Source organism: Schistocerca gregaria, chromosome 6, assembly GCF_023897955.1.
Source record: "Schistocerca gregaria isolate iqSchGreg1 chromosome 6, iqSchGreg1.2, whole genome shotgun sequence".
Lineage (NCBI taxonomy): Eukaryota > Metazoa > Arthropoda > Insecta > Orthoptera > Acrididae > Schistocerca > Schistocerca gregaria.
In genome coordinates this window covers 377,735,587-377,992,005 of record NC_064925.1, presented here as the reverse complement: position 1 = coordinate 377,992,005, position 256,419 = coordinate 377,735,587, and the positions used below count along the sequence as shown (strand labels likewise).

Sequence of the window (256,419 nt, the reverse complement as noted above, 5' to 3'; positions counted from 1 at the left end):
ACCCTGAAATGATTCAATGTGATTTGTATGCATTTTCTTTCACAAAATTTGACTGATCAGCTTTGTACTTGGCAAATGCAGGAATAACAGTAAGCTTCTTCTTCATGTCAGTTAGGAATTTCCTTATTGTAACGACTATTAAAGACATCTCCTCTACACATTGACCTGAAGTAAACCTTATAATTTTTCCTATTCTGTATGATGTCTTGAAGCTGTTTAATCAGGTTTAAGAAGCTTGGAAACGAAAAATTTTCATCTCACCTGCAATTTGGAAGTCACAGTCTTGTAGATCTCCCTCAGTAATGATGCAATGTCTTTCAGGAGAAATTCTAAATCTTCCCAGTAATTTTTCTCCTGCATTTTTGTGAGTTTCATTTTGGTGCATATTTCTTACTTTGTGTCAGCCTTTCTTCTGTTTATACAATTCATGTTCAGATTTTGCAAAACAAACTAGCTTTGCATGCTGCTTAATTGTAGGCATTTTCTCTCTCCTTAGTTTAACCAAAAATTCTTTGCCATTGAAAGCTATTACTGTACATGTTGTCTTTTCGTAGGAAGGTACTATTTTTCTGTATTCTTATTGGAGCAACAGAGTTTGTTTGAACCACAATTCACAGAATTTCTTCTAGATTTTCCACTGTTTCTAATGAAAGGTCGGCATCATTTGAATCAACGACCAAGAAAATCAGGTCGCTGTCATCTGGAGAAATAGGTGATTTTGACTGCATACCACATTCTTCATCTTTCACCTTTGCAAGAGTCAGAATGTTACTTGGATTTCGCATTACCGCGAAACTCTGGAACCTGTACAGACATGCTGTTAGCAGGCGTATGTGAAGAAAATACAATGAATATTTATTCAGTGTTACCTCCGTTGTTAACACTTATTGAAATTCACGTTACAGTTGTGATTGCATGTGTTTTGTTATCTGTTTATTGATGCAGCATCAATCAAATGTTTATGTCCACAGTATGCCACAGCTCTGGTAGGGGTGAACATTTTGTGAGTCACCTGGCAGGCTGAAAATTTTTCAGTTTTCAGTATTTTTTAAAAAATGCTTTCAGTGCATCTTAGCAGCTAAAATTTTGACAATATATTATTTAGTTATATTCCGGGCAGGTTTTGGCATGTCGGATTGGACCGTTCCCTTGTCAGGCTCAGTGACTGAAAATAATTTAGTAATGGAGACATTTAATCCTTTCATTTTTTCATATTGGAACAAGTCAGCCTGGTTTGAGAAAGAGTATCTTTGCATACTTTGGATAATCTGTGTCGCAAATTTGCAGAGCTTTCATTGCTCAAATAACATCTTTTAAAGCTTGCATCACACTAGAACCACTGAATTTGGCTCTTCCCTCTGAGTAGTCAAGATCATTTTCTGTGGCATGTGTGCCACTCCTATTATTGTTAACAAAAACCCAACAGGACCTTGTGACTGTGCAGTGACTTCAAGGCTATAATGCATGGACAATGATCAGCTCTTGTTCTAATTTGATAAATTGTTGTCTAGTGTAGTCAGAGGTGAATGCTTTTCGAAAATAGGCTGATCAGATGCTTGTTCTCAGTTCCCCATAGACGAGAAACTGAAAAAATCAAAGCTATCAATGTGCCTTTTGACCCATATCAGTATTCACTTAGCTGCCAGGATGTGGTTAATGCACCTAACATTTTTAAACATGTTTCATAAACAACTTGCACAACACAACTCACTTGTATAATGGTACAAGCCCAGACAGGAGCCTGGTTCCAAATTCAGGGCACAGGCTGCAGCCAGCTAATGCAGCATTCTGTCATACCGATAGCTTCTAAAATAGTGACCTAGTTCTCTGGGCAACGCCTAGCCTTCAGGAAGTTTCAGTAGCACTGAAGGTTGCACATGACTTGTCCTCTGCATTAGCAAGCCCCTGGGTTAGAGGAGCGGGTCATCAGAACAGCTGGGCAATACATCGACAGCTGCAATGTGTTGGTGTCTGCTATGGTGTTGCTGACACACTTCTGATGCAGCTGTCGTAGAAACAACTGGGCTGTGAACCAATGACTGTTGTGTGGTGGCCAGTCATCAGGTCGCTGTCACTCTATTTCCATCAACTGAGGTCCTGTCGCTCTGTGCCACTGGGGTCCACCCCACAACATCCAGCACCCCAGCCACTGGTCCAGGGCTCAACATCAATATGTCACTGCCATCTCCTGCTATGCTGGCTACCAGCCACCTGGGCTGGAACACTGTCAAGCCATGCTGCCTCAGCAGCTAGCCACTTGGAGCTTTCTGGTAGCCAAAAGTGGTTACAGTGGCATGTCCTCACCAATGCACCTGGTTGTGGGGTTCAATGCTTGTCACCTGTTGTGTGGTTATTGTAGGCACACTGCACTAAGTCTGTTTATGAGTAACAGTAAAGAACTTTGACATTTGGCTGACTTTATCGTAGACACCCACCACGAGTTGGGATTACATTATGGTTATGGGCTTCGAGAGAAAACACTTGAAATATTCATGCCTCTTTTTCACAACTGCAACTGAAATGCAATCTGTTGTCTGTTGAAATGTATACTTTTTTCCATACCTCAAAACTTGTGTTCTTTTTGAGCTCAGAAGGTGTGCATCTAGTGCAGCAGCATAGCTGTAATGGATAAGGAAATTGATAATGTACCCTTGAGTTACTGAAATAAAAGCTCAGTTCTGTGCTCTGCCTGGCCACCTAAATGCTGAGCGAATCTTCTGCTTTAGGTCACTTGCTTTTCAACATGATTGCAGAACTCTACTCTTGTGTTCTATAGTGTACATCTCCACTCAGATCAACCACACAGAAATAGTAGAAAGATGCCTGACTGTAATCTATGTGGCCCTTAAGTTTTATGTTTCACTGACACAAGAAGCCATTGTTCGCCCAATTCAAGTCTGAGCCCACATGTCTGAGGAGTTTATTCAGAGGTTGCAGCTTTAGGCATTGTTTTTAATCAGATACAATAATGAAATTCATTTTAAGCTGACCTCCCAATATACAAATGTAGCTTCTCTTCTTCACCTTCCCATGGGCACTGAGCCTGACTTTTATTCTCAAAATATGGCCTGTCTGCCAGTCAGTGCATGGATTCTGAGGAGGTTCCTGTCATGGCTGTCCACATTTTGCATGTAATAGCCAATGATTCTCTCTGACATAAGATTCTGAAACTGTTGGCTCAACTAATTTTCAGCCACAACTTATCTGGGCCTCACAATTATTTTCCTGAGTAATACGAGCGAGAAATAGTAAACAAGGTTCTTCTCATGAGAATCAAATGCACAGAACAGGTGGTAATTTTCTATCTCTGCGTGTAAAGGTTTTGGTGCTTGTTCACTGCATCAGGATGAAAGCTGTGGTCAAACACAATGTTTATTCATTTACTTTCTTCATTTTGGGCATACTGGAAGTACAAAACATTGCAAGCATATAGATGATATTTCTCATCATTACTCATCCCAATGAAGTATACAAGTACTTGCTTGTACACCACCACTGACTGTTTCTCAACATCATGTGACTTATTACTGGACAGCTTACTGAAGTTTCCTTCACCACTTTACGTCTTACACTACGCCAGTTACAGTCTTAATAGTGACAAAATTCTTTACAACTGAAGGTCTTTCCTGCATGGCTGTGACTGATGATGGGCTGTATTTTGCTTCATAACAGATGGCTAATTTTTTCACTGCTAATGGTGCAGACTGTGTATCAATGTTCCCATTTTGTGGTGAAGCTGATCTGCCTTTTAAAGCATATGTGCTAAAGTCAGAACAAGATTCCATGCTGCAGGCCCCCTTTGCACATTCATATGCACACACACACACACAACAGTGATACTGACAGCAATATCTTGTCAATCACAGTTCTTGTGAATTGATCATTGATAAACATTTTTTGTTTCAACAGGCACATGGCAGTTTCTGTTGTTGTTCCTACAAACTAATATCCAGAGTAACAACTCTGCAATGGTAATTGCTTTGTATATCACAGTTGCAGTGTGCTTGGTTAGCTAGCACCACTTTCATTCAACCACAATACATCATACATACCTCAAACAAAAATCTGTGCATAGTAGTTGAAAGACAGCACAGGTTACACCTGTCTACAAGAACAATAGCAAAATTGATCTAAAATACAACTCTTCAGTATCAAAGAAGTCCATACAATTTGCACACTACTCATCTGTGCTACATTACCCTCTGTAGTGTAACCAGTAAGAAGGATCCTTTTGTGTTCTGACTTGAGGGAGGGGGGGGAGGGAGACAAGCAGTTCATGAGCTGTGCTCCCTCCCTCCCCAAACAACTTTACACTAAAAGCATTTATTATTATTATTAGTAGTAGTAGTAGTATTGTTAGATGAGATTTGACTCTATGAGACCATGTAAAACTTCTATGTTCAGATTCTGAGAGTTTCCAAGCAGCTCCGACTTTTTCTTTGACAATTCTTTTTCTTTATTTAGTTCACTTTGTATCTGGTCTGGTGGTGATGTGATTCTTTGGCAGTACTTCCCACTTCTCAATTTTTTGTCTTCATAACTTTAAGTTGAAAATGTTCGATGGACTTATGCGGACCTCTTCTAAATCCTCTATGACCAGCTGAGTTGTTCTATGTATATCACAATTTTGCCCGAGATTTCTGGTTGGAAGTATGTGGATATGCCCATAAAATTTCATTCTTGCTTTTCCATTGTCTGCTGTGGGATTTGATAATTTCTCAATTGTTTTTTGGGATTTTGGTCTGTATGTGTCTTCTTTTGGGGCTGAGTTCCTCTCTTAGAATTGTATGTTCTTGTTCTAGGATATCTTCGACACCATCTTTTCTGTGGAGTGTGAGTATTTTGCTAGTGCACAAAACTACAGGTTTGATAACTGTGTTCTGGTTCCAGATTTTCACGTGTAGGGACCTACAAATTTTACTGTATGTTGTAGGTTTTACTGTAAGCTCTCCTATGTTATGCATCTGGATTCTCTGTGATATTTTCTCTCCCCCTGTAGGCTTAAGGATTTTATCTAAGTACTTGAAGTATGGAACTTCCTCGATTTGTCCATATTTTTTTTGGAAGGATGTTTGGAGGCCAACTCTTTCAGCAAATTCCTTAATAGAGTCTATCTGTTTAATTGCTGCCTTCTTGTCTGCTGGTCTTGCTGGATGACCTGCAAAAACTAGGCAAGAAATTTGGATGTAATTTTTAGGTCTTCAAACTCTAATGGGTGTACAGTAGTTTTGATTATTTACTGAGCATAAATTATCTCATATACAATGATATAGGAGTTACTAAGTTCTTTTTGCAAATGTTTTTAGCTAACTTTACAACCACTCACTATCTATACTCCAAGGACTGGAGAGTTGCACTGATGTGTAATCCACTAAATTACAGGCCCATATCATTAACATTAATATGCAGCAGGATTTTGGAACATATATTGTGTTTGAACATTATGCTTTACCTTGAAAAGAACAGTCTATTGACGCATAGACAACACAAATTTAGAAAACATCGTTCTTGGGAAACACAACTAGCTCTGTACCCACATGAAATATTGAGTGCTATCTCCAAGGGATTTCAAATTGATACCGTTTCTAGATTTCCAACAGGCTTTTGTCACCGTACTTCACAAGTGGTTAGTGATCATATTGCACACTTGTGGAATATCATCTCAGATATGCAACGAGAGTCATGATTTCCTGTCAGAGAGCTCACAGTTGGTAGCAATTGACAGAAAGTTATCGAGTGAAACAGAAGTGACTTCTGGTGTTCCCCAAGATAACGTTACAGGCCTGTGTTGTTCCTTTTCTATATAAACTATTTGGGAAGCAAGCTGAGCAACCATCTTATGGTTACTTCCATATCATTAAATAATGTCATTAGAAGATCAAAACCAATTGCAAAGTGGTTTAGATAAGATAAACGTATGGTGCGAAAATTGACCATTACCGTAAATAATGAAAACTGGGAAGCCATTCACATAAGCGCTAAAAGGAATCTGTTAAACTTAGGTTACACGATAAATCAGTCAAATCTAAAGGCTGTAAACTCAACTAAATACCTAGGAATTACAATTACAAACAACTTAAACTGGAAAGTAATCACAGAAAATGTTGTGGGGAAGGCGAACCACTGGCTGCATTTTACTGGCAGAAGGCTTAGAAGAAGCAACGAATCTACTAAAGAGACTTCCCATACTATACTTGTCTGCAAGGTTTTGCGGTACTGCTGTGTGGTCTGGGATCCTTACCAGATAGAATTATCGGAGTGCATTGAGAAAGTTCAAAGAAGGGCAGCACATTTTATAGTATCGAGAATTAGGGGAGAGAGTGTCACAGACACGATACAGGTTTTGGGTGGACATCACTTAAACAAAGTTGTTTCTCACTGTGGCACAATCTTCTTATGAAATTTCAGTCAGAGAAACTTTCTCCTCCGTAAGCGAAAGTATTTTGTTGATGCAGGCCTACATAGGGAAAAATGATCATCATAATACAATAAGGGAAATCGGAGCTCACACGGAAAGATACAGGTGTTTGTTTTTTCCACATGCTGTTTTAGAGTGGAATAACAAAGAATTGTTGTGAAAGCGGGTTGATGAACCCTCTACCAGGCACTTAAATGTAATTTGCAGAGTAACCATGTAGATGCAGATGAATATAGTATCGTTAGAACTAAGAGCCTCTAAAATACCAAGAGATTCTAAAAACTGCAAACTTCATATAACACAGGACTTTTTTCTTGAGGGTTAGCCCTGGTAGATAGGTTTGTGGTCTGACTGGCTGTATACATTCCAGGCAGGGGAAGGCGCCCATTCACAGGCTGATGGTAGCTGGTACCAACAACAAAACTGATATGTTTCGCGTGTCCACAGGTGGAAGTAGCAAATTACAGAAAGCTGAAGGAAGGGAGGACACTAAGAAAAGGTAACAGGATGACTATCTGCTCCAAACGCAGATGTGAACGAGAGAAAGAAACCGCATCTCTCTCACCATTTTTTCGCCCACACAGCCATAGCCTACACAGTTGTGTTCGTAGTCTTAGAGCCAAGTAAAATGCTGATAGTGGTGATTGCACACGTAAGAAGTCAAAGCTGTGATAGCTTGTTGCTATTATACAGTGAAGAGGCAAAGAAACTTGTACACCTGCCTAATATCGTGTAGGGCATCCGCGAGTGTGCAGAAGTGTGCAACACGGCGTGTCATGGACTTGACTAATGTCTGAAGTAGTGCTGGAGGGAACTGACACAATGAATCCTGCAGGGCTGTCCAGAAAACCATAAGAGTACGAGGCGGCGGAAATCTCCTCTGAACAGCACGTTGCATGGCATCCCAGATATGCTCAATAATGTTCATGTCTGGGGAGTTTGTTGGCCAGAGGAAGTGTTTAAACCCAGAAGAGTGTTCCTGGAGCCAGTCTGTACCATTTCTGGACGTGTAGGGTTGCACAGTGACCTGCTGGAATTGCTAAAGTATGTCGGAATGCACAGTGGACTGCTGGAATTGCTAAAGTACGTCGGAATGCACAATGGACATGAATGGATGTAAGTGATCAGACAGGGTGCTAATGTACATGTCACCTGTCAGAGGCATATCTAGACGTATCAGGGGTCCCACATCACTGCAACTGCACACGCCCCACATAATTACAGAGCCTCACCAGCTTGAATAGTCCTCTGCTCATGTGCAGGGTCCATGGGTTCATGAGGTTGTCTCCACACCCGTACACATCCATCTGCTTGATACAATTTGAAACGAAACTCGTCTGATCAGGCAACATGTTTCCAGTCACCAACAGTCCAAAGTCGGTATTGACGATCCCAGGCGAGGTGTAAAGCCTTGTGTTGTGCGTTCACCAAGGGTACATTAGTGGACCTTCAGCTCTGAGAGGCCATATTGATGATGTTTCGCTGAATGGTTTGCACGCTGGCACTTGTTGATGGCCCAGTGTTGAAATCTGCAGCAATTTGCAGAAGGTTGCATTTCTGTCACTTTGAACGATTCTCTTCAGTCGTCGTTGGTCACGTTCTTGCAGGATCTTTCGCCAGCTGCAGCGATGTCGGAGATGCTGTGTCCCATCACTCGTTCGCCGACTATAACACCACATTCAATTTCACTTGAATCATGACAACCTGACATTGTAGAGCAGTAATCGATCTAACAACTGCGACAGACACTTGTTGTATTCTGCCTGCTTGTGTATCTCTGTATTTGAATATGCATGCCTATACCAATTTCTTTGGTGCTTCATTGTAGTTCTTAAAACAACACAAGTGCGCTGGAGTGGTGTACTAAGCATTCATGTAAACAAAGTAAATTAAATTAAATATTTTAATACAACAACAATGATATATCATTATTATTTTTAAAATCTTTGCATGTGTGGCTTGTCAGAAGTGAGGTGGATGGCACATTGTATTTGAAGGATTGGAGAAGAGGCAGTAACAAATTTTGACCTCCCCTCCCCAGACCTAAATCCTAGAACTGCGTCCATCTAGAAGAGGACAGTGCGAGCTTGCTTAGTGTTTTTCCTTTTTTTTTTTTGTGCGCGTGCACACGCACGAACACACATGCGTAATTCTTTTACGCGTTCAGAAATTATTTTATGGAAACGGGGTTTTCAAGCATATATGATTTCAGAACAATCTGTGGTATTAGTTAGCCAACCAACGGCATTTCCATACTGACGCTACATATACAGTTATCTGAAGCAAGTGGTTCGTTCCAGTCGCGAAAAGTGCCTTCGAAGAATGATTGTTGCTAAACTTCCACGTGAACTGTAATCTCTCTGATGTCTGCTTCACCATCTTTGGGAGGTTTATGTAGCAGGAAGCAAAACATTGACAGACTTCTAGGAACGAACAGTCTTGAAATTTTAACAGTAAACCACACTGTGATGTACTGTGCCTCCATTGTAGCAACTGTCACTGGAACTGGATGAGTTTCTACATGATGCATTTGTCTTATTGAATTATGCCATGACAAAATGTGCTGCTCTTCTTTATGCCTTTTCTATTTTCTCTATTAATGCTAACTGGCAAAAGTGCCAGACTTGTTAGGAGCAATGCTCAAGTATTGGACGACTGAGAGTTTTGTAAGCTGTCTCCATCGTGGGTGGACTACACTTTCTGGGGGTTTCTCTGATGAATGTGTGTGGCACCTACCTTTCCTGCGATTAGGATTATCTTCTCATTCCCCTTTAAATAACTTTGTATGCATAATACTGCATATGTAATGGATGTGACTATTTCCAGTGATTATTCAATATTCGTATGATAATATAATGGGTCCTTCTGCCTACTTATGCGTGATACATTACTTTTGTTCATGTTTAGTGTCAACTATCAATCTCTGGATCAAGTGTCAATACTCTGTATATCTTCCCGCACTGAAATTTTCTAGCATTGTGACTTCTCTGTATGCAACAGCAACATGGACCTTCCGATGTTACCCAAAGGTCACACACACACACACAATTGTCCAGTAACACTCCACTGGGGTACATCCAAAGCAAATGATTCTTCTATTTGCAAGAAACGCTTTAATCAAATTTTGTGGAAAAGAGTCAGATGCCTTCCGAAATTAAGGAAAGTATTGGGACAACAGCAGTTACACCCCACATTCCATTGTTGCCAGATGTATGCAAGATGGCGGCGATGATGTCATACAAAATGGCAGCTTGTAGAATTGGCAACAGTGCTTGACGTCATCCAAGAATGGTGGATTTTGGCGGGAAGTTTGAATTTTAGCGGTAAGAAGGTCAATTGGACTATATCCACTAACCTAAAACCCTCCCCTCCCCCCCAAAAAATGGTCGGAATTTCAAATTCCAACAGGATAATGCATCACACCAGTTTTATCTCTATTAAGCTAAGAAAATCATGAGAAGATAGCTCACTTGGTGTACCTCCACTAATGTAAGTCACCCGACTGCCACCTCTTCCTAGGAACTGGTGCCAAGTTTGAATTTTGTCAGTAAAGAAAGGTCACTTGTTTTTTGCTGCCAATGAAAGAAAGCTGCTTGAAAGAAAGGTCACTTGGACTAACCTCAGTCACCTGACCGCCACCACTTCCTAGGAATTCATGGGAAATGGAATCAGCCTGCACTGGGCTGCTGGAGAGGTGAATGAGTGTACTTTATTTATTATGGAACAATTTATTTAGGGATGGAGTATATTTATCACCGTGATACAGAACACACGCTCTGACATGCCACAAAGCATACAGACCTGGAAACTACTACGAAATAACTCATCTATAATGTTCTATACAAGCGCCTGCTGACTGTAAACTCAAAATAACGCATTGCACAGCCTACAGACATGGAAACCACTCGTAAGTAATGCAGTACATTTGCATCCAAAGGGCCAAACAACTCCTAAATCGTCAAACTAATAATCCATCTTAAAGTCTTTGCAAACATGCTTGCTAATCATCAACTATCGAAATCATGCACTAGTCTTTATTTAAACAATTAGAGACAGCACCACCGTCCAGTGTGTTCGCCAGAAGGTCTGGTCTCCAACTGACTTAGTACACGCTACCACCAGAAGAGGGTGCTGTCGTCAGTGACGTCATCTGATGACGCGACTACCATTATTCAAGATGGTGGTATACATTGTGTTCACCACGAGGCCTAGACATATTGACACCACCAGAGAGCATTACCGTGGACTTGGAACAAATTTTTGCGATTGCTATGCCCACCTGGACTTGGTAGAAAATAGTTAAAGTCTCCACCATGATCCTCAACCGACCGCCATGTCCCCTTACCAACCCATGTTGCCGGGCTAATATACAAATTGCTCTGAGCACTATGCAACTTAAGGCTAATGTACGCAAACGTGTACTAAAGTGTACTACTGTGCACTAACATGTATGACTGATGACCACAGATGTTAAGTCCTATAGTGCTCAGAGCCATTTGAACTAACATGTACTAACGTGCACAGTGCATGACGTCATCCAAGATGGTTGGGGGAAATGGTGGGAAAAAGCCTCTGCCTACGTTGGACATAGCTTTTTATTTTGAGAGCAATGTCTCCACCACGAGATCTAGATTCCAACTGACCTAGTACACATTACTGCCACCAGAGGATGCTGTCATCCCTCCTGTAACCTAATCCCACATGGTGGTCTGGAGGGGGAAAATGACACGAAAATGACTCAGCCTGCACTTTGTTGCCAAGGAGAGTAAGGAAGGAGTGTACTCTATTTATTTTCGAACTTTTTATTTAGGGATAGAGAATACTTATCACACCAGTACAAAACACACACTCTGACATGTTTGGGGTCACGCCACACAGCGCACAGATCTGTATACTACTCCTAAATAACGCTCTCCAGATATGCAAACAACTCCTAATTTAGGCGAAATAATTTCAGAACAGACATGCAGACTCCTAAATAATGCAGCACAGTGATCTGTAGACACACTCAGTACTCGTAAGCTGTCCAAATAACGCACAGTGCAGCCTACAGACCTGCCCGCAAAATAACGCAACAGACACGCAATCAATCCGCGCAAACACCATCTGCCACCCTCTGTCCAGTAGAGTGTAAAGGAGGCTACCCACAAAGTGACACGACTGTCAGCTGTCAAACTACACACAGATGCCCTCAGCCATGAGGTGGCGACATCCCATTCGTACTTGACAGCAGAGAAATTCCTATTCAAATACGTGTTCAACTAGGCACTGATGCTGGTGTGGCCGGCCAGGGATGTGCGTGGTGTCACAGTTGCGAGCTGCCGCTGGATGCAGGTGAGAGGTGCATCTATTTTCAGGTATACAGCCACTGATATACTGACGTCAAGAACTCCAAGGTGCAGCCCCCATATACAAGACACCGCCAGAAAGCACTTGTCTTTATTGTTGATGACGGAGTGGCTACAAACCTTCACAAACACGTCAAACAATGTTCCCGATCTTATACTCATGTCATGTGACTATGTAAAAAAGTAAGAACTGAGTCGACCCCGCAGAAATTGTATACCATCCCATAAATACATAGTTAACGCTCGCTTTCTTGATGTCTCAGTTTATATCCACGAAAATTCTTTCCCTAACAGGACCTGTTTTCCAAAATAACGCAGAATAACGTTGAATGCAGTCTTCCCAGCGCTCTTAACGTGATAGCCTTACTGCTCTCAACATACGCAATGTTCGCACTGCTATCTAGAGGCTCCTATATCCCAGCACAAAAGATGTGAATGAATCGAGCATTATGATTGGCTCTTACCGAATTTACCCGCCGAATTACAGTTTTCGTCGGTATCAAAGCACCATTCACCTTTTCTTTCTTCCTGCAGATGCGACTTTCAGCGGTAAAATTGTTTTGCACTAAAGTATATTGACAGTTAAACCCGTAAAGCTGTCTATAGATAATGAAATACACACGAGCCTCACAAGGATATTGGAAGCCAGGAACATGTTTACCAGTGTAACTACCATTAAATATTATTGCTGCTCTCAGTATATATAGTGCATATAATTTTCCACGTAAAAAATCTCTTGCCGCTATCCATGTACTGAATCTATACATACCTCGCGATAAGACACACAGTCATCCTCTCTAGTTATGCCGCAACATAAACCACAGTAACTTTACAATGCAATATATACACAGTTTACACAACATAAGCCACATTTACTTTACAATGCAATTTTACACAAACAGTGCAGTTATTTTAAATATCTGTACAACACCCAAAAAATTATGTCACAATGCTCCTCAGTTCTAGGGAAGCACTGTCCACCTTTTCTTTCTTTCTACAGACGAGATTCATCGGCAATAAACTATTTTACACATTGTTTGATGTGTTTGCGAAGGTTTGTAGCTACTCCGTCATCAACAATAAAGACAAGTGCTTTCTAGCGGTGTCTTGCATATGGGGGCTGCACCTTGGAACTCTGCGACGTCAGTATAACAGTGGCTGTATACCTGAAAGTAGATGAACTTCTCACCTGCATCGAGCGGCGGCTCGCAACTGTGACACCATGTGCATCCCTGGCTGGTCACACCAGCATCAGTGCCTAGGTGAACACTTATTTGGATAGGAATTTCTCTGCTGTCAAGTATGAATGGAATGTCGCCACCTCATACCTGAGGGCATCTGTGTGTAGTTTGACACCTGACAGTCGTGTCACTTTGTGGGTAGCCTCCTGTACACTCTATTGGACAGGGGGTGGCAGATGGTGTCTGCGCGCATTGATTGCGTGTCTGTTGCATTATTTTGCAAGCAGGTCTGTAGGCTGCACTGTGCGTTATTTGGACAGTTTACGAGTACTGAGTGTGTCTACACATCACTGTGCTGCATTGTTTAGGAGGAGTCTGCATGTCTGTTCTGAAATTATTTCGCCCATAAATTAGGAGTTGTAAGCATGTCTGGAGAGCGTTCTTTAGGAGTAGTTTACTGATCTGTGGGATGTGTGGTGTGACCCCAGACATGTCAGAGCATGTGTTTTGTATCAGTGTGATAAATACACTCCATCCCTAAATAAAATGTTCGAAAATAAATAGAGAACGCTCCTTCCTCACTCTCCTCGGCAGCAAAGTGCAGGCTAAGTCATGTTTGTGTCATTTTCCTCCTTCAGACCACCATCTGGGATTAGGTCATAGGAGGGATGACAGCATCCTCTGGTGGCAGTAATGTGTACTAGGTCAGTTGGAATCTAGATCTCGTGGTGAAGACATTGCTCACAAAATAAAAACTTATGTCCACCATAGGCAGAGTCTTTTTCCCGCCATTTCCCCTCACCATCTTGGATGACGTCATGCACTGTGCACATTAGTACGTGTTAGTACACGTTAGTGCATGTTAGTGCACAGTAGTATACTTTAGTACACGTTAGTGTACATTAGCCTGGCAACATTGGTTGGTAAGGGGATGTAACAGTCGGTTGGAGATTGTGGTGGAGACTTTAACTATTGCCTTCCAAGTCTAGGTGGGCATGTTATACGCGAAAATTCATTAGAAGTCCACAGTAACCCTATCTGGTGGTGTCAATATGTACTAGGCCTCGTGATGAACACAATGTATGCCGCCATCTTGAATAACAGTAGTCGCGTCATCAGATGACGTCACGGGATGACTGCACCCTCTGCTGGTGGTAGCGTGTACTAAGTCAGTTGGAGACCAGACCTCCTGGCGAACACACTGGATGGTGGTGCTGTCTCTAATTGTTTAAATAAAGGCTAGTGCACGACTTCGATAGTTGATGATTAGCAAGCATGGTTGCAGAGACTTTTATATGGATTATTAGTCTGACAATTTAGGAGTTGTTTGGCTCTTTGGATGGAAATGTATTGCATTACTTACGAGTGGTTGGCATGTCTGTTGGCTGTGCAATGCGTTATTTTGACAGCTTACAATTAGCAGGCGCTTGTGTAGAGCATTATAGATGAGTTATTTGGTAACAGTTTCCAGGTCTGTATGCTTTGTGGCATGTCAGAGCGTGTGTTCTGTATCACCATGATAAATATACTCTCTCCCTAAATAAATTGTTGCAAAATAAATAAAGTGCACTCATTCCTCTCTCCAGTAGCCCAGTGCAGGCTGATTCCATTTGCCATGAATCCTTAGGAAGAGGTGGCGGTCAGGTGACAGAGGTTAGTCCAAGTGTCCTTTCTTTCCAGCAGTTGTCTTTCGTTGGCAGCAAAATACGAAGTGACCTTTCTTTACCGACAAAATTCAAACTTGGCGCCAGTTCCGAAGGCCAAGTGACCTTTCTTTCCACGATTTTCTTAGGTTAGTAGCAAAACCACAAGTGACCTTTGTTTACTGGCAAATTTCTTCTTGGCGCCAGTTTCGAGGAAGAGGTGGCGGTCGGGTGACTTAGGTTAGTGGAGGTAGGCCAAGTGGGCTATCTCCCCACGATTTTATTAGGTTAATAGGGAAACCCCAAGTGACCTTTGTTTACTGCCAAATTTCAAACTTGGCCCCAGTTCCTAGGGATAGGTGTTAGTCGGGTGACATTTGTTAGTGGAGGTAGCCAAATTGTCTGTCTTCCCGCAATTTTCTTATCTTAGTAGAGATAACAGTGGTGTGATGCATTATCCTGTTGGTTAAGGGAGGTAGCCCAATTGACCTTCTCCCCGCCAAAATTCTAACTTCCCGCCAAAATCCGTCGACTTGAATGACATCATGGCCGCCGTCTTGGACGACATCACGTGCTGTCGCCAAGTCTACACACCGCCTTCTTGGATGACATCATCGTGACATCTTGGATACATCTGGCAGCAATTGAATGTGGGATGGCACTACTGTTGTCGAAATACTAAGGAACACACCATCACCATGGGTGTCGATATCTGCTGCCTCCCGGGTTCTGTGTACGAACAGTGTGAGCTCCCACAAGATCGTTATTTACTGATCCAATTTGATACCTAAAGAGAAGATTTTCGGAGTCCATGACGTACACATCATGTGAGCAAATGGTGTGTACTATACTGCATAAGATTGTCATCAGCTATATAGCACTATCGATATGTTCACTTGCTCTACTACTAACAGGAATGACGTGCGAATTTTTCTAGTCAGTAGCAACATTTCATTCTTTCAGCGATTTGCAGTACACTGCTGCCGAGTAGGAACAAGTTCTTTCGTATACTCTTTGCACTCTGTTGAGTGTTCTGGACACTAGACGAATAAAACGATTTGTACTTGTACAACGTATTGTTAAATATTATAGAGAAGGGTGTGGACTATTCTGCAAGTTTCATTTACAGTTGCCTTCCAACAGAACTGGAAATTTGAGTGCTGTACCTCACATTTTAATACTAATGTTGAAAAGCGTCTTTGTGACAGTCCCCTTTGGTTTGGTACAGAAGTTCCTCACAGCAGTTTAGACTGCAATATATTGTACGAATCCATGCTTTCGCGGCAATAACTGTCCGGGAGCTGTTGGCAGAGGTTCCTCTGCCATTGTCAACTGATTGACTGTTGTGTGAATGCCGCTGCCCTGATTATACACCGTCAGTGACGTCACTGGTGCTCAGTCCCGTACCATGTTTGATAACATTTTGGTGGCGCCTGCTTCAACTGGCCAATCATAGGCCGTACTCAGTTGCAATCCACCGTCTTTATTGAGGTTGTTATCCGATATTTGGATCTCTCTGAAGCCTTTGGTCCATTTGATAGCGGAAGTCTTGTCGAATGCAATTCGGCGTCCATTTTCCAGTGCATGTTCTGCTATAGCAGATTTTTCGATATAGGGTAGGTGGGAACACCTTTCATATTCTATGCGGCCCTGTTCAATAGTGCGGACAGTCTGACTGACATAAAACTGCCCACTCCCACATGGTATTTTGTATATTCCAGAGGCCTATATCGTATTTTTCATCAGCTGCCGGATCTTCGCTGTAGGCCAGCAGACTGTGTCAGTTTTATGTCTCATTGGTGGCCGGCTATGCTTCCCTGTTATTGAGCTACAAAAGGCTAAAAATGCAATCTTCTTCGTGTCTTCTTTGGAGGCCTGCTTTCGTGTCTTAGATGAAACTGCTTGCGAAATTTGTCTGTTGCTGTAACCGTCGTCCTTGAAGTCTTTACGTAAGTGGCTCACAATTCCGTCGGCAGGTTTTCGGCGTCTGAGACGATTTCAGCTCGCTGTACCAAGGTCCTCAGAACAGACCGTTTCTGTGCTGGGTGGTGGTAGCTGGTGGCGTGTGGATACAGATCCGTGTGGGTGGACTTGCCGTAAATGCTGTGACTGAGACACTCATTGGGTTTACAGCAGTCAAGGACGTTCAGGAACAAGGAACCATCCTTCTCTACTTCCATCATGAACTTTTATGTTGTCATGGATGTTCTTGTGTTCCAGGAACTCATCCAGCTTTTCATGTGACTAAGGTTTCGACATGGCAACCAAAAAAAACTAGGCTTTGCAAGAACCAAGGCGATGTTCTCGAAATGCTCCATAAAGAGGTTGGCTGCAACTGGAACTAATGGGCTCTCCATCGCAACACCGTCCGTCAGGTTAAAGTATTCTTCACCATGTAAAAAATACACTCCTGGAAATGGAAAAAAGAACACATTGACACCGGTGTGTCAGACCCACCATACTTGCTCCGGACACTGCGAGAGGGCTGTCCAAGCAATGATCACACGCACGGCACAGCGGACATACCAGGAACCGCGGTGTTGGCCGTCCAATGGCGCTAGCTGCGCAGCATTTGTGCACCGCCGCCGTCAGTGTCAGCCAGTTTGCCGTGGCATACGGAGCTCCATCGCAGTCTTTAACACTGGTAGCATGCCGCGACAGCGTGGACGTGAGCCATATGTGCAGTTGACGGACTTTGAGCGAGGGCGTATAGTGGGCATGCGGGAGGCCGGGTGGACGTACCGCCGAACTGCTCAACACGTGGGGCGTGAGGTCTCCACAGTACATCGATGTTGTCGCCAGTGGTCGGCGGAAGGTGCACGTGCCCGTTGACCGCAGCGACGCACGGATGCACGCCAAGACCGTAGGATGCTACACAGTGCCGTAGGGGACCGCACCGCCACTTCCCAGCAAATTAGGGACACTGTTGCTCCTGGGGTATCGGCGAGGACCATTCGCAACCGTCTCCATGAAGCTGGGCTACGGTCCCGCACACCGTTAGGCCGTCTTCCGCTCACGCCCCAACATCGTGCAGCCCGCCTCCAGTGGTGTCGCGACAGGCGTGAATGGAGGGACGAATGGAGACGTGTCGTCTTCAGCGATGAGAGTCGCTTCTGCCATGGTGCCAATGATGGTCGTATGCGTGTTTGGCGCCGTGCAGGTGAGCGCCACAATCAGGACTGCATAAGACCGAGGCACACAGGGCCAACACCCGGCATCATGGTGTGGGGAGCGATCTCCTACACTGGCCGTACACCTCTGGTGATCGTCGAGGGGACACTGAATAGTGCACGGTACATCCAAACCGTCATCGAACCCATCGTTCTGCCATTCCTAGACCGGCAAGGGAACTTGCTGTTCCAACAGGACAATGCACGTCCGCATGTATCCTGTGCCACCCAACGTGCTCTAGAAGGTGTAAGTCAACTACCCTGGCCAGCAAGATCTCCGGATCTGTCCCCCATTGAGCATGTTTGGGACTGGATGAAGCGTCGTCTCACGCGGTCTGCACGTCCAGCACGAACGCTGGTCCAACTGAGGCGCCAGGTGGAAATGGCATGGCAAGCCGTTCCACAGGACTACATCCAGCATCTGTACGATCGTCTCCATGGGAGAATAGCAGCCTGCATTGCTGCGAAAGGTGGATATACACTGTACTAGTGCCGACATTGTGCATGCTCTGTTGCCTGTGTCTATGTGCCTGTGGTTCTGTCAGTGTGATCATGTGATGTATCTGACCCCAGGAATGTGTCAATAAAGTTTCCCCTTCCTGGGACAATGAATTCACGGTGTTCTTATTTCAATTTCCAGGAGTGTATGTTGACGTCAGGATATGTTTAAATACAGTCACGATGGTGTTGTCATAGAGAAAAGCAGCAAGTCTATAGAGTCTGATATGGCACACACGTGAACAGGGAAACCACATAAAAACTAACCATATCTCCTTCACCAAGGTGTAGACGTTTAATTCGATCGATGGAGTCCGCTGCATTCTTTATATTGTGCGCACAGTGTCCAATGCGCGTCAAGAGGAAGCTGGCCAAATGAATTGCAAGTCCATAGGTTGGCGATCCGATGGTGCTCACTGTAGACCTTAAAGGTGTCTCCTCCTTATGTAGCTTAGGCTGACTGTAGAATGTGTTTGGCCTCGGTGAATGTGGAGGAGATTCTTAGTAACAATGACCGTTCGACAAGCTGCAAAGTCTTCCCCATTACTCTGGATGTTGGCCTCCGAGGCAGGCTTTGGTATGTATTTTCTCCAGTATCGGACGGATTTTCGCATCATAGTCGGCTCGTTCCATTAGAACGGTAGCAATTCCCTTGTCAGCTGGGAGGACGACGGTGACAGGATCGCTTTGCAAATGTGTTGTTTATTTTAAATGCTATTGTAAATATTTTTCAGTTTTTGAGTTGCTTTTTTATTTCTTTTTTTAGTCATAAAATTTTATCATCTTTCTATGAAATACTTAGTACCTCGTTCCAGCTACTTTTCAATCAAGTAACTCCTCATGTTGATTGCTGTTTCATTCCTAAAATACTAGAATCAAATCTCGACGATAACAACAAATCAGTAACGAAGTTTGTCACATCATTCTTTTATTTATTTATTTATTTGCCCATATATCTCTTTTTCATTACATATATTGTACACAGGATATCGGACAGAAAACCTTTTTAGATATTGGTTTCTCAAACGTCAAACATACATATTTAAATTTTTATGACAGATTGGATATATATAGTTAATAATTACAAATTTTTAAAATACTGTATATTTATAACTTATTTCTACAATTAACGATACAAATTACATTTTTTCTTGCATAAGATATTGTGAGATTGAATAGTAGCAGTTTTTCAGAAGGTAGGCTGTCACAGATTTTTTAAAGCTTTGTAGTTCAGGAAGAGATTTCATATGTCTTGGTAATCTTTTGTAAAGTTTTGTTCCTGCATGATATACACCTTTTTGGCATAATGTGGTTTTACAATGATTAACATGTTTGTCACCGTCTGACCTGGTACTGTAATCATGGACACTTTTGTTTTGAGGAAAAAGATTTTCTTTTCTCAGTATGCTTTTTTTGACATGCATGTCTACTTCCAGGACTTGGAAGAGCAGTTGAACAGAATGGACAGTGTCTCGAAAGGAGGATATAAGATGAATATCAACAAAAGCAAAACGAGGATAATGGAATGTAGTCGAATTAAGTCAGGTGATGCTGAGGGAATTAGATTAGGGAATGAGACACTTAAAGTAGTAAAGGAGTTTTGCTATTTGGGGAGCAAAATAACTGATGATGGTCGAAGTAGAGAGGATATAAAATGTAGACTGGCAATGGCAAGGAAAGAATTTCTGAAGAAGAGAAATTTGTTAACATCGAGTATAGATTTAAGTGTCAGGAAGTAATTTCTGTAAGTATTTGTATGGAGTGTAGCCATGTGTGGAAGTGAAACATGGACGATAAATAGTTTGGACAAGAAGAGAATAGAAGCTTTCGAAATGTGGTGCTACAGAAGAATGCTGAAGATTAGATGGGTAGATCACATAACTAATGAGGAAGTATTGAATAGGATTGGGGAGAAGAGGAGTTTGTGGCACAACTTGACCAGAAGAAGGGATCGGTTGGTAGGACATGTTCTGAGGCATCAAGGGATCACAAATTTAGCATTGTAGGGCAACGTGGAGGGTAAAAATCGTAGAGGGAGACCAAGAGATGAATACACTAAGCAGATTCAGAAGGATGTAGGTTGCAGTAGGTACTGGGAGATGAAGAAACTTGCACAGGATAGATTAGCATGGAGAGCTGCATCAAACCAGTCTCAGGACTGAATACCACAACAACAACAACAACATATCTTTTGCAGGTGCAGTAAGATTTTCTTCTTTATTGCCTTCAGTCAATAGACTGGTGTCATCTGCAAACAGTACCGGTTCAGAATCCCTAACGTCTGATGGGAAATCATTAATGTAGACTAAAAAAAGAAAGGGACCTAAAATGGAGCCCTGTGGAACACCATGACTTAGTCCACATGGTTCTGAAAGGTGTACCTGGACTTCATTTCCTTCCATGTACTTTATTTTAGTTACCTGAGAGCAATATTCCAAATATGATTTAATCCACTGATGCTCATTAAAAACGGTCCTAAAACTGGTGAAGAAACAGCTTTTACATTTGCATTTTGATCAGTATTCAGCAAATGCCTGTGGTGTCAACTGTTTCTTACCCCTTTATTAATGACTTGAAGACAGTGCATTAATGTTCCACAATAATATTTATTAGTTTGTTATGAACTAACTTTCGGCTTCTTAGGTCATCGTCAGACAACTAAATGCTGAAGAGGTAGTCCACAAAACTTCAGCGAGAATTCATATCTGTACAAAGAATGCTGCACAGAGATATGTGACGTTTTATGATTATCTCGATGCAAAACACGAACATGATGTAATACCTAAAGAGACGCTGAACAAATAAATCTTGTATTACAGTATATTCAAATATTAAAACTATATGAGTGTGTAAAACAGAAACGTCCTACAAGTGAGTAATGACATAGGCCAATATGTCATATTGAAATACTAGTGAATGTGATAAACAGGTGGGGAAGAAAGACGTCTATGGAATGTGGATGTGAAACAGTTTATTAGCTAATGGTGAGAGGAATTGTAATTGGCTGCTGCTTTAATAAGAGTGAGTAATGGAACTGTGTTTGGTCATTAAGGACCAGTTCAGGATTCTTTGATTGGTGTTTATTAATGGACATAATTAAAGATAACGTTACTTTTCTCGCTTTAGTTCCTTTATGGAGGACATCGCATTTCACATTACATGAATGACATTACACACCCTTATTAAAGTAGCAGCCGTTGTAATTCCTCCCACCATTGGGTAATAAGCTTGTAACTGTTTCACACCACTCTCCATAGACGTCTTCTTCTCCTCCCTTTATTCGGTATGTTCGTCACATTAATCAGTTTGTCCATGTGACATAGTTGTCTGTGACCTTAGTCGCTTGTAGAACATTTGTGTTAGATAAACTCACGTAGTTTTAATATTTGAATGTACTGTAATGTAACATTTATTTGTTCAGTGCCTCTTTAGGGATTACACCTTGCTTGTTTTTTTGTATCGATATGGCCATAAAATGTCACTTATCTTCGTACAGCAATGTTTGTATAGCTATGAATTCTCGCTGAAGTTGTGTGGACTGTCTATTCAGTATTAAGCTATCTGATAATGGCCTAAGAAGCCGACAGCCGGTTCATAACGAACTAATAACTATTATTGTGGAACAATAGTACATTGTATTCAAGTTATTGATATGTCTATATTCCTCCAAGAACCGACGGAATATTCGATAAATCTTATTCCTTTAATCATCTGTCGGCCAGTAGAGTACCTCACTGTGCACTTTTTTGACGTTATCACTCGTAGTCCAGTTTGGGGGTGTTCCTCGGGTGGGTTATCATTCAGAGGAAATCTGCCCCACTTGAATTTGTTTGCCGGTCTGAGTGGCCGAGCGGTTCTAGGCGCTACAGTCTGGAACCGCGCTACCGCTACGGTCGCAGGTTCGAATCCTGCCTCGGGCATGGATGTGAGTGATATCCTTAGGTTAGTTAGGTTTAAGTAGTTCTAAGTTCTAGGAGACTGATGACCTCAGAAGTTAATTCCGATAGTGCTCAGAGCCATTTGAACCGTTTTTGAATTCGTTTACCATCACGTAACTGTTAAAAACTAAGCAGCAGCCTCAGAGTAAACACCCATCAGGTTCAGACGAACTTTTATTGTCAGTGTTTTTGCTTTCTTAATTCCGAAGACCGGTTTGAAGCAGTTCTCCACACTACTCTATTTGTTCAAGCCTCTCAATCTCTGTCTAACTACTGCAATAACAACAATAATAATACGAGAATCCAGAAATAGTTTACCTGTCATTGCAGCTATTGCCACGTATGTGAAAACCAATACGTAAAATATTTTTCTGTCACTCAGTTTTTGTGTTGCCTTTTGTGCACTTCAGAAAATGCGACAGGTCTGCTACTGTTATTCGTAAAAGTAGCTTGTTGTTTTGGCTGTGCAATCGTGGTTTGTGGGTTCCAAGTCCAAATATGAACGAACGTTAGATCAGTGTGCTGTAACTTGTACGGTATAACAAATCCCGACGTGCCGCCGTTATGTCAGTGTGAACAGGAACGCTGCTCCTAACCAATAGTATCAGGCACAGCTACTGAAATGACTACAAATTCTTCTTCCAAAGCACGCGTTTATTCAATAACAAGAACACACAACTTCAGGAGGAGGTTGGACAATAATGTTTTGTTCAGGGACTAAGTCCAGATCGAAGGGCATTGTAGTCTTCTTTCTGGCGTAGATCTTGCTCTATGGCAGTGTTATGCATTGATGATGATGCGGCTGTCCCATGTCGGACTCGATAGCGAGTGGAATGATGAACTGGCCCTCTCTGGAACACTGCTAGTTAGGTTGCAGTACCTGACAAATATCTTGGTGCACAGTGGTACTAAGCTCCGAAATATTTATTTCACGTGATGCTTGACGTGAAGCATAGTCACTTCTCTCCTGGCGACCTGTACAGTGGTCGGCTAGAATTTGCTGGCTGACTCACGCCGCCTGGTCCACAGACTGTCCGGTTCAACTTGTATGGCTGGTGGGAAGTATGGCATGCAGGAGTTGCGAATCTCTTTAAAAACACGACGACTTACTTTATAGGTATGGGCGGATAAGAGAAGTGATATCCGCACCGCATCCTCAAGTCTTTTACCGGCGTCAGCAAGAATTAAAATATTGTAAAGCTCTGTCGGTAAGCTTAAGCTTGGCCTATTTTTTTTTCTGCTTAAGTCGAGTCTCGTAAGCAAGCTTGACTGTCAGTCTGACTGCAAAGTCAGTATTACCACTGATACGTGCGCTTCCGTGCGCCTCCGCTACACAGGAGAAATATCTGGATTTACATTATTTTTCTTAATATCCTTTTTTTTCTTTTGCTTTCTCTCTCATCAAGAGAGAAATCGTACAAGTAGAGAGCGCTCTCCGCTGAATCCCCATTGTCACCAACGGCTTTTCCATCTTGAAACAATTTTGTGTCGTAAAATTGGAAGGAGGGAGGGGGGGCTTACTTTTAGTTCGCTCGAGTTGGTCCTTGCTGTGGCTCAGCAAACCTCGGCTGGAACAGCTTGGGCCTTACACAGAATGTTTCTCTCTTACATATCTGTAGAGCTGCCCTCTCCTTATCAGGAGAGTTTACAATAGGTGATTTGATGATAATTAAGGCATCTTAAATTAGATATCAACCGGCGACGGTTGGCATCTCGTATTTCAAAAAATGGTTCAAATGGCTCTGAGCACTATGGGACTTATCTTCTGAGGTCATCAGTTCCCTAGAACTTAGAACTACTTAAGCCTAACTAACCTAAGGACATCACACACACCCATGCCCGAGGCAGGATTCGACCGTAGCGGTCGCGCGGTTCCAGACTGTAGCACCTAGAACCGCTCGGCTACTCCGGCAGGCTCTTGTAGATCACGAAACTATTCCTTAAGTTAGCGGTTACGTATCAGTTCTTCTTTCCATGACTTAGCATATTCGTATACTACCGGACCAGCACTTTTTTTTAGTGAATGGTGCTGAAGTGCTTATTTTTGTCCTTCCTGCGACACTTATTTTCAAATATTTGCCCATCTATAACCTCTGTGTGAGTAGACCGGGTTGCGTACCGGGGTAGCCCGTGCATCTGCTATAAACGTTGTGCCCGGGTGGCGTAGTGGTTAATGCATCTGCCTAGTACGCAGGAACACATTTTCACTCATTCTCGCTGATCACACACAAAGTCTTGAAGCAACTGATATAAGTTCCTTCCCTTTCCTTCCCTTTCTACCCCTTCTGCCTTCAATTACATTATGACAGCTGCGGGTTACGCGTGGTATCTGTTCTTTCTAACATGTCCAAAAGAATAGACACAACGCTTTCATATAACTTTCCACTTAATAATCAAATCGGCAGCAGAGCAGCAAAACTCATCAGACTTGAAAACAATAATTTCACTTGAAAGTTTTGCTATGAGGTAATGATTAACACTAAAAATTGGAGTAACATTTTCTGTGTTATCTGGAATGATAACAGGTACTTACAGACTTGATAGACGAAAGAATCGCTTCCGATTAGTGGGGTTTGACCACAAAGCAAAATTCCTGAAACTACATAATAAAAGAATACTAACAGCGAAACAACTAAAAGCGCTTTGATTCTAAATCTAAAAAAGTGCCAAACTCTGGAAGAAACACTGAAATTCTAGAAACACTTAATTTACTTACCTTTTCTGAAATTTATATCTCAGTAGAAAGCTCAGACGACGGAGAATCCGGAAACACTTCTATTCTCCATTAGACTTGCTGGTTCGGGTATTATTCGAAATAGGTATTATACTGGGTCGTAAATAACATTCATCTAGATGTCAAGACCAAAACTCCACTTATGATTTTATACTTTCAAATTAATTAAATAGCACGAGAAACACCACAAGTTTGAGAAACCTCTAATAAAAATATAATATTGACGAGCTCGCACAAAATCCCACATTATAGCCAGATTACATATTACAATATTTGATTTATGTTAAGGAAACATTAATACCTGTCCTATTCTAACACCTATACTGTTTTTCTAAAAATCTATCTCTGAAAGTAATATTATCAGAGATCGTTTTACACTGAACAGTTTCCTAAGACCTCAAACCTTTCTGAACCAAAAGACACTTGAAGTGTGTACTTGCTAGCGGTCAGATGTATGTAAAAATTGCTCTGTAAAATTTACTATTGCACAGCACTTGTGGATGTGATTCTACACTACTGGCCATTAAAATTGCTACACCAAGAAGAAATGCAGATGATAAACGGGTATCCATTGGACAAATATATTATACTAGAACTGACATGTAATTACATTTTCACGTAATCTGAGTGCATAGATCCTAAGAAATCAGTACCGAGAACAACCACCTCCGGCCGTAATAACGGCCTTGATACGACTGGGAATTGAGTCAAACAGAGCTTGCATGGCGTGTACACGTACAGCTGCCCATGCAGCTTAAACACGATACCACAGTTGATCAAGAGTAGTGACTGACGTATTGTGACGAGCCAGTTGCTCGGCCATCATTGATCAGACGTTTTCAATTGGTGAGAGATATGGAGAAAGTGCTGGCCAGCGCAGCAGTCGAACATTTTCTGTATCCAGAAAGGCCGGTACAGGTCCTGCAACATGCGGTCGTGCATTATCCTGCTGAAATGTAGGGTTTCGCAGGGATCGAATGAAGGGTAGAGCCACGGGGCGTAACACATCTGAAATGTAACGTCCACTGTTCAAAGTGCCGTCAGTGCGAACAAGAGGTGACCGAGACGCGTAACCAATGGCACCCCATACCAACACGCCGAGTGATGTGCCAGTATGGCGTTGACGAATACACGCTTCCAATGTGCGTTCACCACGATGTCGCCAAACACGGATGCGACCATCACGATGCTGTAAACAGAACCTGGATTCATACGAAAAAATAACGTTTTGCCATTCGTGCACCCAGGTTCGTCGTTGAGTACACCATCGTAGACGCTCCTGTCTGTGATGCAGCGTCAAGGTAGTCCGTGCTGCTGCAAACGTCGTCGAACTGTTCGTGCAGATGGTTGTTGTCTTGCGAACGTCGCCATCCGTTGAGTGAGGAATCGAGACGAGGCTGCACGATCCGTTACAGCCACGCGGATAAGATGGCTGTCATCTCGACTGCTAGTGATACGAGGCGGTTGGAATCCAGCAAGGCGTTCCGTATTACTCTCCTGAACCCACCGATTCCATATTCTGCTAACAGTCATTGGATCGCGACCAACGCGAACAGCAATGTCGCGACACGATAAACCGCAATCGCGATAGGCTACAATCCGACCTTTATCAAAGTCGGAAACGTGTTGGTACGGATTTCTCCTCCTTACCCGAGGCATCACAACAACGTTTCACCAGGCAACGCCGGTCAACTGATGTTTGTGTATGAGAAATTGGTTGGAAATTTTCCTCATGTCAGCAGTTTGTAGGTGTCGCCACCGGCGCCTACCTTGTGTGAATGCTCTGAAAAGCTAATCATTAGCACATCACAGCATCTTCTTCCTGTCGGTTAAATTTCACGTGTGTAGCGCATCTTCGGGTTGTAGCAATTTTAATGGCCAGTAGTGTATGTATACGCTAGGTAGCGATCAACCTATCAACTAATAAATACAGATTTCTACCAGGATAAAGGCATTTTTAATCTGATGAAGAAACAACAGAGAAAATTAAGCACACAGAAGCTGCGCGAAGAACAGAAACTTGAAGAAAGCAATGCACCAGAAGATGTGCACCAAATTTTATTTCCATCTGTAGCCACCCACTATCTTGCAGAAAAGGATTTCGACATGCGCAACTCGTGACCGACAACACGTACAAATTGCAGACAAGAAAGCTGAGTGCAGCTTACACACTGAATGAGTAGATGAGTCGTAATTCAAGATCACAGTTAGTTCTTTGTCTCTGATAAGACCAATATCGACAAGACATCAGTCTGTAAACCTGTTCCTTTTTTCATTTGTTCTGCTGGTAGCTTTCCCTAACTAAGCGCCTGAGGAGGAGGCGTCGGGGTCACTGTTGCGGACCAGAGACCGAAGAAAGGAACGTACGGAGCTTAGAGAGCAATCTTCCATAAACGACGAGCTCATTAGAGCCAGATCGCAAACTTTGATGGGGAAAGAAATCAGCCGCATCTTTTCAAAGCAACCATCCCACCCCTTGCCTTTAGTGATTTGGGGAAACCACAGAAAACATAAATGTGGAATTTGAACTGCGAGTCCAGTTGTGAAGCAATGAGTCTCACGTTTTGTAAGACACAAGTATTGCAGGGGAAATTGCCTGTCTGCTTCTTTGAAAAAAACCGAAGAAGGGGTTTTTCTTTTTGCAAGGTTAAAAGTGACGTCTGTCAGTTTAAATAGAGAAACAATATGTATCTTTGATCAGAATTATAAATAAGGAGATTTGGCAGTGAAAAGCAAGTACATGATATGGCGTATACAGTGTAAACTTCCGGAAAAAGTAGATCTGAGAACAATGCCTGCTCTCGCCTGCTGTGCTATGTGTTCCGTAATTTGAAGTTCTCTGCCATCCACTACGCTGTTCTGACTTGGGTCTTTCGAACTTTCACTTACCTGTGCCACTGAATGAACACTTCCAACGTCAGAAGTTAGCGACGACAATGAGACGAGCAAGGCGGTGCGAAGTTGGCGAAATGCAAGACAAACTGTCTCTCTCTCTCTCTCTCTCTCTCTCTCTCTATCTCTTTCTCTCTCTCTCTCTCTCTCTCTCTCTCTCTCTCTCCCGCTCTCTCGCTCTCTCTCCTCCACCTCTCTCTCTCTCTCTCTATCAATGGCATATCCATCTTTCTGGAGAAGTCGACCATGTGCGCTGCGGAACAGAAAGAAGAAAAACAATAATCCAAACAGATTCTTTAAGTACTCCTTAAATAATAACGGGTGTAAGTAAAATGCAAACCATTTAAATCGTTTCGGGGGCATGTAAATGATGAAAATACACTGAAGAGCCACATAAACTGGTACACCTTCCTGATATCATGTAGGGCCCCTGCGAGCAGAAGGGCCGATATAAGACGTGGCATGGACTCGACTCTACTAAGTCGCAAGTAGTGTTGGAGGGAATTGACATCGTGAATCCTGCAGGACTGTCCATAAATCCGTAAGAGAGGGTGAGGGTGGAGATCTCTTCTGAACAGCACGTTGCAAGGCATCCCAGATATGCTTAATAATGTTTATGTGTGCGTGTGTGTGTGTGTGGGGGGGGGGGGGGGGGTTGGAGGCCAGCGAAAGTGCCTAAACTCAGAAGACTGTTTCTGAAGCCACTCTATAACAATTCTGGATGTGTGGGGTGTCGCATTGTCCTGCTGGAATTTCCCAAGTCCGTCGGACTGCACAATGGACATGAATGGATGCAGGTGATCAGAGCGGATGCTTACGTATGTGTCACCTGTTAGAGTCGTATATAGACGTGTCAGGGGTCCCATATCACTCCAACTACACACGCCCCACACCATTAAAGACCATCCACCAGCTTGAACAGCCCCTGCTGACATGCAGGGTGCATGGTTCAAATGGCTCTGAGAACTATGGGACTTAACATCTGAGGTCATCAGTGTCCTAGAACTTAGAACTACTTAAACTAACTAACCTAAGGACATCACACACATCCATGCCCGAGGCAGGATTCGAATCTGCGACCGTAACAGTTGTGCAGTTCCGGACTGAAGCGCCAAGAACCGCTCGTCCACCGCGGCCGGCGCGGGGTCCATGGATTTATGAGGTTGTCTTCACATCCAATAGTCCAGAGTCGATTTTGACGGGCCCAGACGAGGCACAAAGCTTTGTGTCGTGCAGTCGTGAAGGGTACACGAGTGGGCCTTCGGGTCCGATAGACCATATCGATGATGTTTCGCTGAATGGTTTGCACGCTTGATAGCTCAGCACTGAAATCTGCAGCAATTTGTGGAACGGTTGCACTTCTGTCACGTGAAGAGTAATCTTCAGTTGTCGTTGGTCCCGTTCTTGCAGGAGCTCTTTCCGGCCACAGTGATGTTGGAGATTTGATGTTTTACCGGATTCCTGATATCCACGGTACACTCGTGAAATGGTCGTATGCGAAAATCCCCGGAGATGCTGTGTCCCATCGCTCGTGCGCTGACTATGACACCACATTCAAACTCACTTTAATCTTGATAACCTGCCATTGTAGCAGCAGTAACCGATCTAACAACGCCTCAGACACTTGTTGTCTTATATAGGCGTTGCCGACCGCAGTGCCGTATTCTGCCTGTTTATATATCTCTGTATTTGAATACGCATGCCTATATCAGTTTCTTTGGCGCTTCAGTGTAGTAAATTCAGAGGTAAACACATTTACTCGGAACAAAACATAGTATATACGTAATTTAGTACCTTATTTCTAGGATACTAAATTTTATCGTTTCAGATGTAATTAAAGCAAAACATTCACTCACTCACACTCACTACGTGCGTTGCTTTGGGACTTGGCCATGCTTCACCAAACTCATTATCTACATCCCGTTCTCCCTTCCTCGTGCTGCGAAATTCCATTCAGTGACACCCATGTCCGCTGTCTGATGTCACTTCATCTTCCCATCTAGTTTATGGTCGTCCAGAGAGTCTTTAGCCCGCCATCGGGTCACATAGCTAACGGACTATTCTGTCAGGGTTCCTTCGGACAACATGGTCTGTCTTTGGCGATATTCACTATCGAAGGTTGGTCGGCCGGCTTGGCTAGTCCTTCACTGGTTCTCCAAACCCATCTCTGCGTTGCTTGGTCAAATATTGGCCCACAAATCTTTCTGTTCACTTTGTTTTCGAACATTGACAGTTGTTGCACTTCTGTTTTGGTCATACTCCGTATTTCCGCTAAATACAATACTAGTGGCCTGATGAATGCCTTATAGAGTTTCAACTTGGTTTTCCTGCTCAGGAATTTGGAGGATAGAAGTGATTGAAGAGAAAAGTAAACTCCGTTCCGCAGTCTAATCTGGTATTACGTGAAAGAGAAAGCAAAAAAACAATTGAAAAATTGTCATTCAAAAAAACATAAACCTTTCTTATCGTCATTTACGTACACTGACAAAGAAAGGTGCTAAATATGATGAAGTAAGTGAGTGACATTTGAGAGCAAAAAGAGAAAGGAGACTGCTGGCATCAGTAAAGAACTAAACTGCTCAAAAATAGTTTTGCACAACCTCTATGAACATGCGTGAGCCTACGTTCAAGGGCAGCAAGGAATGAATAACCTTTATGGAAAAAAAGATAAAATAAAGACCTTTGAAATAAAAACCAAACAACAGTCAGTATACAGATCGTCTTTTCGAAAGTGCACGTGTTTCAGCATATTTAACAAGTAAAATCGACAAACAGGCGTCAGGTCCCATGTATGGACATTCAAACATGTCTATCTTGACATGCTGGGTCCATCGGTATCTGACTGCCGCGAATTCGTATTTCAAGTGCTTCCTTCGAAGAGAGGACAAAGCCTGAAGATGGCATGGCATACTGGATTGCCGAAAACGGTTGTGAAAATAAAATAAAGTAACTTCCAAAACGCAGGGCTGTTTGGCGATTTTCCGTGTCAAATATTTGACTAGCCGCTGTCCCTCATCCACAACGGATCAGCAGAGATTCTTTGGGCATATGTGTAATCAAAGTCTACTGCCTGCGTAGCACTGAATGCCCTGTTACTCCTCAGCGAGCCTTGTAACATGCTTCGAGCCTCCTCGGCTCACTTCTTTACTAAGTGGTCAAGTCTACCAGGACCATGCGACCGCCGTGTCTTCCTCAGTGGAGGATGATGATAGGAAGGGGTGGGGTCAGCACACCGCTCTCCCGGTCGTTATGATGGTATTCTTGATCGAAGCGGCTACTAATCGGTCGAGTAGCTCCTCAATTGGCATCACGAGGCTGAGTGCACCCCGAAAAATGGCTACAGTTCATGGCGGCCTGGATGGTCACTCATCCAAGTGCCGACAACGCCCGACAGCGCTTAATTTCGGGCATCTCACGGGAACCGGTGTATCCACTGCGGCAAGGCCGTTGTCCAAGTGGTCAAGCCTGCCCCTCTAATGGATTGCGGCCCATCTACTGTCATACAGTGTGAGGATGACAATGTACAGCGAGATTCAGATGGTTCCAGGCAATTTCAGTGAGTCCACGTGAGAATCTGCAGCAGCACAGGTACTGATACTTACACCCTGGAGGTAGGCATTTACGAGGTGGCAGCCGTGGGTTCGAGCATTATCCATCTGTCAGAACTTTTTATAGGGAAATGAGGCGCACATGACCTTTTAGACATGGAGGAAGCACGAGCATGTGCCAGCTATTGGTTGCACAGGGTACTGTTCTTCGTTATAGGATTGGCTAGCAGTTCCCAGAAGAAGTGTCAGTATTTACTGATCTCCGCATCAGTCCTCTTCTCTCGAACGCTTCGAATGGCAGCAAGTCTATTGCGCATAATTTGACAAGGGCCCTCCTAACTACTTCTTTAGCCTCACGTGGTATTACGCAACTTCTTTAAAAAGATAACTTACGGCACAAAGTGCATGATGTTTACCTCAATATACAGTACTGGCCATTAAAATTGCTACACCAAGAAGAAATACAGATGATAAACGGGTACTCATTGCACAAATATATTATTCTAGAACTGACATGTGATTACATTTTCACACAATTTGGGTGCATAGATCCTGAGAAAACAGTACCCAGAACAACCACCTATTGCCGTAATAACGGCCTTGATACCCCTGGGCATTCAGTCAAACAGAGCTTGGATGGCGTGTACAGGTACAGCTGCCCATGCAGCTTCAACACGATGCCACAGTTCGTCAAGAGTGGTGACTGGGGTATTGTGACGAGATAGTTGCTCGGCCACCATTTACCACACGTTTTCAATTGGTGAGAGATCTGGAGAATGTGCTGCCCAGGGCAGCAGTCGAACATTTTCTGTATCCAGAAACGCCTATACAGGACCTGCAACATGCGATCGTGCATTATCCTGCTGAAATGTAGGGTTTCGCAGGGATATAATGAAGGGTAGAGCCACGGATCGTAACACATCGGAAATGTAACGTCCACTGTTCAAAGTGCCGTCAGTGCGAACGAGAGGTGACCGAGACGTGAAACCAATGGCATCCCAAACCATCACGCCGGGTGATGCGCCAGTATGGCGATGACGAATACACGCTTCCAATGTGCGTTCACCGCGATGTCGTCAAACACGGATGCGACCATCATGATGCTGTGAAACAGAACCTGGATTCATCCGAAAAAATGACGTTTTGCCATTCGTGCACCCAGGTTCGTCGTTGAGTACACCATCGTAGACGCTCCTGTCTGTGATGCAACGTCAAGAGTAACCGCAGCCATGGTCTCCGAGATGATTGTCGATCCCGCTGCAAACGTCGTCGAACTGTTCGTGCAGATGGTTGTTGTCTTGCAAACGTCCCCATCTGTTGACTCAGGGATCGCGACGTGGCTGCAAGATCCGTTACAGCCATGCGGATGAGATGCCTGTCATCTCGACTGCTAGTGATACGAGGCCGTTGGGATTCAGCACGGCGTTCCGTATTACCGTCTTGAACCCACAGATTCCATATTCTGCTAAGAGTCATTGGATCTCGACCAACGCGAGCAGCAATGTCTCGATACAATAAACCGCAATACCGATAGGCTACAATCTGACCTTTATCAAAGTCGGAAACGTGATGGTACACATTTCTCCTCCTTACACGAAGTAGCACAACAACGTTTCACCAGGCATTGCCGGTCAACTGCTGTTTGTGTATGAGAAATCGGTTGGAAACTTTCCTCATGTCAGCACGTTGTAGGTGTCGCCATCGGCGCCAACCTTGTGTGAATGCTCTGAAAAACTAATCATTTGCATATCACGACTCGTGGTCGTGCGGTAGCGTTCTCGCTTCCCGCGCCCGGGTTCCTGGGTTCGATTCCCGCCGGGGTCAGGGATTTTCTCTGCCTCGTGATGACTGGGTGTTGTGTGATGTCCTTAGGTTAGTTAGGTGTAAGTAGTTCTAAGTTCTAAGGGACTGATGACCATAGATGTTAAGTGCCATAGCGCTCAGAGCCAGCCATATCACAGCATCTTCTTCCTGTCGGTTAAATTTCGCGTCTGTAGCACGTCATCTTCGTGGTGCGTCAATTTTAATGGCCAGTAGTGTATGTATATTCATTGAAGAAACTGTGAAATATCATCTGACCATGCACTATTGCTGCCAGTTGCACAAACTTTCACATCTGCGCGTTAATGAATGTTTTGTGCCGTGTAGACCATTGTTTGGAAGCATTTGCAACGCGTTACCAGCCTCACACATACATCAGGTATAAGCGCACAATACCTAATGGAGATTGGGAGTAGTATGGTCCATTCATTGGGCATCTTGGAGCTGACAATGCGATTTTAGGTTCTGAGAATGCGTGCAGCTTTCCAAGGCAGTGTGAGTCGAGTGAGACAGTGGGTCGTGTCGGGAATGGAGGTAGGCAAAATCTTGACTGGAACAAACTTTTGTTGAATATTAATTAAGGTTAGGTACTGATCGAGAACGATGGAAATGGATTTTTTTTACATAATTTGCATCTGTTTAGTGTAAAGATTATGCCTCAAAAGGATTTTTTGAACGTGAAAATATTTTAGAAGTTACAGCGTGTCGAATGGAACGGTGTGTCGACCAAAATAAAGGCAGCTGTAGGGACTCGATGAGTTAGTTCAAGGAAATATTTGATCAGTGTACGAATTTCTATTCAATGGAGATTTGTTTAAAAGGTGTACCGGTTCTAATACGCAAAATATCAACGACAGCTTCAACGCGTCTATTTGGGAAGTGGTGCCGAAATATCTTCATTGCGAGGTAAAAACTATTGAAAGAGCAGCTGCCGGTATGTTCAGCGAAGATTAATCGCCTATTCTGAAGACCATGAACTTGTCAGGAATTGTCATAGAGACGGACAGCGAGAACTTGGTAGAGTTATCTGACAGGAAACGCACGGCCTTGGCGGAACAAGGAATGTCTCTGTTAAAAGAGACCAGACTGGAAAAATACTGCACCAAATTCAGAGCGACAGCTTGTTTGAAGAATAGGAAGATTGCCTCTATGGTCCTTGGATCGCAGATTAAATAGTTTTGAAACGAATTTTTTTTATATTTCTCCAAACTTAAAACGCTTTTTTTTCTTTTTTTTTTTTTAGGAAACAACACTTTGAAGCGGGCGAAGAAATCTAGAGCCTCAACACATTAACCGATTTATTTGATTTTGTTTTTAAATGAAAGATAATTAAATTTAGGCATTGGATTTTTAAATATTTTTTTAACATTTAAACTTACGGAAACACGTCAAGAAATTGGCCTGTTTTCCAAATAGCAGCACTTTTTTGTTTCAAGGTATTTTGTAAAACCCCATCGTGATGGTTCCCCAGATTCATTCTAATGTAAGAATTTTGTATTTTTATGAGTTTCAGAAACAGCTACGAGTCTATAAACACTTCGCCCAAGTCAGGACGCGCAGTTAGGCGCATACTTTGACAAGGGCTGTAGCTGTCGTTTAATTTGTTGTGGGATAAAAATATTTTGTTATACGTGAATGTATCTACAGGGTGTTACAAAAAGGTACAGCCAAACTTTCAGGAAACATTCCTCACACACAAAGAAAGAAAATATGTTGTGTGGACATGTGTCCGGCAACGCTTACATTCGTTGTTAGAGGTCATTTTATTACTTCTCTTCAAATCACATTAATCATGGAATGGAAACACACAGCAACAGAACGCACCAGCGTGACTTCAAACACGTTGTTACAGGAAATGTTCAAAATATCCTCCGTTAGCGAGGATACATGCATCCATGGAAATTAAAAGTTTCCGGACACATGTCCACAAAACATCTTTTCTTTATTTGTGTGTGAGGAATGTTTCCTGAAAGTTTGGCCGTACCTTTTTGTTACACCCTGTATAATCAAGCGGCAAAACTCCCATTTTGATAAAAACACTCCTTGTATAATAAAATTCTAAACTTCACCTTCACCTGAGGAAAGCGATATGATTTCATAAATGAAGAAAAACAACTGGATACGAAGTTCCTTCCGTTTTTCTAGTTTTAAGTTCGAATGCTACTTCCATAATAACACTTCGTTGCAATATATTCTTCTGTATTTCCGGTTGATATTCTCGCTCAATGATATTTATTCTGCTTACAGGTCGCCTACATTCACTTTACGTTTTTATTCACTAATAGTTAACTTAAATCTGTTCCTCAAAATTCTGCCTGCATCCACTAGAGTCAGCGGGCGACTGATTACTTGAAAAACTCGCAATGTCCGTTTCCCAGGGAAATTGTTCCCCAGTAAATATGGTAGGACTTACAAAATCAAGCGCGGCACTTCCTCTCATTATTATTTTCCATTTCTTCTTTCCACTCTCTGAAAAGTGTTGCAGTAATTTGTCAATATAAAGAGAGTCTCTTTGCTACGACCTCTAGATTACAAACGTTGACAACACAAGATTTTGCTTTCCTAAAACCGCTCTGCTCTTCCAGGGTTATAAATTTAATATAATAAACTGCCGGGAAAAAATCTAGAACACCGGTTTAGAGATTTCCAATTCACTCAAGATTTATTGTTGCAACTGTGCATATGGAGTACATGAAATAATTACATTTGCAGATCAATAGCACCAATGGTTCTCAGATACTAGGCACCGACCCAAGCTGAAACACCCATACAGGTACATACGAGGGGCGTTTGAAAAGTCTGTGCAAAAGTAAAAACTACTTCTGTGTTTGAGGTAAACCTTTTTTATTTTTCGACGTAGTCCCCTTTTAGACTTATACACTTTGTCCAACGCTGTTCTAATTTGTTGACCCCTTCCGAATAATATGAATTGTCCAAGTCTGCAAAATAGCTATTAGTTGCTGCAATCACTTCCTCGTTTGAATAAAATCTTTGTCCCCCCAGCCATTTCTACAAATTGGGGAACAATTAGCAGTCCGAGGGAGCCAAGTCTGGAGAATAGAGGGGATGTGAAACGAGTTGGTATCCTATTTCCAATACTTTTGCGACCGCAACGGCTGAGGTGTGTGCTGGTGCATTGTCGTGATGGAAAAGGACTTTTTTGCGGTCCAATCGCCGGCGTTTTTCTTGCAGCTCGGTTTTCAAACTGTCCAGTAACGATGAATAATATGCACCTGTAATAGTTTTACCATTTTCCAGATAGTCGATGAGTATTATCCCTTGTGAATGCCAAAAGACAGTCGCCGTAACCTTTCTGGTCGAAGGAATGGTCTTCGCCTTTTTTGGTGGGAATTGTTTACATTGTTCATGGGCTCAGGAGTATAATAATGTATCCCTGTTTCATCCACAGGAAACGACGCTTAAAGTCCTGCGGATTCTTCCTGAACAGCTGCAAACCGTCCTTGCAACACTTCACACGATTCCGTTTTTGGTCAAGCGTGAGCAATCGCGGAACCCATCTTGCGGATAGCTTTTTGATGTCCAAATGTTTATGCAAAATATTATGTACCCGTTCATTCGAGATGCCCATAGCACTAACAATCTTACGCACTTTAACTCTTCTGTCATCAATCATCATATCATGGATTTTATCAATGATTTCTGGAGTCATAACCTCCACAGGGCGTCCAGAACGTTAAGGATCACTTGTGCCCATATGGCCACTCCGAAAGTTTTGAAACCACTTATAAACTGTTGTAATCGAAGGTGCAGAGTCACCGTGATGATTATCAAGCTTCTCTTTAGTCTCCTGAGTCGTTTTGCCTTTCATAAAGTACTGTTTAATCACCACACGAAATTCTTTTTCATCCATTTTTTGACAATCACTCAACTTCCTTGATTCACACGATTTCCAGACACAGAAATGCGCCAATATGGCTGAAACTTGGTGTGCATTCTTTCCAAAGATGCTACTAACTTGACCTCGATACGCGTCAGTGGTGCCATCTCTCGGACTTTTTGCACAGACTTTTCAAACGCCCCTCGTAGTATAGCTTCCATGGGTGGCAATGCAGGCGCTGCCTCTGGCGTCAAGTCGATCGTACAGAAGGGGAACACCGTTCTGGAATAGCTTATCTCACCTCTGCTTTACCTTTTCACGTAGTTCTGTAGCAAATTTTGGTTGACGAGTTGCACGAGTCACATCTCGTCCCATCGTATCCCACAGGAGCTGGATTGGAGACAAGTCTGGAGATCGTGCTGCCCAGGGAAATTGGTGCACGTCTTGCAGAGCCCGTCGAGTTGAACGGCCAGTGTGTAGGCGAGCATTATCCTGTTGGAACAACATAGCCTCTTACTGTTGCAAGAAAGGAAAAAGAACGAGTCTAAAATTACTCAGCACGTGCCGATTGCTGGTTAGCGTCCCCTCCAGAAACACCAAAGCAGAGAGTTGTAGCTTATCGCACACAAGGCCATACAGCCTGTGGTAGGGCCAGTGTGTCTTAGACGAATGCACTCTACGAGACAGTGCTTAAGACGTCGGCACACGGACCGTGCAGTCGAGCGTCAACGTTGAGCGTGCTGAGTTCAACGTGCTGCTGAACGCTCGGGAACGATGCGACTTGTGAATACGGCACGTGGGCACCAACGTACTATATACGATCACAACGCACTCCAGCGGCAGTTGTGGGATGTTTCTAGCTCGTAAATCACACTGTTTACTAAACGGGTGCGCGTAAAATTCCCACATTAACTCTATCAAAACGCACATTTACTTCATTGCCCATAGGCTAGTCACCTTTTCTATATGTAATATACACAAATAAAAACTTCTATATCGATGTACGTGTTTTAAGACGAATAGGAAAGAGTCATGTCCAATAAGTAAGGGTCCGCAGCTCGTGGTCGTGCGGTAGCGTCCTCGCTTGCCGCGCCCGTGTTCGATTCCCGGCGGGGTCAGAGATTTTCTGTGCCTCGTGATGACTGGGTGTTGTGTGATGTCCTTAGGTTAGTTAGGTTTAAGTAGTTCTAAGTTCTAGGGGACTGATGACCATAGATGTTAAGTCCCATAGTGCCCAGAGCCATTTGAACTAATAAGTAAGGATACACATTATAAAAGTTCCATTACAAACAGTGCGATACAAATTTGCATTAGTTCTCCACATAAGATAAGCATTATTTCACCATTCCCACATTTTAGTAAAACCCTAAGGTCATCCTCACTTGATCACTGTTCCTGCCCAGTAGCAGAATTTTTGCAACATGTGAATTACGAACCGTAAAAGAAAAAGGAGTAAAATATCTTTATACAAGTAGTGCAAGCTGTCCTGTAGATTAAGCCAATCAAACAAACTCACTCTTCAAAAAAGGGTGAACTTATATTAACATGACATCAAATACTATTGTATACACTTATATTAAACTAATAATGCGTCAGAACCTATTACGCGAACGCTAGGAAAAAATATTTAGATGTGGCGAGACGCGAACCATTTGTTTTCATGTAGTTCGATGGAAGTCGGTAACATTACACACTACACTTTTTTTTTAATTCATTTTGTTCGATATAGTTCGTTGCGTTAGGTTTGGGTGGACGTCACAAGACATTCGTTCAAACTGATCGTTGGTTCCTTGACTCAGTGCTTTTGTTACAGAGAGGACGCAGCCCTCTGACCGAACACGCTTTTTTTTTTTTTTCGTTCTTGATCGTTGTGTATGGTCGTTGCGGACGTCACATGTCATCCGTTCAAGTTCGTTGTTGATCCTTTAACTCAGATTTTTTTTTTTTTTTTTTTTTTTTTTTTTTGTTACATAGGCCAACCAGCTCTCTGACCGAACACGCTGAGCTACCGTGTCAGCTATGCTGACCTATCGTGCCGGCTATTAAAACTGTGTGCTGGACCGAGACTATACTAAACTGACAACAAACCTCCCACAGCCAATCCTAATATATTGCCACATGCTAAAAGCTTTAATCGTAGCTACGTTACTAACTGAAATTTAATTATAACAAATTGTACCGATAAAAATGCGTTTTTGGTGGATCCTCAGTGTGTCGTTGCCTTCAAATGGCACACTCTCATAACACGCAAGTTCCAATAATACTTTTGTCACGAATAAGATGTTTCTCACTATTTTTTGCAACGAATCACACAGTTAACATCGGGTTTTTGAGTGATTCTCAATTTGCTGGTGCTCAGAAACGGCATGTAAACGTATAGGCTTGAAATGAATGCCAATATGGCGCCTCACAACTCTGTGCTGAAGGGAGATGGCGTGCATGTGACGTAGGTGGCGTTGTGCCATCTCATTGGTCAACGCTCAAACGCACGCTCAGAATAACCGACGTGCTAGATATCGCCCTGCACGTTCGGGAAGACTACCGAACGTGCTGTTTCACACTATGACGTCAGAAACTGGGCACGCTGTAGGTTCGGATGCACGGTCCGTGTGCCGACGGCTTTACCAGTCCCCGTTGTACGCCCAAACGGCCATCACCTGCTTGCGGGCAGGATCTGTTTTCATCGCTGAAGACCAAGTGATTCACTGACGGCACCAGTCGAGCACTGCACGCCGATGTTGTGGCGTGACTGGAAGACCGTCTGGAGGCGTGCGTGCCCGTACCCCACTGCCAATAATCGGCTCGCAACAAGTCGTGTCGACACGTTTGGGCTCACAAGCCCTCTTATCGGTGCTGTGGTATCTGTACAATCTGCCATTGCTGCCCTTACAATATGACGATCCCGGTGGGCGTCTGTGCAGAACCTCATCTACACCTGTGAGAACATTCACGTGGCCACTGATACCAGCATCGTTGCACAACGAATGCAGCACATCTAACCTGTGTGACAATTCTCCGAAAGACCATCCTGCCACTCGGAAGGCGACAGTTTGACCCCTTTCAGACTCGCTCATTTGGCCGAAGGAAGCACGTATGCGCCTCTGTGGCATGGTTGTCTGTGTGCAGAACTATAGACCTATATCTCTAACGTCGATCAGTTGTAGAATTTTGGAACACGTATTATGTTCGAGTATAATGTCTTTTCTGGAGACTAGAAATCTACTCTGTAGGAATCAGCATGGGTTTCGAAAAAGACGGTCGTGTGAAACCCAGCTCGCGCTATTCGTCCACGAGACTCAGAGGGTCTTAGACACGGGTTCACAGGTAGATGCCGTGTTTCTTGACTTCCGCAAGGCGTTTGACACAGTTCCCCACAGTCGTTTAATGAACAAAGTAAGAGCATACGGACTATCAGATCAATTGTGTGATTGGATTGAGGAGTTCCTAGATAACAGAACGCAGCATGTCATTCTCAATGGAGAGAAGTCTTCCGAAGTAAGAGTGATTTCAGGTGTGCCGCAGGGGAGTGTAATAGGACCGTTGCTATCCACAATATACATAAATGACCTGGTGGATGACATCGGAAGTTCACTGAGGCTTTTTGCAGATGATGCTGTGGTGTATCGAGAGGTTGCAACAATGGAAAATTGTACTGAAATGCAGGAGGATCTGCAGCGAATTGACGCATGGTGCACGGAATGGCAATTGAATCTCAATGTAGACAAGTGTAATGTGATGCGAATACATAGAAAGATAGGTCCCTTATCATTTAGCTACAAAATAGCAGGTCAGCAACTGGAAGCAGTTAATTCCATAAATTATCTGGGAGTACTCATTAGGAATGATTTAAAATGGAATGATCATATAAAGTTGATCGTCGGTAAAGCAGATGCCAGACTGAGATTCATTGGAAGAATCCTAAGGAAATGAAACCCGACAACAAAGGAAGTAGGTTACAGTACGCTTGTTCGCCCAATGCTTGAATACTGCTCAGCAGTGTGGGATCCGCACCAGGTAGGGTTGATAGAAGAGATAGAGAAGATCCAACGGAGAGCAGCGCGCTTCGTTACAGGATCATTTAGTAATTGCGAAAGCGTTACGGAGATGATAGATAAACTCCAGTGGAAGACTCTGCAGGAGAGACGCTCAGTAGCTCGGTACGGGCTTTTGTTAAAGTTTCGAGAACATACCTTCACCGAAGAGTCAAGCAGTATATTGCTCCCTCCTACGTATATCTCGCGAAGAGACCATGAGGATAAAATCAGAGAGATTAGAGCCCACACAGAAGCATACCGACAATGCTTCTTTCCACGTACAATACGAGACTGGAATAGAAGGGAGAACCGATAGAGGTACTCAGGGTACCCTCCGCCACACACCGTCAGGTGGCCTGCGGAGTATGGATGTATATGTAGATGTAGATGTAGATGTAGATGTAGATGTAGATGCTTGCTTCACACGTTTGCACCACACTGAGCCTTCTGGCTGTGAGCCTTGCATATCAAAGGGTAGACGCAGATGGCGCTCTGGTAGCTATGCCACTGCGCTATCTGTTGGCGGACGACGTTGAAACCATTGTCAGTACATCTACTGACCCGAAGATACCATATGACATCATAGGATCTTTCCAGGTGTACTAAATGTTTTCCGCAGTGTACGAGGGTGAATTAAATGAAAACCTTAAATATTTTTTTAAAAATATTATTTATTGTGCAGAAGTGGAACAAAACTGTATCACTTTTCAACATAATCTCCCCAACGCTCAATGCAAGTCCTCCAGCGCTTACAAATTGCATAAATTACTTTAGGAAAAAATTCTTTCGGTTGTCCGCGCAACCACTCATGCACCGCGTGGGTACCTCTTTATCAGAACGGAACTTCCTTCTTCCCATTGCGTCGTTGAGTGGTCCAAACATATCGAAATCACTTGGGGCAATGTGTGGTGAGTATGGTGGATGAGGAAGACACTCAAAATCCAGGTCTGTGATTGTTGCAATTGTTGTACGGGCAGTGTGGGGCCTGCCGGAGGTATGAGTCCTCCCTCGGGCATGAGTGTGTGTGTTTGTCTTTAGGATAATTTAGATTAAGTGGTGTGTAAGCTTAGGGCGTGATGACCTTAGCAGTTAAGTCCCTTAAGATTTCACACACATTTGAACATTTTGTTTTGCAGTGTGGGGCCTCGAATTGTCATGTTGCAAATGGACACCTGCTGACAGCAATCCACGTCGCTTTGATTTGATTGCAGGCCGCAGATGATTTTTTACGAGATCTGTGTATGATGCACTGGTGACAGTGGTCCCTGTAGGCATGTAATGCTCCAAAATGACGCCTTTTTCGTCCCAAAAGAGAGTCAGCATAACCTTTCCTGCTGATGGTTCTGTTCGAAACTTCTTTGGTTTTGGTGATGAGGAATGGCGCCAATCCGTGCTCGCTCTCTTCCAGTAAAGATTCTTGCAAAGAAGCCATCAGCTTCTCGTTCAAAGCGCCGAAGAAGTTCTTGACAAACATCAGCACGTCGTTCTCTCATTACAGGAGTCAGCTGCCGTGGCACCCATCTTGCAGACACTTTGTGAAACTGGAGCACATTATGCACATTGTGGAGTGCTGACCCATGACTAAACTGTAAACATGCTGCAGTGTCATTCAGTGCCACTCGGCGGCTTTCCTTCACTATGGCTTCAACTGCTGCAATGTTCTGTGGAGTCACAACTCGTTGTGCCTGACCTGGACGAGGAGCATCTTCCACTGAAGTCACACCATTTGCGAACTTCCTATTCCATTCGTAGACTTGCTGCTGTGACAAACATGCATCACCGTACTGAACCTTCATTCGTCGATGAATTTCAATAGGTTTCACATCTTCACTAACGGAATAGCTGTACGCTGTTCTTCCCTGGTGCAAGTCGCAAGTGGGGCGGCCATCTTCATACTGATACTGCGACGGTGTGTGTGTGTGCATCTTCACTAGGCTGCCACTTACAGGCCATTCTGCACGCTGTTTGTAGCACGCTTACCAACTTACAGGATAATGACGCAAAATTTCGATTTGTTATTACAAATTTAAGGTTTTCATTTGACTCACCCTCGTATTTTGCATTTGACTCACCCTCGTATTTTGCATTTGACTCACCCTCGTATTTTGCATTTGGTGCGTGTATTGGTGTAAAATTTATCTGCCGCGATTAGTCGATTTACTCCCCAATACTCCTCGCACAAAATTCTGCCCCTTCGTAAAGTCCAAGAAAATTCTAGGTAAATATGTAAGAAACAGTCTTTCCTATAGCGTTTCACTGTGGTAGCCGGTTGTAACTGTGACCTCTCCCACACAATGCTCGCTAACACGGCGCGTGGACAGCCTGCCTCTCTCTGCTGCCGAGGACCCGGGACGTCGCTTTCCTCGGATCGCCTTCGAACGCCTAAGTCAAGGAGGCTCTCTGCTGCGGCTGCTGCTGGCGCCTTCGACCCCGTAATCGCGGCCCGCCAAGCCGTTTGCGGGTTCCGGAGCCAAATGTCGACCTTCCGTAATTCACCTGTTGAAGCTCTGAATAATGGATGGCTGCCGATCCGATTTTGGCGAGCTTTGCCGATGGGATGTGGGCTACCTGAATAATTCACCCCTTCCAGGAGGACCAGACCGGCACCGTTAACAAAACGCGCGAGGTCGGAAAGACCAGGCGTCAGACACACTGCACAGCCATTTCGAGCACGGCGAGACACCGTCGCTCGTGATTACTTTGTACGTGTGACTTCAGCGCCTCCGAATGGACGGATGATCTCTTAGTGGGTGAAGTAATGCTTCGCTGAAACACCGGATTAGCTTTTGGGATGATTCGTTTATGAGCAGAGTTTGCCTGTCTCGATTTAGGTTATTAGTGATTTTACGAAACCTGCCCACTTGCATGCTTGAGTAAAATAATTACACTACTGGCCATTAAAATTGCTACACCACGAAGATGACTTACTACAGACGCGGAATTTAACCGACAGGAAGAAATGCTGTGATATGCAAATGATTAGCTTTTCAGAGCATTCACACAAGATTGGCGCCGGTGGCGACACCTACAACGTGCTGACATGAGGAAAGTTTCCAACCGATTTCTCATATACAAAGAGCAGTTGATAGGCGTTGCCTGGTGAAACGTTGTTGTGATGCCTCGTGTGAGGAGGAGAAATGAGTACCATCACGTTTCCTACTTTGATAAAGGTCGGATTGTAGTCTATTGCGATTGCTCTTTATCGTATCGCGACATTGCTGCTCGCGTTGGTCGTGATCCAATGACTGTTAGCAGAATATGGAATCGGTGGGTTCAGGAGGGTAATACGGAACGCCGTGCTGAATCCCAACGGCCTCGTATCACTAGCAGACGAGATGACAGGCATCTTATCCGCATGTCTGTAACGGATCGTGCAGCCACATCTTGATCCCTGAATCAACAGATGGGAACGTTTGCATGACAACAACCATCTGCACGAACAGTTCGACGACGTTTGCAGCAGCATGGACTATCAGCTCGGAGATCGTTGCTGCGGCTACTCTTGACGCTGCATCACAGACAGGAGCGTCTACGATGGTGTACTCATCGACGAACCTGGGTGCACGAATGGAAAAACATCATTTTTTCGGATGAATCCAGTTTCTGATTACAGCATCATGATGGACGCATCCGTGTTTGGCGACATCGCGGTGAACACACATTGGAAGCGTATATTCGTCACCGCTATACTGGCGTATCACCCGGCGTGATGGTATGGGGTGCCATTGGTTACACGTCTCGGTCACATCTTGTTCTCATCGACGGCACTTTGAACAGTGGACGTTACATTTCAGATGTGTTACGCCCCGTGGCTCTACCCTTCATTAGATCCCTGCGAAACCCTACATTTCAGCAGGATAATGCACGACCGCATGTTGCAGGCCCTGTACGGGCCTTTCTGGAGACAGAAAATGTTCGACTGCTGCTCTGGCCAGCACATTCTCCAGTCTTTCACCGATTGAAAACGTATGGTCAATGGTGGCCGAGCAACTGGCTCCTCACAATACGTCAGTCACTACTCTTGATGAACTGTGGTATCGTGTTTAAGCTGTATGGGCAGCTGTACCTGTACACGCCATTCAAGCTCTGTTTGACTGAATGCCCAGGTGTATCAAGGCCGTTATTACGGCCAGAGGTGGTTGTTCTGGGTACTGATTTCTCAGCATCTATGCACTCAAATTGCGTGAAAATGTAATCACATGTCAGTTCTAGTATAATATATTTGTCCAATGAATACTCATTTATTATCTGCATTTCTTCTTGATGTAGACATATAATGGCCAGTAGTGTATTCCAGTAGCGTCATACACTACCTCTAATGCTGCTATCGATAACCTTATCGAAGGTCGATATGAGAAGCTCATTTCCGATGGTTGCGATATTGCTGACGTGCTAGAAATTTTTGGAAGTAACAGTTTCACGCCAACTGTCGGGGAATTCTAAATAGGCTGCACACAGAAACCAAGGACTGAGCCAATCGGTGGTGGTCAAGAGTGATGATCGGGCTGCGGCTAGAAACGAGGACAAAGGATTAATTTTCAAGAATAAATACACACATCAAAAAAGTTTTGCATCACGTCGGTTTCGACAGAAAATTGGAATAGAGATGAACATAATTATCATTGCAATTTTGTCATATGATGACATAGTTGGAGACCGTAGTTCTTATTTGAAGACAAATGTTGGTAGTGTTGGGATTATCATTGTGTTGGGATTATCATTTCCTCCCTTTTTATTGCTCATGAAAACCACACATTGCATGTTGTACCACCATACAGTGAGACCTTCAGAGGTGGTGGTCCACATTGCTGTACACACCGGTACCTCTAATACCCAGTGGCACGTCCTCCTGCATTGATGCAGGTCTGTATTCGTCGTGGCATACTATCGACAAGTTCATCAAGGCACTTTTGGTACAGATTGTTCCACTCCTGAACGGCGATTCGGCGTGGATCCCTCAGAGTGGTTGTTGGGCCACGTCGGACATAAACTGCCCTTTTCAATCTATCCCAGGTATATTCGATAGGGTTCATGTCTGGAGAACATGCTGGGCACTCTAGTTGAGCGATGTCGTTATCCTGAAGGAAGTCATTCATAAGATGTGCACGATGGGGACGCGAATTGTCGTGCATGAAGACGAATGCCTCGCCAATATGCTGCGATATGGCTGCTTTATCGGTTGGAGGACGGCATCCACATATCGTACAGCCGTTACGGCGTTTTCCATGACCACCAGCGGTGTACGTCGGCCCCACATAATGCCACCCGCTACCTACGGATTATGCCTCATTTTGCTGCACTCGCTGCGGCTTGCCTCCAAACATGTCTCCGACGATTGTCTGGTTGAAAGCATATGCGACACTCATCGGTGAAGAGAAAGTGATGCCAACCCTGGGCGGTCCATTCGGCATGTTTTTGGGCCCATCTGTACCGCGCTGCATTGCTGTCGTGTTTGCAAAGATGGACCTCGCCATGGACGTCGGGAATGAAGTTGCGCATCATGCAGCCTATTGCTCACAGTTTAGACGTAACACGATGTCCTGTGGCTGCACGAAAAGCACTATTCAACATGGTGGCGTTGCTGTCAGGGTTCCTCCGAGCCATAATCCGTAGGTAGCGGTCATCCACTGCAGTAGTAGCCCTTGGGTGGCCTGACGAGACATGTAATCGTCAGTTCCTGTCTCTCTATATCTCCTCCATGTCCGAACATCGTTTTGGTTCGTTCCGAGACGCCTGGACACTTCCCTTGTTAAGAGCCCTTCTGGCACAAAGTAACAATGCGGACCGCGGTATTGACCGCCTAGGCATGATTGAACTATAGACAAGAGCTGTGTTCGTTCTTCCTGGTGGAATGACTGGAACTGATTGACTGTCGGACCCCCTCCGTCTAACAGGCGCTACTCAAGCACTGTTGTTTACATCTTAGGGCGGGTTTAGTGACATCTCTGAACAGTCAAAGGGTCTGTGTCTGTGATACATAATCCACAGTCAACGTGTATCTTCAGGAGTTCTGGGAACCGGGGTGATGAAAAACGTTTTTTTGATGTGTGTATTTTGAAAGTGATGAGAAGAAATAGTTGAGTCGTGATAGTAATTGAATGTTCATGGGAAATAATTTTGTGAAGCTAATTCCGAAGAAGTGTGAGTTATGAGCAGGTTGAAGATTCAAAAGTGATTGTGTACTGAAGCCATTAATACAACATGGCAAACTAATGTCTTTATTTTTGACCGTATATAAAACTTGGCTATTGTAAGGAGCCGTAAACGATTTCGGGCAAAGTAACTAAATAACTGAAACATTCCTAACACGAGCTAAATGAAAGAAACAAAATTGCGTGATTAAGCAGAATTAGTTATGTTGCACTAATTAAAACTAATCAAGGCCCACGGAATTGGTCTCTGTGAGAAATAAAACCATGTTTACGTGGATTGACTTTTACCATTTCAGACCAATCGTTAAATACAGGTTATCACTGTTAGCATTCAACCGCGATTCTTATACATATATTTTAACAACGCGTTTCAAGAGACAATGCTCTCATCATCAGGTTGTCTCTTGAAAAGTGTTGTTAAAATATATGTATTAGAATCGCGGTTGAATGCTAACAGTGATAACCAGTATGACAACTGCTACCTCGACTCCATAATGGATTATATTAAATCGTTAAATACAGTTCCCAATAAGCATACAATGCAGTGCAGAGGCACTCGGTTCACTTTTATACATATCTGATGTAATGAATCCCTTTCATTCGTCTGAGTGCCGCAAAATCGAGTGAATGTTGTTATTATTCGAAAATATAGAGGGAATTTACAATCTGAATCAGCAGCCAGTTTTCAATAGCTCGATTCTAATTCTGATGGTGGACTCACATTCTGGAGAAAGGGAGCTGAAATCGACATGAATTTCTTTCTGTCCTGATTTAGTTGCTCAGTTTCCCTAAGCCATTTCATGAAAATGGCGAGATACACTCTTGGAGAGTTTAAGCAAAGCAAAGGTGCTCTGTCTGATGACGATGGCACCGACCACAGAATCTAAAATAATGGTTCAAATGGCTCTGAGCATTATGGGCCTTAACATCTTAGGTCATCAGTCCCCTAGAACTTAGAACTAGTTAAACCTAACTAACCTAAGGATATCACACACATCCATGCCCGAGGCAAGATTCGAACCTGCGACCGTAGCAGTCGCGCGGTTCCGGACTGACGCGCCTAGAACCGCTCGGCTACCTCGGCCGGCATCTAAACTAATGTATCGTGCTTGATGACCACACGATATCTGACTTACGCTCCTACAAACTACAACAAAAACAAGCTTTCATTCTCGTATATACAGTTTCTTCACCCGCAAGGTAGCTAACGAGCGTCTGGCTTGAGGTGGATGAATTTTTCAGTCATCTTTTCGTCATCAGGGGAAGGAAGGGCGATGCCTTAAATTTCTTGATCCCCAGGTTTGGCGCCAACGCCAGTTATTAAATTACAACACCCCTCGGGAGTAGCTCATGGAGTCTGAGCATGCGACACGGTTGACGGTGACGAGCGTCACATGGGACTGTAAAGCCCAGCGGCCACCCTGGTGCTATTCGAGAGCAGAAGGCTACATACCGGCACCGGTTTTCACCCTCTGCCTTTTCCCATCATCATCAAGAACTCAAGCTGTGCTCTCCACTGTACGCACGCCCTTTACAGTCACCTAGAAAAGGTACAACTCTCACTCTTAGCGAAAATATTGTGCATGAAGGACGGAAAATATTGTTATTCTGTCTTTCGAAGCACACTGCTCAGTGCACAAGATTGAATATAGGCTCAGTAACAGGCAACCCCCACACCGCCCATCCAAAACATTCCAAGACTTATTTCATTCCTGGCGTTTAAGCGAAAGCAGCGCACTAACTCCAGCAGCAGCTAGAACCAACGACTGTAGACAATAGAGGAGCATCCGACCAGTCAGTTGCGTGCAGGAAGTGTTCAGTAGTGGACGTGCGGCCGACTGTGTCAACGTTGTGCTACAAATCGCAGCGGAGTAACATCTCTCAATCAAGTGTTCGACACGTTCTCCAGAATGTTTTGAAGAAGAGATAAGTGTGGGCAAAGCTTGCCCCACATACCTTGACTCCCGAACAAAATCAACAATTCATGGACGCTTGCCGCGACTTGATTCAAATGCAAATCACGGGCAATTCTTTTCTCCAAAAATTTGGTGTTACCGACACGAACCTACCACAGAACGAAAAAGTGCAGAAATTCACACGAAGGGTTAACGCTTTGACGTGTTAACTGACAGTCAAGCCAATGTGACGCTCGATATGAACAACATCGCAAAAGATTTTTCTGCAGTTTCGCTCGATTGCATGAAAGTTCTATGCGGATGTACTCTAGTGAGGAGAGGAAAGGGAGGGAGACATTATATAAACTGTAGCTCATCTGCAACATTAAAAATCAGCATATTAACTCTCTATTGCATTACTTTGTTTCTGAAACCATTTTCAGTGAAAAAAAATATCGGGGGTAGTGCCTGACACACAAAATACTATGAAATAGGTTGAACCTAGGAATTTAGATTTATTCAATATTTTAGATTTATTGCTATACGACAACAAACCAAAAATATTGATTTTTAACCGTTCAGTTACAGAGACATGGAAACATGATCTGTGCTATCATTTAGCATCTTTTACACACCTTACAGCCGGCCGCTGTGGCCGAGTGGTTCTAGGCGCTTCAGTCCGGAACCGCGCTACTGCTACCGTAGCAGGTTCGAATCCTGCCTTTGGCATGGATGTATGTGATGACCTTAGGTTAGTTAGGTTTAAGTAGTTCTAAGTTCTAGGGGACTGATGACCTCAGATGTGAAGTCCCATAGTGCTTAGAGCCATCTGAACCATCTGAACAGACCTTACTATCCTAAAACGATGTGACCTAAGTGGCAGAAATAATTCACTGTTTCAGCTGTTTTCTCGTGTGTTTACGCACACTCGACCTGCATCGACCTGCAGCAACGATAGTCGATTTTGAACTGTTTATGTCAACAAAATAGTGCTAAACACAGACTTGCTCGATGTAGCCAGACAGTGTGTGTTGCAACATCATGCACATGGAAGTGATTTCCTTAACATTATAGGTAAATTTACGATTTGTTGCCAAACGCCAACACTGCAACAAACGGTTAACTTTTCTCTATTTAATTAATCCTATAATATCCCATAATTGTTATCGATTAAATTAATTGAATCTTGAAACTTTTTGGACTGATGATAAAATTAAGGCCCTGCTATAAAATGAACACCAGGTGTATTTGAATTAAGAGAACGCAATTAAGAGTATGCATTTTTTCTTCTTGGCAACAACTCTTAAGTATCCACGAACAAAATAAATTCTGCTTCTTTGAACACAAAACAGTACAGCAAGCAGAAGACCTGGTATTGGAGAAAGCCGGCCGGAATGGTTCTAGGCGCTACAGTCTGGAACCGCGCGACAGCTACGGTCGTAGGTTCGAATCCTGCCTCGGGCATGGATGTGTGTGACGTTCTTAGGTTAGTTAGGTTTAAGTAGTTCTGAGTTCTAGGGGACTGATGACCTCAGAAGTTAAGTCTCATAGTGCTCAGAGCCATTTGAACCATTTTTTTATTGGAGAAAACAAAAGCTCTGAATTAAGTGATTGGTGCAGTTAGTGCAGAAACAAAGTCCGGAAGGAATTAGTTTGAGTCAAAGTTCACAGTGATAAAATATTCTGAGTCTATTGAGGGTGAATTAAAACAAACGCTGAAATTTTACTAGTCGGCTGGTCTGTCACTATGTCGGGGCCGCATCTTCTTCTGGGCGGCCAGTTTTCAGTATCCAGGACGAAAGGACTGGCTCGGACGGCAGTGACAGGGCAGCCATCGTTCAGCGGTGAACTCATAATTGAAGAAATGCATAAGCACTTTGCACCTGGTCCAGGATGCCCACGCGGAGTGAACTGCCTTCACAGGGCCAGTGTGCTAGCCTAAGTAGAGACCTCGGCTTCAGGATACAGTCGGTCTTGCTTCCTGTCACGTGGCAGGCGTAGGAAAGAGATTTGTGGGGCCAGCAACCTCTGCTGGTTCTTCGGTCGCTTATGATGGCCGTGTGTAGCATGGCGACCCTCGAGGATCAATTGTAAGAAAGCCGGATGCCTGCATAACTTGGAAGTAATGTGGGTTGCAGGCAGAGTAGGCGTAAATGCCTGATACTGCAAACAGAACAAGGGATTCCATATTGACTCATCAGTATTGTTAGTTACGGCTGCCGAGTGCATGGGGTCTTCGAGATTGGTTTGTGGCTCAATGGAAACGTGTCGCCTCTTCAATGAGTCATGTTTCTTTTTATACCAGGTCGATGATTGCTTCCAGATGCGCCATCATCCAGGCGGACGGCCGCTCAAAACATGCACTTCACCATAGATGAAGGCTGGTGGGGGCAGTTTTATCCTATGGAAACATTCACCTGATATCTTTCCCGAAGGCGATGGCATCTTGTAGCAGGATCACTATCCATATCACACGGAGTGAATCGTGCTAGAATGCTTTGTGGAGCATGATAGTAAACATGCGTTGGCGTCTTCCCCACCAAAGTTGTCTGTTCTAAATCCTAGGCAACACGTGTGGTACAGTGTCAGGTGCCAGCTCCGTCTGCACCCACAAACGACCGGTCCATAATTTATGGGAGCTGCATAACTTTGCTTATCCATGTCGTGCTGTGTACCCCTAAGAACTCCCCACGGTCTTGTATTGCATTCCAGTGGCGAACCAACACACTACTGAGCAGGTTGCAAGGTGTCAGGCAAATCCAACACCTTCCATGGAAATCCTGACATGATAAGCAAATCCAGTAGTATGTCACATAGCTCCGAATAAATCGTGACATTAAATTAACCAAAGTAATACGAGTAACGAGTGAGCAAATGGAATACCACAGACTAACACAAGAATGCCTAAATGCATGTCATACCTTCCCACTGTGAGACCGACGCAGTTCCGAGGGGAGAAACGAGAACAGAAGCCGAGAGCAGAACCGTGTTAAGCTAGAAGGCCCTACGATAAGGAACGGACTGGACACCCACGTCGGCAGCTAACCACTAGGACGACACCACCCGCACGTTTTAGTGTGAGACTTTTTCGCGTCTCTGTTACGTCAAGGATCACCCCTCGGCCCATGTTAAAAGCTAGAGCCCTCCAGAAAAAAGGTATAGATCTTACGATAACACAAAAAGGGCTACACAACCCGCACGTTTTAGCGTGAGACTTTTTCGCGTCTCTGTTACGTTGCAAACTTTAAAACCATTGCCCCACCACGAAAAGTATAACGTTTCTCATTGGATAGACATAATTTTTGTAGGCAGAGCTTAAGGTTAACATTGAGACCCTGATTGGTCAGATGAAAACACAGACAGATAGTTTTTTTTTAACCAACTTCGGTAAATGGTAGTAAGGAGAAGTTAGGAGAGAGAGTTGCTTCCGAGACGGCGAGATGAGCGGAGCTGCGCCGGCCGCCGCCCCTGACGAACACCAACAAGGTAATGAACGCATGCAATGCCGCATAACAGAGCATAAAGGTTCACTCAGAACTGCAGAAGTCTCATCTGTTACACCCCCTTTTTTGCGTAATACTAGTGTTGATCGTAAATTAAAGCTCATGGTGTTCACATTTGCCACTTGAAGTAAAAATCTGAAACTCGATGATTTCTCTGTTATATAATTATTGAGAAGCCACATCAGCCACTGTAATTTACGACAAGTTAGATAAGTAATTAAAAATAATTGAGGGTCACTGTAGACCATTTTGATAGTGTTCTCTTTTGTGAAACCTAATTTAAACCTAGATTATAGATGTGATATGGCATAGGTCATCCTTCGATCCGTTGTAGAACTTGGAAACCCATTCAGGGAATATTCGTTCACATTTTTGTTGAACGCAGTTGGTTTTTACCATCCTGTATTAAAACACTTCCTTTTATCAGTAGTGCAATTTATAAACAATGTTTTGTGAGTAGAATAAAATTGCCAATGGAAAACTTAACTACTTTTTCGACGTTATTTTACCAGCTAACTAAAAATAGGAAAGCCTCGAACCCCTTCCACTAAATTTAGTTAGTATTAAGATTCTTTTACAGGGAGTGCAGTGGAGCTGACGCTGAGATCATTAAGTATTTGGTTATATCATCCCTAGTCTCACTGAACTCTTCTGAATTCTACATGTCATGTGTGGTCTGGCGTCTCCTTACCAGCAACAGGTCCCAGGTTCAAACTAGTCAATTCCCGAAAAAAACACGCTCAGAGCGTCGTTGCGCGAAAGTGGTAGGGAGACACGATATAGAACAAACAGACACCACCATGAATGTTTAGAAGGTGCTCATGACGTTTTGTTTCATCAGTGTAATCCTTGTGCAGTTATGAGACAAGTCTGATTCATTATCCACGAGTGAAACTCCATTTGAGCACCTTGAAGCAACAACTTCACACCAAGTTTGATTAGTATGCTAGCAGAATACCCTGTGGTACTGTATTACTTATTTAGGCCAGTGTCCGAGTTTGGCTGACAATGCTCCAGGTGCTCAAGACCTATAGTTCACATGATACCCTTTCCAAAAGCCGCTAACACCCATAGGGGATGACGTCGGGGCTGTCTTCAACAACCCAGTGCACCTGAAAGCTATGGATTCGAAACTAATATGCTTGAAGTATGGGGCTTATGGCGCTTCTGTTATGAAAACAACAATTGTTTTCGTTGATTAATATTATTTGCTTGTTTAATAGACAGAGCTGAACTGCCATAATGTAGTCTGCAGGTACCACAGCTCTTTGAACATTAAAATTAATGTAGTTGAAACTTCCCTGGCAGATTAAAACTGTGTGCCGGACCGAGACTCGAACTCGGGACCTTTGCCTTTCGCTGGCAAGTGCTCTAATGTAGTTAGTTGCCGATTGATTTCACGTCTCCAGTCAATCACGTGTACCAAGTCTAATTTTTAATTCCTCCAGGCGTTCTCTAGCATACGCAGACATACATCCATTTATAAACCCCATCTTAGGAGAGAGCAGGGAAAAGTACATCTACATCTACTTTCATACTCCGCAAGCCACCCAACGGTGTGTGGCGGAGGGCACTTTACGTGCTACTGTCATTACCTCCCTTTTCTGTTCCAGTCGCGTATGGTTCGCGGGAAGAACGACTGTCTGAAAGCCCCCGTGCGCGCTCGAATCTCTCTAATTTTACATTCGTGATCTCCACGGGAGGTATAAGTAGGAGGAAGCAGTATATTCGATACCTCATCCAGAAACGCACCCTCTCGAAACCTGGCGAGCAAGCTACACCGCGATGCAGAGCGCCTCTCTTGCAGAGTCTGCCACTTGAGTTTGCTAAACATCTCCGTAACGCTATCACGGTTACCAAATAACCCTGTGACGAAACGCGCCGCTCTTCTTTGGATCTTCTCTATCTCCTCCGTCAACCCGATCTGGTACGGATCCCACACTGAGGAGCAATACTCAAGTATTGCCACGGTGGGCAAAGCGGCTATTGGGGTCCCGGGAGCTATGAGGAGCCGATATAGCGTGGGAAATACCTCAACTTATTCCCCCCCCCCCAGAGGTCTCAGTAACTTCGCGAAGCCTAAGCTGTCTGTTGTACCGCTCCTCGGAATTATAATAATTTTCGTGAACCTGAGCTATCCTGATGTAAGGTAAGTAGTCACTGTATATTTATTATTGACAGGGAATGTCACTTATGACTTTTTAATGAAATTGTATCGGAAGTGTCGTATCTTGACTTCATAATCATACTTTACTTATTGAAATTCCGGTCGTGCTATTAGAGGGTATACAGCTTTTGTGGAAAGGCCTCAATAACAGGAAAATGGCCATGTCGGCTGTAGCTTGTGGCCACTTTCTGTAGGGTGAAAACGTAACAGCAGCGGCCAAAAGAAGGGCTCCGCTGCAATAATTATATGAAGTCCTTATAAGAGTAATCTAGAAGTTGTAAAGTGAGAAAGAGAAGGAAAAGAAAGTAAAAAAGAATGAAAAACGGAAATCAGCCGTAGAGAGGAAACGTGTTATTGTGGTCTTCAGTCCAGAGACTGGTTTGGTGCAGCTCTCCATGCTACTCCATCCTGTGTAAGATTCTTCATCTCCAAGTACCTTCTGCAACCTAAATCCTTCTGAATCTGCTTAGTGTATTCATTTGGTCTCCCTCTCCGATTTTCACCCTCCAAGCTGCCCTGAAATACTAAATTGGTGATCCATTGATGCCTCAGAACGTATATTATCAACCGAGCCCTTCTTCTAGTCAAGTTCTGCCACAAATTTCTTTTCTTCTCAATTCTATTCAGTACCTCCTTATTAGTGATCTAACCATTTAATCTTCAGTATTCTTTTGTAGCACCACATTTCGAAAGCTTCTATTCTCTCTTGTTGTCTAAACTATTTATCGTCCTTGTTTCACTTCCATACATGACTATACTCCATACAAATACTTTCAGAATGACGTCCTGACATTTAAATCTATACTCGATATTAATAACCTACTCTTCTTCAGAAATGCTTTCCTTACTATTGCCTGTCTACATTTTATATCCTCGTTACTTCGACCATCATCAGTTATTTTGCTCCACAAATAGCAAAACTCATCAACTACTTTAAGTGTCTAATTTCCTAACCTCATTCCCTTGGCATCACGTGATTTAATTCGGCTATATTCCATTATCCTCGTTTAGCTTTTGTTGACGTTCATCTTATACCGTTATTTGCTGTTCATTTCGTTCAACTGCTCTTCCAGGTCATTTGCTGTCTCTGACAGAATTACAATGCCATCGTGAAACCTCAAAGTTTTTATTTCTTCTCCATAGGTTTTAATTCCTACTCCAAATTTTTCCTTTTTTTCCTTTACTGGTTGCTCAATATACAGACTGAATAACTTCGGAAGTAGGCTACAAGCCAGTCTCACTCCCTTCCCAACCACTGCTTCCCTTTCATGTCCCTCGACTCTTATAACCGCCATTTGGTTTCTGAACAAATTGTAAACAGCCTTTCGCTCCCTGTATTGGACCCCCTGCCGCCTTCAGAATTTGAAAGATAGTATTCCAGTCTACATTCTCAAAAGCTTTCTCTAAGTATACAAATGCTAGAAACGTAGCTTTGCCTTTCCTTAATCTATCAGTATTGTCTCTGATCTTCCCCGAGGTCGGCAGCTACCAGTTTTACATTCGTCTGTGAAGAATTCGTGTTAGTATTTTATAGCCCCGACTTAGGAAGCTGATAACTCTCTAATTTTCACACCTGTCAACACCTGTTTTCTTTGGGATTGGAATTACTATATTATTCTTGAAGTTTGAGGCTATTTTGCCTGCCTCATACGTCTTGCTCAGCAGATGGTAGAGTTTTGTCGTGGCTAGCTCTCCCAAGGCTATCAGTAGTTCTAATGGAATGTTGTCTACTCCCAGGGTCTTGTTTCGACTTAGGAAAGGTAGTAAAACTAAATTGCGAAGAGCAGGAAATCCAACCCTAGAAGAACTCTTTTGACGACACTGACGAAGCAAGAGAGCGCGCGTATTGCGAAGAAAAATTTCCAAATTCAAGGCTAGAAGAGCAGTGGATTATGTACCGATTGTGATTCCTCTGTGCTCAAGAATTCTGTACCGGAGTCGAGGCACGCAGTCTGACTTTTATTTGTGAAGAGTATAATCTGAATCCTGTTTCACAATAAAATATGTTTATTTACTTGTTAAAGAAGTTTTCTATCTCCTATATTTGAGTTAAAAGCTGAGTGGCTACTTTGCCCGCTCACGTCGAGCAAAGTAGCCGTTTTGCCAATTGAATTGTTTAAAGTACTTAATTTGATCCTTAAATGATTAAAGTATTCTAATTATGCTTCAATAGTTGTATATTATAATCTACGATTTTATGCATTTCCGTCTATTGCTGCTCAGCTTAAAAACAGGATTACCATAGCCTGGCCACTTTGTCCGGATCTCCCCTATTTCACCTGTGAAAAGATAGTCTTGATCAAGAACTTCAGTATCTTGTAGATTACTCCAGCTACAAGGTATTCACGGAGTCGTGTACAGGACAGCTCAGAGGGGTTTTGAATCTCGTATGTCCACGTGTTGTAACAGTCGGTCACGTGATGTTTCCGAGGCCTCGAACGAGCTTTCCACAGGCGCATCGTGTCCCACACCACGCTCTGAGGAGACCAGAAGCCCATGAATGGCTGCAGAAGTATCCAAGTACCCGAGTATAGCCACTTCCAGTCAATGATCGGTTTAGTTCGGCCAGAGGACTCAATTCATTCCATGTAGACACAGCTCACACGATTATGAAGCCAACACCAGCTTGCACAGTGCCCTGTTGACAACTTGGGTCGATGGTTTCGCTGGGTCTGCGCCTCACTCGAGCCCTAAGATCGACTTTCACCGACTGATATCGGGACTCAACTGACCAGACCAAGGTCTTCCAGTCGTCTAGGGTCCAACCATATGGTCACGAGCCCAGGAGAGGCGTTCTGCATCCACATCTACGTGATTACTCTGCTATTCACAAAAAGTTCCTGGTATAGTGTTCAATGAACCACCTTCAAACTGTCTCTCTACCATTCGACTCTAGAACGGCGCTCGGGAAAAACGAGCACTTAAATTTTTCTGTGCGAGCCCTGACTTCTCTATTTTATCGTGATGATCATTTCTGCCTATGTAGATAGGTGCCAACAGAATGTTTTCGCAATCGGAGGAGAAGACTGGTGAATGAACTTTTATGAGAAGATCCTGTCCCAACGTAAAACGACTTTTTAAAAATGATTGTCAATCCAATTCACGTATCATGTCTGTGGCACTATTTCCCCTACTTCGCGATAGTACAAAACGAGCTGCCCTTCTTTGTACTTTTTGATGTCATCCGTCAGACCCACCTGATGCGGATCCCACACCGCACAGCAATACTCCAGAATAGGGCGGACAAGCGTAGTTCTCTTTAGTAGACCTGTTGTACCTTGTAAGTGTCCTGCCAAAGAATCGCAGTCTTTGGCTTGCTCTACCCACAATATTATCTATGTGATCGCTCTATTTTAGGGTATTTGTAACTGTAATCCCTAAGTATTTAGTTGAATTTACAGCCTTCAGATTTGTGTGACTTACCGCGTAATCGAAATTTAGCTGATTTCATTTAATATTCATGCGAATAACTTCACACTTTTCCTTATTCAGGGTCAACTGCCACTTTTCGCACTATACAGATATCTTACGTAAATCATTTTGCAATTCGTTTTGGTCATCTGATGACTTTACAAGACTGTAAATGACAACGTCATTTGTAAACAATCTAAGACGGCTACTAAGATTGTCTCCTATGTCTTTAATATAGATCGGGAACAAAATAGGGTCTATAACACTTCCTTGAGGAACGCCGGATATTACTTCTGTTTTACTCGATGGCTTTCTGTCAATTACTACGAACTGTGACCTTTCTGACAGGAAATCACGAATCTAGTCGCACAACTGAGGCGATATTCCATAGGCACGCAGTTTGGTTAGAAGACGCTTGTGAGGAACGGTGTTGAAAGCCTTCTGGGAATCTAAAAATACGGAATCAATTTGACATCCCCTGTCGATATCACTCATTACTTCATGAGTATAAAGCGCTAGTTGTGTTTCGCAAGAACGATATTTTCTGAATCCGTGCTGACTACGTGTCAATAAATCGTTTTCTCCGAGATACTTCATAATGTTCGAATACAGTATATGTTCCAAAACCCTACTGCGATGATGTAGGCGATGTCGTGCTATTAGCAAAGGCACTTGCGTCGGCCGGCTACTGGCATAGCCCACGACGCCAAATTACGCCATACTTTCCTCGTCGTACCGTCCCACATTGATTTCTGCGGTTATTTCACGCAGTGTTGCTTGTCTGCGAGCACTGACAACTCGACGCAGACGCCGTTGTTCTCGGTCGTGCAGCGAAAGCCTTCGGCCACTGCGTTATCCGTGGTGGCAGGCAATACCTGAAATTTGGTATTCTCGGCAAGCTCTTGACCCTGTGAATCTCGTAATATTGAGTTCCCTAACGATATTCGAAATGGAATGTCCCATGCGTCTAGCTCCAACTACCATTTCACATTCGAAGTCACTTAATTCCCAACGAGCTGTCATAATCACGTGGGAAACCAAATGAATCACCTGAGTAGAAATGACAGCTCCGGCAAAGCACTGCCCTTTTATTCCTCGTTTAAGCGATACTACCTCCATTTGTATACGTGCATTTCACTGCCTCATGACTTTTGTCGCCTCAATGTAAATTCCAAACATCTCTGCAGTGGAGTGAGGAAACGCGACACTGATGATGGCTTATATGGATATAGTGTCTGTTCTTTCGGGCATGTCCATATAAGTATATACAGTAGTTCTGGCAATACCGGCCATGACCTTCTTTTCAGTGCGGATGCACACATATTCCCCGGACTCTTACGGGACTTGGTAAGAATGTCTTCCAAGAGTAATAAGTGTGTTGGGGTGGGACACTACGAATGTAGTGTGTGTACATACAAGGTGAGGATGTGAGTCACGCGGGAGGCGTGCGCGAGATAGTCCCTGGAGGCACGCTATCCTCAGTGCACTCGGTGGCTCAGATGGCAAGTCGTCTGCCATGTAAGCAGGAGATCCCGGATTCGAGTCCCGGTCGGGGCACACATTTTCACCTGTCCCCGTTGATATATAGCAACGCTCGTTAGCAGCTGAATGTATTAATATAACTCTAATTTCGTTAAAGCTGTTCATAGCAGTCCGCCCATCGGTTGGGAACCTTATGTCTGGCGCTCCCCTTCGTGCTCTTCGGGAGGCTTTCCCTGCTCTCGTCGTCATTTAACACAAACATGACAGCTGACTCTACACACACATTCATTACGCTCACTCTCTACAGATGCACGTAATACACAACCCTCGTATACTGCGTGGAAAGGTGCCAGTGCGTTCTGAGGAAGATAGCCATTTCCCGTTAGGCGACTTAACAAACCCACAGCATCGTCGCATCTCCCACCCATAAAACGGCACGATTCTTTCTTTCTCTTTCACATAATATAGGAAAATGATATGTTACAAATTTTCTGATTCATATACTACACGATACAATCACATACTGATGATATGTATCAGACAGGCTAGTGAATTACTACTTGAAAAAAAGGCAAAGACTTCTGAAGGGCTAATGCAAATTGCGGCAATAGCTGTGAGAGAAATTGAGTCGCTAGCACGGACCACGTGGCTGGTCAATGCCACGAAACAAGTACGTACACTCGGCACAATTTTGCAACAGAAATCACGAACTCATTTAATTTTACAACAGAAATTTTACTATGTTTGAGATTTCAATACCAGTGACCATAACAATAATAGACAAATTCTCTTTCTCCTACCGATCATGGTGTTGCTCAGTCATTCTTAACAAAGGAACAAAGAGAAGTCCCAAGACAAAGTGGGAACCCACATTCGAGAAATGTTATGTACCAGGTGTCTTTCCTAACAGTCGTCAGGCGCATTTCCTCTGGTCTTTCTGCAGTTACAATTTCGCTTTTGCGTGGTGTAGCTGTAGTCAGCCAAAACAAATAGAGCCAAAACAAATAGTAGTCATCACGTCATCCATGCTACACCGAGTGGACGGAAAGCGTCGGTTTGTTTCCCGTTACAAGCAAAATGAGGTTTAAAGCGGAATTTTGCATTCCCATTGGATAGAGCTCTCTCAGATTCGTCTAGTCCGATATGCGGTTTGTCGATATGTGTTAAGAAAGACAGTAAAACACAAAAAATGAACAACATTTTAGCAACGGCTCTCCAGAACTGCGTGTTTGGCGGCAGCGGTCAGTGCGGACCAGCGCAGTGTTGTCGCTGCTGGACTGCTGATTATTCTTTGCATTTTACCCGTCCTGTTAATACATATCGATAAAACAAATATCACATTAAACAAACGTCGCTTTGCAGTAGGGTTTTGGAGTATATACTGTATTCAAATATTATGAATCATCTCTAAGGGAACGATCTATTGATACGTAATCAGCATGGTTTCAGAAAACATCGTTCTTGTGCAACGCAGCTAGCTCTTTATTCGCATGAAGTAATGGCCGCTATCGACAGGGGATCTAAAGTTGATTCCGTATTTCTAGACTTCAGGAAAGCTTTTGACACCGTTCTTCACAAGCGACTTCTAACCAAGCTGCGGACCTATGGGGTATCGTCTCAGTTGTGCGACTGGATTCGTGATTTCCTGTCAGGAAGGTCGCAGTTCGTAGTAATAGACGGCAAATCATCGAGTAAACCTGAAGTGATATCAGGTGTTCCCCAGGGAAGCGTCCTGGGACCTCTGCTGTTCCTGATCTATATAAATGACCTGGGTGACAATCTGAGCAGTTCTCTTAGGTTGTTCGCAGATGATGCTGTAATTTACCGTCTAGTAAGGTCATCCGAAGACCAGTATCAGTTGCAAAGTGATTTAGAAAAGATTGCTGTATGGTGTGGCAGGTGGCAGTTGAAGGTAAATAACGAGAAATGGGAGGTGATCCACATGAGTTTCAAAAGAAATCTGTTGGAATTCGATTACTCGATAAATAGTACAATTCTCAAGGCTGTCAATTCAAGTAAGTACCTGGGTGTTAAAATTACCAACAACTTCAGTTGGAAAGACCACATAAATAATATTGTGGGGAAGGCGAGCCAAAGGTTGCGTTTCATTGGCACGATACTTAGAAGATACAACAAGTCTACTAAAGGGACAGCTTACACTACACTCGTTCGTCCTCTGTTAGAATATTGCTGCGCGGTGTGGGATCCTTACCAGGTGGGATTGACGGAGGACATCGAAAGGGTGCAAAAAAGTTCAGCTCGTTTTGTATTATCACGTAATAGGGGAGAGAGTGTGGCAGATATGATACGCGAGTTGGGATGGAAGTCATTAAAGCAAAGACGTTTTTCGTCGCGGCGAGATCTATTTACAAGTTTCAGTCACCAACTTTCTCTTCCGAATGCGAAAATATTTTGTTGAGCCCAACCTACATAGGTAGGAATGATCATCAAAATAAAATAAGAGAAATCAGAGCTCGAACAGAAAGGTTTAGGTGTTCCCGTGCGCTGTTCGGGAGTGGAATGGTAGAGAGATAGTATGATTGTGGTTCGATGAACCCTCTGCCAAGCACTTAAATGTGAATTGCAGAGTAGACATGTAGATGCAGATGTAGATGTAACAAGGGACCTCTCCATCGAAAGGGCAAATAAAATTCCGCTTTAAAAATAATTTTGTTTGTGATGGGGAAACAAACCGGCGCTTCTCGTTGAGAACGGGACATCGTATGATAGACGTGATCAGCACTATTTGTTTGGGTTGACTCCAGACACACAGCGCAAAAGCAGCAGTCAAAATATCTGCTGACACACCAGAGAAAATGCACCTGTCGGCTCTTAGGAGCTACAGTGTGCATAAACTAGACAAATGTTTATGGGAAGATCAAGTGAATACAGTTGGTTTGATCCAAAAGGTATACTCAAGCATGCCAGGCGTATTTCTAAGCCACATCACAAACAAAATATTTTAAAATAGAGTAAATAGTGGAACCAACTATCCGACGTAAATGTGGGATGAATAATATGACTAAGGGTGAAAAAAGAAGGAGAAGTATGGGAGACAGAGCGGACAGACAACATTGGTACTACTTGCAAACGACAAGCGCCACCACTTCTCGCCCAGCTGCGCTCAACCACCGGTTCCGGAAAGATAATTCAGGTCCTGAGCGCCTCCTTGACTTCAGTGAAAACTCTGCAGAGCATATTCTAGTTTGTCAAACGTATCAGGAGGCCACAATCGATAGCGATGTTATACGGCACGACTCAGTGACAGAGATAAATAGACAGGCAAATAGATAGATAGATAGGCAGGGAGAGAAACAGAGAGAGAGAGACAGAGAGAGAGAGAGAGAGAGAGAGAGAGAGATAAGTAGAAACATACTAACTTAAATAAAATAGATGAAAGAATGAAGCCGACTCCATTTGTGGTACTGACTGTTACACTTTAGTAGTTGGCTTTGTCCTCTTCATCCTGCATTTGAAAACTACTATCAGTTCCACGAAGGAAGGTCATAACTAAACACAGCTTTGCGCCATTCATTCTTCCAGTTCGCCTTTCTCTGGCCAATGGAGGCGAGCAGCACGGCTGGTCTGTGGGAGGAAAGCTGGTGGTCAGCTGGGCAGCGGTGTAACTGGTGGCCAAACTTCCAGCAAACGCTCTGGTAGGTTAACTCTGGGAGGAACACTGGTACCAAATCTTGTAGGTAGCCGGCGACATGTTCCAATTCAGACACCTGACACAGTACTCGGCGATACGACTCCTCTTTTGGGATCTTTTTACAGGAAGCTTCTGGTGTATAATTAACTTAACTCCCCAACCAATCGGGCGAACCATAAGAATCCTGGGGAATATCTCAGCAGTGGAGTCGAAACAACGCGTACAAAAGCAAAAGACTGAAGAGATACCCGCCCGGTCTAATCGCCCAGAAGATTGTACTCATGGCAACGAAATTGTGCAAACTTGTAATGATGTGCCGAAACATTATAACCGCCTGCGTCATGGGATTCGACCAAGTCCTTGGTAGGTTTCCGACGGTATGTGGCCCCAGATTTCTGTCAATAGGTCATAGAATTCCTGTACATTACGGGCCGGTGGTTTTAGACTGCATATGCTGGTGCTCTGTACCATCCCAGATATTTTCCGTCGGATTTTGATCGGGGGAATTTGGTGACCAAGACATCGACGTGAGTTCACTGTCAAGTTCCTCAAACCACTGTAGCAAGATTCTGGTTTTGTGAGACGGACAGTTTATAAAGTACCAAATGTAAAGAACGTAATTAAACTATAAAAATTTTACTATTTTTGATGAAACCATGCATAGAAAAAATCGATAATGTCATGATGGAAGACGCTACTGTCGTTGGAACCACTTAAACGAATGTTAACTAATAGATTTTGAATAGAAATTAGAATATAATACGAACTGTTATTATAAAAATGTTAATGACTGTTATACTCCCTGGGAACTGAAGTCCGTCCCCACACGGGTCGGTTCGCACTCGCTGTGGACGTGGCTCGTTCTTGACGCGATTCCATGCCATTCGACTACCCTTGTAAGTCCCCTTGCAATCGTCTCGTAATCGTCTCGAAGCCGTTGGGGGCGACGCTCGTCTCTTGCGTCCTGGAATGCAAGGGAAAGTTCGACCATGACAAGCGGATCGCACGTCATGGATGTCATTTACCTTATATTTGCCCATAGTTTTCTTTGTATTTCGAATGCGTAGAACACTTAATAGGTCATGAGATCTACGTGCAATGACTGAAATGAACGTTTAATAAATAACTAAATAAGTATTGTATATAATAATGTCATGATGCAAAAGCACAAATTTCCTCAGAATCAACAAGCAATAGTTTCACAGAGTATGTGCCAACAAAGTCAGATCCCACGGTGATTCAACAATTACCATCAAGTTTCTCCACACAGTGTTTCAGAACTGCGGAATTATTAGGTCAATAGCAATAGAAATGAACTTCTTCTAACTGTTCAACACTAGCTTTGTGGGGGAAGTGGAGAAACCTCCTAAGCTGTAGCATTACACCCTCCAAGAATATTCAGGCAGAGATTTTACAGATAAAACGTGGTATGAGGTTCTCGAAAAAGTAAACTTGTCAGGTATTTATATTCGGCTTTAGTTTCACTGTATAGTTTTTCTATAGCTCAGTACATTATTAAATACAAACAAAGCATATACAAATAAAGACGATTCAAATAAAAAAACACCATCGAGCACGGTGAACAAGCACTTAAACCCATACGTATCCTTCAAATGCAACAGTTCCACTGTCGAGATAGTGATACCATTGAAGTCAGAAAATAATTTGCTAAATAACCTCTAATAGAATTAGTGATAGAATGGTTGTTTATTGTGACTGGAAGTGGTAACGTAAAGCCAGAGGGATTTGCAGAACCAATGATGCTGACATTTTGGTACACTTGTTGCGCTGTATACTGACACCCTTCTCTCTTTCTAACGTGTGTTTCTTATTTCTCAACAACACAGTGATACCAGTGAAATCAGAAAATAATTTTCTAAATAACCTCTAATAGAATTAGTGATAGAAGGGTTGTTAATTGTGACTCGAAGTGGTAACGTAAAGCCAGAGGGATTTGCAGAACCAGTGATGTTGACATTTTGGTGCATTTGTAGCACTGTATACTGACACCCTTTTCTCTTTCTAACGTATGTTTCTTGTTTCTCAACAACACAGATCACAAAAAATTTCAGTATTATTTATTTTAGGTGCACTATGTTACGGCGTAAAGTGAAACGCCGGCATGCCAGTCGGGAACGATAGAGAAGAGATGGCCGTGAGAAGACATCAGCCAATTGCACGCTGACCGATCCCTCTCCAGGACGACAACGCGACATCAGCGACCCCTATGTGAAGAGGACGTAAGTGCCACCACCGAATACAGACGGCCCAGTTCCACAGCAGCTTCAAGATTAGCAGCGTCAACTCTATCACTTCGCTTGTACACTCTACGTAGCACAGACTAGGAATTTCTACACTCAAAAAGATTGCTTATTTCGTATGTCATTCCGACACATCTGCGTAGTTGCAAAAGTTAAGTATTGGACTTTACTTTTTGTAATAAAACTCATTAATACGACTATTTGCCGAGCGGTTCTAGGTGCTTCAGTCCGGAACCGCGCTGCTGCTACGGTCCCAGGTTCGAATCCTGCCTCGGGCATGGATGTGCGTGATGTCCTTAGGTTAGTTAGATTTAAGTAGTTCTAAGTCAAGGGACTGATGACCTCAGAAGTTAAGTCCCATAGTGCTTGGAGCCAATACGACTATTTCATTGTTTGTCTAGCGAACGGAGTTTGTAGGCTTCCTAGATACCAAACACTGAAGTCACAGTATAATATTTATTTGGCACAAACTACTGGAATACAGACAGACACAGACAATTTCAGAGATTCCCACCCAAATACCCACGTAATTGTGTCTTAGTTAGTTTCATAACCGAAAAAAGGCCCCTCACACGAATAATCGAAATATTGTAGCACTTTTGCAACTTCATTATTGAGAATTGGAAAATCTACCTGAGGAAAGCAACGTCGACGTTCTGGGTAATTTTAAAGTAAAAAGATTTATCATTAAAACTGGAATTACTCTGCAGGTCAATCACTTCCAACAGCACATGCACTGCATGCTTTCAACCGAAACGGCGAATGGTCTGGGAAACAGCCCGAAAACAGATGTAAGATTCCAGAATGAGATTTCCACCCTGCAGCGGAGTGTGCGCTGATATGAAACTTCCTGGCAGATTAAAACTAGGAGACGAGGTACTGGGGGAAGTAAAGCTGTGAGGACGGGCCTTGAGTCGTGCTTGGGTAGCTCAGTTGGTAGAGCACTTGCCCGCGAAAGGCAAAGGTCCTGAGTTCGAGTCTCGGTCAGGCACATAGTTTTAATCTGCCAGGAAGTTTCGGATGTAAGATTGACAGTGTCCTCAAATACTTCATAAAACTATCCTTGTTATTCTTTAAGGCCACAATGAATTCTTCAAACATCGCGTTTTCTTTAACGCCATTGAACTTAGGTGCCCTATGACTGCAAATTTAACACAAAGTGCTTTTTGACGCACAGAACAATGAATCCCATCTGTCGATCTTTCATTGACAGCTAAATTTTTAAATGCATGATATTGTATTGTCGTTTGGCAGCAAATATGCATTGGCCACCTCTTATGCATATTGAGAATTCTCATCCCTCTGTTCCGTCATTCCCAAGTATTGTAAATTATTGTGACGATAGATCGCTGAACTGCTGTTTTTGTAGAAAGCGCCACTGGAGCTGTGAACGTCCTTCATACCACGAACAAATAGTGTACGGTAAACAGCGCTGACACCAGAATTCTGTCGAGTTTAAACAGTTGTGCCGAGCGAAAAATGGCGCACCGGATTGCTAAATGAAATGTACCGGGTGATCAAAAAGTCAGTATAAATTTTAAAGCTTAATAAACCACGGAATAATGTAGATGGAGAGGTAAAAATTGACACACATGCTTGGAATGACATGGGGTTTTATTAAACAAAAAAAAAAAAAAAACCACCCCATATTGCTAGACGCGTGAAAGATCTCTTGCGCGCGTCATTTGGTGATGATCGTGTGCTCAGCCGCCACTTCCGTCATGCTTGGCCTCCCAGGTCCTCAGACCGTAGTCCGTGTGATTATTGGCTTTGGGGTTACCTGAAGTAGCAAGTGTATCGTGATCGACCGACATCTCTATGGATGCTGAAAGACAACATCCGACGCCAATGCCTCACTATAACTCCGGACATGCTTTACAGTGCTGTTCACAACATTATTCCTCGACTACAGCTACTGTTGAGGAATGATGGTGGACATATTGAGCATTTCCTGTAAAGAGTATCATCTTTGCTTTGTCTTACTTTGTTATGCTAATTATTGCTATTCTGATCAGATGAAGCGCCATCTGTTGGACACTTTTTGAACGTTTGTATTTTTTTTTGTTCTAATAAAACCCCGTGTCATTCCAAGCATGTCTGTCAATTTGTATCTCTCTATCTACATTATTCCGTGATTTATTCAGTTTTCAAATTTATACCGACTTTTTGATCACCCGGTACTTCGGAGACGACCGAGCAAAGTCGAGTGACAGTCCGGGCTTGGGTCCGCACGCGGCCAGCGCGCGCTGCACGCTCGGCTGGCCTTGGTATAGGGTGTAATGCCCGCTCGCGAAAAGGGCAGTGTGTGGGTTTCGGGCAAGTATCGGGGGTGACTTGACGCGTCATAAGGGTGACGCAGACGGGGAGAGCGGGGGCGGAGCTACGCCACTAAATGGGACTAGCAGGGGCGCGTGGGCGTCCGCGGACGATTAACGGCGACAGAGATTGTGGGTTTTGGTGGCGCTGGCGATGAGAGAAAGGGGCGGCGAGGGGGTAGGGGGCTCGGAGGGGAGAGGAAGTAAGAGAAAGGGGTGGCGTAGGAGGCGCCGGGGTAGTGTGGAGGCGGCGGAAAGAGGGCGAAAGCGGGGGGGGGGGGGGGGGGGGGCGCAAGTTGCCGGTCCAGCGGCCAGGCGGCGCTGGCGGCGCGGCGGCGGCGCCATTGATCGGCCGACCCGGCTCCACAGGAGAGGCGAGAGGCTGCGAGGCGCGAGAGCAGCTGCAGCCGCAGTGCCGTCCCGACGTCCACGAGCTCCGCCGCCGGCCGCCCCCGCCATTCGCGCCGCCCGTCACCTCGAGCCGTCACCTCGGCCTGCCGGTGGTCGGGGAATCGTCCAGGCGTCGCCCCTGCCGCAGGCGAACGCAGACAGTGAGTAGCGACGCAATAGAGCCGGCGCCGCCGTCGGCCCCCGGTGCGCCCTAACGGCTGCCTCCGCCGCTTAAACGCCCCCCGAGCGTCGCCGCAGCAGCTTAGAAATGGGTCCCGGTGTGGCGGACGAAATGAGACCTAGCCGCGCGCTGTCCTCGGCCGTCGAGCAGCAGTGAAGAGCGTACGAGAACGAGGAGCGGCAGCGGCCTATCGATCTGAAAAAGGAAGCCGGTACCGCCACCGTTTGTCGAGGCCACGGCTTCCCGTTCGTGTTTCCTCCCGCTAACCCTCGACAAATCGATGTATCGGCAGCGGAGGAGGAGCAGCGGCGCGTTTAAGATCTCGTCAGCCGCGCCACAAGAAGCAGGCACTGACAGGGAGGCGGCCCCACAGCAGTGACAGCCGGCACGAGCAGTAGCGAGGAGAGGGTCGTATGCCGCACGTCGTCTGAACCTCGCGGAAAGCGGCCGACACGACTGTAAGAGGAGGAGCTGGGAGCGAAGAGGACGGCCGAGAAGACAAGTGGAGAGAGGCAGCGGCGCGGGCAGATGCTGACGTAGACTGCCCGAGAGAGACCGGTGAGCGTTACGCGGCAGGATGGCGCAGTTCGGCAGATTCCGCATCCCGACGCTGGGGGCGGCCGTCAACGTGGCGTGGGAGACGCTCAAGGCGACGGTGCCCGAGTCGAGCCCGTGCCTCGACCTGATCCGCGGCGGGGGCGGCGCCGGGGGCGGCGGGGGCGCCGACCGGAGGGGCGGCGGCGGCGGGGGCGGCGAGCGCGTGCGGTTCGCGCAGTTCGGAGGCCCGGGGGCGGCGGCCGGCGCCGAGACGACGGAGCTGGCCACCATGTCCGGCGGGCCGCAGGCCGACGGCGCCGCCCCCGCCGTCGCAGAGGACGGCTTCGGCTACCAGCGGGCCGACAGCTTCGCCAGCGTCGACTTCGCCGAGGGCGGCGGCGGGGGCGGCGAGAGCGGCTACGAGGGCGGCGGCGGGAAGCACAGGATCAACGAATGGCAGGCCGCCTGGAACGTCACCAACGCCATACAGGTAGGCAAGCCGCTGCCGCTGCCGGCGTACCTCCCCTAGAAGTCACAATGCAGCTTGTCTCTGCCTCTGATGGCCTGGTCCTGGCGGCAGCACAATTCTTCAACACAGTTATCTAGACATTCCCTTCACCACTACAGCAATTTATATCACCAACACAATACACTTTTAATTCAGATCCCTACATCCACATCTACGAGCGACGTCCAATAAGTAATACAACACATTTTTTTCGTGGCCTGTTTCGGTTGAAAAAGTGCTGAATTCGATGTGGGACATCGTGGAATATCCCCGCTTCCGCCCCCATAGTTTCATGAAGTTCGGATAGGTCGCGCCGCTGTACGCAGCCTTCAAAATGGCGTCTGTGATGGAGGTGCATTTCGAGCATTGACTTTCTTTTGGCGGAAAACCAGAGCATCGCACATATTCACAGGCACTTGCAGTACATCTACGGAGACCTGGCAGTGAACAAAAGCACAGTGAGTCATTCTACATCTACATCTACATCCATACTCCACAAGCCCCCCCCCCCCCCCAACGGTGTGTGGCGGAGGGTACCTTGAGTACCTCTATCGGTTCTCCCTCTTATTCCAGTCTCGTATTGTTCGTGGAAAGAAGGATTGTCGGTATGCCTGTGTGTGGGCTTTAATCTCTCTGATTTTATCCCCATGGTCTCTTCGCGAGATATACGTAGGAAAGAGCAATATATTGCTTGACTCCTCGGTGACGGTATGTTCTCGAAACCCCGTACCGAGCTACTGAGCGTCTCTCCTGCAGAGTCTTCCACTGGAGTTTATCTATCATCTCCGTAACGCTTTCGCGATTACTAAATGATCCTGTAACGAAGCGCCGCGCTCTCCGTTGGATCTTTCCTATCTCTTCTATCAATCCTATCTGGTACGGATCCCACACTGCTGAGCAGTATTCAAGCAGTGGGCGAACAAGCGTACTGTAACCTACTTCCTTTGTTTTCGGATTGCATTTCCTTAGGATTCTTCCAATGAATCTGCTTTACCGACGATCAACTTTATATGATCATTCCATTTTAAATCACTCCTAATGCGTACTCCCAGATACTTTATGGAATTAACTGCTTCCAGTTGCTGACCTGCTATATTGTAGGTAAATGATAAAGGATTGGGCGAGTGTCTGTTATCATTGCAACGAGGTCGCACAAACGTGTATGATTTTTCGCGTGCCCGTGCGATCTCCCGCTTTCCGGCCGGCCGCGCACAGCTGTGACTCCTGCAATTTTGGAACGTGCTGACACTCTCATTCGAGGTGATCGACGGGTCACAATCAGACACCGCGCTGCGCAACTGGGGAGGTTAATGATGCAGAAAGACGTTGCCCCGGCGTCGACCAGCAGAGTGGTACAGGCCTTCCCTGTAAGGTGGCTTAAGGCTGTCGCATTGAACAAAGATTATGTTGAAAAATTAGGTTTTGTAGCGAAAAGAATGGAGAATAATATGGTTTATTGGAATCCTATTTAAAACGAGCGTGCTTGCAGAAATAGATATGTTCCATTACTTATTGAAACGCCCTCGTATGATTCTTTCCTTCATTTCATTACTAACACAATGTTCTACACGTGTCATCCTCTCTGCGTGATGCAATACCACAACTGCTTATTCATACTCCACTGTTAACCAGAAACATTGTCGTTAATTTTTTAACCTGACTGAATACTCCTCATTCTGTCTGTCGTGCTACTTTCTTGTGACACAACACTTCGTTGCGATAAATTTCTCCTTGTATAAATTACTTCTGAAATTTTTATTTTAGGTTTTTGATGTCGAAATTCTGCAATCTCCTCTCTTGTTCCCATGAACCACGGACCTTGCTTAGGTGGGTCGTGTGTCTCACTATACAGACAGCCGTACAGCAAATGCAGCAGCACTGGAGGAGTATCTGTGGAGACAAACACGTGCTCCTTGAACGAGAGACAGCAGACTTTTCAGAAGTTGCAGAGACAACAGTTTGGATGATTGGGCTGATCTGGGCTTGTAACACCAACCAACATGGCCTTGCTGTGCTGCTATTGTCCACCGCTGAGAGCGAGGGAAACTACAGCTTTTACGTTTCCCGAGAACATGCAGATCTTCTGTGTGGACCAAACATGAATGAATCGTCTTGAGTAAAGTATTCCAGAGGTAAAATAGTATCCTCCATTCGAGTCTCTGGGTCGGTACTACCCAGCAGGAGTCTTCATCAGGAGAAACAAAAATAACATTCTATGTGTAGGAGCATGGAATATTAGTTTCGCTAATTGGGTTGGTAGATTTCAGAATTTAATAAGAAAAAAGACAGATGTAGTGGAAATTAGTGAAGTGACGCATCAAAATCTACAACACTTCTGGTCAAACGAGGGTTTTCCAGAAGCAACTCTAAAAATGAATAAGAAAATTGTAATGCAGATAACCCGCTACGAATAGCAGAGTAAGCACTTTATCGTAACCAAGAAAGATACGAAGCCAACACCCGCAATAATTTTGAAAGTCTGTGTGCTAAGTAGATCCGCAGTTCATGACGAGATTGAAAAAAATGTATGCTTCGATAACAGAAATCGCCCAGATAGGAATTAGAAGGGAGAAGAAAATTTAATTGTGATAGAAGACTGGAATTCGGTACTAGGAAAAGGAAGAGAAGGAAAAGTTGCAGGTGAATACGGACTGGGGGAACGGAATGAAATACAAAATCGCCTGGTAAAATCCAGCGCTGTGTACAATTCAATTAACGCTGTCACACACTTTAAGAATCATGAGAGGAGGGTGTGTAAGTGAAAGAGACTTTGGGGCACTGGAACGTGTATTCTGACCGTAATTTACAGATCATGAGCTGCAGAATAAAATTGATCAAATTGCAGAAAGGGGGGAAATTACTGAGTTACACGTTGCATAGATTGAAAGAAGCAAAGGTTTTTGAGAGTTTCAAAGGAAACATTTGGCAACTATTGACGGAAACAGGGAAAAGGAATTCAATAAAAAACAAATGGGTAACTTTTGAGAAATGAAACAGTGAAGGGAGAACAGGATCAAATATGCAATAAGACATGACCCAGTAGACATCTTTCGATAAGACACTAGGTATAAAACCTAATGGCGAAAGGTGAAATTATAAAAATGCAGCAAATTGAGCATGCAAACACAAATACAGATGTTTACAAAAATGAGACAAAATGAAAAAGGAGAATTGCCTGGAAGAGCAACGAAAGACTGTAGAAGCATAAATGACTAGCGGAAAAATAGGTGCTGCCAGTAGGAAAATTAAGGAGTAAAAAGTCCTTTAAAATATTGTGCACATTAAGGGGACATTGTACGGGAAATTCGTTGAAATTTGACATTCTCTGTTTTCTAACCCATAATGTACTTTGGACTTCCTGAACATTTTGGTATATAATACATTAAAATCAGACAATTGTGAGACCTTCAAATAATATCTTGAAAATTTCGCGGCTACGCATGTACTACCACAGTTGAGCAATCATATCTTCGGAACTACACAGTCTAGAAGGCTGTGAATTGCTTTGTTTTGTGCTTACTGCTACGTACCAGAAACTGGCATTGCGAATAAACAAATCAGTCCTTTGTTTCTGATACTAGTTTTCGTTGAAAGTAGTGTGATTATCGGCTATTTTTGTAGTAAGCAAACTCCTATTGCTTTTTATATGTAAATAAAATGACTAAGCGTAAAAGTAACTTCAAGAAAAGCAAATTTGTGGGTAACAAATATGTGAGACCTGAATTTTCTTCTGAAGTACTTGAGAACATGGGTGCTAGCAGTAACGGAAACCATGATAATGTTTCTGAAGTGACCGCGCCCCCTAGTGCATCGAAAAGGAAAGTAATTTTAGAAACAGATGACAGTGGTAAAAGTAATGATATTATGGACAACGTCATTATTGATCTGCAAATCCTTGCACGTTCTTTCTGAAACTGTCTCTTGTTATCTTTGTGGTGGTGAAGTTAAACTTTATGAGGATATTGGAGCTAGAACAGGTGTTGTGTCTAAATTAATTATTAAATGTCAGAAGTGCAAAAACGAAAAAGCATTTCATACTTCATCAAAGTGTTCAGGTAATGAATTGCATGAAACTAATGTGAAACTGTTCTATGGCCTTAGATAATTGGTAAAGGTGCAAGGGCTGGTAATGTTCTCTGCACTGTGCTGAATTTGCCAAAACCACCTTCTAGGTATACGAAATATGTAACAGCAGTTTGGGGCTCTGTGAATGCTGTGGCTGAAGATTCAGTGGTTGCTGGTACATCAGAAGCTGCTGAACAATATGAGGGTGACACAGACATCAGCACTGCTGTGGATGAATCCTGACAAAAGCGTGGGTTTAGTTCTAAAAATTGTCTTACATCTGCAGTAAGTATTGACACTGGAAAAGTTTTGGATTTTGAAGTTCTCAGTAAGCATTTCCAAGGTTGTACAGTGAACCAGAAGAACAGATTACTTCATAACCAGCAGTGTATAAAAAATATGATGGCACAAATGGAGGAATGGAGGTAAAATGAGCAGTTAACATTTTCCAGTGTTCGCAGAAGGAGAGAGGTGTCAGATATGTGAATTACAGGTAATGGAGACAGCAAGGCTTTCATTGCAGTACAAAACAGTAAGCCGTATGATGTTCCTATATAAAAACTTGAGTGTGCGGAGCATGTCAAGAGAAGGACGGGAGCACGTCTGCGTAACCTAAAAACCAAGCTGAGTAACACAAAACAGTCTGATGCCAAGACAATAAAATGTGCTGGAAGACTAACGGACAAAGTAATTGATGAATTACGGGAAAATTTGGGAAGACCATTAGATATAATTGTGACAATTTAGAGAAAATGAAAAGAGCTCTGTGGAGCACTTCTTTCATCGGATATCAACCGATGAAAAGCCATTTCATGCTTTGTGTCCACCTCCACCAAACACTTGGTGTAAATATAGGCAACCTGAACTTTCTGGCACCTTGCATGAATTTACACATAAACATTCTCTTCCTTTGGTAGTAATGAAGGCAATCAAATCTATTTACAGAGATTTGGCAAATCCTGAGCTACTAAAGAAGTGTTTGCAGGGGAAGACCCAGAATGTGAATAAGTCCCTCAGTAATTTTGTGTGGTGCCGTGTACCTAAAAATGTATTTGTTGGCCTTATGACTCTAAAGTTAGCAGTGTCTATAATAACTTTTAGGGTGGGAACTATGAAAGACTTAAAGTTCTGGAGAAGTTAGGGGTAAGATTTGGAAAGACTACAGCTAAAGGACTGCGGGAACTGGATGGGCTTCGTATACGTGAAGCAGAGTTAGCTGCTCAGCAAATGACAAAAAAAAGCAAGAAAGAAAAGGAGGAGGCAAGCACTGGGCCGTCGTGACACTGAAGAAGACACAGACAATGGGCCAGGGAAATTCTAGTGCATAAAAGACGCAGAAATGTAAGTTTGTATAAAAATTTATAATTAAAAAAAATATTACACCTCAATATCTCTGAACTACATTTTTTGTCTATATATGAAGGTAGTATCTGTTCCCGAAAGAACTGTTACTGTCAATGACCATGCAGCTTTCGCTAGAATGAAATGATAATTAAATGGACACCATAGCTGCAAAGAGGCGTTGATATACTTCAAGTGGAAATGTTGAAAATTTCGGGAACATATTCTACCTTCATATATAGTTGGTTATGACCTGTAGATTAAAACTGAAGAAACTGCAAAAAGGTGGGAATTTAAGGAGATGGGACCTGGATAAACTGAAAGAACCAGAGGTTGTACACAGCTTCAGGGAGAGCTTAAGGGAACAATTGACAGGAATGGGGGAAAGAAATACAGTAGAAGAAGACTGGGTAGCTCTGAGGGATGAAGTACTGAAGGCAGCAGAGGATCAAGTAGGTAAAAAGACGAGGACTAGTAGAAATCCTTGGGTAACAGAAGAAATATTGAATTTAATTGATGAAAGGAGAAAATATAAAAATGCAGTAAATGAAGCAGGCAAAAAGGAATACAAACGTCTCAAAAATGAGATCGACAGGAAGTGCAAAATGGCTAAGCAGGGATGGCTAGAGGACAAATGTAAGGATGTAGAGGCTTATCTCACGAGGGGTAAGATAGATATTGCCTATAGGAAAATTAAAGAGACCTTTGGAGATAAGAGAACCACTTGTATGAACATCAACAGCTGAGATGGAAACCCAGTTCTAAGCAAAGAAGGGACAGCAGAAAGGTGGAAGGAGTATATAGAGGGTCTATACAAGGGCTATGTACTTGAGGACAATATTATGGAAATGGAAGAGGATGTAGATGAAGATGAAATGGGAGATATGATACTGCGTGAAGAGTTTGACAGAGCACTGAAAGACCTGAGTCTAAACAAGGCCCCCGGAGTAGACAACATTCCATTGGAACTACTGACGGCCTTTGGAGAGCCAGTCCTGACAAAACTCTATCATCTGGTGAGGAAGATGTATGAAACAGGCGAAATACCCTCAGACTACAAGAAGAATATAATAATTCCAATCCCAAAGAAAGCAGGTGTTGACAGATGTGAAAATTACCGAACTATCAGTTTAATAAGCCACAGCTGCAAAATCCTAACACGAATTCTTTACAGACGAAAGGAAAAACTAGTAGAAGCCGACCTCGGGGAAGAACAGTTTGGTTTCCGTAGAAACACTGGAACGCGTGAGGCAATACTGACCTTACGACTTGTCTTAGAAGAAAGAATAAGAAAAGGCAACCCTACGTTTATAGCATTTGTAGACTTAGAAAAAGCTTTTGACAATGTTGACTGGAATACTCTCTTCCAAATTCTAAAGGTGGCAGGGGTAAAATACAGGGAGCGCAAGGCTATTTACAATTTGTACAGAAACCAGATGGCAGTTATAAGAGTCGAGGGACATGAAAGGGAAGCAGTGGTTGGGAAGTGAGTAAGACAGGGTTGTAGTCTCTCCACGATGTTATTCAATCCGTATATTGAGCAAGCAGTAAAGGAAACAAAAGAAAAATTTGGAGTAGGTATTAAAATTCATGGAGAAGAAATAAAAACTTTTAGGTTCGCCGATGACATTGTAATTCTGTCAGAGACAGCAAAGGACTTGGAAGAGCAGTTGAATGGAATGGACAGTGTCTTGAAAGGAGGATATAAGATAAACATCAACAAAAGCAAAGCGAGGATAATGGAATGTAGTCGAATTAAGTCGGGTGATGCGGAGGGAATTAGATTAGGAAATGAGACACTTAAAGTATTAAAGGAGTTTTGCTATTTGGGAGCAAAATAACTGATGATGGTCGAAGTAGAGAGGATATAAAATTTAGACTGGCAATGGCAAGGAAAGAGTTTCTGAAGAAGAGAAATTTGTTAACATCGAGTATAGATTTAAGTGTCAGGAAGTCATTTCTGTAAGTATTTGTATGGAGTGTAGCCATGTGTGGAAGTGAAACATGGACGATAAATAGTTTGGACAAGAAGAGAATAGAAGCTTTCTAAATGTGGTGCTACAGAAGAATGCTGAAGATTAGATGGGTAGATCACATAACTAATGAGGAAGTATTGAATAGGATTGGGGAGAAGAGGAATTTGTGGCACAACTTGACCAGAAGAAGGGATCGGTTGGTAGGACATGTTCTGAGGCATCAAGGGATCATCAATTTAGTATTGGAGGGCAGCTTGGAGGGTAAAAATCGTAGAGGGCGACCAAGAGATGAGTACACTAAGCAGATTCAGATGGATGTAGGTTGCAGTAGGTACTGGGAGATGAAGAAGCTTGCACAGGATAGAGTAGCATGGAGAGCTGCACCAAACCAGTCTCAGGACTGAAGACCACAACAACAACATTAGTTAAAACACGGCTTCCCGGCCATTGGCCTTCTTGTGCGAATGCACATGCTATGCCCAAACTCTTACGGGACTTGGTAGATTAATCTGCCACGAGTAATGAGTATGATGGGTAAACATCTATCAGGCGCACTACGAATGTAGTCGTGTGGATGTGTTGGGGATTTCTCTCTCACGGGGAGCGTGCAAGGGATAAGTTCCTGCAGGGGCACTACCCTCTTTTCCCTCGGTGGCTCAGATGGATCAGCCGGCACGGTAGCTCAGCGTGTTCGGTCAGAGAGCCCGTTGGCCTCTGTAATAAAAAAACTGAGTGGAAGGATCAACCACCGTACTTGAACAGGATGTCTTGCGACGTCCGCAACGACCAAACACAACGATCAATAACGAACAAAATGCAAAAAAAAAAAAAGGTGGATAGAGTGTCTGCCATCTAAGCAGGAGATCCCGGGTTCGAGTCCCGGCCTAGCCACATATTTTCATCATGTCCCCTAGGAAGTATATCAAGGCCTCTTTGCAGCTAGGGTGTCCATTAATTATCATTTCATACATTTTTAAATAAATTACGCGTTTTCTAAAAAAATTACTGATGGTAGAGACACGAAATTTTCACAGCATGCCAAGTGTGAGATTCAAAACATATGGAAGTAGAATAATTAAAATATCCTGAGTTGTTTTGTTCTTATGTTCAATTACTTACAAAATTCTGTCAAAAAATTGAGTGCTTGAAAAAAAAAGATAACATGCCCCACAATACAATTTTAGTAATAATTCTGTTTCAGTGTATCTAGAGAGGTGGCTTCAATAATTATGGAAAATTATAAGTTGGTGCCTTGAAACGTTTCCAAGTTAATGGGTCACAAAATTCGATAATTTAACATTGGCGGCGTAGGACATACAATGTCCCATTAAAAGATCAGACTGAAAATAAGTACGAAGCAAAGAAGAGAAGGCTGAAAGATGGAAGAAGTATATCAGGGGTCTATATAAGGGAAATGAATTTGAAGACAATATTGTAGAAAGAAAAGAGAAAGTAGACGAAGATGAGAAGAATTTTACAGGGTACTGAAAGAGCCATTTCGAGACAAGTCACTGGAGTAAACGACATTCCACTAGAATTATCGACTTCCTTGGGAGAGCCAGCCATGACAAAACAGTTTCACCTAATGAGCAAGACACATGAGACAGGCAGAATACCCTTAGACTTCAAGAGGAATGTACGCGGTCACGTCAATATGACCAACGGCTTTGTTCGGCGACAACGTGCAATAACCACTCACAGGCGGCAGGTGGCAGCACCAGCAGTGGATGATATACAGGGTGGTCCACTGATCGTGACCAGGCCAAATATCTCACGAAATAAGCGTCAAACGAAAAAACTACAAAGAACGAGACTTGTCTACCTTGAAGGGGGAAACCAGATGGCGCTATGGTTGGCCCGCTAGATGGCGCTACCATAGGTCAAACGGATATCAACTGCGTTTTTTAAGAATAGGAACCTCCATTTTTTTATTAAATATTCGTGTAACACGTAAAGAAATATGAATGTTTTAGTTGGACCACTTTTTTCGCTTTGTGATAGATGGCGCTGTAATAGTCACAGTCATATGACTCACAATTTTAGACGAACTGTTGGTAACAGGTAGGTTTTTTAAATTAAAATACAGAAAGTAGGTACGTTTGAACATTTTATTTCGGTTGTTCCAATGTGATACATGTACCTTTGTGAAGTTATCATTATTGAGAACGCATGCTCTTTTAGAGTGATAACCTGTAAATACTACGCTAATGCAATAAATGCTCAAAATGATGTCCGTCAACCTCAGTGCATTTTGCAATACGTGTAACGACATTCCTCTCTTCAGCGAGTTGTTCGCCTTTCGTAATGTTCGCACATGCATTGGCAATGCGCTGAAGCATGTTGTCAGGCGTTGTCGGTGGATTACGATAGCAAGTATCCTTCAACTTTCCCCACATAAATCAATCCGGGGACGTCAGATCCGGTGAACGTGCTGGCCATGGTATGGTGCTTCGACGACCAATCCACCTGTCATGAAATATGCTATTCAATACCGCTTCACCCGCACGCGAGCTATGTGCCAGACATACATCATCTTGGAAGTACATCGCCATTCTTTTATGCACTGAAACATCTTGTAGTAACATCGGTAGAACATTACGTAGGAAATCAGCACACACTGCACCATAATCGATAAAATGGGGGCCAGTTATCCTTCGTCTCATAATGCCGCACCATACACTAACCCGCCAAGGTTGCTGATGTTCCACTTGTCGCAGTCATCGCGGATTTTCCGTTGCCCAGTAGTGCATATTATGCCGGTTTACGATACCGCTGTTGGTGAATGACGTTTCATCGCTAAACAGAACGCGTGCAGAAAATCTGTCATCGTCCCGTAATTTCTCTTGTGCCCAGTGGCAGAACTGTACACGCCGTTCAGAGTCGTCGCAATGTAATTCCTGGTGCATAGAAATATGGTACGGGTGCAACCGACGTTGATGTAGCATTCTCAACACCTACGTTTTTGAGGTTCCCGACTCTCGCGCAGTTTGTCTGCGACTGATGTGTGGATTAGCCGTGACAATAGCTAAAACACCTACTTGGGCATCATCATTTGTTGCAGGTCGTGGTTGACGTTTCACATGTAGCTGAATACATCCTGTTTCCTTAAATAACGTAACTATCCGGCGAACAGTCCGGACACTTGGATGATGTCGTCCAGGATATCGAGCAGCATACATAGCTCATGCTCGTAGGGCATTTTCATCACTATAGCCATACATTAACACGATATCGACCTTTTCCGCATTTGGTAAACGGTCCATTTTAACACGGGTAATGTATCACGAAGCAAATACATTCCGCACTGGCGCAATGTTACGTGATACCACGTGCTTATACGTTTGTGACTATTACAGCGCCATCTACCACAAAGCGAAAAAAGTGGTCCAACTAAAACATTCATATTTCTTTACGTACTATACGAATATGTAATAAAAATTGGGGGTTACTATTTAAAAAAAAACGCAGTTGATATCCGTTTGACCTATGGCAGCGCCATCTAGCGTGCCAACCATAGCGCCATCTGGTTACCCCTTCAAGCTAGAAAAGTTTCGTTCTTTGTAGTTTTTTCGTTTGATGCTTATTCCGTGAGATATTTGGCCCGGTCACTATCAGTGGACCACCCTGTATAAAGTGTGTCGGGGGAACACGGAAAACAGCGCAATCGTTATTGTAATGAGGAAATGGAGCGTTTTATCTGACGTCCAAAAGGGCATGATGATGGCTTTCGCGCGTTGGGTGGAAGTACTTCGGAAACGGGCAATTTTGTAAACTGTTCTCGTGTCGACATGGTTAAAGTACTGTGCATGGTAAAATGCCGCTAAGCAAACCGGAGCCGAGGCAACTGTGGTACATTATAAGCCATAGATGACAGGGGGGAATGACCGCAACGGGGATGGATACGCACGAGTAGACTTGCAACTGTTGAGTAACTGACTGCTCAGGTAAACCAAGGGGCTAACAGCAGCGTATCCTCAACTGTTGTTCAGCGCCCATGTTGACTGATGTTCACTGGCGATGAAGGCTGGTATTTGCACGCCAGTACCGCAACTGGACGTCCATTAAGTGGCGACTGGTTGCCTTTTAGGGTGACAAATGGCCATTGGCGTGTACGGTGCGAAACGTCTGAATGCAATCATCTTCAACAATCGTCTAAATGATTCCAGATAGAGGAGGGAGCGTTATAGTTCAAATGGCTTTGAACACTATGGGACTTCACATCTGAGGTCATCAGTCCCCTAGACTTGGAACAACTTAAATCTATCCAACCTAAGGACATCACACACATCCATGTCCGACGCAGGATTCGATGCTGCGACCGTTGCATCAGCGCGCTTCCAGACTGAAGCGCCTAGAACTGTTCGGCCACAGCGACCGGAGGAGCTTTATAGTCTGGAAAATGTTTTCGTGGCATTCCCTGGGTGATTTCGACATATTACGAGGCACAGTGGATCAATACATGTATACTCCATCATTGGGGACCATATCCATCCCTATATGCAGATTTTTTTCCCTCGGCACGATGGCATCTACCAGCAGGACAGTGTGACGTCTCACACAGATCACGGGGTGTGTGCCTGCTTCGAAGAGCAGCAGGATGAGTTTACCGTTTTCTCCTGATCACTAAACTCCCCATATTTAAACCCAATCGAGAATCTGTTGGGATCACCTCGCACCGAGAGTCTTCGACCGAGAAAACAAGCGCAGCTGGCCACCGCATTGGAGTCGCGAAGGCCCCAAATCCTTGACGATACTTTTTGACATTCGCCCAGCCGCGGTGGCCGAGCGGTTCTAGGCGCGTCAGTCCGGAACCGCGCGATTGCTACGGTCGCAGGTTCGAATCCTGCCTCGGGCATTGATGTGTGTGATGTCCTTAGGTTAGTTAGGTTTAAGTAGTTCTAAGTTATAGGGGACTGATGACCTCAGATGTTAAGTCCCATAGTGCTCAGAGCCATTAGAACCATTTTCTTGACATTCTTCCCGCATGTTTCGCAGCGGTTCGCACTGCTAAAGATGGTTAGTCAGGTTTTGGACAGGTGGTCACATTACTATGAGTGGACAGTGTACTATACTGCAGGGGAGCAAGTCTTGGCCTGTTCAAGTGTAGGCTTTAGTCTAAACAAAATTAGAACAATTTTTTACAGTTACTGAAGTAATATCAGACAAAATAAAGAGACTTTCATTAGAAATAAACAAAAGATGTTCCATGGAAATCATTCAAATCCATGTACTAATGTGCTGTACTCTGAAAAAAAGGTAGAAATTGTCTACGAAGAGTTATAGAAACTTACAAATAGCAGAAAATCCCTCAACAAAATCTCAACGGAAGATTGTAATCAGAAAGTAAGATTCTTCAGGCGAATAATTCGAATATGTTATGAGAAGTGACGCTGGCCTTACGTTTGTAAAAGTTGCCAAGTGGAGCAACATATTAGGCTCGTCAGGGAACAAACGGAAGTTAAAATGAAATTAATTTGTTTGTATTAGATAAAATAAGAAATGGTGAAGGATGCGCTGATCTTAACTCGTTTTCAAATATAATGTGATCATAGAGTCGTAAACAACAGGACAACAGCAGGTAACAGTAATACATTCATCAGGCAGGAGGAAAGAGATGGTGATTATGATAATTTATTTTGGAGTAGGGAGGTATACAAGATTCAGTTAAGCAAAAACCTCAGCTTTGTAGGAAATGAAGGTTATACACAGACAAAAGCAGCAGTTATTTAGCGAAATTACTTATGAAGGCAATGAAAGATGTTGCATGACTAAGGTAAAGAAAATCTTGGATGGAAGAAGGCACCGACTGAAGAGAAGGTGAGAGTTTGGAGCAGTATATAAGAGGAACACGAAAGAATGTGCTAATTTAAGAAGAACTCTAGAAGGTGTAATGAGGGGAATTTGGTATGAGGAGTAACCGAATACAATGAGAGGTTTTATTCCAGCCTCTTCATCTCCGAGTAACATTTGGATAGGAAGCCCTCAATTATTTGTTGTATAGATTCCAATTTCTGCTTCCCCTCCCCCCAATCATCGTGCCTCTTCTCGTAATGAGTATTTCCTACACATTTGTTTCCTCGTCTATTCTGCAAAGAACCTACTCATTTTTCATTTAATAAGTTCATTTGATTTTCAGTATATTTCTGTAACTTCATCTTTGGATATGTATCCACTACTGGGTGGTTGGGACCATGTGACATACTTCACCCCGTCCATCGCTGTGATATTAGGTGTTCAACGTCTTTCTGTTACACAAAGTCTCAAACCTTCGAGCCCCTTACTTCCCAGTTTTCCCACAGTCCATGAATCACTTCGACACAGCGGTGAGCTCTATATTTTCAGAAATTTCTTCCTCGGATGAAGGCCTATGTTTGACACCACCAAATGCCTTTTCGCGAAGAATGCTCTCCTTGCCTGTGCTAGTTTTGTATACCCTCTGCTTTAGAGGTGGCAGAGTTCCTTCAGTTCGTTCTAAGTAGTCCCCAATCTTGATGTTCAGTTTGTCTGTAATCTCTTTTTTACTAATCTTGATTACGTTCGTATTTCTTCAGTTTGCTCTCAGCTCACGCTATGTACTCATAGGACTGTTTGTTGTGTTCAATCCGCTGCAGAATTATGGAACATGTTTTATGCTCACGTACTGTGACGTTTTTGGAGAACGAAAATTTCCCCTGTAAAAATCATCATGGATTCCGAAAACGAAGGCTATACACAGACAAAAACAGCAGTTATTTATCGAAATTACTTATGAAGGCCTGAAAGATGTTGCATGAGTAAATAAAAGAAAATCTCGAGTGGAAGAAGGCAGCGACTGAAGAAAATGTGAGAGTTTAGAGCAGTCCATAAGAGGAACACGAAATAACATGCTAACTTAAGAAGAACTATTTGGTAGTGCCTTCGAAAGTATGCAAGAAGGTGGAATGAGGAGAATTTGGTAAGAGAAGTAACCGAATACAATGAGAGGTTTTTCTGCAGTCTCTTCATCTCGCCGGCCGAAGTGGCCGAGCGGTTCTAGGCGCTAAAGTCTGGAAACGCGCGCGGGCATCGATGTGTGTGCTGTCCTTAGGTTAGTTAGGTTTAAGTAGTTCTAAGTTCTACGGGACTGATGACCTCAGATGTTAAGTCGCATAGTGCTCAGAGCCATTTGAACTCTTCATCTCAGAGTAACACTTGGTTAAGAAGCCCCCAATTGCGAAACTCAGCTTACTGTGCTCCTCAATGAGATCAAGTGCCACGTAGGCAAGGGCGCTGGTGTAGATGCCGTGTTCCTTGACTTCATGAAAGCATTTGAGACCGTCCCCCACAACCATTTAGTGAAAGAAATACGAGCTTACCGAGTATCGGAACAATTGTGAGACTGGATTTAAGACCTCTTTGCAGATACAACCCAACATTGCACAGTAAGTAACATTGAAAACAAAACTGTGCAAACATTCCAAATATTTTGTAGATTTTTGTGTAGTTCAATAGATGAAACGGAAAGAAACATAATTAATAATGAAAATAACAACATTTCAGAAGTAATGCCAGATGAGATTATAAAGGCATTTCAGGTGTAAATAAAGGTAAGGCGTTTGTAGATGAAGGTGTTTGAATAAAAATGGCTAAATCTGGAAGCAAAAGAAACGCAAAAGGAACTTGTTAATTTGTTTACAGAATTTCATAGGAGAAAGGTAATTCGCTAAGGCAAGAACAGTGCTGTAATTATCCTACTTCACAAGAAAGGAAAAATGCGAGGCGCAGAATAACTGGACACCCGATAGCCTCTGCAGCGTAAACGAAATTATCACCGGCCCCGCAGGAAACACGCTGGATTTTATTCAGCCAAAACAACAGGTCGGCTTTACACGTAAATGTAGCGCAACATTTCATGTGAATGTTGCGAATGAAATTATAGAATGGAAGAAATGATCGTCAGTCACCACTTTGGCAGGGATTCATAGGTTTTGAGAAATCATTTGGACTCAGTGTCAACTAAGTCTGTACCAGCATCCGTGACTGGAAATGGAGTAAAAAATGTCCTACGAACATGTGTCCGAAAATGCATCGTTGCCACGGTAGGTGGCGTTGACGAGTGAAAGTTCCTCTGACCGCGTGCCGTGTTTTGCTTGTGTGCTGCAGGCTGTGTGGATTGACGCAGTGTACTGTAAGCAGCAGCCTGGTCTGGTATTTATGTCGGGAAGAAGCGAAGACGATGTTTGTGGAAGGCCAAGCAGATGGAAATAGTCGAGAGGTAGCATGGGTATACCAAAAAAAAGTATCCTCACAGACACCAACCACATCAAACATTTCAAGCGTTTGTGTGATCATGGGTCCTCTCAGACAGGCACACAATCGTAATTTGACTTACACCAGCGAGCCACTTTCCTGGAGCTTATACTAGAGTTCATCTCAGTATGCTGTACAATCCGGTCCTCCAAATCTGGTGTACGCACAGTGCCCGCTTCCATACACGTTCGTCTGTCTGAAACGTCCCATGATCACACAAACTCTCAAAAACGACTTGAAATGTTGTGTGATGTGGTTGGTGTCTATGAAGGTACTTGTTTTGGTGCAGCCTTGCTGCCTCTCGATCGATTCCAACTGCTTGGCCATACACAGTCATCGTCTCGGCTTGTTCCCGACGCGAATACCAGATCATTTTGCTGCTTACAGTTTGCTGCATCAATCACAGAGCCTGAAACATACAAGGAACACAGGGCATCCGTCAGGGGCGCTATCTACCGTGGCAGCGATACATTTCCGGACATAATGTTCATAGGACCTTTTTTCTACCATTTCCAGTCAGGAATCCCTCTCTGCAATGTGTCGGTTTTATTAATGTTCATTCTGCTCATGCACGGAGGTACTATATCATCATGACTATTCTGAGAAGATGTACATGCTAATGGAAAAAAACGGCAGCAGTTTCATTTTGCTGAGGAGAGAATTGCAGCTAATAAAATGTAACGCGGCCTCTAGCTTTGATAAGCATCCGTAGGACGAGAAAGAGAACAGACTAGTTTCCTCAGGTATGCCACATCCAGCTGAATCTGCTCACTGACGATTATACAGCCACCGAATTGTGGGGATGTTGACTACCATGTTTCACCCACTGTTCAGAATAGTCCCAGCTATATTCCATAGGACGGATCAGTCAGCGGACCACTCGAAGGCCGTTAGGGTGCCTGGGCGTTCGTCACACCGAGAACATCCTGGTCCATGTTCACGGTAACATGAATGAATTAGCCCAACCACAAATCAGCAGACAACTATACTCATGCTCACAAATTAAGGATAATGCTGATACATGGTAAAACTACGCTCTGGTGGGCGGTTTGCGGGTTTAAGTCACCTCGGGGTATTACCATGCGGATCATTTGACCAGCGGTCGTCGCACAGTGGCGCTGGCAGCAGTCGACACACGCAGTGGTATGTTGGTGCATGTCAGAGTACGGTGCAACGAGTAAGTATGCAGATGTTTACAGACGTGCTAATGGTGACTGTGTGTTGAAATTGGCTCAAAGAACACATAACGTTATGAGGGCGACTGGAGGCTGGTCCAACAAAGCAGGTCGTAGCATGGGTCCTGCGTGTGCCACAAAGTGTGATGTCAAGATTATGGCAAACATTCCAGCAGACAGGAAACGTGTCCAGGCGCTCCTGTAAGTGACGTCCAGAGTGTACAACATCACAGAAACACCGATATCTGACCACCAGTGCCCACATACGCCCACGGAGTACTGGAGGAAGCCTTGTTCGGGACCTTACCGCAGCCACTGGAACAGTTGTCTCCAGACACACAGTATGCAGACGACTGAACAGACATGGTTTATTCGCCCAGAGGCCTGCAAGGTGCATTCCACTGATCCCTAGTCACAGGAAAGCCTGTAAAGCCTCGTGCCAAGAACACAGTACATGGTCATTGGAACAGTGGCCCAAGGTTATTTTCACGGACGAGTCCAGGTATAGTCTGAACAGTGATTTTCGCCGGGTTTTCATCTGGCATGAACCAGTAACCAGATACCAACCCCTTAATGTCCTTGAAAGGGACCTGTATGGAGGTCGTGGGTTGATAGTGTGGGATGGGATTATGATTGATGCGCACACACCCCTGCATGTCTTTGACAGAGGAACTGTAACAGGTCAGGTGTGTCGGGACGCCATTTTGCACCAGTATGTCCGCCTTTTCAGGGGTACAGTGGGTCCCAACTTCCTCCTGATGGATGATAACGCACGGCCCCACCGAGCTGCCATCGTGGAGGAGTGCCTTGAAACAGATCAGGCGAATGGATTGGCCTGCCTGCTCTCCAGACCTAAATCCCATCGAGCACATCTGGGATGCTCTCGGTCGACGTATCGCTACAGGTCTTAAAACCCCTAGGACACTTCAGGAGCTCCGACAGGCACTGCTGCAAGAATGGGAGGCTATACCCCAACAGCTGCTCGACCACCTGATCCATAGCATGACAACCCGCTGTGCGGCCTGTGTACGTGTGCATGGTGGCGTGGCGATCATATCCCATATTGATGTCAGGGTACATGCGCAGGAAAATAGTGGCGTTTTGTAGTACATGTGTTTCGGGACGGTTTTCTCAACGTATCACCAATACCGTGGACTTGCAGATCTGTGACGGGTGTGTTCCTTATGTGCCTACGCTGTTGGCTCCATCTTTGTGTAGAGCCACGTTGTGTGGCCCCACATTCTGCAAGTATGCTTAATTTATGAGCATGAGTGTAGATGCAGACGCTACGTACACATTCTCCGTACGAGCATACTCCCAGTTCCTGGCAATGTGAATGCGTTTCTGGCAGGAGGAATGGGGAATGTGGGGTGATATTCAACACACGTACTCCTCCATCACAGGGTTTCATCGGTCGACGTGATTTTTCCCGCTACTCATCCTTTAGAAGGCCGAGGGGGAGTGGCGCAAGCATTCGACTAAGAAGAAAGATTGGGCTTTAGCCTCCCGCCGAGGTCATTACACATGGGGCTTTGGATTGCGGTCAAATGGCTCTGAGCACTATGGGACCTAACATCTGTGGTCATCAGTCACCTAGAACTTAGAACTACTTAAACCTAACTAACCCTGGCAGCGCAGGGAATCGAACCCGCGTCCTGTGCGTAGCAGCCAGATATGCTGACAACAGAGCTGCGAACGCGGACCAGTAAATATTTGAAAGAAGTCATTTCACAAGAGATGCTGATAAAATTATTCTATACTTACTACCTGTTTCGAACTAGTGTTTACCTTCAGACATCACAAAACAGCCTACATAGCAGCGATCTTATTGTGACGTCAAACAGAATAAATTTTCATACTGCATCAGCTTAGTCAGTCTCCATAGCCTGTCAACCAGACGTAAAATGTAAATGTCGTGTGACGAGGGCCTCCCGTCGGGTAGACCGTTCGCCGGGTGGAAGTCTTTCGATTTGACGCCACTTCGGCGACTTGCGCGTTGATGAGGATGAAATGATAATGATTAGGACAACACAACACCCAGTCCGTGAGCGGAGAAAATCTCCGACCCAGCCGGTAATCGAACCCGGGCCCTTAGGATTGAGTCTGTCGCGCTGACCACTTTTTTTTAAAATTTCATTTTGTTCTATAGTGTTCGTTGCATTTGTTCAAGGCGGACGACCGACAACACCCGTTCAGGTTATTCGTTGATCCGTTTGCCCATTTTTTTTTAATTATCAAGGGTAGCTAACCCTCTGACCGAAGACGCTGAGCTACCGTGCCAGCAAACCACTCAGATACCGGGGACGGACAACCAGACGTCACTTAGAACTAGTTAAACCTAACTAACCTAAGGACATCACACACATCCATGCCCGAGGCAGGATTCGAACCTGCGACCGTAGCAGTCACGCGGTTCCGGACTGAGCGCCTTAACCGCGAGACCACCGCGGCCGGCCTGGATTGGGAAAGTAAGGAAAAGGTACTACCCCAGAAATCGGGATTTCCAAATCCCATGGCATGATGGGAATCTAAATGCCTCCCCGAATAAGGGTCCAGTGGTTCCAGGAGCCATCTGTAAATCCTTTAACGTGTAGCTAGCAGCTGAAATCGAATACTGTACACCTCTCCTATATTCCGGAGGGAGGAGGTGTCAACCGGGCCACTACTTACCTGTTATCGCTGTTCTGCACTGAAATGACGATTCACCTTTCTGCACAGTGCCATATCGATCCGCTGTGGAATCTGAACCACCCAGTACCGAGCTCTTCGATGCAGAGTTCCCCGAATACTGTAGTCATTCTTGGTCTTGTTGCCCGATCCAAAAACAGGCGGTCGAGCTGTCTTGTAACCTCAGGATATGGACACGTCTGGAAGCACGTAGTATATACCTCAAGTGCCGGGTCGTTGCGACCTGGCCGGACCTGGTCACAGCAGGATGTCTGATGAAGTTACACCAAGACCACCGACTACTGCACAACCACATCCTGTTCAAAGCGCCGGCCGCGGTGGTCTCGCGGTTCTAGGCGCGCAGTCCGGAACCGTGCGACTCCTATGGTCGCAGGTTCGAATCCTGCCTCGGGCATGGATGTGTATGATGTCCTTAGGTTTAAGTAGTTCTAAGTTCTAGGGGACTAATGACCACAGCAGTTGAGTCCCATAGTGCTCAGAGCCATTTGAACCTGTTCAAAGCAACGGTTGTCTGCCATTCAGCGGCTTACCAGTGTATCGCAGACCCTACGAGTGAGGGGAGCAGGGACGGGGAAGGGGGGGGGGGGCAATCCCCAGGGCCCAAGCCTCCTGCAGAAGTATCTCAATGGTTCGGATCCCTCACGGTGCAGGGTGCTAAGTTGATAAATATCAGCATGGTATTGTAAAACCATTTTTTGCATCATGTTATAAATAAAAGAACATTATCCCAGCACCAGCATAACCATTCCAGCTTTTCCTTTCCACTTCAGTTTTATGACTCACATAGGCCAACCACATACAACTGTATTTCATGTTCAATCTTGAATGTACAATATTGTCTTTTGACTGGTGTACTAAGACTACTGACTGATGGATTCGAAAATGCGCTATCTTTAAATGTCGCTGGGAACACTATCAAAATGTTTCCCCAAAAAATGTACACGGAAACAGCTGTGGAACGTTGTTATATTTTGGTAGGTTTGCCAACAACATTCAAACATAACGTATTTCCGATTCCAACACATGATGATTTTATAGCAGTACACAGCAAATATTCTGCCTTCAAGAGTAAACATTTCTGGTTGTAAATAGTTCTCCTGAATGAACCGTGTCCTGGACTGTGCGGCTGGTCCCGGCAGAGGTTCGAGTCCTCCCTCGGGCATGGGTGTGAGTGTTTGTCCTTAGGATAATTTAGGTTAAGTAGAGTGTAAGCTTAGGCACTGATGACCTTAACAGTTATGTCCCACAAGATTTCACATACATTTTTGTACCATGAACCTTGAAGCTGAAGAAATGAAGAAACGAATTGGCCATGTTAATGCTCGGTAGAAAAGGGGCACCGGTAATCTTCTTCTTTTGTTACTAAGTTGAATAGCCAACTGACATGGGCGCTCTCATGCTGCTTGGTGTCCCATTATCTCTTGGTCGAAGAGCCTTGGTCTTCAGATGTTCAGCTCAGAAAATTGTGTGCTTGTTGTAGCGTTAGGTGGAGTACGTGCAGCCCAGAGTTGTCGTGAAGTAGATACCTTTCTCGGAATAATTCAACTTCTTTACAACCTGTTTGGTAGCAGTCCATCTGTTCCGAAACAGTGTTGAAGTTTTTTATATTCCATGTCTGATACCCGTTGGAGTGCTTGGGTTGACGCAGCTCATTTGGATAAGATTGCCACCGCCGCTGAAACTCACATTATGTGGTATGGAGTGTTTTGGATCATTTGATCTCATTCAAGTGTTTAACCATGGCATCAGTTTAGCTGAAGTTGTTGGTATCAATTGACTACAGGTCGAAATACTACCGTTCTTGTTGAGGTAAGACTTTTGAGAGCTTATTAAATGACTTAAATGTCTCTGATTTAAAGTTGTTGCCAATGCAATTAACATCGATCTCGAATTTCCGCAGGTGCGCACTAAGAACAGAAAGTCATTTCCTATTGAAGCCAGGAATGAAGTGGCAGATGTGAACCCAGAGAATATATTCAAGATAAATGTATTTTATGTCATTATTGACAATATAGTCTCTATCTTGAAACCCCGATATGAAAAAGTAAAGATTTTAGGTGAAGATTTTAGATGAAAGATTTGGGCTTTATGAAAATAATTAAAGACGATTGACGATCAGGTCGCTGAGGCATGCAAGTTATTTATCAGTGAATAGCATTATGTCACAAGAGACTCAGAAGAGGAAATTAAATATTTGAAAACAACTCATGCTTCAAACTCTGAATACATTAATTTGGAACCATTAGGGCTCATGAATAAGATGTACAAGCTTAAAATTTTAAACTTGTTTCCGAATGTATGTGTATGTATGCGCGTCTTTTACACTCTTCCAGTGTGAAGAGAGGTCTTTCAGCACTCCGGCTTGTGGTAAAAGTTTTCTCACATCAATTATGCATCAGCAACATCTCACATATTCGGGAACCTTGGAAACTGAATATAATTTGGCAAGGCAACTAGACTTTAATGCTATGACTCAAACACTTCCTAAACGCGAGGCTCGTAAAGCGGCATTGACAGTGTTTCAGGTAGGTAGGTTATAATGTGCTCCCCCTTGCACGAATCATGGCGGTTTATATGCGAGTACGCTGGTATCGCTCTAGTGAAATGCGTGGTCGCTCCATGAAACGAAAAATTCCATATCACAGCGTTACTGGCACCAGACCCCTCATCAATGTATAATTCACTATAGTACTTAGCCTTTCGTTTTAAGGTGAAGCGAAAGTAAATTAAACCAATTTTAAAAATTAAGTTAAATTCAGAATACATAAATTTTATAGTAATTCATTGGTAAGCAGCACCTGAAACCGAACTTCTATGGTTGTAAGTCATATCAGTTTTCTGCATTGCTACTGCCACTGTCTCCTCTCCTACATAGACGGTTTCTTTTTGTCTTTCTTTGCTACTGCTACTGTCTCCGGCCTACCTTGGTAGCACAAAAATTCTACGTAGGGGGCAGGAGGGGAGGGTACAAGTTATCTTTTTCCCTATAACCAGGTGCTTAAAATTTTTGTCCAAAATGCACCCTCCTCTATACATACGTGTTAAACTTCGCCGGTCTGGCAGGGTCCAGAGCCCCCCCCCCCCCCCCCCTCCAGGACTAGAAACGTGTCAACCCATCTCTCTTTTCCATTTCCACTATTTCGTCTCTCTTTTCCTCCCACTCCTTTTATCTCCATACATCTCTCTTTATCTTTTACTGCCACTGTCTCTCACTGACCATCAGTGTCTCCTCTCCCTATGACTGTCACTGCTATTTCTTCATCTACCTCTCTTCCATTTTCACTGAACCTTTCTGTCTGTACTATCATCCCTGTCTCCTCTCTCTTTCTCTACTACTCGTACTATCTCCTCTACGAATGCCGAAATTTTTGGCGAGAAAGGCATAATGAGCATTGAGACAGCTGGTTCCCCAAACATCTGTTAGATTCTCTTCAACAGGAATATATTCGCCCTTTTGTGGTCCAGTACGAGCATTTTTCCGCTGCTTCCTCGCTTTCCCCTGCCACGGCAGCGAATGCAGCTTACATAAAACTAATTCTATAGATAAGTAAAGTTTTGACAGTTTATTTATATACTTCGACCCATGTATGTATATTGAGGCATATTAGAACAACGAATAAGTGCGCGTAATATAAGACTGATACAAATTCGTTTGCTTTGCCTTTTTCCCATAACTTTGTTTATCGATCGCATTTCATCGACATTTTACTGAATTTGCAGTCTTTCCAGTTTTACGTAATTTTTGACAGTCGTTTTAAGTTCTTTTTAGGCATGTGAAGGCCCTTTTTAGACTATTTGTTTTCTTACTGCAGTACCACTTTGGTCATATTTGTGCAGGCGTAAAGTGACTGTTATACAGAGACAGTGCTTCATAAAGTCTTATTGGTGAGAAGTGCTGAAGAAAAACATAGTTTGGTGATCGCATAATTCTTGCAACAACTTTTGAACCCTTGCCATGTGTCCATAATATCTGTTAAAATTACATTTCCGCCTCAGACCAGATATTAGGTTCATATTTTACTGCATAAGTAAGATGAATTTGAAACTCTGGATCTTGGTAACTTATAATGATATCGAAAAAAATTGCGAAGTTTCGGGAGAATATCATCTTAAGAACATATAGCAAAATTTTCGACAGTGTGCCATGAGGGGAAATTATAGAATTGACCACCCCACAACTGACACTTTTCGTACCCAAAAATCGTGGTTTTTCGGAGTTTTCTGAGGAACTGCCCATTAACAAATGGTGATTTTGTAAACCACCTTAAATCCACACATCTAAAGTAAAGGAGCCTACCGATTTGCTCAATTGCCCTAGGCTGGAGGAAGTGTGCAAAGTTTAAATTTTTGCCCTGTACTGTAGGACACCTACAGTATATCAATTCTTCCGATAGGTATACAAATGATTGCCACGCCGCGGGCTATCCAAAAGAGTTGACCCATTATCTCTGTCATCAATAGAATACGAGATATGACCCCCTGAAAAATAAAATTTTTGCGCGCGGCATTTTGGAATATATTGGTACCATGCAGTGCCATGCGCGGGCCGATTGCATTTGTGAAGATATTCTTAATGTCTAGTAAGAAATTATATTACTCAAATTTCATGCCAGTGAACATATTTTGTTTATCTGCACTAGTCACCTCATTGCATTATGTTTAAATAATGTCAAACCTTCTTCAAAGTAACAATAAAATTTGGCTTCTCTATTTGGAGATGGGGCCCAGTCACACATCTTGCCCCAGGCCCAGTCTGTCTCAGTGGCACTGAGAGAATGTGTGCAGCAGTTTCGGCGATAATGCTTAGGTCTTTAACTTCGATATCTATTGTAGATTTCCCTGCTCCGCAGGACTGACCTCTTTTGCAAATATGTTCACTGAACAAAATATTAGTGACCGTCTTAAAAGAGCACGCCACTCACTCTGGAGCTAGAATAGAATTAGTATCAGGAGACCGTACGAACTTCTACAGCTGACGTAAGCAGTGAAGTGGTAACACGGCGATAGGGCAGCAGTCGCAAAAAGATCCTAACCAACATGGATCAAAGACAAGTCTCACTCCTCGTCAATGAAAGTCGGTTTCATTTACGACAGAATTTCTGCTGTCAGTTGATGCGGATCCGTCTAAACCAGTTTCTGAACGAGTATTGCGAAGGTAACTGCATGGAGTGGACACTTGGAGTCGGGTATATGGCACAGGTGTTCGCCCTCCGAGGACCAGACAACACAGTCACTGGGCGTTGGACGACTGAAGACCTGGCCTGTCCTCCAACGAATCCCGATTTTCCCTCTTTTTCAAATGAGGGAAGGCACCCAGAGCAGTGATGGCCCAAAGAGACTTTTAACCAGCAGTCTGAACAGGTTGTAGTTCACGCCGGAAGTACACCCATGCTCATAAATTAAAGATAATTGCAGAATGTGGTGCCACACAATGTGGCAATACACAAAACTGGCGCTAATAGCATAGGCATATAGGGAACACACACGACACAAATCTAAGTCCAATCTGTCCATAGTATTGGTGATAAGTTGAGAAAACCGTCCTGAAACACATGTGCTATGAAACGCCACTGTTTCCTGCGCATGTACCCCGACATCAATATGGGATATGATCACCATGCACACGTACACACACCGCACAACGGATTGGCATACTCTAGACCAGGTGGTCGAGCAGCTACTGGGGTATAGCCTCCCATTCTCACACCAGCGCCCGTCGTAGCTCCTGAAGTGTCCATGGGGTTTGAAGACGTGCAGCATACCGAGAGCATACCAGATGTGCACGATAGGGTTTAGGTCTGGAGAACACGCAAGCCACTCGATTCGCCTGATATCTTATGTTTCAAGGTACACCTCCAAGATGGCAGCTCGGTGGGACGGTGCGTTATCGTCCATCAGGAGGAAGATGGGACACACCGCACCCCTGAAAAGGCGGACATACTGGTGTAAAATTACGTGCCGACACACCTGACCTGTTACAGTTCCTCTGTCAATGGCATGCAGGGGTGTATGTGCACCAATCATAATCCGACCCCACACCATCAAACCACGACCTCCGTTCATGTCCCTTTCAAGGACGTTAAGGGTTTGGTATCTGGTTCCTGGTTCACACCAGATGAAACCCCGGCGAGAATGACCAGATTATACCTGGACTCGTATGTGAATATAACCTGGGACCACTGTTCCAATGACCATGTACTGTGTTCTTGATACCAGGCTTTACGGGCTGTCGTATGGCAGGAGTCAGTGGAATGCACCTTGCAAGTATCCGGGCGAATAAACCATGTCTGTTCAGTCGTCTGTAGACTGTGTGTCTGGAGACGACTCTTCAAGTGGCTGTGGTAAGGTCCCAAGCAAAGCTACCTGCAGTACTCCGTGGCCGTCTGCGGGCACTGATCGTGAGATATCGGTCTTGTATACACTGTGGACGTCCCGTACTGTAGCGGTTGGACACCTCTGCTGTAATCGTTGCCATAATCTTAAGATCACACTTTGTGGCACACGGAGGGCCCGTGCTACAACCTGCTGTGTTTGACCAGCCTCCACTAGCCCTAGTATTCTACCCCTCATAACGTCATCAATATGTGTTATTTGAGCCATTTTCAACACATAGTCACCATTAGCACGTCTGAAAACGTCTGCACACTTACTCGCTGCACCGTACTCTCACATGCACCAACATACCTCTGTGTATGTGGACTGCTGCTAGAGCCACTGTGCGACGACCGCAGCTGAGATGCACTGCATGGTCATACCCGAGGTGATTTAAACCCGGAAACCGCTCATCCGAGCATTGTTTCACCATGTATCACCCTTATCCTTCATTTATGAGCATGAGTGTACATCCGCACTCTGAAAACCCCAATGAAGTGCATATTTCACATTCGCCGGCATGTGAGGGTTTCTTCCCGTTTGCTTGGCCGTGGACCAGTGCGAGGAACGACTGCTTAAATGCCCCATTGCACGCTGTAGGTAGTCTGTTCTTCTCCTAACGGTCGTGCTGTGTTAACATTCCAGGTTCCTCGTTTAATACTGTTAATACTCGCACTTATGACTTTGTAAGAAGGATTTCACAGGGTATTTGACACCACTCTTAAAACGTCTGCCAGTTTTTTAGCTTAGAGAACTTTCCTGATCCAATGCTTTGAGTTAAACAAACAGGCGACCATTCCATGTATCCTTGTTTGTGCCCCTTCTACGTCCCTTCTTAGTCCTATTTGGTACAGGAATAAGCCGCATGAGAGTTTCCTGGGCGACCTCATTTGTAGACTGACTGCACTTTCCCAGTATTCTACCACGGAACCGATTTCTGCCACTTGCTTTACCTACGTGTGAGTCTATTGGAGAGGGACTGCCGGTAAATGTGCACAGCTGTCACTGGTAGGCGAGCGACAGATCGGCAGGCCTGCGGGCAGGTGGAGCGGCTCCTCTTTCTTCAGCTGCTGCACGCCGGCCGCGGTGGTCTCGCGGTTCTAGGCGCGAAGTCCGGAACCGTGCGACTGCTACGGTCGCAGGTTCGAATACTGCCTCGGGCATGGATGTGTGGGATGTCCTTAGGTTTGTTAGGTTTAAGTAGTTCCAAGTTATAGGGGACTAATGACCACAGCAGTTGAGTCCCATAGTGCTCAGAGCCATTTGAACCATTTTTCAGCTGCTGCACGCCAGTAGGGTGCTGTACTCTAGACAAAAGAGTGCGATGCGAAATGTTTGGGAGCGCTTTATTTGCGTTTGCTCTTCTTGAACTTGCCTGCCCAGTTGTTCTCCCCCGAGGAGAATATCTGTGTCGTCGGCGAGAGGTACCCGCCCTGTGCGAGCCTTGAACGGCTTAGCGGAATCAGCCAGGGATTACGAGGGCAGCCGCCAGCGCGTTTCGTCCGGTCTGATGGGGCCTCAGCACAGGGGACAACAGGTGGCCGCCCGCCGCAAGGGACCTGCTGCTGCTACTGTTGGCTCTGTTATGTCTGCCAGGGCTGGGTCAGAGTGGCAGAGAACGAAAATCCCTACAGGACAGTGACGGTGTTGTAGCGGTCATCAGTCCAGAGGCTGGTTTGATGGAGCTAATCTATCCTGTATGGCCTGATCAACTCTACATAACAGCTACAACGTGATTTCATTTGAATGTATTTCGAGCCATCTTCCCCCTCCCCCCTCCACTTCCTGCCATACGCATACACACACACACACACACACACACACACACACACACACACACACACACACAGCCGGCCGAAGTGGCCGAGCCGTTCTAGGCGCTACAGTCTGGAACCTGCAACCGCTACGGTCGCAGATTCGAATCCTGCCTCGGGCATGGATGTGTGTGATGTCCTTAGGTTAGTTAGGTTTAACTAGTTCTAAGTGACGTCTGGTTGTCCGTCCCCGGTATCTGAGTGGTTTGCTGGCACGGTAGCTCAGCGTCTTCGGTCAGAGGGTTAGCTACCCTTGATAATAAAAAAAAATGGGCAAACGGATCAACGAATAACCTGAACGGGTGTCGTCGGTCGTCCGCCTTGAACAAATGCAACGAACACTATAGAACAAAATGAAATTTTAAAAAAAAAGTGGTCAGCGCGACAGACTCAATCCTAAGGGCCCGGGTTCGATTACCGGTTGGGTCGGAGATTTTCTCCGCTCACGGACTGCGTGTTGTGTTGTCCTAATCATTATCATTTCATCCTCATCAACGCGCAAGTCGCCGAAGTGGCGTCAAATCGAAAGACTTCCACCCGGCGAACGGTCTACCCGACGGGAGGCCCTCGTCACACGACATTTACATTTTACGTCTGGTTGACAGGCTATGGAGACTGACTAAGCTGATGCAGTATGAAAATTTATTCTGTTTGACGCCACAATATGATCGCTGCTATGTAGGCTGTTTTGTGATGTCTGAAGGTAAACACTAGTTCGAAACAGGTAGTAAGTATAGAATAATTTTATCAGCATCTCTTGTGAAATGACTTCCTTCAAATATTTACTGGTCCGCGTTCGCAGCTCTGTTGTCAGCATATCTGGCTGCTACGCACAGGACGCGGGTTCGATTCCCTGCGCTGCCAGGGATTTTTTCCTCGGTGGGAGGGACGGAAGGGAGTTTGCCTCGTGATGCAAAGTGAGGAACAGCCTGAGTGAGAAGTAGCGGGTTGACGGTCAAGAAAGCCGACAATGGCTGGGCGAGCAGTGTGCTGACACCACGCCGCTCCATGCTGCATCCAGTGATGCCATTGGTAGAGGATGACACGGCGTTCGGTCGGTCCCAAATGGTGCGTCAGAACCAAAACGCGGAGCTTTGCTTTGCAAATATTTTCTGGCTGTGGTGACCACTTGTCCAACACTAGCTGAAATATTGGTATAGCATCGAAAGACAATATAAGATTAATAAAATCTCTCCAGATTACACGCTACGATTATAAATTAATTTGCTATTTTTAAAAATATTTCATCTCGAAATACACGTTTTAGTGTATTAGAAATATGAGGATGAGTTAACCTCAATGACGTTCCTTGACGCATTGATAAGCGTAACTCCCTTTCCTCTCCTAAATAAATACCATAAACAGCCAATATATTTCTCCGTCTGCCTTTCAGATGGCGGAAAGATGTTTGGTAAGATGCTTCATGATAAGGTCGTAGGAGACATGCGGACTGGAAGTAGAAAACAACGCTAGAGCAATAATTGCATCCTTCATCCAGAAAGGACAACCAAAATCGTTCGAGAGTGGATGACAACATTTAGCGCCAAGTTACAGACAGGTAGTTTTTCAAGTCTACATCTCGGTATCCCTGTTACACAAGCTTTGCAGCAATGAATTCCGGAGTCTTCAACAACTCGAGTATGGAATTTGAAGAAGCTAGGTCACACATGCAAGACGCGGAGAACTTCCTCATGGTGCACTAGAACGGGAATTGACACTGAAAATTAAGAAACAAAATCAGCTATCTTAAACTGCAAGGTGGCACGCTATTACTGCCAGCAACTCAGATGTATTGCATGCGCTTGAAACTCCGGTCGAAACGCAAAACTAACACTTAACGGTGATGCGTATGATCGAGTCAAAAATTTAGCTTAATTTTTCAATGTGCAGTTTCAAGGCAAGCAACTGAATTTATTGGACTAGAAGATAACAATCTAAAGTAACAAAATGGCATTTCCGATATCGTCCGAATGGGTAAATGAAACTATAATTTTCTTTTCATTCATCATTTTTGCAGTATGCAATTACGAGCATCAAGTAGGCGAAGAACTTTTAGGAGACAAGAAAACCTAGCAAAGCGATCTTTTTAAATTTTTGGCAATGAAAGGCAGCATCAAACTAAAATGCAAGATTCCGCTTCAAAAAGCCAAAAATATTTTTCAGCAATGTATCCCAAATCTCAAGCTAATATGTAGAATGATTTAAGCATTACCTTACGTTAGTCGAACCTTTTCTCGTTCTTTTATTTAGCGAACGACAATCATTCTTTTACTTTTGTATTGACCACCTTCTTCTGTGACCCGTAAAGCGGAGGCTAAAACTTCGACAGAAGCAGTCACAAAATTCTCCAACACGCTATGTTGTATTCCCTGGCTCCAATGGAAAGGGGAAGAAGTCATGATAGAACATTTTGCTGGTGCACTACAGTAAAATTACTTAACATTATGAAATATTAATGTATTGCACTTATGAAATAAGTGAAAACATTAAATTTAACAAATTCTGCGAAGAGATTGTTCAGTGAAGTAGAAGCAGTTATTCAACAGAAAAATTGTTAATTCCGTCTTAAAGCTCCACCACATTTCTCACGAGATATTTATTACTACCAGGCAAATTGTTGAATACATGTGCGCCAAAGTTACTCTTTTCTATACGCATGACAATCCACTGAAGTCATTGTAGAGATTGTTTCTGACCCTAGAGCTATATTCACGCTTTGCAGTACTGTTTTAGAAAATCCAATGTTGGCAACGACGCAGAACGAGAGCGATTAAATGTGTTGTGAAGCAGCTACCAATACATGAAGTTATTTGAAAATGTATCTGAAGGATGTTCTAAAATAACGCTAGACATAGTTTTTGTAGTACTCCTTGGTGTTCTGAAAGTATTATCAGTGTGAGCTGTGTTTCCCCAAAAACTTATTCTGTAACTCATTTCTGAATGGAAGTATGAAGGATAAATTAGATTTTTTCATTTTTAAATCGCATGTAACAGTAATAATGTGTACTGTAAATGTGTCCTTCATTAATTCCAGGATGTGTGTTTTCTAATTGGGTTCGAAATGCTTAACTCTTCTGCTTCTTGTCTTCCATTCTTTGAGTGGACAATTTTTGTAGATTGTGCAGCGTTTTGTCAAACTCCAATGACAATCCACTTGCCTTGAACAATCGTTTGACGTATTTATCTACTTCGTTTGCAGTAAAACACTTTAACTACTTTATTGTTCCTACTCTTGTATAATTAGCGAGAAGAATGAAAGTTAAACTTTCTGTCAGTGCAAAATGAAGAACATTAATGTATGTCAGAACAACAGAGGACCCGAAGTGGAACTCTGTGGTACAGAATGTGAGTTTGCTTCAAATAATAAGCGCCCATTGCTATGTGATGACATGGAACTAATACATTATGCTTTCCCTGACTGCAAAGCTGCATGCCAAGGCAGTCCGGTAGATGTAGTATTATCTGAATTGTGAAGAGGATCTGGCTCAGTACCATGACAACCGTTACTAACGAAACAACGATTATATTGGGCTTTCAAACGAAATTCGTGACTAAATAGTGGATTTCGTAGTATGGACGATGCAGCATGTTATTTTCGATTTTCCACAGACGTGGAAGTAACTTCAGGTGTTCGCCAAGAAAGTTTATTGGAACTCTCGATGTTCATATTGCTATGACCTGCCGCACAATATTAATAATAACTTCAAACACTTTGCAGATGATGCAGTTGCCTGGAATGAAGTCCTGTATGAAAAAAAAGCTGCCAAATATCTAGTCAGATCTTGTTAATACTTTAAATTAGGGCATAGACTGATAACTTGCGTTAAATGTTCAAAAATATAGGACAGTGCTCTTCGTAAAACGAAAACATATTGTATCCTTTAACTACAATGCCAGTGAGTTATAATTTGAATCAGTCAACTCGTACAAATCCCTGGGTTTAATCATGCTCTGCCCCTGAGTGCATACCTGCCCCTGATGTAGGCAACTCGCACTAACAAAAATGCCAGAAATCGCCTTGCCCCATTACTCTTAGGCTCAGTCGTGGGTAAAGCAGGTGGCTGACTTTCGTTCATCGTTAGAACACATAGAGGGGAAAATGCAGAGAATCTTCATAGGAGATTCTTTACAAGACACTTGTACGAAAAGTCGTTAATAATGCTCAAGTTTTCAGGACTAACAAATGATATTGAACGTATACACAGAAGGGCACCACGAATGGTCACTGGTTTGTTTGACTCACGAGAGAGCGACACGGAAATGTTGAAAGAGCTGAATTGGTTGGATACTGAAGAAAGATACCAATTGTCCCATCAAAACGTAATTAGAAAGTTACAAGATGCAATTTTAAGTGAGGTGTTTAGAAATGTATTGCATCTCGTACGCATCGCTCCACAGGGAGTGAAAACACAAGATAACATTAATTAGAGTGTGCTTATAATCGATCATACTTCCAAATTTCCATAAGCGAATGGAATGGAAACAAACCTTATCATGTGGTAGCATTCTAAATACCCTCTATCATGTACTTCACAGTGGATTGTGGATTGTAGACGTAGATGTAGATAAGACAAAGACGAGAAACCTGCTGTCTAATAGTTCATCAATATTTTGCCTTTTGCACGAAGATATCAAAGTTCACACTAATAGAAGCATCAACTTAGTCACAAAATTTTCAACATAATATTAACTTGATTCATAGAATCTAAAATATCGAATGCGTAGGTAAATGCAGCCTATTCAGTTGACTGTAGATTTTGAAAGCCGAATTCTTTGCCAGTGACTCTTTTCCTGTACTAAGTGTATTAAGTGTGAGGCAGCTAAGACAAGCGCCCAAAAGGTGTTAGTTTCCGTGCCAAAAGGAATACAATCGAGAGCGTTCTTGCCTGTGGGTGTCACACCTCATATTGATCTTGGTGACAGACGACAGTCGCGATTGGAATGAAAGTTTAGCCATTTACGAGGCCTATTCGGAAAGTAAGGTCCGATCGATCGCGGAAACCATAGTGAAAATCCGATGAAGCTTTGCATGGATGTGTTGGACAGTGTCTCTGGTATGCCTGTCGATCGCGGCATATTGCCCTTTTCAATTCTGAGCGCGCAGTGAGCACGTAAAGATTTCTAGAAAGCAGTGTCTCCCGCCAAGTATGAGAGTCTGTAAGAGATTTCGCCTGATTTCATGCAGCCCACACAACTTAACTGTCATGCATTTCCTCCTTCATCGCAGTTATAGGCTACACACTGCAGGGGCAATATCGACGCTCCTGCAGCGTTTTAGATGTGAAGTTTTTGATCGCCTACCATACAGCCAGGATTTGGGTCCATCTGATTTTCATCTCTACTCACATGAACTGCTGGCTATGAAGACAACATTTTGGCATAGACAACAAGCTGGTGATCAGTGTAGAGAATTGGCAAGAAGCACAGGCGGCTGCCTCCTATGACAAGAGTTGGATGGACCAATCCGACCTTACTTTCCGAAAAGCCCTGGTAATACTCGCTTACGTGATGCGCATGTAGAAAAAGTTTGATAATGCTTTTTTAAGTAACATTTTCGATTCCTTCAGTTTATTTCTCTGTCAGTACATCTGAAAATTTTCATTTCTTTGACGCATGTTGCTTAAGAGGAAGATCATTTTACAGGGAAGTCGTGGCACGGGTCGATAACAGAACACATCCTAAGAGTAACACAATGTACCACGAGCTTAAAACATACACAGAATACTGTGAGGCAGGGATGTCTCGTCCACAATAATCGGCAAAGTTTGGGAGGCCGAGACTGCGTATGAAGGAAGTGCAGGGCTGTCTACATACTGTGGTACTGTGTATAGCTGTGCTTCTTTCCCTTCTGGCCGTGCTAGCGGCCTGTAACAAGTGTGGGCCGACACCTGAGCGCGCAGTTCCGCCCCCAAGGCTGCGTCGCTATGGCGACGCCTGCTGGTCTGCAAACGGGAGGCGCTCCGTGCCGCGCCGTGTAGAGCGCAGCTACAGCTACAACTGCGCCGCTGTCTCCGGTCGCATCCCTCCGTATTGATCCACCCGCGGCCACTGTCTCTCATGCGCTCACCCTTCATCCCTCAAATCATACTACGCTTAATACAAGCGTCCAGCCTGTGTCCGCAGGTACACTACTGGCCATTAAAATTGCTACACCACGAAGATGACGCGTTACAGACGCGAAATTTAACCTACAGGAAGAAGATGCAAATAATTAATTTTTCAGAGCATTCACACAAGGTCGGCGCCGGTGGCGACACCTAAAACGTGTCGACATGAGGAAAGTTTCGAACCGATTTCTCATACACAAACAGCAGTTGACCGGCGTTGCCTGGTGAAACGTTGTTGTGATGCCTCGTGTAAGGAGGAGAAATGCGTACCATCGCCTTTCCGACTTTGATAAAAGGTCGGATTGTAGCCCATCGGGATCACGGTATATCGTATCGCGACATTGCTGCTCGCGTTGGTCGAGATCCAATGACTGTTAGCAGAACATGGAACCGGTTGGTTCAGGAGGGTAATACGGAACGTTGACGGCACTTTGAACAGTGGACGTTACATTTCAGATGCGGTTCGACCCGAGGCTCTACCCTTCATTCGATCCCTGCGAAGCCCTTCATTTCAGCAGGATAATACACAACCGCATGTTGCAGGTCCTGTACGGGCCTTTCTGGATATAGAAAATGTTCGACTGCTGTTCTGCCCAGCACATTCTCTAGTCTTTCACCAACTGAAAACGTTTGGTCAATGGTGGCTGAGCAACTGGCTCGTCACAATACGCCAGTCACTACTCTTGATGAACTGTGGTATCGTGTTGAAGTTGTATGGGCAGCTGTAACTGTACACGCCATCCAAGCTCTGTTTGACTCAATGTCCAGGCGTATCAGTTCGGGAGGTCAGTTCTGAATTAGCAACGGCCAGAGGTGGTTGTTCTGGGTACTGATTTCTCAGGGTGTAAGCACCCAAATTGCGTGAAAATGTAATCACATGTCAGTTCTAGTATAATATATTTGTCCAATGAATATCCGTTTATCATCTGCATTTCTTCTTGGTGTAGCAATTTTAATGGCCAGTAGTGTAACATAATTTCAAGCTGTACGGGACACAGTAGTGGGCGATTATGACTTTTCCAAGATCACTAGCTTTCTCACATGCATGGGATTTCTGTTCGTTTACCAACAAAAATAATTCGTCCTTGTGCAATTGACGTGATTCACAATGCGACGTCACGTAGCATAGATTATAATAATATTTAATGTTACATGCCGCAACTCCCTACCACCACCGCCTCCACCATCATCCCTTCATAATGCTGCAGTCGTAGGCCTATAGTCCCATTCCTTCTTCAAGGGAAGCTGTCCTCCCATGTACTGAGTGCTCTTTCTTTGTTCCGTTCTCCTCTTGGCATTAACTCCATTAAGCTCCTTGAAATTCTGTTGTAAATTCGTCCAGTGTGTTCTTGCCGTATATAAATGGTGTTCCAAAATGAATAACGGATTTTAAAGCTTTGTAACATTTATTACAAACAACCTACAATTATGAGCAATACAGCACTTGAAAGATCAACTCATACAGTTTTGTTTGAATACCTGGCGCAAATGGAAGAGTATGGAATGACCAAGAGTCTTTCATGCGTAGCCCAAGAAATCAGTTCGGGAGGTCAGTTCTGAGTTAGCAACTCCAATGACGTCTGCGTGAGACTTTTAGGAAGTCGCTTACAATTACGTCCTTATTTGCAGCTGTTACTAGCTCTAATGTCTAGAGACTACGGTTTACGTGCCAACTTTGCAAATGAAATGTTGCTGCATGAGAATGAAGATCGTGTCGTCTTCAGGAATGAATCGACATTTCACCTTAATGGGAATGTGGACACACATAATGTGCCAGTCTGGGTGTCAGAAAATTCCCCCGAGATGGTGCAATGTCCCTGCGGAAAGTTCATGAGCCTTTCTTTCTCGGTGAAGCATTTGTAACTGTTATTTCTTATCTCGATGCGCTAGAAATATGGTTCTTTCTTTAATTGGAAGAAGCTAAACCGCAGAACGTATTTGGCAACCAGATACAGCGCTGCCTCACTGGCATTAATTAGTATGCGACTGGTTAAACGACGTTTTACCCGACCGCAGGGTTGGTCGCAAGGGGCCGGACGGCAGAGTTTGTTTTGCATGACTTCCACGTTCACACACGATCTGACGCCATGCGATTTTTCACCTTTAGGGCTTCATAAAGGATCATGTGAATATGCCTCCGGTATCAGCTGATCTGCGCGGCTTTAGGAAACAGCAATTGTTGCAAAAGTTACTCCAGACACACTGGTCAAGGTTTGAGAAGAACTCGCCTACCGACTCAATGTGTGACGAATGATGCTCACATTGAACACTTGTTAATTGTATGTAATAAATGCTACAAAGCCTTAAAACCTGTATCTTCATTTAAAATCATACTGTATTTTACGGCTAAAGATTAATATTTTGGTTTTTCAGGTTTTTACTTCCGATGCCTATTTCAGCGGAAAAGTTTTTTCGTCAGGGTTCCAAACATCACTCGAGGCTTCTAATGTTCTTCTGTCTGATCTGCCGTGCCTTAAGAAAATCGTTGCCACAACTGAGTTTTCCCCATTAATGTCCATTCTTTGAAATTTGTTTATTTTATTTGTAAGGAAAACCTGGTCTAAGCCGACATCGGGGAAGATGTGTTTGGTTTCGGATAAATGTACGAACACGTGAGGCAGTACTGATCCTACAACTCTTCTTAGAAGGTAGATTAAACAAAGTCAAACCTACGTTTATTGCTTTTGTAGATTTGGAGATTGCTTTTGACAGTGTCGACTGGAACACACTCTTTGAAATTCTGATGATAGCAGGTGTAAAATATTTGGAGCCACAGATTACCTACAAATTGAGGGGCATGGAAGGAAAGCGGTGTCTGAGAAGGGAGTGATACAGGTTTGTAGCCTACCCCTGATGTTATTCGATACGCACACCGAGCAAGCACTAAAAGAAAGCGAAGAAAAATGAAGCAAAAATTTTGAGATTTGCCAATGGCATTGGAATTCTGTCAGAAGCAGCAAATGACTCTGCAGAACAACTGAACGGAATGGGCAGTGTCTTGAAAGGAACCTCAAGAAAAACAAAACAAGAATAATGGAGAATAGTCGCATTAAATCAGGCGATGGTGGGGAGTTGGATTAGGAAACGAGACACATAAAGTAATAGATGAGTTTTGCTATTTGGGAAACATAAAACTGATGATGGCTTAAGTAGGGAGGATATAAATGTAGACTGGTAATGGCAAGAAAAGCACTTATGATGAAGAGAAATTTGTTAACTCTGGATATGTATTTAATTGTTAAAAATTCTTTTCTGAAGGTATTTAGCAGGAATGTAGCTTTGTATGGAAGCGAAACATGGACGTAGTCAGTTCAGACAAGAAGAGAATAGAAGCGCTTGAAATATAGTGCTGCAGAAGAATGCTGAAGATTACACAGGTTATCATGTAAGGAGGTACTGAACAGAATTGGGGGGAAAAGAAATTTATGGCTTAGATTGACTAAAAGAAGGAATCGGTTGATAGGACACATTCGGAGACATTGATGATTCACCAATTTATTACTGGAGGTAAGTATGAGGGATAAAAATTGTAGAGGAAGTCCAAGACATGAGTACACTAAAAATGGTTCAAATGGCTCTGAGCACTATGGGACTTAACTTTTGAGGTCATCAGTTTTTAGAATTTAGAACTACTTAAACCTAAAGAAGGACATCACATGCGACCATGCCCGAGGCAGGATTCGAACCTGGGACCGTTGTACAGAATAAAAGTGGCGTGGAGAGCTGCATCAAACAGTCTTCGGACTGAAGACTACAACAAAATACACACAGATAATCCCTGTTCTCTCGCAGTAGGAAACATTGTGTTCTAAGTAACTGAATTTGCGTACATAGACTATAATTTTGTCAGTATCAGTTTAAGGTTTCATTGATATAATGAGTATAACAGAATGCTCTCTTACATTCTAGTCAGCAAGGATTACGGAAACATCAGTCATGCGAAAATCGTCGAGCACTTGTCTCGCGCGGCGTGCTGAAGGCTATAAATCTAGGCAATGATGTGTATGCAGTATTTCTTGTAAGCCAAATGCACCGATATTTTCCTGTCCACCGTTGAGTCCTGTTTTATGAGAGTACCAGTGGACACTAGTGACATGTATCGTAAGGGAGGCAAGTTATCGAGCGAGCGCTATCCTAAATCCCAAATGAGACTCCTACAAACTGCCAATGCGGCAACCCGTAACACGGAGCAGCACCGCTGGGCAGTATCATTATCAGCAGGCGTTGGAAATATCATGATGCTTTCCTGCAGCTCGGTGATTTCATATTACACACATTCGTTACTCGCATTCGAGAGGACGACTGTTCAAATCCCCATCCAGTATCCCAGATTTAGGTTTCCTGTTATTTCCTTAAATGCCTTAATGCCTGCAAAGTTCCTTCAATAAGGACGCCGTCCATCTGCTTCCCTGTCCTTCGGCTATCCGAGCTTGTTTCGTTTCGTTTTTAATGCCATTAACTTCTACTCACAAGGATCTTCAGTTCTTGTGGTGTACCAAAAGTGCGTTAAGCGTTATTTTGAATTCTGGAAAGTGTTTTATTTTGACCAACCTAAAATATTTGTTCCCTCAAAATATCAAAGTATCTTTTCGACGACCCTTATCTTTTTTGCAGTAAGTGTTGCACTTCCACACAAGACTATTTAGAAAAAACATCAAAGTATATGCAGTTTAATTTTTAATATGCAACATGAAGAGTTAATTATGATTTAATTTATCCCAAACAATTCTTTCCACCTTACAATTGCTTTTGATCATCCCACACCGTCAAAACAAATCAGCTTAACGTCTCATTGATATAATGAGTATAACAGAATGGTCTCCTCCATTCTAGTCATCAAGGATTACGAAAACAGTCATGCGAAAATAATATAGCACTTATCTCGCGCGGCGTGCTGACGTCCACGCATCCAGACAATGACGTATATGCAGTATTTCTTGACTTGCAGCAAGCATTTGACCCGATACCACGACAACAACAAAAGTGCGATCATTGCGGTGTCAAACGAAATTTGTGACTTGGCAGGAAGGGGACAGCAAGTAACCTTGGATGGAGAATTGGTGACAGAATAGAAGTAGCTTCATCCGTACCCCACAGAAGTGTGTAGGCAATATGAATGAGAACCTCAGGCTTTTAGCAGATGATGCGACTTTCTGTAATGAAGTATTGCCTGAAGAAACCTGCACAAATATCCAGTCAGCTCTTGAAAACATGTCGAAGTGATGCAAAGACTGGAAACTTGTTTCGTATTGAGAAATATAACGCTGTACAGTTCACTGAACTTGGTAACGTTGTATGGACATCTGCATACATAGCCCGCAAGCCACCGTACGGCAGAAAGCTACCTTGTACCACTAATAGTCATTTCCTTTCCTCTACCACTCTCAGAGTTTGGGAAAAACGACTGTTTTTAAGCCTCTGTACATACCCTAATTTCTCTCATCTTATCTTCGTGGCCCTTAAGTGAAGTATACGTTGGAGGCAATAGAATCGCTCTGCAGTCAGCCTCAAATGCCAGTTCCCTAAATTTCGTCAATAGTGCCTCTCAAAAAGAAGGGTTTCTTCCCTCCAGGGATTATTTCACGAAGCATTTCCGTAATACTTGGGTGCTGATCGAACGTACCGGTAACGAATCTAGCAGCACGCCTGTGAATTTCTTCGATGTGATATTTTAATCGGACGTGGTGGGGGTCCCAAATACTCGAACAGTACTCACGAATGGCTCGCATTAGCGATCCATGCGCCGTCTCCTTTATGGATGAGCTGCACTTTCCCATAATTCTCACAATAAAACGAATTCGAGCATATACCTTCCTAGTACCAATCTGTCCTGCTCATTCAATTTCATATCGCTTTGCAACGTTACACCTAGATGTTTAATCGACGTGACTGTGTCAAGCAGCACACCAAACACCGTCAGGTGGCTTGCGGAGTATGGATGTAGATGTAGATGTAGAATGCTGTATTCAAGCATTACGCGATTGTTTTTTCTACTCACCGGCGTTAACCTACATTTTTCTACGTTTAGGGCTAGCTGCCATTCATCACACCAACTAGAAATTTTGCACAAGTCATCTTGTATCCTCCTACAGTAGCTCAGTTTCGACGCCTCACTGTACAGCACAGCATCATTAGCAACTAACTGCAGATTGCTGCCCTTCTTGTCCACCAAATCATTTATGTATACAGAGAATAATAGCGGTTCTATCGCATTTCCCCGCGGCACTCTTGTCAATATCCTTGTCTCTGATGAACACTAGCCGTCGCCAACAAGTACTATGTGCTATTACTTAACAAGTCTTCCAGTCACTCACAATCTAAGATTCCAGTCCTTATGCTCGGATCTTCGTCAGAAATCTGCTGTGGGGCACCGTGTCAAACGGTTTCCGGAAATCTAGCAATACGGGATGTGCCTGTTGTACTTCACCCATGGTTCGCAGGATATTACGTGAGAAAAGGGCGTGCTGAATGTGGCACGAACGATCCTTTATAACGGCGTGCATATTTTTGGACATAAGCTTTTATGTGGCAATGAAATTCATAACATTCGAACTCAAAATGTGTTCAAGAATTTTGTAGCAAATCGATGTTAGTGTCATCGGCCTGTAATTATGCGGGTCCGTTCTTTTACCTCTGTTATAGAGAAAAGTTACCTGTTCTTTTTCCCGTCGTTTGGGAATTATATTATATATGTTATTATATATATTATATATTATTATATTTAGGCTGGCGAGTCACAGTTCAGACAGAGAACCTCAATTACCACGGCAGAGAACACTACCTGGAAGTAGTAGGTCACTAATGAATCCTCAGCAAAACTACTATAGTTATACGGCATGTCACCTCGAGCTGGACTCGTTGATAATTATGTGTTTTAGACACATACAATAAATTAAGAATGTTGCATTCCCGCAAGATAACGCAACACCTCGCTCAGACATAGAACCGCTGTGGCTCCCGTGCTTTGGCCGGCGTTTCCAGATACATCGCTAACAGGTAAAACAACAGATCCCTACATCGTCGTGTTGCAGAACACTGCTGAAACTAAAGTATTCACTGAAAACACTACTATATGAAAGGACAGGTCATGACCGAGCAAATATTTGTGGTGTGTTCAAGGAATAATGGGAATTTTTGTTTTTTGGTCAATATTAATGTTATCCCCTTCCAAATAGTGCCCATTACGTAGGCCTATTATACACTTACGCCAGAAATTTCCTGTCCATGAAACACTTCTGGAACTCGATCTTTGGGACAGCTTTAGCTCTCTCTGCTATGCGTTTCTAATCCCTCCTCTATTTGTAAAACGATTTTCTTTCTTTTTGAAGTCAGAAAGAGCTCATGAGCCAACGCTGGCGAATATGGAGGCTGGGGCAACATTACGGTATTGCCCAAATAATGACAAACAAGCAACGACGTGTGAGAGGTCCAGTATCGTGGCACTGTAAATTCGTTTTCGTAGGTAATTTAAAAGAAGTGCTGAGATCTTCCTGAACCATCGATTACTTACCTTGAACAGTTGGCTGAAATTAATATCATGCAGCGAAATACGGCACTTAAAAACGTATCTCAGTAGTCGCCTGCACTAATGCAACTGTCGCTGATGAAGTTTGTGATGGATCTTTTATCACTGAAGTCAACAGTCTTCCGGTTTTTCACGCTCGTGCTGCTATGTCTTGTTTGTTTTAGCCTCAAACAAATAGCAACATAAATGCCTCAACTGCATGTACGCTTGCATCTGTTCTCTGCAGATACCTGCGAAGGACGCAACAGTGGATACTTCTCATATACCCAACAGTGTTAAGTACTACTGTGGTTGCACCTGCAAGCAGAGCGTGTTTACCCGCAACTGTGTTTAATCTAACATACTTTCCGAGATTCTTGCAATACAGTTGTATATACGTGACAGGAAAAGTGTTTTACAAATTTTGCACTCGTTGTTGTTGTGGACTCCAGTCCTAAGACTGGTTTGATGAGCTGTGCACGCTAGTCTATCCTGTCTAGACCACTTCATCGCTGCATATCTACTGCGACCTAGCTAAGCGACTGAACCTGCGTTCGATTCCCGGCCGGGTCGGAGATTTTCTCCGCTCGGTGACTGGTTGTTGTGTTCTCCTTACTATTATGTCGTCATAATTGACATTACAATTGAGATGACTCAAAGGGCATTGCCTGGAAGCCAATTTAAAAAAATCAAGGAGATACTGCGACCTAAATCAATTTCAATCTGCTTTCTGTAGTCAATCTGTGGTCTCTCTCTACAATTTTTAACTATCCTCCTCAGACACACGCCACTACACTCCTTTGCATCCATTATTGACTTATCGACCCCGTGACGAAAGGCACTGCTCTTCGTTGGTTCTTCTCTCTCTCTCTCTCTCTCTCTCTCTCTCTCTCTCTCTCTCTCTCTCTCTGTCTTTCTCTTTCTTTCTTCTATTAATTCTACTAAGTAAAGACCCCAGGGTGATGAGTAATACTCAAGAATCGGTCGAACAAGTATTTTGTAAGCCACTTCTTTCGTGCATGAATTACATTATCTTAAGACTTGTCTTATGAATCTCTGTCTGGGATCTGCTTTTTCTAGTATTTGTCTTATGTGGTCATTCCGCTTCAGATCACTCTAGACGATTACTCCTAGGTATTTCACGGTAGCTACTGTTTCCAGCAATTTGTCACCAATAGCGTAACTGTACAACAGTGGATTTCTTCTCGTATGTATGCGCAATACTTTGCATCTATTTAAGTTCAAGGTCAACTGCCAGCCCCTGCACCATTCATCGATCTTCTGCAGGTCTTCGTGCGGTTCGCTACAAACTTCGGGCGCTGCCATCTTCTTGCATACAACCACATCATCTGCGAACAGTTTTAAAGAGCTTTGACATTATATAGTAGATAATTTATGTATATTGTTGTGGTGTGCGTACTGTAAGACCTTCGGTACACACACCATCAGATTATTTGCCTTGTCGCTCTAGCGAAGTAGGCGAGTGTCAGCAATATATCTCGTGGTCTTATCGTCGCGTGTTTATCTTCTGCAGTTAGGTCAGACGATAATAATGCCACTTGCACGCTTAGAGTAGCAGACTGACAGTGACCAACTTTAAACAGAACTTGACTAATTTTCACACACATTTATTAAAATAATAAAAAGTCATAGATATTACGTAACTTGATTCTGGATGCTGTTTACAATTAACAATCTGAAGTTCCTTTGGTCTTGGTACGTTAATCTTATTCTCACATATCTCTGATACTTGACAAAGTGTCTATTCATTTATCTTCATGGCTATGTACAGGAATATGATAATCTTATTAGGCACAGACCGAAACTTGACTATAGACTGGTACAGACTAATGCAGACTGACTAATCGGAGGTCTGTACACTCGTTATAATACCTCACGCGTTCAGGTATCTCTGTGCGAGTGTGATCCATGAGGAGAAAAGGTTCTGCGTTAGCAGCTATCTCATTGGCTGCGTTACATATTAATACGCTGATCGGCGGAAGCAGAATTTGGTCCGTCTCTAAGACAGCGGCATCTCGTAGACGGACGAGCGCTGCGCCTGCGCTGTTGTACTTAGCGGGGCGCGCTCTAGTGGGAAAGTTGTGTACGCGCTGACTACGCGGAACTATGTACACACAATTGTATACAGTAACTGCCCTATTACACTTCATTCGGAAAATCCGGAAATTACCCTTATATCTATAGATTTAGTTCCGTTAAGGACGACATACTGAGTTCTGCACACGAAGAAGTCTTGAATGTAGCCGAAAATCTAGCCCAGTACTCTATAAGCTCGTTTTTTTCACTAAATGGTAGTGCGAAAATGTAGCGAATGCCTCTCTGAAGTCAAGGAACACGACATCAATCTCAGCGCCGTTGTCTACTGCGCTGTGGATCTCATGAAGGGACAGAGCGAGCTGAGATTCGCAAGTTGCGGAACCCATGTTGATTTTTATGGAGGAGATTCTCTTTCTCCAGAAACATCTTAATTCTTGAGCATAAAACATGTCCCAAAATTCTACCACAGATTGATGTCAGCGGAATAGATCTTTAATTACGCGCGTCTGTCCTACGACCCGTCTTGAAAACGCGAATGATCTTCGCTTTTTGGTCGCTAGTCACCCTTCGCTGTTCCAGCAACGTACGATAAAATGCTACTAGAAGGGAAGCAAGTGCTTAGGCACAATATCTGCAGAATATTACAGGTATCTGATCTGCTCCGGATGCCTGTCCACTACAAAGCGATTGTAGTTGCTTTTCTGTTTAGCGATAAATTAATATATGCCAAATTGGTGTTCGTGCTTTGATTGAAAGAAGGGGCCGTATTAAAATCTTCCCCGCTGAAACAGTTTCGAATTCAGTGTTTCGACCTTCCCTCTGGTACTGTTCTGGTACCAGTATGGTTACCGAGTGACTGAATAGATGATGTACTTAATGATTTTACATGAGGGCAGTATTTCTTAGGGTCCTATTTTTGGCAAAATGTTACTCTCATATCCACTGATAGCCTCTCATATTGTTCCTCTAACTCTAATTTTCACTTAGCACAAAAAAATGGCTCTGAGCACTATGGGACTTACCTGTTGAGCTCATCAGTCCCCTAGAACTTAGAACTACTTAAACCTAACTAACCTAAGGACATCACACACATCCATGCCCGAGACAGGATTCGAACCTGCGACTGTAGCGGTCGCGCAGTTTCAGACTGTAGCGCCTAGAACCGCTCATTCACACCGGCCGGCTCACTTAGCACAAATTTTGTTTGTCAACTAGACACTGAGTTCCCTGAAATCTGTGATGGAGCTATCTTTGCTTCTGCAGCAGTATTCTAAGGCCAGAGATGTCACATTCGCCTGAGAAGGCTTCACACTTCACAGATATTGGTCGTTCGTCTTTGGGGCATACGTTCTTACTCTGTGACAGCATCAGTCCAGCCACACCTCGAATACTGCTACAATGTATTCAGTTCGGCTATACAGCTGTTTAAATAGCACTTCAACAAAACTTGAGACATAAGAACCGAAGTGGTAATTCGAAGACTCGAGTCCTGCCGAATTACGTAGAATCACTTGACAGTAGTTTAGTGTAGCAATAAACGTAGATGTAGAGAACTGCACGACCCCAAGCTTGAGGAATCCCAGGACTGCTGTTACAGAATAAGGCAGAGGCTGCTCTGGTGGTAGTTTTTCTTTCAGTTCTACTTTACTCTTCTTCCTCTTCTTTTATTTCCACATTTTTCTGTCAGTAAAGCTGTGCAGTTTACCTGTAGACGTTCTATACTATACAGTGTTGTATTGGAAGAAAATATGAAATGTTTAGATTGTAACTACTCACTTTAGAATTATAAAACGACAGAGGTGGTTGTAGCAGCAAGAAATAAATAAAAATACGAAGTGCGTGAGAAAGCAATGAGACTAATTACTTATCTACAAAACTTTTTATTTTTTTTATTTTTTCAAAGCAGTCCCCTTCGGCAACAACGTGGGAGTCGTTGTTCCCAGTCTTGGTAGCAGCAGTGAGAGGCTTCGCCTGGTGGGGTCTTTAAAATGTCAGTCACATTCTTCTGAATGTTCTCCGGAGTTCCAAAATTATTTCCTTTTAAGACGGAAAGTCATCGAATAAAACAGAAGTAATATCCGTCGTTCCCCGAGGAAGTGTTATGGGCCCTTTATTGTTCCTGATCTATATTAAAGACATAGGAGACAATCTGCGTAGCCCTCTTAGATTATTTGCAGATGATGCTGTCATTTACCGTCGTGTAAAGTCATCAGATGACCAAAACAAATTGCAGAATGATTTAGATAAGATATCTGTATGGTGCGAAAAGTGGCAATTGACCCTGAACAGCCGGCCGCTGTGGCCGAGCGGTTCTAGGCGCTTCAGTCCGGAACCACGTGGCTGCTACGGTCGCAGGTTCGAATCCTGCCTCGGGCATGGATGTGTGTGATGTCCTTAGGTTTAAGTAGTTCGAATCTAGGGGACTGATGACCTCAGATGTTCAGTCCCATAGTGCTTAGAGCCATTTTATCCTGAATAAAGAAAAGTGTGAAGTTATTCACATGCATACTAAAAGAAATCAGCTAAATTTCGATTACGCGGTAAGTCACGCAAATCTGAAGGCTGTAAATTCAACTAAATACTTCAGGATTATAATTACAAATACCATAAATTGGAACAATCACATATATAATGTTGTGGGTAGAGCAAACCAAAGACTGCGATTCATTGAGAGAACACTTAGAAGGTGCAACAGATCTACTAAAGAGCTTGCTTACATTATATTTGTCCGCTCTATTCTGGAGTATTTCTGTGTGCGGTGTGGGATCCACATCAGGTGGGATTGATGGATGACATCGAAAAAGTTCAAAGAAGGGCGGCTCGTTTGGTATTATCGCGAAATAGGAGAGATAGTGCAACAGACATGATACGTGAATTGCAGTGGCAATCATTAAAACAAAGGCGGTTTTCGTTGCGACGGGATCTTCTCATGAAATTTCAATCACCAGATTTCTCCTCCGATTGCGAAAACATTCTGTTGGCACCCACCTACATAGGGAGAAATGATCATAACGATAAAATAAGAGAAAACAGGGCTCGCACGGAAAAATTTAAGTGCTCGTTTTTCCGCACGCCGTTCGAGAGTGGAACACGGTAGAGAGGCAGTTTGAAAGTGCCTCTGCCAGGCACTTAATTGTGAATAGCAGAGTAATCACGTAGACGTAGACATTTTTCAGTTTCAGGAAAAGAAAAAGTCACAAGGACTCAGATCAGGTGAATGTGGGGGGGGGGGGGGGGGGGGCGCCCTGGAACAACAGCAGTGCTTTTTAAGGTCAAAATTTGACACGATGCAGCGTCTGCTTGTCTGTAATGTCTGGTCTCACGCGATTCGCCCTTTCACTGAGCCTTTCAAGGACATCTTTGTAAAACACTGGTTTGACAGTTTGTCCTGGAGGAACAAATTCTTTATGCACGATATCCCTATCGTCAGAAAAGGAATCATCATTGTTTTGATCTTTGATTTGCTCATTCGAACTTTTTTCGTTCGAGAAAATGTCTCGGTGTGCCACTCCTCACTTTGCCGCTTTTTATCAGGACCGTACTCAAAAATCTATGATTCATCATCTGTGATCACACGTCTGAACCATTCGTGCTCATTGGCAGTCCTCGCGAGAAAATCAACGCAGACGTTTATTTTATTACCCTTCTTCTACATCCACATCTACACTCTGCAAACCACCGTGAGGTGCATGGCAGAAGGTATGTACCATTGTACCAGACATTAGGGTTTCTTCCCTTTCCATTCACGTATGGAGTGTAGGAAGAATGATCGTTTGCACGCCTCTGTACGTGCAGTAATTATTCTACTCTTATCCTCACGATGCCTATGTGAGCGATTCATAGGGTGTTGTAGTATACTCCCAGAGCTTTAAAGCCGGTTCTTGAAGCGTTGTTAATAGACTTTCCCGGGATAGTTTACGCCTATCTTCAAGAGTCTTCCAGTTCGGTCCCTTCAGTATCTCTGTGGCACTCTTCCACAGATCAAACGTATCTGTTACCTTTCGTGCTGCCCTTCTCTGTATACTCTCAGTATCCCCAGCTGGTCCTGTTGGTACAGGTCCCACACACCTGAGCAATATTCTAGGAGTTTTTGAAACTTTTCAGCACCATTGCGGCAGAAAGCTCTCACATGTGCAAATCTTCGGTCTAAATTTGATGTGTATGAAAGTGTCACACATCATCCTTATCTCACAATAGCGCGTACACGTTCGACGTTTTCGTCGGTTTTTGAAGTTGAAGGTCTCTCTGAGCGAGATTCATCTTCAACGTGTTCTCGGCCTTCCAAAAATGATTGTGCCAGCGGAAAACTTGTGCTCTTGATAAGGAATGTTCCCCTTAGGCCTGTTTCAGCTTTTCAAAGGCAAACTCCCGGATTCTCCAAATTTAGCTCAAAACTTGATGGCATAACGTTTCTTTAAATTCCGCTGTTCCATTTTCGTAACACACAATGAAAACACAGATTCACTGTGGTGCTTTCAGAAATCACTTGATGGACTGAGCATCTAGAAGGGATTAATGTACCGGTCTATACAAGCAAAACAATACAGCATTGCCAGAACACTCACGGTGTTACTTTTCTCGCACACCTCGTACACCCTGTATAATAAAAGTGGTAACAGTACACTTCCCTGAGGCATACCGGAAATTATTCCCTTGCCTATCGATGCAACTTAGTAAGTCGGTATTGTAATTGCGGTAGGAATGTGTGTGAAATTTGTGATAAATCTATTCCCGTAATTCCGGAGACGAGGCCGCGTTATCGGCGGCTGTGCGGCAGTATGCAGTATGGCAGCGAGCGCGCCACGCTGTCAGATGCTCCAGCTCGAGGCTCGGGGGCGCGCCTGCGGCTATCGATTAGCGAGCCGCCGGCAAAATGCCAGCCAGCTAGCAGCGCCCAACACACGACACGGCACAGCCGCAAGTTACTACTCCTCCGCCAGTGCAGTAAATCCCCTGCCACCTGACCGGGTACTCGATAAATTTATTCGCGTTGCGAACGATTTTTAGCTACGTCCTCAGAACATTCGCAGCATCTCTGTCTTTAACAGACGGCCATATTGTGCAACTGGTGGTTCTTTTAAGCGTATCCATCCCAAATCCGGGCTATAACTGAAAGCTCAATAGCCCGCACGCAGCCAGGTGACGTCGCCCTCAACATTAACAACCATTGTCTACATTTACGAGGGGATACCCAAAAAGACCGGAATAACATGGCCGTGGGCGGAGATGGTGTAGTACGCATTTCTGCCGCTAGGCGTGTGTAACGCACATCATTGCCAGTTGTGTCGCCTATGTTGACGACCTGGCTTGTGCCGCTAATCTGCAGTGAGCGTGTTTGCTAGCGCTCTTTTGTTCTTGTTTCGTTTTTTACGATGACAAGTTTAAGCGAACAGCGTGCAGTTGTGAAATTTTGTTTTCTACTCGGTAAAAATGCTGCTGAGCCTGTTTTAATGTTGAAAACAGCTTACCAAGACGACACTATAGGAAAAACTCAAGCGTATCACTGGTTTTCTCGATTTAAAAATGGCCGCTTGTCGGTTGATGGCAAACGTCGTTCTGGAGGTCTGTCACCTGCCTGAATCGATGAACATATTGAAAAAATTCCAGAGCTTGTGCTCACAAACCGTCGACAGACAATTTATCAATTCTCAGAGATTAGTGGGTTATCTTGGAGCTCTGTTCAGCTGATTTTAACGGAAGATTTGGGAATGAAAAGGGCTGCTGCCAAGTTTCTTCCTCGGGTTGTGAATGACAATCACAAGCAACGTCGAGTTGAAACAAGTCGTGCTTTGAAATAACAGCTTGTAACTAATCCATATTTTCTGCCAAAGGTTGTTACTAGTGATGAGACATTGTGCTATGGTTACGACCCAAAAACAAATCAACAGTCAAGCCAATGGAAGACATCATCGACACCTCATCCAGAAAAACGCCGTCAAGCCAAATCAAATATCAAAACAATGCTGATTTGCTTTTTTGAGGCCATGGGCGTAGTTCATTCACAGCTTGTTCCCCTAAGTCAGATCGCCAATCAAACCTTTTATTTTGAATTTTAAAAAGATTGCACAACATTTATCGTCAAAAAAGACTTGGTTTGTGGCAGACATGAGACTGGTTCTCCCACCATGACAATACATCTGCACACACAGCCATTTCTGTTAGACAGCTTTTGGCTAAAAATGGCATGGTTCCGGTGCCCCACGCACTTTGACTCTGTGCGGTTTTTTTTATTTCAACACATGAAAGGGGGCATGAAAGGACACCGATTTGACAACATTGAAGAAATCAAGAAAAAAGCGAGGTAGAAGCCGTCGGCCATTTCTAAAGATGACTATAAAATTGCTTCAAGCAGTGTAAGCACCGGTGGAACATTTGTATTAGTTTCAATGGAGAGTATTTTGAAAGGGATAAGATTGTTTTGTAGACAATTTGAAAATATATAATTTTTAAAAAGTAATTCCAGCCTTTGCGTACCCCCTCGTACATCTACACTTTGCAAATAAATGTGCTGTGCGTGGTAGATGTACTTCTTACTGTTCTATGTGCTAGGTTTTTTTTTCCCGTACCTTGTGTGCGGATTGTGGGAAAAATGGCGGCATAAACGCCTCTGCGCTATGGATGGCGTTTATCGGCGGAACGACCGGGTTTCAGTTACACCGGTAACTTTTCATCTCCAGTGTAACCTGACTGTTAAAACCGCTCACTATAATCTGTTTCTGAAATAACAGATTTTCGATTTTAATTGGTATCACTTTCAGCAAGAAACGTAAACTTCTACATCTACATCCATACTCCGCAAGCCACCTGACGGTGTGTGGCGGAGGGTACCCTGAGTACCTCTATCGGTTATCCCTTCTATTCCAGTCTCGTATTGTTCGTGGAAAGAAGGATTGTCGGTATGCTTTGTGTGGGCTCTAATCTCTCTGATTTTATCCTCATGGTCTCTTCGCGAGATATACGTAGGAGGAAGCAATATACTGCTTGACTCTTCGGTGAAGGTATGTTCTCGAAACCTTAACAAAATCCCGTACCGAGTTACTGAGCGTCTCTCCTGCAGAGTATTCCGCTGGAGTTTATCTGTCATCTCCGTAACGCTTTCACGATTACTAAATGATCCTGTCACGAAGCACGCTGCTCTCCGTTGGATCTTCTCTATCTCTTCTATCAACCCTATCTGGTACGGATCCCACACTGCTGAGCAGTATTCAAGCAGTGGGCGAACAAGTGTACTGTAACCTACTTCCTTTGTTTTCGGATTGCATTTTCTTAGGATTCTTCCAATGAATTTCAGTCTGGCATCTGCTTTACCGACCATCAACTTTATATGATCATTCCATTTTAAATCACTCCTAATGCGTACTCCCAGATAATTTATGGAATTAACTGCTTCCAGTTGCTGACCTGCTATTTTGTAGCTAAATGATAAGGGATCTATCTTTCTATGTATTCGCATCACATTACACTTGTCTACATTGAGATTCAATTGCCATTCCCTGCACCACCCGTCAATTCGCTGCAGATCCTCCTGCATTTCAGTACAATTTTCCATTGTTACTACCTATCGATACACCACAGCATCATCTGCTAAAAGCCTCAATGAACTTCCGATGTCATCCACCAGGTCATTTATGTATATTGTGAATAGCAACGGTCCTATGACACTCCCCTGCGGCACACCTGAAATCACTCTTACTTCGGAAGACTTCTCTCCATTGAGAATTACATGCTGCGTTCTGTTATCTAGGAACTCCTCAATCCAATCACACAATTGGTCTGATAGTCCATATGCTCTTACTTTGTTCATTAAACGACTGTGGGGAACTGTGTCGAACGCCTTGCGGAAGTCAAGAAACACGGCATCTACCTGTGAACCCGTGTCTATGGCCCTCTGAGCCTCGTAGACGAATAGCGCGAGTTGGGTTTCACACGACCGTCTTTTTCGAAACCCATGCTGATTCCTACAGAGTAGATTTCTAGTCTCCAAAAAAGTCATTATACTCGAACATAATACGTGTTCCAAAATTCTACAACTGATCGACGTTAGAGATATAGGGCTATAGTTCTGCACATCTGTTCGACGTCCCTTCTTGAAAACGGGGATGACCTGTGCCCTTTTACAATCCTTTGGAACGCTACGCTCTTCTAGAGACCTACGGTACACCGCTGCAAGAAGGGCAAGTTCCTTCGCGTACTCTGTGTAAAATCGAACTGGTATCCCATCACGTCTAGCGGCCTTTCGTCTTTTGAGCGATTTTAATTGTTTCTCTATCCCTCTGTCTTCTATTTCGATATCTACCATTTTGTCATCTGTGCGACAATCTAGAGAAGGAACTGCAGTGCAGTCTTCCTCTGTGAAACAGATTTGGAAAAAGACATTTATTATTTCGGCCTTTAGTCTGTCATTCTCTGTTTCAGTACCATTTTGGTCACAGAGTGTCTGGACATTTTGTTTTGATCTACCTACCACTTTGACATAAGACCAAAATTTCTTAGGATTTTTTGCGAAGTCAGTACGTAGAACTTTACTTTCGAATTCATTGAACGCATCTCACATAGCCCTCCTCACACTACATTTCGCTTCGCGTAATTTTTGTTTGTCTGCAAGGCTTTGGCTATGTTTATGTTTGCTGTGAAGTTCCCTTTGCTTCCGCAGCAATTTTCTAACTCGGTTGTTGTACCACGGTGGCTCTTTTCCATCTCTTACGATCTTGCTTAGCCCATACTCATCTAACGCATATTGTACAATGGTTTTGAACTTTGTCCACTGATCCTCAACACTATCTGTACTTGAGACAAAACTTTTGTGTTGAGCCGTCAGGTACTCTGTAATCTGCTTTTTGTCACTTTTGCTAAACAGAAAAATCTTCCTATCTTTTTTAATATTTATATTTACGGCTGAAATCATCGATGCCGTAACCGCATTATGATCGCTGATTCCCTGTTCTGCGTTAACTGTTTCAAATAGATCGGGCCTGTTTGTCACCAGAAGGCCTCATATGTTATCGCCACGAGTCGGTTCTCTGTTTAACTGCTCAACCCATGAACCATGGACCTTGCCGTTGGTGGGGAGGCTTGCGTGCCTCAGCGATACAGATGGCCGTACCGTAGGTGCAACCACAACGGAGGGGTATCTGTTGAGAGGCCAGACAAACATGTGGTTCCTGAAGAGGGGCAGCAGCCTTTTCAGTAGTTGCAGGGGCAACAGTCTGGATGATTGACTGATCTGGCCTTGCAACATTAACCAAAACGGCCTAGCTGTGCTGGTACTGCGAACGGCTGAAAGCAAGGGGAAGCTACAGCCGTAATTTATCCCGAGGACATGCAGCCTTACTGTATGATTAAATGATGATGACGTCCTCTTGGGTAAAATATTCCGGAGGTAAAATAGTCCCCCATTCGGATCTCCGGGCGGGGACTACTCAGGAGGACGTCGTTATCAGGAGAAAGAAAACTGGCATTCTACGGATCGGAGCGTGGAATGTCAGATCCCTTAATCGGGCAGGTAGGTTAGAAAATTTAAAAAGGGAAATGGATAGGTTAAAGTTAGATATAGTGGGAATTAGTGAAGTTCGGTGGCAGGAGGAACAAGACTTTTGGTCAGGTAAATACAGGGTTATAAATACAAAATCAAATAGGGGTAATGCAGGAGTAGGTTTAATAATGAATAGGAAAATAGGAATGCGGGTAAGCTACTACAAACAGCATAGTGAACGCATTATTGTGGCCAAGATAGACACAAAGCCCATGCCTACGACAGTAGTACAAGTTTATATGCCAACTAGCTCTGCAGATGATGAAGAAATTGATGAAATGTATGATGAGATAAAAGAAATTATTCAGGGTGTGAAGGGAGACGAAAATTTAATAGTCATGGGTGACTGGAATTCGTCAGTAGGACAAGGGAGAGAAGGAAACATAGTAGGTGATTATGGATTGGGGCTAAGAAATGAAAGAGGAAGCCGTCTGGTAGAATTTTGCACAGAGCATAACTTAATCATAGCTAACACTTGGTTCAAGAATCATAAAAGAAGGTTGTACACATGGAAGAATCCTGGAGATACTAAAAGGTATCAGATAGATTATATAATGGTAAGACAGAGATTTAGGAATCAGGTTTTAAATTGTAGGACATTTCCAGGGGCAGATGTGGACTCTGACCACAATCTATTGGTTATGACCTGTAGGTTAAAACTGAAGAAACTGCAAAAAGGTGGGAATTTAAGGACATGGGATCTGGATAAGCTGAAAGAACCAGAGGTTGTACAGAGTTTCAAGGAGAGCATAAGGGAATAATTGGCAGCAATGGGTGAAAGAAAAACAGTTGAAGAAGAATGGATAGCTCTGAGGGATGAAGTAGTGAAGGCAGCAGAGGATAAAGTAGGTAAAAAGACGAGGGTTGCTATAAATCCTTGGGTAACAGAAGAAATATTGAATTTAATTGATGAAAGGAGAAAATATAAAAATGCAGTAAATGAAGCAGGCAAAAAGGAATACAAACATCTCAAAAATGAGATCGACAGGAAGTGCAAAATGGCTAAGCAGGGATGGCTAGAGGACAAATGTAAGGATGTAGAAGCTTATCTCACTAGGGGTAAGATAGTTACTGCCTACAGGAAAATTAAAGAGACCTTTGGAGAGAAGAGAACCACGTGTATGAATATCAAGAGCTCAGATTGCAATCCAGTTCTAAGCAAAGAAGGGAAGGCAGAAAGGTGGAAGGAGTATATAGAAGGTTTATACAAGGGCGATGTACTTGAGGACAATATTATGGAAATGGAAGAGGATGTAGATGAAGACGAAATGGGAGGTAAGATACTGCGTGAAGAGTTTGACAGAGCACTGAAAGACCTGAGTCTAAACAAGGCCCCCGGAGTAGACAACATTCCATTAGACCTACTGACGGCCTTGGGAGAGCCAGTCATGACAAAACTCTACCAGCTGGTGAGCAAGATGTATGAGACAGGTGAAATACCCTCAGACTTAAAGAAGAATATAATAATTCCAATCCCAAGGAAAGCAGGTGCTGACAGATGTGAAAATTACCGAACTATCAGTTTAATAAGTCACAGCTGCAAAATACTAACGCGAATTCTTTACAGACGAATGGAAAAACTGGTAGATGCGGACATCGGCGAGGATCAGTTTGGATTCCGTCGAAATGTTGGAACACGTGAGGCAATACTGACCTTACGACTTATCTTAGAAGAAAGATTAAGAAAAGGCAAACCTACGTTTCTAGCATTTGTAGACTTAGAGAAAGCTTTTGACAATGTTGACTGGAATACTCTCTTTCAAATTCTGAAGGTGGCAGGGGTAAAATACAGGGAGCGAAAGGCTATTTACAATTTGTACAGAAACCAGATGGCAGTCATAAGAATCGAGGGGCATGAAAGGGAAGCAGTGGTTGGGAAAGGAGTGAGACAGGGTTGTAGCCTCTCCCCGATGTTATTCAATCTGTATATTGAGCAAGCAGTAAAGGAAACAAAAGAAATATTTGGAGTAGGTATTAAAATTAATGGAGAAGAAATAAAAACTTTGAGGTTCGCCGATGACATTGTAATTCTGTCAGAGACGGCAAAGGACTTGGAAGAGCAGTTGAACGGAATGGACAGTGTCTTGAAAGGAGGATATAAGATGAACATCAACAAAAGCAAAACGAGGATAATGGAATGTAGTCAAATAAAAACCGGGTGATGCTGAGGGAATTAGATTAGGAAATGAGACACTTAAAGTAGTAAAGGAGTTTTGCTATTTAGGAAGTAAAATAACTGATGATGGTCGAAGTAGAGAGGATATAAAATGAAGACTGGCAATGGCAAGGAAAGCGTTTCTCAAGAAGAGAAATTTGTTAACATCGAATATAGATTTATGTATCAGGAAGTCGTTTATGAAAGTATTTGTTTGGAGTGTAGCCATGTATGGAAGTGAAACATGGACGATAACTAGTTTGGACAAGAAGAGAATAGAAGCTTTCGAAATGTGGTGCTACAGAAGAATGCTGAAGATTAGATGGGTAGATCACGTAACTAATGAGGAGGTATTGAATAGGATTGGGGAGAAGAGAAGTTTGTGGCACAACTTGACTAGAAGAAGGGATCGGTTGGTAGGACATGTTTTGAGGCATCAAGGGATCACAAATTTAGCATTGGAGGGCAGCGTGGAGGGTAAAAATCGTAGAGGGAGACCAAGAGATGAATACACTAAGCAGATTCAGAAGGATGTAGGTTGCAGTAGGTACTGGGAGATGAAGCAGATTGCACAGGATAGAGTAGCATGGAGAGCTGCATCAAACCAGTCTCAGGACTGAAGACAACAACAACAACAACAACAACAACAACAACAACAACAGGTAGTTTTCAGATAAAGCACTTAAAAAAATTTCACTGGATTCTTTGTCCCTGCCACCCGTTATGAACGTTTGAGTCTCCCAGTCTATATCCGGTAAATTAAAATCTCCACCCAGAGCTATAACGTGGTGGGGAAATCTACTCGAAATATTTTCCAAATTATCCTTCAGGTGCTCAGCCACAACAGCTGCTGAGCCAGGGGGCCTATAGAGACATCCAATTACCATGTCTGAGCCTGCTTTAACCGTGACCTTCACCCAAATCATTTCACATTTCGGATCTCCGTCAATTTCCTTCGATACTATTGCACTTCTTATCGCTATAAACACGTCTCCCCCTTCACTGTCCAGCCTGTCTCTGCGGTATACATGCAACAAACTTCGAACAAATATTGAAAATTTCTAATGAAGCTGATGAAGTACGAGATCTCGATCGATATGGGGCTGAGGCCGCAACATAAATCTGTCTTCAGCAAAGATTACGAAAGTGAATGACCCGGGTGCGGCAAGAGCTTCCCTGGATCGTCACTTTTGGATGGTATCAATTTTTCAACCTAAAGCAACCAAGGGTTCAGTTATTATATCAAGTTTATAGCACGTCAATTAAATTTTAGGTACATCAACATTGTCTTCCAAGGAAATCTCTCTCTCTCTCTCTCTCTCTCTCTCTCTCTTGTCTTACATACACTCCTGGAAATGGAAAAAAGAACACATTGACACCGGTGTGTCAGACCCACCATAATTGCTCCGGACACTGCGAGAGTGCTGTACAAGCAATGATCACACGCACGGCACAGCGGACACACCAGGAACCGCGGTGTTGGCCGTCGAATGGCGCTAGCTGCGCAGCATTTGTGCACCGCCGCCGTCAGTGTGAGCCAGTTTGCGTGGCATACGGTGCTCAATCGCAGTCTTTAACACTGGTAGCATGCCGCGACAGCGTGGACGTGACCCGTATGTGCAGTTGACGGACTTTGAGCGAGGGCGTATAGTGGGCATGCGGGAGGCTGGGTGGACGTACCGCCGAATTGCTCAACACGTGGGGCGTGAGGTCTCCACAGTACATCGATGTTGACGCCAGTGGTCGGCGGAAGGTGCACGTGCCCGTCGACCTGGGACCGGACCGCAGCGACGCACGGATGCACGCCAAGACCGTAGGATCCTACGCAGTGCCGTAGGGGACCGCACCGCCACTTCCCAGCAAATTAGGGACACTGTTGCTCCTGGGGTATCGGCGAGGACCATTCGCAACCGTCTCCATGAAGCTGGGCTACGGTCCCGCACACCGTTAGGCCGTCTTCCGCTCACGCCCCAACATCGTGCAGCCCGCCTCCAGTGGTGTCGCGACAGGCGTGAATGGAGGGACGAATGGAGACGTGTCGTCTTCAGCGATGAGAGTCGCTTCTGCCTTGGTGCCAATGATGGTCGTATGCGTGTTTGGCGCCGTGCAGGTGAGCGCCACAATCAGGACTGCATACGACCGAGGCACACAGGGCCAACACCCGGCATCATGGTGTGGGGAGCGATCTCCTACACTGGCCGTACACCTCTGGTGATCGTCGAGGGGACACTGAATAGTGCACGGTACATCCAAACCGTCATCGAACCCATCGTTCTACCATTCCTAGACCAGCAAGGGAACTTGCTGTTCAAATAGGACAATGCACGTCCGCATGTATCCCGTGCCACCCATCGTACTCTAGAAGGTGTAAGTGAACAATCCTGGCCAGCAAGATCTCCGGATCTGTCCCCCATTGAGCATGTTTGGGACTGGATGAAGCGTCGTCTCACGCGGTCTGCACGTCCACCACGAACGCTGGTCCAACTGAGCCGCCAGGTGGAAATGGCATGGCAAGCCGTTCCACAGGACTACATCCAGCATCTCTACGATCGTCTCCATGGGAGAATAGCAGCCTGCTTGGCTGCGAAAGGTGGATATACACTGTACTAGTGCCGACATTGTGCATGCTCTGTTGCCTGTGTCTATGTGCTTGTGGTTCTGTCAGTGTGATCATGTGATGTATCTGACCCCAGGAATGTGTCAATAAAGTTTCCCCTTCCTGGGACAGTGAATTCACGGTGTTCTTATTTCAATTTCCAGGAGTGTATGTCGCAAGTTTTTGAGGCTCGTGTTATCCCTTTAATCTTTTAAAGCAAATTGAGCACTGTAGTTCTCCGCTACCGCACTCTGTATGACACATCCAAACTAGGGATGGTACCATTGCGCAATGCATCAGATGGCCGAGGACGTAGCCGAGCCGACCGCTGGTGGCCGAGCGGTTCTGGCGCTACAGTCTGGAACCGCGCGACCGCTACGGTCGCACGTTCGAATCCTGCCTCGGACATGGATGTGCGTGATGTCCTTAGCTTAGTTATGTTTAAGTAGTTCTGAGTTCTAGGGGACTTATGACCTCAGCAGTTGAGTCCCGTAGTGCTCAGAGCCATTTGGACCATTTTTGAACGTAGACGAGGTCTTGCGCACTGCATGCACACGTGTGCCGTCTAATACGCCACGCCGTTACAATGCTGCGCTATTGTTTCAGCAATATTGTACGAATTCTTATGTAATGTGTTTGTTGCTAATTTATAACTGTAGGCGTTGCTAGTAAAACAGTACTGATCGATTTTATAAATTTCTATAGTAAATAAATGTGTGACGAGGGCCTCCCGTCGGGTAGACCGTTCGCCTGGTGCAAGTCTTTCGATTTGACGCCACTTCGGCGTCTTGCGCGATGATGGGAATGAAATGACGATGTGTAGGACAACACAACACCCAGTCCCTGAGCGGAGAAAATCTCTGACCCAGCCGCGAATCGAACCCAGACCCTTAGTATTGACATTCTGTCGCGCTGACCATTCAGCTACAGGGGCGGAAAATTTATATAATAATTCAATATTGCAAAGCAATACAAATTTCACGAATAAAGATTACTCGGTTCTTTAAAAAAAATTATTTAGAAACAAAAAATTTTAGCACAGCTGCTATGAAAAATTGAGATGCCTTTTTTAACCCAGTTATTAGTAAAAACTGAAGAAAACCTGTTATAACCGAGAACAAACCTACACCGAAAAATACCTGTTATTCAGAACTAAAACAGTTGTGTCGGCTTTAACCAGTCGGTTTTCCCATTCCTACTCTGTGCATGCTGGACGTTCGTAGTCCCAACGGGACCGTTAGTAAGACACTGTTGTACCTTCCTAGATTCCTCATTTAATACTTCTCGAAAATGTGTTAGCAGTCTTGCGATGTATTGTTTTGGGTTTTCCTTCAAGCATTGACAGTTCGGGCCTGACACACTTGAGCAGTAGTCTGAGGCACGCAAGTTAACTTTAAGCAATTTCCATTGTTAACAGAGAGCATTTTCACAATATCCTACAAATGAACCGAAATATACCACCTACCTTAACTACCATTGAGCGTATGTGTTAATTTTGTACCACCCCACAAATTGTTATACCCAGGTGTTTCTGTGAGTTATCTGATTTCAATTGTGACTTGCTGATACGGAGTCGTCGATTGTACGTATTATGAAGAGCAATATTTTACATGTATGAATACTGAAAACAAGTTTTCATGCCTTGCACCACTTTGGAATTTTATCAATATCTGAGTGAACATTTGTACAACTTATTTCAGACAGTACTTCATTACAGATAACTGCATTATCCGAGAAAAATCTGAGGCTACTATTAATACTGTCTAACAGATAGCTGATATACAACATGATAAGATATTATCCTACGTAACATACTTCCATTGGATACACTTGAATTTGTTTGCCCATCATGAAACTTCATCTAAATTAAAGTTTCGTCGTTCCTACATTCAATCCAACCACAAATGCCCTTTCATACCAATACCATCGAAGCTTAATACTATAAACCAACACATTGAAATATCTCCAAATACCTGTCAGCAGGAACTAATCTATAGCTCCTGCCTATTAACCATCCAACATAAACCGTGCAGTAGATTATACAATCAACACAAAAAGGAGCTCTGTCCTGGAAAAGCTGATGATCACTTTTCTGTTCTAACAATTTATTTACTGTCAGGTTCGCATATTCAAGTTTTTAGCGACTTCCGTTTCTGATTTTTTAGTAAACGGTCTTTAGAAGATATTTTTCCTTCCATTACAGTATGACTGTGTCTGTTCCTCGAACACGTGGTATCAAATAGCATGACACGCGGTCTGTTCAGTTTATGAACGCACTACATCATCATGGAAAGAATAACGCGAACTGAAGGTAGTTACCAAAAAACCGAATCAGATATCACCAAAAAGCTTGAGTTGTGATCCTGATAGTGAATAAATGCTTTGTTGTAACTGCTTAACTGCCAAAAGAAGAAACTGCATCCTTCCACGATCCTTTGCGCTTCTAGCGTTTTGTTCCGACCCATCATCTGCTACGGAAACGCGATCTGGGTTTCTGTTCTTTCCAAATCCATGACCACTGTGCTTTTCACCTTGCTATCCACATCCACTTACACCATCCAATGAGAACCATTTACCAGCACCTATACAACCAACGTCTTAGACTCTTCACCTGCCCGCAGTCCGGATCCTCACCAGTGCCACTGCCATGCTGTCTGGTCCAGTAATCACTGATCAGCACATGCGACTCGTATTCGGCAACACTGCGGTCCGAATCACCATCCTACCATCCTTATTTACGTTTTCCCCGGGTTTTTCTAAATCGTAGATGCAAGTGATGGTATAGTTCCTATGATAATGCCATTGTCATCGACATGTAGTAAAGACTAATATTCCTCCCTTTCTCGTTTTGTAAACCAATATCAACGTTTTCCACTTCCAAATCACAGAATCCTCTCCAAAAATTATCCTCCCCATCAGATCTAGTCACCGCCCCTCTGCCCGCTACTGATCCCCATACAAAATCTCCCATCACTTCCTTTTCCTTTCTCTCAACAGCCTTGGCCCAACCTCCGTGCTATTAAACTGTGTCCCGTGTACTTTCCGACTACACACCGCCCTACGTTACACCCTATTTCACCTGCTGACGTGCTGGCCTACATCGCCTGCAGCCTCAGAACCACTCAAGCTAACGACCGTCTCCCTGTCTGTCCCGCCCCATTGTGGCACTGCGTGCATTGTCTATTTACTTAGTTTCAAAAGACAACACTGCCACCATGAGTTTTCGACGCACGGTCTCTATAATCACTTCGTTTACATATAATCATTTATCGCTTTCTTAAAGTATTTAAAACTTGTATTTGTTTTGGAACTCTTTTGTACGGAGAGTGATACTGTGTACCATGAGGGATGTCGGAACAAAATCAGGATTGAGTAAAAAATCCTTGCATGTCCAACGAAATACTACGCATAACATTCTCGAGTCCATTCAAAACCACCCCTACTGTTCTACAAACATGACCCTCAACGCTTTGTAACCTCCCTCACTCTTTGCTTCTAAGGTTCCCACACATGTGCTGTAAGTTCTTTGTGGCAAATGAAGAAATATTAGACCACCATCATTTTCATCTTTCGCAATAACAGGCAAGTCACACCATTGCTCCTAGTAAAATATCACTAAAATTGCATCACTATCATTTACAGGCTAAGCGCTTATTTATCCTCATTTTTTTATTTAAAAGCGTATATTCACATTTTGTGAAAGACACTCACTTCTTAATGCAAGTATTTGTTGTTGTGGTCTTCAGTGCTAAGATTGGTTTGACGCAGCTCTCCATGCTAGTATATCCAGTGCAAGCCTCTTCATATCTGAATAACTACTGCAACCAATACCCATTTCAGCCAGCTTACCCAATTCATCGCTTGGTTTCTCCACACCCCCGCCCCAAACTCACACACTTCCCTCCGTTAGCAAGTTGACTATTCCTTGATGCCTCATTACGTGTCCTATCAATCGATCCCTTGTTTCTTCCCTCTTTGTTCACTAACATTTCACTAATTAATCATCTACCCATCTAATCTTCAGCATTTTTTTGTTGCTCGGCATATCGAAAGCTTCTATACTCTTCTGTCCGCAGTTAGTGGTCTCGCGGTAGCACGGGGTCCCGGATTTGATTCCCGACGGGGTCAGGGATTTTCACCTCCCTCGAGATGACTGGGTGTTGTGTCGTCTTCATCATCATCATCGTTCATCCCCATTACGGTCGGAGGAAGGCAACGGCAAACCACCTCAATTAGGACCTTGCCTAGTACGGCGATGCGGGTCTCCCGCATCGTTCCCCTACCCTCTGTCAAGGAGTATGGGACTTCATCATCACCATTCTCTTCTTGTCTCAACTGTTCGTTGTCGACGTTTCACGTCCGTACAAGGCTACATCTCATATAAATACCTTCGGAAAAGACTTTTTCACACTCTAATTTATATTCGATGTTAACAAATTTCTCTGGATTTTACTTTCTCTTTACTTCAAACATCTTCTGTTATTTTTCTGCCCAAGTAGCAAGTGTCTTATTTCCTAATCTAATTCTCTCAGCATCGCTTAAATTAATTCGACAACATTTCATTGTATTTGATTTAGTTGTGTTAATGTTCGTCTTTCAATGTCTTTCGATACGCAACTCATTCGCTCTTCCAAGCAAGGAGGCCCATACAACAGTTTGAAGGGGGGGCCTAGCCCTGGGGGTTTGGAGTATTTTTAATATTCTGGAAGACGAATGGCGACTTGTAAGCAGCCACAAAAAGTTCCAGTTCTGTCCCTGTTGCAACCTGCATAATACCGATTTTTCTTGAAAGAAAAACGATCGATTACTCTTAAGTTTTGCGATTCCTTGAGAGCTAGCAGGGCCGCTCCCTCCCTACACCTGGGTATGGGCGCCCTTGTTTCCAAGACCTCTGGCGTCTCTGACAGAATTACAACATCATCTCCAATCCTACTGTTTTTTGTCCGTAAACTTTAATTCCCCCCTCCAAAATTCACCTTAGTTTCCTTTACTTTTTGCTCAGCGTACAGATTAAATACGTTTGTGGATAGATTACGGGAATGATTGAAATATAAACTGTCATCTGTTGTGCAATGAATTACAATTAAGTCTCTCAGAACAGAGGTCGTAAAACCGTCTGAAATTTTGAAAAAAAAAAAAAAAACGTGTGGCACAGTTCGGGGGCGACACCCCGAGAAAGACTGAAGAGTACCGGGAGTACCGGTATGTCTGGCACACACAGTTTTTACGAAGACGGGCATCAGCTGATAATGCAGCTCAGCGATGTCGCTTGAGAGCCATCATGACTGGAAAATATTCGCTACAGTCCTTCTTTGTTTTAAAGCAGTTCCTCTCATACATTTTCTGCAAGAACATCGTACTGTGAACGCTGCAAACTATTGCCAACTTTCGTACCAAACAAAACTCACATATCGTCAGAAAAGATCCTGCAATATGACGCTCGACACCACACATCTGCCCGGACTCAACGAGCATTCAAAAATTGTTCTGGGCCACACTAGAAAATCCTTCTTAGATCCGGTTCTTACCACCCAGCGATTTTCATTTATTTGGACCCCTAAAGGAAGCAGTCGAAGAAGACAGATTTGACGCCGATGGAGCGATCGAAGCGTTCGTGTGTAACTGGCTGCTTTCAAATTCATATTCATTTTACGAAAACGGCATCAAGAAACTGCCTACTCTATGGGAAAAATGTGTTTCCCATACAGGAAACGATGTAGAAAAATAAGGTCACGTAGCTATTTTCAGTTATGAGCTCACAGTGTCCGCCCCCGGTAGCTGAGTGGCCAGCGCGACAGAATGTCACTCCTAAGGGCCCGGGTTCGATTCCCGGCTAGGTCGGAGATTTTCTCCACTAAGTGACTGGACGTTGTGTTGTCCTAATCATCATCATTTCATCCCCATCGACGAACAAGTCACCGAGGTGGCGTCAAATCGAAAAACTTGTAGCCGGCGAACGGTCCACCTGACGGGAGGCCCTAGTCACACGACATCGAGTTCACAGTGACCTTCTAAACTTTCCTAGAAAATAGTGTCTCCCGCCAAGTGTGAGGGCCTGGTGAGAGATTTCGCCTGGCGTCATGCAGCCCACATAACATGACTGTCATGCGCTTCCTTTTTCGTGACAATTCTCGGCCGCACTCTGCAGAAATAATGAAGATGCTCCTGCACAGTTTTCAATGGAAAGTGTTCGATACCTACAGAGTTTCCATGAAGCCTGGGTACATAGGGAATTCTAATAAATAATAATGAAGCACATTTTACTCACTTTAATGTTAATAAATAATATTTTCAACATGATCTCCATGCTTTTGAATGCATAATTTGATGCGCTTTGCAAGGTTAAGGTGAACTCGATGGAATATGTCTGAACTGATTTCGATTTCAGTACAATGACTGGTAATGCGTTCTGTCGGGTGGTTTAAATTTGTAAACTTCATTTAGTAAACTTTCTCTTTTAGCATACCCCAGAAAAAGAAATCAATTGGAGAATCCGGCACACGAGGGGATCACTCCACGTGACCTCTTCTCCTAATCCAGTGAGGAACTTTGTCATCCAACCAATCTATAACAGCTGCACTAAAATGAGCAAGTGCTTCATTCTGATGAAACCAGTCTGGAAGTCCCTCACCCAAACGCTCAATTTGAAGCATAAATTTGTCTCTTAGCATGTTCAGATAAGTCTCACACTTGACATGTTCAACAAAGAAGAAAGCATGTGAGCTCTTGACAAACCACACCACACCATCACCTTTTGGGAGCCCTGCTGTTCGGACGCACTCATCCAATGTGGATTGCCTTGAGGCCAGTATCGAACATTTTATTTGTTCAGTTCACCATTGACATAAAACGCATCTTCCTCACTGAACAACACACAGTCTTTAGTGAAATTGATATTTTCATCCAATTTATCTGCAAACCAATTACACATCTGTATGCATCTATCGGTGTCATCTTCATTTAAGTGATGCAATACATGTAACTTTTACGAATGAAATCTCTTCTCTGCCAGGATTTTGTGGATGATTGATCCTGGAACACCCAAGTCCGTGGATGCCCAACGAAGCGATTTATTTGGGCTATCATAAACCTTGGCCAAGACAGCCTCTTCGGTTTTATCTGAAGTCTCTGGTCCTCAGGAACGGGATTTGTAAAACACGCTGCCTATTTCTTTAAACACAATGATTAATTTCCCGGCGGAAATAAAAAAAATCGGTTGGCGATGAGGGTGTCGAAGGTTAAATACTTTCGCAGTTTTGCGACACGACCACCCTCGTCCACAGAGTACCAGCTGCACTCGATTTCCTTTAGACATTCAATCTGGGAAAAACAAAATTTATTGGAATCATTAGAACTTATTTTATTATTGTTATTCATTTATTTATATTTATTAGAATTTCCAGAATGAGAATTTCACTCTGCAGCGGAGTGTGCGCTGATATGAAACTTCCTGGCAGATTAAAACTGTGTGCCCGACCGAGACTCGAACTCGGGACCTTTGCCTTTCGCGGGCAAGTGCTCTACCAACTGAGCTACCGAAGCACGACTCACGTCCGGTACTCACAGCTTTACTTCTGCCAGTATCCGTCTCCTACCTTCCAAACTTTACAGAAGCTCTTCTGCGAAACTTGCAGAACTAGCACTCCTGAAAGAAAGGATACTGCAGAGACATGGCTTAGCCACAGCCTGGGGGATGTTTCCAGAATGAGAATTTCACTCTGCAGCGGAGTGTGCGCTGATATGAAACTTCCTGGCAGATTAAAACTGTGTGCCCGACCGAGACTCGAACTCGGGACCTTTGCCTTTCGCGGGCAAGTGCTCTAAAACTTTTTTTTTTTTTTTTTTTTTTTTTTTCCATGGCCTAGGGAGGACTCGAACCTCCGCCGCAACCAGCCGCACAGTGCATGACTGCAGCGCCTTAGACCGCTTTTTTTTTTTTTTTTTTTTTGACAAATAAGACGCTACCCCCCTTTTTTTTATCAGAGAGGCTACCCCCTTTTTTTTATTTTTTATTTTTTTATTATTTTTTTTATTTTTTTTTCCACCGCCATGAATTGCTTTGTTCGACAAAAAGAAAATAATTTTTATTCAATAATCTAACTAATTTGTCAATGATAATGTAGGTTTGGGAAACTTTCTGAATAACTGGTGGAATAACAAAAGAAAATGAAACAGAAGAAAAGAAAGTGCCGGAAGTCCGAGCCCTAACCATTTTTTTTTTTTTTTTTTTTTTAAGAATGCATAAAAAAAACAAGGCAGCCATGTGCAAAAAGTTGCCAATAAAGTGAACTAAAAAGGGCCATCTTGCTCGCCGCGGTCACATTGCTAGGCGGGCGGCCAGGAACGGGCGGTCGTCATTACATTGGACATCACCAGCCACCAATCGTTGGAGCGCCCGGGGCCGCTGCACACAGTCAGAGACTGTTTCTGTTACCATAGGGGAATCGTGGAAAGATCATATCTACAAGTTAACGTCTTCTCACACCCGGCACACCCCAGCTGGGTGGTGGGTCCATGAATGACGAACCCAAATAGTTCGCAAAAAGGTTCCGGTAATCCTGTCTGTTCGTTAAGACCAGAAACTCGTCGATCATATAGTACCATAAATCGAGGACGTCTTTGTCTCCATCGCGGTATATGTAGTGTATCGCCATTCCTCGTACCCAATTAACCGCATTCATCCGGGTCATAGGGAAATAGACAGCGTCGGGATGAAAGAGTTCTTGGGGTAAAATCGAAACGTAGGGGCGGCGGAGCAGGAAAGCCAGGATCTGGCGGATCAGTTTCCAGCACTCACGCGCGGGGCCACAGTTCAGTCTATGTTCGTCCGTGTCTAACGTCGTGCAACGGGGGCACACAGGGTCGTCAATTAGGTGAATGGCATGCAGCCGTTGTCGGGTTGGAAGTTTCTCGTTAACGACCACATACCACGTCGACCGCACGAAAGTAGACAGGAACGGCGCGTGGATGGTTCGCCATACCCGTGGCCAGTCGACCGTAGGGTGGCGCCGTACAATGTCGTTATCCGGAGTCCATTGCTGGAGAGCACTATAATACGTCTTCGCTGTCGGATTCCGTGTCTCCGATATAACCCGCAACACATAGCTATGCTCTACGAAAAACGTTCTAATATGTGACAGCGAGGGCGATAAATGTCCAACTGGTACCGGTGGGTACAGCGTACGTGGGGCCACTTCTTCAATCAGTAGGCCGGGGAGACTGGCTTTTGGTGAAAGCCAGAGTCGCCTCATGGAACGGAGATACAGTGCCAGCGCTCTGTGCTTGACGTGAGTGAGTCCAACACCGCCTTTGTCGAAGGGTAAAGTAAGCGTAACAAAACGGATCTTGAAAACAGCACCATCGTTCACCACGTGTCCAAACACTGCCTGTATCCTGGAAGCCATCGTGTCCGTTATCGGCAGTACATGGGCGTAATAGTTAAGGTGAGAAGCCATGTACACATTGACGTATTGGGCGCGTTGCAAAATGTTCAATGATCTGAATTTATTGAGACGAGCCTCTAAACGGAGTCGTCGTAAGACCATACGATACGTAAAGGCCGCCGTACGTTGTATTTGTCGATGGAGTGATATCCCTAAACACTTGAGCATCGGGACCTTTGTCAGAGGTACGGCCAGACCTGCAGGCATTCCTCGTCCTACCTCCATGTAGCGTGATTTCCGAAGGTTGAGCACACTGCCTGCCACCGCCCCATACTGGTGGAGCCAGGAAAACGCCGTGTGTATTTCGTCACTAGACCGTGCTAAGAACATCACATCGTCGGCGTATGCACCACATCGAAAGGTTACGGAACGGAGGGTAAGTCCTTCTAAGCGTCGCCGTAGTCCGTGAAGAGCTGGTTCGAGGGCAACGGCGAAGAGCATGGCAGAAAGAGGACAACCCTGCCGGACGGACCTGTTGACACGGACGGGGGCGGACCGACAGCCGTTGATCATAATCCTCGTGACAGCTCCATGGATCAATCGAAGCACAACAGACGTCGTCAGACGCGGGACACCGATGTGTTCCATAACAGCACGCAGAAAACCATGGTTAACGCGGTCGAAAGCATGGTCGAAGTCCAGCGCAACAAGAGCGCCTTGGAGGCGGCAAGTTTGCATGAGCGCCACCACGTCTCTATAGGTGCTTAAAGTCGTAAACACATTAGTGTCGCCCCCGAGGCAGGTTTGATCAGTGTGAATGGCCGCCATTACCGTAGGTTTGAGCCTCTCACGGAGCATGCGTGTCAACAGCTTATAGTCGGTGTTTAGCATTGTCAACGGGCGAAAATCAAGAGGGCGACGGCCTCCGCCGGGTTTGGACACAGGGATCAAGAGCCCCTCAGTAAAGTCAGATGGTACCTGAAAATCGGCGTCCAGGAGTTCACTGTACATCCTGACCCACATTGGGCCCATGAGATCAAAGAACCGCTTGTAAAATTCAAGAGGGAGGCCGTCAGGGCCAGGCGTTTTGTTGGGAGAGCCACGCAACAGAGCCTCTCGCAGTTCTTCCAAAGTCACCGCCGACAAGAGCGTAGCATCATCTTGTAGGTTCCGAGAGACTGGTAGGTCAGATAGGACTTCCCTGACCCCTACATTCATGTGGGACTCCCTCTCGTAAAGAAGTTTATATGACTCTGTGAACGCTCGGACGATATCCATTTGTGCGTCAACGCGTCGCCCATCCTCCGTCTCAACCTCGGTAATGAGCTGCCTCTTGCGTCTTCGGCGTTCTTGAATGATATGGTGGAGGGAAGGTCGTTCACCACGAACATCATCAGTCGTTCTCGCTCGCACCCGCACACCCGCAAGACGTACGGCGTTGATACGAAGCAATTGTGCCTTGACGCGTTGTACTGCTGATTGTCGCTCTGGCGACGGCGGTTGTACAGCCAGTTCGCGGAGCGCAGTATAGTAAAAATCAGTAGTCGCAGTATACCAGCGCGCTCTGTCGCGTCCATAGCTGACTAATGTTCGGCACAGTGCGGGTTTTGCACACCGTAACCACCATTGAAGTACAGAACGGTAGGCGGGTAAACGCCTGTGGCAATTGCTCCACGTGGACTCGACTGCGCGTCTGCAATTTATCTCATCAAGAAGGGCCACATTGAGGCGCCACGGACCCCTACTTCGGCGGACGCGCTGGCGGGGAAGGGTGAGAGTACACACATATGCGAGGTGATCCGTGAACGCTGCCGGCCACATCTCAGCGTCGACAACGGCCGATCGTAGGCCGCGGGTGACGTAGACTCGATCCAAACGGCTCGCGGAGTGACTAGTAAAGTAGGTGTGTTCTCGACGGTCGCCGTGTTGGATGATCCAGGTGTCCAACAAGGCCAAGTCCTGTACAAGTGCCTGGAGTGCCGGGCAGGTGGTATAGTGTGGCTCCTGGTCGGATGGGCGGAGCACACAATTAAAATCGCCGCCTACTACCAAGTGGTCGGTATTGCCCTGGAAGAGCGGGGCTATATCTTCGGCAAAAAAGGTGCGCCGTTCTCTCCTTTTGCCGGTGCCTGAAGGAGCATATAAGTTCACCAGACGTACTGTACCAATCGTGAGTGCGACCCCCCGGGCCGACGGTAAATAGGAGACATCAGTGGCCATTATCCCTTCCCGCAGTAGAATCGCCGTACCTCCGCCGCCCACATCTGCAGGCATAGTGTAGGCGTCATATCCGTAGGCATCGAGACAGAGTCCTGATCGGACTTCTTGAAGGAAAACAACGTCCAGATCCGCAGCGCGCAACGTATCCTTCAGCATACGGGTCTTGACATCAGATGTAATGCCATTGACGTTGATCGTGGCGAGGCGGTATGCCTGGTCCATCAAGTCTCGGGAGGTGACCATGGTATGACAGGAGGGCAGTAATCGTGACGTGGAGCGCCGTTCTTGCGAAGTGCTAGGCAGCGACGAGAGGTGCTCATGCCGCCCTAGGCGTCTGTCGCCGGCCGCGTAGACGCTGCCATCGGCATCGGTGCATCGTCTTGGTCCTGAAACGCATCCTGCAACTCCATCTCCTGCGCCCAGTCGCCCAGGGACGTTGACACCACTGGATCTCGAGAGGCAGACGGAGGCAAGGGTGCATCCCCGGTGTCGGAGCTGCGGTGATCTCCCGCATCCCCATGTGGTCCAGACGCAGCGGTAGTGGGAGAAGACGTCGAACCGTGTGAGACGGTAGGGTCGCCTGTGTCGGCGCGGTGGAGCGGTTGAGGCACCTCGTCATCCAGCGGTATCGCCTCGGGCTGTTCTACGTCGTCGGTTGTCTTGCGCCGCTTCTTATGACGCTTGGGTGATTTCTGCTTACGCTGCCGCGCCTCTGTTTCCGACGTAGGGCAAGGGGAGGACGCTGCATCCTGTGCTTCAACTTCCATCGCACCGTCGGCGAGCCGTTGTGACGGTGCGCCAGGGTCCGACGAAAGGACATCAGTAGCATCAGCACTGAAAGACGCTTGGGGCTCCGTGGAAGCTACTGCAGGGTCCTCCAAAGCTCGCACCAATACAGTGGGGTCGTCATATACAGCCGGCGTCTCCCGTCTCGCCGCCGCAACATACGTAATCGGCAGAGAGGTCGGTGTCGGCGGACGAATCTGGTCGGTCGAGGGTGTCTGCACGAGACGGCGTTGCAGGCATTCGGTACGCATGTGTCCCGTCTGGCCACAACCGGAGCAGGTTCTCGGCTGACCGTCGTAAATAATTATTGCCCTGCAACCAGCGATCGTGAGATACGAAGGAATATGGCGATGCAGGTCAATACGGACTTGTCGCACCCCGTTAAGGACAGGGTAGGTGTCGAAGGTCTTCCATTTTTCGGCCGTGTGGCCGAGAACTGTTCCATAGGGTCGAAGAGCAAGGCTGACCAAATCCGCTGGAACTTCAAAAGGGAGCTCAAACACGCGCACATTTTGGATTCCCAATCCAGCACGTTCAAGCGTCACCACACCCACGTTTCCGTCTGAGTGGCAGAACCGATAACCTGCCGTCGAGCGTCTGAGAAGTTTGTCACATGCTTCGTCGTCAGTGAACTTAAGATATACTACGCTGGAGACAATAGATAAGTGGATACCGATCAGCTCGTTAGGATCAACATGTACCACATCGCGTAAAAAACGCTCTACTTCGTGGGCCTTGGGTCTAGAGTACGTAGTGTCGAACTGCAGCTTGATCGTGGCTTTCCGATACGAAAGAGCCATCGTGTGTCAGGAACGTGACGGCAATACGTAACACTAGCGCGCCGGCGCGGTAAACAACAACACACCCGGAAACACGACACGGAGCGGCCGGGACGTACCGCACCGCTCCACAGCCAAAGGCCGACTGTACCAACTGAGCTACCGAAGCACGACTCACGTCCGGTACTCACAGCTTTACTTCTGCCAGTATCCGTCTCCTACCTTCCAAACTTTACAGAAGCTCTTCTGCGAAACTTGCAGAACTAGCACTCCTGAAAGAAAGGATACTGCAGAGACATGGCTTAGCCACAGCCTGGGGGATGTTTCCAGTATGAGAATTTCACTCTGCAGCGGAGTGTGCGCTGACATGAAACTTCCTGGCAGATTAAAACTGTGTGCCCGACCGAGACTCGAACTCGGGACCTTTGCCTTTCGCGGGCAAGTGCTCTACCAACTGAGCTACCGAAGCACGACTCACGTCCGGTACTCACAGCTTTACTTCTGCCAGTATCCGTCTCCTACCTTCCAAACTTTACAGAAGCTTTTCTGCGAAACTTGCAGAACTAGCACTCTTGGTAGAGCACTTGCCCGCGAAAGGCAAAGGTCCCGAGTTCGAGTCTCGGTCGGGCACACAGTTTTAATCTGCCAGGAAGTTTCATATCAGCGCACACTCCGCTGCAGAGTGAAATTCTCATTCTGGAAACATCCCCCAGGCCTTGGCTAAGCCATGTCTCTGCAGTATCCTTTCTTTCAGGAGTGCTAGTTCTGCAAGTTTCGCAGAAGAGCTTCTGTAAAGTTTGGAAGGTAGGAGACGGATACTGGCAGAAGTAAAGCTGTGAGTACCGGACGTGAGTCGTGCTTCGGTAGCTCAGTTGGTAGAGCACTTGCCCGCGAAAGGCAAAGGTCCCGAGTTCGAGTCTCGGTCGGGCACACAGTTTTAATCTGCCAGGAAGTTTCATTTATTAGAATTCTCTATCTACCCAGACTTTGTGGCTCCCCTGAGTTTATCTCTGCTCACATGAAGCGCTGTCTAGGACAACATTTTGGCACAGGCAACACACTGTAGAACAGCTTAGAGAATTGAAGGAAAACACATGCGACTGTCTTCTATGACGATGTGTGGCTGATCCCGGCGGAGGTTCGAGTCCTCCCTCGGGCATGGGTGTGTGTGTTTGTCCTTAGGATGAAAAAGAATGAAATGATGGTCTTGTTGGCCTAGAGGCCCCATGCGGTTCCAAAGTGTAAGCTTAGGGACTGATGACCTTAGCAGTTAAGTCCCACAAGATTTCACACACATTTGAACATTTTTCCTTCTATGACGAGATTATTAGAAAGCGGATGCCTACATAGACAAGTAGCTGGAATCTGTAGCTAACTGTTGCAAATAAAACATGTTTGATTTTGATTGCGGTTTTCATTTCGCGACCGATCGGAACTTTCTTTCCGAATAGCCCTCGTCTATATTTAAACAGTCATTCTTCGTTTCTTTCTCTTATTAAATCATTTTACATGCATTTTCAAAGTGTTTTTATCATACAAGATACATTTAAGTCGTTCAGATAGCACGCAACATGCCCAGGCATTGCCGACGTCCAGTTTTTCTTCTGAACCCGGCCGGTGTGGCCGTGCGGTTCTAGGCGCTTCAGTCTGGAACCGCGTGACCACTACGGTCGCGGGTTCGAATCCTGCCTTTGGCCTGGATGCGTGTGATGTCCTTTTATTAGTTAGATTTAAGTATTTCTAAGTTCTAGGGGACTGATGACCACAGATGTTAAGTCCCATAGTGCTCAGAGCCATTTTTTTCTTCTGAATATCCGTGAGTAAGCTTCAAGGCGCCCCTTCGGCAGGGAAGGGCAATGCGAAAGTCGGTAGTAAGACGCATTTGCGCTGGTGGAAAGACCAGCTCAAATGCGAGTAGGACTCTGACAGAAACGCACGAATTGACCAGAATTGGAAGGCTGCAGCTATTTGAAGCAGTTAGCACGGTTGTCTTCATCGTAATGGAGTGGTTTTCTTCCAGCCGCGTAACAGCGTGTTCAGTTATTTATTGTGCTTTAGTGTTCGTGTCCATATTCATCTGTTCTTGGAGTTTGTTTTCAAAGAAGAATGAACAACGTTCAGTATCTTTTCGAAACAAATTCCTCAGCCTTAGAGAAGTATGAAACAAAGAATCTTGGTGTGGCGACGCCTAAGTTCGAATTAAAACATACTCAAACATGCTAAGGAAAGACATTTTGCAGGTCTTTTATGTATAAAAGAAATAGCTGGATTTGAGGTTACATTTCTACAGATAAACTATTCTGTGCTCCATGTTTGCTGTTTGCTAACAGTAAAGATACAAGCTGGACATGCATCGGTGTGTCATATCTAAGGCATAAACACAGAAGGTGAAGAAGCATGAGGAATCTCGTGCATTTAGGTTTATTTAGACTTATCAGTCTTCGGAAAAACAGAAATTAGGCAACAGCTTAGCTCAGCTTTCAGACAGAATATAGAAACGCACAATGACAACGTCAGGAAAAACCGTTACGATCTTTTCAAAATAATTGACTCTATTAAGTTCTGGGGCCAGTATGAAGTTGCCTTGCGTGGACATGACGAATGTAACAATACAGGAAGAATCAGAGGACTAATAAATTTCACTTCAGCTTTAGATGCAGTTGTAAAAGAGCACGTGAACAAAGATACAATCTTTAAGAATACATCCAAGGATATGTAAAATCATTTACTAGAGCTTGTCATGAGGAATTTAATGCAGAAATAACTAAGGCAGATTTTGTGTCTATGACATCAGATGAAGCTTCTCATGTATCTTATAAACTTCATTTGGTTGTGGTATTTCGTTAGCTATCATCTACCAGAGAGCCTGATTAAAGATTCTGAACATTTTTAAATGCATCTAGTAATGATTCTTCCTCCTTAGCAGCATATTGTCTTGTCCGCTTCCGTAGAGCAGCGGTAGCGTTACTGCCAACCACGCAAGGGGGCCCGTCTTCGATTCCCAGCAGGAGACTGGGTGTTGTATGTCCTTCATCATCATTTTCATCGTCATTGACACGCAAGTCGCCGAAGTGGCGTCAACTAAAAGGACTTGCAATACGGCGACCGAACCCCGAAGGGGATATCCCGGCCAATAAATGCCATATGATCATTTCATTTCATGAGAATAAAGAGGCCATTCTAGAATGTCTTCAACACAGTGAACATACCAGCAACCAGACGACAACTGTGAATCAGGCAAACGGTGTAAGGTTGAAAAGGCAACACCCAAAATTTTCCTTTCGGTTAAAGGTATTTTATAAAATAATTCCCCACCTGGAAACCTTGTACAGTCAATTACAAAAGTTCACCACTGATCACAATAAACCGAAAACAAAATTTTGAAAATTAGAGAGAATGTTGATTATATCATAATAGAGGAAGAACCAGATGTAGCAAAAAGAAGATGTGAGAGCATATACACAAGGAATGTAGCAGCGAAGACAGTATGTGACATAATAATTCAGCAGAGCGAACAGAGGTTTGAATTCTCCAGCCACTTATTGGCCTCTAGTTTACTTGACCTGCACTCCATCCCTTGACTGAAAAACAGATTTCTTGAAAAAATTATTTCTGCCGTTGTGCAGTCCTATCCATATTTAAATAAAGCCAAGCTAGAAACAGAACCACAGATCATTTATCCTCAAAATGATTTTCAAGGCATGAAAAATGGAACAGTCCTTCTGAAGTTTTTAATTGAAAATAACCTGCAGGAACCTTTGGCTGACGTTATCAAAATTTTTGAAATTGGTAGCAACTATCCCAGTGGTACCGTGTGAAGCGGAGAGGTGTTTCTTCATACTGTCACGGTTCAAAGCGCTTCTTGGTTATGAGCGAAGATACGCTGTCTGCTCTTGTCAAGCTACCTATCGAAACAGAAATGATCCACAGGCTTCCAGATTTCGATGAGACAGTCCTGAACACATTCTCCACGATAAAAGAAAGGAGGACGGACTTTCTCCAATAATATAACCCATGAGGGCCGTCAGGCACGTTTTAAGGTAATTTTAGAAATACTGAAATATTTTAAGTAGTGTAGACAATTTAATTATCTGGAATGGTACAGAATATGATTTCATTTTAAGCACCTTCTGCCATTGCAATAACTGTTCAAAAATGGCTCCAAGCACTATGGGACTTTAAAAAAAATGGTTCAAATGGCTCTGAGCACTATGGGACTTAATTTCTGAGGTCCTCAGTCCCCTAGAACTTAGAACTACTTAAACCTAACTAACAAAAGGATATCACACACATCCATGCCCATGGCAGGATTCGAACCTGCGACCGTAGCAGCAGCGCAGTTCCGGAATGAAGCACCTAGAACTGCTCGCTTACAGCGGCCGGCGCAATCACTGTTCTTCCTGTACGCCATATTGCGAGGGGTGTTCTATGAGTAACGCAAAACATTTTTTTCTCAGAAAGCAGGTTGGTTTTTTTTTTCAAGATTCCAATATACCATATTACTTACCACTTTTTTCTTTACGAAACCCTAGTTTTCAACATTATCTCCGTTCAGTGTGACGGCCTTACTCTACCTTACTAGTAGGGCCTCTATGCCCGCATGGTACTACTCTACAGGTCGACATCTGAGCCAACGTCTTGCTACATCAATAACTTCCCCATCATCAATGTACTGCTTCCCACGGAATGCATCTTTCACTGGGCCAAACAAATGGAAGTCGGGAGGTCCGGGGTCAGGACTGCAGGGTTGATGAGGAAGAACAGTCCAATGAAGTTTTGTGGGCTTCTTTCAGGTCCACAGAGTTGTGTAAGGTCTTGCATTGTCATGGGTCAGGAGATTTGTGGCGACGAACACGCTGAAGTCCGTTCTTCAGTTTCTTAAGGGTAGCACAATACATTGCAGAGTTGATTGTTGCACCATGCGGACGCAATAGTTCCAGAAGACTGTCGCCATGATTTTGCCAACTGAGGATGCGGCTCTGAACTTTTTCTTCGGGGCAGAAGTGGTGTGGGGCCACTCTCTGTTCGAATGGATGAGTCCATGTTTCATCGCCTGTGAGATGTTCGATGAAACGTTTTCACGATCAGTCTCGTAATGCGCAAACAATTCTGCACAGATGATCCTTCGTTACTCTTTAAGGTCCTCTGTTAGGCGGCGAGGGACCCAGTGGGCTGACGTCTTTCAGTACCCCACTTGGTGGACGAGTGAGTCAGAACTACCAAAAGAGACGTTCAGTTGTGCAGCGAGGTCTTTGACCGTGATCCATCCATCACCTAGAATGAGAGTTTCCGCACGTTCCAACATTTGCAGGAATCGCAGCTGTATGCGCCCGGACAGCACGCGGGAGTTCGAACAGGTTGCACGACCTTGTTGCGATGATAACCGACGCCTCACCCAACGACTCACAGTGCTTTTCTTCACTGCCAGCTCTCTGTAGACATTATGCAAGCGCCTCTGAATATCTGTGATGCCTCGGTTTTCCGCCTGAAGAAACTCAATAACAGTACAGTAAGCCTGCAAAACCAGCAGAGTCCTCTAACTTGAGAGGTATCAAGAATGGTGTCCCACAGGGTTCAGTCTTGGGTCCCTTATTGTTCCTAATATATATATAAACGACTTGCAACTCTATATTCATGAAGATGCAAAGTTAGTTCTTCTTACTGATGATACAAGTATAGTAATCACAGACAAGAAGCAGGAATCAGCTGAGGAAATTGCAAATATTGTCTTTCAGATTATTATTAAGTGGTTCTCTGCAAATGGACTCCCACTAAATTTTGAAAAAACACAGTTTATACAATTCGGTACAGTAAATGGCATAACACCACTGATAAATATAGACTATGAACGGAAGTCTGTTGCTAAGGCAGAATATTCAAAATTTCTGGGTGTGTGCATTGATGAGAAATTGAATTGGAAGAAACACATCGAAGATCTGCCGAAACGGTTAGGCTCAGCTACTTATGCTTTAGGGTTATTGCAAATTTTGGTGATATACACATCAGTAAATTAGCCTACTATGCTTATTTTCATTCACTGGTTTCATATGGCATCATATTTTGGGGCAATTCGTCATTAAAGGGGAAAGTATTCATTATACAAAAGCATGTAATCAGAATAATAGCTGGAGCCCACCCAAGATCACCTTGCAGACATTTATTTAAGGAACTCGGTATATTCACAGTACCTTCGCAATACATATATTCACTTATGAAATTTGTCATTAATAACCCATCCCAACTCAAAAATAACAGCGAAGTGCATAGCTACAACACAAGAAAAAGGATGATCTTCACTATTCTGGATTAAATCTCACTTTGGCACAGAAAGGGGTGAATTATGCTGCCACAAAAGTCTTTGATCATTTGCCAAATAGTATTAAAAGTCTGACAGATAGCCAACCAACATTTAAAAGCAAATTAAAAGGCTTTCTGAATGACAACTCCTTCTACTCAACAGATGAATTCTTAGATATGAAGTAGTAACTGTAATAAAAATTAATTAATTAATTATTTTGTGTAAAGAAAACTTATGTTAAAGTGACACGTTCCACATCATTACGAAATGTCGTATGATCTATGGAACAAGGATTAATGAATGAATGAATGAATGAATGAATGAATGCTCTCTGTCTGGAACACACCACCGTTACAGACGCCATTTTGTAGGCTACGTATATCCTGTCGGGACTTTATGAAAATATAGGGGCTGAAGCGGAAATATTACACGACGTTCCATAAGAAATTCTGGATTTTTGCAACTGAAATTGTCGAATGTCCTTCGTACCCCTACAGGATGTTCAACCCCATGAATGTCTTCAGGTTCATTTTAAGGTAATTTTAGAGCTACAGGAATATTTTAAGTAATTTAGAAAATTAAATTCTTTGGAAAGGTAAAGTGTATAATTCAGTAAAAGTAGTGAATTCCGATTCAGTGTAGGTACCAGGCGCCGCTGAAATCACTGTTCTTAGTCCGTATTACATGGCTGCATGTGGTACATCGTGCCCTGTACACACGTTGGACAGTCTGCGTTGATACATCAACGAATCTGGTAACTTGATTCACGGTATGGGCATGGCCATGTACAAACGCAGTATCTCCTTTCTGTCATTCTATCACGTCTCCAAATCGACCCATCTTATTGCCTTGATTCCATACAACCGGCTGGCACGTACTCACCATTTGACTGCCAAGGCTTACGTCAGCCGTGGAGGCTGACATGAGTTCCCGGCGCCAGTCTTGCACCATCTATGGCGCCGCAAACCGGCCCGTGGAGTTTCCAAGGCGGTAAATAATTTCTTGTCCGGTGAGGTTATAGCTTATTTGATTGATGGAAGTACTCTCCTCTAATGATATCTGTAACTGTAATTGTATTGTTGAACCTTTTGATTAACGTACCACAGCCGGCAGCTTTGTCTCTCCAATACATTTACGGATAATTTAATGGTCATCATGGATTTATCGCATATTCCCGTATCCGTTAGGCAATGTACAGACGGCCATATTTGTTGTGGAGTCAACAGCTAGATTAAGCTACGAGGGAATGGTGGAACGTGCTCGTAATGTTTGCCGAATGATGCTCCACGCCAGTTCGTCTACAGCAGAAAGGTCAGTTAATGAAATATTAGGACCATTTTGGAAGGAAAACAGTTTGTTATTTCTAGTATGACCGGCGTGGCGAACCAACAGACAATATGGCAGGTGTACACTCAGTGACGTTTATATTGTGTGTTGCATGACTGGTGTCGCTTTAGCTCTCGTTTTACGGAAGACTGACTCGCAGCGAGTGGTGTTCGCATCGCTGTTATGATTTTAAAGTGCCGTTATACGAGGTGTGTTCAAAAAGTAACGAGATTTTTTTTATTTTCGCGAGCTTTATACATCCGATTTTCAATTTTTTTCACCCTGTTCATTCAAACGTTCCTGATGTGTTTGCATTTTCAGCTGTTTTTAATATGTAGCTTATTGTTGACAGTCGGAAAGGTTATTAGTGATTTCGAGTTATCTTCGAACTTTTATTTTCCAAAAATATGGATCAAAGAATTAATTCATTACTTGGATTTGCAGCTCCTTGTGTTAACCGTGTTTGCAGTTAAAATTGTAGGATGTGAGGTCCGCCAGTTACGCAAAACACCGTTTTTTCTCAGTACCCAAACATGTTTTTGCACCACTGTGCCATCATCAGTGGGTTTCCGTTTTATTTATTCTGTAATGTGGACATTTTTATTAACTGATTACAAAATTACGTGGATGTTTGGTTCAAACAGTAGTTTGTTTCTTTTTGTTAACACCTTTACACTTGGTGTTCATGATTTTTCCGGATCACATGCTGAATTTCGACCAAAAACGACGTTGCGTACTCATAGCTCACGAATTGTTGAATGAAGTTGACACGATATTGAACTTCTAATGAAGTTTATAACTGGCGACTAAACATGGATATACAGGTATAACATCGAAAGCAAATCCCAATTGCCCTAATTGAAAGTGCCTAGAGATCCAAGATCGAAAAAAATTCGACAAGTTCCACACATGAAGGTTCTCCCAAATGTTTTATTCGATTTCACTGAGATAGTGCACCATGAGCTCCTGCCTTATGGTCGTCAAAACAATAAGAGCTACTGCCAAGAAGTTATCCGCCGTTTTTGTGCAGCAGTCCGATGCAAACGACAAGAATTGCGACAAAACCGCTCGTGGAAATTCCATTACGATAATGGTTCCACTCACACTCCAATTCTTGTTCGTGGTTTTTTGCCAAAAAACAAAGTCGTTATGTTCCCTCAGCAACGGCGGACTTGACCCCGTGTGATTTCATTCTATTCCCGAGGGTGAAGAGAATCGTGATAACCCGTTGCCAGCGATGTGGAAGTCGTAGGATACTCTTAGTAGTGCCAGTTGTGTTGACAGTTCGAGCGGCACGGTCTATTGCCCGACGAATTAGTAGCAGTTCTGAAGCGAATGCCGTGAAGTGTTTCCTTCAGTTTAGAAATCGAGTTGAACTCATGAGGGCTTAAGTCAGGGGAGTGCAAGCAGCCCCATCACTCAAACAAATCAGTAACAGCTTGCACTGTACGTGTTTGAGCATGGTCCTGAAAAATAATAGTCAGGTCCTGCAGAAAGCGTCATCACTTCTGTCTCTAAGCTGGTCGTAGGCTGTGTTCTAAAAATGAACAACATAGAGACAGAAGTGATGACACTTTCTGCAGGACCTGACCATCATTTTGCAGGACAATGCTCAAGCACGTACAGTGCAAGCTGTTACTGATTTGTTTGACTGATGGGGCTGCTAAGTGCTATATCACCTGTTGCACTCACGTGACTTAAGACCTCGTGAGTTCAACTCGATTTCTAAACTGAAGGAAACACTTCACGGCATTCGCTTCAGAACTGCTACAAATTCGTCGGGCAATAGACCGCGCCGCTCGGACTGTCAACACAACTGGCACTGCTAAGAGTATCCTACGACTTCCACATCGCTGGCAACGGGTTATACGCATTGCTGGTGACTACTTTGAAGGTCGGTAAAACTTTGAAACACGTACCGGTATCTATTTTGTTCGAGCTGTAAATATATAGTTGCCACTATTAAAGTTTCAACCCTCGTATTTACCTTATTTCCTACCATTTTTGTATGTTTTGGGGTGATTACTGTTATACGTAACTTCTACATGACCTAAAGCAAATCAGAGTAATTGCCAATATCTTGACCAGTGGCGGCTCGTTAGTATACATTTTGGATGTTCACAAATTTTTACATAAAAAGTAAGTGTGAAATATCACACGCTGTATAACCGTTATGACTTGAACAAGTTGATAACAACTGCAGCCGCTGTCAATAATAATAATAATAATAATAATAATAATATGCACAACCTGTCTCACGAAAGAAACAATTGGTTTTGTCGAATTTTGACGGTTTGTACATAATTCAGTACAGTTTAGGGCAAGAATGACACACTGTGAAGTTTTCACTACTCTCAGTTTCGCCAGCCAAATATTAACAACGTATTACTAAAGTATTACCTCTCATCAAGTCTCACTTTCTAAAGTAGGAAAATAGCATAATTTCCTCTTATGAAATTTCCTGCTATTCCATGTAGTGCACACAAAAGTTAATGTTAATACACATTACACTGTATGTTAAATTAAAAAAAAAAAAAAAACATATTGCAGCATGATTAACACTGCATATTTGTAAAGAAAAGCCAAGCGTCCATTTTTAAATCGTGCAGATGTCTCAATCACGCCATGATTGAAGTATTTAGTATCACTCACAACCTTTTTCTCAATTGCAAACATTGACAATGTCGAAAGACTATTCTCTTTTTTTTTTTTTGGAAAATGGCTGTGCATGCCAAGAACTATGCACATTGTTCATCAAATTCGTATGTACTTGACCTGTAAGGCAATTACATCATACCAGTTGTGCAAGCGCAAAAGCTCCTTAAAACGTGCACAACTGAAGGTGTGCTTGCGACCCTGATGCCAAGTTTCACAGAGCAAAACAGTGTATTACCGCATCTGTGTTACGTTTAACAGCATTCAAAGAAAAATAACCAATAAATCCGCAAATGTCAGAATTTAGGGTGTTCACATGCTCTTACACAGCAGCCACCACTGGTCTTAACAGTGGAAGTTCATTATAAAGTTAAAACTTTAGACCAGATCCTGTAAAGTTAACGTTCAAGTACAACTGGACAGCGGTTTCACTACAGCGCACCGTTACCTAACATGACACAATGAATTTCATTATAGCTCCTTCCAAACAGATTCCCTAAATAACCTTATTTGGAATAATACGTTTCTGGTTTGCTACCCATGTCCAGATTACCATTTTCACGACTTTTAAGGCAGTCAAAAGTACGAAGAATCTAACGTAAAATTGCGTGGCCGTTTCCCAAACATTCCATTTTCACTGAAGACGACTAAAACAACCAGAACAGAAAGTTTTAAGTGAAGCGAAATTGTTGAACGAGTGAGATTGTTTGATTCATTAAGTGAATCAGGAATGCCTTTCATGTGCGTCACGTGCATACAAGACGGCTCACGGCTTGTACGTTCGTTAAGTGGATGGCAGCTAATGAGGTAGCTGCCGAGCATGAAGAAGTCAGCGCACTTTGTGACGTCGTTTCAGCGTTACAACAAAAAAGCGAGTCCATTGTGTACCCACGGTGTAAAGTTCGAGGTCATTATCGCAGAGTGCGAATTCGTGTCCTAATTCCAGACAGCGCGTGAGCTATGCTATCTATACAACAAGAGGAAAACGTAACTACGCGATCGTCACAATATTCATGCCGAAAGTCTATAAGAAAAGGCATGTGTACCCAGGGGAGGATGGGTGAGTAACAGGCATGCTATTGAATAAATAAGTCATAAATAAAAATATTACTGCTTGTGACTTATTATAATCAGATCTAAGAAAGATAATACGTTTCATGTGCACTAGATGCAATAGAAACTCGGACATCATTTTGATGAACTACGCGTTTTTTGTGGTATAGAGGAGCATTCGACATTCCCAGATATGACGACAAATTGCACAAGTTGGCATTCTCTTCGAGAAAACAAAACTGCGCTGGAAATCTCGAAATTTGTGCTACAGAATTCATCCTAACCTAAAAAAAAAACAAGAGCAATACACGACAAAACGTAATACAGCAGCGTATTGTATCTACCACATAATACGTTTATGGCATGTATAAAAAGAAAGGAAGCGAAACGCGTATGGCAATAAACAAACTGCCTTCAATTAGTTGCATAGACGGAACATGCTTCCACGAATATAAAGCAACTAAGGAGAGACGGAAAACAGAAAAAAATGACGAAAAAACTGCAAGTTTCGTGTTTCAGTTGGAAGCGCGACAAAAAATATTAGTGGCCAGCAGTTGTGCTGCCGACGTAGATTAAGAAACATGATAGAATCTGGGGAACAATGTCCATTAATTACAGTAGGTTTAGGTATTTCGTCAAAGATTCGCGGAAATATGGAAAAAAATGCACACTCTTTTGGAAATAAACTGACGACTTACGTTTTTATTTTTTTTATTTTTTATGACACAATCAAATGAACATTTTTCAATACAGTTACAGCCATGTTTCCACCAGCCAGTGACCATCTTCAGACTGTCAGAATATATACAGAACACAAAGAATCTGTATAATCTGTCTATCGATAAAGATGAATAAAATCATACCTCATGTAGCATACTGCAAGAATTTCGGTTACGTTGTCAACAATACTAAATGTAACAACAGTAGGCAGAGGTTGAGGTTTTGTTGGCTACACAGAGTGATTCAGGAGGAATCTCACATAATTTGCGAGGTGATTCTACGTGCGAAAATAAACCGAAAAAGTCCTTTGAGTATGTGTCCGATTTTCGATTGTTACGGAACTGGAGCATGTAGAAGACGACACATATTCATGAATGATTATAAAGATAGGTGTGAATTTTACTTACCATAATGCTGTGTAGCCGCTGTGGTGAACAGAATAATGGTGGAATATACACTCCTGGAAATGGAAAAAAGAACACATTGACTCCGGTGTGTCAGACCCACCATACTTGCTCCGGACACTGCGAGAGGGCTGTACAAGAAATGATCACACGCACGGCACAGCGGACACACCAGGAACAGCGGTGTTGGCCGTCGAATGGCGCTAGCTGTGCAGCATTTGTGCACCGCCGCCGTCAGTGTCAGCCAGTTTGCCATGGCATATGGAGCTCCATCGCAGTCTTTAACACTGGTAGCATGCCGCGACAGCGTGGACGTGAACCGTATGTGCAGTTGACAGACTTTGAGCGAGGGCGTATAGTGGGCATGCGGGAGGCCGGGTGGACGCACCGCCGAATTGCTCAATACGTGGGGCGTGAGGTCTCCACAGTACATCGATGTTGTCGCCAGTGGTCGGCGGAAGGTGCACATGCCCGTCGACCTGGGACCGGACCGCAGCGACGCACGGATGCACGCCAAGACCGTAGGATCCTACACAGTGCCGTAGGGGACCGCAACGCCACTTCCCAGCAAATTAGGGACACTGTTGCTCCTGGGGTATCGGCGAGGACCATTCGCAACCGTCTCCATGAAGCTGGGCTACAGTCCCGCACACCGTTAGGCCGTCTTCCGCTCACGCCCCAACATCGTGCAGCCCGCCTCCAGTGGTGTCGCGACAGGCGTGAATGTGGGGACGAATGGAGACGTGTCGTCTTCAGCGATGAGAGTCGCTTCTGCCTTGGCGCCAATAATGGTCGTATGCGTGTTTGGCGCCGTGCAGGTGAGCACCACAATCAGGACTGCATACGACCGAGGCGCACAGGGCCAACACCCGGCATCATGGTGTGGGGAGTGATCTCCTACACTGGCCGTACACCTCTGTGATCGTCGAGGGGACACTGAATAGTGCACGGTACATCCAAACCGTCATCGAACCCATCGTTCTACCATTCCTAGACCGGCAAGGGAACTTGCTGTTCCAACAGGACAATGCACGTCCGCATGTATCCCGTGCCACCCAACGTGCTCTAAAAGGTGTAAGTCAACTACCCTGGCCAGCAAGATCTCCGGATCTGTCCCCCATTGAGCGTGTTTGGGACTGGATGAAGCGTCGTCTCACGCGGTCTGCACGTTCTGCACGAACGCTGGTCCAACTGAGGCGCGAGGTGGAAATGGCATGGCAAGCCGTTCCACAGGACTACATCCAGCATCTCTACGATCGTCTCCATGGGAGAATAGCAGCCTGCATTGCTGCGAAAGGTGGATATACACTGTACTAGTGCCGACATTGTGCATGCTCTGTTGCCTGTGTCTATGTGCCTGTGGTTCTGTCAGTGTGATCATGTGATGTATCTGACCCCAGGAATGTGTCAATAAAGTTTCCCCTTCCTGGGACAATGAATTCACGGTGTTCTTATTTCAATTTCCAGGAGTGTATGTCTGATCCATCCTACAAGAGGTGTTCAAACAGTCCCCCACCCATCTCAATGCACATGTCAATGAGGGACGGTGTGCTGTGTTGATATCGAACATCAACTCAGCGGGCTTTAATGCGGACAGTAGCGTCGGTGATGCGAGCGACACGTTCTTTGTTTGTATCCACCTTCGTAGTGTACCCATCCCCCTTTAACCAGCCCCATAAACAGAAGTCTAATGGGGCTACTTCGGGTGGTCCGGCAGGCCAGTTAATGGGTCTTCCACGGCCAGTCCACCGTTGAGGAAATGTGTTCGGATACTGGGATACTTGCTCTATCGTGTTGCAGGTACATTTGCTGTCATTGCTGTAATGTAACGTCTTCCAAAAATGGAGACAGGTTTCTATCAGGAAATGTATGTATGCTGTGGCTGTTACGCGATTTGGAAGGAACACAGGCCCTATCATCAGGTCATCAGTCGGATCAGATGTTCACTGAGAACCTAACTTAGAATCTTGATTCTCTAATATCACGTGGATTCTCCATCGCCCATGTATGAGAACTGCAGATGTTCATAATACCGTTGCACGTAAATGTAGCCGCCTCATCTGTAAATAACGTGCATTGCACAACAGTTCTGTGTACAAGCAACTATTCACAAAATTATTATCTGTTTACTGAGTCATCTGGATGCAGATGTTGTATGGGCTGCACATGGAGTGGGTACAAGCCCTTGGAAGGTAATGCACGCCACACTTGCTTTTGTGGAATATCGAGGTGATGGCTAATGCACCATGTACTGGTGGTGGGATTCTGTTTTACAATTGCAATGATATCTTTCCTTTCCTCATCTGACTGGACGGCCTCACGTTCCAATGTTATGTATATACTGAGTAGTGTTGCAGATCATGTGATATTTTAAAAACCCTGGCACAGGCGGTTCGTTGATCAAGTAAACGTCTCTGGACTTTGTCGCAGCCACACAGGCACTGCCATTACAGCACCCTACGCAAACAACATCTCTGCGTATTCTACAAGGGTGAAGTATGCAGACACAATGGACTTGCTCAATTAAACAACAGTCAAGCACGACACGCACATGGCCTGACGACTGCTCAGCTCACTGATCCAACGCACGATTGCACACTACGTATGCCTGCAGCGGTTGCACCAGTGCGATGTCGCAGTGCTGCCATCTGTTGGAGAGCACCCGCATCTGCATCTCTTGTAGGATGGATCAGTCATCTGTCCCGCCAGTGTTCTGTCCACCAAAGCGCCTACACAGCATTTTGGTCATTAATAGTCACACATGTCTTCATATTCATCCATGTGTGTAGTCTTTGACCCATTCCAGTTCCGCAACGATCGAAAATCGGACACATGTTCATACGACTTTTTCGATTTATTTTCACTTGTAGAATCGCTCCACAAGTTGTGTAGCATTCCTCATGAATCGTCCTTCATCTTCGTGGATCACGGTGGGGTGAACGACTTTTGTTACAGACAAAACGTCTGCTAATGTTTCCCAGGGACATAAGATGTCGTTTAATACTGGTTATGACCCTGAGAAGTAGGGGTAGCAAACTAGAGATGTATCAATTAAAGAGAAGATTCGTGAAAAATGGTAGACTTTGGAAAATTGAAGTTCCTGATTCACTTCTGAAATATCTCTCTCCACAAACTGGCACTCATTCTTATGGCTTTCTTATTGAAAATCGCAATATCAATTTATTGGTGTAGGTAGAATGCTGCACACCTGGCTAGCAGACCCTATTGATTTGGTAACAATTAGTCATCCCCAGGCTAACGTATACTAAACACTAAGGGACGCGTAGCATCGCTGGGAAGCACCAGCTAACATTTTGCCTGAAAAAAAAGTTGTTCCCATGACATGATCTGTATACTGATGTGCTAATCTTAAGGATGAAAGTAACTTTCATATGATGTGTCACTGCCAAACACCATAGCTTTATGGAACTTGGGCCTTACATAGAAAGAACTGCTACAGTATAGTACAGAAGGTAACTGAAACAAATTTGCAAGAGGACGAATAGAAGTGACACTTTCATTCATAGACAATTATTACACATTCGTTTCTGTGATCCATGATGGTTCCCTGGACATTACAAAAGATAGTACATGGTTCTTAGTAGGGTGTGTGACCACCACAGAGGGTGCAAGATGTTTCCATGCTGGCTGCTAGGTTGGTAAGGAGTTCTTGTGGTTGTGCATGCCATTCCTCCATCACTGCATTTGATAACTGCTGGATTATCATTGGTGCATGTGGACATATTGCAATATGCCTCTCCGACAAATTCCAGATGTGCTCGATGAGATTCAAGTCGGGGGAATGGGAGGCCTGTCTAATTGCTGAACATCCTCCAACAGCTCCTCCACCTGCTCTGTTCGATGTGGTCGCACATTGTCATCCATTAAAAATTAAGTCGGGGCAAAATGCACCCCTGAAAAGATACAAATGGGGAAGGAGTCCAGTGTCACAACAGTGCTCACTGGCGAGTGTAGTGTGCTCAAAGATTTGGAGGTCAGTACACCCATGCAACATTATGTCTCTCTACTCCATAACTCCTGGACCATCAAAACAATCATGTTCTACAGTTCTGGATGTACGTTCATATGGCGAGAGGTGGAATCATGTAACGCACCCAAGGCCATAGTCAAACATGATTGCATGATAGTCTTAGTGGTCCAGGTGCTGTGGGGAGGTATAATTTTGCATGGGTACACTGACCTCTGAATCTTTGAATACTGTACACTCACTCATCAAATTCGAGTGCCTGTTAGGTGCACCATCAATCAACTTATTTTCACAGAACGTGAACTGGTGTGGGATGAGTGTCAGGAGCCATCTGTGATTCTGTAATCGGTTACATCGATGGACCTTAGCCGAGGTGTTGGTCAAGCAAACTGATATGTATGGCTTCAGAATGGCCAGGTCTTTGTCTACTGATTTCTTGGTGATTACTGTACTTAATAACTACCAGACTGCAAGTACTCTTCATTTATTGTCTCAGTTAAAAACTGGATAACCTTTGGTGCTACACTATGTGATGAAAAGTATCTGGACATATCTGTTTTACATATTAGGTGCATTGTGCTGCCACCTACTGTCAGGTGCTCCATATCAGTGACCTCAGGAGTAATTAGACACCGTGAGAGAGCAGAATGGGGCGCTCCACAGAACTCACATATTTCCAACATGATCAGGTGAGTGAGTGTCACTTGTGATACACGTCTGAACGCGAGATTTCCACGCTCCTAAACATCCCTAGTACTACTGTTTCTGATGTGATAATGAAGTGGAAAAGTGAAGGGACACATACAGCACAAAAGCGTGCAGGCCGACCTCGTCTGTTGACTGACAGGGACCGTCAACAATTAAGGAGGGTCTGTAATGTGTAATAGGCAGACATCTATCCAGGCCATCACACAAGAATTCCAAACTGCATCAGGATCCACTGCAAGAATTATGACAGTTAGGTGGGAGGTGAGAAAACTTGAATTTCATGGTCGAACAGCTGCTCATAAGCCACACATCACACTGGTAAATGCCCAATGACACCTTGCTTGGTATAAGCAGCGTAAACATTGGACGACTGAACAGTGGAAAAACGTTACCTGAAGTGATGAATCATGGTACACAATGTGGCGATCCAATGGCAGGGTGTGGGTATGGTGAATGCCCGGTGAATGTCATCTGCTAGCGTGTGTATTGCCAACAGTAAAATTCGGAGGCGGTGGTGTTATGATATGGTCGTCTTTTTCATGCATGGGGCTTGCACCCCTTATTGTTTTGCGTTGCACTATCGCAGCACAGACCTACATTGATGTTTTAAGCACCTTCTTGCTTCCTACTCTTGAAGAGCAATCCGGGGATGGCACCTGTTCATAACTCACAACCTGTGGTGGAGTGGTTACACGACAATAACATGCCTGTAATGGACTGGCCTACACAGAGTCCTGACCTGATCCCATAGAACATCTTTGGCATGGTTTGGTACGCAAACTTCGTGTCAGGTCTCACCAACCAACTTCGATACCTCTCCTCAATGCAGCACTCCGTGAAGAATGGGCTGCCATTCCCCAAGAAACCTTCCAGCACCTGATTGAACGTATGCCTGCAAGAGTGGAAGCTGTCATCATGACTAAGGGTGGGCCATAACCATGCTGAATTCCAGAATTGCAGATGGAGGGCGCCACGAACTTGTAAGTCATTTTCAACCAGGTGTCTGGATACTTTTGATCAGATAGTGTATTTGTTTAAGTGTCTGAGAGTGAATTCTGTCTGGACCTGGTGCTTTTGTAACTTTTAGTTTTGCTGTGGCTATTGCGACCTCTTCCCATGCAAAGGGGTGGGTGATGGTCTCCATTGTGTTCTGTCTGTATTAGAGCTCTTAAACTGGTGTGGTGTGAATCGTCTGTATTGCGTTTGTCATTGGGAAGGAGTTTGTAAAGCAAAAGTACATTGTACTTATCCATTCCCGTGTGAAATTTCCGTCTTCCCTCCTAAATGTAGCTAGAAGAAAAGGTGTTTTTACTCTCTTGGTCATCAGTTTTTATGGTATTGTGCATAAATAGTCACTTACCTGTGTTTCAAAGTATTAGTCCCAATTGCATCTCTTTGTTCGCAATAGCAGGTACTTGTATTGTCTCTTCACCTCCCTAAACTGTCCCAGGCGTATTTTCTCTCTACAGCAGTTAATGCCATATGGTCATATGCGCATTTGCTTCTCGAGTCACTTTTGATTCTACTAAGTTGTTTGACCAAGGACAGTAATACTGAAATGTGATGGTACACCATCCTGTTCAAACTACATCTCCTCTTGGACAATATAAGGTACAATCGCCAGCAACTGTGCCAGTATGTCTCGATGAACATTCCATTGTGTGTATCATTTACATTAGCTGCAGCAGTATGTTTGGTTGTATCAGCCGATCTTGTACAATTCCAGACCAGGCATTGATAGAAAATCGTTGCTGGCGACCTGGGATGAGCATGACATGAGGGTATGCAATGGACGTGTGTCGGTCGGGCACACAGTTTTAATTTGCCAGGACGTTTCATATCAGCGCACACTCCGCTGCAGAGTGAAAATCTCATTCTGGAAACATCCCCCAGGCTGTGGCTAAGCCATGTCTCCGCTATATCCTTTCTTTCAGGAGTGCTAGTTCTGCAAGTTTCGCAGAAGAGCTTCTGTAAAGTTTGGAAGGTAGGAGACGAGATACTGGCAGAAGTAAAGCTGTGAGTACCGGGCGTGAGTCGTGCTTCGGTAGCTCAGATGGTAGAGCACTTGCCCGCGAAAGGCAAAGGTCCCGAGTTCGAGTCTCGGTCGGGCACACAGTTTTAATCTGCCAGGACGTTTCATATCAGCGCACACTCCGCTGCAGAGTGAAAATCTCATTCTGGAAACATCCCCCAGGCTGTGGCTAAGCCATGTCTCCGCTATATCCTTTCTTTCAGGAGTGCTAGTTCTGCAAGTTTCGCAGAAGAGCTTCTGTAAAGTTTGGAAGGTAGGAGACGAGATACTGGCAGAAGTAAAGCTGTGAGTACCGGGCGTGAGTCGTGCTTCGGTAGCTCAGATGGTAGAGCACTTGCCCGCGAAAGGCAAAGGTCCCGAGTTCGAGTCTCGGTCGGGCACACAGTTTTAATCTGCCAGGACGTTTCATATCAGCGCACACTCCGCTGCAGAGTGAAAATCTCATTCTGGTCCTTAGGTTAGTTAGGTTTAAGTAGTTCTAAATTCTAGGGGACTGATGACCACATATATTAAGTCCCATAGTGCTCAGAGCCATTTGAACCACTTGAGGGTATACAGCACTCCAGCACTGGCAGAAGAAAAGTTGGAAACATCATCATCCATGAACAGTGCAGACTGTTAACAAGTTCTGCATAGCAGTATCGTGGAGAATGAATTGAGCTCTGGGTTCAAAATCACATGGCCTCGTCACTTCTTCCCACTGTGCACTTCACTGTAATATGGCGGGCACTTATAGATGAATCTTCTCCCACATGAGCCATTGCCATCTCTTCAAATTCTGCTGTGCGAACTACTGTTGCTAGAGTATGTTAGCCACTGGTGTATGGCTTGAAGGATTCCATTTCCCATAAGATTCTGTCAACGGCGATAGATTTCTTCAAGGCAGGTGATATGTGTTGAGATTTTCTTTTTTTGGTACTTTTGTTTGATTTCCTGCTACACAACACATTCGTCTGTAATTTCGTGTGACAAGTAATGCTCCATATTCGACAATCCGTCATGTACTACAGACATTGGCAAATTCCACCCTGGACACATGACACACAGTTGTGTATTGCCTGTCTAAGGTTGCTCCACTAACGTCGATGTGACAGGCTGTTGGAACACTAAGTGATTTACCAGTCACCACTTGTTCGTTCAAGACGCCATGTCTCTTGACATATTCATTTCCAACTGTGGCTGCCTGTTTCAAAGAACCTCCTATTGTGTGCATGTAATTGCGACCCTAAAGAATCAGCACACCCAGTGTAAACATAATACTATCTCTGACTTTCGAATTGACTTGTGATGTGTAATGACTGCCTCTGTAATGGCTATAGTTTCCACTGTCAGGTTGTCCTTGACACTCTGGTTTAGTTTCAGAACCCTTCCATACTGAATCACAACTCACAAGGTGAGGCCATATGATGGTGACTCCCCAGCAGAATACTGCGCCGAGCTCCGCAATGACCGTTTGTCGTATCCCGGGTGCTAGCACTGGTTACACCCCATTCATCCCCTACCTCCAGGACCAGAGTAATGTCCTGCCCCCAGATACCATAAACTGAAAGTGGAATTTACAGTGGCGAACAAGAAAATCACACAGGTGAGGCCAGAAAATAGTATATTAAAAATTAGTTGCTGTGAACCAGATATTGGCCTGTGCAGCACGTCTCTATGCTGTGCCAGGTATGGCTGCACTTGAACCCTTGATTAGTATGCTTGTGCCACCAGCAAACACAGCTATTAAAATTTCCTTAACTGCACTCTATTATTAAATCTGATGTCAACGAGGCTATGAAATCCAATCTCTCTTTCTTCAAAATAACTGGATTTGCACAGGGATGGAATTTAATGCGAGATAATCACACACAGAGCATAATTTGCATTGGAAAACATTTTGACCGCAATGATTTTTTACGAACTATACAGTCTAACAATACCACTACATGCAAAGTTGGTTAGAAATCAGATTAATAATGTTGCTCACACAGCATATGTTCGCTTTATGGGCAACAAAAAAATTATTGACTATGGATGGTATCATCAGAATGGAAATAATGAAGTCACTGTAGAAAAGTAATTAATTTTGACACTTATCTTGAATGGATTCCCACCTAGATTTCGTCGAAGTTGTTATGGCTCATCTTGTTGTTTCTAGGGTGATTCCACTTTGAATGCTAGAAGGTCCAGATCTGTATTTTAGCAATATTTGAAGACCTAACAAATGCGTTTTTCAGGAAATTCTTAATGACCAAACAATCCCAGATCAGAACAATGGTATGGTAGAAATAATTTTTGGCTTGGTGTTCACGATCCACTTTTTTATTAAACCTCTTGTAAATTCACATATACTTCTTAATTGTCACATCATCAAGAAAACAGTTTTGTATCAGTATTCATATATTTAATTTCCACCTTAACCAAACACTAGAGTGTTCTTTTACAAAGCGAAATAACAACTCAACTTCTGCGAAATGAACAAAGACTGCTCTGTGCGCATTCGCGCCAAACGGTTGCAAGTAAGGCAAAGTCTATGACAGTCTCACAGAAATGAATACACACAAGAACCATATCACTGTAATATATCGATATATCGGCGTACCTATACATTAATAAAACCAAATGTGAATATTGTCACAAAAATATGTCTGTTACTTCGCAGAAAAGTAGTACGATATTATTACTGGTATCGAGAACTGGGGTTGGAGTACCATAATGGGCACGTAAATAAAGAACCATTACAACAGGCATACATCTCGATCACTACAAACAAGTCATGAAGAACATAAATGGCTGGACGGAGTTTAGAGTCCCCTTCTTCACCAACAGGTATCTCCTATCTCAATAGCTGCACTAACTTGTTCGGTGAAAACGCAGCCATTACACAAGTATGTATGCAGCTAGCTCTGTACTGCATTTCTCCTCCCTTGCCTTCAGCCAAGTCCACGTCTTTTGCTGGAAAGCCAAGTCCGAGGGGTCGATTCGCATTATTCCCTAGACAATGCTTGCTGGCGTGCCGTTTCAATAAATGTACACATTTGCGAAGTTCTTTTTTTTCTGTCGCCTGTCTCCAGAGCCTTTCCATTGTTTTTCTCGTTCTTTGTAATGACGAGACTTGCATCCGTTTTCGGCTGCACCCTTTGTCTTCTTAATATTACCGCAATGGCTCTACTTCCAGGCGGCTGAAAAGTATAATAATGTAGTCTTTCAGCTTACTAAAAGCAAAACATTTCAAAATATTTTTTCGCACAAATGTAGCCAAGCGATCAGATCTGTAACTGAAATTTTAGAAGCATTTTCTTTGGTGCTGATAGTGATATTGTGTCTTCTGAGCTAAACAAAGAAATCAGCGTGGGAGAACGAATTCTGAAGTTTGCCAGCATGACACACAACAAATAAATGAGACACTTCAGTCTCACATTCATAAGAAACATTCATCGTGTGGGCCCATGGTGAGGATAAATCCATCTTAGTTCCATTCATGAGAGTACTACGATTAGCATGAAGCAGGAAAAATGTCAGTCAGTTTTGGGCGCTCTCATCATCAGTGTTATTTGACACCCATTGGTGGAGAAAGTCGTCCAGTGGTCTCTTTACGGACTTGAGCTGTACCCATCCCTGTTCCTGGTGGAAGCTCATCATCTGCTTATCTTCCATTAGGTCGTCATCTTGATCTTTCCTTAACTTCTAGAATTCGGGAACGACCTTCCTATCTAGACTTAACTGTCCTGAGCGACATTTTTGGATTTACTACACAAAACTAACTGTAGGAAAAGCAGGTGGTAGGCTGAGAAACATTGGAAAAATCTTTTGTAAAAGTAATTCTTCCACAAAAGAAGTGAGTTCAAAACATTTCTAAGTGAAAGAGAAAAAGTAAAATTACTCATTCGCTTCTACAATATCTTCCTCCACTTAGAAATATTAAATCTTAAGGTTCCCTGATAAAAATCATTTCATCAGTTTACTGGGGCAAGTGGTATGCAGATGCACGACATTTAGTTAGTAGGACCTGTTAGTTTGGTGAAATATTGTCGCCCCAGGACCAGCGAATTCAATAAAAAGACCCCTCTATCTTCAGCAATCATTTTGCTTCTAATAAATATTGTTCCCCATGACGTGATCTATCACTCCTAGATGTTTGATGCAAAAGACCCTCTACATGTAGATGCATATGTAGGTCCAGTCATGATCCATTTATCCAGTTACATATGCCACTACTCTTCACTTCATTTTCACTGTGATCATAATTTCATTTACCACTCTAGTCTGTTCTCCTAATAGATTTGTTTGTCTTCGTGTCTCTCCTAGAAGTTCCCGTGTCATTCCAATTCTCTCCGAACAACCCATGCTAAGCACTTCAGAACCACTTGAGAATTGTTGCAGGCCGAAATCCACTGTGGAATATACTGACTGTCACACTGCAGACTGTCACCTAACGAGAGTGTTGCCATTCCTCGAATACTCATGATTGTTTGTGTTTATTGTTTCATAGGATATCTCTTTCACAACAGCCTACTGACCACAGGGAATCTTTGCATGCAGCCACCTGTCTAATGCAGTTCAATACAGCACTCAGTATCTAAGGTTTTAAAATCCATGGAGAAGAAATAAAAACTTTGACGTTTGCCGATGACATTGTAATTCTGTCAGAGACTGCAAACGACTTGGAAGAGCAGTTGAATGGAATGGACAGTGTCTTGAAAGGAGAATATAAGATGAATATCAACAAAAGCAAAATGAGGATAATGGAATGTAGTTGAGTTAACTCGAGTGATGCCGAGGGAAATAGATTAGGGAATGAAACACTTAAAGTACTGAAGGAGTTTTGCTATTTGGGGAGCAAAATAACTGACGATGGTCGAAGTAGAGAGGATATAAAATGTAGACTGGCAATGGCAAGGAAAGCATTTCTGAAGAAGAGAACTTTGTAACATCGAGTATAGATTTAAGTGTCAGGAAGTCGTTTATGAAAGTGTTTGTATGGAGTGTAGCCATGTATGGAAGTGAAACAGGTATGGTAAATAGTTCGGACAAGAAGAGAATAGAAGCTTTCAAAATGTGGTGCGGCAGAAGAATGATGAAGATTAGATGAGTAGATCACATAACGAATGAGGAGGTATTGGAGAGAAGAGGAGTTTGTGGCACAACTTGACTAGAAGAAGGGATCGGTTGATAGGACATGTTCTGAGGCATCAAGGGATCACCAATTTAGTATTAGAGGGCAGCGTGGAGGGTAAAAATGGTAGAGGGAGACCAAGAGATGAATACACTAAGCAGAAACAGAAGGATGTAGGCTGCAGTATGTACTGCGAGATGAAGCAGCTTGCACAGGATAGAGTAGCATGGAGAGCTGCATCAAAGCAGTCTCAGGACTGAAGACCACAACAACAACAACAATGAGGCTTGTGCAGACTGCCGCTCAGTTTGCAAATATTCCTCAAATGGTCTGTTTGAGCTTAAACCATGTGCACAATGTCACTTTATGGCAAGAAGAGTTGCTGGTACGGGAAGTTGCCTGCAAATTCAATGTACACCACAGTGACGTCATTCAAAGATTCAACTACTATTGCAAGACACAAAATATTTAAGATATGTTCATTAATGATCTCCTACGGTCAACAACAGCAGCTGTTGACTGATGCCTATAAATTATGCCTTGTAGGTGCCCTAAGGAGACTGTTACAGGACTGTACTATGATTTTTGGGGGCAACTCCGGCAGCCGTTGCAGCCCAGACAGTATGCGACCACCTCCAATGCAATCAATTTAACCTCTAGGTGTCCACCACGAGTAACGGTACAATCACAGCAGCACTTTTTTGTGCGAGAAAGGTGGGCAAGGGAAGACCTGGAATGAGATATGCAGCATGGCATTATCTTCTCTTCACCGATGAGTGTAGGGTTTGCCAGATGACTGATGAGCATTATACAAGGCTGTAGTGGTGGGTACATGCCAATCTTCATGTCAGGTGTGCTGTCCCACATGTTTAGCAGACAATCATGTTTTGGGCCAACATCACATGTTGGTGCCGAATGCCTCCCATCTCTCTTTAGGACAACTTGAGGGCTGTACACTATTGGAATAAAACCCTCCAACCTGCAGTTCAGACATTCAGCCAGCATTTTGATGATATTTTCATCTCTCACGATGATAATGAATGATCATACAGCACCCATTTGATTAGTATCTTCCTCTGGTGGACAGGAACCAACAAAATGCAATGGGTTGCAGTATCTGATGATGTGAACCCGATTCCGTGCTCCTGGGACCAGTTTAGACTTGCAGTGTGTCATCACGGAGACCCTCCTCTCATGCTGCATGACCTTAGGAGGGCAGTTGTCTAAAAGTGTAGGAGGGCGGAGCAGTAGCAGCTCAACTAATACTATTCTAGCAGCATGTCTCTGAATTATTTGGACCTACACTATATTGTTGTGCCTAATTGATAAGCACTCCAACACTGCAACAACACTCTACAATTGCTCTTGTGCGTGGTTCATTTTGGAACCATTCTACTTCCATAAGTATTGATCAAAATATTATTTTTATCTGCTTAGTACTGCTTGATAATTCTGTAACTGTGGTTGTTGAATGATACAGAGGTGTAAGATTTTTACTTATCTTATTTGTCCATTCCCTCATAAACGTTGCATATGAATATCTGCTTGGTGTATCTTCCAATAGCCTGGGTTTTTATGAATGGGCAAAATGTTAGCATTCTAATAAAGGAAAGATATACTCAAAACTTCTTATTTTCTCTTTGGTGTGATGAACTACAAATACTTTTCAGCAAGCTTTTATGAAACTGCACTTACTGATAGTCAAAGACTATTTTGGACTAAGAAATAAGCTGACTTAGTGTAAAGATGTAATAATAAAAATTTGCAAGGTATTGTTACACAAATAACCTTATAACTACTGTTACAAGTTCACAAAAGTTTTGGTATAATGTTAAGCTTTAAAAATCAGCAGAAAATGTGTGTGATATGAAAAGAATTTTGTTGAAATTTAGTTTTCAATACATATTTTGGGAAACTTAATTTGCAAACACTTGGCTGCAATTAACATTACATTATTTTATATAATTATTTTAAATGCTAACATTTATGAGATAATTTAACACTGGATAGATTTATGTAGTGTTTTTACTTTTGTTTGAAATTATGTAAGTATTGAAAACGTGACTGTGTTTACATTACCAAACAAATAGGTCTTTGGCAAAGTCAAATAATAATTACATTGCATGTACTTGTAAATAACATAATCATCAGTAATTAACATTAGTGAGTAAAAGGAGTTAGGAATATGAGTAAGTATTACAAAAAATTAAATTAAAAAAAATAATGGATAGACAAGCATACTAGATGTTGGTATCACAAACTTCAGTTTGCATTACTCGATCTGTTACATCATAGTTCATGCGTCCATTGCATTTCCATAGACCTTTTCCAACAATTCTAATGCTCCCATATTGATTTTACAAGATTGTCCCACTTTGTATTGCTGCTTAGTATTATCTCTAAATACTTACATGCCCAGGATGTTCACGTCGCCAATAATCTTGTAATCGGATACTATCAGGTTCTTCCTCCTTGTTATAGCACTGTCTTATATCTGTCCACATTTAAAGACACCTAACATTTGCTACACCAAGCGGAAATTTTGTCCATATGTTTATGCATTTCCTTACGAACATCCAATGATGATACTTTCTTATGAACAACATCATCAACAAACAACCTCCTAGCTCTGCTGATCTTATGTGATAAATCTTTTATGTACAGTGAAAAAAAAGTCTTATTATGCTCTCCATGGGGCACATGCTATGATACTTTAAAAATTTGGTCAGTTGCGGCATTGCATTAGCTACATACGGGCCGTTTCAGTGTCTTTTAGCTCCATGTACATTTTAATGTGATGACTTTTACATCTAATTAGGTTCCAATGGGAATGTTTTTAATGGATTTTATTTGGTTTTACTGATGGCCACACATACCACTTTACTTACCATAAGCTGCTTTGCTCTGAAACTTGTTGTCACCAGTAAGTGGTTTTTTGTGGTCATGTACTTCTGAAAAAGACGATTTTACAGTCATTGAAACCAAGGTCAAAGGTTGTTAATAAAACTTTATACCAGCAGCTAGTTGGATGATTTTCTCAAATCGTTCATGTACATTACTTTTTATTCTGAAATGGATGGAGTGGAGACATGACAATCATCTCCATCTCTGTTGATTAGCATCTGTTTACAACCACTGTTCTTACACTTTATTACATGGCTGGAAGTAATATAGGATTCCTTGTGGACATGGTGCAAAGGCCTCATTGATACACTAAAAAAATCATCAACTGTGTGGTCATGGGCAGTTCCAAATATGACAGATCCTTGTAACCAGTCTGTCATATCTCTGCACCAACCTATCTTAAAGCACTGATCCCATACAACTGACCAGCACACATAACACCATTTCACCACCATGAGTTACATCAGCAGTGGTAGGTCACATGATTGCCTGCAGTTCAACACCACCTACAGTGCTCTGAAGTGACTTATGTGCTGTTTCAAGGGTGTGACTTATATTTTGTCATCTGAGATTATGTTTTAGCTCAACAGTTCAGAGCTTAAGCAAAATATCATCGCAATGAAATTTCATTTTCTAGTGGATGTGAGAAGGGTTTGGAGATCAGACCTTAAAAGAGACAAATAAAATGTAATAGTCGAATGTTCTACTGCTGGGTATGAGCATAGCAAGTGGGTATCCTAACAGTTGGAGTTATTTTGCAGATTGAAATGGTACATTTGTTCCATGCCTTTCAACACATTGTCAAAGAGAATTTTGTGCCTGTATTTGAAATTTTTGGTTTTAATTACTCATTATTTGATGCATTCATTTATTCACACACCATATTCTGTAAATCCCATCACAAATGGCAGCCTTCATACGTGTGGAATGTGTCAAATCATACATAATTGGCAGGATCAGCCAAGACAAACCACTTCTATAAAAACAGCCAATTACAGTTTGTCCTACTCTATTTGTTTGATAGTTATGGGATTCACTGCTAGATTATTGATATGTATATTAGGAGAAAAACAGTTACTTTGAAAAAGAGCTACTGGTTTTTCTCTTATACCACTAAGCTTCTGTTTTCAGCTGATAAATCAAACAAGGCACAAGTGTAACATTACTTAGAACACTATCAGTTATCTGTATACTGGTTAAATCAAAGCATGTTCAAAGTAAACATTGATGTTAACTGGAATTTACATTCACAAGACCAAATATTCTGATAAATTTCTTGAAAGAGTGCCTAATGAGTCATGCTCGTACATTTCTTTTCAGATATTTGGGTATTTCCAATGTCCTACCTAGCATCTACCGTCAACCTGTTAAAAACCCCTAATTAGAGACTCATAGTTTATATCGAAATTATTCTTGCTTCTAATATAGTTGTTGTTAATTTTACAGCTCATTCTAAGTTCCTTGTCATTCTTAACACAAATGCTGTTAGGGGTACATGTATTGGCATGTAAGTGCTTCCTAGGTCTCTGTAGTTTTTGTTGTTGTGGTCTTCAGTCCTGAGACTGGTTTGATGGAGCTCTCTATGCTACTCTATCCTGTGCAAGTTTCTTCATTTCCCAGTACCTACTGCAGCCTACATCCTTCTGAATCTGCTTAGTGTATTCATTTCTTGGCCTCCCTCTACGATTTTTACCCTCCACGCTGCCCTCCAGTACCAAATTGGTGATCCCTTGATGCCTCAGAACATGTCCTACCAACCGATCCCTTCTTCTTGTCAAGTTGTGCCACAAACTCCTCTTCTCCCCAAACCTATTCAATACTTCCTCATTAGTTACGTGATCTACCCATTAATCTTCAGCATTCTTCTGTAGCACCACATTTCAAAGGCTTCTATTCTCTTCTTGTCCAAAGTGTTCTCTGTAGAGCATTCTGCAAAAGGTTTGCTTAGTGACTTAATACAACATTATTGTTGTTTGCTTCTGTAGAATAATACTTTTTTATCTTAGGTGCATTTTCCCAAAGACTGTGCTATAAGACAGCACTGAGTGCAAGAATTTCAAGTATACAAAAAATCAAGTCGTCCACTGTCAGAGGGATGTGTAGTGCAAATCGGGCAGAACTGAGCTTTTTGGTTGATGTATCCATGTGCTGCTACCCTCTCAGTTTGTCATCCATCTGGAGGCCTAAAAAACTCTCAATGCCTTGTTTAATGTGTGCCCATTGATATCTGGTACTTTAAAATGAGTCTTTTTTTTTTAAGAAAAAAGGAAAGATCATATTGCTGCAAACTGTAGGATAGTCTTTATATTATGTAACTAGCAGATGCAGAACAAAGATGGGTGAAGACCAAGCTTTGTCACTGTGACTCATTGATATTGTAGTCATAGGATCATCTTGAAAATGTTGCAGTTCTTCTTATTTCCATGGCTGCTAAGAAAATTGCAGAAGAATACCGCCTTATGCAATACACTGTTTTGTAGTTTTGTTTTTTCTCAGACACATTTCAGCACTTTTTGTGCCATCTTCATTGGGTTTAGTTGCTTATTTTCTTTCTCACTTGAGGGTACTGCTTGTTTGTGCTAGTAACATGAGATGCACTACACAGTCCACAGCCTATCACAGGTTTTGGTGCAGTAGTGTTTTTTCTTCGTTTGTGTCAAGGTAACACACTTATTTCTTTCACTGTGGTTATTACACATGCATTACCTAAGGTTTGTTTGCCAAGCATAGAGTTTCCACCTCCATTAAATGTTGTTATAACAGATGCAAAAACTCTGTGCTTGAAAAACAAATCTTAAAAGATTCATGTGTAACAATCACTGTGAAAGAAATAAGCATTTTACGTCAAGAAAAAACTATGTAAGCTGTAAATTGTATAGCAGATCTAAAGCTCCCAGCATAATCAACAGTAGCCCCATACAAGAAAGAAAACAAAATAGTTACAGCACAAAAGAAACTGAAATGTGTCTGGGTGAAAACAAAATTACAAAACTATATCTTGAATAAGGTGTAATTCGTCTCCAATAGGATGTTATGTTTAATTCATTTTTTGAAGTGTACAATTTGACATTTATGTACATTTTAAGGATATATGCCCCCTTTACACCACTTTGAACTCTTATTCAGATCAGCCAGATTTTTTTTTTTAAACGGAGTTCATTATAGGTTCTCATTGGGCATTCATCAACTCCACAGATTACTTACTGCTGTTGCACTGTCTGTAGCAGAGTTCTTCCACAACAGTAGGTTACCATTCAGTTATGGTTTTGAAACAGTAACAACAACTGGAACACCAATTTAGTTCTCTACAGTGAACACTTCCATGAATTCATACATTTTTTTGAATTTTTTGTGTTGAAAATCTGCCAGTAAAGAAAACAATGAATTTTTTTACAAAAGTAAGTCAACAACAGACTCAATGTGATGATCAATGCATCAATCTCAGTGCAGTTTCCACCCCTCTATTCTATGGTCTTCAATCAAAGTAGTGAAACCACCATCTCCTGGGTAGTAATAAACTTCACATTAAACACATTCCACATGATTTCTCCCTACCTAGTTCGTTATGAATCATGGCAAGAATCATATAATGACATTTCTTTTAAGGACTCCTGAATGTGATTGTAAAAATTACATCTTCTTGTTTGAATGACACCTTCTAAAAGAAAATTGACAGCATTTGTTGACTTACTCATTTCATTTCTGAAAGGTCTTCAGCTGTACCATTCCATGTCAGTGTATTGTCACTGATTTCACCTGTACTGGATCCATTAATTTCATTTCAGTGAATTTAATTCAACTTATATATCTCCCTATGGAAGGAAAAGCCAGAGTCATTCACCACACCTGTGCTCCTACTGTGTATATACACTTTGGGAGAGCCCCTGGTTCTTGCATTTGGAAGTAATTATAGGGCACATTAGTGAAACTGAAGGTTTGGGATGGATCTGGATGGATGCTGAGGTAATCTAACGTTTAAGCTGACTGTCAGTAATAAACATCAGATTTACATTCAACTTCCTGTTGAAATGTTTAGTTTTCTGTGCACACTTTATTAAAAATATTGTAAGATACACACAGAATAAACTCCATAACTTATTTTAGGGCCAGCTTTGTTCAACACAGACTACATATATGTGTTATTTACTCTCACCAATAACTCATGTTTTGGTCCTTATTCTGGTTGCCAACCTTTAACAAAACATACAGCAAAGATTGTCTTTTACCAACACTTCAACATTTTTAACAGTCTCCTTAAAATACAGTATCTGTTTTCAATAAATAAAGTCAAAGGTTTTACATTTTTAGTTAATCACATAGTAAACAGTTATTATTTAATATTGTTTCAAATAAGAAGCTATGGTAATTGTTTCATAACAGCATTTCTAAGTTTCTCAAACTTTGACCTTGGTAGTGCTTTGGTACATACATCTGCCAATTGTTCTTCTGTACAACAATACTTTAACCCAAACAAACCTTCTCTGTATTGCTCCCTGATATAGTGGAATTTCACATCTATATATTTGCTTCATCTAATTACTGTCCTGATTTGATTATCTCAATAGCACTTTGACTGTCTACATGATGAATGAATGGTCTTCACTTCTCTTCTGGATAGCTCTTGTAATAGGGTCTTGATGTGTGTTTCTTTTTTTTTTATCTTTGGTACATTCTGCTGCTGAAATGAGTTCTGTTTCAGTCAATGAAGTAACTATAACGCTTTGTATCTTGGAACACTGACTAATGGGAGCATTATAAAGAATAATGTGTGCACTTGAACTCTTCCTGTCTCTCAAGTCCTGTTTCTTATAGAAAAGATATAATTCTTGAAGTCATGTAGATACCTCAGAATTATTTCTGGCAACTCACCACAGCCAAGTGAATGACCTGTGAGGTGCAGGAAACCTATCCTTCACAAGGATTTTTGGTACTTTACCAGTACACAGAGTAGAATATGACATCGCAAAATGTGAATACAGCTGCATCCAGCTCACTTCCTAGTCATCTGCAGACTTTAAGCCCTAACATTCAATGTCTTAGAAATAAATCATTAGAAATTGAAGTAACAGTGAATGGTGTAAATATTGACTGCATGTGCATTTTGAAGTATAAGTGCAGAAATTTTGAACTACGTAGCATTAACATTCATCCAAATGAGTTGGCAAGTCAGTTTTGTAGGAAAAAATGCCAAAAATGTAGATATATATATCCTTACCAAATCAAGTATTGGGTGTAAAAGAAGGTGTGAAGATGAATCATTGAGTATGGAAAATCATTTTGAAGCAGCAACTATATTGTTGTATAAAATACAGGGAAAAGTCATAGTCATAGTGATATACAGACCACCTACTGAGAATACAGATACATTGACTAATCAACTAGAAACACTATTTAACATTCTACTTACTGAAAGACCCATTGTAGATGAGTTTGGGGACTTCACTGTAAATCTAATGAATGAAGTAAGACTAAAAGATCAATTCTAAATCTGTTGTGTAGTTTTAAACTATTTCCTCACTTACATGAACCCACAATTATAATATATGACACAAACAATCCCATGGACACTGTATTTTCAAATTAAAAATCTGTATAAGTAGAGGTAACTAATACTGATTTAGAATAATATGTATAATAGGAAAAGAGGCAACCACAGTTAATACAAGCTTTCAGGCTTAAGCTCTCTAGTAGGAGTACACACAAACACAATTACAGATACCCAAATATACATGCTCACACTAACAGTAAACTGATTATCAAAGAATTGATTATCAAAAGTAGTTGCCTGGTGGCAAGGGGATAGGGAAGGATGCATAAGGTAGGGTGTGGGTAGCAGGGCAGAGTGAAGCAGGTCTTTTGTGAGATGAGTTAGTGGCTGCAGAACATGAAAAAGAAAAACGTTCAGAGGGTTGAGCATATAAGGGATAGAGGTGAGAGGGGGGGAGGGGAGGAAAAGAGAGGAAGGTTGTGGTGAAGAGGGAGGCAGGGAGGAGAGAGAGTAAGGGAGAGGGATGGAAGAAATGAGGGAGCAGTGGAGTTTGAGAAATAAAGAAAGAACATGCCTGCATGGGGGAGGGAGAGGGAAGGGGAAGATGAAGAGTTGTGGGAGAAGTCAGTAAACTATATGGGTGGGGGAGGAATGATGTGGACAGAAATGGGAAGAGGAGAGATAAGAGAGGCAGTGGGAAACAAGTTAGCAGAAATTTAGGCCAGGGTGATTGCAAGAGTGCAGGATATGCTGGAGAGACAACCCCATCCATGTAGTTCAGAGAAACTTATGATGGAAGGAAGTAACCAAATGGTCCATGTAGTGAAACAGCTGTTGAAGTCATTAGAGTTGTTGTGTGCAGCATGTTCTGCTACTTGGTGGTCATATTCATTGTTTAGCACACTTTGGAGATGGCTGTTTATGTGAGTGGACAGTTGATTACTTGTCATGCCCACACAGAATGCTGTACAATAATTGCAGAATAACTGATACATAGCAAGGCTGCCTTCACATGTGGTCCTGACTTTTATTGAGTAGTAGCTGCCTGTGACTGGACTGTGGTAGGAGATCTTGGGCGGATGTATGGGACAGGTCTTGCACATGGGACAGGTGTCGCACCTGGGTCGACCGCAAGGGTGCAGTATTGGGAGCAGGACTGGAGAAGGGATGGACAAGAATATTTTCTAGACGGGTGGGTGGCAGAACACTATCATATCACCCAGAGTAGTGCCTTGTGAAAAACAGACTGAGGTTTTATAACACCAAAGCATACAAGTATATAAAATTCTGTTAAAATGTATTGTGTGACCGTGCATTATTTTGCTTTTACTTTTTTATGTATACATTTGTATGTTCCATTTCTTTGCAATGGTTTCACATTCATTTACATGGGCATTTGAACAACATCCATACAATGCCATACAATACTTGTCTTCCACTCTTACACTCATGTTGAATGTTCCCAGGACTTACTTCACATACTGTTCTTGATGCTGAAATATTCCATCCTCAAGCTTCAATATTTGTATCTTTATGTGCATATGTGGATACTGTGTAATAGACATTTCAAAATCCTTCTTAAATTTTTTAGCATGTGTTTCAATTTTCTCTGTCTTTTCCTATTATGATTTCACAATTGGCATGTGTAGCCATGTATGTTTCTTGAGTTACAATTTTAAATATGCACTGATCTGACTTCCACTTAATTAGTCCTTCCATTTTTAGGAAATCTGTCAGAGATTTATTCCATCTGTATGGAACTTGTTTAAGTCCATATAGTCTTTTCTAAACACTCTCATCTAGAAACTTTTCTCTGCTGCCAGGGCAAAGTCTTAGTGAACAGATATCAAGTACTGGGCTAAATAATCCTTGAAATCTATATCCTTTTCTTGTTGACACACACTGACAAGTAACCTGGTCTTATACTGACCACCATCTTTGACTCTACAGATCCGTTTGATTATTAAGAACTCAAAATTAAACATGAAGGAAATCTATTACATGATTCTGAAAACATAGTTAATACTTCCAACAACCACTTCTTGTAGGCTGCAAGGGCTCTGTTAATGAAGTTCTGAGTCACATGCAAAAGACTATACCCAAACATACAAATAAACTTCATATCAGACCTGTCACAGGATCTAAAATTAAAACAACAGTCATCTCTCTAAAGAATACTATTCCACTGGGGTAGATAATATCCCTAATAATTTACTAAAACAGAGCTGTGATTCTATAGTGATGTACATAGCCACATTTTCAATGCATCATTACAACAAGAAACTGTTGCTTTCATAAAACCCCATTTCAAGAAAGGTGACTAAACTCAATTCACAAATTACAGGTCAGTTTCCCTTCTACCTGCTTCTTGAAAGTTTCTGGAAAATGTATAAAAGAATTTTGTAACATCTAGATAAATGTAACATCCTCAGCAAAAGTCAGTTTGGTTTCTGAAAGGGTCTGTCAACTAAACAACAATCTACACTTTCACAAATAAAGTTCTAGATTCAATTAATGACAAAATGATAACAATATGATTCTTTAGCTACTTGTCAAAGACTTTGACACTGTGAACCACCAAACCCTGTTACAGAAAGCAGACCTAATAGGAATAAGTGCTGTGGCAAATAAGTGGTGAGAATTATACCTCAATGATACAAAGCAGAAAGTAGTAGCAGATAGTGCTGGTGAGATTCATGCTGGCCTGGTTTCATGTAATTGGAGAACCATTAAATGTGGTGTGCCCCAAGAATCCATTCTTGATACTTTACTGTTCCTCGTATTTATAAATGGCCTACCTAAAGCTACAAAGCTACAGTGCTTTTTTACCTTTTTTGCAGATGACGCCAACATTTTGATTGATGGTCATACATGTGTAGATCTTCAAGGATCTGTTAAGAATATTATTATCAATTTAATGAATTGGTTTAGCATCAATGGACTCTCATTGAACTTTAATAAGACTAACTATATTAATTTCACTGCAACTGCTAAAACTGAGGATGCGTTAACTGTGAAATGTGGCACAGAGTCAATAGATGGAGTTGAAACAATGAAGGTTTTAGGTGTTTTAATTGACTCCAGAGTAAACTCGTCTCATCATATAATAAATCTTCAGAAGAGATTCAGCTCATCAATTCCCGCCCTACGCATACTCTCCAAGAATGGAAATATAGACATGATGAAAGTAGTATACTATGGACATTTCTATTCTCTTATTACATATGACATTATATTATGGCATTATATTTTGGGGAAACCAAATACCAGAAAAGAAAACAATCTTGGCCCAAAAATGTGTTGTAAGAGTAATAAGCAGTGTAGACTCTAGGTATAGTTGTACACTGAAGATCCAAAGAAATGGGCACGCGACAAGCACTTAGAAGTGCCATAACACAATGTGGCATGGACTTGACTAATGTCTGAAGTGGTGCTAAAGGGAAATGACGCCACGAATCCTGTAAGGCTGTCCATAAATCTGCAAGAGTGTGAGGGGGTCAAGATCTCTTCTGAACAGCATGTTGCAAGGCATCTCAGACATGCTCAATAATGTTCATATCTGGGAAGCTTGGTGGCCAGTGGAAGTGTTTAATCTCAGAAGAGTGTTCCTGGAGCCACTCTGTAGCAGTTCTGTCCTAGTGGGGTGTTGCAATATCCTGCTGGAATTGCCAAAGTCTGTCAGAATGCACAATGGACATGAATGAATGCAGGCGATTAAACAGGATGTATATGTCACCTGTCAGAGTTGTATCTAAACATATCAGGGGTCCCATATCACTCCACCTTCACATGCCCCACACCATTACAGAGTCTGCACCAGATTGAACAGTCACTTGCTGACATACAGGGTCCATGGATTTATGAGGTTGTCTCCATACTCATACACATCAATCCATTCAATACAATTTGAAATGAGACTCCTCTGACCAGGCTACATGTTTCCAGCCACCAACAGCCCAGTGTCAGTGTTGATGGGCCCAGGCGAGGCATGAAGCTTTGTGTCATGCTCCAAAAGCCCGTATTGATGATGTTTCATTGAATGGTTCACATGCTGACACTTGCTGATGTCCCAGCATTGAAATCTGCAGCAATTTGCAGAAGGATTGCACTTCTGTCACATTGAAAGATTCTCTTCAGTTGTCATTGGTTTTTGCAGAATTGTTTTCCAGCCACAGTGATGTCAGAGATTTGATGTTTTACTGGATTCCTGATATTCACTGTACACTCATGAAATTATTGTATGGGAAAATCCCCACTTCATCACTACCTTGGAGATGTTGTGTCCCATCACTCATGGGCCGACTATAACATCACTCAAACTCACTTAAATCTTGATAACCTGCCATTGTAGCAGCAATAACTGATCTAAGAACAGTGCCAGACACTTTTTGTCTTATATAGTTGTTGCTGACTGCAGCACCATGTTCTCCCTGTTTACATACCTCTGTATTTGAATATGAGTTGAGTGCTTATACCAGTTTCTTTGGCACTTCAGTGTAGAAATATTTTCCAGAAAGTAAACATACTTACTGTTACTTCCTGGTACATATTTTCTCTTATGTGTTTCATCAGCAAAAATAAATAGTTTTACAAAAGATATGATACTAGGAGAAAACACAATTTCCACAGTTATAATTAAAACCTGACTATGGTGCAAAAGTATGTGCAGTTCTCTAGTACTAAAGTTTTTAATGCTCTTCCTGCAGATATTAAAAGCAAATTTGATAACCAGTCCTCTTTTAGGAAGCATCTGAAGCAATTTCTACTTGAAAGATCATTTTGCACTTTGCAAGAGTTATGTGGACCAGAAAGCTTGAGCATTATATACCATAGTGTAAGTCTTAGCAATGATATAGGTGCTGTACTCATGTAATACATGTAATATTCATAGTTATTTTCACTGTTGTATTTGTTTTTCACTTTCTGTGTCTAATGTTTGCTGGAATATTACTTTTGTGTGATTGACTGCTTTAATACTACCTATGTATATGTTGTTTACTGATACACTCCATATCCTAGTGAGTTTATCACAATTGGATTGATGGAGTAAGAAATAAATAAATAAATAAATAAATAAAATAAAGTACCTTATTGCCTCTTCTTCTTCTTCTACTGCATTTACCCATTTTTATTTATCTGGACCATTAATACACTCTTATGCAAATTGTAATCTCCCCCTTTACCCTGTCCATTTTACTATTGTTTCCAGTTCTTATTTTAGTCAACTGATCATTAAGTGCACTAAATTTGCTATTGTTATCTGTCTTCATTTCCGCTAGTTTGCCAAAATTAACTACAAAATATTAGTTTTTACTGTTTCTTTGCTGACTATGAATTCACTCAGCTCAGACATGCACTGACTGGATACTGTAGCTTTCACTTCTACCTTGCTCCTACCCTTGTTTCTATTCATTTTGTTAACAAGCACACAAGCCCACAAACAAATTAGTTTCACAAATAGCTTGTAGTTATCTTTCTTTTTTTGTGTCCTTGGCTATAGTTATAAAGCCCTCTTTCATTTGATTCAGTCCCTCATTGTTGGTTGTAAATTGTCACTGTTGATACTATTTACCACGTTGGGCAGCCCCCGGTTTTCTTTCTTCTTGTGATCGGAAATATATCATACATAAACTGAAAATCACACAAATCACTCTCCCTTTTTCTGCAACAGACAGAACTTCATTATTAGACAATTGATCCCAGTCAATGCCACCACTTGTAGTATCCCCTTCTCTCACACCATTTGTTGATTGTCACTGTCTTTATGGTTAACTCTTTTTAAGTTTCACGAGGCATAAGATTTACAATAAATTTTTTACTTATCTTCTTTCCTCGTAGTTGGCTCCAGTTCTTTGTCTCTATGGGCTGGTTCATGAAGCTGAAATTTTCATATTTTAAGATCTCATGGTTCCAGTTGATGTTAATAATTCTGATGAATTGCCTGTGCTGCATTTTTTTTCATGAATATTTTATTCTCTCACATTTTTTTAATATCAGGCTGTCTTTTGAATTTTCATATTTACAAAGCCAAAATCACATTGTTATTCAAAATTAAAAAGCACTTCTGATCAAATCAGAGGCATGCCCACTACTGCTTCACTCTGTGGTACTAACAGTATTCCAAAGGATTTACAAATACTCTTGACAAATGACTTCTATTAATTTATATTATAATTTTATAAATGAATCCAGAAATAAACTTAATAAATAGTATTAAATTGTATATTAATAACAGAAATTTTAAGTGTGCCAAATATTTCATAATTTTAAATATTTCTAAAAAATAAAAAAAAAATAAAATAAAATAATAATTTCAAATGTACATTCAGAGCCAGTACATATCAACTGTAGCAAAGGAAATAAAGTAATATCTTTTTACAGATTTTCGCCTTAAATATAACACACTGTCTACAAAATCATATGAAATTCTTTTAGAAAAACAGCTGAGATAATATTAATCTGTTCAAAATTCGAAGATATTCCTGGTATCAACTACTTCTGTCAAGGAAAAGTAATGCTAGAGGATGGTGTCCCTTTGCAATATCCCCCTCACAAAATTTGGAAACAATGTGTTTACAATATTTTGTGACTTACTATAGAGTTTGCCAAACAGTGTACAAAATGGTGCCAAAAGATGGAATACAGAAGTATAGAAGTACCTTATACACAGTGTATTACAGAAAACATTCGAAAAATATCTACTATAAAAGTCATAATTTATAAATATATCAGAAAATGGCATTCAGATTTTCAGAAGTGTGCAATATTATGTCACCAGACAAATAATACAAAGTCAAAACTACGACATTACAACACTAAACTATAGAAATAAGTGCAGAGACAATGTAAATTACTAGAATTACAGATTTCAAGTTTACATCTATAAAGTTCTCTTCAAAAAAGAACAGAACAAAATTCCAAGCCTAAATGTCTGAGGAGTGAGCTGACCTGATAAACTCACAATGACGTGTACAGACCAGAAGAATATACTCAATCATGAGTAGGAATATAGTACAAAATCAGTCAGCCACATAAACCAGAGTATTCAAGGATACGTTGGCTCATGAAAGAACAAAATAATGAAAAAATATTAGGGCCTAAGCTTACGATGTGGGGACTGACCCATGAATTCAAACCACACTGGGTACAGATCAGGTAAAATGTTTTGACACAACAAAATGAATAAAGTTCATAATCATATCAATAAGTTCAGTCATATGTAAAGAGTAATTATAGGAAGCATCTAACCTCAGTCAATAGTTACACAATCGCGATGACCGGGGGTACCCAAAACAAAGTGAAGCATGAGTTTGCCCGCAACTCTAGTTCCAATGAGATACGATATTGTCATACTCAGGATAAATACAGGCAATCAGAGTCATAAAAAGCTTTGAATGATGACATAATTGAGAAGCTCGAGGACCAAAATAAGTGTATGAAATCAGAACTGTGTACATTTTGTTATACTGTCTATACTAGTAAATGTTTTCCACACTATTTGCTAATCGTTCATACAAACATAGTACATAGTGGCCTAGAAGATTCATTTACAATTGATAAAAAATTACACAATGTATTGGGAAGAATCCCCCTACTTGAAAAAACATGCATTTATGTTGATTAACACTGTCCATGCCAGTAACTGTTTTTCTAAACAAACAGTTTCATGAATTCTTAATATAGGATGATTTCTTGCCTAATAATTTACAAACCTCAGTCACAACACTCATGATTCGATTTGATTAGATTTACTTACATTCCAATTGATCCATAGTGAGGATGTCCTTCAGGATGTAGAACATGTTAGTAAAACAATAATACATGACAAATATTTACAACTGAAACAAATAAGCTAATGTACCTTCCATGGGTCCTAAGTGGAATGATCGTTATTTTTGTTTAATGAACACTATACAAGGAATCATTTTACAAACATTCATTTACTAATATCACATTAATGCACTGAATTTATAATTAAAAAAATGTTTTTATTTATTTATAAGGTAATAAACATATAGTAGAACTACTACAATACATATTTGCAATGAACATATAACTGCACTGAAATGGTGCAGAAGTTAAATTGTACTGATTTGTATATATCCGAAAACAAGGATGATGCGACCCACCAAATGAAAGTGCCGGCAGGCTGACAGACACGCAGACAAACACAAATATACACACAAAATAGAAGCCCTCGCAACCAATGGCTGCTTCATCAGGAAAGATCTTTCCTGATCTTTCCTGATGAAGCGGCCATTGGTTGCGAGGGCTTGAATTTTGTGTGTATGTTTGTGTTTGTCTGTGTGTCTGTCAGCCTGCCGCCCCCCCCCCCCCCCCAACATTCCACGTGGGAAAAATATATCTAAAAACATAGATGATGTGACTTACCAAACGAAAGCGCTGGCAGATCAATAGACACACAAACAAACACAAACATACACACAAAATCCAAGCTTTTGCAACCCACAGTTGCTTCGTCAGGAAAGAGGGAAGGAGAGGGAAAGACGAAAGGATGTGGGTTTTAAGGGAGAGGGTAAGGAGTCATTCCAATCCCGGGAGCGGAAAGACTTACCTTAGGGGGAATAAAGAATGGGTATACACTCACACACACACACATATCCATCCACACATATACAGACACAAGCAGACATATTTAAATACGTCTGCTTGTGTCTGTATATGTTATCCAAGTAAAGCCAATTGTACATTACCTTTTCTAAAATTTTTGAGAATGCTGGCAAAAATGAAACTGGATGGAAATTTGATGCTATTTCTTTATCTCCCTTCTTAAACAGTGTCCTTAACTTCAGCATATTTCAACCATTCAGGAAATATTCCATTGATAAATGACTGGTTACACAGATAGCTTAATATGTTACTTAACCCAGAGTCACATCCTTAATCAACTTTGTTGATATTCCATCATACCCACTAGATGTTTTTGATTTTAAAGATTTTATGATAGACATTATTTCTGCTGAGGTAGTGAGGGTCAATTTCATATTATGGAAGTTACTTGAAATGTCTGGTCTGAAGTATTATGTAGCAGGATCTACAGAACCTGACAACCCCATCTGTTCAGTAACAATTATAAAATGTTTGTTAAAAAGTTCTGCAACACTATACACATCAGTCACCAATGAATCATTTACTTTTAATGCTATTTGTCCCTCTTCATGTCTGGTTCTACTGGTCTCCTCCTTCACTATATCCTATATTGTTTTTATTTTGTTACCTGGTATGACAATCTTTTCCTTGTAATATATTTGCTTTGATGTCTGTATTACCATCTTTAATATTTTGCAGCAGTTCTTGTAATGTGGTATAGCATCAACATCAGAACTGTTTCGGATTGACAGATACAGTTTTCTTTTTGTTTTACAAGATACCCCTATTCCTTGAGTAATCAATGGCTGTTTTGTAGACTTTGCTCTAACCTTGGTTAGTTTTGGGGGAAAACAGTGTTCAGCTAAGGTAAGCACTTTATTAGCAAAAGTGTTATATTTTTCTTTCATGCCAGGAGCACTGTAAACATCACTCCAGTGAAGGTCTCTGAGGAGTTTCCTAAAATAATCAATTTTTTGCTTATTGATTACCCTCTTGAGCTCAGATTTAACAGATCTTATATCCTGTTCAGTATTAACATTTAACAGAAGGAACTGCATGTCATGGTTTGAGAGGGTATTGACTATTGATTTTGTAATTTAATTTTCTTCATCCGACTTTTCTGTACAGATATTATCAATGGCTGTTTGTGAGCAATTGGCTACCCTAGTGGGGAACTTTACAGTGGGAGTTAAGTTGAATGATAGTGTTACTAACTCAAATAAGTTCTTATTGGGAGAGTCTTCAAGAAAATCTACATTGAAATTGCCAGCAACCACTATTTCTTTGTTTTTGGTTGTTAAATGGGCCAGTGCAGCTTCAAGGTGGTTTATGAACAGATTAAAGTTACCTGCAGGTGTTCGATATACACTTAATATTATGAAGGATTTTTTGTGAAATTCTACTTCTGTTGCACAGTTTTCTATATGCTGTTCTAGGCAGAATTTATGAATGTCTATGTTCTTAAATTTATGACAGTTCCTGATGAATGTAGCAACTCCTCCTTTCTCGATTTCTTCTCTACACAAGTGAGACGCTAGCCTAAATCCTGTAAGTTCTATACCAGTGGTCACATGATATTCAGAGAGGCAGATTATGTCAGTTGGGTTTGGGGACTCTAATTCATCTATGCAGATAATTAAGTCATTAATTTTATTTCTCAGTCCTCGAATATTTTGATGCAATAAAGATAGCTGACATTTCACATTGACTGAGTTAAAATTGGGTAGAGTTGAAATATCTGCTGATTGTTGAAAATTCTTAACCAGTAACTGTTTATGCTGATGTAATAAGCTAGAATTACGTTTTTTGGTGTCTTTCTCAAACAGAAGGTTTGTGCCAAACCTAACCTCTCTTAAAACTTGGTTTCTTTCTGTCCTCCCTACCGTATAAAAGGGTCTTTTCTGAACCCTAGTTCTGTAGTTGACAGATGCGTGAGTATGTTGCCCAGCACCCATGATCTCTTGTAAGGTGACTGGGTCAGCAGGGTACAGCCATACAGCACTGTGGAAGTGGCTCCATCCATTTCTCCTCACACAGTCCAATGGATAGGTAGCTTCTTGTCTAGCATTCACATCAAATCCTGAAACATTATTTTGTGTACTAAATATGCTGTTCAATACCTTCCTCACATCACACAGCATGCGCTCTCCCTATTTATATTGCAAAAGCAAGTATATAGGATTTACATAAGAAATAATTAAAAATTGTTCACATATTAAGCTTTAATAAACAGAGTTAAATGCAATGAAAACAATGAACTAGTAAGGTGATAAAGCACAAATCTATTGCAAACCAATTTGTATAATTGTATGAACCTCCAAACATAGTGTATCATAGAATTAAACTCAGCCAATAGATAAGACAGAACTTGAGAAATCACATGATCTTACATACTACATTCCTGACAAACAAAAAAACAATTATATAGCAGTATAAATCTGCAAACATAATGTTCATTTTCTTCCAGACTAGGGATCATTATGCAACCATGTTCAAAGGTCTTGTCTTCTATGCTAAATGTTAGCAGTGCTTGACATTTTACCAATTTGCTTTGCTTACCAGTAGCTCCTCTTATCTTTACACGTACGATGGACATTTCCAAAAAATTCTTACTGTACTTGATCTTGTCTCTAAATTATTCACATATACCACGAATTGGGCTTCCTGTATCAGTCAAATAGTTACCTTCCCACTGATCAATCTTAATCTTAATGTAAAGACACTCAAAATATGAATCATCTTTTCTGTTTTCCAATACTTCAAGCAAAAGATTACTTTCAATTTCATCAAATGATACATCCACACTGTATTTACTTGGTTTTATCAACTTTACTGGTATCATAGCACAACTTTGATTACTCATGTTATCAGGTAAAGATTGAACACAATGAATGGATTCCATGGCACAACTAATATCACTTGCTATGTAAGGAACACAAAATATATTACTGTCAAAATTACACTTCCTGCTTAGATCTTCTTTCACTTCATTCCACCAATTTTACACAAATTCTGACTAACCATAGCTAACTTATTCCAGAATGCACATTTATCTATGATATCATCAATCTGGTCTGAAACAAACTTCAAAAAAGTTTTCACCTTTATTCTCTAGGCTCACCGATAACTCAACTTCACTGTTTGGATCTTTACACTGCATGGCATTAATGAAAAATTGTTTTGACTGGACTGGTATTCTACGACTCACATTTACAATATCACATATGTCACTTACCTTACCTTTATTGCCCACATCATTCACAGATAACTCTGTAACTTACTTATTCTTGAACTCCACAAATACCTGATACTCATCATCATCATATTTCTCCAAAATTACTTCATCAGAAACATTACTAACAATACAAGTCTCATCTCCATCAAAGTCACTTACCTGACCTACATTCATTTGCAATAAGCTACCAGTCTTGGAGTTACCAATGTCATTTATTTCACAGCTCTCATTCACATCTGCATCAAAAATATCACCTAGTTCAGATCCAATAAAGTCTACGCCTGCTTTACATAAATCAATGGCACTGTTTTCCAACCAAGAGAAGAAATCAATAGTACACACTACATCAAAATTCTCACTCTTCTCACATTCTGTTCTGTGATTAGTACCTACATCACCATAATTAAACATAGTATCCCAAAACTTTTGATCAAAACATAAATGAGAAATCTGATATTTCTTCTGTTCAGTTTTAGATACATGTGCCATGTAATTAACACTGTCATTACTGCCTAATTGCAAATATAACTTGGAAGTCCTGTGCTTGTTGTGTTTCCTTGCCCCAAAACTGTGGACCTTCTTGAGGTGAACTGCTGTTTCTTCTACCAAAATGCCAATGGTTATTCCCATTATTCCCATCCCACTAATGTTTAAAATTTCTCTCTCTATTTACACTTTGATACTGGTAGAAGTTACCATTATCTCCGTTTCTGTAATTATTCCCATTGTGATTTCTATCATTCCAATTATTGTGGTACATACTTCTTCCTACTGCCCTATCTAGCCTGTCAACATATCGTAAAAATTGTTCAAGACAATCGTCAGGTCCATGTATTAAATCCCATCACAACCTTTCTGGTAATATTGCTTCAGTGCGTCAGTGAATGTCATTTCATCAAATTGTTTGCCAAGGTGTTGTGGTACACAACCCCACAAAAGGCTACAGAATTCCACTCACCCCACTGCCACCCCACACTGAACCTAAGGTAAGGTTAGTTTGAGGTTCAGCCCCCCCCCCCCCCTCCCTCTGCCCCTGGGAACATCTCATTCCAGATGAGTATAACCCCAATGTTTGAGTGGTACAGTAATGATGGTGTAGGCATACATGGAGACAGTGTTTGCACAGTTATCACTGACATAGTGGAACTGAGGCAGAATAAGGGGAACCAGCCCACATTCTCTGATGCAGATGGAAAACCACCTTAAAAAGCCATCCACAGGCTGGCCGGCACACTGGACCTTGTCACTAATCCACCGGGGACTGGCACGCATCCCTGCTCAGGAAGCAGTGCGTTAGCCCGCATGGCTAGCTGGGCAGGCGAACCATCATGGTACAAATGTTTGCTAAGGAAATTCATCATAATATTCCATCACAATTTGAGAACAGTAATGTCCATACCTACAACACAAGAGGAAAAAAATAACATTTATTATCCATTACTAAAACTGTCAGTGGCTCAGAAAGAGTTCAACATACACCAACAAAAAGTTCTGATGATTTGCCCAGTACCATAAAATGTCTGACAGGTAGCAAAGTAAGTTTTAAATCTAACCTATAGTCATTTCTCCTGGACAACACCTTATATCCCAGGGACTTAAAAATTATATGCACATTAATGTTAATACTAATCACACATACATATCCTGTAAACTGACTCATTCTACATCACTCCAATAAAAGAATCATTCAAATGATCTGCAGAACACATAACTAACTAATTATAATAAAAAGTTTTGGTATACCCTCTATAACTGCAGTTTATTGTTAGTTTCTGTTTCCTATTTGTATGATATGAGCTGAACCATTTTAAAGTAACATGTGTTTCTCCCTCTTTCTGCTGTATGCCATTTGAGTACAATGAGCAGAATATACATAAATTTTGGAACTCGAGAAAAGCACGTAATATTTCACTTAGTAGTACCAACAATTTATATACATTCTGCTAATGATATCCATTCTTTTAAATATTTACCTTTAACTAACTTGCTACATTACCAAGTATTTTGGAATGATGATGGAGAACATAATCACCATAAAACAATGTTATTTTTCAGGGAATGTTCATCGTGTCACTACCATTCGCAGTGCTCCGTGGTGGCTACTGGGCAATTGTTGCCATGATAGGCATCGCATATATCTGCTGCTACACGGGCAAGATCCTGGTGGACTGCCTGTACGAGGACGGGGTGCGCGTGCGGGACTCCTACGTCTCAATCGCGAGTGAGTGCTTTGGGCCCAAATGGGGGGCACGAGCTGTCAATGTGGCACAGATCATCGAGCTGCTGATGACATGCATCTTGTATGTGGTGGTCTGCGGTGACCTTATGGTGGGCACCTTTCCTGAGGGTGCCATCGACACGCGTAGCTGGATGATGCTGATCGGCATACTGCTCGTGCCGCTCGGCTTCCTCAAGTCACTGCACCACGTCTCCATGCTCAGCTTCTGGTGCACCATGTCCCATCTTGTTATCAATGCCGTCATCCTCGGTTACTGCCTGCTGTACATCGGAGACTGGGGATGGTCCAAGGTCAAGTGGAGTATTGACTTCGAAAACTTCCCCATCTCCCTGGGTGTCATCGTGTTCAGTTACACGTCACAGATCTTCCTGCCAACACTTGAGGGCAACCTCATAGACCCCTCCAAGTTCAACTGGATGCTCAACTGGAGCCATATTGCTGCTGCCATATTCAAGTCCCTGTTTGGTTATGTGTGCTTTCTGACCTTCCAGAATAATACGCAGCAGGTCATCACCAATAACTTACATTCCCAGGGCTTCAAGGGCTTTGTTAACTTCTTTTTGGTGGTGAAGGCAGTGCTATCTTACCCACTGCCATACTATGCTGCTTGTGAGCTCCTGGAACGTGCCTTCTTCCGCGGTCGACCCGAGACTCTGTTCCCGACCATCTGGGCACTTGATGGTGAGCTCAAGGTTTGGGGCTTGGCCTTCCGTGTTGGTGTTGTCACCTTCACTATTCTTATGGCCATCTCCATTCCACACTTTGCCATACTAATGGGTTTCATTGGCAGCTTCACAGGCACAATGTTGTCTTTCATCTGGCCATGCTACTTCCATCTGAAACTGAAGAGGCCGATGCTGGACTGGGGTACAGTTGCCTATGACTGCTTTGTCATTTTCCTTGGGGTCCTCTTTGGTATTATTGGAGTATATGATTCTGGCTCTGCTCTCATCAAGGCCTTTGAAATAGGCCTGCCATTCTGAAGTTGTAGTGAGTCTGTCAGTAGCCAGCTAAATGTGGTCTGCCGAAAATATTGTATAATATATTATACATATAAATATGTATATGCACTAATTTTAATGTATTTAATTAACAAGTTGTAATTTTAATACAAAGCCTGAAAACAGGAGTCACTGAGTGCTGTTGACAATAATAAAGATATATGTTGGGCTACCTGTGGAATCTGACATTTGGAAAGCAGAACTGAAGACACAATATTGTAAGCTGAATGTGGCACATTTTGTGTGTTGCTTTTTGCATCTTATCACATTGAAGTGGAGACATTCAACCCAATTTGTTAAGGCATACAAAAAAAAAAAAAAAGAACTGGGAGAAAGTTTGATAAAACACAAGAGAGCAAATGTAGTAGTGATTAATATTTTTCATAATGCATTTTACAGGTTATGCTTCATATATTGGTTACCCACTATTTCAGTTTCTTTTCCTGTGGAGCAAAATGAAAATATAATCCATTGTTCCAATTTATGAACACCACGTTTTCAGCCAGAGTTAAATTCAATGAAATTCTTCTGTGAATATAACTGCATCACTACGCAAATGGAAGAGGCACTTTTGATACTGTTGCAGACAGCTTTTATCAGAGTTTGTCTCTTGTAGTTGAGGCATAGGTTTAAATTTTATATCACGTTATGTTCCCACAGCTATGAGTTTACTTAACTACTAATCCAACATTAGTGCATTTTTGATAACACCTCTGCATTATTTTCCATCTAAGTCAAGAAATTTACAAGGTCTGCCATAGATGGCAAAATAAACTACAGTATCCGTAACACATATTTATGCTGAAGCAGAAAGACAATACTCAGAAATTAAGTGTTTACATGGTTATTCACAGGAGACATTTATTTGAATGAGGACATTTTTTTCATGTTTCTCTCCACTTGCTCACTATATGTACCTCAATTTTGAGCTCTAAGGGACTTATTTCTTCTTTTCCATATTCCATGTTCCTAATTACATAGACCATACTTTCTCATTTCTGTTTATTTCCTGAAAAAGGTAGTTAAGTCTATGAAGATAACAAGTTAAAGATCTAAATCATATTTCATAATCAGCCACCAGCTCTTTATCTGTTGTCATTGTGTGCAGATAATTTACTTGAAGGGGAAACAGTAAGACAGCTCCACAGAACAATTTGTATCTTTCAATTAAGGTGACTCCACATTCGCCTCCATATATCTACATGTTATTTGCTTCTTTTTATTCCAGCAGAGATACAATACGACTGACTCAATACCTTGAAAAAGACTTACCAGAGAGAAAAGGAGAACAGATTTCTAACTTCGCCATTGTATAATTATATAAGTCTACTTTGCAAATGTCAGATTGCCAGTACAGGTCTTCAGTATTATCTCAAGTCTTCCATTTTATTAGCAGTTACGCTATAAGTGACTATTTATGATAAATAAGTAGGTGAATGTATACAACTGCTTTGATAAAAGAATATATTATAGCATTTTATGCAGGAAACCATTATCTGATGAACTGCGATGAAAAAAAAAGTAATACAATTTCAATAATTGTGGCTATTAGATAACGGTTGGAGTGTTGTACGGTTATATGCATTTTTGGTGTTGGAGACTGATCATATGTATAATACCTTTTAAGAGTATTTTCCAGATGGGCAAAAAACATGCTGAAAACCTCGAGCAAACTAGGTGTGATACATTGAAGTAAATGTCGTGCAAAATAATAAGATAATATAGATGTTCGTCGCAGTATAAATAAAATAAAAACCAAGATGTAATGTGTTCATTTTAGAATGGTTTGGCTTCAATTCTTTTGCAGAACATAGCAAGCAAACTGATAATGTATATGTTGGACATTCTAATGTTTCTTCTGTTAATAACAATTCAGTCTTTTAAATAATTTTTCACATTTGTGATAAACGTTTATGTAAATGATTCTCTAGGTTCAATAAGTTATTTAACAGTTGTGTTTCTAAAATGAATTGGAATAGGTAAAAATTTTGATATTTAATTTTAATTTAACAGCTATTTGGGCAGATTATGTAACACATGTGAAATGTGGTTGTAAGAAAAGAAGTTTTTGAATTATTTGACAGATGGACACACAGAGAACAGTTGAATTATTCTTAAAGGATAGTGATTCCTCTAAAACAAATCTTTCCTGATTTTCAGTGTCATTGTTTTTCTTTTTTATTTTGCTTTTATCTTATTGTTTCTCACAGAAATTACACACAGTTATTATGTAAGTTGAAGTTTTTGCTGCTTTATGATTTCAATGGAATTTCTTCAATTTTCTCTTTTCATCTGTATCTTGCATGCATGATACAACAGTCCCATAATATAAAAATCACTCCAATAGACATCTCAAGAAGTGACAAAGAAATCTAGCCTCCAGTTTTTTTCCTCTTTTGGCCTCATTATTAAAAAAATATATAAGTTTTCACTGGCAGTAATTTGGAAGATTACATACCACTTAACTGCAAAGAAGGAATTTCATGATTTTTTTTCATTCTTTTTCAATGAACACTTTATTTCCCTAATACTGTGCATGAAATTCTTAGTGCTGTAAATAATAATTTTGGATGCCTTCATCACTTTCTTTGAAATGTACACTTACTGACACACATACTTTTAGAATTACAGTTGACATGAATTACTAACTAATAAAAAAAAACATGCAGTCCACCCTCTTACTTGCATGAATACATACTTTTATTTCCAAATCATATTTTTTCTAACTCAATTTCCTTCTCTTTTATTTGATTAAGAACACATTTGTGTATAATCTGGACTGTGAATGTGGCTATGTACAGTACACAGTTGTAATACATTCTGGTTGTGCTTTTGTAGACAATATTCAGTTCTAACAGCTGGCTTATGTTTTTATTGCAATAAGAACTTCATTTTCAACAGAGGAATTCACGAAAAGATCCTTTCCATACCATTTGTAGTAATATAGAGTCTCATTTGATCACAGAATTCTTCCATCAGGGAACTGCTCTTGTCATGTGAAACTAGAACCTAGTTAGTGATAACATGAACACTCGAGGAACTTTCACATGTGTAGGTATCTTTTGAATTTTGCTACATTTCTTGGAATTGGCCTGACACAAATCTGAAATTATTTGTTGTTATTGACTTTCACCAGGAATGATACAAAACAAAACAGTAATGTAAATGTAGATCTTTAGGATCACTCCATGTTTCTTTTAAAATAATATTCTATAAACTGTACAAAAAAACAAATTTTGCTAAAATGTTCAGGTGTGATATGTCTCCCTATTGTTAGGATGTAACAGCTTCTGCAGAAGCAATAAAATTAAGACTATGTATGACTGCCCATAAAAAATCTAGTCTTCCATTGCAATGTTTACATTTCATAATGCATACATAATATATTCCATCAACCAATGTGTGATAGATGTGTATCATATTATGCCATTAATAATGTGTGATCAAATTATTACAAATATATGTGATATATCTTTCACTTGTAAGTCTTCCAGAATATGGTCAATTTGTTGTTTGCAGTGACTGATGATGTCTTCCATATGCTGTTAAAATATTTACAAAGAAAATAGCTTGTTTTTGTAGATATAGTGAAGTGTTACAAAATGAACAATAGCCTATGTCACATTGTCTTCCATTTAAACTGTGCCATATTTCATATAATGATATGATATTTTTTGTGTTATGTGAAAGAAAGAATAGTGCTCAGGATGAATTCATGTGACAGACATCGATTTTAATACATAAACTTTTTTTAACACAGCAGACAAATGATATAATGTGTGTAATTCTGTAAAAGTCATCAGATATATAACAACTGTGTTTCCAGCAAACATAAAATGAGGGTGCGCCTTCTACTCTGCCTGGGTAAAAATCCTAACATACTGAATAGCACTTATTTTAAGATAAAGTGGTATAATGTACATAGAAGTTAATGTTAGAATTAAAATAGATTTCTGTATTAAATATTACAGCATGTCTCTCCACATGATGAGAGTTTTGGAAGCACAGCTTGCATGTAGAGCTTCCTTTCCAGTTGTTGCTGCAAAAGTTTTCATGAAATTATTGGTGTTGTTAAGTGCAATAGAATGCAGAAAGAAAGTGATTGATAGTATTTCCATGTAAATAACAGTGTAATGACAGTGAGATGTAATCCATGTTGAGCTAAGTATTACATTCATAGACTGAGCTATTAGTACTAATCTGTTTATGTGGGTGGAATTGATGTTATTGTATTTGAGCTAAAGCAAGGGGGTGAAATGTTTAAAAATGATACTTTATCCATTCATGTGTTATAATTATATCCAATGAAAATGGACTGTATATTTTTATATTGTTGTGAAGTTACATTGTACTTTAATTTGCGGCTATTGGGGGAGACTATTGAAGCAATATTCCATTGACAATTACTGAAATTAATCCAAAATAATTACTGCAAACATTCATTATTAACAGCAATGACTGATTGAAGTTCAAAGTAACAAAGTGATAAAAATAGCCATTGTGAACATTTTATGATTCCAATTTTCACTATAAAGGGAAAATGAAACAAAGCAGGTGGCTTGGAGTTAATGTCATTTTAGTCTCATTATTTGCTGAAACTGCCTGCTACTGAAAAGGAGAACTTTCTGAAATCTTGCAGCAATTGCAGTGCTGTCTCTGCACCATGTTGTTAGTTTTATTAGGACTTCTGTTTTCTATTGTCTATAGATTTCTTGATGTGCTCATAATGATAATATCAGCAGTTGTCATACTTGCACATGTGTCAAATGCACAGCTATTATTTTCATTCCAGATTAACCACCATTAAGTCATTCCCCATTCCAATCAAATCATGAGTATAACATTAAATTTAAAAGAACCAATACAATCAAAACAATGGTTTGTATGCAAAAAATGCTAAACTTGTCATTTGATGAGTGGACTACATTGTGAATACTACATTCAGATGAAGACAGTTAGCAAACTCATTATCCAAAGATAAAACAAATTATTTATTATATTTGGAAAAAAATTGTAATGGAAATTGATTTGACAGTCCACTTATATTACAGTCTGATATATCTTATAAGTAAATAGGAGAATGTTTACTAGCAACCACAAACACACACTAAACAGCAAAAGAATATAAGATCCCTTGGATGTTGTGAATGTTCAAAAACTTTGTTTGCTTTGTGTATTTTGGAGACTAATTGGGGTAATAGGAAATTTGAGTTATGGCCTACCCTAGGACAGAAAATAATTGTATTCTGATTCATTTAAGGTGCAGGAGGAAGGCTGTGATACTGGAAATGCAGTCATTTTTTTATTTCCCAATTTTTTTATCTTGAAAATTTCTCACAAAACCTATTTAATGTAAGAAAGAAATTAGGTCTGATTTGATGTGTCATATTTATATTCTGTAGTTGTACTAAACTATCTTTCTATGTTACAGCATTTATATTCTTTCCTAATCCATTTAAATACTCTCAAACAAGTCATCATATTACATCCAGACTGGTTTTAAATCAACTCTAATGCAAGTTACTATTACAACAACAGCTTCTTTTGAAAAATCTGCTGATAATTGGTGAAATGGACATTTTCATATAAAACTCTCTGTGGATAAACTACATCAATCTAACCTGAATGTTATAACAGAACTTAAAACTGAGACTCAAACATATATATAATTTTCTGCTAGGGAGTATATGTAAATATGTTTAATACAATGTCAGATAAATCTGGGAGGAACATAAGCAATGTAATATGGAAATAATCATCTGATCACATAGACAAGGCACTGGACATTGGATAGCTACATAAAATATTGTACACAGTAACACAGCTATAAAAGTTTTGTGTTCTTCATCAGAGAGAGAGGAAGTTTTGGGAATGAGAGAAAATCATGGATAGGTGTCTGTGGGGGGATAGTGAGTTATTGTCTTCCTCCATATAACTACACACACACACACACACACATCTGTGCATCTACATTGTGTTGGCTGTACATATGGAGTGCTGGGATTGAAGTCTGACAGGTGAACTGGACTGAGGGCTGTGTCAGATGAGGTGGGTAGATGGAGAAAGATGTGGTAAGCAGGGAGAAGGGGTGGGGGGAGGTCATAAGCATCTTGTTGGAGGGAGGCAGCAGGTGTGCAGGATAAGCATACCAAAGGGTGGGGTGTCAGCTCATGAGTTAGGGATGTGGCACATGTGTACTGGAGCCAGTGAGGTGTTATACACAATGAAAATGACATAGAGGCATGAACTGGGAAGGAGTGACAGGACAGAGGAAGGGAAAACTGTTTTTTTAGAGTTTATGGGGACAATTTCCACTTTCTCTGTCATGTCAGCCCCTCTCAATCCACACTATCACATCATCTTCATCATGCACCACACCTCACTGGATCCTAAAGGAAAGAGAGAGGAACAGTGCAAGTGCCATTTCTCTCATGGATAGGTGGAAACCTAATAAATAATTACTTAGTTTTCTTTGTTTGGACCAACAGTCAACTTAAAACTGCTCTCAATAGTCAATGAACATTAAAAAAATTTGTGTTGGCTGGAATACTTTCTGCCACCGAATATTACCATGCAACACAGTAAAAAGTCAAACACCATTACACAATAACTGGATTAAGGCTCCCACTGCAGAGTTTATTGCAAAGGTTGTGAAAACATTGCAAACACGTCCTGCTTGACAACAGTCTTGTCTCCTGTTAGTTCTCAACTATGGAGTGCAAAGCTGAAGAAAAGAATTTAAAAAAGGCTATGATTGTCCATTCTTAAAGGAAAAGCATCTCCATGACATTTTTCTCCTAATTATCATTCCCATAGCTTTCATTTGTTTTGTTTATTTTCACAAGATCATTGTACTTTTGAAACTATAATTTAAAGAAACTTATCAATGCCCTGTAGGCCTATCTTTTACACAATCTGTAGCCATTTATTTGAGAATAAATGTGGGAGATATTTGTGTTTCCAATATCACAGCACAATTTTGGGGACAAATTTGATATGATTTCTCTCCCATAATTTCTTTGTTATACAGTACCAAATTTTCTTATTTTTAAAAATTGTTGCTACTACTGTAATCATTTGTATACCACCAGACCATGAAAAGAAGTTAAGAATTGTCAGATTTGGATTTCCTGTTCTTCTGTGCATCCATTCTCTTTTCTTTGCAATGGTAATAACACATAAACTGAAGTCTATTTACATTGTTACAACCAACAACTCCATAGCACACTGGTTTATTTCCATGAATGGTTTCAGCTTGTGGCTCGTTATCATTAGCTTGTATAATAAGCTGCACTTGTATTGGAAATACAATGCCATTATTTATGTTCACAGTTAACTAAAAATAAAACAAAGTACATGTAGCAAGTATACATTATGTATGAAGTTCACATATAACTTCTGTACCATCACTGTAGCCAGAAAAGTTCCATATTGTAGTCAATGACCAAACAGTTTACACAGTTGCCCAAAACCATATAATAGTTTGTGTGATAGATTCATTGTTCATTGCCACATCATAGATAAAAAAATATTTTTAACAAAAACTTATAACAGGCAGATGGAACCCTCAAAGAATTATTTCATAATCAGTGTTTAAATAGTCATTTTTAAAGTGTGTGAAGATGTATCACTGTGTTGATGAGCAATGCTGAATAGATGCATGGATTACAAGTAAATTTTATGCAGGTGCGTATTTGCTACATAGTATTTCTTACACTTGTTGTACACTGTGAATAGAAGCAGGGACTACTTTATTTGTAATGCAGGTGCAATTCCGTATATGACCTAATGACAGCTAATAATTAGCTGATACCACTTGTAGAATCAAACCAACATGCAGCTGGAACTGTTGTTTGACCATAACGTTGGTACTGTTAAGGGCACCTTTGTGTCTTACAAAACAGTCATTTGATACACACTTCAAAAATACTGTTTTACATTTGAATTTATTTACAGATATATGTTCCCCATTATTGTGTAAAACATACTTTTTTATATTTTATATTCCTGTGAACAAAAATGAATCATACTATTTTAAATATTAACTGAAAAGATATCTATTATGAGCCTTCTATTGGAAAATGTAATTTTATACACATTTCTTAGTAAGTGATGAATCCACTGTCTTCCAATAAAAAGCAAGTGTGGTAGTTTCATAAATAAGACAGTATACAGTTAATATGCACTTATTTTTCACACACCATTCAAAGTTATTTTACAAAAAGTTACCAGATATATGTATATATTTATTGCAATGAAATGGGAGCAATGCATCTTTTATTTGGAAAGACCGAAGAATTATGTGTTATTTTAAATGTCAGTTACAAATTTATTTTAATTTATGTGTAGTTTTTACTAGCTACACAGAGATAGGTATTACTAACATAAAAGGAATAGCTTTGATATTAATCTAAATGAGTTAATTTTGAACTTAAACAATTTTCAATAATACATTAAGAAAAATAAAATTATTTTTCATGTGGTAGCAAACTAAAAGACTAATAATCTACTTCAGCTTTCTTAGTACATATTTCTCCTTCCTATCCAAAAATATGCTACTGAATTCAGTATCACTATATTTAAATGTTGCATAAAATAGAAGGCATTATTTTTCTTTCATGACTTACAGTTTCTTTCAGTTACAATGACATGAAAATAACATGACTGCCATTACTAAAAACACATTTCTTTGTATTTAGATTGACATCAATTATTGGTAGTTTATGTTTGCTGTTGACAGTGATCAGCATTTAAATTACAAAATTGTACTAATTACCAAAAGAGCTGAAACACAGCAGAGATGTACATGTGCAGCACTGCTACATTGCTTGATAATTTGTGTGAGTACTTAAGTATAAGGAACTGAGATTATATCTGTATGTTGTATGTACTGGACTCTAAAAGCAATAATATTAAACTTACAGACTTTTAAATGTCTTCCAACTGTAGTTTCTACAGTGAGTTATACTAACTGTTTCCTGTATTAGAAGCAGCCATAAGCTTTAAGTTTTATGTTGTTGTGTACCTCTTTTTTTTAGATCCCATTTACATGACATGAAAGATTGATGTGTAGTTAGAATTTTGAAATAAATACAGAGTTGTTGATTATACAAATTGTGATTATTACATGCAAATCACCCATACATATATGGTCATGTAAGTTTATGCTAGCAAAAGCCTTAATTTGCTTGTGAACAACTTTGAAAAAGGAAGATAAACATTTTATAACTTGACTGCTGCTTCTGCTGCATTTTTAGTCACATTGTCACCAATTAAATTACAAAATTGTACCAATTACCAAAAGAGCATTTTAAACTTACGACTCAAGTTCATGTTTTACATAAAATACAGGAAAGGCAATTACTCATCTTTATCAGACTGATGTGTGACACATAAACTCACATAACAGTACACAGTATTAACTAGCTTTTTAGTCCTGGTTCTTCTTCTGGCAGAAAATACACACATTCACACATACAACCACACAGACACTTGAACACATACTATCATGCCTGTGCACCAGATGGCTGCTAAAGGTGAATGGTTGCCTTTGCGTTTTTTATGTAATGGTCTACACATCAAACATCAGTCTCCTAAAGGTGAGTATATGCCATTCCTTTATTTTTCTGTGGTTTATCATGTTTGCATTTTGTTCTTCTGCCAACCAGCTCTGTGACAGCAGAGTAAATTTTAGGAAATGAAACATAATAGCTAAATATCCTGTGGATCCTAGTACAACACAATCCAAATAAAAAAATAAAGACAATATTTTGAAGATTATTCACATTAATAATTCACTAGAATCTCTGAAATTAAAGAATTGCTTGCCATAAACATTAAATGATGGCAACTGCATAATGTACAGAAACTGATGTTGTAGAAGGCTTATTACTGCCATCTTCATTTAATTGCTAGATTAAAAAGAAACAAGGATTAGGATTTAATATCATATCAGAGAGAAACCACAAACTCAGACAGGAGTTGAAGGAAACAAGTGGCATCTCAGTCACAATGCCACCTCCTCCAGTTTCATGAATAAAGCTTGAAGGTATGTTTTAATATGTCAATTCATTGGTTCCTTGATGTATTACTGCAGTAGTCATTCAGGTTTCCCTTGCACTTGGCACATGATACATTTGAGGTTACAGTATACTGTGATAATGAGAGAAGGCACTGCTACTGGAATGTTTATAGACAGATTTAGGCAAAAGGTAACTTATCAAAAAATCCATTAGCCATTCAAGATTAGTTTCTTCTCTTTGTTCTATTTTTATTCATTTGCAGATGAATTTCAAGCCAACATGAGCAAAGTAATCAACATGTTCACTAGTCAAAGAAAAAATTATATTTTCCCATTAAAATAATTTGTTGTTAAATTATTACAATGAATGAGAATGTATGACTTCTTTTCTCCAACCATATCTTTGATACAAACAAGATATTGTTCCATAACTTTTATATTGAAACAGTTTGTAAATGTGATGGGTGATATAAGGCAGACTCCTAAATTCACAGAAGAGCAGGCTTTTACGTTGCATGGAAATTAGTTCCAAAGAGTTTCTGTGGGAAAGGAAATGAATTTTTTTCTTTCAGCTGTCATAGAATGTTATACTGACATTCAGTACTTCCATAAAAATAGAATCTTATTCCTATTATATGCAATACCTGGAGGGATATGACTAACATAGATAACATTAGATGTACTAAAATTACAATAATGCTCATCCACAAGTTAACTTACCTAAATTCAGTCAAAGTGTGCAATGAACTGTCCTGTGTGAGTGAAACAGACATTTTTCTAATCTGAAATCAGAACAATGAGATATTTGGTATTATCATTCTGAGAACAATACCAAATAAAGAACTGTACCATTTGTTGCTTTAATAACATGTATCTTGATCTAAGTGAGCATAACTGGAGAGATTTTACTTGGAAAAGACCGCATCTCTTTGGACTCTTTCTAAATAACTTCATTTCACTCAATTTTAAGTCCCACTCATATTTTATTAATTTATTAGATATTTTACAAAAAGCTTCTTCAATAAACAAGTCCACCTGCCACATAGAGGATCTAAATTTGATCCGTAGTATTGACAAGGATTATCCCTTGGCAGAAATACTGAAATGGTTTTCACTCAATCTTGTGTGGGTATTAAAGCAGTTACTTGAGGAATTACTATGGAGATGCTTCATGTATTCAAAATGGAACCCTTGGAGGTAAGACAAATTTTCTTTTCGTGAAGCACAATTCAGGAAATTTAGAGAGCCGGTATTTGTGCCTGGATGTAGAACAGTTCTACTGCCATCACCGCATAGTTCATCTAATATCTGTGAAAACAAGATAAGAGAAATTGGGGTTTGTACGGCTGCTTATAGACAGTCATTTTTCCCTTGCTCTATTTGTGAGTGGAACAGGAAAGGAAATGACTAGTGGTTGTAAATGGTGCCTTCCACCTTACACTACCTATTTGTTCTTCATAATCTGCAGCACGACTCAAGGGTCTTAAAACTGCCTATTACACCACACAGGCCATTTGGATCCTCCCTCTTGTTACTTATTTTCCTGAATTTTCCCTCCAGCATATCCTCACATCCTGCCACCTTCCTGCAATTAGCTTCCATTACCAGACAATTCCCTCGCATCCATTATTATTATCATTATTTATATATTTACTTTCTGAATTATTTTATTCACTCCTCTTCTCCACCTTCTCCATGTCACCTCTATCTTTGGTTTTTCTCTACCTTCTTCTTGGTTTTCAACTGCACTATTCATTTCACATCTCGTTTCTCTCTCTTTATTCTTTGGTCTGTACTTATAAGATCTCTGTATCTGGAACAGTGTTTACCACTGTACTGTCTTAAATACCTCACTCCCTCAGATGCCACTGCCTTCATCTTTGTCTCTCCTGATTCTCACTACTGGTGGAGTCCCTTTCCTGTCACCCTGTAGTCTGTGTGAGGTGCCCTCCTTTCTAAACGTCTGCAGCCTATCCCTTTTTTCTTTCTGACGAAGGAACTAACAGCACCCAGAGATAGGATTAGGTTTATTTACTTTTAAATGTGTATCTCAGCAGTATAAGAATTTTACCTTTTGAAGTAACTACTGTCTCTTTGGAATAAGAGATTATGAATGTCAGCAGAAAAACAGTTACTGGAAAAAGAAGATAAACACTTATTTTTATCTTAGAATTCTTAACTGCTGTTTATATCTGTTACTCGATAACTTGTCAGTTTCAGAGAGTACTATCAGCCGTCTAAACTGAAAAAAATAAAGGGATCAGGAACTACAAATTCAAATAAAATATTTCAAAAAAGAATTAAACTGATGAAAAATATGAATTTTTATTAAAAAGAATTGATTACTGTTACCGCAGTACCTGGCAATATACACAGATATAACTACAGAATATACTGAAACTAGAGAAAAGTATTGTCAGAAACAAATCCTATACACCCAGGGAAATTAAATAGCCCATTAATTAAATATCTGCATTTATTGACAGTTCCCTCCCTATATATCCATGACGTGATCATCTTTTTACATAACAATTTAGAATTATTCAAGAAAAATTCATATAATATAAGAATAAAGATTATTTGATGCTGTGTGCCCATTGTTTAAGCTTATATAATCAGACTCCCCAGTATATGGGAATGAATACTTACAACAAACCAAAAAGGCAAGAACACTCTGAATATGAAGTTCGATTCACTGGGGGAAAAAAGAAAGGCTACATAATATTGCCCTCCAGCGTTGCCACTACTAATTTAAAGACTTCATGAAGGATTAACTGAATATTTCAGCAGGATGTACAGGGTAGAACATCATCAGTCTTGCTATGCTATCTTTTCACAAGAAAATATACATTAATGTTGAAATATCGCTCTGTCTTACTCATAACAGTTTTATATCAGTGAAGTTATATTACCCATTTCTGAGTTGTTTCCTGTATTCTAATCAAATGATTAGCACCTGTATATTATGAGGTGGATAAATTACAATTCACTAGATGAGCCTCCTTCTTTCTAAAAAAAATTGAGGTGTAGGAATGTAAACAAATTTGTAAAGAGAAATAAAACATTATTGCATAGTTCTCAAGCTAGAAGCATTTACCAACAGCTGAAGGTAACAAATTTTTTAAAACCTTATGTAGATCTGAGTCATGTGATAGATTTCACAAAGAACCATGCTCATACTGTGAGTATAGCATGTGTACCATTAACATTACTGACAGCTACCCTTTGTGTCCTTAAGGGCAGCCCACTAAAGACAGCATCAGTATCAAGGCATAGCAGTGTGGAATTTGCACCTGTTTTGAATCACCATGATTGACCTCATTTTAACTCCTTTATCAGGAGTAGTAGTTTTGAAATGTAACGGCTGCTGAAACTGGTTGAGGAGTCTCACATTAGTGTAGTTTCTGGATATTCTATCAGTAGCTGGAAATACACTAGGTATGGCCTTCATCTTAAGAGTAAAAGAAAATACAGAAGAAAATTTTGTTAATGACAAAATCATTACAGTCTTAGCTAGCTGTATTCCTTTCAAATGACAAATTCTGGAATTCAACATAGAAGCAGTTTACACTGAGGTGACAAAAGCCATGGGATAGAAATATGCACAAATACAGATGGCGGTAGTATCACATACGCAAAGTATGAAAGGTTAGTGCATTGGTGGAGCTGTCATTTTTACTCAGGTGATTCATGTGAAAAGGTTTCTGTCATAACTGTGGCCACACAACAGGAATTAACAGACTTTGACCATGGAATGGTAGTTGGAGCTAGATGCATAGGACATTCCATTCCAGAAATTGTTAGCAAATTCAATGTTCCAAGATACACAGTGTAAAGAATGTGCCAAAGGTACCAAATTTCAGGCATTGCCTCTCACCACAGACAATAAACTTAATGACCAACAGTAGCAGCATTTGCATAGAGTTGTCAGTGCTAATTGATAAGCAAAATGCATGAAATAACTGCAGAAATCAATTTGGCCATATGACGAACATAGTGCAGCAAAATCTGGCATTAATGGGCTATGAGAGCAGATGGCAGTTGTGAATGCCTTTGCTAACAGCATGACAGTATGTGCAGCATTTATTCTGGGCTTGTGGCTATATCAGTTAAACCATGGTTTGGTCAGATGGTTCCTGATTTCAGTTGGTAAGAGCTGATGTTATAATTCAAGTGTGGTGCAAACACCACAAAGCCATTGATCCAAGTTGTCAACAAGGCACTGTGCAAGCTGGTTGTAGCTCCATAGTGGTGTAGCTGTGCTTACATGGAATGGACCTCTGGTCCAACTGAACTGATCATTGACTGGAAAGTATTATGTTGCACTACTCAGAGACCATTTGCAGCCATTCATGGACTTCATGTTGTGGAGGACAATTCACCATGTCACAAGGTCACAATTGTTTATGACTGGTTTGAAGAATGTTCTCGACAATTCCAGCCATTGGCAATGCAGATCATCCAACATGAATCCCATTGATTATTTATGGGAGATAATTGAGAGATCAGTTTGTGCACAAAATCCTGCACTGGCAACCCTTTCACAATTATGAATAGCTTTAGAGGCAGCATGTTTCAATATTTCAGCAGAGGACTTAAAGCAACTTGTCGTGTCAATGCCACATCGAGTTGCCACAAAAGAAGGTCCAACACAAGATTATGAGGTATCCCATGACTTTTGTCACCTCAATGTAGAGTAACCACAGGAAAGTTAAATTTTGATTGCCAAGTAAGGATTTGAACTGTGCTGCTTCTTAGATTTATGTCCTGAGCTTTAACTTAAGCACCAGTTTACCTTGGGTGGAAAAAAGAAGGAAGCTTGTAAGGGCTAGTACCAGAAAACTCAGAAAAGGGTTTTGTCAGAATTGCTGGTGGTGCTAAATACTGGTGGTATGTGGGCATTAACACAATATTAGTAGGTATTATAACTGAAGGAAAAAATTCAGTACCAAACAATACACAAATCTCAGGCAGGTTATAGTTTAAACCATTTGTGCCAATAACTCTTAATTGCAAAACATCCAGAAACTGTGAGAGGATACACTCTAAGACAAAAAAAAAGTCTGGATACACAACAAATGAATTACCTGAATGGGATGGAAACTGGTAGATGTGATGTAAATATACAGACAAACAAATGATTACAACTTCAGAAAAATTGGATGATTTATTCAAGGGGAAGAGCTTCACAAACTGTGCAAGTCTGTAACACATTGGTCCATCTTTGGCCCTTATGCAAGCAGTTATTAAGCTGAGTAACTTCAACTGAAGAGTAAAACAAGTGAAGTAACTATCATTGTAGATGAATTAGATTTATCTAACCCACTTGAGATAATTTGACCCCTGTCATCATGTGATTACTGATATAGACATGTTGAGTGCAACAAAAATTAATTTAGAATCCTACACTTGTAGAATAATATGATAAAAATAGGAGATAGCAGATTTATTATACAATGTCACAAATTCAAGAACACTGACATTAACAAAATTCACTTGTAGCAGCATCCAGAAACATGTACAACAAAAGCAGAATTTTATGACAAATTTTTTGTAATACAAACTGTATACAGAACATGTGGAGGACATTTTAACCTGGTCATAAATCATCTTGAAGCTCTAATGTTATGTTTAACAATAAAAACTATGTCAAATGTGACTGATGATAATGTTAATACAGATTTTATTAAATGCTGGTACTTTGTTTTTAACATTTATTAGCATCAGTAACACTGTCTAATGAACAAAACCAAATCACAAAACTATCAATCACCATGATACACAGTTTCAAAAGTCATACAGTAATAAACACCAGGATGTAAAGCCTATTAACTCTGAGTACTTGAGTGAAGTTTTAAAAACCCTTTTTAGATGAGATCTCAAAGAAATAAACTGGAAAGACATTTACACAACTCTCAGTTTAAATGAAAAATACAGTGCATTAATTAAAAATGTTAACATACTGTTTAAAGATTTTCTACTAAAAGTGACTAGAAGTAAAGAGACAGTTATAAAAAATAACCGAATAAAAAAGTTATGAATAAATCAAGGGTATCTTATAGCACAGAAACAAAATTGTATCTGTTAACCAGGAACAGCTCTGATGTTGCAGTTCATTGCAAGGTGTACTGTAAAACCCTGAAGGAAGTAATTCAGGCATATAAGCAAGTGACAAAATTAAAAAAAGTTATGAAGTGGGAGACTGCTACACCCAGCAGGTAAGAGAAACACATAGGTTAAAAATTAAATGTACCCTTGATAACATGAGTATTTAGTGTGACACATTTCTTTAACATTACTGAAGAAGTAATTTTCAGGTTCAACAAGTAATGGTTTGGAATATCTGAGGCCAAACTTCAGAAAAAAATTCACTAAGAAGTAACATTTCCCATTAAATATTAAAATCCAAAGCATTCTATCATAATGAAAACACATCAACAAGCTAATTAAATAATGTTTCTATGAGTCTTAATAACACAATACATTATTTATGTAAACATCCATTTAATGCTGGAGCATTTCCTGATTGTCTAAAATGTGCTTAAATGAAACAGTGGAAAATCCATCGGATTTTATGCACCACCATGGATCCTTGCTCCTTCAATCTGAGTGAATACACGAAAGTTTCCTTATCCCTAGCCAGATCCCACTCCCACATACTGTTCCTGCGTTGTTGCTTGACTCATGAAATCCCCCCTAATGGCCTTACCATCAAATTACCCATCTCTGGTTGCCACCCCTCCTTTCACAATGACCTCCACCTGTTCAAATTCCACCAATAGTTAGCCCTCACCAACATAGTCCTACAAAACCATATCAACCAAGCCCAATCCTCCTTGCAGTACCTTCTCTCCATCCGCAAAACTCTTCTGCCATGTATTCCCAAATTCCTGGAAACCATAACACACATTAAAACTCTTGCCTTGCAGGAACTTGAGCAACATGCACAATGCCACCTCAAAAAGCTCTCCATTCTGCTCACTTCCCACTCCCGCCTCAGAATACCACTGTCCACCAATTCCACAACAACCTCCAAACCTCCCCCAGACCGCCTCATAGGTGACAAAACCTGCCTCGCAGACCTACTACAATTACCCCACCCTCCAAAGCTCCCTCCCATAACCACACAGAACCCAGAACCTAAACAGAACCAAAACACAGTTCTGAACCTTTCCTCCGGATGCCTCAGTCCCACAGAAATATCATCCTTTCCAAAGGCCTCACCTTTTGCCCCACTCCCAAATTCCACCATGCAGGACTAGATAAATACCTTCTCTCATTCTCCCAGTCCCTACAGTGGAAACACTTTTCTGCCACCAACCTGACCAATCATACTCAACCAAAGACCAATATTGAACCTTGCCTAACTCAGTTCACTCCCCAACCTCATTGCCTCCAAACCACCCCCTGTCAACTTTCCAGAATTTCTTAACCTTGAACCTTGCCTCACTATCATTCCCTAAATCCCTCAACATACAAACTAACCTCATATCTGCAGAAAGAACTGCTGTACACCATCTAAAAATTGATCCTGACCTTATAATCCTACCTGGAGAAAAAAGGCTCCACCACCGTTGTTTTGAAACACAAGGATTACGTGGCAGAAGGACTCCGTCAGCTGTCAGGTATTCCACCTACAAACCATACCACAGTGATCCCATTCCAGTAATCCAGCAGGATCTCCAGTCACTACTCAAATCCTTAGGCCCATCCCAGAACCTCTCCCCAAAGTCCATCTCTCTACTTACCCCTACCACTGCCCGCACTCCCATCTTCTACATGCTCCCTAAAGTCCATAAACCCACCACCTCCCAAAGTCCCACAGTCTGTCCACAGAGGAGCATTCCCCTCATAACTCAGTACCATTCGGCACTGGAGCAACTGAATTACATTCTCTGATTGGGTTTCGATTACCTCTCGCCGTGCCCTGAAATGAGAAATGTCCTACCCACTATCCTTCCCACCCCTCCTACCGTGATATTCCGTCATCCACCAAACCTACACATTATAGTCGTCCATCCTTACACAACCCCTGCTCCCAATCCCTTGCCTCATGGCTCATACTCCTCTAATAGACCTAGATGCAAGACCTGCTCCATACAACCTCCTACCACCACCTACTCCAGTCCGGTCACTAACATCACCTATCCCATCAAAGGTAGGTCTATCTGTGAAACCAGTCATGTGATTTACAAGCTAAGCTGCAACCACTGTGCTGCATTCCATGTAGGCATGACAACCAACAAGCTGTCTGTCTGCATGAATGGCCACCGACAAACTGTGGCCAAAAAACATGTGGACCACCCTGTTGCTGAACACACTGCTGAACATGATATCCCTCATCTCAATGACTGCTTCACACCATATGGATCCTTCCCACCAACACCAGCTTTTCTGAATTGCACAGGTGGGAACTTTCCCTGCAATACATCCTACGGTCCTGTAACCCTCCTGACCTCAACCTTCGTTAGTCACTTTCGTCACCAATCCAGCCCCCTCCCTGTTCTCATTCCAGCACTATGCAGCTGTCATTTCACCACCACACTCAGTCTTTTAATTTATTCTCTTTATTTACCTTCTTTTTATTTCTCTCCTTTCCGCTGCTTACCCCCCTCCCCCCTCCTCTTCTGCCTCTGTCTTTCACTGGCTGCCACTCCTACCATACTATCCCTTCCCCTCAATGCCCCAGCCTCTTCTGTACCCCCACCCAGTCGCCACTCCCAACATGCACTGGTATTGCGGCTTGAAGTGTGGTTTGAGTACTCTGAGACTGCAGATGCGTGTGCTAGTTGTGTTTGCATGTGTGTGTGTGTGTGTGTGTGTGTGTGTGTGTGTGTGTGTGTGTCTACTGCTGACAAAGGCTTTAATGGGCGAAATAACTGTGTGAATCTTATTGTTGTGCCTATTGTGATCAGCATCTTTGCTATATGCTTGGATGAAGTACATGTACAAGAAGAGAGAGAAAGAAACCCATCAGACATGAATCCAGTTTCATTTTTCCCAATATTCTGTGCTTTTATCCAGTGTATTTCTGAATGGTTCTGATATTGAGAGGGCTATCTGGATGAGTGATACTAATGTACTTACTTTTTTCTTCTTCTTCTCTTCTGGTAGTAGCCAAAATTATCTTTATGGTACCCACCATTCCTGGGGTCTTCTTCTCTGACAATTATAATTTCCAGCCTTTAAGGGGAGTTTCTCATGCTTTGTTTTTTCTAAGTGTTCATTTGATTTTCTTCTATAAAATAAATTTTTTTAGTTTTTCTCTAATAACTTGATTCCTTAGTCTGGTTTCTACTCTACAACCTTCAACACTTCTCAGGAATTTCATTTTTTGTGCCCGAATATCTCTTTCTTGCTTGTGTTAATCACTCAGATCTTACTTCCATAGATCAGTATGGTGACTGCAACTGTTTTGTACAATTTAATTTGAATATCTATCCTAGTTTTGTTTTTAAGATTACTGGTAATTTTTCCACTTACTGGCTGTATTTACTAAGCTTAATTCTATTTTTTTCTGTAATCATATGTCACCTCACATCCTAGGTAATTGAAGTGACTTAGTTGCTGTAAAATCTTCTGATCTACCACTGTTTTAGCTTTAACAAAGTCTTTCTCTATGAAGGCCAGTGTCTTTAATTTTTCTGTTGAGATCTCCATGTCAAATTTTGTGCTTATTTGACTCAGTAAGTAAATTTCTTCCTGAAGGCCATTTCTTTATCAGCTATGATCACTGCATGATCAGTATGTAGTAAGTTATTTTAAAGGGTCCTCCTGTCTAGATATATACCTTTCATTTCAGATATGTAAATTCTGATCAAAGTTGCGAGGATAAGCAGCTCATTACAGATACTGGATGTCCAAGGCTGGGCAGACTGGTAAAAAAGGACAGTTAGTCAACTGACATTTTTTCTGATTCATCAAAGATATCTGATTGTGTGAATCACAACATACTTTTGAATAAATTAAAATATGATTATGTTACAAACAATGTTACAATATTGTTTAATTCATAAACTGATCAGCCAGAACATTATGACTACATCCCTAATAGTTGGTACATTACCTTTGGCATAGATAACAGTGGCAACACATTGTGGCATAGAAGCAATGAGGGTTTGATAGGTCACTGGAGGGAGTTAGTACCTCATCTGCACACACAAGTCACCTAATTCTCATAAATTCCAGGGAGGGCGGCAATGTGCTTTGACACCACATTCAGTCACATCCCAGATGTTTTCGATTGGTTTTAGATCAGGAGATTTTGGGAGGTAGGGGCAGCAAACCAGCTGAAACTTGCCACTACATCCCTCGAACCACTCCATCACACTTCTGGCCTTGTGATACAGTGCATCATCTTGCTGAAAAATACCACTGCCATCAGGAAACATGATTGTCATGAAGGGGTGTAAGTGGTCTGCAACCAGTGTACGATACTCCTTGGCTATCTTAGTACCTTATACAAGCTCTACAGGACCCATGGATGCCCACATGAACGTTACCCAGAGCACAATGGAGCTGCTGCTGTCTTGTCTCTGTCCCACAGTACAGATGTTGAGGAGCTGTTCCCACAGAAGCTGACAGGTATCGGGGATTCGCAGGACCACGCAATGCCCTGTGACTGTGCCAACATCCAGTGATGATGGTCACTTGCCCATTTCAGTCACAGTTGCTGACGTCATGGAGTTAACATTGGCATATGCATGGGTCACGCGCTGTTGAGGCCCATTGTTAGGAGTGTTTGATAAACTGTTTTTTTCAGACACATTTGTACTCTGCCCAGTCTGGCGTTAGTTCCTTCATATTCACCACGGTCCTGGTTTACCACTCTGCCTGGCCTATGACCTCTGACATCTGTAATGAGGAGTGGCAGCCCAACCCCACAAAGTCTGGATGTGGTTTCACCTGGGTTTTGCCACATGTTGAAGAAACACACCACAGAACCCCTCAAACACTTGACAAGTCATGCAGTTTCTGAAATGCTCATGTCAAGCCTCTGGGCCATGACAATCTGCCCTTGGTCAAACTCAGAGAGATCGTGCTCCTTCCCCATTCTACACACGGACAGCATGCTCACTGATACTACATGCACCATGAGTGTGTCTGATGAGCTGTCATTCCTCACAAGGTGACGCTGTTATTGGCCAGATGAGTTTATATTGATAGTAAGTCAGTGGTCATAATGTTCTGTCTGATCAGTGTATGTCTCTGAGAGGGGAGAAAAAAAAAATTCCAGTGATTACAATTACATGGAGTATCTCCCAAGATTCCATTTTAGATTTGTTGGTTTTTCTTATGTATATTAATGATATTTCACCTGTTTTCCTTTACAGGTGCAAAGTTTATTTTCTTTGCTGGTGGTAAAAGTACTGAGATAAATAGCAAAAAAAAAAATGCAGTTTTAGAAAGGGGTACTTATTTATTTTCAGATTAATAAATGGTTTGTACTTAATTCATAGCCATTGGACTTTGAAAAGTCTCATTATATGCAGTTTGGAGTCTGTATCTTTCATAAACACATTATGTACCTTTTAGTTTTTTTCTCATTAAACAAAAAGGGAGACAATTGAACAGAAGCAAAGACAAGTTGCAAGGTTACTCTTGAAAATAAAGTATTTTGTGCTGGGAAGAGAGAGTTCTACATAATTCAGAGAAGAAACTGTAGTCAGTAACTAAAACTTCACTGTCTCTTGTTTTATAATATCCTCCAATCTGTTAATAAACATTCCCAGAAACAGGTAAAAAAATTGGAACATTATTAAACAAGAAACAAACAAAAATAAGTATACAAATGAAATTGAGTCATCTGAAAATACACACACCAGAAAAAGTTTTGCATCACCTCAGTTCTGAGAGTTCCAGAACCTATACAGAAAACTGGAATACAGATCAACATAAACATCATTTCTGCTCTTTTTATTGCTCACGAAAACCACACATTGCATGTTGTACCACCATACAGACAGACGTTCGGCAGTGGTGGTCCAGACTGCTGTACACACAGATACCTCTAATACCCAGTAACACGTCCTCTTGCATTGATGCATGCCTGTATTCATCATGACATACTATCCACAAGTTCATCAAGGTACTGTTGGTCCAGATTCTCCACTCCTCAACGGCGATTTGGCATACGTCCCTCAGAGTGGTTGGTAAGTCACGTCGTACATAAACAAACCTTTTCAATCTATCTCAGGCATATTCAATAGGGTTCATTCTAGGGAAAATGCTGGCCATTCTAGTCGACCGATATCATTATTCTAAAAGAAGTCAGTCACTAGATGTGCACAATGGGGGTGCAAATTGTCGTCCATGAAGGTGAATGCCTTGCCAATATGCTGCTGATATGGTTAAACTATCTGTCGCAGGATGGGATTCATGTATCATACAGCCGTTACAGCAATGTTCATCACCACCAGCAATGTTTGTCAGCCCCACATAATGCCACCCCAAAACAGCAGCGAACCTTCACCTTTGCTGCACTCACTGGACAGTGTGTCTAAGGCGTTCAGCCTGACCGAGTGGCCTCCAAACAAGTCTCCGATGATTGTCTGGTTGAAGGCATATGAGACACTCATCAGTGAAGAGGACATGATGCCAATCCTGAGCAGTCCATTCGGCATGTTTTTGGGACCATATGTACCACGATGCATGGTGTTGTGGTTGCAAAGATGGATCTTGCATGGACATTGGGAGTGAAGTTGCAGCCTATTGCACACAGTTTGAGTCATAACACAACGTACTGTGGCTGCACGAAAAGCATTATTCAACATGCTGATGTTGCTGTCAGAGTTCCTCTGAGCCATAATCTGTAGGTAGTTGTCATCCACTGCAGTAGTAGCCCTTGGGCGGTCTGAGCGAGGCATGTCATTAACAGTTCCTGTCTCTCTGTATCTCCTCCATGCTTGAACAACATCGCTTTGGCTCATTCTGAGACACCTGGACACTTCCCTCATGAGAGTCCTTCCTGGCACAAAGTAACAATGCGGACATGATCAAACCATGGTATTGACCATCTAGGCATGGTTGAAGTACAGACAACATGAGCCGTGTACCTCCTTCCTGGTGGAATGGCTGGAACTGATCGGCTGTCGTATCCCCTCCATCTAATAGGTGCTACTCATGCATGAATGTTTACATCTTTGGGTGGGTTTAGTGACATCTCTGAACAGTCAAAGGGACTGTGTCTGTGATACAATATCCACAGTCAACATCTCTCTTCTGGAGTTATGGGAAACGGGATGATACAAAACTTTTTTTGAAGTGTGTATCTGCGTCAGGTGTGATATAGTCCTAAAATTATTCACTGTCAAATTCGATAACTTGTTCATGGTTACAGAAAATTTTGCATCCACTAATTCAAGTTCTGATGCATTAGATTTACTTTGGCAGCCCCTACATGCACCCACCAACAGACATTAGTTTCAGAAATACAACCCATAATGAAATAACAAAATTCATGAGGTCACTAAAATTCTGCTAACTATAGTGGTGTTTCTAGAACAGCTTATGCTGACTTAATAAGACTAACCTTAAGCTATCTTTGTAATCAATTAATTACTTAGGGCATATTTCCTGTCATTCATTCACTGATTCACTCACCATGTTCTGCAGTCTCCATCAAGAACAAAAAACTTCAAGAAGTGAAACAATTAATGGTACACACTGACAAAAACACTACTGGCCATTAAAATTGCTACACCAAGAAGAAATGCAGATGATAAATGTGTATTCATTAGACAAATATATTGTACTAGAACTGACATGTGATTACATTTTCATGCAATTTGGGTGCATAGATCCTGAGAAATCAGTACCCAGAACAACCACCTCTGGCCATAATAACAGCCTTGATATGCTTGGGCATAGAATCAAACAGAGCTTGGATGGTGTGTACAGGTAGAGCTGCCCATGCAGCTTCAACATGATACCACAGTTCATCAAGAGTAGTGACTGGTGTATTGTGATGAGCCAGTTGCCCGGCCACCATTGACCAGACGTTTTCTGTTGGTGAGAGATCTGGAGAACATGCTGGTCAGGGCAGCAGTTGAACATTTTCAGCATCCAGAAAGGCCCGTACAGGACCAGCAACATGCGGTCATGCATTATCCTGCTGAAATGTAGGGTTTTGCAGGGAATGAATGAAGGGTAGAGCCACGGATTGTAACACATCTGAAATGAAACATCCACTGTTCCAAGTGCCGTCAATGCGAACAAGAGGTGACCGAGATGTGTAACGAATGGCATCCCATACCAATGCCGGCTGATAAGCCAGTATGGCGATGAGAATACATGCTTCCAATGTGTGTTCACCATGATGTTGCCAAACATGTATGTGACCATCATGATGCTGTAAAAAGAACCTGGATTCATCCGAAAAAATGACATTTTGCCATTCGTGCACCCAGGTTCGTCGTTGAGTACACCATCACAGGTGCTCCTGTCTGTGATGCAGCATCAAGGCTAACTGCAGCCATAGTCTCCGAGCTGATAGTCCATGCTGCTGCAAAACATCGTCAATCTGTTTTTGCAGATGGTTCCTATCTTTCAAACATCCCCATTTGTTGACTCAGGGATAGAGACGTAGCTGCATGATCTGTTACAGCCTTGCGGATAAGATGCCTGTCATCTCAACTGCTAGTGATACAAGGCTGTTGGGGTCCAGCACGTGTTCGGTACTACCCTACTGAACTCACCAATTCCATATTCTGCTAACAGTCATTGGATCTCGACCAATGCGAGCAGCAATGTCGCGATACGATAAACCGCAATCGCGATAGGCTACAATCCGACCTTTATCAAAGTCAGAAATGTGATGATACACATTTCTCCTCCTTACATGAGGTATCACAACAATGTTTCACCAGGCAACGCCAGTCAACTGCTGTTTGTGTATGAGAAATTGGTTGGAAACATTCCTCATGTCAGCACATTGTAGGTGTCGCCACCGGCGCCAACCTTGTGTGAATGCTCTGAAAAGCTAATCATTTGCATATCACAGCACCTTCTTCCTGTGAGTTAAATTTCACATCTGTAGCACTTCATCTTCATGGTGTAGCAATTTTAATGGCCAGTAGTGTAACAAGCATATCGTATAAATATAATTTGTGCATTACATTAACAATAAATAACCTTTCTACTGCTGAACACTATTTGTGATTGATTTCTTACTTGATTTCATTGTTATACTGCAAAGAAAATAGCTAACAATGTAGGACAAGATAGATTGTTGCTTACTATAAACAAGACATGTTAAGCTGCAGACAGGCACAATTAAAAGACACTTACACAAAGCTTTTGGCCACAGCCTTCATCAGCAAAAGAGGAACACATCATATTCATATGGTCACGCAAGTACATCACGCGTACACATGACTGACAACTCCAACATCTTGGACCAAAAGCAACTATCACATGGTATGGAAGTAGCAATCTGAAGGGGCAGAGGAGGGGAAGGGATAGAAGTTTATGGGTGAGGGGAGTGAGGGACACTGTCTGGCAGAGTGTATAGGGACTAAAATGCCAACAGGCACAGCATCATGAGATTGTGGGGCAGGGAGGTGTGGAGAAAAGGATTAAAAAGGGAGAAGAATGGGGAAAGAGGGGTGGGTGCATTGGCAGAGTGTGGCAAACATAAAGGGTGGGAGATGAGAATGGGGAGGAGATGACAGGACAGAAGGGATGGAAACTATTGGATAGAGGATGTGGCGACAGTATGATACTGAATGTTGAGGCCTGGATAATTACAGGAGCAGAAAATATGTTGGAAGGATGTCTTCCATCTGTGCAGTTCAGAAAAGCAGGTGGTGGGGAGGAGGATTCAGATGCCTGCATTGGGAAGCAGCCATTGACAACAAGCATGTCATGTTCAGAAGCGTGTTCTACCACAGGGTGGCCGCTTTGCTCTTTGCCACAGTTTGGCAGTGCCCATTTGTCCTGGTGGAGAGCTGGTTGATAGTCATACCAATATAGAAAGCTGTGCAATTATGACATGGCTGCTTTCATGGGTGGCCTGGTCACAGATTGTGTAGGATAAACCTGAGGAGGGGTGAAAAGACTCTTGGGTAGTATGTCTTTCACAGCATGATGAAAGGTCATCAAAGCCTTGGCAAAAGATGTGGTTTATTTGTTCCAGTCCAGGGTGGTACTGGGTGACAAAGGGAACACTCCAATGTGGCTGTTTCTAGGGGGTGTGGGATGATTGGTAGTGTGAGGGGAATGGCACAGGAGATCTATTTGCAGACTAGGTCTGTGGGTATTGCCTGTCTGTGAAGGCCTTAGTGAGACTCTCAGCATACTGATAAAGGGTGCTCTTGTCACTGCAGATGTGATGTCCCCAGGTGGCCAGGCTGAATAGGAGGAATTTTTCGGCATGAAAGGGTTAACAGTTGTCAAAATGCAGGTACTGTTACTGGTTGGTGTGTTTAATGTGGACCAAGGAGCAGATGGAGCCACCAGAAAGAAGGAGATCAACGTCTAGGTAAGTGGTATGCTTGGTTGAGGGGGACCAGGTGAAATTGATGGGAAAGAAGGTATTCATGTTGCAAAGGATTGAAGATAGGGTGTCTTGGCCCTGAATCCAGATCTTGAAAATATCATCAATGAATCTGAACCAGACTAGGAGTTTGATATTATGGGAGGCTAGGAAGGTCTCCTCTAGATGGCTCATAAACAGATTGGCACAGGATGGAGCCATGCAGGTGCCCACGGCACCATGGGCATGAGGGATCTTGGTGTATAGGAAGGTGGCATCAACAGTAATAAGTATGGATCCAGGAGGTGAAGAGGCAGTGGGGGAAGGGGGTGGTGGAGAGTTGTTGAAGGAAATGGTTGGTATCGTTGACTTGGGAGGCTAGATTACAGGCAATTGGAAATATTGCTCAATGATGGTCGATATTCTATCAGTGGGGCCACAATTACCAACCACAATGGGGAGTACAGAAATGTTTGGTTTGTGGATTTTAGGGGGCATTTAGGAGGTGGGTGTGTGGGGTGTCACAGGAGTGAGGAGAGAAATGGATTCAGGGGAGAGGTTATGGGAAGGGCCTAAGCCTTTAAGCAGGGGTTGGAGGTTGTCTTGGACTTTTGGGATGGGATCACTATGGCAGAGTTAATAGGTGGTGGAGTCAGGTAATTGGCGGAGGCCTTCTGCTAGACAGTCACTGTAGTTCATAACAACATTGGTTGAACCTTTGTCTGCAGGTGGGATGATTATGTCAGGATTTGTTTTGAGGTTGTATATGGCTGTTCTTTCTTTTGTTGAAAGGTTGATGATCTGGAGAAAGGATTGTGGCAAGTATGGTGAGGCTAAGTTGGAGGTACAGAATTCCTGGAAGGTGACCAGTGGGTGATTAGGTGGGAGTGGCTAGTATCATGGTTGGATGGTGGTATGAACTTGGTGAGGCAGATTCAATGTTGGAATTAGGTTGATTTTGGTTTCAGGGATTGGCAACAAAAAGATGCTTCCATTACAGCGATTGGAAGAAGGGGAATAGGTCTTTTACAAGTCCATCATGGTTAAATTTGGGTATAGAACTGAAGATGAGGCCTTTTGATAGGACTGAAACTTCTGTGGAGCTACAGTTTTGGTGGAAAGGTTAGCAACAGTGTTATGGGAATGTTTTGGCTTTGGATTTGGTGGAGTGTTGGTAGGGAGTTCTGGAGGATGTGGCAAGTTGGAAATTTTAGCTAGGCAGAGTTTCAGTGCTACGAGGGGTGAAAGGAGGAACACTATGGGTAGGATAGGGGTTGGTTTGTGGTGCCCCAACGTGCCAGTAGGATGTCAGTAGGTTGGATAACTTATGAAAGTGGTGGCTGGAATGCTTCTCCAAGTGTTATAGAGCAAGGGATTCAATTTCAGAGATGTGATGTATGAAACGGGTACTGAACAGTAGTGATATCTTGGAGAGAGAGCAGAGGTGATTCTGGGATGCCTGTGCCATAGAGACATGTTTTTGCGATATCAGGTTTTTGGTTTGTGAGGGCCAGGAACTGGCAGATTCTGAAACAGTGAAGATCACTCTAAAAGGAGGGATGGGATCTAGAGAAATGAATTTGTATGGTAGGTCTTTTGTAGGGATTCCATGGTTTATGCAGCATTTGAGAAATAGGATGTGGGACTAGGTTTTTACCCAGGGAAAGGGATAATTTTCTGAAATGGTGCAGAAAAACAGAACAGGGATCCATTATGCCAGAAATGGTATAAAGGAAACAGGAATAATGCAGAAATAGGCAAAACAGGTGTCAAAGGTTGTGAGATGAGATGGATAAAAGAAAAAAAATCTAAAAAATACACAAAGACATGCATAAACACACACAGATATGCAAATAAATGCACAGATAAAATATGCAAAAATAGGTGAAACCATGTAAAAATATACACATATACTTTAAAGACTTACAGAGATATAGGAGAAAAGGAATGGATGAGGTATTGGAGTGCGCGCGTGTTGCAATAAGGGAAGAGATGGGGAGGGGGATGGGCTAGGTTGAAGATCAGAAGTCTGTATGGCACAGGCAGGTGTGGGAAATAAAATGCTGAAGTATGTTAGGAAGAGGGATGAAGTGGGATCAATAGGAATAAATATAATTATAACTATTGGAAGAAAGAATCTGGTGTGTCAGGTGCTGCACCAACAATCGATGGGGTCACAAATCCTGTGTTGTGTATGGACAATCATTGATACAGTGTGGCTCGAAGTGCATGCAGTTTCAAAGACAGTGAATAAACACAGAAGAGAAAGAATGGACACTGAGAAGAATAATGCTATAAAGCAGAGTAACAAAGGACAACATAACAGAATTGTATGATGGAAGAAAAGCTGATCGGCAAAGTAACACAATGGAACCTCCATGTAGGAATATCAATGATTTATGAAAAGATACATTGCTACTTACCATAAAGAAGGCATGTTAAAATGCAGAAAGGCACAATTAAAGACACTTACACAAATCTTTCAGCCAGAGCCTTCATCGACAAAAGAGGAACACACCCTGGCTGTATGCTCTTGAAAGCACATTGCATGCACAGATGACTGACAACTCCAACTATAAAATGGTATGGAAGCAGCAATGTGGAGGGGTTAGAGAAGGGGAAGCGGTAGAAGTGTATGGATGAGGGAAGTGAGGGATGCTGTCTGGAGGAGTATACAGGGACTAGAATAGGCGAAGTATTCAGGGGTTGTGTGGCAGGGAGGTGTGGAGAAAAGGAGCAAAGTGAGGGAGGAGCAGGGAAAGATGGATGGATTTGTCAGCAGAGGGTGGCAAACATAGAGGGTGGAAGATGAGAATGGGGAGGAGATGACAGGACAGAGCGGGAGGAAACTATTGGGTGGAGGGTGTGGGGCAGTATGTTGCCATGTGTTTCAGTTTTTCCAGTTTGGGATAGTACTGGGTGATGAGGGCGGAACTCCTTTGTGGCGGTTTCTTGGGGATGTCGGAAGATTGGGGGTATGAGGGAAAATGGTGTGGCCACCTTCCTAGAAGACCTTGGTGAGACCATCAGCATACAGGGCACAGGGTCTCTTGTCACTACAGATATGCCATCCCTGGGTGCCCAGGCTGTATGGGAGGATTTTTTTGGTGTGAAGGAGATGACAGTTCTCAAAACGCAGGTACCGTTGGTAGTTGGTGTGTTTAATGTAGACTGAGGTGTAGATGGAGCTATCAGAGAGAAGGAGGTCAATGTCTGGGAAGATGACATGCTTGGTTGAGGAAGTCAAAGTGAAATGGATGGGAGAGCAGGTACTGAGGTTGTGAAGGATTGAAGATAGAGTGTCTTGGCCCTGAGTGCAGATCATGAAGACATCATTGATGAATCTGAACCAGTCTAGGGGTTCAGCATTTTGGGCGGGTCTCCTCTAAATGGCTCATAAACAGATTGGCATAGGATGATGCCATGCGGCTGCAATGTCTGTATACCTTCTCTTCAAAGGGGAAGTAGTTTTGGGTTAGGATAAAGTTAGTGGGGTGTATGAGGAATGTGGTAGTGAGTTTGAAATCTGAAAGACATTGGAACTGGAAATGTTCAGTAGTGGTAAGACAATGGGCGTGAGGGTTGTTAGTGTATAGGGAGCTGGTGTCAACAGTGATGAGGGGTGGTAAATTAATTATTTGCAGGGGCTCTTGAAAGTCCATAGTATTCTGATGTTTATGGGCCAGTTCATTTACTTTTAACCATATTAAGTGAAAAACAAGATTACTTTCAAATGGACTGCAAGATTAGACTAGCTACACTTTTTGTTTCATAGGTCTACAATGAGGATTTTCTCATGAGTATAGAACACATCATAAAATGAGAATACACTATGCATATTTACAAAAGGGGAGAGAGAGAGTAGCTAAACTTGATATGGGTGCTAGAAAGTTATCGAAAATGTGTATTCCTGAATAATGGACACTTTTCCTAGTTTTCAGAACTATTCGTTCAGAAAGAGGTGAAGATTGAAATGAAGAGTGGATCACTCAAATTTCAGGATGAGATGGACCCACCTGTTGTGAGGTTGAGGGTGGTGGGAGACAACAATGAAGCAGTCACATCAGACACTATCCCCTGGGAACAGAAATAAAGAGTCTATATGTGTGTATAGGCAGTACTGAATATTTTGCCTCCTGAAAGCAAGTGATTACTAGCAAAAGTGCTTCACAATTTTATAGTTTTCTAAACTGAAATTTCCTTTAGATATAGTTCATAGTGTCTTTTCATGGTCTACTGACAAAGAACTGACTGTAAGTCAGTTATCAATGTCCATGAAAATTTCATTAATCATTCATTTTAAAACTATACTTGATTTACTATTCGTTGCAACATTTATGTCATCGGAAAACAAAAACACTTAGATCTTAGATTAAATAAGATTCAGTTTTCATTCCATAGGCCAAAAACTGAGATGATTCTTGTGCATGCAGAACATGTATGAAAATATAAAATAAAAAATGTAGAACATTTGAATGTAATACTCACTTCCCTGATCATTTGTTGGGAGATTATAAAGATACATGAGAGAGAACATTACAGTAAACTGGAACTGCTAATATTTACAGAATTAATACACTGCTAGCATGAAACTTAGTTATGCAGTTTTAATAAATTTATCATACACAAAACACATAATCTTGACTACTGTGACCAAGTGCAGTCAAAACTGAAATCTAACAGAAATTTTTACTGAAGCTAGTCTAACAGTCCCTGTTAACATAACCTAGTCTATAAAGTAGAAGGAGTTGTCTACCAAAAAGTCTTTCAAACTCTGTTTAAACTGTGTTTTATCTGAAACCAAGTTTTTAATGGTTGCTATACATTTATTGAAAATGCGCGTTCCTGAATCTTGGACCTCTTCTTGGACAAAGGAAGTGATTTTAAGTCTTTAAGTGGATTGTTCTTATTCCTTGTATTGGTAATATTTACTGAGCTATTGGTAGGAAATAGAGACATATTTTTTGCAACAAATTTTATTAAGGAATACATATACTGAAAAGCTGAGTTTAGAATACCCAGTTCCTAGAACAGGTTTCTACATAATGCTCTTGAATTTACACCACAAATGTGTCTTATTATACACTTTTGGAATCTAAAAACTTTTGTTCAGTTTGACAAGTTACCCCAGAATATGATCCTATGTAATATAAATAGAATTAAAGTAAGCAAAGTATGCAAGTCTTTTTTTATGTTTATATCTCCTAATCCGACATCATTCACATTACAAATATAGACTTGTTTAGGCACTTCAGCAATTCTGTGGTATGTCCTTCCCAACTGAAGTTATTATTGAGCTGTAATCCCAGAAGGTTTGTCAACCTCTTCTCTCTGCTTGCCTTGATATGTTAGACATATGGTGGAAGGAAATCTCTTACAGGATCTGAACTGCATGTAGTGGGCCTTTTCAAGGTTTAATGACAGTGAATTATCTTTAACCATTTATTAATGCCAGTGAAAATTTGATCAGCGGCCATTTCTAAATCTGTACTTGACTTTATATTTATTGATATGTTTGTATCATCTGCAAACAAAACAAACTTAGCATCTGACAATGTAACACAAGAAAGAGCAACAGACCCAAGATGCAACCTCGAGAAACACCACAGGTACTTAATTTGCAATCAGATGAAGACTGGTAGCTTACCCCACAGGTATTTCACAATGACACTCTTTGTAAGTTAGGTAATACTGTCGATGTACACAACCTCAGTATGAAGTAAAATAATTTCTCTTTCGTTTCTGCACCACTGTGTATCATAAAAACATGGATATCTCAACTGATAAATAAATTTAAGGAAATAAATCAAGGGCATCTAAAATTTTCAGAACAAATGATATTTGCATTTTATTTGCTTCTCCAATAAATTGTTGTATTTTAATACTCTGGCAGACAACATTAAAAGCCATCTCAGATATTTCTGCAGATGATGCAGGTATCTACAATGAACTACTATCTGAAGAAAGCTGCACAAATTTTCAGTCTTATTATTTCTTCATTTATATGTCTCAGTTGCACAGACAATTTGGGTTAATGGTGACTAGTTATGAACATGTCCATTTGCAACTGAACCACTACCCGAGTGGTTCTGAAATTATTAATGAAATAACATTGGTACATTCTGTGTCCTTAATACAAGTGACTAGTGCACTTCGTACAGGAACCAGAACTTTCTAAGTTGAAGAGCTGTGAATATCTCAAAATATACAAATGTTATTTCACTACTCATTTTAGAACATTAATGTAATGGTTCAGTCAAGGACAGACATGTTCGAAACTAGTCACCATTAATTCATGTTGTCAGTGCACCTGAGATAGAACAATAAAGGCATAATAAGATAGAATACAGTTATTGACTCTTCTGCTAATGCAATGTTGTAATTCCACAAATGCTCAGACCTTTATAAGAGTTCAAAGTTGAGAAAATATTGGCAATTAGCTTTAATATTTGCTTAAAATGTTCAGAAATATAAAATTGTGAACTTCTCAAATTCACATATGTAATTTCCTTGATTATAATAACAATGAGGCACAACTGGAAACAGCCCTGAGTTTAACACTTCTTGAGTATATGAAATGAAATGTTTGCATATCCTCAGTGGTAGGAAAAGTGTGTGGCAGATTTCAGATGATTAGTAGGGTACTGGGAGAAAGCAGTTGGTCTTAAAAGCACTGATGAAACCCCTCTAGAATGATGTTTAGTTGTGTGGGACCTATTCCAAATAGGTCTAACAAGGGCAGCACAAAAAAGAACAGCATGAATGATTAATGATTTATCTAACCCTGACTTGATGCAGCTCTCCACACTTGTCTACCCTGTGCAAGCCTCTTCATCTCTGAATAACTGCTATAACCTACATTCACAAGCCAACTGTGGCATTAGCACATAAGGAAGTAGTCTCGGTGGCATCTTTAATTGTTGCTGGCTTAGAAGAGGCGTCTGAAGAGGGAGCCTTGTTGGCGATGTTGCCTTACATTTTTGTATCCACAGGAGGCATAGCGGGACTGGTGGTGGTGTAAGCTGGGATGCTGACGGTGAGAGCATTGCCTGCTGGAAAATGGAAGGCGAGTCCTCTCGTGTTAATTTCTGGTGGGAGTGGTATGCATGAAACTGTGTGAGATAGTGCTTGCTCCTGACCACCAATTCAAGTAGGTAGCGGTAATCATGAGGTCGGTATCATGTAACAAGACAGATACATCATCAGGCAGAAAATTGTGGAGATTCACACATACTTGGAAATTGACTAATGGATGTGTAGGAGACAGTGGGGTAGGGAGCATCTGTTGTGGCAAGCCCACTAAAGTTCATGCCAGTTTAAGCTGGTCACCAGTACTGTCGTTTTTTTTTTTTCCGGAAATTACTATATCAGAACTGTTTGTATTGTGTTCAAACACCTGGTATTGTCCTGTAAATGGTGATTGTAGGATGTGGTTCACTGTGTCTGTATTTAACATCACATGAGAACACATCATTAGGTTTTTATGAATAAAAATTTGAGCCATGGGATGGGAGGGGGATGGCACACATATGTTTTGCATATGTGCGTGCATGCGCATCACTAATTCCAGTAAGTCCTGCTCTGTGGGGACTGTTTCATATGCTACAAGTTCATTGGGTAGAGTGAGGGGCTTGCTGTATAGTATTTCAGTGAGCAACACATCAAGGTCATCTATGTGTGCCATGAGGATGCCTAGCAGAAGCCATAGAAGGGCCTCTACCAATGATTCTGAGTGGAAAATGGGAGCAGCTTGTCTGATGACACTATTCCACAAGGTCATTGGATTGTGAGAGGTGAATGGTTGTGTGGAACTGGTGGCATCCATATAGATGGCATAAGTTGCTGAACAATTGGGATTCAAACTGCCGACCCTGGTTTGACGTTAAGGAGGCTGGGCTGCTGAATCTGGCAATCCTACTGTTGACAAGTTTTTGCTACTGTTTCTGCTCATATGTTGGAAATTGGCGTGGCCTCCACCCATCATGTCACGTGATCTATCATTGACAGAATATAACTGTAACCACATGATTTGGAGAGTAGCTCTATAATGTCAATGTGGACGTGTTGGAACCAACGTTTTGGAACTGGCAATTTACCAAATGCGGACTGTGCATGGCAGCCAGTTTCTGCTTGCTGGCATGGAATGCACATCCTAGTCCACATGGCACAATCCTTTTTAATGTCAGGCCAAACAAACAGTTCCACGATGAAGCATATGGTAGGGCACATATCCAGATGTGCAAGGTGTTGGAGAAGGTCAAAAATTGTCCTGCGATACAGACCTTGGATGATCAGTCATATCCATCCATTTGAAACATCACACTAAACTTGTTTGGTCACACCTCGTGGTGTGCATATGTACAATTGTAATACTGTGTCTGGTTTGTTAAACAAACTGTGGAGATTGGAATCTGTCACTTGTCCATCTGCAATTCTATCAATGTCCAACTGGACAGAGGTAGCTGCAGTATGGGAAAGACAGTCTGCCACAACATTATCAGCACCTTTACCATATTGCACACCAGTAGTGAACTGTATCATGAAATCTAGGTGGTAGAATCTCCAGGGTGCAGAATCCACTGACAGTTTGTGAAATGCATCTGCCAATGGGAGATGGTATGTATATATGGTAAGGGGTCTCCGCTCAACATCATCTTGAAGGTGGTGAACTGCTTCACATATGGCTAGCAGTTTGCAGTCATATGTGGACCATTTTTTCTGGGTGTCAGCAAGTTTGCACAAGAAAACCTGAGCAGCTGAGTGAGTCCGCCACTCTCTTGATGTGAAGCAGTCCTGATTGCACGGTTGCTAGCATGAGACATGATAATTAGATGTGTGTCAGGTGATTGGTGGGCAAGAGTTGTGCCACATAATAGGTGTTCTTTTATTTTCTTAAAGGCTGCCTGCATTAGTGGTGTCCAATCGAGTGGTTGTTTGCCACATATATTCCTGCAATGGAACACTTGTGTGAGTGGTAGCAAAGTCTAACCAGCGTGTGGCAATTAGTTGCTCTAGAAATTTATGACCCCCAAAAATCTACAAAGCTGTTGGTAGTTGTTGGGAGTGGAAGGAGGTGTACGTTGCCAGTTTTCTCAGGAGTAGGATGCACCCCAGATGTGTCAACTTGTTGTCTGACAAAAGTCACACAGGTTTGCCGAAACTGGCTCTTGTCATCATTTATCATGACTCTGTGATGAAGCAAGCTCGGATCTCTTTACTTTCTCTCTTGTTTTGCCATCTGCCTCCTTAAATTCATTTTTGCCTAATTACCATTAACATGCATGAGTATAATCTGCATGCCCATAAAACAGAAAATTTGGCGCTCAGACTTAAGGAATATAGCACCAGGTTTAATTTTGTGTATGTAATTAATTTCCTAATTTATTTTGACCATTCCTAGTTAACAGCTTTGTCATAGGGTGAATTGGTAATTGTTTCATGACTTAGATTCTATTGTTGAATTATAAACAAATATAAATTCTGTACTAATCATAAACATTTGGAAGAAGGACTATTAGGATTCTTCACATATTTATTTGGCTCTATTTGCAAACATATTAGCAAAGCCAGCCATTACTTAATTCCAAAATAATTACCAGGTTTGTCGATAATATTGTTTGTATAACTGTGTCTGATAATTTCATTATTTAAACAAGTAATTCAGCCTAGCCTTTGTGATAGAAGGGACTGTTAAAAAGAAAGAATTTTTTGATGTATTCAGTTAATTGACTGAGCTATGTTTTAATTGTGAGGACTTATAAAGGACTGGTTTTTAGTCCCGATGCAGTCAGTCCACGGTTGATTTTCAGACAGGAAGTATTTATTAGTTAAATTATCAATAGTGTATCAACTTAACAGTGGAATATGTGTAACACAAATAGGCCATGTGTTAAAACAATTAATGACAATGTCTGTTCAATTTATTTGAGAAATAGTGTCACACATACCATATTATTTTGCAAGAACTGTCTGGTTAGGTTTTGCTGCTCATAGACGTTCAACAGCAAACTATTGTAGCAGTATGCTGATGTTTGCCCGCATCCTGTTAATGAGGAAATATCTACATTTACCAATATCTAACTGTGTAATATTGGGTGTTGTGAACAGTGTAAGTAAAGAACTGTGAAACGCAACTGCCGGCTTCATTATTTACAGTACATGGTCAGTGTTGAACTTCCACCCATCATTTTTCAGTCAGTATAACAATGCAGTACATTGACACTGAGGACTATCACAAAGAAACAAAGCAGGTGAACATCGCAACCCCGTGAGAGACCAGGTTATCGAGGACAATATAGTCATCGTGATCTCACTCGTTTTGCGTAAAGATTATGACATCATCTAGAAAGATGTCACAAAAAGACAAATTGAACAGTAAGCTATCAATAAATCTTTGCCATGCCTGTGTCATGATTTTTAGTCCATATAGCATGTAGAGGAATTCAAAAAGACCAAATGATGTGATTACCACAGTTTTTGGTACGTCTTTGTTTGCCATCTGAATTTGCAGGTAAGCTGTTTTGCAATCAAAAATGCTGAAAATTCTTGCCCCAGCCAAGATGGGGGTAAAATCATGCAATCATGGAATGTGGTAGCAGCCAATGATTGTATGGCTGCTGAGGTAGCAGTAATCACTGCATACCCACCAAGTACTGTTCTTTTTATGAAGTAGTTTAATTGGGGAGGTCCAAGGAGTGTCTGATGGCCTGTCTATGTTGGCTTGCAAAAGTTCATCTTAACACAGCCTTAGTCACATTAAGTTTATGGGAAGCTAGACAATGGAAAGAGGGACTTGGTGTGGTTGTAGTGTGGTGGACTGTACCGTGCTGCACAGCAAAGATTGTATGTGGTCTAATGGGGGAGCATGGAGTGAGTCCACAAAGCAGTGCATGAGATGATTTTCTGTCACTGTTAACGTCACACAGCATTGTCTCAGTAGCACACTCGAGTGGGGGTTGTGATTCTTCACTTGCCTGAGAAGTGTCCATAGTATCGGCGCCACAATAGTGATTGGTGTTGAGATGCTGTTGTGCTGCATGTAGCGATGTGGTGACATCCAAGATTCATCTCCGTAGTTGTTCATTAGTGAAGCATATGACCTTGTTGTCATGATTTAATGATGAATACTTAGCTGCCTTTATGTGTAAGTGGTTGAAATGTGCTATGCTTTGTAGCTCCAGGTTGAGTGGTGGCAGCATGACTGAGGGCATTGCAATGCTGCTAGAAAGTGTTTCACTAACCGCAACATGGATCAACTGATGGTCATCCTGTCGTAATAGGAAGGCACGATTTAAATCTGGCAATACTTGGTAGTGCTGGATGAAGTTGGCTCCCAGGACTGGTTCAACTGTCTCTCTCACTGGAAATGTTCAAGGCATTTCCATATCTGTGCTGAGGTCAAGCATGATGTAAGCAGTTTCAGCAACTGCAATTAAAGTGTCATTAGCTGTGCGCAGATGCAGCGGTCATGGCAACAGTGTAGCAGGCTCAAGAGTAGGCAGTGGAGTGCTCACGTAGGCTGCAGTATCACTGAGGAAATACGTGCACAGGTGCTTGTCATGTGTGAATAGTACATGTTCCTGCCTGTTGAAACACTGCATCGGCACTGCTTTGATGTGATGTGCAGAGGCATCTTGCCAATGAAGAGTGGCATGGTGCACTTGCATCAGGTTGTCTACTAGTTTTGGTAGGCACAATGTTGTCTGCAGCACTGTTCGTCCTGCTCAAATTTGGTGTAAAACTAGCAGTAGTGTTGTTGTGTGTTAGGCATGGAGGCAGGTGGCACACTTGGTCAGCATGGCTTTTGTTTATAAACAGAGTCAGGGCAGCGGCCAGCTGTGAGGGTGACAACAGTACTGTTGTGGTAAGTGACTATTGTCCATCAGAGCCATGAAAGACACTCAGGATGGTGGAAGTGGGGTGCACGGCCCAGTTCGGGTTGGTTTGATTCAACTGTTGTTGGGTAGTCTGCAGCTGCACGGAATGATGGTGCTGGAATCATGCAAAATCCGTTTCAGCGCACATGTACTGGGCCTTGACTGCAGAGTAGCACTGTTAGTTGTTGATTAGAATGTGGTGTTGTAATAGTGCCTGCATTGTCAATGAGTCAAAATTTAAACTCCAGTGGAGCCTCCTTATATGCTAGCATCGCTGTTGGGATGTTCTCTGGCAGTTTCATGGGACAAAGCATCCATAGCAAGCAATCAGGTAGGAGCATTTGGTCAATCTAGAAGTCACAGGTGGTGCCAGAGCAAAGAAAGCATGCTGTTGCCCAAAGTAAACCCATTGATGATGAGATGTGGCTGTTGCTGAGGTGTGCATGTTAGTCATTGTACTAGTCGTGTCTTGGCAGTTTCATACTTGTGAGAAACTGGAATGTCCAAAGCGAGTCCCTAATAAATTCTGCACTGCCTACAAGGTGATTCTCATCATCCCTAATGATGCCACTGGGTGACATCAAATACTCACTGAGGACAAACCACATCGTCGGAGAATCTGCGCAGAAGAATGTTAGTTTCATGTGGTGGTTGACAGTGTGATGGCCGTCAGTGATTTGATTGTATAATGAGAAGGAAATGCAGCTCGATGTAGGGCTGCATGTAATGAGATGGGTCATGCCATGATGCAGGTGGTGTCAGCATCACATAGCAATGTGCACAGAACTTGGGTGGCTGTTCAAAGAATGGCCACGCACTTTCCCAACGTCAGATGTCCAAGGTGACCTAAAATGTAGATGAGAGTTCACATGAGGTCTTGGTACTATAAAGAAGGAAGGCTTAGTCCATTAGCCCATTTATTACACAATGGCATTGTCTGTGTCCCTTGGAGTTCATGAGGATGTGCAGTCGTTTGTGGCACGGTTGATGTGAGTGTGATGTCACTCGAACTGGGAGGCAGTGATACCTGATTTTGCCAGGGCGGAGTCGCAAAAAGCGCACTCTTGGAGTCCACATTTGGTTTTGCTGCTGGGTGTGGGGGATGCAAATGCAAAGCAAGGTGCTGGACTGGAAACAAATTGATTGTGATGCCTGGTACAGTTGGTGTGGCTGGTATACGAGTGACGTGATAGTCTGTTTTGCAGAACTCGTGTTTAGACACAATGGTCTGAACAGGATTTGGAAAATTGGAATGCAAAGTTACTGAAACATGATGTAAATCTTGATACCATGGTCCGTCAGCAGATGGATGACGAAACAGAATGATGGAGTGGTATGGCACAAGCCATTGTTGTTTAACTGTAATGGCACTGTGGAAGGCATCTGTATGGTTCTAGTCATTAATCCAAGTGTCATAACACTCATAATCACTAGCCCTGGAACACATGATCATTTGTCCTGTGCTAAAGTTGATGGCACTTAAATTAACATTTGATGTGGAGGTGGGTAGTCATTGTTTATTATGACTTTCTGCTGCCCTTTTACCTGAAATGCCAAGAATATATTCACTCAGTGTCAAATCTGGAATGTTTATCATGAAGTCACTCAGTAAATTCAACACTCATCAGGGCACAGTTCACTGCTTGGTGGCAATGTGAGACTGACCCAAAGATATGGCAAACAATGAAGGCATTGTTGTTATGTCATTTGGCACTGTAGTGGTATCCAAACCTTGGTTGATATTTAGCGATTTTGCAAATGGGATGTTCATGGAACTCATGAGCACATGTTGAGAGAAGTTGATGACATTGCCAAAGAAACAGTGGGGCTGTACCATTTGTAAAACAGCATTCTCCATGGTGTAACCAGCAAGGCAGGTTTTCGATTTAACAGCAAAATGTGACACAACATGGAAATCTGGGGTCACCACTGTGGGAAATTGGATACCAGCAGTGTGATAGCAAATACTGACACAGCAAAGATATACAATTCCCACATTATTTATTTTTAAGTACATAAAAATAACACATGTAAGCATTTGGAATTTACAGAGCATACTAACTTCTACTGCCCCATGGGGCAGTGATCCTCATTTACACAGTTAGAGATGTTACACTGCCACAAACTGTAGCCTTTCCTAATCTAATTCCCTCAGCATCTCCCAATTTAATTTGAATACATCCCATTAGCATTGTTCTACCTTTGCTAATGTTCAGTTTATAATTTTTTTTAAGACACAGACCATTCAGTTCAACAGGTCTTCCAAGTCAGTTGCCATCTCTGACACAATTACAACCTCAAAGTTTTTATTTCTTATCTCTAAACTGAACAGCATAGTTGCACTATGTATTTCAAATGAGAAGATGTCAAGATGTGCTTCATTTGTCACATAAATGTAAACATTGGCATATTTGTCCACTTTTACTATATATTGTGGTTTTTAAAAACTGATAAGCATCAACGGAGCACTAAATATGTAGACATGACAAGTTTCATGAGGTGCATATTAGCTGTCTTTACTTTTATTTGTGACAAACCTGTTTGTAATTTTATTTTTGGCAAACCTGTGTGGAATGTACTACATACTCTCCACTAAAATGTTAACATGGTATGAGTAATGAACATACAATGGAACATGACATGCAACCAAAAAAGTTTTTAAATGTATGTAAATGTATAATTGTTTATTGTAATGTCTAACAAAATTAATGATGATAGATTAAGTATATATAAATGCATAATGGTACAGTTCTGAAGTATGACAGTCTTACCTGTCAAAACCAGTCAATAAAAAATAGTTTTCAATGTGATCAAGGCTATAAAAAATTTCTTTACATTACATACAGATCACTCTTTCTCATTAAAAGAAACTTCAATCAAGTTCTGATGTACTTGGAACAGATAACGGTACATAGATTAAGTTTAACTCTTATAAAATAAGCTGAACGAGGACAATATACCAAACACCCTGTATGATGTACAGGTAGACAAAAATTATATAATCAAGAATGTAATTAAATCAAAAGACCTTAATGCAAACAAAAATAGAGGATCTGATTATTTTATTATGCAAACACATAAATTTCTTTTCAATGAGAGAAGGAATTATTAAAGATTTTGCATGTATGAGGTCTGTCAGAAAAGCATCCGACCTTTGGCAGTGAAAAGAAAAACTGGCTACCTGGAGCGTTGGATACCTAATCACCCTCAAAGTAGTTCCATCAGAACTTCACACACTTCTGCCAGTGGTGCTGCCACTGTCAGAAGCATGCTGAATAAGCTGCTTTCAAAATGGAGTTTAGGTCAGCTGTCGTCACAGCTGTAATGTCCTCTCTTGTCTGAAATCACGTTCCTTCCAACGGCGTCTTTAGTTAAGAGACAGCCAGAAGTTGCAGGGGGCTATATCTGGAAAGTAAAGAGTCCATTGAAGCACAGGAATCTGGTTTCCTGCCAAAAGAATCTGAATCAAGTGCAAGGAATATGCTGGAGCTGTGTCATGATGGAGGTTGACCACATATCTGGTCTCTTGTGCCACACAGCTTCACATAGGCAATGGAGGGCAAGCCTGTAGTATTCTTTGTTGATTGTTTGACCGTGCGGTGTGTACTCATAATGTATCACAAGGTGAGAGTCAAAGAAAGCAGCCAGCATCACTTTGACATTGCTGCAAACTTGGTGGGCCTTCTTTGGTCTTGGTAATGGGGATGGCTTCCACTGTGATGACTGGGATTTGGTTTCCAGGTCCTGTGAAACTTCAACATAAAGTTTCTTTTGCTCCACTATCATCAAATTCGGCACAAATTTCATCGATACTCTCTTCGTACTCAACTCTTCGGTCACAATGGAATTTGCTCAAAAAGCGATGATGCCTACCTCTTCCGCCATTCCTCTGATTGTCACACGATGGTGCTGCATCACCACAGAATTCACTTTGCCAAGACCTGGTCATCCCAGAAAGTTAATGGCTGACTGTAGTGTGGCTCACTCTCCACTGATGTATAGCTATCTTTAAAGCGGTTGTACCACTTCTTGATCTGTGTGATGCCCATAGCACTGTCACCAAAAGGTGTCTGAATCTTCGGAATAGTTTCTACCAGCCTGTCACCCAGTTTTTGCCAAAATTTGATGCAGGACTGCTGCTCCAGTCATTCCATCATTTCCCTTGCAATGAAAACTGACATGAGCACTACACACTACGTCACTCAACTGCTACTTTCCAGGAGCTAATGCTATTGACAAGTGGGAAAAACTAGATTCAAATCCATCAGGTGTTTGGGGGGGGGGGGGGGGGGGGGAGGAAGGTCAGATGCTTTTCTGGTTGGTGTGTGTGGTGTGTGTTTGAGGTTTACGGGCGCTAAACAGCGTGGTCATCAGCACCCAAGCACATAAAAACAGGAACACATGAAGTGAAGGGACTAAGATGAACAGCGATCAAGGAGAATGGCTAAAAGATGCAGACCTGAAGCAGTTACAAATCCCCACATACAGACGCAAAACAAGAAGAGAAGGAACACACTAAAAAAGGAAAGGAAACACAAGGAAAAGAGAACAGAAACCGAAGGGAAACAAGGAGGTAATCGTGACTGGCGGACCTCTTACCTAAAACCTGGGTGAGCCAGTCACCCAGCAGCACATTAAAACCCTCTCCCTAAAATCCGAGGCAACAAATTGTACAGGACACAAAACCGTAAGACCTTGACCACAGTCGTTGCATCATCTTGCAAAATAGAGGGCAAATCCGGTGGCAAAGAAACCACCGCCCTCTGGTCAGAGAATAAAAGACAGTCAAGTAAAATGTGGCGGACAGTAATCTGGACGCAACTAGCACTGCAGATTGGGGGGTCCTTGCGCCAGAGTAAAAAACGATGCGTTAAGGGGTTGTGCCCGATGCGGAGGCGAGTGAGGAGAACCTCATCCCGCCTGTATGACTGGTAGGACGTACGCCATGGTCGCGTAGTGGCCTTTACCAGACGCAGCTTATTGTCACCAACTGCCAGCCACTCCTCTTCCCATTGACGCATAACACGAAAACGCAAAAGGGAGGTTACAGCATGGAGGGGGACGGCACATTCAACAACGTGAGGGAGGGAACATGTATCTTTGGCAGCCACATCCGCCAGTTCGTTTCCCCTAATACCCACGTGCCCCGGCACCCAGCAGAAAGAAACCTCCTTCCCCTGCCATTGCAGGTGGAGTAGGACATCATGGATGTTCTGGACGACCGTATCCACTGGGTACAAGTGTTGCATGGTCTGAAGGGCACTCAGGGAGTCAGAACAGATGAGGAACTTAAGACTGGGAACACATCTCATCTGCTCCAATGCCCGCAAGATTGCAAACAATTCGGCATCAAAGATGGTAAACGCCGCAGGAATCCGTAACTTGACGACTCGATCAGGGAAAACAACAGCACAACCAACAGAGTCCCACTGTTTAGAGCCCTCCATGAATACAGGTACATGGTCTGGATACTGGTTTAAAATATCGTAAAATAAGGAAGTAAGAACAAACGCTGGAGTGCACCTCCTCTGGTTCTCCGACAAGTCAAGGAGGATGCTGGGCCTCTGGAGCAACCAGGGAGGCAGGCGAGTAAAACCTTGTCATTGGGGGGCCACACGCTCCACACCAAGGGCTCAAGCAAATGCTTGGCATGAATCCCAAATGGTCTCGTTGCCCTAGGACGACTGGAAAAGAGACGTTCCATAGGCGGTCGGGCAATGGTAGGGTATGCAGGGGAGGTAGGACAGGCAAGGAAATGACACACCCGTCACACCATGAGGAGTTTCCGCTGGATGGCGAGCGGAGGTTCCCCTGCCTCAGCAGACAGGCTGGGGATGGGACTGGTACGGAAGGCACCAGTGGCCAGCCTGATACCCTCATGGTGTACTGCGTCAAGGATCTTCAGATATGAAGGCCTTGCTGACCCATACACGGTGCAAGCATAGTCAAGACGCTATCGGACGAAAGTCCTATAAAACTGCAGCAGATGCGCCCGATCTGCTCCCCAGGACCGATGGCTCAGACACTTCAAAATATTCAGTGCCTTCAGGGCCCACACCTTGAGGTCTTTAAGGTGAGGCAACCACGACAACTTGGAATCAAAAGTGAGGCCCAGGAACCTCACAGTGTCTCTAAAAGGAAGAACGGTGTCCTTCAGATGCAATTCAGGGGAGGTAAAAGGATGCCGAGAACGATTAAAATGAACACACATAGATTTGTCTGCAGAAAAGGTAAAACCTGTCTTTGCAGTCCATGCCTCTAAGCGCTTTATCGTAAGCTGCAACTGCCGACTAGCAGTGACAAGACTGGAGGAAGAACAGAAAACAGCAAAATCGTCCACAAAAAAGGAGCATTGGGCACGACTCTGGATAGTGGACATGATACTGTTAATAGCGATGGCAAAGAGGATGACACTTAAAACACTGCCCTGAGGAACACCATTCTCCTGCACGTACAAATCAGATAGCACATTACCAACCCGATACCGAAAAAGGCGGTGAGAAAGAAAGGACCGAATGAAGATGGGGAGACGGCCACGAAAGCCCCACTCATGGAGTTGATTGAGGATAAGGCAGCGCCAAGTAGTGTCATACGCCTTATTAATGTCAAAGAAGGCACCTAGACAATGCTGGTTACGTAGGAAGGCCTGCTGGATGGCGGCCTCAAGCAGGGTCAAGTTGTCTATAGTGGAACGACATCTCCGAAAGCCACACTGAGAGGGGCTAAGGAGCTGCCTGGTCTCGAGCAGCCAAACCAGGCGTCGGTTGACCATGCGTTCCAACGTCTTCCCAACACAGCTCGTCAAAGCAATACTGCGATAACTACTGGGATGCATTCGGTCCTTCCCTGGTTTGAGGAGGGGAATCAAAATCATCTCCCTCCACGAGTCAGGGTACGTGCCGGATAACCATATCATATTAAAACAGTTCAGGAGAACTTCCTTGGATGGCAGCAACAAGTGCCACAGCATGCTGTACCGGATTTGATCATGACCAGGCACAGTATCATGGCCACAGACAGCGCAGAATCCAATTCCCACATTGTGAAGGGGCAGTTATAGGGTTCAGAATTTAGAGACCGGAAGTCCAAGTGATCCCTCTCGATGGCAGTGCAGTAGCGGCAGAAATCTGGATCATTGTTAATAGTGGCGGTAGAGTCCGCAAAATGCATGGCCAGTGTCTGGCCAATGTCTCTCGGTGCCGTGAGGAGACATCCCTGATGCAGCAATGCCATGACAGGTAGTTGGCTGAGTTTCCCGGAAACCCTCCTGATGGCTTCTCATACTTTCGTAGAACTAGTGGAACGAGAGATGGACTTCAAGAACGATTGCCATGACCGTCGTTTGCTCTCTTTAATCACTCGTCGCACTTTGCCCCTTGCCACCCGAAAGGCCGCAAGACTGTCAGCTGAGGGACGGCATTTGAAGCGGCGCAGAGCTGCACGGCGGGCTCGGATGGCTGAGCGGCACTCAGTGGTCCACCAAGGGACAGAACGCTTCTTGAGATGACCGGATGACTGTGGGATTGGCACTTCAGCAGCATGGGAGATCACGGCTGTAACATGGTCTACCCATTCGTGGATGCTGGCACGGTGTTCCAAAACAGCCAGTTGGCTGAAAAGTCTCCAGTCAGCTCTGCAGAGGTGCCACTGGGGTGGCACTGGTAATGCCACAGCCTCATCCAGGAGGCGAATCCAAAGGGGGAAGTGGTCACTAGAATGGAGGTCAGCAGCAGCCTCCCACAGAGCAGAATCCGCGAGTGCTGGAGAGCAAAAGGAAAGGTCAATAGCCGATGACGACCCGGAAGCAGTACAGAAATAAGTGGGAGCACCAGAGTTGAGGATGCACAGTTCTTCAGACATCATGAGGCTTTCCAGAATACGACCCCTGGGGCAAGTAGTCGTAGAGCCCCATAAGACATTATGAGCATTGAAGTCCCCCAGAAGCAGAAATGGGCGGGGGAGTTGGCTAATAAGGTCTGTGAGAGCCTCAGAGTCCATTGCATCCTGAGGCGGTAAATAAACTGAACAGACTGTGAGCCTCCGACCCACAAGAATGTCAACTGCAACTGCTTGCAAGTCAGTGACAAGAGGGAGCTCAGATGAGGGGTGCATGTCACTGACAAAAACCGCAACACCACCCTTTGCCCTTTCCCCCATCAGATCATCTTTTTGATATACGGTATAGCCCCGTAAAGATGGAGCATCAGTGGCCCGAAAATGTGTCTCTTGGAGACATAAGCACAAGGGGCACTCTCATATAAGGAGTTGTAATTCGGCCACATGTGTCCTGAACCCATTCAGGTTCCACTGTAATATGGGAGCCAGTGATCAGGGTGGCTCAACTTACACCTTGCCTCTGTGCTTTGGAGGAGAGCCCGTACTGGCCGGAGATTTATTCCTGGGGTGAGAAGATCGCTCCCGGTCGACATCAATGTCCATAAGCTCCAATGACGACCCACAGGAGATGTCAGACAGAAGGATGGCCTCGTCATCGGACCGACACTGACTAGTCTCCTCAGGTGGCAAAACCTTCACCTTCTGCGGCTTTGTCTTGGGGGCTTAGAATGCAGAGCCTTGTCAACTGTTGGAGCTTTACTCGCCTGGGCAGAAGGTGCCATATGGGGAGAGGCAGGAAGTACCCCAATGTCAGCAACCACGGCCTTGTCCGACGTAGGGGGGAGAGCCGCAGGTTGCAAAACAACCGCAGCTGCACGAGTGCACTGGCAAGCACAGGTATTAGTGCTAACACTAGCAACCTCCATTTGCGTAGCAACAGTGGCCATTTGTACCGGTTTTTTCAGAGCGGAAGCGAAAGATGTTGAAAACACAGGAGGTTGCATGGCCTTAAAGAGCTTCTTGGCCTCACCATAGGGGATGCGCTTAGATGTTTTAATCTCCTGTACCTTCCGTTCTTCGAGATAGATGGGGCAGATCTGGCTCCAGACAGGGTGACCCCCAGAGCAATTCACGCACTTCGCAGGTGATGAACAATCGGCTCCGTCATGGGCAGGCTGACCACATTTACCACAAGTGGCTATCCCATTGCACCCCAACGTAGTATGCCCAAAGCGCTGACATTTTAAACAGTGCATTGGGTTGGGGAAATATGGCCGTACTGGCAAATGTAAGAACCCCGCTTTAACATGCTCTGGGAGTCTCGGGCAACTGAACATGAGAATAAACGAGTCAGATTTGACGAGGTCCCCATTGACTCGTTTCATAATATGCTGCACGTCAACAATACCTTCTTCAGCCCACTCAGATTTTAACTCGTCTATAGGGATTTCCACCAAGTCCCTACACGTCACAACACCCTTACTATAATTCAAAGTGGAGTGGAGCTTGGTCTCAATAGCGTACTCTCCTAGACAGGTTGCTTTCCAAAGGGAAGCGACTTGACGGGAACTAGAAGTCTCAACTAACAGAGTCTCATTGCGCAGTCGGTTCACAGATTTCAGTCTTCCTGCAATTCCCTCAAGACCCTTATGGATGTAAAAGGGAGAAAACCTCTCAAAGCTACCCTCCTTCCTTTTAATAATCAAAAACACATTCTGATTATCAGCATGTGCTCCGTTACGACAGTCTGTTAAATCTCTAGCAACACCAGGCGCTGGAGGACTCGCAGCGCGTAGCCGTTTTTTCGATGGGGTGTGTTTTCCTACCAGTGGCCCACCCGAGCCACTGGTAGGGGGAAAATGTAGAAGTCGAAGGGTCCATTGCGGTCCCATGAGCAGCTATGGAACTACAGGTCCGCTCAGACAGAGCTCCGTGTGCCTGAGTAAGCCTTATACAACTGGAGTGCGGCAGGTGCCCCAGAGGTTGCCCGCTTGCGACTGTTCCACCCCAACAGCCATGCATCTTCTAGGCACGGAGCACACCGAAAGATTGAGGGGTTTTTATAGAGGTTGGCCTTCCTCGCAATCCAGGCAGTCAAGCCAAGATAACCATTCCCCGCAGCACACAACATTTCACCACCGCGCTGTACGGTGGTCGCTGAAGCATGTCCGGGGGTTACGGTGACAGGAGACTGGTGGCGCAGACCAGTTCCCAGCTCAGGACCCCGGGGTCGCCAAGGCCGTACTCAGCAAGTGAATGCTGAGCCCCTGGGGGACAGATGCTTTTCTAACAGACTTTAAAGATTAAACCTCACAGCCCATTCTACATGAGACTATACTCTATACTGGTGTCCACAAAGCCATTGGCACAAAAGGAAGTTAATAGAATGTTACAATGGAATATAACTGAGTCATCTGATAGTTGTTACAACAATACTTTAGAAGTCATTAAAGAAACAGATAGAACTATGGGATTGGTATTAGAAGCACGCATTGACAATGAAATAATTGAACTGGAAAGGGACAGGCCAACCACAATAGATGAAACGTTAATTCGTTGGTTGATCTGGGGGAAGGGACCAAATAGCAAGGTCATTGGTCCCATTGGACTAGGGAGAAATGAGGAAGGAAGGCGGCTGTGCCCTTTCAAAGAAACCAACCTGGCATTTGCCTGAAGCGATTTAGAAAAATCATGGAAAACCTAAATAAGGATGGCTGGGTGTGGGTTTGAACCATCGCCCTCCTGATTACGAGACCAGTGCAGATGAAGAGTTAATGAAGTTTGCAGAGGCAAGTTACACAAGCACAATGGATCTAATGCAGGATATTAGCAAATACAACTACACAATGATCCAAGAAAATATAGGGTGTTTTTATTTGAAGGATAATCATACCAACTGCAAGTACTACCCTTTGTTTTAAATATTTCCGTATCAGTATTCATAAGAGTACTAGGAAATCAATTAAGGAATAAAATGTTATTATACAAGGACAGTATAGTAATGGTATTCACAACATGGAAGGAACATCTCAAAATAGTGAATGAATTTTCCTTTAGGTTAAGTTCCCAAGGTATTGCAGTTAAACAGTTTAAATCAATATTTGGAAGAAACAAAGTTAAGTTTGGTACAAAATGTTCAAATGTGTGTGAATTCCTAAGGGACCAAACTGCTGAGGTCATCAGTCCCTGGACGTACACTCTATTTAAACTAAGTTACACTAAGAACAACCACACACCCCTGTCCAAGGGAGGACTCGAACCTCCAGCGGGGGTCCTGTGCATTCCATGACATGGCACCTCAAACTGTGCGGCCACTCCACGCAGCTAAGTTTTGTGGACACATTATAAATACATTAGAAATTAAACTTGATCCACACATATTTGATGCAATTAAACTCCATCTGGAACCTCCTAAAAAATTAAATCTTATGTAGCATGGTGGCAACTTACTTCATCTTTGGGAGCTGCAAAATACAGAGCTTTTAAAGCATGTCAAATTTATTAGAGGCTAATAATTAACAACACTGAAGAAACACTACTTTAAAAATTACATTATTGAACTAATTTATCACACAACACGAGGTTGAAGTTATATTTGTATAACACTTTTACAAGTGTTTATTTTGCTGTGAGGCTGTCTGAAATCTGCCTGATAATTGGTGCCCACAATTTGCAGAAGTCCACTTAAATGGTCATCAAATGGAGCACATCAATATTTAGATCTGAGTGTTGAGTAGAGTGATTTACAAATGCAAGTGGTCCCAAAAATAGAGATCAGTATCTTGGCACTCTCTCTTGTTAGAAGATATTTTTCTTTTGGAATCTTCTTCCAAAATTCAACAGTTGCACAACTGGTATATTTCAGGTCATGCTTCAACTTCTTGAAGTTCCAGCAGTTGCAGCCGTATAGCTGCTGAATCTTTAGTAACTAGTAGCAAAACAGGATAACCATCTTCCACATCATCAACTAGGAAAGGATTTTTGAAGAATGAAAATTTTAGTGCCTTCAGATCACTAAACCTGACATTTATTTCTTCAGAAAGGGCATACATTCTACTTAAATAATCTTGTACATGCACATGAACTAAAGGAATGCTTCCAGTAATTTTCTTTGGGCATATGAAATGAGCAAATGTTTTAGTCACAGTCTTTCCAAAAGTGTCTTAATTTGTTACGAAAAAATGTAGCCTGTGCTGAGTCAGAAATAAGTTTCTTTCTTCCTTCTAATGATGCATTTTGGGTTTGTAAATGGTGAAAAAGTAAAAAAGGCCAACTCTAACAGCCACTGAAGCTCATCAAGTTGAGGGAAAGATTTTCCTTTTTCTTATAGAAATTGCTTGATTGGATCAAGTAACAGGAAAAAATCCACCTAGACCATTACCTACTGATTGCCTTCTCACTGAACAGTACCAAGACACATTGACAGGAAGGTCATCATTGCTGGTTTCTCGTATGAAGGATTTAAACTGTCAGTGTGTTTTGGCATTTGAGCAAATGTAATTTACAATTTTTAGCACTCCTAGCATAACATGTTGATATTGAAAATATTAAGATGACAGATGTTCACTATACAATGGACTGATAAGGATTCAGCATATGAAGTGTCAGCATTGGAAAGCCCCACAAGGGGTAGGGTTTTACTTGTCATAGACAGTACATCATCAGTAGCAATACTGTCAATTTTTCCAGTAGGCATTGAGCATTTCACGAGTACTTCTTCAATGTAGTATCCTTCAGTGTAACAAAGTTTAAGAGCTTTTCCACCACCTCCCAATCATTTGATACATATCTTACAAATACGGCAAGTTGTGGTTTACTTTGGATATCTGTAGACTTGTACGAAGCCAGACTCTTCGCTTAGTAGTCAGCTACCTTTTTTACATGTTGCTTACAGTATCATCTCTAATAGCACAAACTAGCCTCTCTGTTCTAATTCCAGAAGTGGGCAGTTTTTGTAGTATCTTATTTTTGGGATCTAGAATAGAAACAACTTTCACAGTACTGACCTTGAAAAACTCCCCCTCTTTGTAAGGTTTCTTTGATTTTGCAATATTAAAAGCCAAGACGAAGCCAGTTTTGGTTGTTAAATCTGCTTTCCTGGTAGACAAGGTCATAACCCTGCTCTGCCTTTTAAATTTTTCCTTTAATGTCAACTTAGCTTTCCTTAACTGAGAACCTAGAGGAAATTCTTTCCAGAAACAACTGTAGTTAGTGTTATGACGGCATTTGAGATTACTGCCATTGTACAGTGACAATGTCATTTGACGCAAAGACACATTGGTTTACCATTTCACTCTATAAAAAGGAATTGCTCCTCTCACTCTTTATTAAACACACCATTCTCTTCTTCATATTCATGGTTCTTAGATAACATCTTAACTGTCAGGACATGAGCAGCAATCACAAATTTACTTAAAAAGTATAGCTGCATAGAGAAAAGTATCCACATTATTAGCTACGAATGTGACTGGTTACTGAGTGCTGCACCTCGATCCTTGTGGTTACACGGCCAGCGTGGCCTGGTGTAGCGTTGTCAAATCGACAAGAAGGTTGCAAAATTGTGAGTTTGAGCAAGGTGTCCACACCGACTGCACTGTGCAAAACCAACAAGAGATTCAGTGCAGCGCAAAGTGTCAGACGTGAACAGCAAACATACCGCTCTGCTCCACAATGAATAAGTTTCACACAGTGTCAGTGCATCGGAGGAAATATGATACCACAGTTACTGTGTTATTCTATTCAAGATGCAATGTTCTGCACTGTGCCAACTACAGCTGATATGAAATATGTTAAATGTATTCACAATTGTGAATAATGACACCCATCATGAGCGGTCGCCTTACTATTTGGCTATCTGTGCATGACTCACAGCCAGACCCAAACTTCCATGTGTCGTCAACCATGCATTTGGGTCTGGCCACCAGTCATGCATGAATAGCCAAATGGTAAGGCGACTTCTTGCAATAAGCAGGAAATCCGGGTTTGAGTCTAGCGCGGCATAAATTTTCATTGTCATCATTCCATTCTACAGCAGTTGCAAATACATCTAATGAATTTCGTAACAGCTGTAGTTGCCGCCGTGCCTGCTCTTTTGGACATGCATGCATATCCAAAGGAACTTTGCATTATAATTAGAATAACATGGGCACTGCAATATCATATTTCTCTGCAGATACCAAGCAAGCGACTTTCAAGTACAACGTCTGACCTGTATGAGAATATACATAACAGATGCAATAGCTCTTCCTTTCTTGTCCTACTGGGGTGCAAATTCTATCCTCTCTCTATCATATGCGATAGTTCCATTGTGTGAACCGTTCCTTATACCAACTCTATACAAGCTGTTATAACAAGACTTGCCCAAGGCAGTCTAACACAAATAGATAACTTTCAATAGGTAGCTACTTTCTATAGGTGGTCACTATGTGTCACAAAGCAAGCTGGGATGATTTTAATTCCCCTCGTGTTTTGCCATCTGCCTCCTTAAATTAGTTTTTTCAAATTTAGCCAATTACCATTAACATACGTCAATAGAATCTGCATTTTCATAAGAGAGAAATATTGGCCCTTAGTTTTAAAGAGTTTAACACCAGATCTAGTTTTATGTATGTATTTGATTTTCTAGTTTATTTCAACTATACCTAGTTCCCCCCCCCCCCCCCCCCCCCCCCGAACTGTGAACCTTGCCATTGGTGGGGAGGCTTGCGTGCCTTGGAGATACAGATAGTCGTACCTTAGGTGTAACCACAACGGAGGGGTATCTGTTGAGAGGCCAGACAAACATGTGGTTCACGAAGAGGGGCAGCAGCCTTTTCATTAGTTGCAGGGGCAACAGTCTGGATGATTGACTGACCTGGCCTTGTTACACTAACCAAAATGGCCTTGCTGTTCTGGTACTGCAAACGGCTGAAAGCAAGGGGAAACTATAGCCATAATTTTTCCTGAGGGCATTCAGCTTTACTGTATGATTAAATGACGATGGTGTCCTCTTGGGTAAAATATTCCGGAGGTAAAATAGTCCCCCATTCGGATCTCAGGTGGGGACTACTCAGGAGGACATCGTTATCAGGAGAAAGAATACTGGCATTCTACGGATCGGAGTGTGGAATGTCAGATCCCTTAATCAGGCAGGTAGGTTAGAAAATTTAAAAAGGGAAATGGATAGGTTAAAGTTGGATATGGTGGGAATTAGTGAAGTTCGGTGGCAGGAGGAACAAGACTTTTGGTCAGGTGAATACAGAGTCATAAATACAAAATCAAATAGGGGAATTGCAGGAGTAGGTTTAATAATTAATAAAAAAATAGGAGTACGGGTAAGCTACTACAAACAGCATAGTGAACGCATTATTGTGGCCAAGATAGACGCGAAGCCCATGCCTACTACAGTAGTACAAGTTTATATGCCAACTAGCTCTGCAGATGATGATGAAATTGATGAAATGTCTCATGAGATAAAAGAAATTATTAAGGTAGTGAAGGGAGACGAAAATTTAATAGTCATAGGTGACTGGAATTCGAGAGTAGCAAAAGGGAGAAAAGGAAACATAGTAGGTGAATATGGATTGGGGCTAAGAAATGAAAGAGGAAGGCCCCATGTTAGAATTTTGTGCAGAGCATAACTTACTCATAGCTAACACTTGGTACAAGAATCATAAAAGAAGGTTGTATACATGGAATAACCCTGGAGATACTAAAAGGTATCAGATAGTTTATATAATGGTAAGACAGAGATTTAGGAACCAAGATTTAAATTGTAAGACATTTCCAGGGGCAGATGTGGACTCTGACCACAATACATTGTTTATGAAATGTAGATTAAAACTGAAGAAACTGCAAAAAGGTGGGAATTTAAGGAGATGGGACCTGGATAAACTGAAAGAACCAGAGATTGTAGAGAGTTTCAGGGAGAGCATAAGGGAACAATTGTGACGAATGGGGGAAAGAAGTACAGTAGAAGAAGAATGGGTAGCTTTGAGGGATGACGTAGTGAAGGCAGCAGAGGATCAGGTAGGTAAAAAGACGAGGGCTAGTAGAGATCCTTGGGTAACAGAAGAAATATTGAATTTAATTGATGAAAGGAGAAAATATAAAAATGCAGTAAATGAAGCAGGCAAAAAGGAATACAAACGTCTCAAAAATGAGATTGACAGGAAGTGCAAAATGGCTAAGCAGGCATGGCTAGAGGACAAATGTAAGGATGTAGAGGCTTATCTCACTAGGGGTAAGATAGATACTGCCTGCAGCAAAATTAAAGAGACCTTTGGAGAAAAGAGAACCACTTGCATGAATATCAAGAGCTTTGATAGAAACCCAGTTCTAAGCAAAGAAGAGAAATGAGAAAGATGGAAGGAGTATATAGAGGGTCTATACAAGGGTGATGTTCTTGAGGACAATATTATGGAAATGGACGAGGATGTAGATGAAGATGAAATGGGAGATATGATACTGCCTGAAGAGTTTGACAGAGCACTGAAAGACGTAAGTCAAAACAAGGCCTCGGGAGTAGACAACATTCCATTAGAACTACTGATGGCCATGGGAGAGCCAGTCCTAACAAAATTCTACCATCTGGTGAGCAAGATGTATGAGACAGGCGAAATTCCCTCAGACTTCAAGAAGAATATAATAATTCCAATCCCAAATAAAGCAGGTGTTGACAGATGTGAAAATTACCGAACTATCAATTTAATAAATCACAGCTGCAAAATACTAACGCGAATTCTTTACAGACGAATGGAAAAACTGATAGAAGCCGACCTCGGGGAAGATCAGTTTGGATTCCGTAGATATGTTGGAACACGTGAGGCAATACTGACCCTACGACTTATCTTAGAAGAAAGATTAAGGAAAGGCAAACCGACGTTTCTAGCATTTGTAGACTTAGAGAAAGCTTTTGACAATGTTTATTGGAATACTCTTTTTCAAATTCTGAAGATGGGAGGGGTAAAATACAGGGAGCAAAAGGCTATTTACAATTTGTACAGAAAGCAGATGGCAGTTATAAGAGTCGAGGGACATGAAAGGGAAGCAGTGGGTGGGAAGGGAGTGAGACAGGGTTGTACCCGATCCCCGATGTTATTCAATCTGTATATAGAGCAGGCAACAAAGGAAACAAAAGAAAAGTTCGGAGTAGGTATTAAAATCCATGGAGAAGAAATAAAAACTTTGAGGTTTGCCGATGACATTGTAATTCTGTCAGAGACAGCAAAGGACTTGGAAGAGCAGCTGAACCGAATGGACAGTGTCTTGAAAGGAGGGTATAAGATGAACATCAACAAAAGCAAAACGAGGATAGTGGAATGTAGTTGAATTAAGCCAGGTGATGCTGAGGGAATTAGATTAGGAGATGAGACACTTAAAGTAGTAAAGGAGTTTTGCTATTTGGGGCGCAAAATAACTGATGATGGTCGAAGTAGAGAGGATATAAAATGTAGACTGGCAATGGCATGGAAAGCATTTCTGAATAAGAAAAGTTTGTTAACATCGAGTATAGATTTAAATGTCAGGAAGTCGTTTCTGAAAGTATTTGTATGGAGTGTAGCCATGTATGGAAGTGAAACATGGACGATAAATAGTTTAGACAAAAAGAGAATAGAAGCTTTCGAAATGTTGTGCTACAGAAGAATGCTGAAGATTAGATGGGTAGATCACATAACTAATGAGGAGGTATTGAATAGAATTGGGGAGATGAGGAGCTTGTGGCACAACTTGACTAGAAGAAGGGATCGGTTGGTGGGATATGTTCTGAGACATCGAGGGATCACCAATTTAGCATTGGAGGGCAGCGTGAAGGGTAAAAATGGTAGAGGGAGACCAAGAGATGAATACACTAAGCAGATTCAGAAGGATGTAGGCTGCAGTAGGTACTGGGAGATGAAGAAGCTTGCACAGGATAGAGTAGCCTGGAGAGCTGTGTCAAACCAATCTCAGGACTGAAGACAACAACAACAACAACATTCCTAGTTACTATCTTTCATTCACAATCAGTAATTGTTTCATAACTTAAATTCTATTGTGGACATATAAACAAATATAAATTCTGTACTAATCATAAACATTTGGAAGATGAAATACTAGTAATCTTAAAGTATCTATTTGGCTCTATTCGAAAACATGTTATCAAAACCAACCCTGAATTAATTCCAAAGTAATTAATAGTTCTTGTCAAAAGTATTGTTTGTGTAATAATATTTGTTAATTTCATGATTTAAACAAATAATTTGGCTTAACCCTTGCAGTAGAAGAAACTGTTAAAAAGAACCAATTTTTTGATGCATTCAGTTAATCATTTGAAGTAAGTTTTAATTGTAATTTCTGTAATTTTAACTTCCAACAATATGTAAGTTCAGTACCTATTATTTTGAGGATATATAAGGCCCTGTTTTTGCTCACAAGACAGTCACTACACGGCTGAGTTTCAGACGAGGCACCTGTGTTGGTTAGAATAACAATGCTTCAACTTAAGTGTGGAATAAGTGTTAAACAATTAGGCCATGTGCAAAACCAAAAACAGTGTCTGCCCCATACGTACCTTTCTATTTTTCAAGAACTGTGAACTTATGGTTAGGTTTTTACTGCTCATAGATGTTCAATAGTAGACTATTGTAGCAGTACGTGTAGATTTGCCTGCATACTATTAATGAAGCTTATTGTACAGGGTGTTTCAAAAATGACTGGTATATTTGAAACGGCAATACAAACTAAACGAGCAGCGATAGAAATACACCATTTGTTGCAATATGCTTGGGACAACAGTACATTTTCAGGCGGACAAACTTTCGAAATTACAGTAGTTACAATTGTCAACAACAGATGGCGCTGCGGTCTGGGAAACTCTATAGTACGATATTTTCCACATATCCACCATGCGTAGCAATAATATGGCGTAGTCTCTGAATGAAATTACCTGAAACCTTTGACAACGTGTCTGGCGGAATGGCTTCACATGCAGATGAGATGTACTGCTTCAGCTGTTCAATTGTTTCTGGATTCTGGCGGTACACTTGGTCTTTCAAGTGTCCCCACAGAAAGTAGTTACAGGGGTTCATGTCTGGTGAATAGGGAGGCCAATCCATGCCGCCTCCTGTATGTTTCGGATAGCCCAAAGCAATCACACGATCATCGAAATATTCATTCAGCAAATTAAAGACGTCGGCCGTGCGATGTGGTCGGGCACCATCTTGCATAAACCACGAGGTGTTCGCAGTGTCGTCTAAGGCAGTTTGTACCGCCACAAATTCATGAAGAATGTCCAGAAAAGCATGATGCAATAATCGTTTCGGATCTGAAAAATGGGCCAATGATTCCTTTGGAAGAAATGGCGGCCCAGACCAGTACTTTTTGAGGATGCAGGGACGATGGGACTACAATATGGGGCTTTTCGGTTCCCCATATGCGCCAGTTCTGTTTATTGACGAAGCCGTCCAGGTAAAAATAAGCTTCGTCAGTAAACCAAATGCTGCCCACATGCATATCACCGTCATCAATCCTGTGTACTATATCGTTAGCAAATGTCTCTCATGCAGCAATGGTAGCGGCGGTGAGGGGTTGCCGCGTTTGAATTTTGTATGGATAGAGGTGTAAACTCTGGTGCATGAGACGATACGTGGATGTTGGCGTCATTTGGACCGCAGCTGCAACACGGCGAACGGAAACCCGAGGCCGCTGTTGGATCACCTGCTGCACTAGCTGCGCGTTGCCCTCTGTGGTTGCCGTACGTGGTCACCCTACCTTTCCAGCACGTTCATCTGTCACGTTCCCAGTCCGTTGAAATTTTTCAAACAGATCCTTTATTGTATCGCTTTTTGGTCCTTTGGTTACATTAAACCTCCGTTGAAAACTTCATCTTGTTGCAACAACAGTGTGTTCTAGGCGGTGGAATTCCAACACCAGAAAAATCCTCTGTTCTAAGGAATAAACCATGTTGTCCACAGCACACTTGCACGTTGTGAACAGCACACGCTTACAGCAGAAAGACGATGTACAGAATGGCGCACCCACAGACTGCGTTGTCTTCTATATCTTTCACACCACTTGCAGCGCCATCTGTTGTTGAAAATTGTAACTACTGTAATTTCGAAAGTTTGTCCGCCTGAAAATGTACTGTTGTCCCAAGCATATTGCAACAAACGGTGTATTTCTATCGCTGCTTGTTTAGTTTTTATTGCCGTTTCAAATATACTGGTCATTTTTGAAACACCCTGTAAGTTAAACAGTAGTGCACTAGCCATGTAACTGTGTATTATTAGGGGGTTGTAAACAGTGAAATTAAAGTACTGTGAAATGCAACTGTGCACCTATCGGCTACATTATTTATGATAGTCAGTGTCAGAATCCACAACCAACTTTTAAATCAGTGTAGCAACGCAGCACATCGACACTGAGGACAACAAACGAAATAAAAAAAGCAGGCGGGACTGCTACATTCTATAATAAAATTAAAATGAGACATGTTGATATACCGTACTAGTCTTAAATTAACACATTTAACGACTGACGCGTTACATACAGGCAGAATTGAAAGACACTTGCATAAAGCTCTCAGCCACAGCCTTTATAAGTAAAGAGAGAGAGACAACATTGATACACACAAGCAAGCACACCGCATGCACACATGACCATCAACTCCAGCCTCTCAGGCTAGAATGCAACTATCTTGTGGGATACATGCACCCATCTGGATGGGGCAGGGAAAGGGAATGGATAGCAGCGTACGGGTGGGGGGAGAGAGAGAGACAAATTTTGTCTGGTGGAGTGTGCAGGGATTAGAATGCCAACAGGCGCAGTGTCAGGAGCTTGTGGGGCAGGGAGCTGGAGGAAAAAAGGAACAAAAAAGGAGAAGAGTGGGGAAAGCTGGGCACATGCATTGGCAGAGGGTTGCAGATAAACAGGATGGGGGATGAGAATGAAATGACAGGGCAGATGAGGTGGAAAATGTTGGCTGGAGGGTGTAGGGACAGTATGTTACCAAAGTTGAGGCCGAGATAATTATGGGAGCGGAGAATATGTTTTAAGGATAACTCCCATCTGTGCAGTATAGAAAAACTGGTCGTGGAGGGAAGGATCCAGATGGCACGGGCAGTGAAGCAGCCATTGAAATCATTTGCATAATGTTCAGCTGTGTGCTGTGCCACAGGTTGGTCCACTTTGCTCTTGGCCACAGTTGGCAGTGGCTGTTCATCCTGGTGGACAGTTGGTTGGTAGTCACACCAATATAAAAAGATGTGCAATGATTGCAGCAGAGCTGTTAAATGACATGGCTGCTGTCACAGGTGGCCCAGCCCATGATGAGGTAGGATAAAACTCAGAGCCAAGACACACCCTCTTCGTTCCTTCACAATGTCAACACCTTCTCCCCCATCCACTTCATGTGGTGATGTTGACCTCCTCCTCTCTGATGACTCCATCCACACATTTGCCCACATTAAACCCACCAACCACCATCAGTAACTCCATTTTGACAGCTGTCATCCCTTTCACACCAAAAAATCCCTCCCATACAGCCTGGCCACCAAGGGATGCATATTTGCAGTGACAAAAACACCCTTGCTCATATGCTGAGGGTCTCCCTAGGGCCTTCACAGACAGGCACTGGCCGCCACACCTAGTCCGCAAACAGATCTCCCAAGCCATTTCCTCTCACACCCCCAATCTTCCCACCACCCCTAAGAACCAGCCACAAAATGAGTGTCCCCTTCATCACCCAGTACCACCCCAGACTGGAACAAGTGAACCACATCCTTAGCCACAGTTTTGATCACCTATCATCATGCCCTGAAATGGCAAGACATCCTACCCGAGGTACTTCCCACCGTGAGATACTTCCCACCCCTCCAGTGGCGTTCTGTTGTCCACTCAACATCCTAGTCTATTCCTATGCCATTCCCACTCCCAAACCCTTCTCACAAGGATCATATCCCGGTGGAAGACTCAGATGCAAAACTTGCCCAATCCACCCTGCTAGCACTTCCAATTCTAGTCCTGTCACATCCATCCTCTCCCATCAGGACCCGGGCCACCTGCTTCACTACCCGAGCCATCTAGAATCTTCCCTTCACTGCCAGCTTTACTGAACTGCACAGATGGGAGTTATCCTTAAAACACATTCTCCACTCCTGTAATTACCCCAGCCTCAACCTGCAGAAACGTACTATCCCCACACACTCCACACAACAGTTTCCACCCCCTCTGTCCTATCATCTTCTCCTCGTTCTCATCTCCCAACCTGTTTATTTGTCACCCTCTGCCAACACATCCACCTGTCTCTCCCTGCTCCTCTCCTTTTTTCCCAGCTCCCTTCCCAATAATCTTCTGACTGCACCTGTTGGCATTCTAGTCCCTGCATACTCCACTAGACAGCATTCATCTCTCTTCCCACCTGCACATTACCCATCTCTTCCCCCTTCCCCAGACCGTCCAGATTGCTGTTTGCATCCTACATGATAGTTCCATTCTGGCCAGAGATGCTGGAGTTGGTGGTCATGTGTGCATGAGGTGCACTTGCTTCTGTGTATGAATGGTGTGTCTCTCTCTTTTACTGATGAAGGTTGTGGCCAAAAGCTTTATGTGCCTGTCTACAACTTAATGTGTCTTCTTTATGGTAAGTAGCAATCTGTCTTTTCCTACACTGTTAACACTTTTTTTAACAATCATTATAAATCTCTCAAAGAAGAATTTGACAATCTTATTATTAAATATTATATGGAACTGCCAAATACCATGGGGCAAATGAGCTACCTATTTTATTTGTTTACTTAATTACACAACTGGTCACTTTTGCAAGATTGTGTGATAACAAAACAAATTACAAAGATATACATTTTTGTATGTAAAACATACAGACTTATGTTGACCCATGAAAAAAATTAATGTAAACTACTGTAACATATAGCTGTAAATAAAATAGAAAGAAACTTTCACATGGGAAAAATATATATAGTTGTAAAGAGATATATAGTTATATAGTTGTAAAGAGAAGATGTACTGGACTACAGTGAACAGTAGTAATGTAAATAACTGATGTTTTCATGTTAATTTATTACTAATTAAATTTGGTTAAGTAGTCTGTTGCTTGTTCATTTACAAATGGGTGGCAGGTGACAGAGTATGAGCTTTTCTGCTATTTTATTGGTAAGAAAAGAAAAACGATTACAATGAAGATCCCACACTAGTCAAGAATGGCCAAAGACTTGTTGAACTCTATAGGGAACACAAACTAATCTCAAAGTCCACATACTTCAAAAGGAGGCCAAACAAACATAAAACTTGGAAACATCCTGATTGGAGAAAATGTGAATGGCAGCTGGATCATGTATTTATGGACAAATTCTTCCACAGACAAATCTACAATGTCAAAGTATTAAGAGGGGTAGATACAGGTTCAGATCATTACATTGTCAAAATCAAAATTAAGTTCACACAATTAAAAAAGAAACCAAAATGCAATAAACGAAAGAGAAACTTCGATCCTCACCATTTAATTAGAAATGATAAATATAGAGAAGTCACACAAAACATAAAACTGACAGATAATTTAGAAGATCAGGTTCAAATTCTCTGGCAACAAGCAGAAAATTTAGCCCCATTGAACCCACGCAAAAGGCATGTCTGGTGGAATTCAGAAAGTGACAAAAATCATGAAGAAAGACATCATGCATGGTTAAAAGTTTCAAACACACAAGACAGAAGAAAATGCAACCAACCAAAAATATTAGGAAAAAGTTCACACACATTATCAGGCAAACCAAGAGACAATCACAGAAAGATCTAATCGACTCAATAGAAGAAAATTACCATAAAACCAATTCTAGAGACATTTACAAAATGTTTGGAAGACAATTACAAAAATTTGCTCCTCCCACGTTAATGCTGAAAAGGGCCGATGGAAAAATGGCACATAATGACAAGGAAAATACTGAAATCATGGCAAAAGCATTTACTAAACTTTTGAATTGTGAAGAACCCCAGGAACTTTTAGCAATTAATACAGACACCTATCAAGACTCCACCTGATCTCATAAATCGTCCAACAATCCCAGAGGTGGAAATGACACACAGAGAGATGAAAAATTATAAGGCATGCGGAGAACACCAACAGAAAAGTTTCCTGAACATTGAAGCACCGCCACAAACCACCCAACCCACAAGAGAGATAAAAGCAACCCAGATAATTACAGAGGTATCTCTCTCTTAGACTGCACATACAAGATTTTCTCCATAATCCTACACAAGAAGATCAAAGAGAAACTAGAGGAAGAATTAGGTGAATACCAAGGAGGCTTCAGACCTTGGAGAAGCTGTGCAGAACAGATCATCACTTTAAAATTAGCCATAGCATATTACAAGAAACGAAATAAAGCTCTTGTAATAACCTCGTGGACTTTAAAAAAGTGTATGACTTTATCCGACAGACCTTCAATGTTAAAAATCTCAAAAAATTTCGGGCTCCATAGAAAATTAATCAAATTGATGGAACTCACCTCAGCCAACACTGTATCAAAAGTCAAGTTCAGGGGGAACTCTCTGAGCCATTCATCACAAAAACAGGTTTAAGACAAGGAGATTGCTTGGCATCCCTGCTGTTCAACTGTGCTTTAGAACACATAATGATGGAATGGTACAAGATTAACCCTAAGAACATCCAAATTAGAAGACCCAAAGACAACATAAGTTTAAATTGTCTAGGATTTGCTGATGAACTTGCTCTCTTGTCCAACAGTATTCAGGAAACCAAACAACAAGTTATCTCACTACATGAAATAGCACAGAAAATTGCTCTTGGAATATCCTTTGAAAAAACAGTTATGTTAATTGACCCACCACTCATAAACAAAATTGCCATAGGAAACCAAGAAATGAAAATTGTAGATAATTTTAAATATCTGGGAGAAATCATAACATATAACCTCAATGAAAAGCAAACATGGCACAACAGAATAAACAAATTGACTAGAGCACAATATATCACCTAGAACATCTACAACAAAAAGAGCCTGTCAATAGCAACAAAATTAAAACACTACAAAACAGTCACTTAACCAGAAATAACATAAGCAAGGGAAACCATCTTCAAAACAACTAACACTGCACAAATAGACAAAATACTCAAAACTGAGAGCAGACTCATCAGAACATGCATCAACAAATCGTACCAGAAACATGGACAGTGGAGAGTAGCTACAAATGAAACAGTCTACAAGGAAATAGAACTGGTAATGAGTACAATCAGGTAGAAATGCATTTCATTTTTTGGACATCTAATCATAACACCAGAGAACAGGATCATAAAGAGAATAATAGAAAAATTGTGGAATAGTAAGTGCAACATTTTACAGGAATCAAGGAAGATATGGATGAGCTACAGATCACATTGGAAGACCTAAGAAACAAAACTGACAAAATCAGGAAACACACAGACAAACAAAACAGACTTTCAACGAGAATCAACAGACAGACAATAGGAAGAGTGATTTTCGTTGAAGAAAGAAGGATGAGATCTGAGAGAATGAAGTAGTACTGGGCTGACAGGAAGCTGAAAAATTCTTTGTATATAGTTGGTTAGAGTGGTCCAATGAAGGCTATAAATGTAAATAAATAAAAAATAAATATTTTTGGGTAAAGTTGAGTAGGAAAATCATTTTGAGAGCTGGAACTATCTTTATTAGGTATGAAGGCTTATATAATAGAGCATGTTCTGTTGTGGTTGCTCTATTTATCTGTCTGAGGTATTACTTATGGGCTTCTATGTGGCAATGAGAGCTCTGGCACTGCGCTTGACTTTCACCACAAGTGCAGCAAAGAGAATGTTTTGTCATACACAACTCCAAGGAATATCAATGACTCGAACATTATATGAGGGTTGACTGAAAAGTAATGCCTCTACCTTAGTAACTGTTCAGCAGTTGGCAGTATTGGTATGTGGCAGGTACTGGCTTGTTCCGTAGCCTCTTCCTTATAGCTCCAGTTGGCAGGAAGCCTTAGCATTGAACATTTGTGTTGTTACAGTGTTAAGTATGGAACCCTGTGCAGACATCAGTCAATGTGATTTAAGCAACATGCAGTCATTGAATTCTTGACAGAAGATGATGTCACCCCAAAGGAGATTCATCAGAGAATGAAAGCAGTTTGTGGTGATTGTGTTGATGTGAGTACTGTGTGTCGTTGGGTGATTAAGTTTAAAGATGTTGGGGCAGGAACATCTGATCTGCATGACAAACACAGAGTTGGACATCCTGTGACAGCAACCACCAAGTTTCACAAGCAAAATGTTGACAGATTGATTCAGGATGATCGTCATATCACTCAGAGAAAAATTGCAAGCACAATCAGCATTTCACACGAACGTGTGGGTCACATTATTGCTTTGCTCGGCTATTGGAAGATCTGTGCATGATGGGTACGCCGGATGCTGACTACTGAAATGAAAGTGCACAGACTTTAAATTTGCCAGGAACTTGTCTCGCATTATAAGAATGAAGATGCACAGGACTCACATCAACACAATCATCATAAACTGCTTTTATTCTCTGATGAATCTCCTTTGGAGTGACACCTTCTGCTGTCAAGAATTCAGTGACTGTATGTTGCTTAAATCGCATTGACTGACCGTCTGCGCAGGGTTCCATACCTTACATTGTAACACCACAACCGTTCTACGCTAAGGCTTCCTGCCAACTGGAGCTGTAGAGAAGAGGCTACGGAACAAGCCAGTACCTGCTGCATACCAATGCTGCCAACAGCTGAAGAGTTACAAAGGTGGAGGCATTACTCTTCAGTCAATCCTCGTATTACAATAATGTCGGTGTATATTGAATCTGTTTGAAATAGGATCTTGTTTAGGTGACTGAATGTCAGACTCTGAACTGGATGTCAGCCTAAAATAAAGACACATTAACTACTAATCTCTTGTTTGATGTATAGTCAATTTACATGAAATTCTGACTGTAACTCCCGACAAATGCTGATTTAGTAGAAAATGCTATCGAATCAATATTTAAGAAGATTTCATCTAGTCTGGAGTTTGACAAGTACTACAAAGAAAATTTGTAATTAACTAGTGACACATCAATTGAATGAGCATCTGTAGAGCTACATTATTCCAGCCCATCACGTATTGCCAGCATTGCAGCTGAGCAGATGGAGATGCAACAAGGTGTATGGCGCAGGAATCTGGCACCAATGAACAAGGAGGGTTGCAGGATCAAAGAATGTGTTGCAAGTACAGTTCCCACCTACGTAACTCACACGAGCTGGTGCTGGGTGGGGGGTAAAGAAACCAAATGACACGATTTTTGAAGCAGTTACTGACATCTAGAACATTGTGTTCAGCAGTGTGTTGCGCTACTGGTCAGTAAACTCTGCTCTTGGTCAGTTTCTGGGTGGCTGTTCATTTGAGGTGACACCTGGGTGATGGCCATTCTTACACAAAATGATGTGCACAAATTGCAGAAAACTGATATGTGACTGCTTTCCCAAATAGCTCTGCCTCATCTACATAGCTACTCTGCAATTCACAACTAAGTGCCTGGAGAGGGTTCATTAAAGCACCTTCACGCTATTTCTCTACCATTCTGCTCTCAAAAAGCTTAAATCTTTCTGTACGGCGTCTGATTTCTCTTCTTTTACTTCCAAGATCATTCCTCCCTATTTCACATTTCGAGAAAATTGTTTGTGCATAATGAGAAATACCATTGTTTTAATGATTGTCACCCCAACTCACATGTCATATCCACAACATTCTCTTCCATATTTAAGAATAATACAAAACGAGCTCCCCTTCTTTGTCTGTCAATCCGATCTGATGCAGATACCATATTTCAGAATAATACAAAACGAGCTGCCCTCCTTTGAACTTTTTTGATGTTGTCTGTCAATCTGATCTGATGCAGATCCCACAAGTTGCAACTGTACTAAGTAGGAAGATGGGCAACTGTAGTGCTGGCAGTCTAGTAGACCTGTTGCATCTTCTAAGTGTTCAAAAAAAAAAAAAAAAAAAAAAAAAAAAAAAAAAAAAAAAAAAAAAAAACAGATTCTTCGTTTACTTTCCCCTCACCATTATCCATGTAATCATTCCAGTTCAAGCTGTTCGTAATAGTAATCCCTAGGTATTTAGTTGAATTGACAACCTTAAAATTTCTACTAACCCTAGAGACAACACACTGAGTTGTAAGCACGCAAAATAGAAGACTGTTACACATTTAAGTTTTGGTCAAAGCCTTTTTCAGAAAAGCACACACACACACACACACACACACACACACAAAGTACACCTCAGGCACCCATGATCACCATTAGTGATCTATCCTCTTTGTTGATATTCCAACATGGAGTTACCACTGTTTGCTCCAACCCTTTAAATTTCCCTGAATTTGTGTGCAAACAAAATTTAACTGATTCATTTTAGTACACACATAGATGGCCTCACAATTTCTACTGTTTAGTCAATTGGCAACTTTTGCACTACAAAGATATTTTGTCTACACCATTTTGCAAATGGTTTTGACCTTCTGATGACATTACAAGATGATAAATGACAGAATAATCTGCTAACAATCTAAGTCGGCTCCTCAGATTGTCTTCTAGATCAACGATATAGATTAAGAACAGCAGCTGGCCTATAAAATTTCCTTTGGCAACGTCAGATATCATTTCAGGTTTACTCAATGACCTGAAAATTATTATGATCTGAGATGTTTCTAACAGGAAATTATGAATCCAGTTGAACAACTGACACAATGCTCTGTAGGCATGCAATCTGATTAGAAGTTGCTTGTGAGGAATGGTTTCATAAGTCATTTGGAAATCTATAACTATGGGATCAATTTGAGATCCCTTTTTGATATCACTCATTACTTCTTGTAATAAAGAGCTAGTTGTGTTCGACAAGAATGATAATTTTCTGTATCCATGCTGACTATTTGTGAATAGATCAGTTTCTTCAAGGTAATTCACAGTGTTTGAACACAGTATATGTTCCAAAATCCTACTGAAAATCTAAGCCAGTGATATGGGTCCATAACTCAGTGGATTACTTCTATTTCCTTTCTTGAGTATTGGTGTGACCTGCACAACTTCCCAGCCTTTAAGTATGGATATTTTGCCGAGTGAGCAGTCATATATGACTGCTAAGTATGGACCTATAGTGTCAGCACACTCTGAAAGGAACCTAATTGTTACAGGATCTGGACCAAACGTCTTGCCTTTATCAAGTGATATGAGCTGCTTCACTACACTGAGGATATCTTCTAGTTATTCACTTCGGCAGTCTTCTTGATTAGAATTCTGGAACATTTACTTCATCTTCTTTGGTGGAAGAATTTCAGAAAACCTTGTTTACTAAATTTGTTTTAGTGGCACTGTCATCAGTAACATAACCACTGCTACAATGCAGTGAAGGTACTGATTATGTTTCGCCTCTGATGGGATAGGATAGGATATCTTGTGATGGAATTTGAGTATGACATGCTGTGAGGGTGTATCAACAAATCTTGCATGTGGGGCATGCACAGAGATATGACCCATGTGGCAAGGAGTTTTTGAGACTAGGGATGGCAGCAGGATGGACCCAGGTATGAAGATTGCCTGGGTGGCAGAATGCAACTTTGTGATGGGTGGAAATGATTGGGGTCGGATACCCCTCAGTTGTCCACCCCTGGTAGCTGAGTGGTCAGCGCGACGGAATGTCATACCTAACGGCCCGGGTTCGATTCCCGGCTGAGTTGGAGATTTTCTCCACTCAGGAACTGGGCATTGTGTTGTCCTTATCATCATCGTTTCACCCTCATCGACACGCAAGTCGCCGAAGTGGCGTCAACTCGACCTGCACCAGGCAAATGGTCTACCTGACGGGAGGCCCTAGCCACATGGCATTTCCATTACCCCTCAGTTCTGGGCATGATGATAAGTAGTTGAAGCTCTGGCAAATCTCAGCCTGGGGTTACAATGGTTGGAGGAGGAGGAGGAGGAGGAGGAGGAGGAGGAGGAGGAGGAGGAGGAGGAGGAGGAAGGGGGGTGGGCGGGGTGTTCTCCTTGACAGCTGTTTGTGGACTAGGTTTGGGTGCCTAATGCCTGTCTATGGAGACCTTAGTGAGAGCCTCAGCATAGTGGGCAAGGAATTATC

The 256,419-nt window shown here is 42.3% G+C and overlaps 1 protein-coding gene across 1 annotated transcript; it reads left to right on the top strand.

The window, feature by feature from the left end:
- Positions 1 to 69,049: 69,049 nt before the first annotated feature.
- LOC126278890 (vesicular inhibitory amino acid transporter) lies at positions 69,050 to 197,203 on the top strand. Its single transcript, XM_049979165.1, has 2 exons — positions 69,050 to 69,499; positions 186,911 to 197,203. Exons 1-2 carry the CDS (start codon positions 69,050 to 69,052, stop codon positions 188,075 to 188,077), a joined length of 1,617 nt encoding a protein of 538 aa, XP_049835122.1. The 3' UTR covers positions 188,078 to 197,203.
- Positions 197,204 to 256,419: the final 59,216 nt, after the last annotated feature.

What these genes read in the sequence shown, in the direction of transcription:
- LOC126278890 (XM_049979165.1), top strand. Translation starts at nt 69,050, where the DNA reads ATGGCGCAGTTCGGCAGATTCCGCATCCCGACGCTGGGGGCGGCCGTC. An exon ending in ACGTCACCAACGCCATACAG is followed by an intron (nt 69,500 to 186,910) that starts GTAGGCAAGCCG and finishes GTTATTTTTCAG; the next exon opens with GGAATGTTCATCGTGTCACT.